The sequence below is a fragment of the Rhynchophorus ferrugineus genome, unplaced genomic scaffold (assembly GCF_030347505.1).
Source record: "Rhynchophorus ferrugineus isolate W39M unplaced genomic scaffold, kcgeb_rfMv2 rfM8, whole genome shotgun sequence".
Taxonomy (NCBI): Eukaryota; Metazoa; Arthropoda; class Insecta; order Coleoptera; family Curculionidae; genus Rhynchophorus; species Rhynchophorus ferrugineus.
The window spans coordinates 20,556,703-20,760,960 of NW_027472587.1; the positions used below are offsets into that span (position 1 = coordinate 20,556,703).

The window sequence follows — 204,258 nt, forward strand, 5'->3', positions numbered from 1 at the left end:
AAATATTAAGCTGATATTTTCAGCTGTAAAGTTTTATTTAGCCCAAAATCGTAACGAAAAGCTTGAACCGTTGTCGGAAGAACACACAAGGTTGTTTCTAGACCACAAAGTCGAGATGCCGGTAAAAAACGGACGGGAACGGTTTATCTCGCAAGATTTATTCGAATATGCTAATGAACCTCCACGTATCGAACCACCATAGGCGCTAATCCACCCTCTACGAGGCCGGATAATTTTCGCTCCCAAAAGACGGGACATTAGACACGGCCATTACGGCGAAATAATAACCAGCCAGTATGGAAATGGCATGCAAATCGCGCATATGCCCAAGAAGATCAATCATAACCAGCGATATGGCCAACAAGCTCTGTAGTTAGAGTCGATTTGTGTGTTTTATACGAAGAGTATATAAAAATGTTATACTACCACTAGATACAGCTTAAACGCGCTTAACATGTGATTACTTGTACAGAAATCATAGTAGGAAAAATGAAAATGGCAAAATATCGCAATTTTTCACGACTGGGGTGTAGGAAATGAAAATCTACTTTAAATTACTATGTAATTTATACTTTTTAAGATTTTTAGAGCAAACAAAAATCCACTCATTTTTTGAAAATCCATTTTTCTTTAAACAATTTAAAAACTAAATTACATATAAAAATTATTACCATTATTCGATTCAGAGTAAAATTCTCTATAATTTGTGTAATTTTCATTAACCTGTGATGATTTGAATAGAAATGACAGGAGGAAAACTGATAAAATATGAATCGCAAATTTTTTCGATTCAAACTCTCACTATTTTAATATATTTTATGTTAAATGAATCGAAAATCTATGCTAAAAACTTAAACTTAAATCTTGTCTAAAAGAACCGATACTAAGGTAGTTTAGGTCACACTGAAATGAATGCTATGAATAAGAAAATTTGTTCAAGAATATCTCAAAGCAAAATGTTTATAGTTATAAGTTATAAGAATAAAAATATAATCAAATAAATAAAAACTCAATATAATAGTTTATTTATAGTCTAGAGTGAAATAAGACTACATCTCCAAATCTGCGAACTCGTCGACGATCGTCCGAAGCGGAAACCCCGCTTGAATTGCGTATCCGGACTCAAAAACCGATGTTTATCCAATTATCCATACGTCAGGGGGTGTTCCACATGTGGCGGCCGACGGGGAAAATCGAATTTTTTCCTACCACGGCCGAGATCGCGTTTTATTTCTATCCGTCAGAGTTGGACCACTGTGACGTCGACCTCCGGGTCGTACCTCCGGTTCATTACGCCCACGTAGATTGTATTTTAATTGTCCGGATCATTAGGCGGACGGTACTCGCGCGGTGATCTGGTTTCGGACGGGATAGCTTTCGGGTGTTTTCGGTCAAAATTACCGCTCATTTGTTTTCGTCTTGTCAGGGATTGCTTGGATATGGGGCCGGGCGCGATAGTTTTATTAATTGGCGAGCAACGGACGTAATGGTAGGTGTCATTTCGGGTTGTTTTGAGTGAAAAATTGCCAGGCTTTTTTTCTGTTAAGTTGGACCACTGTGCGGATCTTGGTTTTCATTAATTTAAAAACCGAACCGCAAATTTAGAGCTGTAGCAGTTCAATGTACTAATATTTGGGATTACCATTCGTCTTTCCAAAATATTAGACTTTCAATAATCAACTTTACGTTACAACAAACTGCTCTCTAAACAGTAAAGAATTTGCTCATTTATAGACAAAGAATGAATGAACAGATCCCACAAGAATAAGTTATCTAGTTCTAATATGTTTGCTAATATTTTTTATTTCATTCAAAAATAATTTAAAAGTAACAAATATTAATCTGTGTGAATTATGAATATTTGACAAGATACCCTACCCATTTGGACCACTGTCCGGTTAATTATTGTGTTATATAAATTCAAAATATATTAAAAATAATGCCAAATATAATGATAATAATAATATACAATCATTTGGAGATTAGGAGTAACAAACATGGTATTTATGTCAAGCTAGATAATATTCTAAACTAAATATGATTGTAATTATAAATATATCCATATATTAATAAGATAAAGTTAATATATGAACTTAATTACATTTTATTAATATGAAAAGAATATTCATAAGCTTATATGAATTAGACGTCGAATTTTAAATCTACAAAAAATTAGACCACTGTATGGCAAATATGTTCATTTTAATAAAAAAAAACATATTCAGGGAAAATAATGAAAATAAATGTCCATTGAGTTGAACCACTGTACGCAAAGATACTAATGTGAGTTAGAGACGTCGAATTCCGAGCAGACATCAATGTTGAACCACTGTATGGTAAATATATTTATTTTAATAAAAAAAGCATATAAAATATGTAAAAAGTAATAGAACGAACGAGCTGGATATTGGACCACTGCACTATTAACCTTCGCCAAATAATAATAAAAAAATCAGACAATTGTGTTGGACCACTGTACGCGAAGACATGAGAACATTCCGATGTGGATTAGATGGCATTTTAATTGAATGATCATTTGGCGTTCATCAAGTAGATCACACACACACACAAAGACGTTACGCATCGCGTCACCGAAAATCACGAATACGAAAACGAGACCACTGCGCGCGTCATCAAAACTCCACCGCCACGCACTAGATGGTGTTTTAATTGAGCGTCAGGTCATCTAGTAAAGCACATGCGATTTGGAATGGGGTACTCTCAGTCCTGGTCAAGATTACCGGTCGTTTTTTGTCCGCAACGGTAACAATAACATCATGAAAGAATGGAAAAACACAAAAAATGCCGTAACGACCGTAGGAATTAGAAGAAGAGTCTGAATAAAAACCAAATCAAGATGTATTTTAAATTGATAGTTGCGTCTGGTAATTTGTGTAAATTAAAACATGACATATATGGAGATTATCTTTGCTAAAAAAACTTGGTTTAATAAAACTAAATCTTAAAAATGTTGTGCATTGTTTTCTGCGATTTTGTGTGATCTACAGGAGCGTATTTATCTTGCAGATTTATTCTTTTGATAAATGGTAGTATTATTGATAATATTTCCACTAAAGTCTCATCACCTGACCATTTTTTAACTCGTCTTTCTCTTATTGTTTTACTAGCTTTAAGATAATGCAATTGGGTGGACCACAGAATATTTTACTACGTTTATCACCACCTATAGCCGATGAAACTAGCGACCAATGAGCTACTTCCAAGTACTGTTTCTTTTGTTATTGGGATAGAAAAAGTATAGAGTAGATACAGAAGTAGTTCCAAAATCATACCCTGGAGAACTCCAGCGAAAGTAGGCTTCAGTGTTGAGAGTATCTTTTCATTGGCGACTCTAAGTAACACTCGTTTGCTCATCTTGTAGATTAGTCTCAATGTCCTATACTCGGTCAAAGGCTTGTGATACGTCCAGGAATATTGCAGGACAGTATAAGTAATAGTTTTGTTAATGTTTTAATAAGTTTTGAGAGCAACTTCTCAATAATTTTAATATCTTAGGTAGCAGCTAAATTGACCTGTTCAGATTTTTAAGCATAATGATTCAAGCAACTTTGAACACTTTGAGACTTTAAGAGAAACCTTTGAGGCTGAAGCAACGTTCCGATACATGCTTCATTCTCAAACAGGCGTTGGCAATATATATCTCAAAATAACGATTGGTTTTCGTGCCATTTCTTTCAATAACCCAGATGAAATATCATCAGTTCCAGGAGTCAGTTTAGGATTGAGGTTGTTATCAATTATCGTGGCTTACTTTTATTGGAGAAATCGGATTTACAGCTACATGGGGCTGACAAACAGCGGTTATATCCACTGTAGATTCTATAGAAGTAATTCGTAAGCTAAATGTTTTTTTTTGTCGTTGCGTCGTACTCATTAATTTCAGACATTTTTAATAGATGGCACTCTAATAATTGGTCTGTTAAATTTCCGAGTTGTTTTCCATATCGAGTAGTCTTTGTCTGATTTCGAGCTTAATTCATTTGCATACGATCCACGTAAATTTTGCATTGCGGCAAAATAATAAAAACTTAATTATATCACCCAATGGATGCTCAAACAGAATCAGCTATATACTTCGGAATCTATCTTGACGGTAGATTAAATTGGAAACATCATATTAGACAAAAAAACAAAGCACATTAGAACCAAAATAAAACAACTATACTGGTTAGTCGGAAGATACTCTCAACTTGATCTAAAATCAAAAAAGTTGATTTATAAGACAATTATAAAGCCAATTTAGACCTATGGGGTTGCATTAAAAATTCAAATCAACTAGTCATCCAACGCTGTCAAAACAAGGTTCTTCGATTGATTACCAATTCTTATCGCTACGTAACCAACGAAGAACTGCACGATGACTTGGAAACCAAACGAATTTGCAAAGTTATCCAAGATTTCTCCTTGAAACACGAACGAAGATTACTAAATCATTCTAACGTGGAAGCAATACAACTGCTGGACAGCGCGCAGGATGTCTCGAGATTGAAGTGAACCAAACCATACGAACTTATATAAAGTGTATCTTTTGATTTTTCTGATTACTAGTTCTATTAAATGTTTTGTCTACAGTAATTTCATTAAAATGATGCTACATAAGCAGTGAGTGTTGTTTTTTCTTGACTAAATTGGGTTTTCTGTTGAAATATTGCGAATATTTGTGACGGTCTACGTTATATCACCACTGTTTAACACTAAAACGTTAAATATTTCGAGGAATAATGTGAAGAATCACCGACAGAGCGCGGCAGTGCCGAAAAGAACCCATAAAGTTTAATAAAAATCATAGAGAGCGATTTCTGGGAAAAAAATCCGACGAAACCGACACGAACGCGGACCGGCGCGACATTCCCACATCCTCGGGGCCCCCGAAATTCGAGGAAGGGCCTCGAGGCGGACCGGGCTCGCGTGCTGGCGCCCCGGGTCCGGACGGCGTCGTGATCGCGGACCGCTCATTAGACCGCCGCCCCCGCCACCGCCTCCCCGCGCCATTATCATACCTGATTAAAGACGACGCTACCGCCCCCCTCGCCCCTAATCACCGGTTGCGCGGATCGCCGCATTAATATGCGTTTTCTCGAAGCCTCGCCGATTATTAATGCATATCAAGGGCGGACGCCGTTGTTGTTTTTCGATCGTTCCGGCCTTGAGGGCGCCCCCCGGTACGACTTTTGGTCCAGACACCGACTTTTTGCACGTTTTCGGTTTCGCGAAATTCGGCGCTTTATAATGGTCGAGCGCGTGAACTATCGAGATGCGGGTGAAGACGGCCGGAGGTCCGGTCTCGTTCTTTCAGGCGAGACTTCTCTTGATGCGAGACATTTATTAATTACATCTTACATTAACGGGTCAATTAAACACATTTTTTGGCAAAATTAGTTTTTTTCGACATAATTCCCTTCAAGGGTGATACACTGATTATAGCGACCCTCCAACTTTTCGATACCATTTTTGTAGTACGATTTGTCCTTTGCTTCAAAATAGGACTCAGTTTCGGCAATCACCTCTTCATTCGACGAAAATTTCTTCCCAGTGAGTATTTCTTTGAGATCTGAGAACAGGAAGTAGTCGCTGGGGGGCAGATCTGAAGAATACGATGGATGAGGAGGCAATTCGAAATAATTCATGGATTTTTGCCATCGTTTTCACTGACTTGTGACACGGTGCATTGCCTTGGTGAAGCAGCACTTTCTTTTTCTTCAAATGCGGCCGTTTTTCGGCAATTTCCTCCTTCAAACGGTCTAATAACGCTATGTTATAGTCGCTGTTGACGGTCCTTCGTTTTTCAGGTAGTCAATGAAAATTATTCCATGCGCATCCCAAAATACAGACGCCATAACCTTACCAGCCGCCTGTTGCGTTTTCCCACGCTTTGGAGCTGTTTCATTATGTGCAGTCCATTCGAATGACTGTCGCCTGGATTTTGGACAAAAACTTGGGTTTATTGCGCTTGATCATCTTCAAACACTTCTCCGAATCATCAAGTCGTCGTTGTTTTTGGTTAAAAGTGAGCTGGTGCGGCACCCACTTTGCACAGAGCTTTCTCATACCCAAATATTCGTATTTTTTTATAATTTTATTAATACATTATTACATCGTTTTCGTCTAACCTACAATTTGTCTTTATGATAACTTAAAACTAGGTATATAACTAGGAGGACCCATCTGCCCTATCTCAGTCTCTGGTGAAATAATGTTTATACATGTCACTGTATTGTTTAATATATGCACCTCACTACACAACAGTACACAATATCAGATGGTTTCATTCTTTTGAGTCTGTGTCCTGTTCTGGTGGTATCCAAAAGCTGCAATATTTCAATATTCTCATGAGAATGGAATCTTTCCTCATGCCCCCTTGCAATTCTCTTGATTTCTTGAATGACTATGGGTATCTGAAGGTCTCGATGTAGGTAATCAGTCCTATAGTATTTGGGTGCACCCACAATACCTCTCAGGACTTTGTTCTGAAAAATTAGTATTTTGTTTATGTTGCTCTTTGCAGAACATCCCTATAATTGAACTCCGAATGTCCATATAGGTTTCAGTATTTGCTTATATAATAGCAATTTATTATGTACTGATAATGGTGTTTTTCTTCCAATTAGTCAGTACAGTTTCCTATATTTTAAATCCAGTTCTTTTCTTCTTGACACATTCCTTCCAGCGAAGTTTTGCATCAATATTTATTCCGAGATATTTCGTGTTGTTGCTATATGGAATGATAGTATCATTTAATGTTATTGTTGCTTGTACGGTCTGATTGTAGGTGAACTGCACTTGTACAGATTTACTTTCATTAATTTTTATTTTCCAAGCATATATCCAATTATTTATATTGTCACTTGTCTGTTGTAATTTTCGTGAGGCTTCGACAGCTATAATCGCAGTATTTTCAGCAAATGTAGCCATCGTAATATTCTCCATCTATGGTATATCGCTAGTGTAGTGTAGATAAAGCATTGTCCCCAGTACACTTCCTTGTAGTACACCTGCTTTAGTTTCTTTTGTTGTAGAGTAAGCTTCTTCTTATTTAACTATAAACATTTTGGCTGTAATATACGATATTAGTAGTTCGGTATGTTATTTTGGTAATATTTTCTGTAGTTTATGAACAAGGCATTCATGCTAAACCTTATCGAAGGCCTGTACTACATCTAATAATATGGCTGAGTATACTTTTTTACTTTCGTAGGCTTTTTCAATAACATCTGTTATTCTGTGGACCTGGTCAATTGTTGAATGCTTGTTAATAAATCCAGTGGCAGCAGTGATACAGGTCTATAGGCTTTTATTTCGTTTGGTGAAAATAAAACTAATCTACTTAAGTTAATTGGCAGAAAGACAGGAAAAAGTTTCGATGCATATATATTATGCCATTTTTCTCAACAAGCACTTAAAAAAAGTAAAAAATCGACCAAAATACATGCAAACACCCAACATAATGTTTCCCATAAATCTCAATTCCCACGACAAATAAATCCTTCCACCCTCACCTCCCTAACAATCCGTCTTCACGGTACAGAACGGTGTTTACTCAAGAAGCACGATATATCAAAGGCGAGGAAGAAAAAACGCACTTAATCCAATTTCGCTGGCGAGATCGAACGTTTATCCGATGCAACGTCACTGACAGCCGTGGAATTGGGCCACCGAAAGGCCCTCGAAATACCCACGGACTCCATCGATTCGCCATCCACCTGTATCGCTATTTTTTTACCTCACTATTGCGCTCGCTGATATTTCTATTGATACATTTCGATGAAGACGATGCGTGGTTTTGTACATTGAAACAGAAAAGAATGGGATCGAATCAGTTGCGGGTACTTAGCGTGATGAAGCGTTTGTTTGGTCTTGTTGATCTAAAATCGTGTGTCGATCTGGTACGGGCGTGAAGGACATGATATAGTACCGTAAAGGATCCTTATTGTTATTTTTTAGTATTTTTATTGATACAGAGAAACGACAAAATATGAACACCTGACTATAGTCCTTCTGACAAAACAACCAATCCATGTCATCAAAATGTATAACGTCTAACGTTATCTGGTCTAGCTGACGTTTATTTCGATTCTTATATAACAAAATACTAATGTAAATGAAATAATGAAACAAAAATATAAACGTAATAAAATATAACTTATTTTAGCAATTGATATGGAAAAACATACAGTGCCAAAACGCAAGCAGCTTAGGCTTAAACTAAACCCAATATATTGGCTGATAGAGCGTCAATCTAAATTATCATTACATAACAAGGTTTTACTATATAAATCAATATAATATTTGGATCTATGATATTGAACTATGGGGAATACCAGCAAATCTAACATAGCTGTCCTTCAGAAGTTCCAGAATAATGTGTTGCGAGTCATCGTCGATGTCCCATATTAAGTCTTCAACAAACTTATTCAGCGTGATATCTCCTTAGAACCCATAACGAGTATGATTTGAAGTGTTAGTGCGAAGTACACTGAAAGACTATTAGTGCATCCCAATGCACTCGCCAAAGAGTTAAATGTGCGCGATGACAGTGTAGTGCGTAAGCTCAAACGCAAACTTCTATACGAACTGATTAAGTTAGAATAGTCTTTGGAATAAGTTAGAATAATATCTAGAACAAGATTTAGGTTGTAAGTTGTACAGCAGATCACTTACTGAAGCGATTTTCTACATGTCAGTCGAGCTGTATTATATAACGGAAATCATATAATAATACTTACTGCCCACGGGCAGATTGTTGAAGTTCTGAGAGAATAATAAAAAAAATTAACATTATTGTGCATCTAATGCATATGTATTGAAGGACTTAAACTACAGTTAATTAAACAGCCACGATAGTTTGTAGGTTAGATTTATTTTATTATATTTAATTGAAGTCGTTGCCACACCGCTTATGAAGTAGAGTTGCAGGTGCATTCTTTTGTAGTGAAATCCTTTTAGCAATTGTATATCCTTGTCATGTATTTTAATTTTATTGGACATCATATTTACCTTCTTACGTTGAATTTTTGTGTCCTTCGGTGCAGTGCTTGTAAAGACATTTTGATATCACCGTATTTCTGCCTAATTTCTTCTGTTACTGCCTGTATACATTTTCCTTCATAAAATTAGATTTGCTGCATTTTCTCTTCCATCTCTGCAAGACAATTAGTATTAAGTACTGATGTCCTCTGTTCGTAGAGTATAGAGTAAAGCGACTAACTGAAAAATGATATGTTAATATTACTAAAATTTGTTTTGACAATATTTTCAACGTAAGATCAGAAATATATTTGATATATAACACTAATTACAGTAACAAATGCCTGTATATTAAAATACAATAATACAAAAAACAATAATGAACACAATTAGACAGTTGTAATGCGTATTAATATATTTATGTTCATGAGATAAACTACTGACTTCTTAAAATTTCGATCTAAAAAGTAAATAACTAATATAACAGATCAATTGAAAAGTCCCCGCCATGACACATAGATGGCGCTACTAGAATTAAATCCATACGTTTTTTAGTTAGCCCTAACCCTCAAAAGATGCGTGTATAAATTTGACAGCAGTGGGATTATTAGTTTGTAAATTATAGCATTTTGAGAGAAGCAACTTTTGTTACTGTGAAAAAAATGGATAAAAGGAATTTCGCGTGTTGATAAAATATTGCTTTTTGAAGGGAAAAATACAGTTGAAGCAAACACTCGGCTTGATGCCGAGTTTCCGGACACTGCCCCAGGACAATCAACCATCAAGGATTGGTATGCTATGTTTAGACATTGTGAAATGAGCACCGAAGACGGTGAACGCAGTGGACGCCCAAAAGAGGTTGTTACCGATGGAAACATTTAAAAAATCAACAAAATGATTTTGAATGACCGTAAATTGAGGTTGAATAAAATAACAGACACTTTAAAGATATCAACTGAAGGTGTACATCATGACGAGGTGATCGCCGAAACTGAGACCTATTTTGAAACAAAGGACAAATCGTACTACAAAAATGGGATCGAAAAGTTGGAGGGTCGCTATAATCAGTGTATCACCCTAGAAGGGAAATATGTTGAATAAAAAAAACTAATTTTGCCAAAAAAATGTGTTTTATTGTAGTAGGCCGGGGACCTTTTAATTGACCCGTTAACTGTTAAAAGATTCACCGAATAAATTGCCACATAAATACGTATTTTATGGTACTAATAACTAAACATTTTAATATTTACTAGTAGTTTAAAATATTTACCAAGTTACAATTTATAAATCATAATTTCTTCTGTTTGTCCGATCTAGACAAAATGTAAAATGTTTTTTAATTTGTCCAACGTTTTTGCTGATGATGTTAAAGTATATTCATCCAATTTAGATTTAAACATGTAAAGTAGATTAAAAAGCAGTTGGCGAGGTCTTTTTTAAATTCACTTTAATCTTGAATTATAAAGTCTTTGTACTTTCTTTCACAATACGTCTCCCTGTTTTAACGTTATTTTTTTCGAGTTACCAAAGAAGGTTTATCGAGAAGTAGCGTTATAGTTACCAGAAAAAAGCAGACCTTTCTTTATTTTACTGCAAAAGAAATTGGTATATTCTTTTATGATGGCCATATGGGACCCCACCACATAGGCGGAGGTACATATACCAGTTCTTTCTATATATGTAGAGAGAGAGAATCAGGAACCAATTGTACTTATAATTATGTCGGTTATAGTTTATTTTATTGAGGTTATTTAACGAGAAATTTATTCATTTGAAAATATATATAACAAGTGGATTTTTGACTCATGATAGTGAACCTATGCTAAACAACATGCTAGTGTTGGCGTTGACTAGCGACCAAACCATCCAGATAAGTAATAAATGTGCCACATAGCAATATTACAGTATTTTGCTTCTCTAGGATGGTGTCTGCGGAAGAAATGATGATTTTTTTGTAGAATCCTTCTGGGAACTGTTTTTGCAACAATTCAACCATACTAAGGATAAGACATCAAACAAATTACGGGTTTAATACGTTTTAACAGTAGTTTCTCAAATAATTTTGATATCACTGGTAGAAGAAGAAAAATAGTAGTGACTTAGTGAATATATAACTTTCGGTTCTGCGGATTTGTTAGGTTTTTAAGCATAATTATTCCAACAATCTTATAACATTCCATATATATATATATATATATATATATATATATATATATATATATATATATATATATATATATATAACAGTAGTGACACGGGAATATTGAATATAAATTAAAATAATGAAACAAAAATGTTATGCATTATAATTTATTTTAATATTATAGTACATCTAATGCATATATTATCGAATAACTTATAACTACAACTAATTATATAGCCACAATAATTTATAGGTTAGAGTTGTTTTATTATATATTCATTGAACTTTTTTTCACACTAGTATAGGTAGGGTTCTAGGCGCTTTTTTATGTAGTGGTATCCCCCGAAGGCCTAATCCACCTAATTAACAATTGTAGTAATGTATTTTACTTTCCTTAGAGAGTATATTTATGTTTTACGCTTAGTTCTTGTTTCTTTCGAGGCAATGTATCCTTGTAAAATCATTATGATATTACTATATTTCTCTTTAGTTTGTCCTTTTACTGCCTGTATACATCTTTCTTGATAAAACTACATTTAATCACTGCATTCTCTTTAATGCATTTGTCATATCTGCAAAACAGTTATAGCTATTTTTCTTCTCATACATGTTAACCAAATGTTCATGTATATTCTGAACAGTAACATACATGCTCATAAAGTTTTCACACTCTATAATACAATTTCGTACAATTAAAGTATATTAATTGTATACTGACCTTTAGTTGTTTCCTCTTTCCATAAACCAACATTCATTAAGTTTTATTCAATCACTGTCACTTTCACAAACACTAATTATGTTAATAATTAAGCTGTCTATTTCCAATTTATCAAAAGCTTGTTCAATATTCTACCATTTGCCAATTTCTTCTTCAATGTGTCTGGTCGAGCTCACACAAACCGAAGGTGTTATTTTCGACAAGACCTCTTTCCATAAATCCAGACAGTTCTGGTTTGAATATCCTTCTCGAACTGAATGTCTATTGCAATAAATATCAACTCAATTGGATTAAATATGCATTGATAGGGAGGAAGATGTAATACTCTGTGGGCATAACGTTCAGTAATCTTATCTAACATGTATCTTTTCTCAGGCTTATTTCTAACAAAGTAAATTACATAAAAGGCAATTAAATATTTCATATATATTACTGAGTAACAATTTGAAATAGTTAATTCTTTAACATGATTTCCTCGAAACTTGTTTTATATACTTCAAGCCATTCCTTAATTGCTTTGTCGCCATTCCTTTGTTGATGCACTTGTTGGGATTTTCCCCACCCGTGTACTATATATATGGAAGGTATGGTGCATTGTACATAACAATAACTGATGGTTCCTCCAAGTTCTTTAAAACCTGGTTCTAAATTTTGAAACTACTGCAAAAGCAAGTTATGGCTCATTTCACTATGGTAGTTACCTTTAGACTTGGAGGAAAACACTAATTCTGCACCAGGAGTAAAACCATTCCTGTTTCCAGCATGAGGAACTATATGTCTGCAATGAATTATTAATAAATGTTATGACCGACAAAACCTAATCGATAGTTATTCCAGCGTTTACCTTTTTCCATCAACTTTTGTTGTCTTTACACTATACTTATTATCATCTAGCCATGAGCGACCCAATGTACCATTCTGAAGTATTTATGTCTCATTTAATTATTTAAATTGATATAATAATTCTTCCTTGATTGTGTTATAAGTTATTGAGAATTATATTCTTTTAAAAACAATCTCTGGAAGTTCCATTAAACCACTTCGTGGGTCATCTTTACACCACTTTAATCCTATATTACTCAATAGTGTGTGAAGGGATGTTCTGCATCCCTCAAATAGCTGTATGTGCTTTGGCTTTTTATGGATACTTTCCAGACTAACAATTTTTTCTGGAATAGTTGTATTAAATTATGTTTTGATTGAAAAAACTACTTACTCTTTTTTACATTTCGCATATTTGATCTATGATATAGTTAACAACAAGCTGATCTTGATTCGTCATCTGTTTCGCATAAACACGGTTTCTTGATGAATTCAAGGTTATATCTTTTGAGATATTTTAGTGACTGTGCCCGTAATAAAATATTTTCAATAGAAACCCCCGCGATTTTAAATTTATTAAAACAACGTTTATAACCCGTAATTATAATATTTTAAAGAATTTTGGGGACGTTTGACAAACGGACAACTTTTGCAGGCTCTTTCGGTTACACGATTGAACTTCTCCAACAGCATTCTATCTCTTTTTGAATAGAATAAAATAAGAAGGATAATATTGTCTGCTGTAAAACGAATTTACAACTTTAGACAGACACACGTGTCACTACTGTTTTGAATGTATTGTAGATTCTATATCATTCGGTTGGAATACGTCTGCTAAATATTCCGCAAATAATTTAGATTTACCATCGTCGCGTTGAACCCATTCATTCTGATCATTTTTAATAGGCGGTACTCTAATAAGTGTCCTTTTAAATGTCCGAGTTGTTTGCTTCTGAACTTATTTCACTTTTTTTTCGAAACGCCTGTGCTTAGATTCTTTAATCTTTTGATTTGTCTGATTGCCAGTTCGATTAAATATTGTTTTGTCTACGGCGTTTCTGGTTCTGTGCCATACTCTTCTAGCTTATAGTCTTTCTGTCATCAATTACCCTAATTTCAAGGGGGTGATATGGAATAGTGACGCCATAAAAGCTTCCTTACAACTTTTTATAAATATAAATAGTGTTCGTATGCACGCCACTGGCCAGTTATGTAGCCAAGACCTGCTCGTCATCTTTGTACATGAGCGCTTTTTTATTTTCCACCAGATGGGGTTGCCCTGGGGCGGACCGCAAAAAAAAACGGGGGGGAAAAACACGTCGTGGGGTCGGGCGGCGTGTTTCTGCAGTGATTGCGTATTTTCTTTCGTCAGTTTAGTGCTGAAAAACGCGGCGGAGGGCGGGGGAAGGCCTCGACTTGTTTTGCATGGGACGAAATTGTCTGGAGGTTCGTTGTGGATTTTCGACTGTTTACCTTCCTGCACTTCTCGATGTTTTGATTTTTTTTCTATTTTCTACTGGCAAGGGGGTATATATATATATATATATATATATATATATATATATATATATATATACACTAGCTGATCCGTCAAACGTTGTTTTACAATGTAAATTTTTTCTATAGAATTTCTAGTGTAAAAAAAGTAACTTACTTATTGGAAGTGTGTAAGGGTGTGGTATATGAGTGAAAAAGGTATGGGGCGCTGTGAAAGATGAGGGAATATAAAAGTAACAAAACACCAAACATTAATTTTTTAAATTTATTATAATTTATTTTAAGTAATAATTATTTATATCATTAATTCATTACATAATATTAATCTCTTTATGCTACAGCGTGAACAATATTTTTTGTTAGCCCGTCTTGGGCAAATACAAACAAACTTGATGGTTTACCCACTCGAGAGCATGCAACATATAATTGTCCATGTAAAAGACAAGGTGTGCTGAAATCTAAGCCACAAACAGACATTGTTTGGCCTGACCAAGTGATAATAATTGATATTATCGAGCGGGATAAAAAATGATAAAATTATTAAAATGACTATTAAAAAGTAGAGGTTGGTGATAGTGAAAAGTGAAAATTTAGGGTTGTATGTATTTTTTAATATCACATAATAAAAAAAAATTAAGAAAATTCTCAGACCTATTAATATGCATAAAAAATTTCATAAGAATATATATATATATATATATATATATATATATATATATATATATATATATATATATATATTAGAGTTAAACACTAATTGTTTTTCTTTGCACAATTTTTTATCCAGAGAAAATATACATAAGCTGATTTACTAACACAGGCGACGAAATCGTTCTTCTACTATCAGTACGAACGAACAAACGTAGGAGGCTATCCAGCTCTTAGTTAACATTAACATAGCGAGGAGACTCAGAGGATGAAGTCTTATGGGTTTTTTTTTGTGAAGCTTGATCTAAGTCTCAATATGTATGTCTCTGGGCCCAATCTTTTTGCTTTTGGATATTCTGAATCTGAAAATGACTCATTTTTGTCACAGGACGAAACGTTTTTTGGCAATTTGTTGTTAAAAAGTTATTAAATTAAAATAAAAAAGAATAAAATTGAAAAAGAATTATTTTATTCACGGAATGTGAAGGATACGTATGTTTTTTTGTTTGATATACGTTCAGTATCACACACAGAATTTCATATAGGATTTTAGCGTAATAAAATACAGAGAAATCGGTCGAAAATATTGTGTTATTCACTTAAAACAGACGAAAAAAACGGCATTACGTTGTTTAAGACTTGCAAAATGGGAAAAATCGTCTTCTGATACATCGACGCGTTTAGTACGACCGAAATACAGGCAGTCAATCGGACCCACAGGAATGGAAGCACAAAAGCCGCCACTATGAAGAAAAGCTACTTTAAAGCTTCTTTTTCGAATTTATGAAAATACGTTATTGTACAGTAATATTACAGTCATATTGAATCGTGCCAAAAAATCCGGACGTCCTGGAACTTTTCCCATATTATTTTCCTTATTTTTATTCATTACATCTTACATTCGATATGCTTAGTACAATCTTAATTTACAAGTTAATTTTTTACTACTGTCTGTTGTACTTGTATTAATATGCAAGGCAAGACGAGTAGGGGATTAATACATCGGTATGTATTTCCCAAATTAGAATAAAACTAAACTACTTAGGCTAAAGTTAAGAATATTCACAAAATACACTTATACACAAAACAAGTTCGGTTGGTTTCGGTTGCTTCGATCTTCTGGTTTCTTGCGTGTTGCCCAATAACTGTATTGCCTCTACCTTGCTGTAGTTACTTAGCGAACTTATTTCATATGTTAAGCCGAAATCTTGGATCACTTTTTATATCCATCGATTCCAAGGTCCTCGTGCTGTTCTTCGTTGGTTACGTAGCGATAACCATTAGTAATTAATCGGAGAACTTTGTTTTTAGTACGATGGATTACTAGTTGGTTTAATGTTTTAGAGCAACCCCAAATTAGCTGTACAATTGACTGATAAACCAATCTCTTTCGATAGCATCTTCCGACTAACCAGTATAGTTGCTTGATTTTGAATCTAATCTGCTCTGCTTTTTGTCTAGCATGATGTTTCCAGTTTAGCCTACCATCGAGATGTATGCCGAGGTATCTAGCTTATTCTGCTTGAGGAATCAGACATCCATCGTGTAATATATACGTTTTTGTTATTTTGCTGTAAAAATATAGTCCGTTTGTAGATCTTGTTGACTGCTATTTATATTTTTTCTACAACTTTAACCAGAGATATATCTGTTGCCGTCATAACTGTGTCGCCGGCAAATGTTCCAAGTACCGTTTCTTTTGTTGTTGGGATATCAGCAGTATTTTTGTTTCCAGCATCACTACATAGTATAAAACAAAGTCGCCTTTTCTGTCCCTACATCCCTATGTGCGCTTAAATCTTTAAAACTACACAACGGATTTTGATGTGGTTTTTTTCAATAGATAGAGTGATTCAAGAGGAAGGTTTATATGTATAATACATGCATAATATACTAAGGCAACATTGCTAATTTTAGAGGTTTCTAACGTGATGTCGTAAATTAACCTATTTTTTTAGGCTTATTTAGCAATTAGCAAAAACGCTGCCTAACCCTACGAGTTAGATCAAATTAATGTACTACAGTATTGTACACCATAAAAAGGTCTACAAAAAAGTCCGCGATGGTATATGTTTATCTTTTAGGGATAACCCACATTAACCATTTTTATTGTTTACTTTTTACGTGAGAAAATGGCTTATTTACGAAGCTATTTTAAGCAATACGGCATTAATCCTTATCGAATGAAGTACCTTAAATACAGTGTGCAATTAATATAGATCAATATGGTTCCTTACAGCATGTAAATTAAACAAATATTTTCGGAGATATTACAAATTTAAAATTTGCGTTTAAAAATGTGTAATGTAATAAAAATTGTATGAATTTAGATATTCCAAAGATAGCAGGAAATTTTCATAGTAAGTATAGGGGAAGAGGAATTGTTTTACTCCAAATTTAATGCGCGCAGGCCAAGGGCAGTAAGGAATGAACCAAAAATACTGGATCGATTTTAATCATGTTTTCATTGAGTGACATAGGCATATATATTTTATGCCCGTGCAAAGTCGGAGCGGGCCGCTATGTTTTTATATACAACGTTCATATTTTTTCTGTAGTGTATTTAATTTAGTATCAGCATCGCACCCGTGCGAAGCCGGGGCGGGTCGCTAGTAATAAAATACATAGAAATCAGTAGCTCCGCTAAAACAAACGAAACAAAACGGCGTTACATTGTTTAAGAGTTGTAAAATCCAAAAAAAAATCATCTTCTGATACATCGACGCGTTCGGTACGACCGCGAGTACCGGCAGTCAACCGGACCGTAAAATCAGCACCGTCCCAATAAATAAATCTAAAAGACGCGTCCATAAATTAACGCCGATCGTCCGGGAAAAAAGAAGAGGAGGTGGAGGAAGAACAACGCCGCCGACATATTATTTTGCGAGAGGGCAAAGAGTTTTTACACCTGTACCGCGTCTTTTACGGCCCGGACTGGGTAAGCGTTCACGGCACTCGTCCGTCGCGCCGCTCGCCATCGCCCCCCTGCCCCCTTCGCGTCTCGCGCGCCCCCTCTCCGCGACAAAAGGTATTTTCGAACCGTAATGAGTACACGGGCATTGTAGGCGATCCGCAAGAATAAAAGACGATCGCCCGTGGCGCGTTGTCAAAGAATTACAACTCGTGATATACATAGGTAGGAATTACGACGCCGCGGGCCTCTGGAAGGAGCAAAAATTCCGCTTGGCAGCAGCGTCCGAAGCAGGTGAGAGGCGGTCCATCCGAGGGGGGTGTAGCGGTCGAGACGGCGGGGGAGGGATACGCGCGGCAAGAACGAGAGAAGGGTACGGGTTCGTAGCGGTACGTCCTGCGTGCCGTCGGCGCCCCCTTCGGGTGTCTCTCGCGGGGGCACGACGGAGAAAGGCCTCGTTACTCGCTTAGTGTTCGGGTAACTGTAAACGGACATTTGGAGGCGACGTGAGACCGCTTCGACGGTGGATTGTCCGTTGTTCTTCCTTTTTTCTTGTTGGGTTCGGGAATAGCGTGTATAGTGAATGAAGTAAATAGAATGGATGATATGGTAGATACACTCATATACATGTGATTATACAATCGGTGCTACCTGTGACCGCTCAAAAATTATTTTATTAACACTCAAATGGAAGGAAAATTCTTTATAATCTCTGTAATTTCCATTTTCCTATTTATATCCCATGTATTGTCCTATATTCTGTCATATATACTATGCCCTTTCCTATACCTCATCATATATCCTATCCTATATCCTATTTTTTATTCTACTCCTGTCTTAATCTTACCCTATATCTCATCACATCCTATAAACTACCCTATATCCCATCATATATCTTATCTTATATTATTTCCTCCACCCTAACCTATGTATTATCCTATCCTATGTCATGTCCCATATCCTATCTTATATATATGAAAGAAGTACCAATAATTTTTATCTCTTCAATTAAGATGAAAATCTCAAAATATATGTATTTAGAAAATCCATGTTAAATTGCTGTAGAGCCTATAATTTTTAAAATATCTAACATACACATAAATCCATTAATTTTTCGATTTTTTTTTATTGTACAATGTAAAAACTAGAAGTTGTTTGAAATTTGTTATAGTACGACTCTATTCAGCTTAAAAATCTTTATAATACCTTTATATTTCATTAATTTGTGATCATTTGAATGGAAGTGGCAGCAAAAAGTTTGAAAATGGCAAAAAAACGCAAATTTTCACGACTATATGCATGGAAAAAATGCTAATAATTTTTATCTCTAGGATTAAGATAGAGGTTTCAAAATATATGTATTTTGGGACGATAGAAACGAAAATCGCTGTTAAATTGCTCTAGAGTTTATTGTTTTAAAGATATATGATATAAAGCAAAATTTACTAATTTTTTGAAAGTACGCTTTTCATTATATAACTTTGAAAACTAAAAGCTGTAGAAAAATCACTGTACCACCATTCAATTCAGCGTAAATTTCTTTATAATACCTGTGATTTTCATTAACTTGTAGTCATTTGAACAGAAATGGCAGCAGAAATTATGAAAATGGGCAAAAATTCCAAATTTTCACGACTATATGTATGGAAAAAGTCGTAAAATTTTTTTACTGTCGGATAAAGATGAAACCCTCAAAATATATGTATTTTGAGGTGATGGAAACGAAAATCGCTGTAAAATTGCTCTAGAGTTTATTGTTTTAAAGATAGATGACATAAAGCAAATTTTACTAATTTTTTGAAAATGCGTTTTTCATTATATAACTTGAAAACTAAATGCTGTAGAAAAATCACTATACCACCATTCAATTCAGCGTAAATTTCTTTATAATACCTGTGATTTTCATTAACTTGTAGCCATTTGAACAGAAATGGCAGCAGAAATTATGAAAATGGGCAAAAATTCCAAATTTTCACGACTATATGTATGGAAAAAGTCGTAAAATTTTTTTACTGTCGGATAAAGATGAAACCCTCAAAAAATATGTATTTTGAGGTGATGGAAACGAAAATCGCTGTTAAATTGCTCTAGAGTTTATTGTTTTAAAGATATATGATATAAAGCAAATTTTACTAATTTTTTGAAAGTACGTTTTTCATTATATAACTTGAAAACTAAAAGCTATCGAAAAATCCTTATACTACCATTGAATTCAGCGTAAATTTCTTTATAATACCTGTAATTTTCATTAACTTGTAGTCATTTGAACAGAAATGGCAGCAGAAAGTATGAAAATGGGTAAAAATTTCAAATTTTCACGACTAAATGTATGGAAAAAGTCCTACAAAAATTTTGCTCTCGGATAACGATAAAACCCTCAAAATATATGTATTTTGAGGCGATAGAAACGAAAATCGCTGTTAAATTGCTCTAGAGTTTATTGTTTTAAAGATATATGATATAAAGCAAATTTTACTAATTTTTTGAAAGTACACTTTTCATTATATAACTTGAAAACTAAAAGCTATAGAAAAATCCTTATACCACCATTGAATTCAGCGTAAATTTCTTTATAATACCTGTGATTTTCATTAACTTGTAGTCATTTGAACAGAAATGGCAGCAGAAATTATGAAAATGAGCAAAAATTCCAAATTTTCACGACTATATGTATGGAAAAAGTCGTAAAATTTTTTTACTGTCGGATAAAGATGAAACCCTCAAAATATATGTATTTTGAGGTGATGGAAACGAAAATCGCTGTAAAATTGCTCTAGAGTTTATTGTTTTAATGATATATGACATAAAGCAAATTTTACTAATTTTTTGAAAATGCGTTTTTTATTATATAACTTGAAAACTAAATGCTGTAGAAAAATCACTGTACCACCATTCAATTCAGCGTAAATTTCTTTATAATACCTGTGATTTTCATTAACTTGTAGTCATTTGAACAGAAATTGCAGCAGAAATTATGAAAATGGGCAAAAATTTCAAATTTTCACGACTATATGTATGGAAAAAGTCCTAAATTTTTTTTACTGTCGGATAAAGATAAAACCCTCAAAATATTTGTATTTTGAAGCGATAGAAACGAAAATCGCTGTTAAATTTCTCTAGAGTTTATTGTTTTAAAGATATATGACATAAAGCAAATTTTACTAATTTTTTGAAAATGCGTTTTTCATTATATAACTTGAAAACTAAATGCTGTAGAAAAATCATTGTACCACCATTCAATTCAGCGTAAATTTCTTTATAATACCTGTGATTTTCATTAACTTGTAGTCATTTGAACAGAAATGGCAGCAGAAATTATGAAAATGGGCAAAAATTCCAAATTTTCACGAATATATGTATGGAAAAAGTCCTAAATTTTTTTTACTGTCGGATAAAGATAAAACCCTCAAAATATTTGTATTTTGAAGCGATAGAAACGAAAATCGCTGTTAAATTTCTCTAGAGTTTATTGTTTTAAAGATATATGACATAAAGCAAATTTTACTAATTTTTTGAAAATGCGTTTTTCATTATATAACTTGAAAACTAAATGCTGTAGAAAAATCATTGTACCACCATTCAATTCAGCGTAAATTTCTTTATAATACCTGTGATTTTCATTAACTTGTAGTCATTTGAACAGAAATGGCAGCAGAAATTATGAAAATGGCCAAAAATTCCAAATTTTCACGACTATATGTATGGAAAAAGTCGTAAAATTTTTTTACTGTCGGATAAAGATGAAACCCTCAAAATATATGTATTTTGAGGTGATGGAAACGAAAATCGCTGTTAAATTGCTCTAGAGTTTATTGTTTTAAAGATATATGATATAAAGCAAAATTTACTAATTTTTTGAAAGTACGCTTTTCATTATATAACTTTGAAAACTAAAAGCTGTAGAAAAATCACTGTACCACCATTCAATTCAGCGTAAATTTCTTTATAATACCTGTGATTTTCATTAAGTTGTAGTCATTTGAACAGAAATGGCAGCAGAAATTATGAAAATGGGCAAAAATTCCAAATTTTCACGACTAATGTATGGAAAAATTCCTAAAATTTTTTTACTGTCGGATAAAGATGCAACCCTCAAAATATATGTATTTTGAGGTGATGGAAACGAAAATCGCTGTAAAATTGCTCTAGAGTTTATTGTTTTAAAGATATATGATATAAAGCAAAATTTACTAATTTTTTGAAAGTACGCTTTTCATTATATAACTTTGAAAACTAAAAGCTGTAGAAAAATTACTGTACTACCATTCAATTCAGCGTAAATTTCTTTATAATACCTGTGATTTTCATTAAGTTGTAGTCATTTGAACAGAAATGGCAGCAGAAATTATGAAAATGGGCAAAAATTCCAAATTTTCACGACTAATGTATGGAAAAATTCCTAAAATTTTTTTACTGTCGGATAAAGATGCAACCCTCAAAATATATGTATTTTGAGGTGATGGAAACGAAAATCGCTGTAAAATTGCTCTAGAGTTTATTGTTTTAAAGATATATGATATAAAGCAAAATTTACTAATTTTTTGAAAGTACGCTTTTCATTATATAACTTTGAAAACTAAAAGCTGTAGAAAAATCACTGTACCACCATTCAATTCAGCGTAAATTTCTTTATAATACCTGTGATTTTCATTAAGTTGTAGTCATTTGAACAGAAATGGCAGCAGAAATTATGAAAATGGGCAAAAATTCCAAATTTTCACGACTATATGTATGGAAAAAGTCGTAAAATTTTTTTACTGTCGGATAAAGATGAACCCCTCAAAATATATGTATTTTGAGGTGATGGAAACGAAAATCGCTGTAAAATTGCTCTAGAATTTATTGTTTTAAAGATATATAACATAAAGCAAATTTTACTAATTTTTTGAAAATGCGTTTTTCATTATATAACTTGAAAACTAAATGCTGTAGAAAAATCACTGTACTACCATTCAATTCAGCGTAAATTTCTTTATAATACCTGTGATTTTCATTAACTTGTAGTCATTTGAACAGAAATGGCAGCAGAAATTATGAATATGGGCAAAAATTCCAAATTTTCACGACTATATGTATGGAAAAAGTCGTAAAATTTTTTTACTGTCGGATAAAGATGAAACCCTCAAAATATATGTATTTTGAGGTGATGGAAACGAAAATCGCTGTAAAATTGCTCTAGAGTTTATTGTTTTAAAGATATATGACATAAAGCAAATTTTACTAATTTTTTGAAAATGCGTTTTTCATTATATAACTTGAAAACTAAAAGCTGTAGAAAAATTACTGTACTACCATTCAATTCAGCGTAAATTTCTTTATAATACCTGTGATTTTCATTAAGTTGTAGTCATTTGAACAGAAATGGCAGCAGAAATTATGAAAATGGGCAAAAATTCCAAATTTTCACGACTAATGTATGGAAAAATTCCTAAAATTTTTTTACTGTCGGATAAAGATGAAACCCTCAAAATATATGTATTTTGAGGTGATGGAAACGAAAATCGCTGTAAAATTGCTCTAGAGTTTATTGTTTTAAAGATATATGATATAAAGCAAAATTTACTAATTTTTTGAAAGTACGCTTTTCATTATATAACTTTGAAAACTAAAAGCTGTAGAAAAATCACTGTACCACCATTCAATTCAGCGTAAATTTCTTTATAATACCTGTGATTTTCATTAAGTTGTAGTCATTTGAACAGAAATGGCAGCAGAAATTATGAAAATGGGCAAAAATTCCAAATTTTCACGACTAATGTATGGAAAAAGTCCTAAAATTTTTTTACTGTCGGATAAAGATGAAACCCTCAAAATATATGTATTTTGAGGTGATGGAAACGAAAATCGCTGTAAAATTGCTCTAGAGTTTATTGTTTTAAAGATATATGACATAGAGCAAATTTTACTAATTTTTTGAAAATGCGTTTTTCATTATATAACTTGAAAACTAAAAGCTGTAGAAAAATTACTGTACTACCATTCAATTCAGCGTAAATTTCTTTATAATACCTGTGATTTTCATTAAGTTGTAGTCATTTGAACAGAAATGGCAGCAGAAATTATGAAAATGGGCAAAAATTCCAAATTTTCACGACTAATGTATGGAAAAATTCCTAAAATTTTTTTACTGTCGGATAAAGATGCAACCCTCAAAATATATGTATTTTGAGGTGATGGAAACGAAAATCGCTGTAAAATTGCTCTAGAGTTTATTGTTTTAAAGATATATGATATAAAGCAAAATTTACTAATTTTTTGAAAGTACGCTTTTCATTATATAACTTTGAAAACTAAAAGCTGTAGAAAAATCACTGTACCACCATTCAATTCAGCGTAAATTTCTTTATAATACCTGTGATTTTCATTAAGTTGTAGTCATTTGAACAGAAATGGCAGCAGAAATTATGAAAATGGGCAAAAATTTCAAATTTTCACGACTATATGTATGGAAAAAGTCCTAAATTTTTTTTACTGTCGGATAAAGATAAAACCCTCAAAATATTTGTATTTTGAAGCGATAGAAACGAAAATCGCTGTTAAATTTCTCTAGAGTTTATTGTTTTAAAGATATATGACATAAAGCAAATTTTACTAATTTTTTGAAAATGCGTTTTTCATTATATAACTTGAAAACTAAATGCTGTAGAAAAATCACTGTACCACCATTCAATTCAGCGTAAATTTCTTTATAATACCTGTGATTTTCATTAACTTGTAGTCATTTGAACAGAAATGGCAGCAGAAATTATGAAAATGGGCAAAAATTCCAAATTTTCACGAATATATGTATGGAAAAAGTCCTAAATTTTTTTTACTGTCGGATAAAGATAAAACCCTCAAAATATTTGTATTTTGAAGCGATAGAAACGAAAATCGCTGTTAAATTTCTCTAGAGTTTATTGTTTTAAAGATATATGACATAAAGCAAATTTTACTAATTTTTTGAAAATGCGTTTTTCATTATATAACTTGAAAACTAAATGCTGTAGAAAAATCATTGTACCACCATTCAATTCAGCGTAAATTTCTTTATAATACCTGTGATTTTCATTAACTTGTAGTCATTTGAACAGAAATGGCAGCAGAAATTATGAAAATGGGCAAAAATTCCAAATTTTCACGACTATATGTATGGAAAAAGTCCTAAATTTTTTTTACTGTCGGATAAAGATAAAACCCTCAAAATATTTGTATTTTGAAGCGATAGAAACGAAAATCGCTGTTAAATTTCTCTAGAGTTTATTGTTTTAAAGATATATGACATAAAACAAATTTTACTAATTTTTTGAAAATGCGTTTTTCATTATATAACTTGAAAACTAAATGCTGTAGAAAAATCATTGTACCACCATTCAATTCAGCGTAAATTTCTTTATAATACCTGTGATTTTCATTAACTTGTAGTCATTTGAACAGAAATGGCAGCAGAAATTATGAAAATGGGCAAAAATTCCAAATTTTCACGACTATATGTATGGAAAAAGTCCTAAAATTTTTTTACTGTCGGATAAAGATGAAACCCTCAAAATATATGTATTTTGAGGTGATGGAAACGAAAATCGCTGTTAAATTGCTCTAGAGTTTATTGTTTTAAAGATATATGACATAAAGCAAACTTTACTAATTTTTTGAAAATACGTTTTTCATTATATAACTTGAAAACTAAACGCTGTAGAAAAATCACTGTACTACCATTCAATTCAGCGTAAATTTCTTTATAATACCTGTGATTTTCATTAAGTTGTAGTCATTTGAACAGAAATGGCAGCAGAAATTATGAAAATGGGCAAAAATTCCAAATTTTCACGACTATATGTATGGAAAAAGTCCTAAAATTTTTTTACTGTCGGATAAAGATGAAACCCTCAAAATATATGTATTTTGAGGTGATGGAAACGAAAATCGCTGTAAAATTGCTCTAGAGTTTATTGTTTTAAAGATATATGACATAGAGCAAATTTTACTAATTTTTTGAAAATGCGTTTTTCATTATATAACTTGAAAACTAAAAGCTGTAGAAAAATTACTGTACTACCATTCAATTCAGCGTAAATTTCTTTATAATACCTGTGATTTTCATTAAGTTGTAGTCATTTGAACAGAAATGGCAGCAGAAATTATGAAAATGGGCAAAAATTCCAAATTTTCACGACTATATGTATGGAAAAAGTCCTAAAATTTTTTTACTGTCGGATAAAGATGAAACCCTCAAAATATATGTATTTTGAGGTGATGGAAACGAAAATCGCTGTAAAATTGCTCTAGAGTTTATTGTTTTAAAGATATATGACATAAAGCAAATTTTACTAATTTTTTGAAAATGCGTTTTTCATTATATAACTTGAAAACTAAATGCTGTAGAAAAATCACTGTACCACCATTCAATTCAGCGTAAATTTCTTTATAATACCTGTGATTTTCATTAACTTGTAGTCATTTGAACAGAAATGGCAGCAGAAATTATGAATATGGGCAAAAATTCCAAATTTTCACGACTATATGTATGGAAAAAGTCGTAAAATTTTTTTACTGTCGGATAAAGATGAAACCCTCAAAATATATGTATTTTGAGGTGATGGAAACGAAAATCGCTGTAAAATTGCTCTAGAGTTTATTGTTTTAAAGATATATGACATAAAGCAAATTTTACTAATTTTTTGAAAATGCGTTTTTCATTATATAACTTGAAAACTAAAAGCTGTAGAAAAATTACTGTACTACCATTCAATTCAGCGTAAATTTCTTTATAATACCTGTGATTTTCATTAAGTTGTAGTCATTTGAACAGAAATGGCAGCAGAAATTATGAAAATGGGCAAAAATTCCAAATTTTCACGACTAATGTATGGAAAAATTCCTAAAATTTTTTTACTGTCGGATAAAGATGCAACCCTCAAAATATATGTATTTTGAGGTGATGGAAACGAAAATCGCTGTAAAATTGCTCTAGAGTTTATTGTTTTAAAGATATATGATATAAAGCAAAATTTACTAATTTTTTGAAAGTACGCTTTTCATTATATAACTTTGAAAACTAAAAGCTGTAGAAAAATCACTGTACCACCATTCAATTCAGCGTAAATTTCTTTATAATACCTGTGATTTTCATTAAGTTGTAGTCATTTGAACAGAAATGGCAGCAGAAATTATGAAAATGGGCAAAAATTCCAAATTTTCACGACTAATGTATGGAAAAAGTCCTAAAATTTTTTTACTGTCGGATAAAGATGAAACCCTCAAAATATATGTATTTTGAGGTGATGGAAACGAAAATCGCTGTAAAATTGCTCTAGAGGTTATTGTTTTAAAGATATATGACATAGAGCAAATTTTACTAATTTTTTGAAAATGCGTTTTTCATTATATAACTTGAAAACTAAAAGCTGTAGAAAAATTACTGTACTACCATTCAATTCAGCGTAAATTTCTTTATAATACCTGTGATTTTCATTAAGTTGTAGTCATTTGAACAGAAATGGCAGCAGAAATTATGAAAATGGGCAAAAATTCCAAATTTTCACGACTAATGTATGGAAAAATTCCTAAAATTTTTTTACTGTCGGATAAAGATGCAACCCTCAAAATATATGTATTTTGAGGTGATGGAAACGAAAATCGCTGTAAAATTGCTCTAGAGTTTATTGTTTTAAAGATATATGATATAAAGCAAAATTTACTAATTTTTTGAAAGTACGCTTTTCATTATATAACTTTGAAAACTAAAAGCTGTAGAAAAATCACTGTACCACCATTCAATTCAGCGTAAATTTCTTTATAATACCTGTGATTTTCATTAAGTTGTAGTCATTTGAACAGAAATGGCAGCAGAAATTATGAAAATGGGCAAAAATTTCAAATTTTCACGACTATATGTATGGAAAAAGTCCTAAATTTTTTTTACTGTCGGATAAAGATAAAACCCTCAAAATATTTGTATTTTGAAGCGATAGAAACGAAAATCGCTGTTAAATTTCTCTAGAGTTTATTGTTTTAAAGATATATGACATAAAGCAAATTTTACTAATTTTTTGAAAATGCGTTTTTCATTATATAACTTGAAAACTAAATGCTGTAGAAAAATCACTGTACCACCATTCAATTCAGCGTAAATTTCTTTATAATACCTGTGATTTTCATTAACTTGTAGTCATTTGAACAGAAATGGCAGCAGAAATTATGAAAATGGGCAAAAATTCCAAATTTTCACGAATATATGTATGGAAAAAGTCCTAAATTTTTTTTACTGTCGGATAAAGATAAAACCCTCAAAATATTTGTATTTTGAAGCGATAGAAACGAAAATCGCTGTTAAATTTCTCTAGAGTTTATTGTTTTAAAGATATATGACATAAAGCAAATTTTACTAATTTTTTGAAAATGCGTTTTTCATTATATAACTTGAAAACTAAATGCTGTAGAAAAATCATTGTACCACCATTCAATTCAGCGTAAATTTCTTTATAATACCTGTGATTTTCATTAACTTGTAGTCATTTGAACAGAAATGGCAGCAGAAATTATGAAAATGGGCAAAAATTCCAAATTTTCACGACTATATGTATGGAAAAAGTCCTAAATTTTTTTTACTGTCGGATAAAGATAAAACCCTCAAAATATTTGTATTTTGAAGCGATAGAAACGAAAATCGCTGTTAAATTTCTCTAGAGTTTATTGTTTTAAAGATATATGACATAAAACAAATTTTACTAATTTTTTGAAAATGCGTTTTTCATTATATAACTTGAAAACTAAATGCTGTAGAAAAATCATTGTACCACCATTCAATTCAGCGTAAATTTCTTTATAATACCTGTGATTTTCATTAACTTGTAGTCATTTGAACAGAAATGGCAGCAGAAATTATGAAAATGGGCAAAAATTCCAAATTTTCACGACTATATGTATGGAAAAAGTCCTAAAATTTTTTTACTGTCGGATAAAGATGAAACCCTCAAAATATATGTATTTTGAGGTGATGGAAACGAAAATCGCTGTTAAATTGCTCTAGAGTTTATTGTTTTAAAGATATATGACATAAAGCAAACTTTACTAATTTTTTGAAAATACGTTTTTCATTATATAACTTGAAAACTAAACGCTGTAGAAAAATCACTGTACTACCATTCAATTCAGCGTAAATTTCTTTATAATACCTGTGATTTTCATTAAGTTGTAGTCATTTGAACAGAAATGGCAGCAGAAATTATGAAAATGGGCAAAAATTCCAAATTTTCACGACTATATGTATGGAAAAAGTCCTAAAATTTTTTTACTGTCGGATAAAGATGAAACCCTCAAAATATATGTATTTTGAGGTGATGGAAACGAAAATCGCTGTAAAATTGCTCTAGAGTTTATTGTTTTAAAGATATATGACATAGAGCAAATTTTACTAATTTTTTGAAAATGCGTTTTTCATTATATAACTTGAAAACTAAAAGCTGTAGAAAAATTACTGTACTACCATTCAATTCAGCGTAAATTTCTTTATAATACCTGTGATTTTCATTAAGTTGTAGTCATTTGAACAGAAATGGCAGCAGAAATTATGAAAATGGGCAAAAATTCCAAATTTTCACGACTATATGTATGGAAAAAGTCCTAAAATTTTTTTACTGTCGGATAAAGATGAAACCCTCAAAATATATGTATTTTGAGGTGATGGAAACGAAAATCGCTGTAAAATTGCTCTAGAGTTTATTGTTTTAAAGATATATGACATAAAGCAAATTTTACTAATTTTTTGAAAATGCGTTTTTCATTATATAACTTGAAAACTAAATGCTGTAGAAAAATCACTGTACCACCATTCAATTCAGCGTAAATTTCTTTATAATACCTGTGATTTTCATTAAGTTGTAGTCATTTGAACAGAAATGGCAGCAGAAATTATGAAAATGGGCAAAAATTCCAAATTTTCACGACTATATGTATGGAAAAAGTCCTAAAATTTTTTTACTGTCGGATAAAGATGAAACCCTCAAAATATATGTATTTTGAGGTGATGGAAACGAAAATCGCTGTAAAATTGCTCTAGAGTTTATTGTTTTAAAGATATATGACATAAAGCAAATTTTACTAATTTTTTGAAAATGCGTTTTTCATTATATAACTTGAAAACTAAAAGCTGTAGAAAAATTACTGTACTACCATTCAATTCAGCGTAAATTTCTTTATAATACCTGTGATTTTCATTAAGTTGTAGTCATTTGAACAGAAATGGCAGCAGAAATTATGAAAATGGGCAAAAATTCCAAATTTTCACGACTAATGTATGGAAAAATTCCTAAAATTTTTTTACTGTCGGATAAAGATGCAACCCTCAAAATATATGTATTTTGAGGTGATGGAAACGAAAGTCGCTGTAAAATTGCTCTAGAGTTTATTGTTTTAAAGATATATGACATAAAGCAAATTTTACTAATTTTTTGAAAATGCGTTTTTCATTATATAACTTGAAAACTAAAAGCTGTAGAAAAATTACTGTACTACCATTCAATTCAGCGTAAATTTCTTTATAATACCTGTGATTTTCATTAAGTTGTAGTCATTTGAACAGAAATGGCAGCAGAAATTATGAAAATGGGCAAAAATTCCAAATTTTCACGACTATATGTATGGAAAAAGTCCTAAAAATTTTTTACTGTCGGATAAAGATGAAACCCTCAAAATATATGTATTTTGAGGTGATGGAAACGAAAATCGCTGTTAAATTGCTCTAGAGTTTATTGTTTTAAAGATATATGACATAAAGCAAATTTTACTAATTTTTTGAAAATGCGTTTTTCATTATATAACTTGAAAACTAAAAGCTGTAGAAAAATTACTGTACTACCATTCAATTCAGCGTAAATTTCTTTATAATACCTGTGATTTTCATTAAGTTGTAGTCATTTGAACAGAAATGGCAGCAGAAATTATGAAAATGGGCAAAAATTCCAAATTTTCACGACTATATGTATGGAAAAAGTCCTAAAATTTTTTTACTGTCGGATAAAGATGAAACCCTCAAAATATATGTATTTTGAGGTGATGGAAACGAAAATCGCTGTTAAATTGCTCTAGAGTTTATTGTTTTAAAGATATATGACATAAAGCAAACTTTACTAATTTTTTGAAAATACGTTTTTCATTATATAACTTGAAAACTAAACGCTGTAGAAAAATCACTGTACTACCATTCAATTCAGCGTAAATTTCTTTATAATACCTGTGATTTTCATTAAGTTGTAGTCATTTGAACAGAAATGGCAGCAGAAATTATGAAAATGGGCAAAAATTCCAAATTTTCACGACTAATGTATGGAAAAATTCCTAAAATTTTTTTACTGTCGGATAAAGATGAAACCCTCAAAATATATGTATTTTGAGGTGATGGAAACGAAAATCGCTGTAAAATTGCTCTAGAGTTTATTGTTTTAAAGATATATGACATAAAGCAAATTTTACTAATTTTTTGAAAATGCGTTTTTCATTATATAACTTGAAAACTAAAAGCTGTAGAAAAATTACTGTACTACCATTCAATTCAGCGTAAATTTCTTTATAATACCTGTGATTTTCATTAAGTTGTAGTCATTTGAACAGAAATGGCAGCAGAAATTATGAAAATGGGCAAAAATTCCAAATTTTCACGACTATATGTATGGAAAAAGTCCTAAAATTTTTTTACTGTCGGATAAAGATGAAACCCTCAAAATATATGTATTTTGAGGTGATGGAAACGAAAATCTCTGTTAAATTGCTCTAGAGTTTATTGTTTTAAAGATATATGACATAAAGCAAACTTTACTAATTTTTTGAAAATACGTTTTTCATTATATAACTTGAAAACTAAACGCTGTAGAAAAATCACTGTACTACCATTCAATTCAGCGTAAATTTCTTTATAATACCTGTGATTTTCATTAAGTTGTAGTCATTTGAACAGAAATGGCAGCAGAAATTATGAAAATGGGCAAAAATTCCAAATTTTCACGACTATATGTATGGAAAAAGTCCTAAAATTTTTTTACTGTCGGATAAAGATGAAACCCTCAAAATATATGTATTTTGAGGTGATGGAAACGAAAATCGCTGTAAAATTGCTCTAGAGTTTATTGTTTTAAAGATATATGACATAAAGCAAATTTTACTAATTTTTTGAAAATGCGTTTTTCATTATATAACTTGAAAACTAAAAGCTGTAGAAAAATTACTGTACTACCATTCAATTCAGCGTAAATTTCTTTATAATACCTGTGATTTTCATTAAGTTGTAGTCATTTGAACAGAAATGGCAGCAGAAATTATGAAAATGGGCAAAAATTCCAAATTTTCACGACTAATGTATGGAAAAATTCCTAAAATTTTTTTACTGTCGGATAAAGATGCAACCCTCAAAATATATGTATTTTGAGGTGATGGAAACGAAAATCGCTGTAAAATTGCTCTAGAGTTTATTGTTTTAAAGATATATGATATAAAGCAAAATTTACTAATTTTTTGAAAGTACGCTTTCCATTATATAACTTTGAAAACTAAAAGCTGTAGAAAAATCACTGTACCACCATTCAATTCAGCGTAAATTTCTTTATAATACCTGTGATTTTCATTAAGTTGTAGTCATTTGAACAGAAATGGCAGCAGAAATTATGAAAATGGGCAAAAATTCCAAATTTTCACGACTATATGTATGGAAAAAGTCGTAAAATTTTTTTACTGTCGGATAAAGATGAACCCCTCAAAATATATGTATTTTGAGGTGATGGAAACGAAAATCGCTGTAAAATTGCTCTAGAATTTATTGTTTTAAAGATATATAACATAAAGCAAATTTTACTAATTTTTTGAAAATGCGTTTTTCATTATATAACTTGAAAACTAAAAGCTGTAGAAAAATTACTGTACTACCATTCAATTCAGCGTAAATTTCTTTATAATACCTGTGATTTTCATTAAGTTGTAGTCATTTGAACAGAAATGGCAGCAGAAATTATGAAAATGGGCAAAAATTCCAAATTTTCACGACTATATGTATGGAAAAAGTCCTAAAATTTTTTTACTGTCGGATAAAGATGAAACCCTCAAAATATATGTATTTTGAGGTGATGGAAACGAAAATCGCTGTAAAATTGCTCTAGAGTTTATTGTTTTAAAGATATATGACATAAAGCAAATTTTACTAATTTTTTGAAAATGCGTTTTTCATTATATAACTTGAAAACTAAAAGCTGTAGAAAAATTACTGTACTACCATTCAATTCAGCGTAAATTTCTTTATAATACCTGTGATTTTTATTAAGTTGTAGTCATTTGAACAGAAATGGCAGCAGAAATTATGAAAATGGGCAAAAATTCCAAATTTTCACGACTAATGTATGGAAAAATTCCTAAAATTTTTTTACTGTCGGATAAAGATGCAACCCTCAAAATATATGTATTTTGAGGTGATGGAAACGAAAATCGCTGTAAAATTGCTCTAGAGTTTATTGTTTTAAAGATATATGATATAAAGCAAAATTTACTAATTTTTTGAAAGTACGCTTTTCATTATATAACTTTGAAAACTAAAAGCTGTAGAAAAATCACTGTACCACCATTCAATTCAGCGTAAATTTCTTTATAATACCTGTGATTTTCATTAAGTTGTAGTCATTTGAACAGAAATGGCAGCAGAAATTATGAAAATGGGCAAAAATTTCAAATTTTCACGACTATATGTATGGAAAAAGTCCTAAATTTTTTTTACTGTCGGATAAAGATAAAACCCTCAAAATATTTGTATTTTGAAGCGATAGAAACGAAAATCGCTGTTAAATTTCTCTAGAGTTTATTGTTTTAAAGATATATGACATAAAGCAAATTTTACTAATTTTTTGAAAATGCGTTTTTCATTATATAACTTGAAAACTAAATGCTGTAGAAAAATCACTGTACCACCATTCAATTCAGCGTAAATTTCTTTATAATACCTGTGATTTTCATTAACTTGTAGTCATTTGAACAGAAATGGCAGCAGAAATTATGAAAATGGGCAAAAATTCCAAATTTTCACGAATATATGTATGGAAAAAGTCCTAAATTTTTTTTACTGTCGGATAAAGATAAAACCCTCAAAATATTTGTATTTTGAAGCGATAGAAACGAAAATCGCTGTTAAATTTCTCTAGAGTTTATTGTTTTAAAGATATATGACATAAAGCAAATTTTACTAATTTTTTGAAAATGCGTTTTTCATTATATAACTTGAAAACTAAATGCTGTAGAAAAATCATTGTACCACCATTCAATTCAGCGTAAATTTCTTTATAATACCTGTGATTTTCATTAACTTGTAGTCATTTGAACAGAAATGGCAGCAGAAATTATGAAAATGGGCAAAAATTCCAAATTTTCACGACTATATGTATGGAAAAAGTCCTAAATTTTTTTTACTGTCGGATAAAGATAAAACCCTCAAAATATTTGTATTTTGAAGCGATAGAAACGAAAATCGCTGTTAAATTTCTCTAGAGTTTATTGTTTTAAAGATATATGACATAAAACAAATTTTACTAATTTTTTGAAAATGCGTTTTTCATTATATAACTTGAAAACTAAATGCTGTAGAAAAATCATTGTACCACCATTCAATTCAGCGTAAATTTCTTTATAATACCTGTGATTTTCATTAACTTGTAGTCATTTGAACAGAAATGGCAGCAGAAATTATGAAAATGGGCAAAAATTCCAAATTTTCACGACTATATGTATGGAAAAAGTCCTAAAATTTTTTTACTGTCGGATAAAGATGAAACCCTCAAAATATATGTATTTTGAGGTGATGGAAACGAAAATCGCTGTTAAATTGCTCTAGAGTTTATTGTTTTAAAGATATATGACATAAAGCAAACTTTACTAATTTTTTGAAAATACGTTTTTCATTATATAACTTGAAAACTAAACGCTGTAGAAAAATCACTGTACTACCATTCAATTCAGCGTAAATTTCTTTATAATACCTGTGATTTTCATTAAGTTGTAGTCATTTGAACAGAAATGGCAGCAGAAATTATGAAAATGGGCAAAAATTCCAAATTTTCACGACTATATGTATGGAAAAAGTCCTAAAATTTTTTTACTGTCGGATAAAGATGAAACCCTCAAAATATATGTATTTTGAGGTGATGGAAACGAAAATCGCTGTAAAATTGCTCTAGAGTTTATTGTTTTAAAGATATATGACATAGAGCAAATTTTACTAATTTTTTGAAAATGCGTTTTTCATTATATAACTTGAAAACTAAAAGCTGTAGAAAAATTACTGTACTACCATTCAATTCAGCGTAAATTTCTTTATAATACCTGTGATTTTCATTAAGTTGTAGTCATTTGAACAGAAATGGCAGCAGAAATTATGAAAATGGGCAAAAATTCCAAATTTTCACGACTATATGTATGGAAAAAGTCGTAAAATTTTTTTACTGTCGGATAAAGATGAAACCCTCAAAATATATGTATTTTGAGGTGATGGAAACGAAAATCGCTGTAAAATTGCTCTAGAGTTTATTGTTTTAAAGATATATGACATAAAGCAAATTTTACTAATTTTTTGAAAATGCGTTTTTCATTATATAACTTGAAAACTAAATGCTGTAGAAAAATCACTGTACCACCATTCAATTCAGCGTAAATTTCTTTATAATACCTGTGATTTTCATTAAGTTGTAGTCATTTGAACAAAAATGGCAGCAGAAATTATGAAAATGGGCAAAAATTCCAAATTTTCACGACTATATGTATGGAAAAAGTCCTAAAATTTTTTTACTGTCGGATAAAGATGAAACCCTCAAAATATATGTATTTTGAGGTGATGGAAACGAAAATCGCTGTAAAATTGCTCTAGAGTTTATTGTTTTAAAGATATATGACATAAAGCAAATTTTACTAATTTTTTGAAAATGCGTTTTTCATTATATAACTTGAAAACTAAAAGCTGTAGAAAAATTACTGTACTACCATTCAATTCAGCGTAAATTTCTTTATAATACCTGTGATTTTCATTAAGTTGTAGTCATTTGAACAGAAATGGCAGCAGAAATTATGAAAATGGGCAAAAATTCCAAATTTTCACGACTAATGTATGGAAAAATTCCTAAAATTTTTTTACTGTCGGATAAAGATGCAACCCTCAAAATATATGTATTTTGAGGTGATGGAAACGAAAGTCGCTGTAAAATTGCTCTAGAGTTTATTGTTTTAAAGATATATGACATAAAGCAAATTTTACTAATTTTTTGAAAATGCGTTTTTCATTATATAACTTGAAAACTAAAAGCTGTAGAAAAATTACTGTACTACCATTCAATTCAGCGTAAATTTCTTTATAATACCTGTGATTTTCATTAAGTTGTAGTCATTTGAACAGAAATGGCAGCAGAAATTATGAAAATGGGCAAAAATTCCAAATTTTCACGACTATATGTATGGAAAAAGTCCTAAAAATTTTTTACTGTCGGATAAAGATGAAACCCTCAAAATATATGTATTTTGAGGTGATGGAAACGAAAATCGCTGTTAAATTGCTCTAGAGTTTATTGTTTTAAAGATATATGACATAAAGCAAATTTTACTAATTTTTTGAAAATGCGTTTTTCATTATATAACTTGAAAACTAAAAGCTGTAGAAAAATTACTGTACTACCATTCAATTCAGCGTAAATTTCTTTATAATACCTGTGATTTTCATTAAGTTGTAGTCATTTGAACAGAAATGGCAGCAGAAATTATGAAAATGGGCAAAAATTCCAAATTTTCACGACTATATGTATGGAAAAAGTCCTAAAATTTTTTTACTGTCGGATAAAGATGAAACCCTCAAAATATATGTATTTTGAGGTGATGGAAACGAAAATCGCTGTTAAATTGCTCTAGAGTTTATTGTTTTAAAGATATATGACATAAAGCAAACTTTACTAATTTTTTGAAAATACGTTTTTCATTATATAACTTGAAAACTAAACGCTGTAGAAAAATCACTGTACTACCATTCAATTCAGCGTAAATTTCTTTATAATACCTGTGATTTTCATTAAGTTGTAGTCATTTGAACAGAAATGGCAGCAGAAATTATGAAAATGGGCAAAAATTCCAAATTTTCACGACTAATGTATGGAAAAATTCCTAAAATTTTTTTACTGTCGGATAAAGATGAAACCCTCAAAATATATGTATTTTGAGGTGATGGAAACGAAAATCGCTGTAAAATTGCTCTAGAGTTTATTGTTTTAAAGATATATGACATAAAGCAAATTTTACTAATTTTTTGAAAATGCGTTTTTCATTATATAACTTGAAAACTAAAAGCTGTAGAAAAATTACTGTACTACCATTCAATTCAGCGTAAATTTCTTTATAATACCTGTGATTTTCATTAAGTTGTAGTCATTTGAACAGAAATGGCAGCAGAAATTATGAAAATGGGCAAAAATTCCAAATTTTCACGACTATATGTATGGAAAAAGTCCTAAAATTTTTTTACTGTCGGATAAAGATGAAACCCTCAAAATATATGTATTTTGAGGTGATGGAAACGAAAATCTCTGTTAAATTGCTCTAGAGTTTATTGTTTTAAAGATATATGACATAAAGCAAACTTTACTAATTTTTTGAAAATACGTTTTTCATTATATAACTTGAAAACTAAACGCTGTAGAAAAATCACTGTACTACCATTCAATTCAGCGTAAATTTCTTTATAATACCTGTGATTTTCATTAAGTTGTAGTCATTTGAACAGAAATGGCAGCAGAAATTATGAAAATGGGCAAAAATTCCAAATTTTCACGACTATATGTATGGAAAAAGTCCTAAAATTTTTTTACTGTCGGATAAAGATGAAACCCTCAAAATATATGTATTTTGAGGTGATGGAAACGAAAATCGCTGTAAAATTGCTCTAGAGTTTATTGTTTTAAAGATATATGACATAAAGCAAATTTTACTAATTTTTTGAAAATGCGTTTTTCATTATATAACTTGAAAACTAAAAGCTGTAGAAAAATTACTGTACTACCATTCAATTCAGCGTAAATTTCTTTATAATACCTGTGATTTTCATTAAGTTGTAGTCATTTGAACAGAAATGGCAGCAGAAATTATGAAAATGGGCAAAAATTCCAAATTTTCACGACTAATGTATGGAAAAATTCCTAAAATTTTTTTACTGTCGGATAAAGATGCAACCCTCAAAATATATGTATTTTGAGGTGATGGAAACGAAAATCGCTGTAAAATTGCTCTAGAGTTTATTGTTTTAAAGATATATGATATAAAGCAAAATTTACTAATTTTTTGAAAGTACGCTTTCCATTATATAACTTTGAAAACTAAAAGCTGTAGAAAAATCACTGTACCACCATTCAATTCAGCGTAAATTTCTTTATAATACCTGTGATTTTCATTAAGTTGTAGTCATTTGAACAGAAATGGCAGCAGAAATTATGAAAATGGGCAAAAATTCCAAATTTTCACGACTATATGTATGGAAAAAGTCGTAAAATTTTTTTACTGTCGGATAAAGATGAACCCCTCAAAATATATGTATTTTGAGGTGATGGAAACGAAAATCGCTGTAAAATTGCTCTAGAATTTATTGTTTTAAAGATATATAACATAAAGCAAATTTTACTAATTTTTTGAAAATGCGTTTTTCATTATATAACTTGAAAACTAAAAGCTGTAGAAAAATTACTGTACTACCATTCAATTCAGCGTAAATTTCTTTATAATACCTGTGATTTTCATTAAGTTGTAGTCATTTGAACAGAAATGGCAGCAGAAATTATGAAAATGGGCAAAAATTCCAAATTTTCACGACTATATGTATGGAAAAAGTCCTAAAATTTTTTTACTGTCGGATAAAGATGAAACCCTCAAAATATATGTATTTTGAGGTGATGGAAACGAAAATCGCTGTAAAATTGCTCTAGAGTTTATTGTTTTAAAGATATATGACATAAAGCAAATTTTACTAATTTTTTGAAAATGCGTTTTTCATTATATAACTTGAAAACTAAAAGCTGTAGAAAAATTACTGTACTACCATTCAATTCAGCGTAAATTTCTTTATAATACCTGTGATTTTCATTAAGTTGTAGTCATTTGAACAGAAATGGCAGCAGAAATTATGAAAATGGGCAAAAATTCCAAATTTTCACGACTAATGTATGGAAAAATTCCTAAAATTTTTTTACTGTCGGATAAAGATGCAACCCTCAAAATATATGTATTTTGAGGTGATGGAAACGAAAATCGCTGTAAAATTGCTCTAGAGTTTATTGTTTTAAAGATATATGATATAAAGCAAAATTTACTAATTTTTTGAAAGTACGCTTTCCATTATATAACTTTGAAAACTAAAAGCTGTAGAAAAATCACTGTACCACCATTCAATTCAGCGTAAATTTCTTTATAATACCTGTGATTTTCATTAACTTGTAGTCATTTGAACAGAAATGGCAGCAGAAATTATGAAAATGGGCAAAAATTCCAAATTTTCACGACTATATGTATGGAAAAAGTCGTAAAATTTTTTTACTGTCGGATAAAGATGAACCCCTCAAAATATATGTATTTTGAGGTGATGGAAACGAAAATCGCTGTAAAATTGCTCTAGAATTTATTGTTTTAAAGATATATAACATAAAGCAAATTTTACTAATTTTTTGAAAATGCGTTTTTCATTATATAACTTGAAAACTAAAAGCTGTAGAAAAATTACTGTACTACCATTCAATTCAGCGTAAATTTCTTTATAATACCTGTGATTTTCATTAAGTTGTAGTCATTTGAACAGAAATGGCAGCAGAAATTATGAAAATGGGCAAAAATTCCAAATTTTCACGACTAATGTATGGAAAAATTCCTAAAATTTTTTTACTGTCGGATAAAGATGCAACCCTCAAAATATATGTATTTTGAGATGATGGAAACGAAAATCGCTGTAAAATTGCTCTAGAGTTTATTGTTTTAAAGATATATGATATAAAGCAAAATTTACTAATTTTTTGAAAGTACGCTTTTCATTATATAACTTTGAAAACTAAAAGCTGTAGAAAAATCACTGTACCACCATTCAATTCAGCGTAAATTTCTTTATAATACCTGTGATTTTCATTAACTTGTAGTCATTTGAACAGAAATGGCAGCAGAAATTATGAAAATTATGAAAATATGTATGGAAAAACCAATAGTACTAATAATTTTTGTTTCTCTGATTAAGATAAAAGTCTCGAGGTATTAGTATTTTTGTGTGAAAATAACGAATCTATCTTATTCAAATCTATTTTAAATTCCTGCATTAGTTAATAGTATTATATAGTTAATACATGAAAGAATGTTATTATTTGGTCGAACAATGGCATACGCCATGCCTAACTACTCAAGAAGCCATATTGAGTACCGAGGCTGCGGCATACGCCCACGTCAGCGTACAGTAATCGCGCGGAGTACCGACAATGGTACCCTCGACACCGGTACTTCGCTGGGTACCACGGCGTCGCCCAGAGCCGGATCGACCGCACATTCTCGTCCCCAATCAACTAATTTAATGAAACAGAAAACCGAATCCCAGATCGCAGAATGCTCCCCTGCGGAATCGCCCTGCTCATCCCGCCCGATAACCCTCGCAACTATCAATCTATTTGCAAACATTTGGCCCAGTTTAAACTCTAATTCTCCATCCGAGTTCAAAGAAGATCCTAATCCGCGAACAATGGTATCGCAGGCCGGCCAGAAGGGGGCGACAGACCGTCTAATTGCGCTGCTTAAGCCGTTTCGATGCCTCGTGTATATGTAAATTGTCATCGAAAGTTTGTCGGAGGCATTAAAAGGGATATGGAATGAGGTTTCCGTACTCAATTAACGAATAGTGTAATGGCGTGCATGTAAATGTAGATTAGATCGATTTAAAAATAAATACTCGCGTGCGAACGAAAGTGTTGAATGAATTCGTTGGTTAGTACGATCAAAAGAAGAAAAAAGCATCACATCTCATTATAATTGTGAATAAATTTTAATAGAAAACTCTATGGAGTACTGTATAGAATGTTTATATTAGCCTATAAATTCATTCATAATAATTTACAAGAGATGGTATTACTCTGTATTAAATAGTACATTTGCAATACATATATATATATATATATATTTGAAATATTGCTGAGCCGATGTAATAGAAAATCAGAGGTCGTTCAGTGCAACAGCTATTCAGTTTGCTTTTTAGGCACTAACTATAGTATATGAGACCTCGTAGAAACATTCTAGATAACTGCCTCTATGGTGTAATGGTTAAAACGTTTAGCTCACAAACGGAGGTTGCGCGTTTGATTCCCGGCGGGGACAAGGACTTTTTGTTGTTTGAAAGTTTTGAAATGTTGTTAAAATAATTGTTTCTTTATTCCTATTTTTCCTCATACGGGCTGCACCTTTACTTGGTCTATCCATTGTAATATTAAATAAAATAACTACGTAATTTATTAAGCAAGTAACACTAAAAAGAGAATAATAAAAAGAAATAACAAAAAAATTGAACCGACTTCAAAATATAAATAGGAAACTCACTAAAAATTTTAAAAAGTAATCAAATTCAGATTTTTAACACAAAAACATTTTAGTATAAAATGTTTACATAATTATCATTGTAATAACTATATAACAATAAAGGAAAACCTTATTTAAACTACCTACTACACACATTTTGTATTCTACTATATACATAAAATTTAGCTTAATACATACCTAAACATATTCCTCCCTATTTATAATATTATTTTAACTACTACCAACTGACTACTACTACCAAACAACAATATAATTTTGTGACATATTCAAGAAAATTAAATTATCAACAAAACAAATCTAAATTAATATAACTGTTTGGGTTCGGCACCGACTTCAAATTATTCAGTTGGTAGTAGTTAAAATAATATTTTAAATAGATAAATAGGTTTAGATAGGTATTAAGCTAAATTGTGTGTATATAGTAGAATATAAAATGCGTGTAGTAGGTAGGTTAAATAAGGTTTTTTTATATTTATTTAGTTATTACATGTTTTATTTTAAAGCGTTTTTTTTTGTTAAAAATCAGTCTTTGATTATTTTTTAATTTTTAGTGACTTCCTTATTTCTTTATTGAAGTCGGTTCAACTTTTTTTTACTTAAATTTGAGGAAAAATACGACTGAGAGCCATCGAATGCTGTGTGAAGCTTATGATGTTTTCTTAAAATGTTTTCAATGCTGATTTCGATGTTTTAAAGTTTTCGTCTTCGTGGAGATTTTGACACCGAATGGACGAAATTCGACCACAATTTATTTAAGTTAACGCATTTATAAAACTTGACAATATTTTCAATATAAGACCAGAAATACATTCGTTACATAACACTAATAACAATTATAACACCCTGTCTTGACACACGACAGTCTTTATCAGTTTGAGCTCAGAATTTCTTCCTTCTATATTGTTTAATACAGATGTGTCGATTTCTCAAATAAGGTTTTAATAGCAGGCAGAAATACTTAAGAATGAGTGACTTTATTTTATATAGAATGACTTCTTGTCATGCTCTGTCGAAGGTCTGTGCAACAATGAGACAGACAGCAAAGCACACACCTTTATTTTCTAATTTTTTTTCTATTGCATCTTTAGTTTGATGTCCTAGTACAAACCAAACCAAGCCACAGTAACAGGTCACATGAAAAGTCCTCGGCCTGACACATAGATGGCGATACTAGAATTAAATATATATGTTTTTTAGTTAGCCCTAACCCTCAAAAGCGTGTAGAAATTTGACAGCTGTCGGATCATTAGTTTCTGAATTATAGAAGAAGAAACTTTTGTTATTCTGAAAAAAATGGATAAGAATATGGTGTGTTGATAAAATATTGTTTTTTGAAGGTAAAAAATACAGTTGAAGTAAAAACTTGGCTTGATACCGAGTTTCCGGACATTTCCCCAGGAAAATCAACCATCAATAATTGGTATGCTAAGTTCAGACGTGGTGAAATGAGCACCGAAGACGGCGAACGCAGTGGACGGCCAGAAGTGGTTGTTACCGACGAAAACATTAAAAAAATCTACAAAATGATTTTGAATGACCGTAAATTGAAATTGAATGAAATACCAGAGACTCTATGGATATCAACTGAACGTGTACATCATATCATTCACGAATATTTGGGTATGAGAAACCTCTATGCAAAAAGTGAGAGCCGCGCGAGCTCACTTTTGACCAAAAACAACGACGAGTTGATTATTCGTAGCAGTATTTGAAGATGATCAAGCGTGTTAAACCCGAGTTTTTGCGTCGATATGTGACAATGGATGAAACATAGCTCCATCATTTCACTCGAAGTCCAATCGACAGTCATCCGAGTGGACTGCACACGATGAACCTGCTCCAAAGCATGGAAAACCCCAACAGTCTGCTCGCAAGGTTATGGCGTCTGTATTTTGGGATGCTCATTAAATAATTTTTATTGACTACCTTGAAAAAAGGAAGGATCATCAACAGCGACTATTACATAGCGCTATTGGACAGTTTGAATGACGAAATCGCCGAAAAGTATTTGAATAAAAAGAAAGTGCTGTTTCACCAAGACAGTGCACCGTGTCAAAAAATCAATGAATTGGACTTCGAATTGCTTCCGTATCCACCTTATTCTCCAGATCTGCCCCCCAGCGACTATTTCCTGTTCTCAAATCTAAAAAGAATGCTCGCTGGATTCATTCATTAAGAAGCAAGGGGCAAATCGTACTATAAAACTGGTATCGAAATGTTGGAGGGTCGCTATAATCAGTGTATCACCCTTGAAGGGAATTATGTTGAATAAAAAAAACTAATTTTGCCAAAGAAATGTGTTTTACTATGCTAGGCTCGGGACTTTTCAATTGACCTGTTATGATATTCTATTCTATTTAATATCCTGTGCAAGCAGTGACCTGAATAAAATCGAACACTGGATATTAATCAATGGAACACTCAACCTTTAGCAAAATCAATATTAATAATTCTCATTACCGAAACAATCAAAACATAACTATATTAAATGAATGAATCACAAAAATAAATAAAACAAGGCAATTTCATTGATGAAAACGGCCGTACAAAAGCAACGACAGCATCAAAGACATTATAATACATTCATTTAGACTACGGATTAAAGTGTACAATACAGTTTAACATTATGGGCGGTAAACTCGAAGGGTTACGTATTGATAATGGTGGGCCCTAAGGGTCGTAATTTTGGTTTTGCCCTCACGGATCGATGGCCTAAAAGGCAGGCAGGGGTTGGGTTTGCGGATGAGCGTCTGATACCCACGATTTATCATCCGCAATAACCGAAATGATTGACGTTTTCTTACTTTTCTGCTTTATTCGTTTATTTCTTTAACATGCGATTCAATATGTGCGAAACCGCTTTAATAATTTGGAAATACAAGGAGGTTATAAAGAAGTTTAGAAGTGAAAGTTATAAGGAAAATCGGGTACCGCGTTTAAGCTTTTCGGAATCCCCGCTACGCGGCCAAATATTACTGGAAAATGCAACAGCTATATGTGTGTTTCTCTCTCGTTCGGCATCGGTGTTAATAATTCTAACCTAAACAGTTAACGGCCATTTTTAGGTGATATAATTTGCGTTGTTTATTTACGTCAAGTTTTTCGGTATGTGTTTTTATGTATATTTGACAATTACTCTAGATTATTCTGTGTATTTTAATTTGGTAGTGTAATAAAAAGAAAACCTTAAGGGGATCTCTTATGATCCTCTGTAGGTCCAGGAAAGTTTGTAATCATTTTAAAAATGAAGACTATAGACCAAAATGTGGAAAGCCATGGCTGAAACAAGATGTAATTCCTACTAGTAATTTAAATAGTAAGTATTTTGTTAAAAAATAATGATTTATTGCATTGAAATAATTAAGCAATATTTATTGAGTTTCTTTACCTTTACTACAAGACAATGAACATATGGCCCCAATGGCAATATTAAATCACATAAGTTTTTTGAGGCTGATAGATATATAGGAGATTTTTCTACCCCAACAAGACCCAGAAGTACGTAGATAATAAGAAACTTATGTTTATTATTAGAGAATAGAGGTTCTAACTTGAAATTTAAATGTTCATTTACAGATAAGTCAGCCTGTCCCATCAGTTTTATTTCAGGTTGGATGAAAAACTAATGGCTTTATCCTTATTGAAATGCAGTGGCAGAAGATATAAACTGTTATCGAAGATATTCTGCTTGCCTTCTAGAAGAACATTAATGCAGACACTGAATGAAGTTCCTTTTTGCTGTTGAAGTAGTAGCAACCTTTAATTTCGGTCGTTAGTTCAGAAACTTGACTGTATAGACCGAACTGCAGTTGCCATATTTTTAACAGTTTTAAATATTAGAGAGAAGATAATATCAGTGGATTACGTGTTTTGGGTAGTGGAGATATTTCTGTGATTATATCAATGTCTTTATGGTCAAGTAAAATTAATGTAATTGTAATATATCAATAAAATATATTTAAATATTTTTTTTTATTTTCCCAGTAAAATTAAAATATTTTTTTTAATTTCCCGCTAAAATTTTCAAAAATTCCCGCTAGGCATTTTTAAATTTCCCGCCGTAACTAACTGTCATACCGGGCATGCGTAAACGCCCTCACACGGGGATTCCGAGCGTAACTTAGAACCAATTTTAACATAGGAGGACATAGGAGATGAAGTTTATTCTTCTTTCACTAGTAAGTTATAAATAAGTAAAATATAACAGATATTATTTTGTCTTGCCTATTCTAATAATTATGGATACATTGTCCTTATTTTTTAATCACAACATATAAAATTTTATTTTGACATTCTTCTTCTTTTTATTTGATATAGTCTTAATCTTTTTAATTTTAAGGTGATTGTAATTATCTTCGTTCTTCTTATTATTGAAATATATGTTTTATTACATCAATGTATTTAAGCGTGTTCTTCTTTTCTTCTTTGATGAATATTACTATCAATATCTATACTTTTTATATTTCCAATCAACTTTTTCTATTCCTTATTCATATCTTTAAGCATGTTTTTTTTTTCATTTTTAATGTTAATACATCAATGTTATGTTCTTCTTTTCAAGGCATCGAACTTATCTTCTTTTCTTTTAGGCTATTTAACATCTGGGTCTTTGTATTTCGTTTTTATTCTAAAGATCAACATATTCCTCCTCTTTTACTGTCAGAGTTGTGTTTTCTGTTTGTTGTAAATGAACGTGTATGAACTCTTCTTCTTTTTCCTTTAGTTTATATCAGTATCAATACTTGAATCATTTCTTTGTCGATTAGTATATATTCCGGTATATAGGCTTAAAAAATACACAATAATATACTAATTTTTTTATCATGATGATACAAAATTGCTTTAGATGGTTTTTTATTAGCTATTGTCAAGGTGTTTCCGACTTCTTTTTTTTTCTTGGTTTTTAATATATTCTACTTATATTACTGTCATAGTTGAATTTTCTATGTAATGTAAATAGACGTCACATTGATTAATATCACTATCAATTTCTGTATTATTTAGATTCTATTTATTGTTTTTTTTTGGTTCATATTTTTGGTAAATATAGTTTCTTTTTGGTCTTAACAAAATATATTTTACGACAATTCTTCTTATTTATTATCAAAATCTTTAATAACTCTTTTCTTTTTTCTGTTTATCAATATATTCTTCTTCTTTTACTGTCAGAGTTATTATTTACACGTCATTCTTCTTCTTTTTTACATACAACCGATGTCAGTATCAATATCTATACATTTTCAATTATAATTGTTCTCTTTCTGGTATATATATTTGACAAATGTAATTCTTTTTGTTGTTTTAACATCATATCGTACTTTAGGACTGTTTTTATCCATTTTTAGTTGCCTTTTTGCTGAATTTTAGTATTAAGGTATTTATAATCCTTTTACTTCTTCTGAGTACCAATATATCCTTCTTTTACTGTCATAGTTGGATTTTTTACTTTGTGTCATTCCTCCTTTGTTTCATTCTATATAATTTGGATTCTACTTGTTTTATTGTCATTTTTTTGGGGTTCATATTTTAACTAAATAAACAATCTTGGTCTGTGCAATTCTTCTTATTATTCTTTTAAATCCTTTTTTACTAGTTTTGTTTATAAATCTGTTATTAATCTTTCAATTGTCCATTTATTATTCATTCGATTTCTATCATAATAAATAATTGTATTATGTAGATTGTACTTGTACTTTCTCCGATATGTGTCTTTATAAATATTGTTCTATTAATATTTTGCTTCTTCTTCATGATGATTCAGTTTTAACTATTCTTATAATTTCTATTCTTTTTAGTCTGCTTTCTGTGGCAACCGTGAAATATTTAGTGAATAATTTTTCATTTGGTTTGCAATATTAATAGGACATAGTAATAGGTAAGGTCGAATCATATAATTCTTCTTTTCCTCAGAGTTCAGTACTCATTTGATTTCAGGTATCACACTATTTCTCTTTTTCTTGATACTACATTTTTAATCATTCATTCTTCTTTTTAATATATTGACACTTTATGGTTTTTTATTGACATTTCTGTTTTACAGGTTAATCTAAATACAACAGAGAGCATCGACTATGTTTCTAGGTAAGTGTTTTAAACATGTAAAAGTTACATTAAGGTTGAACACATTACAAATAATGACACATCCATCGAAAAGTCCCTGGTCTAAACTCGATTATAATTATTACCAAGTTGTATACTATCACTATGCCGATTGATTAACGTTCCCTCAAAGAATTACGATTAAAACAAAACAATTTTAATTCATCTTCCATCGCGAATCATCGAATCACAAGAAACAGCGGCCGAAAGAAAGAAAACAGATTCATTAAGGAGTTTATTGTTCCATGAATTATTGAAGAACGAAAACTCCAAATCACCCCAGTGCAAAATCAACAATTGCCGGTCGGCAACGCCACCGCACCCCACGCCCCCCTCCCGCGACCCCGAAGACGCGGCCGCCCCGGGGACCCTTGCACTCCCCCCGGCCCCCCACCCAGCGCGAGATAACGGAATTATTATTTTCCCTTCTTCTGTTTTTCCTGCTGCTTTTTTTCCTGCTCCCTCTTGGCGTCGGCCCATTTGTTGAACTGCGAACGCTCCTTGCCGAGCGGAGTCTTCCCGTACCTAGACGGCAGAGAGGAGGGAACACGGCCGAGTTGATTATTTTATCGCTGCCTGGGATATTAATTTTTGTTGTCCGTGGTTTTGGTTTAATCTGTCTTTGATTTACTGTCTGTTTTTTTTTTCTTTGTTGAATCGTGTTGTAAGGAGGGTGGGTGATTTATATAGAGCGAGAAATGGTCGAAGAATTATAAAAGAATTGACAGAAAATATGATGGTATTTAATTATAAAGAAAGATAAAGCGGAAGTCTTCTCTAAACATTTAAAATCAGTATTTAATCCGTACCCGTCTGAAATATCTGCAACAGAAGAAAATAACAAAATTGACTTTCAAAATTGACTGAATGTTAAAACGAAAAAGCTTTTGCCCTATATGCACTTTAAACTGCTGAAATCGTGCCTCACAGATAGACATTTTATTATCAAACAGAGTGACGAATACACTGACCTACACCCAATATATTCGGGTATTCCACAGGACAGTATTCTTCGCCCATTGTTATATCTATTGTATACAGCTGACCTACCGACCTCAAGAAACATTACTGTTGCAACATATGCTGGCGATACAGCGGTTTTATCATCACACGAGGATCCAATATCAGCCACAAGAAACCTCCAACTTCATATTAACAAAGTCGAATTATGGTTGAAAACGTGGCATATCAAAGCAAATGAGACAAAACCTACCCATGTGACATTCACGCTTTGTCGAAGAACATGTCCCTCAGTAAGATTGAATAATCATGAACTTTTCCAAGCAGACAACGTTAAATATCTAGGAATGCATTTCGATCGACGTCTGACATGGAAAAAACATATAGTGACAAAACGCAAGCAGCTTGGGTTTAAACTAAACCAAATGTACTGGCTGATAGGGCGTGAATCTAAATTATCATTAGATAACAAGGTTTTGCTGTATAAGTTAATACTTAGGTCTATATCGACCTATAGTATTGAACTACTATTGAACAAATCTAACATCTTCCAGAGGTTCCAGAATAAAGTGTTGCGAGTCATCGCCAATGCCCCATATTAGCCCCAAAATAGTTTTTAGAATAATTTAGGATAGACTTTGAAATAAGTTAGAATAGCATCTAGAATAAGATCTAGATTATAATTTGTACAGCAGATCCCCTACTGGAGTGATCTTCTACATGTCAGGATAGTTATATAACTGAAATCATATAATAATACTTATTGCCCATAGGCAGATTGTTGACGTTCTAGGAGATTAATTACTTCCATCTATTTTCACTTTAAAAGTGAGTTTATTGAGAAAAGTTGCTAAATTTTGACGAAATATTCATATTAATCCGTCTATTTTCCTTTTTCTACAAGCCTATGAAGTTAAAATGTAGGATAAGGTAGAAGTTAAAAAGGCTATATGCTTTAGTGTAAACAAGTGCAAGACACCCTGTATACATCACAGTATATTAAAAGTAAAGAAAGAACTTCACTGTATCTCACCATTTAGTATATTTCTTCCACTCTTTGTCCGTTATTGGCTCCAACTGATCCTGCACGAACACCTCGTGCAGTTCCTCGGCTTTCAGGGGCTTGTATTTCAACTGAATGATCCGACGAGGCGTCAGAATCTGATTAAAACAATTCTCTCGTGAATCAGTAACAATTCTCAAAGAAAAATCGGTACCTTTTTCACCACACTCTTTATCACGCTATATGGTTGATAGACCGTCACGGTGGTTAAGCTGGTGAAGTTGAAATCGCGATCCACTTGATGGTAAGGCATGAGGAACTCTCGCCAGAACATGTACACGCTACCGTAGTCAGGTCGAGGTATGAGAATGGCTCTGTCGAAGGCCTTCTTCAGTTTGGCGGCCTGCGCCAACCAGGGAGCCTTGCTGATGCCGAGCACCAGGATACGATCTTCCGGTTTTATGGTTTTGACGATTCCTTTGACCAGTTTCTTGCCAACTCTTTTGGGATCCAGGTCCTTCTCTTCTTTCGGCACTTTTTTATAGAAGACTTTCTCGGCAGCGTCGAAGAATATGATGGACGGTTGGAGGATCTTCGCCATTTTAGTCACCAGGTGTATCAACATCGTCAAACCCTTGAAAATATTGACAATAATGCGAAAACCGAACAGGCGAACTTACCTTAGCTCCCGGGTATATTCCTGCTGTTACCTCCGGTGACAGGTCGAAGAGAACACACTGTGTGTGATTGAAGATGGCGTTGGCGAGCAAGTGCTTGCCGCTCTGTCGAGGACCAACAATCAGTACCGATCTTCAAGGAAACAAGTCAGTTAATTGAGACTTCTTCATGTATTTAAAACTAGTTAACAATACCTCGGCTTTTTCATGGTCTCCACTCCAAGTGGTTGAATACAGTTAAGCGTAACCGCCTGTCTTACGTCCAGCAGAACTGCCGCAGGATCGAAATCCATGGCGCGTAGTTCCGTATTTTTGTAGCTGAAACACAAGTCAAGAGATTAACAAGAACTTTTCTTTAAGTGTTACTCAGTCAATATTGAGTGTTTGACGCAAAGAGCTTGGCGCTTTTAACTTTCTATTGTACATTTAAGTATAATTAGCCAAAGTTAGAATAAAGACCTCAAAAATAATTAGTTCGACGTCAGAGCGCCCCTCATATTCCTATTAGCCTCCAGAAAACTTGACGTGGTTAACTTTAAAATTATGCACGAACCTTGGAAAACAAATATATGTGGAGACTCACTCTTACCTAAAATCTCCCTTGAAGTCATCCAATCTCGCTGCAGGATAGGGCCGAATGATCTTGTTATCCACCAGTTCCTGGAACAAATCTTCGGTTAGGCGATCGGCGGTCAGGTCCTTCTTGCCCTTCTTCTTCCCGCGTTTCTTCTTCTTCTGTTTCTTCTTCTTGTACTTCTTGTTCTTGTCTTTGGCCAGAGCTTCTTGGAGCATCTCCAGTTCCAACCTGCGGACATATATAGGCAACAAGTAAGATACAAGCATCAGAAATGATATACCTCAAAAGAATTAGGGTTGTAAGAAAGATGGACAGAATGAGAAGTAAAGAAATAAGAAGATAGCTCAATAGTGAACCTGTAAAAGAGTACATAGAATGGAAACAACTCTGGAGGACACTTACGGCACATGGAAGTCAAGCACAAGTCAAGAAATTTGTGAAAATATCCGGTTACTAACAGTACCAATTCAGAAGTAAACACACTCCTTGTACTGACTATCCATTGACGATGTTGATCGAGCTTCCAATGTCAGAATTAAATCAACAACACTACAATGAACCCAAACAATTTTCTTATGATTTTCATCAATGTTACATCAAAATTCACGGCTAGATGACGTCGGTTAGATCAGATGATAGAAGGATCTATACTGACAAGAAATTAGAATGTTTAAAAATCGTAAAAGAAGCCTGGAAAAGACTCAGGCCTCTCATAACAACATACAAACTCCTAAATACCTTACAAATATTTATGTGACATACCTCATGAGCTCATCAGCTTTCTTACGCACCTCCAGCTGTACCTCGTAACATTTCTCATCAGTGATGAGATCCAGATAGTACTTTTCAGTGGGGTTATCAACATCTTTCCTCTCATTCCATATACGTCGGAATTCGTCCTCTCCCAACTCCCGCAGCTGCTTGCTCAAGGTCTCCCCGTATTCGTACTCGAACTCTCCACCTTTCTTCTTCTTTTTTTTCTTCGCTTCCGCTTCCTTCTTCTTTTTCTCGGCCTTGAAAATGTACGTAAACCAATGAGTAATAACGCGTGGTATTACCCACCTCTTTCTTCTTCTTCTCGGCTTCGGCCTTGGCTTTCTTCTCCCTCTCCTTCTTCTCCTTCTCCTTCTGGGCGTTCTTGCCGCCCGCTTTGGCCATCTCGCGACGTTTTCTCTCGTATTCGTCGATGTACTCTTTTGGGGTGAGTGTCTCGCCCCTCACCACCAGCACTGTACCGCCTTTCTCTTCTGGAGGGTAGCTATCGAACGTCCGGGCCTCTACGTACCACCGGTGAAACCTGGATGTTTTTTCCAGTGATGAAGAGTGATGTTGGGTTGTAAACGGAGTTATACCATTCTCTGATCTCATCCTCGATATCCTCCAAAAGACCTGGTGCCACGACCGTCAGTATCCGTGCTTTTTCCTTGTCTATAGCCTCGATGTACTCTTTAATCCTCTCGTCTCGATACTGTCTGCGCTTGTCTAGGTTGGCCTCGAAGATTTCGAACTCTTTCTTCGATCTCCAGCTGTCCTCCGTCATGCCTGTGGCGGTAAAGATTAATAAACAGAACCAGGAGTTATTTGAGTGAAAAGAAAAACAGTTGAGACCTATGAGCAGGCGACGTTGATTCTCTCGAAACTTTAGATTGTCTCTCGCCTGATATCCTCGCCATGTCTTCTGGATCTTGATTGTCGCCTGGTTTTTAGTCTCCGGATCGATCTCCTTTGGAGCAGTCTTGTTTGCTGCTGCTTGTTGCTGCAAAATGAGGAAAGAAAAGGAATAATCTCGACTATAATGGTGTATGTAAGAGTTCGCTCACCAACTCTTTCTTCCTTTTAACGGCGTTGTTCTTCTCGAAGTAGTACAGACGTTCTTGTCTGGCTCTTTCTGCGGTTTGTATCAGCTTGATGGATTCTTCACGTTCTAACGCTTGACGGTCAACATTTTGTTCTTCGGGGGGCAGAGGGTTCAGCAAAATAGACTGTGGCCTTAAATATAGTAAAAATAAAGTATCGGATAGTACAAAAATTGGAAGTTAATGAATTAAATACATAACGGTGAGGAACAGAGTAGCGAAAGTTTGAATTTGCAGTGATCTTTTTTGATTGAAGATTTTCTTTTGCTGCTCTGAAGATTGCTGTTTGATTTGCATAGTTGCGACCTTGAATGTTCCAGGACAATAAATTGCAAGTCTCATTGGACGAAAATCCTGTTCAAACTCTCAAGTAACTTTCAAATAGTTGTTGCATGGACTGTTTCCAGTGGTTTACATTCAGTGAAAAATATCTAAAAGAAGAAAAATGGCTACCACACTAGTTAACTGAAAATAACTTTTCAAACTATTTCAACCCCGTAGTTTCATTGGTTTTCGGACCAAAAATGTTTTTTTCAGTATATTGTGACTTGAGATAAAAAAATGGATCTACTGCGACAACCTCAAGTGTAAAGTCGTCATGGGACGAACCAAGAGAGCCACCTGTATCACCACAGAAGTGAAATATTCATGACCATAGAGACTTCTTCTGCATATGGCGTGTTACGAGCTGTTAAAACCGAACGAAACTGTTATTGCATACAACATATTATTGAAAAAAGACCAGCAATAACGACTAACAGACATTACAAGTATTGTGAATGCGTAGCGTACTCACCAGACATAACACCCTGTGATGATATTAATATATGTTGCAAGAAGTTGCAATTAAAATGCGAATATGTTATATAAAACATGCAAGGCCTTCAAAAATACATTAAAACTCACTGCTTAACTCGGATAGCTTTGGTTGACGACTTGATTTTCAACTGAACACCTTCAGTAACTTCTTCCGCGGGTTTCTCCTTATTCTCTAGATCTGGTTCGATCACCATCACCGACTTTGGTTCTTTGCTGCCCTCCAATAGAGCAACGCTGGAGGACTTTATAACGATCGGAACTGGTGGCTCGAATATCTTCTCACCGTTCTACAATATCTGAGTGTTAACCAGTACTTAAACAATCTGAGCGCATACCCTGATCTTTCTGACCATTTCCTCGACGTTCACCGGCCGGTGATGAAAGAGGCACGGATGCAGGATCTCTATGTCGTAAGGTATCAGCTTGAGCTCGACCAGGTTACCGTCGATGTAGTGATACTCGGACAAGCTGATCTTTCTGAGCTCATCGTTGAACTCATTGAGGCGAACGCAAGCCGAATCGACCAGTTTCTTAACGGCTATTCTTTTTTGCGGCTAAAATGTCAGGCACTTGAATTAGTAATCTACGTTTTAGATTAGACTGTCTGACACAATCTTTCTCACATATATAAGATTACGTGTTGTGAATTCCTTATTCCATCGTTGTCATTGTCATAAAAACATTGTCTATTGATATTGTTAATAAACTAGACATTAAGCGACTCTAAAATAAGAAAAATAATCGCAGAGGGGAGAAATACTGAGAAAGACAATAGATATAACAATGGGTCAGGAACACTGCCCTGCGGAACACCCGAATATATTCGGTGTAGGTCAGTGTATTCGTCACCCTGTTTCACAATAAAATGTCTGTCTGTGAGGTACGATTTCAGCAATTAAAAGTGCGTATGGGGAAAAAGCTTTTTCAATTTAACATGCAGTTCAGTGTGCCACACCTTGTCGAAGGCCTAAGAAATATCGAGAAATGCAACGGAGCAATATTTTTATCGCTTAAGTTTTTGTTAATTTGGTTGACTAATCTATGTATTTGTTCTAATGTTTCGTGTTTATTACGGAGGCCAAATTGATGGTCTGGAATAATATTTCCCTACTCTGCGATTATTTTCACTCTCTTTATGTATATTTTTTGAAAAACTTTAGAGATCACAGGTAATAGGACGATAAAAGGAGTCTTTATGGGTACTCGTTATGGGTTCTATGGGAGTTTGTTGGACACGTAATATGGGGCATTGGCGATGACTCACAACACTTTATTCTGGAACCTCTGGAAGATGTTAGATTTGTTCGATAGTAGTTCAATACTATAGGTCGATATAGACCTAAGTATTGACTTATACAGCAAAATCTTGTTACCTAATGATAATTTAGATTCACGCCCTATCAGCCAGTACATTTGGTTTAGTTTAAACCCAAGCTGCTTGCGTTTTGTCACTATATGTTTTTTTTCATGTCAGACGTCGATCGAAATGCATTCCTAGATATTTAACGTTGTCTGCTTGGAGAAGTTCATGATTATTCAATCTTACTGAGGGACATGTTCTTCGACAAAGCGTGAATGTCACATGGGTAGGTTTTGTCTCATTTGCTTTGATACGCCACGTTTTCAACCATAATTCGACTTTGTCAATATGAAGTTGGAGGTTTCTTGTGGCTAATATTGGATCCTCGTGTGATGATAAAACCGCTGTATCGCCAGCATATGTTGCAACAGTAATGTTTCTTGAGGTCGGTAGGTCAGCTGTATACAATAGATATAACAATGGGCGAAGAATACTGTCCTGTGGAATACCGTCACTCTGTTTGACAATAAAATGTCTATCTGTGAGGCACGATTTCAACAGTTTAAAGTGCATATAGGGCAAAAGCTTTTTCGTTTTAACATGCAGTCAATTTTGTTATTTTCTTCTATCGCAGATATTTCAGGCGGGTACGGATTAAATACTGATTTTAAATGTTTAGAGAAAACTTCCGCGTTATCTCTATCATTCCTAGCCCCGGTGTTATTGTCAATTTTAAAGGAGTTTTTTTTATGTTGTTGAGTTCTTTAATTTTTTTGTTACTTAACAGAGAAAATAGAAAACAATTATAGGTGATTTAATAGCGCTTATTCGTTTAAAATATTGACGCTACTAAATCATACTGATCTCACCTGTGCCATTTGATCAACGCACGCACATAAATCTTGCACCAGCATGCAGTATTTGGTGTACAACCCACCGACCAAAGCAGAGGCCACGTTCCTATCGGTTATAGGTTTGAATTTTGCGCGTTTTGCGTCGTCATACTGGGTCAGATCGTCGAGAGCCTTCCTGGACTGGATCCACCAGTCGGTGTAGAATTCGAAGGACATACCGGACCTTTTAATCGACAGAAATTTGATTTGGATACTTTATTTTTGTCATATAGAATGACGTATATGTTCATAAAGTTGATTATGACATATTGTCACTCTTGTGAGTGTTACTACTGACATTTGTTTATTTCAGTGCACAGAATAGATAGACTTATAAAGTTGTAACCAAGTTTCCTTCATCGGAGACATTTGACGGCGCGACATTAAGACATGAGAAAACTCCTCAAGGATTAGGAGTTAGAGGATATTTCTTTAAATGTTATGGGGTCGTACGGACAACTAATTGTATACCTTGAAGTTATTTAGGTCAGCAGGGACCGGACTGCTATACCCTTCAGCGGTTTTTGTGGAATTTTTAGTACGGGTTTGCCTACCAAAGTCGTTCAGCGCAAAAACCGTTCAGATTTCTTTTTAAGCACTAGCCATATCACATGGATATAGCCGTAGAAATATTGCAGTCAACTACCTCTATGGTGCAATGATCAGAGTATTTAGAGCTTTTTGTTGTTCCAGTTTAGTTAGAACATTTATCAAATTACCTAGGCTTTACTTATTTTCAATCGTTGCTTAGGGCCTACCCATTTTAATACTTAATAAAATAACTGCTGTTAAATCTGGAGATCTGGATCGCCTCATCGCGAAATTAGCCTTCGTGGAAAAATGTCATTGTATAATTAAATTGTTGAACGAGCAGTGTGTGCTGTGGCTCCATCTTGCTGAAACCACATGTCATCTAGTCTTTGCTCTTCCACTTCAGGCACAAGAAAATTTCGGTCTTAGTCGTTTTCAAAAAATAGGGACCAATGATGTTTCATGAATCCCACACCACACAGTGGTTTTAGTGGAGCAATGATGTTTCATAAATTAACTGAGGATTCGACTGTTCTGTTTATTGACGTAGTCACTGAGAAGAAAATGGGCTTCATCGCTCATTATCTTAGACGAAATAGATCAGGATCTCTCGGTAGCAATTTTTGGACTAATTAAAATTCAGTTACGGGGACATTTTCAAATCAGTTTTCAAAATTCACCTTAAACTGCGTGCAGAAATGTGTAACTAGCAACCACGTCTTTGTATTGATGTTTCCGGAGACTCTGCAACACTATCGCGCACCAGAGCCACATTTTCAGCCTTACGAGACGTCCGTTGTCTTCTAGAACGAGACCTATCTGCTGTCGTATCGTACTGCAGTGGCAATAATGGAACGATTGTTTTCAATAAATATTGTCACTATTTCTGCTCGTTCTTGTGGCATATATTTATCAATAATAAAATATCGATGCTTACACAACACAATGGTTGAAGCTAAACATCACATAACCAAGATATAGCGCAATCAAAATGGTAGCGGGACTTTTGCCTCACCTGTTATTAAGCTCAATTGTGTGTATATAGTAGAATATACAATATGTGTAGTAGTTATTACAACGATTATTATGTACATGTGGCATATCACAGCAAATGAGACAAAATGTACCCATATGACATTCACCGTTTGTAGAAGAACATGTCCCTCAGTAAAATTGAATAATCACGAACTTCCGCAAGCAGACAACGTTAAATATCTGGGAATACATTTCGATCGACGTTTGACATGGAAAAAACAAATAGTGAAAAAACGCAAACAGCTTGCGGTTAATATTCTTGGGGTTAAGTCCTAAATTATCATTAGATGACAAGGTTTTACTGTATAAGTCAATACTTAGGCCCATTTGGACCTATGATATTGAACTGTGGGGTAATACTAGCAAATCTAACATAGATATCCTCCAGAGGTTCCAGAGTAAAGTGTTACGAATCATCGTCGATGCCCCATATTACGTCTCCAACAAACTTATTCAGCGCGATATCTCCTTAGAACTCATAACGAATGTGATTCGAAGTATTAGTACGAAGTACTCTAAAAGACTATTAGGGCATCCCAGTGTACCCGCCAAACAGTTAAATGTGCGCGATGAAAATGAAGTGCGTAAACTCAATACAAACTGTCATACGAAGAATGGCCTCTAGAATCAGCTAGAATAGTTTTTAGAATAAGTTAGGATAGACTTTTAAATAAGTTAGAATAGTACCTAGAATACTTACTGTAGATCACTTACTGAAGTGATCTTCTACGTGTCAGGATAGTTATAGTATATGACTGAAATCATATAATAATAGTTATTGCCTACGGGCAGATCGTTGACTTTCTGGGCGATTAATACAAAAAAAATATGTACATATTTTATTTTAAAACGTTTTTTCGTGTATTGAATAAAAGTTTGATTATTTTTTACGCTCAGTGTGTTCGTTATTTATTTTTTGAACTTTTTTTGAAATACGTTATTCATTTTATACTCCTAAAAGTTCGAGTGTCCACAGATTACTTGATCTATGACCGTCGAGGCATCGCGTACCTTTCTGTATTTGTTGATTATATAGATACGGCGCCGAAACGTACAATTTCCAATGGGTTACCCAACGGAAAACCACAAAAGAGCGTCTTTTAATTATATAACATTTATCAACCGGTAGAAGAATGATCATTCCTTCTCGTAGGTGTGTGGTTATTATTATATATATGTATATAAATCGGACTGGAAATAATTATACATTTCGCGGGTTTCGGCTAGAACGCCGCCCGACTTTCAAGGAAGGAGAAAAGGATGAAAAAAAAAACCCGGTACCGTACCCGCACAGGTAGCAATTAAACGATTACGAGTGGTCGCCGCGACCATTTATCATCCCGAGAAACCGCCACGACGACCGGAACGCGTGGTGTTTCGAGCTCGGGACCCATCCCCAACCCCTTGACGATTATGGCATCTAGTCGGCGACGATTAAAATCTAATATATCGGGCGCGCGAGCAAGTAATCCGCGTTCTTTACACTCTAAAACATTCATGGTTGTTGTTTCAACATTGTGTTAGAAGACTGTTTAACAACTTCCTTGTTTTTCAACATCATTCCTTAGCAAAGCTTGTTAAAATTGCAGTGATGTTGTGGTTTAGTCAATCAGGATACACTAAAAATCATCGTGGTCCGGGTGTTAGAAATATTTAGATATTATCGTTCTTGCTTGTGACGTTATGGGATTACTCTCTGCCTTATTTATAACCAAACTTTTACAGATATTTGCATAGTGTTAATTTGTCTTCAAGACGTAAAGTATACTCTATTTTTTAACAAAAAACTTATATTTTATATTAATATTCATCATATATATTCATGTTTACATCATCATCACAGATGGGGCCACTAGAATTAAATCCATATGTTCTTTAGTTAGCCCTAATCCTCAAAAGATACGTGTATACATATGTCGGATCATTAGTTTATGAATTATAGCATTTTGAGTAAAGCAACTTTCGTTATTGTGAAAAAAATGGATAAAAAAGGATTTCGCGTGTTGATAAAATATTGTTTTTCGAAGGGAAAAAATAGAGTTGAAGCAAAAACTTGGCTTGATGCCGAGTTTCCACACACTGCCGCAGGAAAATCAACCATCAAGGATTGGTATGCTAAATTTAGACGTGTTGAATTTGACGAAAACATTAAGAAATCAACAAAATGATTTTGAATGACCGTCAATTGAAATTGAATGAAATAGCAGACACTCTAAAGATATCAACTGAACCTGTACATCATATCATTCACGAATATTTGGGTATGAGGAACCTCTGTGCAAAGTGGGTGCCGCGCACCAAAAACAACAACGAGTTGATGATTCGGAGCTGTGTTTGAAAATAGTCAAGCGTAACAAACCCGAGTTTTTGCGTCGATATGTGACAATGGTTGAGGCATGGCTCCATCATTTCACTCCACGGTCCAATCGACAATCCAAACCCGCTCCAAAGCGTGGAACAACGCAACAGTCGGCTGGCAAAGTTGTAGCGTCTGTATTTTGGGATGTGCATGGAATAATTTTCATTGAATACCTTGAAAAAAGAAGGACCATCAACAGCGACTATTACATTAACGCTATGGACCGTTTGAAAGGCGAAATCGTCGAAAAGCGGCCGCATTTGAAGAAAAAAAAGTGCTGCTTCACCAAGACAATGCATCGTGTCACAAGCCAGTGAAAACGATGGCAAAAATGCATGAATTAGGCTTCGAATTGCTTCCTCATCCACCGTATTCTCCAGACCTTCAACACATTCTATCTTCATATTATTTGACGTAAATATCCCTTTGTTCTTGCACCCGAATTTTTGTATCGTCCGCTGCTAATTTTATCAATTAAGTAATAAACACAAAAAAATAGCCTAAAAATACTACCTAAACGAAATGCCTAGCCAACTCTGAGATATCTGGGCATGCATAAGAATACAGAAGAGCTTCCTACATGCTCCCCAGTTCGTCCAAACCGAATAAACTCTGAATCAAAATCCCGGCATAAAAGAGACGCTACCCCGAGGGCGAGGGATGGAGAAGGGGGCGGGGGCTTCGACGAATGTTGCGAAGAATTAATGCGAGAGGGGGCTTAAGGTTGTTCACAAAAAATGTTTTTAAAAAAAAGAAGGTGAGTTACAAGAGAAATCAATCAGGGCCAGGGGATGGTCGCCCCTCCCCTTCTAGAGCAAATAGCCGCGGGCTAGTGATAGCGGGCCTTTTTCGCCGGCACCGTGTAACGGAATAGCCGCGTGTGTATCGTTCGACCAACAGTCCGACGAAGGGGGACACGGAGGGGAAGGGAGACGTTCGAATAATTACTGCTACTATGGATAGAGTAAAAATAAACCGGAATATTTTGTGTCCGTCAACCCCGTTACTTTCGGGGGTGCGGGACGGGACGAGGGGGCCTGTTTCTGGGGTGCTGATTCGTTATACATAACTGGCTGGTTCATCCGACATCGTTTTTGTAAAACTGAATGTTAGGAAGGATGTTTACACGCCACAAAATAATAAACTTAATTTTTTTAAATTAATCTCTTTAGAACTTCAACAATCTGCCCGTGGGCTATAAGTATTTTTTATGATTTCCGTTATACAATATAACTATACTGACATATAGACGGTTGCTTCAGTTAATGAACTGCTTTACAAACTTATAATCTAAATCTTATTCTAGGGCCTATTCTAACTTATTCTAAAGTATATTCTAACTTATTCTAAAGATTATTATATATATAAAGATATCATTATATCTCACTTTATGTGTTTGCTGATCAGGTCGTAAGATAGTTTATGTTTGAGCCACGCACATCACTGTCATCGCACTGATTAAACTGTTTGGCGAGTGTATTGGGATGCACTAATATTCTTTCAGAGTACTTGGCACTAACACTTCAATCGCACTCGTTTTAGGTTCTAAGGGGATATCGCGTTTAATTAGTTTGTTGGAGACGTAATGTAGGGCATCGACGAAAGCTCGCAATAGTTTATTGTGGAACCTCTGGATCTAAGGTTAGCTATGTTATTTCTCCAGTAGTGCTAGAAGTGCTTCCTAGTATAAGCTGTGGCATGCTTAAGCCCAAGCTGTTTATGTTTTGTCACTATATGTTTTTCCATGTTAGGTCCATCAAAATGCATTCCCAAATATTTAAAACATTGTCTGCTTGCGGGAGTTCGTAATTATTTATTTGTACTGGGTACCATAAGTCCTTCTTAGGATGGTGAATGTAACATGGACCACATTTCGATTTTGATCTTAAAAATAATGGAGTATTCATTGAAATCACGAGGATCCAATATCAGCCACAAGAAACCTCCAACTTCATCTTAACGAAGTCGAATTGTGGTTGAAAACGTGGCGTATCAAAGCAAATGAGACAAAGTCTACACCAAACCAAATATATTGGCTGATAGGGCGTAAATCTAAATTATCATTAGATAATAAGGTTTTGCTGTATAAGTCAATAATTAAGTCCATTTGGACCTATGGTATTGAACTGTGGGGTACTACTAGCATTCGAAGTGTTAGTTCGAAGTACTCTAAAATACTATTAGGGCATCCCAATGTACTCGCCAAACAGTTAAATGTGCGCGATGACTGTGATTAAATGTGCGCGATGACTGTGAAGTGCGTTGGCTCAAACTCAAACTACCATACGAACTGATTAATAGACACATAAAGTGATATTTAATGATCTCTAGAATAAGCTATAATAGTTTTTAGAATAAGTTAGGATAGTATGTATAAGTATAATAAGATTTAGATTATAAGTTGTAGGGTAGATCACTTACTGAAGTGATCTTCTACGTGTCAGGATAGTTATATAACTAAAATCATATGATTATACTTATTGCCCAAGGGCATATTGTTGACGTTCTAGGAGATTGATAAAAAAACTTATTCAAATGTTCTATAATCATTTGGTTCAATTTCTCATGAAAAAGAAGGTTTGAAAATAAATCATTTAGAAATAAATTTGTTGAAATGCTCTCGGATATTCTCATATAACTTTGGACAAAAATATGATATGTTGATGAAAATGTCATCATTTGGTTTGGAATTTCATGCCTAATAAGGTGGTGTATTATTCCATATCTATATGATTGATAGCTCTCTAAAATATTACAAAAATGTCGTTTGATATAGTGATTAAGAGTTTATCTAAGTATTTCTCATTTACCTCTTCTATAAACTAAGATAACAGTATCAATATATCCCCGATTTTTAAAAATGTACGCGTAATAAGATGGTTTCCTTCATAAATTTAAAACATCATACATCATTTTGAGTGATAAATATATTTTTCAATGAAAATTTTCTGAAACTCTAACCATTTTTAACCATAACTGAAAAACAATCAACTTTACATGAAAAATAATGGTTTCTTGTTTTTCTCACCTAGTAAGTCAGTTTTTTCGTAATATGCTGTCACATAAATGGATCTTTCCTATATAAAATCTAAACATATTCAAAAAAAAAACGTTATTATTTTGAATGTTTAAGTATCTATATAAACAATTATAGCTATTTCTTATGGAAATTTCGGAATTCTCAAACTCTAGCAAAAATATTACAGTAATTTAATGGCAATTTAAACATCTTTTTGTTGGTTTTTCCTAGAAATCCTGTTTATCGGTACAAATATTCGTTAATATTTCTGTATGAATACACTCTTAACACGTACAAAATATTAATATGGTAACTAATATAACTTTTTTCATGTAACTCTCGAAAAATGTACGATATATTGATAAGAATATTATTGGTAGTAGATTAGACCTATTTAAAGTTCAACGAATTAAATGTCATTTTAATCAGAAACAAACGAGTAATTTGGATAATCTCACGTAACTCTAAATAAAACTACAATACATCGAAGAAAGCATCACTATTTGTATAGAATTTAATTGTTAATAAGTAGTTATAACAACTAAAGTTATTCTGTTATTTTTTAGTCGATTTTTCCTATATAGCTTTTAAATAAACTATAATATATTGACAAAAATATCATCATTTATACAGAATTTGATACTTGTGGAATATATACCTGTGGAATAAAGTACACTATGTAGAATTTGATACTTAATAAGATTGTACAACTATATCCTGCAGCAGCAGGTTTGAAAGTTTTAATATTTTGGAATCTGTGGAATAAAGTACGAGAGAATGATGAGGATATCACCATTTCTATAGAATTTAATATTTTTTAACTTGGTGTATCTATTTCTCTTAATTTGTTTATTAATTTTCATGGTTATCAAAATAATGGATTAATAAGACTTGTAACAGTTTGTCGAGTGGAACCAAAACAATTACGTCAACAGATTTGAAACGTTTTGGTGCGTATTTCATATTACATCATTTCCAATCCCTTTCTGTAAGGAAATAACAGTTATTCCGCCTAAAGTAAACACGTAGAATGATCGTAAGGTAGTTTTTCAATATAAGTCATCGCCCCTATTGGTTCTATCGCGTTTAAACGTCGATTAGTCGCCAATACCTCGAATCCCGACGAATTAAAGCACTAGACGATACGACGTCGGAAAAATCCGCGATTTTTCCGGTCGGTAGCTGGCCAACCAACCCCCCGGAATCGGCACGTCGTCCGCAAACCCCCCACCGACACGGCATACCGACCGCCCACCCCCTCTCTACGAGCACCGCCCGGGGCCCGCACGAAAATCGCGGCAGGCCGTGAAGCGAAGTACGCGCGAGCCTCCCTCTCCCATTGGCCGGCCGGGCCGACGCCCCGGGCTACTGCGATTCCGCCGCGTCTTTGATTTACTCGCTGCGTTCCGCCGTGGGTGGATTTCGAGCGGCCGGGCGGCACAGGGCCGGCTCCGCGAGTCGGTCAGAGCCGCCTCGATCTCGCGTCGTCCCTCGCTGCGTACCGGATAACCGATTCGATTGTTTCTATTAGCGTTGGGAACTATCGACGGCCAAAAAACTAGCGTGGGTCGGTTCAGCGCATCTCCGGTTTTGGCGTATGCGCATATTGGCTCCATTTAATTCTAAGATAGAGAATAATCCAAGTTTGGAGCATGCGTATATACAGTTTTAATTACTTATTTTTTATTCGTGATTATTAGATTTAATGTCGAAAATAATAAGCAGGTAAATAGGTTCAGGAAGTAAATAAAAATGATAACATTTTGGAAATAACACATTTTATTTAAAAAAGTGTTGATTTAAACTAATTTTTATCCGTTTTTTTCACAATAACAAAAGTTGCTTCACTCAAAATGATATAATTCACAAACTAATGATCTGACAGCTGTTAAATTTATATACGCATCTTTAGAGGGTTGGGGCTAACTAAAAAACATATGGATTTAATCCTAGTAGCGCCATCTAGATGCCTGATAAGACGTTATAATTATTTCTGTTATACATATAAAAGTTTTGAAAATAACGATAAAAATATTTTGTTATTTAAAAATAATTTTGATCACTTTGTTTAAGGTTTTTTTATTATAATTATATGTGACACGAAGATACATTGATAAAAATACTGCCACTTATGTAAGATTGAATGCTTAATAAGACGATAATATAACATTTTCTGAATATTTCCATATTATAAGGAAATTAACTAAAATATATTTTTCCTTAAAAATATGATAGGAATATCATTTTCGAACTAACTTCCACAGTTTTAGAGTTATAGATACATTCATCATTATGCAAAAATATTTTTAAAATCCATTTTTGCGCATATCTGAAAAACTATTCACTTTATACAGAAAATGACAGTTTCGACGTTTTTTTCGCCGCATTATTTATGGAATATGATATTTTCGGTCCATTTGGAGACCTAAGAATTTTTAACATTTTTTCAATATATATACTCAGGAAAAATCGCGATTTTTGACCATTTTCAGACTTTTCGTTGTAACTCTAGTTTAAGCCAGGGTATATTGATGAAAACATCACTACATATGTAAAATTAGGTGCTTAATATGATGGGAATATCCTTTTCGAACTAACTTCCACAGTTTTAGAGTTATAGATACATTCTTCATTATGCAAAAATATTTTTAAAATCCATTTTTGCGCATATCTGAAAAACTATTCACTTTATACAGAAACTGACAGTTTCTACGTTTTTTTCGCCGCATTATTCATGGAATATGATATTTTCGGTCCATTTGGAGACCTAAGAATTTTTAACATTTTTTCCATATATATACTCAGGAAAAATCGCGATTTTTGACCATTTTCAGACTTTTCGTTGTAACTCTATTTTAAGCCAGGGTATATTGATGAAAACATCACTACATATGTAAAATTAGGTGCTTAATATGATGGGAATATCCTTTTCGAACTAACTTCCACAGTTTTAGAGTTATAGATACATTCTTCATTATGCAAAAATATTTGAAAAATCCATTTCTGCTCATATCTGACGAACTATTCACTCTATACAGAAAATGACAGTTTCTACGTTTTTTTCGCCGCATTATTTATGGAATATGATATTTTCGGTCCATTTGGAGACCTAAGAATTTTTAACATTTTTTCCATATATATACTCAGGAAAAATCGCGATTTTTGACCATTTTCAGACTTTTCGTTGTAACTCTAGTTTAAGCCAGGGTATATTGATGAAAACATCACTACATATGTAAAATTAGGTGCTTAATATGATGGGAATATCCTTTTCGAACTAACTTCCACAGTTTTAGAGTTATAGATACATTCTTCATTATGCAAAAATATTTTAAAAATCCATTTCTGCTCATATCTGACGAACTATTCACTCTATACAGAAAATCACAGTTTCTACGTTTTTTTCGCCGCATTATTTATGGAATATGATATTTTCGGTCCATTTGGAGACCTAAGAATTTTTAACATTTTTTCCATATATATACTCAGGAAAATTCGCGATTTTTGGCCATTTTCAGACTTTTCGTTGTAACTCTAGTTTAAACCAAGGTAGGTTAATGAAAACATCACTACATATGTAAAATTAGGTGCTTAATATGATAGGAATATCCTTTTCGAACTAACTCCCACAGTTTTAGAGTTATAGATACATTCTTCATTATGCAAAAATATTTTTAAAATCCATTTTTGCGTATATCTGAAAAACTATTCACTTTATACAGAAAATGACAGTTTCTACATTTTTTTCGCCGCATTATTCATGGAATATGATATTTTCGGTCCATTTGGAGACCTAAGAATTTTTAACATTTTTTCCATATATATACTCAGGAAAAATCGCGATTTTTGACCATTTTCAGACTTTTCGTTGTAACTCTAGTTTAAGCCAGGGTATATTGATGAAAACATCACTACATATGTAAAATTAGGTGCTTAATATGATGGGAATATCCTTTTCGAACTAACTTCCACAGTTTTAGAGTTATAGATACATTCTTCATTATGCAAAAATATTTTTAAAATCCATTTCTGCTCATATCTGACGAACTATTCACTTTATACAGAAAAAGACAGTTTCTACGTTTTTTTCGCCGCATTATTCATGGAATATGATATTTTCGGTCCATTTGGAGACCTAAGAATTTTTAACATTTTTTCCATATATATACTCAGGAAAAATCGCGATTTTTGGCCATTTTCAGACTTTTCGTTGTAACTCTAGTTTAAACCAAGGTATGTTAATGAAAACATCACTACATATGTAAAATTAGGTGCTTAATATGATAGGAATATCCTTTTCGAACTAACTCCCACAGTTTTAGAGTTCTAGATACATTCTTCATTATGCAAAAATATTTTAAAAATCCATTTCTGCTCATATCTGACGAACTATTCACTCTATACAGAAAATGACAGTTTCTACGTTTTTTTCGCCGCATTATTTATGGAATATGATATTTTCGGTCCATTTGGAGACCTAAGAATTTTTAACATTTTTTCCATATATATACTCAGGAAAAATCGCGATTTTTGGCCATTTTCAGACTTTTCGTTGTAACTCTAGTTTAAACCAAGGTATGTTAATGAAAACATCACTACATATGTAAAATTAGGTGCTTAATATGATAGGAATATCCTTTTCGAACTAACTCCCACAGTTTTAGAGTTCTAGATACATACTTCATTATGCAAAAATATTTTAAAAATCCATTTCTGCTCATATCTGACGAACTATTCACTCTATACAGAAAATGACAGTTTCTACGTTTTTTTCGCCGCATTATTTATGGAATATGATATTTTCGGTCCATTTGGAGACCTAAGAATTTTTAACATTTTTTCCATATATATACTTAGGAAAAATCGCGATTTTTGGCCATTTTCAGACTTTTCGTTGTACTCTAGTTTAAACCAAGGTATGTTAATGAAAACATCACTACATATGTAAAATTAGGTGCTTAATATGATAGGAATATCCTTTTCGAACTAACTCCTACAGTTTTAGAGTTATAGATACATTCTTCATTATGCAAAAATATTTTTAAAATCCATTTTTGCGTATATCTGAAAAACTATTCACTTTATACAGAAAATGACAGTTTCTACATTTTTTTCGCCGCATTATTCATGGAATATGATATTTTCGGTCCATTTGGAGACCTAAGAATTTTTAACATTTTTTCCATATATATACTCAGGAAAAATCGCGATTTTTGACCATTTTCAGACTTTTCGTTGTAACTCTAGTTTATGCCAGGGTATATTGATGAAAACATCACTACATATGTAAAATTAGGTGCTTAATATGATGGGAATATCCTTTTCGAACTAACTTCCACAGTTTTAGAGTTATAGATACATTCTTCATTATGCAAAAATATTTTTAAAATCCATTTTTGCGCATATCTGAAAAACTATTCACTTTATACGGAAAATGACAGTTTCTACGTTTTTTTCGCCGCATTATTCATGGAATATGATATTTTCGGTCCATTTGGAGACCTAAGAATTTTTAACATTTTTTCCATATATATGCTCAGGAAAAATCGCGATTTTTGACCATTTTCAGACTTTTCGTTGTAACTCTAGTTTAAGCCAGGGTATATTGATGAAAACATCACTACATATGTAAAATTAGGTGCTTAATATGATGGGAATATCCTTTTCGAACTAACTTCCACAGCTTTAGAGTTCTAGATACATTCTTCATTATGCAAAAATATTTTAAAAATCCATTTCTGCTCATATCTGACGAACTATTCACTCTATACAGAAAATGACAGTTTCTACGTTTTTTTCGCCGCATTATTTATGGAATATGATATTTTCGGTCCATTTGGAGACCTAAGAATTTTTAACATTTTTTCCATATATATACTCAGAAAAAATCGCGATTTTTGGCCATTTTCAGACTTTTCGTTGTAACTCTAGTTTAAACCAAGGTATGTTAATGAAAACATCACTACATATGTAAAATTAGGTGCTTAATATGATAGGAATATCCTTTTCGAACTAACTCCCACAGTTTTAGAGTTCTAGATACATTCTTCATTATGCAAAAATATTTTAAAAATCCATTTCTGCTCATATCTGACGAACTATTCACTCTATACAGAAAATCACAGTTTCTACGTTTTTTTCGCCGCATTATTTATGGAATATGATATTTTCGGTCCATTTGGAGACCTAAGAATTTTTAACATTTTTTCCATATATATACTTAGGAAAAATCGCGATTTTTGGCCATTGTCAGACTTTTCGTTGTAACTCTAGTTTAAACCAAGGTATATTGATGAAAACATCACTACATATGTAAAATTAGGTGCTTAATATGATAGGAATATCATTTTCGAACTAACTTCCACAGTTTTAGAGTTATAGATACATTCATCATTATGCAAAAATATTTTTAAAATCCATTTTTGCGCATATCTGAAAAACTATTCACTTTATACAGAAAATGACAGTTTCGACGTTTTTTTCGCCGCATTATTCATGGAATATGATATTTTCGGTCCATTTGGAGACCTAAGAATTTTTAACATTTTTTCCATATATATACTCAGGAAAAATCGCGATTTTTGACCATTTTCAGACTTTTCGTTGTAATTCTAGTTTAAGCCAGGGTATATTGATGAAAACATCACTACATATGTAAAATTAGGTGCTTAATATGATAGGAATATCATTTTCGAACTAACTTCCACAGTTTTAGAGTTATAGATACATTCTTCATTATGCAAAAATATTTTAAAAATCCATTTCTGCTCATATCTGACGAACTATTCACTCTATACAGAAAATCACAGTTTCTACGTTTTTTTCGCCGCATTATTTATGGAATATGATATTTTCGGTCCATTTGGAGACCTAAGAATTTTTAACATTTTTTCCATATATATACTTAGGAAAAATCGCGATTTTTGGCCATTGTCAGACTTTTCGTTGTAACTCTAGTTTAAACCAAGGTATATTGATGAAAACATCACTACATATGTAAAATTAGGTGCTTAATATGATAGGAATATCATTTTCGAACTAACTTACACAGTTTTAGAGTTATAGATACGTTCATCATTATGCAAAAATATTTTTAAAATCCATTTTTGCGCATATCTGAAAAACTATTCACTTTATACAGAAAATGACAGTTTCGACGTTTTTTTCGCCGCATTATTCATGGAATATGATATTTTCGGTCCATTTGGAGACCTAAGAATTTTTAACATTTTTTCCATATATATACTCAGGAAAAATCGCGATTTTTGGCCATTTTCCGACTTTTCGATGTAACTCTATTTTAAACCAAGGTATGTTAATGAAAACATCACTACATATGTAAAATTAGGTGCTTAATATGATAGGAATATCCTTTTCGAACTAACTCCCACAGTTTTAGAGTTCTAGATACATTCTTCATTATGCAAAAATATTTTTAAAATCCATTTCTGCTCATATCTGACGAACTATTCACTCTATACAGAAAATGACAGTTTCTACGTTTTTTTCGCCGCATTATTTATGGAATATGATATTTTCGGTCCATTTGGAGACCTAAGAATTTTTAACATTTTTTCCATATATATACTCAGGAAAAATCGCGATTTTTGGCCATTTTCAGACTTTTCGTTGTAACTCTAGTTTAAACCAAGGTATATTGATGAAAACATCACTACATAGGTAAAATTAGGTGCTTAATATGATAGGAATATCCTTTTCGAACTAACTCCCACAGTTTTAGAGTTCTAGATACATTCTTCATTATGCAAAAATATTTTTAAAATCCATTTCTGCTCATATCTGACGAACTTTTCACTCTATACAGAAAATGACAGTTTCTACGTTTTTTTCGCCGCATTATTTATGGAATATGATATTTTCGGTCCATTTGGAGACCTAAGAATTTTTAACATTTTTTCCATGTATATACTCAGGAAAAATCGCGATTTTTGGCCATTTTCAGACTTTTCGTTGTAACTCTAGTTTAAACCAAGGTATATTGATGAAAACATCACTACATATGTAAAATTAGGTGCTTAATATGATAGGAATATCCTTTTCGAACTAACTTCCACAGTTTTAGAGTTATAGATACATTCTTCATTATGCAAAAATATTTTTAAAATCCATTTCTACTCATATCTGAAGAACTATTCACTTTATACAGAAAAGGACAGTTTCTACGTTTTTTTCGCCGCATTATTCATGGAATATGATATTTTCGGTCCATTTGGAGACCTAAGAATTTTTAGCATTTTTTCCATATATATACTCAGGAAAAATCGCGATTTTGGCCATTTTCAGACTTTTCGTTGTAACTCTAGTTTAAACCAAGGTATATTGATGAAAACATCACTACATATGTAAAATTAGGTGCTTAATATGATAGGAATATCCTTTTCGAACTAACTTCCACAGTTTTAGAGTTAGAGATACATTCTTCATTATGCAAAAATATTTTTAAAATCCATTTCTACTCATATCTGAAGAACTATTCACTTTATACAGAAAATGACAGTTTCTACGTTTTTTTCGCCGCATTATTTATGGAATATGACATTTTCGGTCCATTTGGAGGCCTAAGAATTTTTAACATTTTTTCCATATATATACTCAGGAAAAATCGCGATTTTTGGCCATTTTCAGACTTTTCGTTGTAACTCTAGTTTAAACCAAGGTATATTGATGAAAACATCACTACATATGTAAAATTAGGCGCTTAATATGATAGGAATATCATTTTCGAACTAACTTCCACAGTTTTAGAGTTAGAGATACATTCTTCATTATGCAAAAATATTTTTAAAATCCATTTTTGCTCATATCTGAAAAACTATTCACTTTATATAGAAAATGACAGTTTTTACGTTTTTTTCGCCACATTATTCATGGAATATGATATTTTGAGTCCATTTAGAGACCTAAAAATATTTAACATTCTTTCCATATATATACTCAGGAAAAATCGCGTTTTTTTTGGCCATTTTCAGACTTTTCGTTGTATCTCTAGTTTACTGTTGTAAAATTAGGTGCTTGATATGATAGGAATATCATTTTCGAACTAACTTCCACAGTTTTAGAGTTATATCTAAATTCATCATTACTCTATGGTTAGTATAATGTTAATTGTGTGGCAAATATATGAAACTGTCGAATTTGACAGTTTAGGTAATTGTTGAGCTTCAAAACATTAAAATTACCACCAGTAGATAGTGGTGATAACAGTTAATACGATCTTTTTTTGTGTGGTATGGACGTATAATTCGATTATTTGGCGAAATATGTGGTCTGAGTTAAGAACGATGTGAGTTCCTAGTTTGACCAGAAGATCTTCCTGTATTTCAAGCTTACACTATTTCAATTAAAGCCTATACTTCCTTGTAATCGACCTTTTTTGGTTGTACAGTATGTTCAGTGTCAATAGCAACCAAATATTCACATTTAGGTAACCAAAACCAAGCTGGTCTTCTAAAATATGTTGGAGAGGCATCTTCATCATCTTGCACAAGTGCTGAATGGCATGAAACAATGCATAATGGCTAGAATAATGTCACTTGTGATAAATAAACCTGTCGAATTTGTGTATCGAACAGTGTATGCAATTGTTGAGCTTCAAAACATTCAAATTACGACCAGTAGATGGCGGTGATAAGAATTAATACGGTCTTTTTCGTGGCGTTGACGAATAACTCGAGTATTCGACAGGAGAAGCGGTCGGAGACGCTACTTGTGCAAGAGGAACGACGGGCGATTCTACCCCAACGGCGTCGGAGGCCGCGTAGAGACCCCGGGCCCGGGCCGAGTTACCCACCCCGGAGGGAGGCGCCATGGCGCAGGTCTGGCCAATGGCCACAGGCCGCGTGACCCCCTCCGGCTCTGGGCCCGGGAGGGGACCGGCGGGAACGGCGTTCGCCCGCAGTCGTCCTCCAGGTATGGTTCGGTGTGAGTGCGATCGATGCTCTAACGTGTTATCGGGCGGTGTAGCGGCCTCGTCGACGGTCTCTAGGTGCCTGCAGCAGGTGGTGAGGTGGTGCGCGTCCAGCGAGGGTGCCGGGTTGTAGAGGACGCCCCGGTCGGCGCCTCTGGCATCGTCGTCGTTCATGACTTTCAAGGAGAATGGCATGATGTCTCGCTTCTATCTCAACTCGAACTCTTCCCTGGCCAACTATCAACAGTATGAGGTGAGTAAGTCGCATCCCCGGACCGTCTGGCGATGTCGGAGTGTCCGCGGCTCGAGCCACCACCAAGTTTCTTCGGATTTACATAATCGTAGCTGTATTATAGTCTAAATTCACACCATAGTGAAACTGAAGCAAATTAACAAATAAATGGTTGTAAAATTATTAATTTTCTTTACTCCAAAAGTTATATTAGTGTTAAAAATTACATTATCACTACATAGTATAAAACAAAGGATGCGGTTTTTTTCAATAGATAGAGTGATTCAAGAGGAAGGTTTATATGTATAATACATGCATAATATACTAAGGCAACATTGCTAATTTTAGAGGTTTCTAACGTGATGTCGTAAATTAACCTATTTTTTTAGGCTTATTTAGCAATTAGCAAAAACGCTGCCTAACCCTACAAGTTAGATCAAATTAATGTACTACAGTATTGTACACCATAAAAAGGTCTACAAAAAAGCCCGCGATGGTATATGTTTATCTTTTAGGGATAACCCACATTAACCATTTTTATTGTTTACTTTTTACGTGAGAAAATGGCTTATTTACGAAGCTATTTTAAGCAATACGGCATTAATCCTTATCGAATTAAGTACCTTAAATACAGTGTGCAATTAATATAGATCAATATGGTTCCTTACAGCATGTAAATTAAACAAATATTTTCGGAGATATTACAAATTTAAAATTTGCGTTTAAAAATGTGTAATGTAATAAAAATTGTATGAATTTAGATATTCCAAAGATAGCAGGAAATCTTCATAGTAAGTATAGGGGAAGAGGAATTGTTTTACTCGAAATTTAATGCGTGCAGGCCAAGGGCAGTAATGAATGAACCAGAAATACTGGATCGATTTTAATCATGTTTTCATTGAGTGACATAGGCATATATATTTTATGCCCGTGCAAAGTCGGAGCGGGCCGCTATGTTTTTATATACAACGTTCATATTTTTTCTGTAGTGTATTTAATTTAGTATCAGCATTGCACCCGTGCGAAGCCGGGGCGGGTCCCTAGTTATTATACATATAAATGAATTGATGTTAGTTAGTGTTAGTTAAAAATGCTAAACACTGATTAAAACTACCGGTCATATATACCGGTTATATATATAAAAATCAAGGGAAGAATTATCGCATACATATCAAATATGATAAAACAATGTCCTAATGGCAATTTCGAATCATATTTTAATTGCGGTTGAGTAAACCTTTAGCAAGAGTTGAAATATATAGTGACTGTTATTATATAGTCACAAATTTAGTGCGCGAAAACTTTCTTTACTGTTGTTATTAACAATGCCGAAGAACAACGCGTGCTGACTACCTGACTAAGAAGTCCGTCGAGCTGCCTCAAGTGCTAACCGCATTTATTGTCATCAGAGACTGATGAAAATGATAACAGTCTTATTGGTATTGCAGAATTGGGTTCGAGAGTGACTGGAAATGAAGTAGGTAGGCTTATAATGCAACGAGTTCATGCACATGTGAGCACCACACAATGAAATTGTGATTGAAATTTTGATACAAAACGAAATCAATATTGTTAGGCATTAAAATACACCGGTGTAACTACTGGACTATGTTATGCCGGTGGAAAAGTAATAAAATAGCCACAATTGCTCCCATGACCGGATCACTTTACTCTCACTAGTTTCTGATATAGGAAATGATTTTAACTACCTCTTGGCCGACATTCAAAAGTATTATAGTTGTGTAGCGACCTTTAGGCATGTCGAATTTTACATCGTGGAATAAATGTCTACAAAATACCGATAAATATAATCCCAGATGTTGAACACGAGCGGGGTGCTAGCGGCGCCAACTATGAAACGATATTATCTGGCAAACCCGAGACGTCTAGCTGGGATGTTATTGAAGGGTACTTTCATTCATTCAGTAACCGACCATCGTTTGGTTTAGACGTGCCACCATCGACTGGCCAAGCCTCGTCAACAGATAATCCCAGCGCCGATACACTTCATTTATTTGTATTTCCTTAATATTTTACATCGTCAATAAATAACCATCATATAATGTAAACACCACTGTTTCCTCCATTCACCGAGCCATATCATGTTTCCAAAATGAAGTCGTTTGGTGCAAACTTATACTGTACACAGTTGTTCGTTAACATTCAAATTTGTACTATATTATAGGTATTTGATAACATTATATTTTCCGTATCTATTGATCGAATAATTACATCGATATCTACTGAAGTAAAACGAACAAATCAATTCTGACACTAGCGTTCACTTTCAAACCAAAATATGACTAAAATTTCCTTCTAAACCTCATTTTCAAATCGCAATAACTTCTGACGCACGCTACCTTTATACCTACAATATTCTATGGATTAGTACCTTTCAAACATGCTGCAAGTTACTTAATAAATATATACTTCACTAAATAAATATTATTAGATATATGATACTTTAAATTCACATATAATATAATAACCTAAATTACTTTTTCCCCAACTTTATATAATATACGCTTGTTAGCGTACAAAAACTCTGTTATTTTAATCATATTCTTATAAAGAAAGACGATACAGTCAACATAATATAACACGAAAGAGTAGATAAATAAATAAATATTCATAACTCTGATAAATGGTTACCAAAACTTGATTTATAACATCTTTGAACTTCTTAACTGATGGTCTGTCATATCCTGTCGCATTAAGAGTAATGGAAGAAGATTTAATTTAGTTGATTCTTTGGGAAAATAAAATTTCTTTGATTTTCTAAAATCAAACAGTATTTTAAGATTTATAATTTTTTGTATACTTTCATAGTTTCTTATTAATCTACATAATTCATTACCTTGGTTGTAATATTTTTGAAATAAATCACACGGTTTTTTCTTGCCTTCTTAACTGTTAATTAAGCTTAAAAGCCTTCTTCGATTCATTTTTAACCACCTTAATCGACCTTAAACGATATCAACAAAGTGAGTTTTTGAATTTCGGGAATAACCCGAAGTCCGACGGAAATAAATCGTATTTTACTTGAATTTCCATCCCTAAAGGTCTAAAATACTTTAATATTTATTTATATTTAACAATTTTACTTTTAACGACTATTCAATTAATACAAAATACATAAATAATCAAGTATACTATGATTTTTCTACATACAATCATATAAACCTTCTGAAAGGATATTTAATTTACTTAATTTCACGATTTCATGGTAATATATCGAAAATTTGTTGCATTTTATGAAATCTTTTTGAAAATTTATATTTTAATTTCTACTCGAGTGCTCTGAACTTCTGCATTTCCTTGTTCGTTATACTCTATTTGTTGTCTTAATTTATTAAGATTGATAGAAATTTATATTTTAATTTCCACTCTTTTTACTCTGAACTTCTGCATTTCCTTGTTTGTTTACTCTATTTGTTGTCTTAATTTATTAAGATTGATAGTAGGATCCCTAAATCTAACTTTATATTTTTTATTGCTAATTTTGCCCAATATCGTATCTTATATCAAGTTAATAAAGACTTTTATTGCTTTGTCTTCACTGTTTTCTTTGATTTATGTTTTAGTATCAAGTTTTATGTTATAGATCATTCTTTAACGACAATTCCTATACTTTTTTGAAGGTTATCCAAGTTTTTTGTTTCCTATTAAATGATTTGTATTAACTTACGAAAGATTTATATTAAATTTCTTGAAGTCTATAACTAGAAAGCTGTACTAACTAGTATTTCACTTAATTTTAATGAAATAATTATCCTTCAGTGTGCCCAATGAAGTGCCTAAAGCTTTTGCTAAAGCTTCTTTGGTCAATAGATAATCTGCAAAAACCGAACTCTATACTTTTAGACGTCGGAAGAAGACGTGTTGGAAGTATTTTTGCACCCTGTATTACTAGAGTCTTTTTATTGTAATATTTTTAGTTATAAATTTATATAATATATATGCCAGAATATTTTTGTGTTAAAACAATTTTAATACTAATTTTATTGTACAATATCTTATACATTATTATAATTATATTGATGATGTATATATTTATATATTAGGTCTTTATAAATCTTAATATAAATAATATAAATCTTAGTAATTTTTCTTCAATTATTTCAATATTTTTTTAGCTTTTTATATATTTTTCTATATCTTATTAAAATGTCCTATATTATTTTAATTTCAATTCATCTAAAACATTATTTTATTGTTGATTTGTAACGATTTATTGTATCCAACTTATGTCTGAATTAATACAATATATTACGCTCTTGCACGTATTTTAATCGGCAATATCTATTCGTAGGTTTACTATTAAACAGCCATTATGTTTTTTGTGGGTAATTTACAGTGAATGAGGCAATATATTGGAATACTTATTAGAGTAAAACCAAGTTCAAACTCTCAAAGAACTTTCTGACAGCTTAACAGTTAATAATCAATTGTTGTTGGATATTTACATATCATACAAGAAGCTTCCATATGAATTAACTGAATATGCCATTTGGAACCGTTTCAATATCGCGGTTTCATTACCTCCCAGGCAAAAAAAGACGAGTTTCTATGACGCAGTGTTACTGAAGATAAAAAGTGAATACTTTAGGACAATTGCCTATGCAAAAAGTCATGAATTGGTCCAGAAAAGCCATTCACATCGATATTGAAGCAGAATATTTCATAAAGCCTTGCTGTCGATATGGTGATATCAAGAAGGTGTAATGGATCCGAATATATGATGAAGTTGTTGCTACAAATGTTTACCGACGTCATTTGAATAAACTGAATGACGTACTATTGCAAAAAAGGTCAGCAATAGCGAATAACAGAGGAAAAGTATCATTTATATCATTACAACTAATATTTTGCGTTATTATTAAATTGCGTCGTTTTGTCCTGAAGTAACTTTTATTATTTTCTGAGCAATGGATTAATAAATGTATCGTCTTCCCATTAAATATCATTTTTTGGTTAGTAAACAAACTATTGAATCCAAACAATTCTTTGATAAGTATTAAGGAGATTTTGTATGAAATAAATCACTTATCGTTAGCTAATTTAAATGAACTCATACAAATATCAATGATGCTGAATGCTCCGATTCTGGAAAACTTAAGAAAATATATAGCAAAGGCACAAAACTGAACAATGAAGTGGTATGAGACAGCCGTTCACAATTACTTACAATTTAAGAAAGAAATATATGTTTTGTGCCAAATATTTTGTGTAATTCCCCAGAGTATTGTCTTGGGACCACTCCTGTATCTCCTCTAAACTACTGATATCCAAAAAAATAACAAAAGAAACAGTACTTGGAACATTTGCCGACGACACAGTTATCATGGCGGAAGATATATCTCAGCCAAAAGCTGTAGAAACAGTACAAGTACAAGTAGAAATCAACAGAATCTACAAATGCACTAGAGACTGGAAAATGCAGATTAATATCTCCAGATCTGTCCATGTTAATTTTGCGTTACGGCGAAATGACCTACTACCGTGAAAAGTACCTAATTATATCACGTAACGAATGCCTGATTCCTCAATCAGAATCATCTGAATACCTCGGAATACATCTCGATGGTAGGTTACACTGGAAATATCATGCTGGACAAAAAGCAAAGCTGATTAGACTCAAAGTCAAGCAACTCTACTGGTTATAACTGATGTATTAATACCGTACTCACCTTGCTTGTGTATCATAAAGTTCTACAGAACAATAGTAATAAATTAATTGTAAATTAAGATTGTACAACCGATATAAATTGATTTTATTTGTATAAGTTGATTAATTTCACCGTATTCTTACCAGTTGTCGAATAACCGACAGATATCTCGGCCATACTTAGTTGGCGCTGGGTGGCGGAGAGCCGAACCCCTGAACAGGTGTGCATGTGTGTGTGTGTGTGTACGCGGGACTTTTGCGTGCCAATAATGGCGCACATTCCTGAGACTCAAAAAACGCCGAAAATATACGATACATTGCGTGTAGGGATCGAAAATTATGACACAGAAAACACTTGTGACATAAATGGCTTAAAACGTACTAGTTTGGTATAATACTCGTGCCATTTGCCACCCAGTATGGCTGGTTTGGTACCGAATTGTCTTCAAAGACCGTCAATGGCTTCGATCTAAATACTGTTCGAAAAAATCCTGATCAAACCAATGACATATAAACATATACAAGAAGCTACGTGTTCGTATGTCATCCAAATATGGAGCTAATTTAGTTAAAACAACATCATTATCCTATTTTTATCAAAAATACATGAAATGAAGAAAACAATTATCCGATCTTTCAACAAGAAAACTTTAATATATAAAAATTTAAAAAGTCTCCTCTTACCAACTATAGGTTTATCTGGACCGGCCTAAAGCTTAACCTGGGCTCCGAACCACGGTCCTCAGCATTAAGCCTACCGACTGGCGAGTGACCAACTTTAGAAATCATCCCAGAAGACATCCGGTCTTACCCAGCCTGGTTTGCCCACTCTTGCCTAGAACATTCACAAATTTTAAATAATCACAAACACACCTTTACGACCATGGCCCAGCAGGATTCGAACCCGCGACTATCGCCTTTACCACTGCGCCACCAAGCCGGCAGTTTAAAATATTAACTATGTTATACCAGAATCATATATGTGCATAGTTACTTCTTTAACTTGTATAAAACTGCACCTGAAGTATAACCAAGACATATTATAAACATTTGGTAAGGCTGTCTTAAAAGCTGTGAGGTACGAAAGTTTAGGAACAGTTCAAACTAGAATAATGTAACAAAAAATTGCCTCTACATTAAGAAATTATTTTGAGAAATCACTAATATCGATTTTTTTTATATAAAATGCTGTTTATCAAATTTAAACAAAAAGGTTTTTCTGCACTGTGATGTAAAAATGACTTTTGTTTTTTAAATTTCCATAAAATAGAAACGACAAGAAAATTCGGGGAAAACGTTGTAGTAAACAAATATAATGAAGAACCGTTTATTTCTTTTTTCTTTAATTAATTTTTTTTAATTGAATTTTACTTGTTAAAGAGTTGTTCCCACTTTATATTATCTATGGATAAATTAAAATAGTTCTAAGATATCTCGCCTTCTCATAACATATATGGTATACCGTGAGTCAAACCCTTCCATTATTGATATTAGTTTTTAGTTCTGGTTTAAAGATCCTTCTCGACCTGAATGTCTATTGCAATATCCCATATCGACTCAGTTGGATTAAATATGCAGTGATAGGGAGGAACACATAATACTCTGTGGCCATAACGTTCAGTAATCTGATCTACCATGTATTTTTTCTCAGGTTTTAAATATTTCATATATATTTATCGAGTAACAATTTGAAATAGTTGATTCTTTAACATGATTTCCTCGAAACCTATGTTATGTACTTTAAGTCATTCCTTTATCGCAGCCTTTGTTGATGCACTTATTGGGATTTTCCCCACCAGTGTACTATATATGGTAGATATGGTGCATTATACGTAACAATAACTGATGGTTTCTCCAAGTTCTTTAAAAGCTGATTTTCAAACTACTGCAAAAACAAGTTATGGCTCATTTCTCTATGGTAGTTACCCTTGGACTTGGAGGAAAACACTAATTCTGCACCAGGAGTAAAACCATTCCTGTTTCCAGCATGAGGAACTATATGTCTGCAATAAATTATTAATAAATGTTATGACCGACAAAACCTAATCGATAGTTATTCCAACGTTTACCTTTTTCCATCAACTTTTGTTGTCTTTACACTATATTTATTATAATCTTGCCATGAACGACCCAATGTACCCTTCTGAAATATTTATGCCTCATTTAAATATATAAATTAATATAATAATTCTTCCTTGATTTTGTTATATGTTTTTTAAAATTGTATTCTTTTAAAAACAATCTCTGGAAGTTTCATTAAAGCCCATCGTGGGTTATATTTACACCACATAAATCCTATATTACCCTACAGTGTATGAAGGGATGTTCTACATCCCTAAAATAGTTGTATATGTTTTGGTTTTTTATGGATACTTTCCAGACTAACAATTTTCTTTGAAATAATTGTATTAAATTATGTTTCGATTGAAAAAACTACTTACCGTTTTTTACATTTCGTATACTGATACAGCTAACAACAAGCTGATCTTGAATCGTCACCTGCTTCGCATAAAGACGGTTTCTTTTTGGTGAATTATGGTTATATTGTTTTTTTGAGATATTCTACGGTACTATAAATCGGATAACCTAAAATAATATTATAAAACCATATATTAGGAAAAACCAAAAATACTTTTTCTCCAACGCAAAGTATTAAAATTAAATATATAGTATGTTCAAAGTTATTTTGTACGTAAGTCGTCTAAATGACATCAAAACATTGCTAGTTGCCGCATCAACTGTGAGTTTCAGTTCAGTTTGGCTTTGATATACAACAAAATTCTAATCTAAATAAAACAATTCAACAAAAATGTTATCAAATATAATTTATTTTAACATTATAGTACATCCAGAAACTACAGTTAATTATACAGCCACGATAGTTCATAGGTTAGAGTTATAATCTCTTATCACTATTGCTTTCAAGAATTTCGCATACGTCTGACAACCGGACGACTTTGACAGGCTCATTCGTTAACGTTTCCGAAATAATCTGACAGCATTGTGTCTCTTTTTAACTAGAATAAAATGAAAAGGAAATACGTTACAGCTTGCAGCAGGCAATACGTTAAACATCTTGATGGCGTATGTACAAAAAAGCTTCGAATAAACTAAAATACTTAGAATTATTTTTCCTATAACATAACATATATCACAATTTTCACCCCTAAGAATTGGGCTAGTAAGTTTAAAGGAATATTTTCGAAAAAACGAGTGAAACAAAAGATAGAGTCCTGGTATGTTTACATCCCGTATAATTTAAATGAATTAAGAAAATTATAGTGATCGCCGGCACAGCTCGCGATGCGAGAGAAATAAAAACAAGACTGGAGAAATTCCGAAAAAAATTGTGGGTTTCCATCGAAATCGTCCCTATTATTTCGGGGGTGTTAGCCGCGGTCCTCTTTTATTTCTGATACCTGGATAATCGGCAACACGAAAGGTTTTTTTGGGCTCCCACAAAAAATCTATTTAATTTAAGAACGATTTGTTTTTATAGACAGCCGTGAAAAAACATTCGAGAATAGTTTTTTATATCCTAGATATTTAATAATCTCAAATGTCATTGTTAACCTAGGTATATTTCTTGACGGTGATGTTTAATTTACGTAAGTAATAAAATATCAGCAAAACTCTAAATATTTATGATATTTTATCGAAATTGTTACATAATTTTTAATATAGATTGGTTCCTTAGAAAATTCTAACGATGATTATACAACCAATAACACTTCTTAACGAAATTATGAATGGAGTGTCACCATATAACAGTTTTAACTTCAAAATGTCAAAAATATACTAACATTATCATTTGTAACTATCAGTAACTAATGAGATTTCGGAAAATTCGTTATTATTTTACAGACAGTAATTAATATTAACAATGAATTCTACTATGTACCATTAAAATCGTAAATAACCATGATATTTAATATACTTCAACAAAATTATAACCTAAAATGTCATTATAAATATTTTAATTTTAAACTATCAAAAATGTGTTGACAGTGACAGTTATATAATTGACACTCCCAAAATAACGAAAAAAATGTGAGAAAATTAAACTATAAGTATCGCAAACCGAAACAAACGAAGAATAATTACAAGACGTACGCAGTATACATTAAAGCAAGACCTAAAAAACCGTGGAATTTCGTGCAATTTCCACGTTTTGCATCGGCCGGGGCCTCTCTCTCTCTCTCCGTTTCGCCGCTTCGTCTTTTTTTGCGAACCGTGGCGAAAACAACGAAAACTGCCATTCATTATGACGACGACGACGAAAAACGATAATTGCTTATGAATATTTCAAAACGTCTAAGACGAAAAAAACTAATTGCCATGTAAATAAATGTATAGAAAGGACGCCATTCCTCGAAAAATCCGTCGTAAACGTTTAGGGACCGTCGGTTTTACGAGCGCCAGTCTCTATTTTGCCTCTAAATAATTAAAACCGCAAAAAAATCTCATTAATAATTGTAAACATTACGGCACGTAGATGCCTCCGTTGTCGTAGCGCCATCTGCGACCGCATCTTGATACCGGACGCCGCAGTAGATCTCTACCGTCGCGTACTTTGGTCCACGATGTATAGATGTCGCCACCTATACGGAAACCCAAATAATTTCCTTATTTATTAATCATATTACTAAATATAAACAGGGAAAAAATAGAATTTTCAAAAAAACGGTGGAAATAAATAAAATGCAGTTTATTAATTCGATATTTTTTGTAATATCAACTAAGCCAAACAATGTTATCTTTTTAGCGATATTTCGATTTTGAATTAGTCATTCAAAAGATAATCGTTGCGACTGATGGCTCCCTCTAGTTAGATTCATTTTGATCCAATCAACAGTTTTTTATACTATTTGTGTGTTACGTAATGTTTTTATTGAATTTTATCCACATTTACATCGATAAAAATCAAGTACTCTGTGTTCAAACTGTTATCATTTGTTTTTCGCTATGCTAAATTTATTTAATTATTATATTTCAGGGCCTACTATTAGTTTTATATTCTGTTATGCTTTAATAGTTTATATTTATGCAAACTAACTTTTATTTTAGCGAAATTGTTTCCGCTATAACATTAACTTAACAATGATTTAAATGTATTACCTTATGAAAGAAAATATAAAATTATTAAAAGTAGTATTGATCTAAATCTACTAACTAAGGTTCAATTAATATTGTCACTTATAGACAACTTGACTGCTTCCTATATAGTCTCAAAATAACTATTAATATCTTAAGCAGCCGTGATATTTTTTGTTATATATTTATTTAATGATAAAGTGATGAATATCAAAAGATAATGAAGTCAAATCTGTCAAAAAGTGACTTTTGACACTCACGCCGAATAATATGTGATAAATTGAAACTGCTTAACCATATTTTAATTTACATCTGTCAAAAAAATAGCTTGGCAGTGACTTTTGACACTTGCAGATGGTAAAATCAGAGAAATCGCTACAGCAAGTAAACTTAACCCTATTTTATTTTAAACCTGTCAAAAAATTTGTTGATTACTATTACGAATCCTGATTGTTTTTGAAATTAAGTCCTTGAAAAATGTACCTAATGTTAATCGTTTAAGAAACTGTGATTTTGTGTGTGTTTTATGTCTGTGAAACAAATCATTGTCAACATTATTTTTGTTTTTAGGTTAGCATAACTATCCTCCATACTAGTGTCATTCATCTCAAGTGTATTTTTCTATGTTTACAATTGACAAAGCATTGGAAAACGATTGGGATGTTACGGAAGATTTGTCTCCTTCAGGTCGATTATTAACGTCTTCAGCTGAAGTCAACATCGATAAGGTGAAGGAAATAGTGACTTGAAATTGTTATTAAAGGTTGAAAGAGGTAACTGCTCATCTTTCTGTATCTTAAAAGTTTAAGAGCAATGTGAAGAACGCAATGCACTTTCATGACATACATATAACTGATAATGACGATATAATAATAATATGATGACGTTATGTAATGATAATGGTAAATGACGCCTTTCAGCTAAATTGAAACTGAAGAATAAAAAATTTAGGAACCCTTCAGGATTTCCTGACAATTTTCTGTGATAATAGCGGTGTTTGTGCATTCGGAATTCTTACTACAAGACCAAACGATAACAAGAGAATATTATCGACTGATAAAAAGTTAGAATTGTCGTATGAAAATGTTTTATTCTCTGCCACGACAACCGAAATAAACAAATACCATAGAATGACCACCGTATTCACCTGATCTAGCTCCAGCTGAGAACTTTTTTCCCTCTCGAGTGTATGTACTTTATTTATTTTCTCTTCTGCGTCAAAATAATCTTATTAAAAACGTGGCAACTATTTTTTATAAGTTATTCTATGCTGTCCGGACATAGAAGCTGAAAATTGGATGATTGAATTAATCACACCTAAAGAGCTAATCAAAGTTATTAAAACTGACATTAATGCCGGGAAATCATCTGGCTGCGATTTAATAGCAGGAGAATTACTGCAAAAACTACCAAGAAAGGGAATTATAAAACTCACCAACTTGTTCAATAATGCATTTAGATTAAAATATGTCCCAGGCATTTGGAAGATGGTGGAAATTATAGTGATTCCAAAACCAGAAAAGTCACCAAACGAAATAAAATCTATAGATTTATATCACTGCTGCCAGTAATATCTAAGGTTTTTGAAAAACTCCTGTTGAAAATAATAAAACAGATCATAGAGAGAAAAAAAACAGTTTGGATTTATTAACAAGCATTCAACAATTGACCAGGTCCACAGAATAACAGATGTTATTGAAAAAGCCTACGAAAGTAAAAAAGTATGCTCAGCTATATTCTTAGATGTAGCACAAGTCTTCGATAAGGTTTGGCATGAAGGCCTTATTCATAAACTATAGAAACAAGAGTTTAACAAGAACAAGCTTACTCGACAATAAAAGAAGCTAAAGCAGATGTACCACAAAGAAGTGTACTGGAGCCAATGCTTTATCTATTCTACACTTGTGATATACCACAAATGGAGAATATTACGATGGCTACATTTGCTGATGATACTGCGATTATAGTTGTTGGAGACAATAGTGAAGAGGCCACGTGAAAATTACAACAGGCAAGTGACAATATAAATAATTGGACACCAGCTTGGAAAATAAAAATTAACGAAAGAAAATATGTGCATGTGCAGTTCACCTACAATCAAGCCGTACAAGCATCAATAACATTAAATAATACTCATCATTCCATAGCAACAACGCTAAATATCTCGGAATGAATCTTGATGCAAAATTTCGCCGGAAGGAACATATAAAGAAGAAAAGAAAAGAACTGGACTTGAAATATAGGAAAATGTACTGGCTAATTGGAAGAAAATCACAATTATCAGTACATAATAAATTGCTATTATATAAGCAAATACTTAACCTATATGGACATACGGAGTTCAATTATGGGGATGTCCGCAAAGAGTAACATAAACAAAATACAAATTTTTCAGAACAAAGTCCTGAGAGGTATTGTGGGCGCATCCAAATACTATAGGACGGATTACCTACATCGAGACCTTAAGATACCCACAGTCAGTCCAGAAATCAAGAGAATATTAAGGGGGCATGAGGAAAAAGTCCATTCTCACGAAAATATCGAAGTATTACATCTTTTGGATACCACCAGAACAGGACACAGACTCAAAAGAATCAAACCATCTGATCTTGTGTAGTGTTGAGTAGAGAGGCGCGTATAATAAAAAATATAGCAGTGACATGTATAAACATTATTTCACCACCAGAGGCTGAGATAGGGCCGGTGGGTCCTCCTAGTTATATACCTAGATTTAAGTTATCATTAAGACAAATTGTAGGTTAGTCGGAAACGACTAGTAACAATGTAATAATTAAATAATAATAAAAAAATATGTTGTAAAGTAATAAATTATTGAAATAGTATGTATACTCTATCTGTCAATTTATTTTACATATTTATTAAATATTAAAAACGAAAAATGTAAAGCGACATGTACTTTAAATAACGTATAATCATATTGGGACTATAATAAATGTGTTGAGGTTAGGTATTCGTCTTCCATTCATTTCGTTAGTTCGACGACGTCACGTCGGTGTTTTTTCCTTCTTCCCGACGCCGGCGACCTAAAGCGCCCTCTTCCCATAAAGGTTATCTAACCGACAGGCTTTTTTAACGGTCAGAGCAGTCGCGAGATTAAGTTTAGAGCTATGGAGGCGACACGAAAAATTCAAATTTAAGCGTTTTATCGGCCGGCGATCCGCGTGTCGCGTAGAGAGCGTCTTTATCGGCCGCGCGGGAAGTCATAATGCACCCCCTGGAAATTGGAATATCCATAAGGGTGGCTGTCGATAAGGGATTTCAATGAGGAACGCGATACAATAGGGTCTTTATCGCCGTTTTTTTTTTCCGTTCTACGAAAATGCGACGGTTTTTCTACCAAAATAAACTCGGATTTTCCTTTAGGTGTTATTATGGCGTGGTATTTTGACCATAGACAACACGAACAAGCAGGGATATGTAATATTTGACGTAAAAACGACTCGACCAGTTGATTAATGTACGATTGCCTGATTAAAAACGTCGTATCGTAAGATTTGACATCTGTCATCAACATAACCTTCAAATATTAGCGATTTTGTATCAGCATCATCTATTTTTCTTTTGTTCTTTTCGAGTTTTGAGTCGAATAATATAAAAGTATGTTTTTCCTTTAAGTATTATTCTGGGGAGGTTTGGCAGATGTATTTGTGATCATATACAACATAAAAAAACAGGGATATGCAGTGTTTGACGTAAAAAAGACTTGAACAGTTAACTAATATGCGGTTGAAGACTAAAACTGTCATGTAGTAGTAATATAACCTTCAAATTTTCACGATTTCGTAACTCCAACTACCGTATTAACCAGATCTCGTCCCTCCTGATCATCATCCCATACTATCAACGTCACCGCCCTGAAAATGACCTTCAGGCAGATGGGATAACGTAGTGGGCTAAAATATATAAAAAAATAAATTATCTCTAGTTAATTCACAGTATAAAAAGGTCACGTAAGAATAAGAAGAAAGACAACACATCGCAAAAACGACTGCAACAAGCTATGATGAAACGCAACAAGAAAAACGCACACACCAATCAAAATAAAATCGTGGTTGACTCCATGGGGCGTAGATCTGCTCGATCATGCGTACTGTATGCGATACATAAGCAACAGTTAGGTTTTATCGAACGGTGTCGAAAATATCGATAAATCTTCGGACGAAACAGCACCAGACCCAGTATTTAGTACGCGGAACACGTCAGTTATTTGAATATTATATACCGCCCACGGTGAAGACACCTAGAAGAAGCTTTATGGCCGATAAAATGGTGGATTTTTGTTTCACCAAATGTATATCGTTTCTTTCGATCTCTGAAATAATCTGTGAAGTCTTCTCCTTCCGATGATGCTCTGTGGAAGGAAGCAGAAATTTAACGGAATTGAATCGGGTGAATAAGGCGGTTCTGGAACGATATAAGTTGGTTTTTTACGAAAACATCTTCAGGAACCAAAGCTGACTTGCCCTGGATAACGTGTCATCAGAAAATAACTTTTTTATCATCTCGAACGTCTGGGAAACCAAAGAACTATTTTTGAAACTATATTATTATGTTTTAATCTGTTGAATGTAAATGCTTAACAAATTAGGAAAGAAATAATTTCGTAGATTTAATCATTTAAAATGTTTACCATCCTAATCATATGTGTATGATCAATATACTAATGTCTTTTTCATATCTTTGGTAACATGTTGGCTTTCCTAGGTCCTTTATACTGACTCATTTACCGGAACCCATTAATCATTCAAAAAAGTGTACGTATCAACACCGAAAATAATTTATTTCCAACTCATTAGTCAGAAATAAGGCATCTTAAGTTGTTAGTAATACTTTTTAATCCATTCTCTGTTAACACTCCAAGTAAACGTATTAATTAAAGATACATTAATTAAAATATTATTATAATATAATCCACATAGCTGTTTGGTTTTCTAAACTATTAAGATCATCAAAGAAGTGTGGCGGTTTATAGAACTTTTATTCGTTATACCAACTAGTTAATTATAAACATCAAAAAATTCTAATGTGGCTAAAATAAAGGCGATTCATTATATAAATGAACTTGATGATTAATTACTAGAAAAAAATTAATGGGTAATGATAATCCCATGTAAATTAAAACATTATAAATCTTATAAATCAATATTCCTAGCCCAGTTTTTCAAGAGGTTTCAACTATTTTCAATACTGTATATATATTGGAATGTGTATATGTATGTGTTGACCCCCCACGATTAAACTCGCAATAACTTTTAGTTAGTCCGCACAACTACTTTGAAATACACCCTAAGAACCTTGTTAATTGGGGTTATAACATGGGTTGTCGCTGTTATTAAGGGTTTGTCTAACGACAACAACGACTATACCTTTTTTTATTTCGATACTGAAGGTGTTTTTCCATTCATTGTTGATTTTATATAATCACTCAGTAGATTATTCAGGTAACTTTGACAGGCACGGTTATAAGAAATATCGAGATAATTTGGTGTCAACTGTGATAACAGTTTATATGTTTGGTTAATAAATTATTGTCTATATCATGTCTACATATCAACAAATAAATTATAAACATTTACATTGGACAAAGCGGCCAAAGCAAACTTCTACGGTTAATTACCAATAAATATTGCTACTTAACCAACGAATAGCTGCACGATGACGTCAAAATCAAATGGATGTACGACGTGATCGAAAATTTCGATTTCTAAATCACAGCAACATGGAAGACAACACGCAAGAAATCAGAAGATTGAAGCAAACCAAATCACACGAACTTGTTTAGTGTTCAAGTGTATTCTTAACTTTAGCTTAAGTAGTTTTGTTTTATTTTAATTTGGGAAATACACACTGATGTATTAATCCCGTAGTCGCTTTCCTTGTATATTAATCAAGTAGAACAGTAGTAATAAATTAATTTATAAATTAAGATTGTACTAAGCATATCTAATGTAAGTTTTAATTAATAATTAAACTAAATATATAATTTTTCCAAAACTTTCTACCACCACTATTTTAGTCTTACTAATAAACTAACTAGTTATAGCTTATTCTTGCTGATTCTTCTGATTTAGACCTTAATGTTAAAGATTGTACTAAGTAAGTTTTGATTAATAAAGAAAATACATGGTATTTAAACTAAATATATCATTTTTCCAAAACTTTCTATTACTACTATTTTAGTCTTACTAATAAACTAACTAGTTATCGCTTATTCTTGCTTATTCTTCTGATTTAGACCTTAATGTTAAAGATTGTACTAAGTAAGTTTTGATTAATAAAGAAAATACATGGGATTTAAACTAAATATATGATTTTTCCAAAACTTTCTACTACTACTATTTTAGTCTTACTAATAAACTAACTAGTTATTGCTTATTCTTGCTTATTCTTCTACTTTAGACCTTAATGTTAAAGATTGTACTAAGTAAGTTTTGATTAATAAAGAAAATACATGGGATTTAAACTAAATATATGATTTTTCCAAAACTTTCTACTACTACTATTTTAGTCTTACTGATAAACTAACTAGTTATTGCTTATTCTTGCTTATTCTTCTACTTTAGACCTTAATGTTAAAGATTGTACTAAGTAAGTTTTGATTAATAAAGAAAATGTATGGGATTTAAAATAAATATATGATTTTTCCAAAACTTTCTACTACTACTATTTTAGTCTTACTAATAGACTAACTAGTTATTGCTTATTCTTGCTTATTCTTCTACTTTAGACCTTAATGCTAAAGATTGTACTAAGCATATCTAATGTAAGTTTTAATTAATAAAGAAAATACATGGGATTTAAACTAAATATATGATTTTTCCAAAACTTTCTACTACTACTATTTTAGTCTTACTAATAAACTAACTAGTTATTGCTTATTCTTGCTTATTCTTCTACTTTAGACCTTAATGTTAAAGATTGTACTAAGCATATCTAATGTAAGTTTTAATTAATAAGAACAATACATGGGATTTAAACTAAATATATGATTTTCCAAAACTTTCTACTACTACTATTTTAGTCTTACTAATAAACTAACTAGTTATTGCTTATTCTTGCTTATTCTTCTACTTTAGACCTTAATGTTAAAGATTGTACTAAGCATATCTAATGTAAGTTTTGATTAATAAAGAAAATATATGGGATTTAAACTAAATATATGATTTTTCCAAAACTTTCTACTACTACTATTTTAGTCTTACTAATAAACTAACTAGTTATTGCTTATTCTTGCTTATTCTTCTACTTTAGACCTTAATGTTAAAGATTGTACTAAGCATATCTAATGTAAGTTTTAATTAATAAAAAAAATACATGGGATTTAAACTAAATATATGATTTTCCAAAACTTTCTACTACTACTATTTTAGTCTTACTAATAAACTAACTAGTTATTGCTTATTCCTGCTTATTCTTCTACTTTAGACCTTAATGTTAAAGATTGTACTAAGCATATCTAATGTAAGTTTTGATTAATAAAGAAAATATATGGGATTTAAACTAAATATATGATTTTTCCAAAACTTTCTACTACTACTATTTTAGTCTTACTAATAAACTAACTAGTTATCGCTTATTCTTGCTTATTCTTCTGATTTAGACCTTAATGTTAAAGATTGTACTAAGTAAGTTTTGATTAATAAAGAAAATACATGGGATTTAAACTAAATATATGATTTTTCCAAAACTTTCTACTACTACTATTTTAGTCTTACTAATAAAGTAACTAGTTATTGCTTATTCTTGCTTATTCTTCTACTTTAGACCTTAATGTTAAAGATTGTACTAAGCATATCTAATGTAAGTTTTAATTAATAAAGAAAACACATGGGATTTAAACTAAATATATGATTTTTCCAAAACTTTCTACTACTACCATTTTAGTCTTACTATTAAACTAACTAGTTATTGCTTATTCTTGCTTATTCTTCTACTTTATACCTTAATGTTAAAGAAGTATATTTTTTAATATTAACAAATTAACAATTCGATTTTTTAATAATGCCTTAAATATTTTTTCTAAATGTATCTTCTACTTTGACTATTGATTACAAATATTTCCAAAACAGTATTCTACTTTATATATCCTATTAAAATATTATTTTAAATGTATATATATATATATATATATATATATATATATATGAAACAATCCAACAAACTCATCATTCGATACAATCTACAGAGAATTATTCAATCGTAAATTGTTTATTGCTAAGTCGTATCTATACACTGCGGGCACACCCTCCCATCAAGCCAGCGCTGAAATGAGTCGCACGATGCGCGATTGTTTTCCGTCCGCCAGGGGCGTTGCCGTGGGAAACAATTTAAATCTGTTCGGTGGAAATTAAACGAAAAAAGAAAGAAAGATAGCACCGTATAAAATAACGAACGAAAATGGTGGCTGGTGATCTTCTATGGAACGGTTTAGTGGTACTCGCTGCCGTTCGATATGTCTCGATGGGGACGTGGCGTGAGAGAGAAAGAGAGTGAAAGTAGTAAAAAGAATAATGTGGGAAACTTGCAATTAAAGGTGCGGCTGGTAAAAACAATTTCAGAGGTGGTAAGGAAAGTTTAGCAACGTTTCGAGTGCGGCGGACGAAGCATTAAAGGTTATTAGTTTGATTTCAGGCCTTTACTTATTTTAATTTAAGAAAAGAGCTCGAAAATCCACTTGCTATAGTTCTAATTAAACTTATTCCAAAATTAACTTCTACCTTTTATACATTTATTCCATGTTTATGTTCATTTCCAATATCTTTGAACTTTTTGAAACTTAGAATCAGTTTTCCTCTATTACATTCCAAAACTTTCTTCTACCTTGTGTTTTCAAAATTTATATTATTTTGTTAAATATCAATAATCTTTACAATTAAATTTTTCCAATATTAACTTCCACTTTTCATGCCTTAAATTTATGTCGCTTATAATTTCCAATGCCTTCTTCTACATTGTATTTAATTTTAAAATATTGACACGTAGAGTGAGTTTTTCTTTATTAATTTCCAAAACTTTCTTCTACATTGTATTTCCAAAAAATATTTTATATTGTTAAATATCGATCACTAATCTATATACTTAGATTTTTCCAAAATTATCTTCTACTTCTCATACCTTAATTACTTCTGATATCAGGATTTTGTTAATTTCCAAAACATTCTTCTAATTGTGTACTACTGTTGTACATTTCTACGATGTTCTAATTTTGATTTTTATTAAATCTTCTTCTACATCCAGTTAGATCATGACACGTTTTTGGTTTGATACTGGATTTTGAAGAACATGTGAAATTCGAGATTTATTAGATAAATAATAAATGGCGATTAGTTAAATATAGAAAGACTAAATTACTTTTTTCGCATGTCTAAAATAAACAAGTTTAACAATCGTAAAGGTTGCGCGTTTAAATTATCGAGTCATAATAATCGGATGCGATGAACAGTTAATATTTAGCAGGACATAAATCAACATCGAAAATTTCCCATTACGGTTCTGTTGGTGGCAAAGGAATGCGTCCACCTCGAACAGCATCTCGCTGTAGCCGATGGTACTGTTAGGTTCAGCCGGACCCGCCGAGAAAAGAATATCGATATGTGGGTCAAAATGTCGCAGGTTTCATTTAGACATCCACTACCACGCCCTTCCATCGGGCACGTCGAGATCTTCGACAAATATCAAAAATCGGCGACGTCCGATGTAGCTCGACGTCGGGTTTTTCTCGGAAATCGATCTCGTTGGCTTAAAATAATTCACATGTACCCGGAGGATTGCTATTTATGTCATTACTGTTATTTGTATTATATCTGAGCATAGTGGAATTTTCAATTAACTTCCAGTTACGTATTGTAACATGAGCTTGAAAGATTTATTACGATTTCTAGATGGTTTAACTGTGGATCTTGTAGTAGTGCAAAGCTGCGTTCTATAGGAATTTTTTAAAATTATTTTCATTTAAATACAAAATATTTTCCAAAACATTCTTCTACTTTGTGCTATCTTACTCAGTAACAATTATTTAAACATCCAATATGTTTGTCTCCTTAATTATATATATATATATATATATATATATATATATATATACTTATTTTCAAGATATTATGCTTTAATATTAATATAATGAGTGTTAATTGCTTAAAATACCATTAAAATATACTGTTTAACGATATTTTGTTATATTTGTACAATATTTGTTCGTATATGTCTATTTCCAAAATATTCTGCTACTTCTTTAATAGGGTCGTTTTTCCTTATTTCATTTGTATGCTTATTTGTAGCAAATTAATATGCTTGATTCTAGCTACAAATTTATTTATTTAAAACATAATTCATTTTATACTTTTTAACATTATTTTCGTGTTAAGAGGTAACAAATGTGCCCGTCTATGTTTGTTTCCAAGATATTCTGCTACTTTATACTTTATACAAAAACAAATACTTTATATCTGCTTAAAAATATTCTATTACTTTTTATTTTACTTAACGATTTATTTATTGAAATATTTATAAGAACATTCTTCTGCTATACAGTTATGTTTAGTTTTTTCATATGTATGCTTCTTTCTAGTACATTAATCTGCTTGATTTATAATAAAAAATGTGCCTGGGTATGCTTGTTTCCAAAATATTCTGCTACTTTGTACTTTATACAAAAACAAATATTTTATATTCATATCTGTTTCCAGAATATTCTACTTCTTTTTATTGCAGTTAAGGATTTATCCAATGAAACATTCGCTTATGTATCTTCTCTAGACATTCTGCTATTCCATATTTTATTTTGAAATAAATAAGTCAATGTTTCTATGTTTTTCCAGAATATTCTACTACTTTTTATTGCTATTATAGGTTAATATTTGGAAGTATATAGAGATGGTTTATTCTGTTACAAGATTATTTTAATTTACTTCGTACTACAATAACAGTTTCTGTCGCTATATATCCAATAACAGTCTTACAGAAAATTCTTAAAAATCTGAAATATTTCAAAACCAAATATATATGACGATCTATATTTTTATACAGTTTTCAACTGACTGATTCTGACTTATTCAAAAGAAGAATTTTGATATGTGTTAAATTATAATCAGGTAATTTTTATATCAATCCAGTTATGTCGGACAGATACGAAAAAAGGACGGGAAATCGCGCTAGAACGGGACAAAATCGAGATGGTCACTTCAGCGCCGAACTACGAAGTTCGAATTAGTTGCGGGCACCTACACACACACACACACATACACAAAACGCAATCCACCACTTGCTGCGATGTTGTAAATGAGAGAAAGTTTAATCGTTGCCACTCTTCAAGTCGGTCAGATGTCTTCAGTTATGTTAATCTTCTGTAGGGATTCTCTTAGACATAATTACTTCAAAAAAGGAGATGCCCCATTCTTGGACTAAATAAAAAAAACTGTTAGTTTTATTCGATATTTAACACGGATACTTGGCAGTCGTCGGTGATAATTGCTTATTGTTTATATAATGATTTACTTATATAGTAGCCCGAAGTCGGTTTTTCTTTATTACATTCCACAACTTTCTTCTACATTTCGTTTAAGCAAATTTGTATTATTTTATTAAATGTCAGTCATCCTATAAATATTTGTTAAATACTAAAACAAAAGAGGTGAGGAAGAAAAAACTATGATATAAAAGTTATAGTCAACTTCCAAAACTTTCGTCTATTTTGCCAACATAATTTAAAGTATTTTGTTAATTAGTATAAGCTGCTTTTTCTAAAATTTAATAGATTTTTTAATGTTAATATAATTTAAAGTGCTTTAAAGAAGATACATTTATTATTACGTATGATCACTGTTCGCTTGATTTCATTAAATCATTCAGCTATTGAAATATTTTAATGAGATACCTTGTATGGTAAGAATATTATAAATTACATATAGTTTCTATAGACCTGTCTGTGTTGATACCTATTAATTTAACTATACAATTATACGTTACAAAAGTGAATGTATTTTTTCTTGTTTATATTGAGCTATATGGTAAAAGCATCTGATTTATTAATAACGACAATCAAGATGATGTCATATTTTCATGTATACTTTCGAAATAATAATATTTCATTGGTAGTAACAATCACAAAAGTTTTACTAAGAGTTGTAAAAATGGTAGTGATTCATTGGAGAAATATAAGTAGGAATAAATCCGAAAGCTATTTAAGCTATTACGTTAACATATAAGAAACATAAAATATTTTTTATTTAGGAAAACATGCTTTGAAAAAAGAAATAATTAAGTAGAAGAAGGTTTTGGAAAAATGATCGATCGCATCTCCGTTAATAAATAAGTCCATATTATGATTGATTGATAGTTTTGCAGTTGTAAAATAACACATTTTGTATAAAATGTATTTGGCAATACCTTTGCCTAATCATAATTAGTACGTAATGTTTTTTCTATTTATAAATAATTTCCAAAACGTTCTTCTACTTCTACTACCTTAATACCTATTTTATGTGTGCATCAGTAATATGTTAAACATAAATGATACAGTTTTAGTCAATTTAATGTCTCTTAATTTATTTAAATAGATATTCAAAATGTTTCTTCTACTGTGCACCATTTATAAAATAAAAGCTATATAAATAAATATTCCAAATCTTCTATTATAAAATCTGTTAATGTCTTTAAAATTACAACTATAACTATATAGAGTTCTTTAATTTAGCTGTTAACAAATTAAAAAGAATGATTTTACGAAGTACTATAAATAGCTTTTCCGAAACATTCTTCTTTTTTACGTGTTCTGACTAAATATTAAGATTTAGTTAGTCTAAATGCATATTTACGATAAAAAGTCTATCAAGAAAGTTAACTTTAGTTTTCTATAAAATACAGTAGTAGGGTCAATTTTATATATAATTTCCAAAAGGTTCTTCTACTTCTATTACCTTAATACCTATTCTATGTATGCATCAGTAATATGTTGAACATAAATGATACACTTTTAGTAATATTATTGTCTCTTAATTGATTTAAATATATATTCCAAAAGTTTCTTCTACTTTGCATCATTTATAAAACAAAAGCTATATAAATAAATATTCCAAATCTTCTATTATAAAATCTGTTAATGTCTTTAGAATTACAACTATAACTATATAGAAGTTCTTTAATATAGCTGTTAACAAACTATTCTTTAATTTAAAAAGAATGATTTTGCGAAGTACTATAAATAGCTTTTCCAAAACATTCTTCTTTTTTACGTGTTCTGACTAAATATTAAGATTTAGTTAGTCTAAACGCATATTTGCGATAAAAAGTCTATCAAGAAAATTAACTTTAGTTTTCTATAAAAGATAGTAGTAGTAGGGTCAATTTTATATTAATTTCCAAAAGGTTTTTCTACTTCTGCTACTTTAATATGCTCTTTCTGCATATATCAATACTATATTGAATATAAATGATAAACTGTATAGAGTTCTGTTGCCATTTTAAAGATTGAAATCGATATTCCAAGAGTTTCTTCTACTTTTAGTATGTCATCTTCTAATTCTAACTATTTTTTTTTTATTTTCAGGTTTCCATTTGCGATTTTAATGCATTTGTTTCAATTTTACAACGATAAAGTAAAAGTAGTAGAAACTTTTGGAAACCCACCTGAACTCTTTGTTTATTAATATTAATGATATAAATCTCAACCCACTGAACTTGTATATGTAAAAACGTAGACGTAGTTCTTCTACTTTATTACGTAATCTGTGTAAATATTAAATTTTAGTTACTGTATAAAATATAGTAGTGGTAGTTTAAATTTCACAACGATAAAGTAGAGAATAAGAGTAGTAGAAACTTTTGGAAACCCATCCTAATTTTTTGTTCATTAATATTTGGTGGTATAAATCTCAACCCAATGAACTTGTATATGTAAAAACGTAGACGTAGTCGCAAGCAGGATGAGGGGGTGAGGGGGGTCGGTCCATCGCCATCGTTAAATCCGGACGCGGCGTTTGATAAGTGGTCTCACCTTTTCGATGTGTTCCATTGTTTTGCACCTGCGGATCTCGGACGGCCGAGAGCTCAGCGGCGTCCGCGGTTTTCCTTCATCTCGTTCCTTTTTTTCTTCTTCTCGTTTTTTCTTCTTCTTCGTTTCTCCGGTTCGCTATACGGTTTTCGAATGCGCGGCCCGCTTCGCTTCCTGATCGTCGTTTGTCTTTCACGGCCTCCCGGATAGAAATGCAAGTATATATCCAGCCGTGCTGAGTTATCGCTGCGACATTTTATAGATTATAACGTTATACTTCCCGTATACAGGGACATTGTGGAAATTCCGCGTGCGTGAGACTGAAGAAGCCGTGAAAAAGTAGAAGATACTTTTGGAAATTGTTATAAATTTGAAACTACTACTACTATCTGTAGAACGCTAAATTATTTTCCTTAATAGGTTTTTTGTTATAAATATACTTTAGTATAATAATATACTATAATAATATTATTATATATTAATCTATAATTATTATATATATTATATATATATATATATATATATATATATATATATATATATATATATATTAATTATAAATAATATAATCAATTATGTTTAATATAGTACTGATATACACTGAAAGTGTATATTAAAATAGTAAACGTAGAAGAACCTTTTGGAAATTGTTTTAAATTTGACACTACTACTACTATCTTTTATGGAAAACTAAATTTATGTTTTTAAATAGAATTTTTGTTGTAAATGTGCGTTTAGACTAACTGAAACTTAAAATATTAATATTTAATCGGCATACCTAAAAAGGTAGAAGAATATTTTGGAAACACAATTTATAAAACTTTGGAACATCATTCTTTTTATTTTAAGGAATAGATTGTTAAGAACTATATTAAACAACTTCTATATAGTTACATTAATAAATTTAAAGACAGTATCAGTTTTTATAGTAGAAGATTTTGGATATTTATGTAAAACCTTGAATGTACTAAAATCGCAAATGAATGCCTGAAATAATGTTAGAAACTTATAGTGTATAGAACTATAATATAATATATAGTGATGAAATAGCGCGTTCACGCGGTTTATATATGACGTAAAGTAGAAGAAACTTTTGGAATATTTATTTAAATCAATAAAATTACTAAAACCTTGTCATTTATGTTCAATATTATTCATATTATTAATACACACATAAAGTATTTATTAAGGTAGTAGAAGTAGAAGAACCTTTTGGAAATTGTTTTAAATTTGACACTACTACTACTATCTTTTATGGAAAACTAAATTTATGTTTTTAAATAGAATTTTTGTTGTAAATGTTCGTTTAGACTAACTAAAACTTAAAATATTAATATTTAATCGGCATACATAAAAAGGTAGAAGAATATTTTGGAAACACAATTTATAATACTTTGGAAAATCATTCTTTTTATTTTAAGGAATAGATTGTTAAGAACTATATTAAACAACTTCTATATAGTTATAATAATAAATTTAAAGACAGTATCAGTTTTTATAGTAGAAGATTTTGGATATTTATGTAAAACCTTGAATGTAATAAAATCCCAAATGAATGCCTGAAATAATGCTAGAAACTTATAGTGTATAGAACTATAATATAATATATAGTGATAAAATAGCGCGTTCACGCGGTTTCTATATGACGTAAAGTAGAAGAAACTTTTGGAATATTTATTTAAATCAATAAAATTACTAAAACCTTATCATTTATGTTCAATATTATTCATATTATTAATACACACATAAAGTATTTATTAAGGTAGTAGAAGTAGAAGAACCTTCTGGAAATTGTTTTAAATTTGACACTACTACCACTATCTTTTATGGAAAACTAAATTTATGTTTTTAAATAGAATTTTTGTTGTAAATGTGCGTTTAGACTAACTGAAACTTAAAATATTAATATTTAATCGGCATACATAAAAAGGTAGAAGAATATTTTGGAACACACAATTTATAATACTTTGGAAAATCATTCTTTTTATTTTAAGGAATAGATTGTTAAGAACTATATTAAACAATTTCTATTTAGTTATAGTAATAAATTTAAGGACAGTATCAGTTTTTATAGTAGAGATTTTGGACATTTATGTAAAACCTTAAATGTACTAAAATCCCAAATGAATGCCTGAAATAATGTTAGAGACTTATAGTGTATAGAACTATAATATAATATATAGTGATAAAATAGCGCGTTCACGCGGTTTCTATATGACGTAAAGTAGAAGAAACTTTTGGAATATTTATTTAAATCAATAAAATTACTAAAACCTTATCATTTATGTTCAATATTATTCATATTATTAATACACACATAAAGTATTTATTAAGGTAGTAGAAGTAGAAGAACCTTCCGGAAATTGTTTTAAATTTGACACTACTACTACTATCTTTTATGGAAAACTAAATTTATGTTTTTAAATAGAATTTTTGTTGTAAATGTGCGTTTAGACTAACTGAAACTTAAAATATTAATATTTAATCGGCATACATAAAAAGGTAGAAGAATATTTTGGAAACACAATTTATAATACTTTGGAAAATCATTCTTTTTATTTTAAGGAATAGATTGTTAAGAACTATACTAAACAATTTCTATATAGTTATAGTAATAAATTTAAAGACAGTATCAGTTTTTATAGTAGAAGATTTTGGATATTTATGTAAAACCTTGAATGTACTAAAATCCCAAATGAATGCCTGAAATAATGTTAGAAACTTATAGTGTATAGAACTATAATATAATATATAGTGATAAAATAGCGCGTTCACGCTGTTTCTATATGACCTAAAGTAGAAGAAACTTTTGGAATATTTATTTAAATCAATAAAATTACTAAAACCTTATCATTTATGTTCAATATTATTCATATTAGTAATACACACATAAAGTATTTATTAAGGTAGTAGAAGTAGAAGAACCTTCTGGAAATTGTTTTAAATTTGACACTACTACTACTATCTTTTATGGAAAACTAAATTTATGTTTTTAAATAGAATTTTTGTTGTAAATGTGCGTTTAGACTAACTAAAACTTAAAATATTAATATTTAATCGGCATACATAAAAAGGTAGAAGAATATTTTGGAAACACAATTTATAATACTTCGGAAAATCATTCTTTTTATATTAAGGAATAGATTGTTAAGAACTATATTGAACAACTTCTATATAGTTATAGTAATAAATTTAAAGACAGTATCAGTTTTTATAGTAGAAGATTTTGAATATGTATGTAAAACCTTGAATGTACTAAAATCCCAAATGAATGCCTGAAATGTTAGAAACTTATAGTGTATAGAACTATAATATAATATATAGTGATAAAATAGCGCGTTCACGCGGTTTCTATATGACGTAAAGTAGAAGAAACTTTTGGAATATTTATTTAAATCAATAAAATTACTAAAACCTTATCATTTATGTTCAATATTATTCATATTATTAATACACACATAAAGTATTTATTAAGGTAGTAGAAGTAGAAGAACGTTTTGGAAATTGTTTTAAATTTGACACTACTACTACTATCTTTTATGGAAAACTAAATTTAGGTTTTTAAATAGAATTTTTGTTGTAAATGTGCGTTTAAACTAACTAAAACTTAAAATATTAATATTTAATCGGCATACATAAAAAGGTAGAAGAATATTTTGGAAACACAATTTATAATACTTTGGAAAATCATTCTTTTTATTTTAAGGAATAGATTGTTAAGAACTATATTAAACAATTTCTATATAGTTATAGTAATAAATTTAAAGACAGTATCAGTTTTTATAGTAGAAGATTTTGGATATTTATGTAAAACCTTGAATGTACTAAAATCCCAAATGAATGCCTGAAATAATGTTAGAAACTTATAGTGTATAGAACTATAATATAATATATAGTGATAAAATAGCGCGTTCACGCGGTTTCTATATGACGTAAAGTAGAAGAAACTTTTGGAATATTTATTTAAATCAATAAAATTACTAAAACCTTATCATTTATGTTCAATATTATTCATATTATTAATACACACATAAAGTATTTATTAAGGTAGTAGAAGTAGAAGAACCTTTTGGAAATTGTTTTAAATTTGACACTACTACTACTACTATCTTTTATGGAAAACTAAATTTATGTTTTTAAATAGAATTTTTGTTGTAAATGTGCGTTTAGACTAACTAAAACTTAAAATATTTATATTTAATCGGCATACATAAAAAGGTAGAAGATCTTGGAAACACAATTTATAATACTTTGGAAAATCATTCTTTTTATTTTAAGGAATAGATTGTTAAGAACTATATTAAATAACTTCTATATAGTTATAGTAATAAATTTAAAGACAGTATCAATTTTTATAGTAGAGATTTTGGATATTTATGTAAAACCTTGAATGTACTAAAATCCCAAATGAATGCCTGAAATAATGTTAGAAACTTATAGTGTATAGAACTATAATATAATATATAGTGATAAAACAGCGCGTTCATGCGGTTTCTGTATGACGTAAAGTAGAAGAAACTTTTGGAATATTTATTTAAATCAATAAAATTACTAAAACCTTATCATTTATGTTCAATATTATTCATATTATTAATACACACATAAAGTATTTATTAAGGTAGTAGAAGTAGAAGAACCTTTTGGAAATTGTTTTAAATTTGACACTACTACTACTATCTTTTATGGAAAACTAAATTTATGTTTTTAAATAGAATTTTTGTTGTAAATGTGCGTTTAAACTAACTAAAACTTAAAATATTAATATTTAATCGGCATACATAAAAAGGTAGAAGAATATTTTGGAAACACAATTTATAATACTATGGAAAATCATTCTTTTTATTTTAAGGAATAAATTGTTAAGAACTATATTAAACAACTTCTATATAGTTATAGTAATAAATTTAAAGACAGTATCAGTTTTTGTAGTAGAAGATTTTGGATATTTATGTAAAACCTTGAATGTACTAAAATTCCAAATGAATGCTTGAAATAATGTTAGAAACTTATAGTGTATAGAACTATAATATAATATATAGTGATAAAATAGCGCGTTCACGCGGTTTATATATGACGTAAAGTAGAAGAAACTTTTGGAATATTTATTTGAATCCATAAAATTACTAAAACCTTATCATTTATGTTCAATATTCTTCATATTATTAATACACACATAAAATATTTATTAAGGTAGTAGAAGTAGAAGAACCTTTTGGAAATTATTTCAAATCAATAATATTAATAATTATTCAACATTTTTAGTTAAATATTTTTAAAATAATAAGCCATTAATAGTTTCAACATTATTTATAACTACGCTGCTGAAGAAAATAAACTACGAGAAAATAAATAACATAGTTCTATTCGTTTTCGTTCAACACACATATCCAGCCGCATACCTATCTCTCTTCTTCATTATATAATTAGAGAATAACGGTAAAATATTGACTGTGGCGAACGTTAAAAAAAATTAAATTCGATTTTCGTATTAAGCATACGTAGGTAAGTACGTACGTCGGACCTTGATGGTCTTCAAACAAATCCGACTTGTTTCTCGGGCCTTGTTTTTATTGACATTTGATTCATCCACTCGACGATGCAATTCCAGTTATGTATGTTATTTAAAATCGTTATTTCCTATAAATAACGATGTATAAAAAATATTACGTACGTCTAAGAATGTTTTATTTGATAGATGTGAATAGTAGAAGAAAGATTTGGAACGTACGTTTTGGTATTAGATTTCTTTACATTATTTTTGATTCTGCTCTTATAGGGCATTTAGAAATAGAAGAAGCTTTTGGGAACCGTATTATATTGACATTTATTTATTCATACAGTAAATAATAGTTACATTATGGTACTTATATCAACACTTCCAGTTACGTATTGTAACATGAGCTTGAAAGATTTATTACGATTTCTAGATGGTTTAACTGTGGATCTTGTAGTAGTGCAAAGCTGCGTTCCATAGGAATTTTTTTTAATTATTTTCATTTAAATACAAAATATTTTCCAAAACATTCTTCTACTTTGTGCTATCTTACTCAATAACATAGAATTTTAAGCCTAATCATTATATCGAAATAGAGTTTAGTATATATTAATTATTCTACTCTATATTTGGGGTTCATAATTTATCAGCAATATGTTAAAATTAATGATGTATAGCAGGTATATTGTATTATTGGTTTCTAATAGAGTCGTAACTTGGGTAGAAGAAAATTTATATATTATAAACAACGTGTTTAAATAATTTCTAGCAGAAAGTTTTGGAAAATATGCAAAAGTATATGTTTTGGACCTATTAACAAAAGTAACAATGGCAACATAATGAAATTATAGGTGTTATCATCAAAATCAACCTCAAGAAGCTGAATTATCGCGTTAGCAGGACATCGCAGGGAAACAGCAGCGATACACCGGACGCTAACTCCGACGAGACTGTTAAATAATTCCATCGCGCTGGAGTACGGCGCGTTAAATCACGAATCTCGCTAGAAAATACAGGTATTTTGTTGCCAAATGAGACCATTAAAGATCGTTTGTTGAGGCAACGAGCGCGGCTTAGATGGTAGTCTTGTGCGGAATCGTGCGCCTTCCTATTTGCATGGCCAACGACGTGCGGAAATATCGAAACGCTGGCCTGGGCGTGGTTTGCGATTGCTTAAAAAACAAAACGTTTACCAGCGAAGATAATAATCGATATAGTCATAGAGTTTTTGCGTAATTATTCATACAGAACTAGGATGTATAGTATCAAAGAATGAGATATTGTATATCAATTGGAAAGTCCCCGGCCTACCATAGTAAGACACATTTTTTTGGAAAAATTATTATTTTTTATTCAACATAATTCCCTTCAAAGGTGATACACTGATTATAGCGGCCCTCCAACTTTCCTATACCATTTTTATAGTACCATTTGTCCTTTGCTTTAAAATAGGCCTCAGTTTCGGCGATCCCCTCTTCATTCAACGAAAATTTCTTCCCAGCGAGCATTCTTTTGAGATGTGAGTACAGGAAATAGTCGCTGGGAGCCCGATCTGGAGAATACGGTGGACGAGGAAGCAATTCATGGATTTTTGACACGGTGCATTATCCGCGCGGTGAAGCAGCACTTTCTTTTTCTTTAAATGCGGCCGTTTTTCGGCGATTTCGTCCTTCAAGCGGTCCAATAATTCTATGTAATAGTCGCTGTTGATGGTCCTTCCTTTTTCAAGGTAGTCAATGAAATTGCCAGCCGACTGTTACGTCTTCCCAAGTTTTGGAGCGGGTTCATCGTGTGCAGTCCATTCAGATGACTATCGATTGGACTTCGGAGTGAAATGATGGAGCCATGTTTCATCCATTATTACGTGTCGATGCAAAAACTTGGATTTATTACGATTGATCATCTTCAAATTATCAGCTCGTTTTTTTTGGTCAAAGTCAGCTCGCGCTGCACCCACTTTGCACAGAGCTTTCTCATACCCATATATTCGTGAATGTTATGATGTAAACGTTCAGTTGATGTCTTTAGAGTGTCTGCTATTTCATTCAATTTACGGCCATTTAAAATCATTTTATAGATTTTTTAAATGTTTTCGTCGGTGACAACCTCTTTTGGGCGTCGACTGCATTCACCATCTTCGATACTCATTTCACCACATATAAACTTAGCATACCAATCCTTGATGGTTGATTTTCCTGAGGCAGTGTCCGGAAATTCGGCATCAAGCCAGGTCTTTGCTTCAACTGTATTGTTTCCCTTCAAAAAGCAATATTTCATCAACACGCGAAATTCCTTTTTATCCATTTATTTCACAATAAGAAAAGCTGTTTCACTCAAAACGCTATAATTCAGAAACTAATGATCTGAGAACTGTCAAATTTATACACGCATTTTTTGAGAGTTAGGGCTCACAAAAAAATATATGGATTTAATTCTACTAGCGCCATCTATGCCATATGTCAGGCCGGGGACTTTATATGTCTATTATTTATGTTAGGATCTAGATCTAGTAATAATTTAAAATTACTTATAATTATTATAGAATCAGTTACAATGAATCTTCGATAATCAAGTTTAACAGCATGTTGAAACCTTCGAAATTATCTGGAAACAACTTGGAATATAGCTTCAAATTAATTATTTTTATTAAACCAAGACCAGAAAAACTACCCACTGTTTTTATACATTTCGTATATTTAATCTCCGATAATAGCTAACATATACATACACACGTACATGATAGAGCTAACATCAAGCAGATCTTGATTTGTCACCCGCTCCATATGAGGACTTTTTTTTTTCAGTGAATTCAAGATTATATTTTTAATTTTTTGAGAGATTTCAGTCCATAATAATATTCGGTGCAGATGCAACACGCTGAAAAATATTATAAATAAAAACAGCAGCATATTAATATTTAACAGTAAAAATGCTTAGCCCTCTAACGAATTTTACTGGCTCTGGATTTTACTTTATCTCGTTCCTGTTCATAGTAACTGAAGTCAGACGCAATCTGTTCCGTCTGGCTTCCAAATTTTCAATCGGGATAATAATAAGCAGAGATTTGAAGGTTATCAAAACAAGCAAAGTATTTAAATAACGTTTACCGGTTTATAAGCTCTTATCACTACTGTTTTGAGGAATTTTGCATACGTTTGACAACCGGACGACTTCGACAGGCTAGTTCGGTTACACGTTCGAACTTATCAGACAGCATTGTGTCTCTTTTTAACTAGAATAAAATGAGAAGGAAAATATTGTCTGATTCTAAAACGAATTTATAAATTACGTATGCAATACAATAAACATATTGATGACGTATATAAATTGTTCTTTTCCTATACTCTGCACTAATTGGATATACGCCTTGCTAAACGACATTTGCTTGACACAGACTCACTGTTCCCAACATTACTTAACGACCGAAAAGTCGGCGAAAAAAAAGCATCCCTCTTAGGCCGCATTCACAACAACATTACGTAATGGAGCTAGATCGGAGGCTGGGGCCAGCCGTGAGATCGGTCAGCAGCCAGCGAGATCGCGAGGGAAGCGCGGAGAAGGGGGCGGCGACCCGCCTTCCCTCGCCGGTACCGCCAGCGGCGACGGTACCCCGGTACCTCAGTTCGCCCGGAGCCTTCTTCTCGATTTGTCGTATCGCCGACCGACCGCCGCGCCCTCTCTGTGCCGTCGCGCGACCCGAACGAGACCGCGGAAACCCGACGAGACATCCTTCCTTCCCGGAAAATGACGCTGGACAGCTAGGGTGTGCGGGTGCACGATGGAGCAGCAGCAACAGCATCCGGACTCTCCAGACTCGCTGGCCAGCGATCAGCTGACCGTCGACTTGCTGAGTCCGCGATCGAAACGACGTCGGATGATCGTACACGACGGGGAGACCGAGAACAGGGACGAGAACGGCACCCCGGACACTAAGAACAACAATAACGACGTCGGCTTCGTTCTGATGGACGGCGAGGAGCAAGACAATCGAGCCGACGACGAGGACGAGGTGAGAATTGCGTGGAAATTAAACGTAGAGGTCCGGTGTTGAATGTATCAGCACTAATCCTACGCTTATCGATGTTATTGACAGCGAAAAACGGTTATTAATATTAAATTATGCTAAATAACTCATAGTTTTTACATAAAATATATAATATAATGAATATAACAAGGTAGAAGGCAATTTGGAGAACAACATAACAAAGGTAATATCTCTTATTATCAGTACAGGTTATTTTATTTCAATTCTTTCTAATACTGAACTATACAGATAGAAAAGTAGAAGGTTTTGGAAATTTTTAAAAAAGTATAAGTTATGTTTTATTATTCTGAATAAAAAAACATTTAAGTAGTAATGATACAATAATTATATTTATATTGGTTTCTAATCCCCACCAGTAAATACAAACTGACAAAGTAGAAGAAAGTTTTGGAAAAAATCATAAAATTATAAATAATACTTAGTGTTTCTTCTGGATATAAAAATCCTATTAGTAAAAACGATACAATAGTTATAATTATTGTTTATATTCAAATAAATATATCACAGTTTAACAAAGTAGAAGAAAGTTTTGGAAATATCATAAAATAATAAGTTACATTTTAAATATAGTTCTGAATTTAAAAATAAATTAAGTAATAATGATACAATAATTATATTTATATTGGTTTCTAACACCCCCCCCCCCCCAGTAAATACAAACTTACAGTAGAAGAAAGTTTTGGAAAAAAATCATAAAATTATAAATAATACTTCAAGTTTCTTCTAGATATAAAAAACCTACAAGTAAAAATGATACAATAATTATAATTATTGTTTATATTTAAATTAATATAATATATACATATATTATATTAATTTAAATTTTATATTATATTAATTTATAATTTATTATATACAGTTTAAAAAAGTAGAAGAAAATTTTGGAAATATCATAAAATTATAAGTTACATTTTAAATATTGTTCTGAATTAAAACTATTTTAGCTGATGATGAAATAATAACAATTATTTATTTTTAGTCACTAATGGGTACAAAATAATAAACTGAAAAAGTAGAAGAGAGTTTTGGAACATATCATAAAAGTATGAGTTAAGATGTAAAGACCATCCTGAATAAACTCAACCTGTACATAAACAAAAATATTAATTAATTGCCGTTTTTAGAATTCGTTGATAGATACAAAAAAACAAACTGGCAATGTAGAAGAAAATTTTGGGAAACATCATAAAAGTTCTGGCCTTAAAAAATAATGAAGATACAATAATTATAATTATGTTTGTCCTTATATTAATGTAACTTTAAAATATAACAAATTAGAAGAAGGTTTTGGAAAAGACCTTAAAAATTATATAATATACAGTAAAGCAAAGTAGAAGAATGTTTTGGAAAATATCCTAAATATTATTTCAAGTAAATAGTTAATAGGGTTTCTACATTTCAATCATGTTTCATTAGATAACAAAACAGGAAGTAGAAGATAGTTCTGGAAAACACGAAAAGGTCCTATATATTTTGCTCTAAGCAATTATTTCTAAATAAATTATCAGAGTAATATAATTATTTAGTAATTATTTACTAAGTACGAAATATTTTTACATATTTCTGCCTCGATTGTTTTCTATTTCTTTTGATTTTATCTCTTCTGGAATACATATTAACAATTTTTTTAAAATATAACAAATTAGAAGAAGGTTTTGGAAAAAATCTTAAAAATTATATAATATACAGTAAAGCAAAGTAGAAGAATGTTTTGGAAAATATCCTAAATATTATTTCAAGTAAATAGTTAATAGGGTTTCTACATTTCAATCATGTTTCATTAGATAACAAAACAGGAAGTAGAAGATAGTTCTGGAAAACACGAAAAGGTCCTATATATTTTGCTCTAAGCAATTATTTCTAAATAAATTATCAGAGTAATATAATTATTTAGTAATTATTTACTAAGTACGAAATATTTTTACATATTTCTGCCTCGATTGTTTTCTATTTCTTTTGATTTTATCTCTTCTGGAATACATATTAACAATTTTTTTAAAATATAACAAATTAGAAGGAGGTTTTGGAAAAAATCTTAAAAATTATATAATATACAGTAAAGCAAAGTAGAAGAATTTTTTGGAAAATATCCTAAATATTATTTCAAGTAAATAGTTAATAGGGTTTCTACATTTCAACCATGTTTCATTAGATAACAAAACAGGAAGTAGAAGATAGTTCTGGAAAACACGAAAAGGTCCTATATATTTTGCTCTAAGCAATTATTTCTAAATAAATTATCAGAGTAATATAATTATTTAGTAATTATTTACTAAGTACGAAATATTTTTACATATTTCTGCCTCGATTGTTTTCTATTTCTTTTGATTTTATCTCTTCTGGAATACATATTAACAATTTTTTTAAAATATAACAAATTAGAAGAAGGTTTTGGAAAAAATCTTAAAAATTATATAATATACAGTAAAGCAAAGTAGAAGAATGTTTTGGAAAATATCCTAAATATTATTTCAAGTAAATAGTTAATAGGGTTTCTACATTTCAATCATGTTTCATTAGATAACAAAACAGGAAGTAGAAGATAGTTCTGGAAAACACGAAAAGGTCCTATATATTTTGCTCTAAGCAATTATTTCTAAATAAATTATCAGAGTAATATAATTATTTAGTAATTATTTACTAAGTACGAAATATTTTTACATATTTCTGCCTCGATTGTTTTCTATTTCTTTTGATTTTATCTCTTCTGGAATACATATTAACAATTTTTTTAAAATATAACAAATTAGAAGGAGGTTTTGGAAAAAATCTTAAAAATTATATAATATACAGTAAAGCAAAGTAGAAGAATGTTTTGGAAAATATCCTAAATATTATTTCAAGTAAATAGTTAATAGGGTTTCTACATTTCAATCATGTTTCATTAGATAACAAAACAGGAAGTAGAAGATAGTTCTGGAAAACACGAAAAGGTCCTATATATGTTGCTCTAAACAATTATTTCTAAATAAATTATCAGAGTAATATAATTATTTAGTAATTATTTACTAAGTACGAAATATTTTTACATATTTCTGCCTCGATTGTCTTCTATTTCTTTTGATTTTATCTCTTCTGGAAGACATATTAACAATTTTAGATGATAATCGAAGCTGCATTCGATCGAATTCGAAATATTCTTAATGAAGAAATGTTAAACTCTTTTTTGACTTGTTGGCGATTATCTTCCGAGTGTTAGCAGCAACATTTCCGTCGCTTGCCTTAATAACACACGTTTAAAATCCGACATTTGACCAGCAACAAACCAACAATTACCACCGAGCGATGTTTTAATAAATCACTCCGTATCAACATCCACGTTACGCAATTCCAACGTCTTGTCGAACCACCCGAAGAATCTCAACACCGGCCTCTCGCGAGCAGGATACTGTTATAATAATCGCCAAATTAGTCTTAATTTTTGGTTGTTCGGCGATAATAAGCGCGTTCCAGAGGTCAGAAGACCACCGGACGGCTACCGGCGTGCAGAGTACGTCGTGGTTCGGGCCCAGTTTTTTTTAGACCTCGTCCGGACCGAATTACGCGTAGCGTATGATGCGGCGAGGATTTCTGGGAATCGGGGAAAGAGACGGCAACGTCGCGATCCCAAATTGGGTTACCTGTTCGGGCCGGGTTCGGTGCTTGATTGACCGTTGTGGTCACTGGTCATAGTTAATAGCCAAATCTCTAGTTCTGGCTTATCTTTCTTAGCGTGAATCTTCGGTTGGACATTTTTGGGCGTTGATCGAAGATTGGATCACATAAAGTTATCAAGAACTTCGACCAGACATGTATACCGTTGCACTATTGGTAAAACCAGAGTTTCATTTACTATAAAGAGTATTACAAACTAATTAAAATCAGAAATATAAAGTCTGCTGAGTTTCTGTCGTAGGTCTCCTAATATTATATTCTATCCCAATTGTAATTGACAGTAATCTCACATGTTATTGGTTTGATTTGGTCGGATTTCTCATTTTTCATTTTCTCAATGTTTGTAACAACAAAATGTCTTTTATTATTTATGTCTTTTAGAAACACTTCTTTGAATAAATCAGGATAAAAAAAGTGATATGACACAGCAAAGCACATGAATATAGTTATGGTTTTAGAATGTTAATAATTCATTCATTAATAAGCATAAACTAGTAAAGCTATAGCCTATTATATGAATATTTAAAATGTAATTAATAAAGTTAATTAATGTTAATTTATATCCAATATCTCAGTAATACAATATCAGTATTAGTCATTAATTTACATAGCTATATATACATTTTTAGGTAAACATCTTAATTATATGATATATTAATGAATATTTGACTGTAATAGCCAATCTCCCAAATATTAGATACACCAAAATATGTATGTGTATTATCACATGTTCATTAAAGGACATTGATGAAGAATTTAAGACCAAATTGCAGCTCTTTACACTTCCCAATAACCACAAAACTTGAATAGTTTTAACAGAAATGAATAAGTACGTCATATATCTTAAAAATTATGCATTCTTAAGTAAATTCATATGTATTTCCATTTTCTTTTTCGCCCAAAAATACATATATTCTGAGAGTCTTAGGTTGATCCAAAAGATAAACATTTTTTGTTTTAGTTTTTTCAGTCAGTCTCATGAGAATTACGAAGGCTATACAGATTTTTACGCCGAATCGAACGGTAGTACCATAATTTGAATACAGCCTTTGGTCTTTAAGTTATACAATGAAAAGTGGATTTAAAAAAAAATAGAGAATTTTTATCTATATATACATATCTTGAAAACTAGAAATTCCAAAACACTTTAACATTGATTTCCATTCCTTAGACCCCAAAAGAGATATTTTCTGAGAGTTTTATGTGGATTTAAGTGGTAAAAATTTTTAACACTGTTTCCATGTATATAGTCGTGAAAATTTGCGATTTCTATCCATTTTGAAGGTTTTTACTGTCATTTCCATTTAAATAATCACAGGTTAATGAAAATTACGAGAATTATACAGAATTTTACGCCGAATCGAATGGTAGTACCATAATTTTTATACAACCTTTAGTCTTTAGGTTATACAATGAAAGGTACATACATACAAAAATGTGTGAATTTTCGTTTATGTCACATATCTTAAATACCATACATTGCAAAGCGATTTAACATGGATTTTCATTTCTTTCACCCAAAAATACATATATTTTGAGAGTTTTATGTTGATCGAAGAGATAATAAAATTTGTATTATTTCGAATTATATTTGTATTTCTCGCTTATGTTTTTGGATGGGTTTTCCAAAATTTATGATTTATTTACAGATTTTTCATGGTATTCTAGTAGAGAATAACATCAGCGTCATTCTCAAATTTAACTATGACATCTTGCTAAGTATCACTTACTTTAGGTATCAACTCATAATGGATTTAGTTTTGAAATAATATTCATAGTCAAATAGAAAAGAAGTAGTAGAAATACACAGTAGAAGACAAAATAACACTAGTAGGAAAACTTTTAACAAAAAAATAAAACATAAAAAAGTAGAAGAATGTTTTGGAAAACCACAAATGCACTATATTTTGTTAACCCCTACTGGATCCCAACCAAAATGAAGTCATCCCTGTGCTATTTCATAAATTTCATTCTGTGCCTTTTCTTTCGAGAAATCTAACGAAAATCACTACGCCACGTGACATTTAAGTCTTACTCAATCCTTGATGTTAATCAAAGGATAATTCTACACAGTTACAATTGCTCCCCAGTCATTAGAGCCGCCGCCTGTGATTACCGAGGCTGTTAATAACAGTTTAGCATCGGAATTTGTTGGTTAAACGGTCTTGAAGGAGAAGTAGAGGGAGGGAGAAGCTGCCGCGCGGTCTTGCTTAAAAACCGACGTATAATTGTTTATGTATCGCGTTTTAATTAAGATTTTCTATTTCTGGACGCATAATGGTATCAATTACTATGGTTTTGTGTGAATATTTTGAAAAAAAAACAAGTGTTTACACCATTTTGCGGTTCGTAGAAGTTTAAAAACTTTTTTTTTGGAAATATAACATAGTTAGGCAACACGAAACACTTCACCTGAATTTATTGCATAAGTATTGAGGTGATATTAATTTCAATAAAATATCGGGGAAAAGGTTTTGATATAGAAATATACAGCACAGCAGTATCTGTAATTTATATAAATCATAAAAATCACAGGTCCACAGAATAACATATGTTATTGAAAAAGCCTATGAAAGTAAAAAAATATTCTCAGCTATATACTTAAATGTAGCACAAGCCTTCGTAAAGTTTGGTATGAAGGCCTTGTTCATAAACTACAGAAAATGCTACCAAAACAACACAACGAACTATCAAAATCGTACATTACAACCAGAATATTTAGAGTCAAACAAGTAGAAACTTACTCTGCAATAAAAAAAGCTAAAGCAGATGTGTCACAAGGAAGTGTACTGGGGCCAATGCTTTATCTACTCTACATTTGCTGATGATACTGCGATTATAGCCGTCGGAGACAATAGTGAAGAAACCTCACAAAAATTACAACAGGCAAGTGACAATATAAATAATTGCACAAGCTTGGAAAATAAGAATTAATGAAAGTAAAGCTGTACATGTGGAGTTTACCTATAAAAAGACTGTACAAGCACCAATAACATTAAATAATACTATCATTCCATATAGCAACAACGCTAAATATTTCGGAATGAATCTTGATGCAAAACTTCGCTGGAAGGAACACATAAAGAAGAAAAGAAAAGAACTGGAATTGAAATATAGGAAAATGTACTGGCTAATTGGAAGAACATCACAATTATCAGTACATAATAAATTGTTATTATATAAACAAATATTGAAATCTATATGGACATACGAAGTTCAATTATGTGGGTGTTCTGCAAAGAGTAACGTAAATAAAATTTAAAAAATTCAGAAAAAGTCCTGAGAAGTATTACCTACATCGAGACCTTCAGATATCCACAGTCAGTCAAGAAATCGAGAGAATTACAAGGGGGCATGAGGAAAAACTGCATTCTCATGAGAATATTGAAGTATTGCAGCTTTTGGAAACCACCAGAACAGGACACAGGCTCAAAAGAATCAAACCGTCTGATCTTGTGAAGTGGTGTGTAGCGAGGTGCATATAATAAAAAATACAGCAGCTACATCTATAAACATTATTTCACCAGAGATTGACATAGGGCCGATGGGTCCTCCTAGTGATATACCTAGATTTAAGTTCGAAAGACAAATTGTAGGTTAGACGGAAACGATCACTAGCAATGTAATAATTAAATAATAATAAATATATGAAAATATACGAAACAGTTTTATAATATATAGCTTTTATGGGTCGGGATATGCTCTCACTACATCGCATCTTTCTGCAATTTGGAGTTGTTCTGCCATTCTCTGATGAGTGTTTCTATTAACTCTTATTTGGTGGTAATGCCGATTTGGTGAGATCCCACATGCTCTCTATCCAATTCATGTCTAATGAATAATCTAGCTAAGGCAAGACAGTGATTTTTTTCCGCAAAATATGCAGTGACGCTTCTGGATTTATGTCACGATTCCGAATCATGGATAACAATATATAGACACTCCATAGCTCTGGCTTACACAACAGATCACACCATGACACTAACCGGATGTTTAACTCTCTCTACAAGGCAATAGCCGTGGAATTGTTCAACAGGGTGTCGTCTTACAAAAAACTGTTGTCAATCAAAATTTAGAATGTTGATTCATCTGAAAAGCACACCGACAAATTAATAAAATTAATAATAGAAAATCGTTATTGACAAATTATAATGTTCAAAAATGTTATACTTACTCGACTCCAATCTGCAACAGTCATATTTCGATATTGTCTAGCCTATTAGAGTCGTTCCTTTTTCGTGCCTTCGGTTAGGCGTGTTTTTTTGGAAGGTTGCCGTCCCATTAAAATTTCTTCAACCAACCGCTTCCGCATTATCCTCTCCGAAATCTTTATACCTTCGTCGTTTATTATCATAGTCAAAAGAGCAATGCACTTTTTACGATTTTGGAGGTAGATGTTTGTGATTTTCGATCGATAGGAGGTATGGTGACTCTTCTTCTACCACATTTGTCATTCCGATATGCATCAAGAGACTTTTTATTATCAATTTTAAATTTACTTTGATTGACAACAGTCTTTGAAACTCCAGCAGTAGCTACTATCTCACTCTGGGGATGTGTGGAGTGCAGTAATAATGTGTGTGTGTCTATCCACATTTACTTGTAGACTTGCCAAAGCCTTACTCAGACTATAAACCTGAAAATTTAAATTAATCGCGTCGCACAATTAATATAACCTAAATTTGTAGACAAAACGAAACATCGAAGCATTCTCTTGATTGTTTTAGACAAAAAAGCCGGTTAAAAGTAACGAGATTATAATATCTAGGCAATACGTTTTAACGGACAACGACTGAATGAGAAGAAACGTCATACAATTGACAAATGACGCGCGTGTACTGTGTTGCCACTTCACAAAACAATGATAATGATACCAGTTCCTATTTAAGATAAAACAAGCCTCTAAAAACAAAATCATTTATTCAAACAAATATAATAAATTATAAGTTGCATAAACACGACTACTGTTCATAATAATTTGGCCACCTACTGTAACAGGTCAATTTAAAAGTTCCCGGCCTAACACATAGATGGCGCTACCAGAATTCATAGGTTTTTTTAGTTAACTCTAACCCTCAAAAGTTGCGTGTATAAATTTGACATCTATCGGATCACTAGTTTGTGAATTGTAGCAATTTGGGTGAAGCAACTGTTGTTATTGTGAAAAATATGGTTAAAAAGGAATTTGGCGTATTGATAAAATATTGCTTTTTAAAAGGAAAAAATACAATCAAAGCAAAAACCTGGCTTAATGCCGAGTTTCCGGCCACTGCCCCAGCAAATCAACCATCAAGGATTGGTATGCTAAGTTTAGACGTGATGAAATGAGCACCAAAGACGGTGAACGCAGTGGCGCCCAAAAGAGGTTGTTACCAACGAAAACATTAAAAAATTCGCAAAATGATTTTCAATTACTGTAAATTGACACTGAATGAAATAGCAGACACTCTAAAGATACTAAGTAAACGTGTACATCATATTATTCACGAATATTTGGGTATGAGAAAGCTCTGTGCAAAGTGGGTGCCGCGCGAGCTCACTTTTGACCAAAAACAACGACAAGTTGATGATTCAGAGCAGTGTTTGAAGATGATCAAGCGTAATAAACCCTAGTTTCTGCCTCGATATCTGACAATGAATGAAACATGGCTCCATCATTTCACTCTGAAGTCCAATCGACAGTCATCCGAGTGGACTGCATACGATGAACCCGCTCCAAAACATAGGAAAACGCAACAGTCGGCTGGCAAGGTTATGGCGTCTGTATTTTTGGATGCGCATGGAGTAATTTTTATTGACTACCTTGAAAAAGGAAGGACCATCAACAGCGACTATTACATAACGTTATAAGACCGTTTGAAGGACGAAATCGCCGAAAAACGGCCGCATTTGAAGAAAAAGAAAGTGCTGCTTCACCAAGACATTACACCGTGTCAAAAATCCATGAATTGGGCTTCGACTTACTTCCTCATCCACCATATTCTCCAGATCTGGCCTCCAGCGACTATTTCCTATTCTCAGATCTCAAAAGAATGCTCGCTGGGAAGAAATTTTCGTCGAATGAAGAGGTGATCGTCGAAACTGAGGCCTGTTTTGAACGACTAGTAACAATGTAATAATTAAATAATAAAAAATAATATATTTGGTTCCCTGGTAAATTGGTGATTGCTTGAGCCCTTTCCAGAAGAACAAACACCGAAAATCGCCGGATTCTCGATATTTTTCGATCGTCTCATCGTCGGGACACCAAATAACCCGCCGATTAGTATACCGAACAGTAACCAGCTTCCACGTGAAGTATTAATTAGTTTCCTCGAGCTTCGGTTATAATTTTCTCATCATGAAATCACAGTAGCCGAGGGGGAGTCGACGAGCTCGCAGTGTTAGAGTGGGCGAACTCTCGCGCTCCTCCAGCAGAGCTCGTCGGTTCTATCGCCCAGCCGCCATCGTAAATCATCGTCGGCGACGGTGACATCGCGTATGTGACACCCGACGACACGGACGATACCGTCGATCCGGTTTTTTCGTCGTCCGGATCGCCTCCTCCGAGCCTACGGAGTCGGCGGTCGTGCCCCAGGCCTGGACCCGGTCGAACGCGGCGGCCTAGGGCTATCGGGACGAGGCACATGTCACACGATGCCCGGGCACGAGTCCGCCGGTGCTACCGTGGAGGTCAGGTGTGCCCCAGGCCATACGGGGAAGGAAACAGAACCGTATATGATTTGGGGAAATTAATTTTCGATAAAATTCCACCCCGAGGGCCCAAAGGGGAATGCGTAATTTCAATTTAAGTATTTAAAGGAAAAATTTGCCGTGTTAGGTGGATGGTCGACACATTTTTCTGGATTTAAATGACCTGGCTTGATGATTCTTCCTGTTGGAGCCAATATATTATTCTAAGATCTAATAAAAAATGTTGTTGGTCCAAAAAATAGTAGTAAAATGCGAATATTAAATACTTATTTCCTCGCCATTTTCTTTATAACATCACGTCAGACAAAAAGCAACACACATTAGAACCAAAATAAAACAACTATACTGGTTAGTCGGACGATACTCTCAACTTGATCTAAAATCAAAGAGATTGTTCCATAAGACAATTATAAATCCAATTTGGACCTATGGGTGCAATTATGGGGTTGCACTAAAAATTCAAATCAACTAGTCATACAACGCTGTCAAGACAACGTTCTTCGATTGATTACCAATGCTTATCGCTACGTAACCAACGAAGAACTGCACGATGACCTGGAAATCAAATGGATTTGCGAAGTTATCCAAGTTTTCTCCTTGAAACACCAAAGAAGATTACTAAATCAAACTAACGTGGAAGCAATACAACTGCTGGACAGCGCGCAGGATGTCAGAAGATTGAAGCGAACCAAACCATACGAATTTATATAGTAAGTGTATACCTTTAGTGTAAACTATAGCTTTACGTTATTGTTATTTTATTATTGAGGAATGCATATTGATATATTTTCTCGCACTCGTCTTACTTGTGAATTAATCCACGTACAAATGAAATATATTAATAAATTAATTTATAATTAAGATTGTACTAAGCGTATCCAATAAAGATGTTATTAAAAAAATGCTTTATAAAGCTTGTCACCTATCTTTTTGTACAATATAATCAACGATAAACATTTTTTTATGTCCTGATGAAGCCAATTCCTTTGTACTCATCGCTCATTTCCCCTAAGCTATCAAAGAAAAGCCAATATTTATATCTATAGAATATTAAGTTCTTTTGTAACGTTGGACTGCATTCAACTTTATGCTTGTTAGACTGATTTAAACATACCTATAATGATAAAAATATCTGGATATATACAAAATTGCTTCATATGTTGGCAAGATTCGTTATAAACAAATGTTAATATTTTTAATGTTTTAATATTTTCAATGTTTACGATACTACAAAACTTAATATTAACATATATATCATAGCAAATTACCTTACGTTGCAAAATCTCACCTACAGCACTTTTCACATGCTTTTTCAAATTATTATCTCCGATCAATGATGAATTCTGACTCAACAAGATCCTTATTTTGACAAAAATACCTGAAAATGAAATAATTCCGGGAAAATGTCAAAAGACGTACCGTTTCATTTATGTGAATTCATAGAGAGAAAAACCTAATACCAGCACACCAGTTTGGATTTATTAAAAAGCATTCAACAATTGACCAGGTCCACAGAATAACAGATTTTATTAAAAAAGCCTACGAAAGTAAAAAAGTATACTATAGATGTAGCACAAGCCTTCGATAAGGTTTGGCATGAAGGCCTAGTTCATAAACTACAGAAAATATTAACAAAACAACACACTGAACTACAAAAATCGTACATCACAGCCAGAATGTTTAGAGTCCTTACCAAGTTCAATAATCCTATCATCCAAAAATCAGGAAAAAACTTATCAACTCCATTTTCAAACTAAAACATTGGTTTTACAAAAAAAAATATTCCTTAAATTGTATTTACGATCCTACTATATTTACTGGAATTGTAAATATAATGAAATATATTTTTAGAAAAACGAATATATTTTAGAACAATTAAAACTCATTTAATATAAATCTTTTATTTCACAATAAAACATTCACACAGTTAAATATTTGTAACCAAAATATATAAATATGTCTTACAAAAAAAAAAGATATTTATAATCTTAACAAAATTATTTGTATTATACAAATATTTTTACAAAAAAACACTTAAAAACTAAACGCTAAAATCTGTAAGAATTATCATAAGTCTTACAGAAAAAATAAGATTATTTTTTTGTAAATCAAATGGTGCATGTTTCTTGTAAATAATTATTCAATTAATATCCAGATCCAAATATTTATTGACCAAAAATCTATAGTACAATTCTTAAAATTTCTAAAAGTAATTATAAAATTGACTTACAAAAAATATTAATTATAATAAAAATATTATCTTATGGAATTTACAAACAGATAGAATTTAGAAACAAATAGACGAAAATCTCTTACAAAAAACGAGCAATTTGGCACGTTCTTCTTGTATTTCTTCGTAATATCGCGAGTAACCTGGTTAAAGCGGGACGCCTACTCGTACTATTAACAGCGAAGCCTTCAATCATCTCGATTCGGACGAAGGAAGCGTCACCACAACCGACCTCCCCCCGTATACCTACCATGAATTGGAATATTTTCCTACCAACAGGTGTCCTATTTGGAAACCAGTTAGCCGATGAGTTCATCTCGATGCCTTTACGTAAGATTTACCCAGACCGGACTCAACCGACGGCACGCCAAGAAAAATGTAGCATGCGTTTTTTTTTTCGATGTTGTTTTATCGTTTACATCGGCCTATAATGGGCCCAAAAGGCACTGGCAATTATCGAATTGTCCATAAACCAACGCCTACTTTAATAATACTTGTAAAAACCACCCTCGTAGCCCAAAAAAAATCGCCTCCACTGTTGCCACATTTCCTCGTTTTTCCCGACATCTACCGAAACATGTTTCCTCCGACCCTAATACCTAAAACAAACAAGTCGCGCGTGTTTGTCGTCTCGCTCGTCCGTCCGTCCGCGGAGCGTCGGTTTAATTCGAATTCGGCTAACGGTAAAAAATCAAGCGTACGAAACTTAATTCATTGAGATTTCGAAAGGTCCCGTCGCGTCAGGTGTCGGTCTTTTAAGGTGCGTTCGATACCGAGAGCGTTCGGAAACAATCCGGCGTTATCGCCGTGAAAAAATGTAAATTGGGCGGGCGCCATCGATTCCTCCCCTGAAATTGACAAATTACCAATAAATGGTCTACTTCCTCGGCCCCAGGGGGTGTAGCCGGATGGAATGCGTCGAGGGTCATGTCCAGTGGATCATAATAAATTTAGCACGACCAATGAAGCTTATAAAGTAACACATAATAAAAATATAGCGTAATAACACCTGTTTCCTCGATATTTTTGACGAATTACGCGTTATATATTCGTTGGTAGCAAATGCCTAAAAAATAATGTAAAAAAAGAAGAATAAAATGATTTCATTAGCGTCTACACATTTGTATTTACATAAAGCTATTTAATAATATTGAAATTATGAGTTCCTATGTCATTTTACCAAAAAAATAGTACATAACTGGAGCCTTTACATATATAGAACTGCAATAATTACCTGAATAATTTCTTAAATTAAAATACATATTACATATAAATTACACAGTCAAATACCAATTGCTTTCTAATTAGTGTGGCTTGGTAGCAAATGCCTACCTAATTTCACAAAAAAGAAGAAATTATTTGCTTTGTTAATATCATTGTTATTATGTTTATATAAAATTAATTGTAGTCTTTCACTGAACGTAGAAACAAACCGGTAATTTTATTTTATATGCCATTATAGCAATTGCCTGAATGACCTTGCAAAAAAGAAGATATGATTAGTACATCTGTTATATGACGCTGTTATATTTAACTATATTTTATTATATCCTACAGAACTTATGTACATTAAATTCCATCTCTAATTTTTTTATTCATCAATGATATAATTGTAGCAAATGCCCGTGTCATCTCGCAAAAAAAAGAAGAGGTGATTAAATCGGTTCATACCAAGACATTTATATTCAAATAAATTTAATAATACTACTAGGCGTTTAATAAGCCTGCCGATATATTTGTAATTTCGTTATGTATAGAATTGTAGTAATTGCCTGAATTACCACACAAAAAAGAAGATAAGATTAGTTCTACTATTATTGATGCTGTTACATTATATAAATACATGGTACGTAATTTTTTTGAAAATAAATGTATGAAACGCATATGTCTGACTAATTTCATAAAAAAAAGAATTTAATTAATATTATTAATATCATATTAAAATAAAATAAATGATGACTGGTGTAAACTCTCAGCGAGCATACCAACTAATTGGAAATTTCGTCTTAAAAGATAATATGGAAATTGTATTAATATTATATTTAATTATACTTATTATACATGTAATAAAATTATTTGGTAGCTAATGCCTGACTAATTTATCAAAAAAGAAGAAGATAACTAATTCTGTTATTGATTACTTTACCACTGGTTATCATGCAAAAAGGAGGTAAGTAAATCTGTTAAAAATATTGAAATTGAACATTCTGAATATGAAAATACTGAACTTTCAATAAAGCGTATAATATATTTGTAGTTTTACAATACATAAAATTATAGTATTTGCCTGAAACATCAATTAAAAAAGAAGACGAGATTAGTTGGCCTCTTACAGACGCTGGTATATTTAAATATATATTACTCTTGCACCAAAATACCAATAGACATGTAATACGATTTTTTGGTAGCTAATGCCTGACTAATTTAACAAAAAAGAAGAATAAATCTAATTCTTTTATTAATTGTTTTACCATTGGTAAAGTGCATTTTTGCAACGGAAGTTTTTAATATCCTTTTGATAATTAAACAATATATTTACATAAAACTAAAAAACAACCTATATACTCATGTATCCAGTTGGCCGTGGATGATCCGAATCTCGACCGCCTCTTTCTTATTATCGATAGATTAAAATGTACGTAACGCGCCTGGTTCACTCAACCTCTTTCGCTCTGCCTGTCTTGTCTCTCGCGTATGTGTAACGTTCGATCTTGGAGTTACCATTAGTTATTTTTTTCAGCTGTTGCTATTTTGTGCCGTATATTAATAACGCCGTTAATTACAAACGGCGATAACCCTGGTCTGCTCTTATCTGATGCCAATGCGGACCAATTACAACGGTAAAATAATTGTTTGGTTCTTAAGAAGACCAACGGATTGATCTCGGTTCAACACTAATACGTTTATTTAAATTAATATAAATGGTAGCAAGTGCCCGATATTTTTTTGTAAAAAGGAGCTTTTTTAACTGTTTTTTACGGATAGTTTCTGATAATTAACGAAATACTGTCCTACAAAATTCCTGGACGTCTCAGAGTACAAGTGTAGAATATCGAAACGACCGATGATGATTAAATGATTTCGGTTCGTCGTTCGTTTTTTCCGCCGCGATAGCCCTCCGGCGACTAGATGACATCGCGTGTAAACCGGGTCAGATCTTCGACGGTCCGGATCAGATAAGTTCTGAGCTAAGTTGTGTAATTACCGACCGAAATCGGCCACGATACCCATCTAGGACCGCTAAAAGGCTTCTGTTAGATTCCTAATGAAGCGGCAGGAGACGGGGACCCGTTAGCTGCCCGTGGTAGCAATTGCCCGACGCCCCGTCAAAAAAAGAAGAAGAGCAACGTATCATTGTTCACGCTGTTTTATGATTGGAATCGATACGGCATCAGCGATAATGATCCGGATAACATCCAGTAACGTCAAACAGTATACAAGGAAACGTATATTTAAGTTTTGTTATTAGATACCCAGACTTTGAAATAAGTACATAAACAATTAAAAATGCACTACATGAATAAAAACACGAAAAAGATTTTTAAGTATTTAATATAGCTTCGTGCATATATATTTTGGCTCGCCAGTTCACATAAGTTATCCAAAATTGTATTCAGAGGCAAAGCAGAATTGATAAAATAGTTTATTTTAACCCCTTTATTTGTTTAATAATTTAAAATTAAATACAATAAATTAAACATGCTTGGCAATGTGGTGGTAGCTAATGCCAATTCCATAAACAAGAAAATGAAGAGGAATTTAACAATATGAAATATGTAAGACAGGGGTAGCTAATGCCAGTAGTGTAGGCAAAAAAACGAAGAAGAATTCTATTTCGTACTATTTTGATTTGAGTTTAATTGAAATTATTTGCGACAGTTTTAAGTGTATTTTTTTTTTCTAATAGCACAAATTCACATAGAAGAGTAATCTATATTATTTCTCTTAATAGGTGGTCAAAATATTACTTAAAAACTTGATGAGACTTGATGACATAATCAAATTCGTCTAAGCAATTAGAATAACAAGTCAGACATACTTTATTATGTCATGGTAGCTATTGCCCATTGCATAACTGAAAAAGGAAGAAGAATTTTCTTTCTTACTCTTTTAATTCGAGTTTATCATTATGCCATAGACCAGAATAAATATAATTGAAATTAGTTGCTACAGTTTTAATCGAATTTGTTTTTTAATAGCACAAATTCACATAGAAGAGTAAAATATATTATTTCTCTTAATAGGTGGTCAAAATATTACTTAAAAACTTGATGAGACTTGATGACATAATTAAATTCGTCTAATCAATTAAAATAACAAGTCAGACATACTTTATTATGTCATGGTAGCTATTGCCCATTGCATAACTGAAAAAGGAAGAAGAATTCTCTTTCTTACTATTTTAATTCGAGTTTATCATTATACCATAGACCAGAATAAATATAATTGAAATTATTTGCTACAGTTTTAATCGAATTTGTTTTCTAATAGCACAAATTCACATAGAAGAGTAAAATATATTATTTCTCTTAATAGGTGGTCAAAATATTACTTAAAAACTTTATGAGACTTGATGACATAATTAAATTCGTCTAATCAATTAAAATAACAAGTCAGACATACTTTATTATGTCATGGTAGCTATTGCCCATTGCATAACTGAAAAAGGAAGAAGAATTCTCTTTCTTACTATTTTAATTCGAGTTTATCATTATACCATAGACCAGAATAAACATAATTGAAATTACTTGCTACAGTTTTAATCGAATTTGTTTTCTAATAGCACAAATTCACATAGAAGAGTAAAATATATTATTTCTCTTAATAGGTGGTCAAAATATTACTTAAAAACTTTATGAGACTTGATGACATAATTAAATTCGTCTAATCAATTAAAATAACAAGTCAGACATACTTTATTATGTCATGGTAGCTATTGCCCATTGCATAACTGAAAAAGGAAGAAGAATTCTCTTTCTTACTATTTTAATTCGAGTTTATCATTATACCATAGACCAGAATAAATATAATTGAAATTATTTGCTACAGTTTTAATCGAATTTGTTTTCTAATAGCACAAATTCACATAGAAGAGTAAAATATATTATTTCTCTTAATAGGTGGTCAAAATATTACTTAAAAACTTGATGAGACTTGATGACATAATCAAATTCGTCTAAGCAATTAGAATAACAAGTCAGACATACTTTATTATGTCATGGTAGCTATTGCCCATTGCATAACTGAAAAAGGAAGAAGAATTTTCTTTCTTACTCTTTTAATTCGAGTTTATCATTATGCCATAGACCAGAATAAATATAATTGAAATTAGTTGCTACAGTTTTAATCGAATTTGTTTTTTAATAGCACAAATTCACATAGAAGAGTAAAATATATTATTTCTCTTAATAGGTGGTCAAAATATTACTTAAAAACTTGATGAGACTTGATGACATAATCAAATTCGTCTAAGCAATTAGAATAACAAGTCAGACATACTTTATTATGTCATGGTAGCTATTGCCCATTGCATAACTGAAAAAGGAAGAAGAATTCTCTTTCTTACTCTTTTAATTCGAGTTTATCATTATACCATAGACCAGAATAAATATAATTGAAATTATTTGCTACAGTTTTAATAGAATTTGTTTTCTAATAGCACAAATTCACATAGAAGAGTAAAATGTATTATTTCTCTTAATAGGTGGTCAAAATATTACTTAAAAACTTGATGAGACTTGATGACATAATCAAATTCGTCTAAGCAATTAGAATTATAAGTCAGACATACTTAATTATGTCATGGTAGCTATTGCCCATTGCATAACTGAAAACTGAAGAAGAATTCTCTTTCTTACTATTTTAATTCGAGTTTATCATTATACCATAGACCAGAATAAATATAATTGAAATTATTTACTACAGTTTTATTAGAATTTATTTTCTAATAGCACAAATTCACATAGAAGAGTAAAATATATTATTTCTCTTAATAGGTGGTCAAAATATTACTTAAAAACTTGATGAGACTTGATGACATAATTAAATTCGTCTAATCAATTAAAATAACAAGTCAGACATACTTTATTATGTCATGGTAGCTATTGCCCATTGCATAACTGAAAAAGGAAGAAGAATTCTCTTTCTTACTATTTTAATTCGAGTTTATCATTATACCATAGACCAGAATAAACATAATTGAAATTACTTGCTACAGTTTTAATCGAATTTGTTTTCTAATAGCACAAATTCACATAGAAGAGTAAAATATATTATTTCTCTTAATAGGTGGTCAAAATATTACTTAAAAACTTGATGAGACTTGATGACATAATCAAATTCGTCTAAGCAATTAGAATTATAAGTCAGACATACTTAATTATGTCATGGTAGCTATTGCCCATTGCATAACTGAAAACTGAAGAAGAATTCTCTTTCTTACTATTTTAATTCGAGTTTAATTGAAATTATTTGCTACAGTTTTAATCAAATTTGTTTTCTAATAGCACAAATTCACATAGAAGAGTAAAATATATTATTTCTCTTAATAGGTGGTCAAAATATTACTTAAAAACTTGATGAGACTTGATGACATAATCAAATTCGTCTAAGCAATTAGAATAACAAGTCAGACATACTTAATTATGACATGGTAGCTATTGCCCATTGCATAACTGAAAAAGGAAGAAGAATTCTCTTTCTTACTATTTTAATTCGAGTTTATCATTATACCATAGACCAGAATAAATATAATTGAAATTATTTGCTACAGTTTTAATCAAATTTGTTTTCTAATAGCACAAATTCACATAAAAGAGTAAAATATATTATTTCTCTTAATAGGTGGTCAGAATATTACTTAAAAACTTGATGAGACTTGATGACATAATCGAATTCGTCTAAGCAATTAGAATAACAAGTCAGACATACTTAATTATGTCATGGTAGCTATTGCCCATTGCATAACTGAAAAAGGAAGAAGAATTCTCTTTCTTACTATTTTAATTCGAGTTTATCATTATACCATAGACCAGAATAAATATAATTGAAATTATTTGCTACAGTTTTAATCAAATTTGTTTTCTAATAGCACAAATTCACATAAAAGAGTAAAATATATTATTTCTCTTAATAGGTGGTCAGAATATTACTTAAAAACTTGATGAGACTTGATGACGTAATCGAATTCGTCTAAGCAATTAGAATAACAAGTCAGACATACTTAATTATGTCATGGTAGCTATTGCCCATTGCATAACTGAAAAAGGAAGAAGAATTCTCTTTCTTACTCTTTTAATTCGAGTTTATCATTATACCATAGACCAGAATAAATATAATTGAAATTATTTGCTACAGTTTTAATCAAATTTGTTTTCTAATAGCACAAATTCACATAAAAGAGTAAAATATATTATTTCTCTTAATAGGTGGTCAGAATATTACTTAAAAACTTGATGAGACTTGATGACGTAATCGAATTCGTCTAAGCAATTAGAATAACAAGTCAGACATACTTAATTATGTCATGGTAGCTATTGCCCATTGCATAACTGAAAAAGGAAGAAGAATTCTCTTTCTTACTCTTTTAATTCGAGTTTATCATTATACCATAGACCAGAATAAATATAATTGAAATTATTTGCTACAGTTTTAATCAAATTTGTTTTCTAATAGCACAAATTCACATAAAAGAGTAAAATATATTATTTCTCTTAATAGGTGGTCAGAATATTACTTAAAAACTTGATGAGACTTGATGACGTAATCGAATTCGTCTAAGCAATTAGAATAACAAGTCAGACATACTTAATTATGTCATGGTAGCTATTGCCCATTGCATAACTGAAAAAGGAAGAAGAATTCTCTTTCTTACTCTTTTAATTCGAGTTTATCATTATACCATAGACCAGAATAAATACAATTGAAATTATTTGCTACAGTTTTAATCGAATTTGTTTTCTAATAGCACAAATTCACATAAAAGAGTAAAATATATTATTTCTCTTAATAGGTGGTCAGAATATTACTTAAAAACTTGATGAGACTTGATGACATAATCGAATTCGTCTAAGCAATTAGAATAACAAGTCAGACATACTTAATTATGTCATGGTAGCTATTGCCCATTGCATAACTGAAAAAGGAAGAAGAATTCTCTTTCTTACTATTTTAATTCGAGTTTATCATTATACCATAGACCAGAATAAATATAATTGAAATTATTTGCTACAGTTTTAATAGAATTTGTTTTCTAATAGCACAAATTCACATAGAAGAGTAAAATATATTATTTCTCTTAATAGGTGGTCAAAATATTACTTAAAAACTTGATGAGACTTGATGACATAATCGAATTCGTCTAAGCAATTAGAATAACAAGTCAGACATACTTTATTATGTCATGGTAGCTATTGCCCATTGCATAACTGAAAAAGGAAGAAGAATTCTTTTTCTTACTATTTTAATTCGAGTTTATCATTATGCCAGAGACCAGAATAAATATAATTGAAATTATTTGCTATAGTTTTAAACGTATTTATTTTCTAATAGCACACATTTACATAGAAGAGTAAAATATATTGTTTCTCTTAGCAGGTGGTCAAAATATTATTTAAAAACTTGACGAGACTTAATAATATAATATAATTCGTCTCGGCAATTAGATATAACTAGTCAAACATGCTTAATTTTGTCATGGTAGCTAATGCCCATTGCATATCTTAAAAAAACGAAGAAGAATTTCTATATTTCTATATTTTCCGTTTTTCCCCGGAAAAAAAATACTTTAAAATCCGCCGCTATCGAATCGAGATCGTATCGAGTGGTCCTCGTGAAAGTTTCGCTCGTCAGCGGCACCACGAAACGAAAGACGCGACCATCGACAACCGAAATAGCCCGGGTCACAGATCAAACGGGCTTTTCGCGTATTTTCCCGCTCGAGATCGCTTCGTTTACGCTCGGGCGTTTACGCCACACGTGCGTCGTGCCCTCGGGGCTCCGCCGTCGGCCTCTGTCGCTCTCTGAATGGACCCGGAGCCCCGCGTTTAGATTTTCGGCGCGACGCGATCTAGACGGCTCTGGACGGACGGACGCCGCGCGCTCTTTTTCGCGTCTATTTTCCACGGCCGCCCGTTTTCCGTGGTCGTTTCGGAGGTTTGATTATTTTCGCGAAGTGCGTAGTGGTGTTTGTGTGAATTTATCTTAGTTTGTTTGTTGGGGAGCACGTTAGTCTGCATGAAGGATGGCGTGTTAGACGTATTCACTCTTGTACGTTGTCAATTATAATTGATAGTTTGTCCTAATAGCATTTTAATATTCAAGATGTCGCGGAATATAATTTTCAGTGATTTAATATTATTATCTTACCTACAGTTTTATTTTTAATTATATTTCAAGGTTAAATTCAAATTAGGACTGAAAAAATAGTTACTAATTCTACAGGTTAATGCCAACTAACATTACAAACTACTTATTAAAACTCAATCAGTTTAATTAGTAATTTAATAATAGTTATAATTATATAACTTTAAGCATATCTCAAGATCGTAATTATTTGAATTACAGTCATAATTCAAATTATAATTACAGCTAGATAGATTTGAACTACAATTTTAGTCGTAATTATGTTTCAAGTATAAATTCAAGTTATGACTGAAGAAATAGTTACTAATTTCAACAGCAATTACAACTAATTATTAAAACGTAATCACAATTAAATTAGGAGTTTTACTTAAAGTTGTACTAACGATTCAAATTGTAATTAAAAAACTGCTAATAGTCATAATTGTAACACTAAATCTGCTACAAAGCCTTAATTATCTTAATTATAGTCATAGTTCGAGCTATAACTACAATTAGGTAGATTTTTACTACAAGTTTATTCCTAGTTGTATTTGAAATTTTTGAAAAACTGTTCTACATAATTGCAGATAAATCCCTTCCAATTATTTTGCAGATAACGTCAATAAAATTAAGACACAATTAAAATTATAATTACATTTAGAATTGTAGTTAATATTTGGATTGCAAATATAATTCTAATCTTAAACATTGATTATTTCAAATATCGTTGTAATCTACAGTTTTATTCTTAATAATATTTCAGTTTTTTTCATACAAATTCTTCAATAACTACAGTTAAATAATTGCAGTAATGGCAATAATATCTGATATATCGTAAAATTAAAGTTCAATATTCAAATTTTAATTATAATTTCAACTGTAATGTGTTTCAATTATAATTATAGTTCAAGTTACAATTAGTGTTATAATTACAATTTTGATTCCTAGTATATTTCAAATGCAACTTTTGTTTTTTGTATAAATAAAGTTTTCAAAGTTTTATATAACAATTCTAATTGTGTTCTGAAATGACATGATTACAATTTATATTTATATTTACTAAAATTAAAATTACTGTTGAATTACTAACTAAAATTGGAATGTCAATTACAGTTTTATTCCCGATTAAGTAATTTATTTGAATGCTAATTATATCCTTGTTAAGATATAGAGTGATTGACGACGATCGACATGTTAACGAAACATTGTTCCGTTCTTTCGTTCCAGGACCGACTGACGGCATCGGGTCACGGATCCCTGGCGCTTGGGGGCGGCTCCCCCGGCTACGGCGCCGGCGGTTCGGGGGCGACAAGGGGCGGCGCTGGGGGGCTCCACCACGCGGCCGCTATGCAACACCAGCTGCCGCAGCCCGACTTCCAGCCGCCCTATTTCCCGCCCCCCTTCCACCATGCCCCCAGTCCACCGCCCCAGCAACACTTGGAGTACCTGGCCGACCCGTACGGGGGCCTCTCGGGCCTCCACCACTACAACCAGCTGGGGCTGCGGCCTCGAGAAGGCGATCCCAATCATTCACATGTGGTAAGCACCATTTTTGTTAAATTTGTAATTAAAATTTGTTTTTCGCATTTCGAATTTGTAACATTCTAACTACAATCATTGTATTCCTAATCACAATTGTAATTAAATATAAATATATGCTAAATATTTGTTCAAAGTTTTGAATTTATTCATGATTACATTAATATTCATTAATTAAATGTGAATTGTATCAGTAATTTTCATAATCCTAATTACAATCATAACTCTAGATATGTGCATTGTAATTAGACCTGTAAACATGCCCTACAATTCCAATTAAAATTGAAATTAGAGTTACAGTTACATTTGAATGTTAACTCTAATTGATATAATCCTAATTACAATTGTAACTCTAGATATATGCATTGTAATTAGTGTTGTAAACGTGTCGTACAGTTCTAATTAAAATTTAAATTAGAGTTACAGTTGCATTTGAATGTTAACTCTAATTATTATATTCCTAATTACAATTGTAACTCTAGATATATGCATTGTAATTAGTGTTGTAAACATGCCGTACAGTTCTAATTAAAATTGAAATTAGAGTTACAGTTACATTTGAATGTTAACTCTAATTATTATATTCCTAATTACAATTGTAACTCTATGTATATGCATTGTAATTAGTGTTGTAAACATGCCGTACAGTTCTAATTAAAATTGAAATGAGAGATAGAGTTACATTTGAATGTTAACCTTAATTGTTATAATCCTAATTACAATTGTAATTCTAGATATATGCATTGTAATTAGAGTTGTAACTATGGAACAATTTTAGCTGTATTTCATTAGTTGAGATTTAGATACTATTCAAATTTAGAGTAATAATAATTTCAACTCAGTGACAAATTGATTTCTAGTTAAGTTCCATTTATTTTATTATTGTCGATAGTATTTTTTGTCAGTCTGTTGATATGTAATGTATATTTTTGTATGTAGTAGAGATTGTTCAATCTAAACGCGGAGAATTGACCGAAAATTCTTCCAAACTATCTCACGTACTTGCCTCCGTGGGTAAAATAATAACTTGGACCCGTCTTTAGTTTCGCGGTTTGGGCCGAATCACCCTCCCAAGATATCCGTCCCTTCCCCCGCTCTCCCGTTACGTTTCCTAAGAATTCCTGGGCCCCCTCCGTACGAACATTCCCGAACTACATCAGGAAGGGCCAAGAATGCGCCCCGGCCTTTGACCGAGGGACTTTAGAATCGTCTTGAGCTCATCGAACGTTTGGTTTTGCAGGGACAACTCGGTCATGGTGCCAGTTTCCCGTACAGCGCTCCCGGCGGCGGCCGCCCGGACTACTCGGGGATGCCCCAACGTCACGACGACCCCCTCTCCCTTCATCAGGCCCTAGGTCAGGCGGTGGAGGACGCGCAGGCCGGCATCGACGATAATACCGGCTTCATCACGGACATTCCACTGCTGAAAGGTAAGGAAAAACTAGGAGTCTAGTCCTGGAGAATCCCCGGTTTTGACTTTGCAACGTTGCCAATTTTTGAGAATTATACGTACATTTGAAGAATATAAATAGAATAATTTATGTTGAATTCACAATGGAGAATCCCCGCGCGGGCGTAAGTGTTTGAGTTCGTAACGTTGCCAGTTGTTGAGAATTATACGTAGATTTGAAGAATATAATATAAGTAGAATAATTTATCTTGAATTGGCAAGTTAACCAAATTGTATATTTTTGTATATTTTGTTTTGTTATGTTTGTTTTTGTTTTTGTGTATTTTTCGTCTGAAAACAATGAACTAACTAAATGAATATGAAATATCTGCCATATTAAAACTCTTTAAAAAAATCCTTTAAAAGACCTCATAAGAAAAAGTCTGGTGCTGTTAAATCCAGAGATCTGGCTGGCCATGAAGTATATCACTTCGCGAAATTAGTCTTCTTGGAAAAACGTCATTCAATAATTGAATTGTTGAACGAGCTGTGTGTGCTGTGGCCCCATCTTGTTGAAACCATATGTCCTCTAGTCCTTACTCTTCAACTTCAGACACAAGAAAATTTCAATTCATGTCTTGGCACCGTTTAGCAGTAACAGTAACAGCAACACCTTGGTCATTTTCAAGAAATAGGGACCAGTGATGTTTCCAGCATGAATACCACACCATACAGTTGTTTTTAGTGGATGCAATGATGTTTCATGAATTAATGGAGGATTCTGTGTTCCACAAAAGCGACTGTTCTGTTTATTGACGTGGCCACTGAGAAGAAAATGGGCTTCATCTCTCATTATCAATTTAGACGAAAAATCTTCAATTTATCCAGACAGCCTTGGGATTATATTACTTTATTCAACTCGTTGATCGAGATCTTTCGGTAGTAATTTTTGGACTAATTGCATTTTGTACGGGAACATTTTCAAATCAGTTTTCAAAATTGGCGTTAAACTACGTGCCGAAATGTGTAACTGGGAACCACGTCTCCTCATTGATGTTTGTGGAGACTCTGCAACACTATCGCGCACCAGAGCCACATTTTCTGTCTGCTGTCGTATTGTACTATCGAAAATTAGCAGAAAAAGATAAATTGTGGTTTTGTGAGGCACTGGACGATTAGGATATTTTTGACGCAATTACCGCAGATTGTCAATAATGGAACGATTATTTTCAATAAATATTGTCACTATTTCTGCTGGTTCTTGTGGCGTATATTTATCTATAATAAAATTTGGACTACACAACACAATGGTTAAAGCGAAACTGAGCCACATAAACAAGATGGCGCGCCTGTTATATGTAAACACGTAAATCATGGCTATATTCTTTTAACATTTCATATTGTCCTTCATTTGTTATGATTAACATAAAATCTTCTTTATTTTAGGTAGTTTAGGTACTTAGAAACTAAGATTGTTGCTTGTATGACACACATCCTGTATTCTTGACCTCATTTAACCATTCGACTCTCGTGGCGTCACTTTTATGTTTTGTACCTGTCGAATTCAATCGGTTTGCTTACTGAATATTATATAAATCTTTATGAGTCAATAAATTTAGGCTTTTCTAATTGCCACTGCTTCAATTAGCTTGCATTTCATCCAATATAGCATCCATTGGAATTTCAAGAGCTACGTTGTTTCAGCAATCATATTTTTATGTGGTTTTAATAACATTCACCTCTTACTATTTGACACGCTCTTATGAATTCCTAATCGATTACTCTCAAGTTTAGAAGTAGTATTTTTTTCATCAAAATAGGGATCATCAAATGAAGGACATCGAGTCATATTTATCTGTACTTTTAGTTTCGCAGGGTCAACTATGCCTTAAGTACAAAGAATTCGGTATAGAATGGAACCCAGTTTGCAACATTAAAATTAAAATTGAATGAATGCGCTTCTGGATGGAAAGTTCTCGCATGTCTCGATTGCTTGTAAATGGCAACGTCGCATAATCAGACGGAAACTACCGAACTTTATCGAACACCGATTGGGATTCTCCAGAAATAGCCACTGCTTAAGGAAAACGCCATATTAACGATACCGTTTCTAAATAAACCATTTTAACAACACTACACGGCGAAAAAACACGCGGCTGTCCCACCTCGGAAGGGGGCCGTGTACAAAAAGGAACCGACAGATGTCGCCACGCCCATAAACAAACTGTTACGGCTATTCGTCGCCCTTTTTCTCGGTACCCCGCAGCTACCCCTGCCCCGCCGGCACTAAGGGAAACCGCTAATAAGTCTATTTTGAAAGTCTTATTATGTTCGAAACGAGATTACTCCGGGAAAAAAAGTATTTGTTAGTTCGCGACGGGTGTTATCCGTTCGCTTCTATTAACCGGCTAATTCTCGCCTCTTTATCCGTCTCTAATGGGCGAAAAAATAAAGTCATTTTCGTATATGGTATCGAGCCCATTAATTTTACAATAGTCTTTTTTTAACGTGTAACAATTTTATCCTTCGAGTATCGGGGGAAACATTTTATGTTCTACATTAAGTTCCACAGAGTCTTTTTTTTCAAACAACTCTTCATTAAAACGGTTCAAAAAAATTACCACGCTAACATTAAGTGGTTCTTACTTACATTTTCCTGGATCTAAATACACTAAATCATTTAAAATTCAAATAAGTCTCTAATAATTTTTTTACTAATCTTCTTCCTTATATTTTTGGTGGCTATTACACATTAATTTTTCCAGATTTTAAAAATTTAGTTTACATTAATTAAATTAAATTTAATTTACATTAAGTTCCACCGAGTCTTTTTTTTTCAAACAACTCTTCATTAAAACGGTTCAAAAAGATTACCACGCTAACATTAAGTGGTTCTTACTTACATTTTTCTGGATCTAAATACTAAATTATTTAAAATTCAAATAAGTCTCTAATAATTTTTTTTACTAATCTTCTTCTTTACATTTTTGGTGGCTATTACACATTAATTCTTCCAGATTTTAAAAATTTAGTTCACATTAATTAAATTAAATTTAATTTACATTAAGTTCCACCGAGTCTTTTTTTTTCAAACAACTCTTCATTAAAACGGTTCAAAAAGATTACCACGCTAACATTAAGTGGTTCTTACTTACATTTTTCTGGATCTAAATACACTAAATCATTTAAAATTCAAATAAGTCTCTAATATTTTTTTTACTAATCTTCTTCTTTATATTTTTGGTGGCTATTACACATTAATTCTTCCAGATTTTAAAAATTTAATTCACATTAATTAAATTAAATTTAATTTACATTAAGTTCCACCGAGTCTTTTTTTTTAAACAACTCTTCATTAAAAGGGTTCAAAAAGATTACCACGCTAACATTAAGTGGTTCTTACTTACATTTTTCTGGATCTAAATACACTAAATCATTTAAAATTCAAATAAGTCTCTAATAATTTTTTTACTAATCTTCTTCTTTACATTTTTGGTGGCTATTACACATTAATTCTTCCAGATTAAAAATTTAATTCACATTAATTAAATTAAATTTATTTTACATTAAGTTCCACCGAGTCTTTTTTTTCAAACAACTCTTCATTAAAACGGTTCAAAAAAATTACCACGCTAACATTAAATGGTTCTTACTTACATTTTTCTGGATCTAAATACACTAAATCATTTAAAATTCAAATAAGTCTCCTAAATTAATTTTTTTTTACTAATTTTCTTCTTTATATTTTTGGTGGCTATTACACATTAATTGTTCCAGAATTTTAAAAAAATGCAAATGTTATATCTTCTTTAAATTTCACTGGCTAATATGTCAATATATAGTTACTACTGGCTAGTCAAAATTAAGCAATACATTATATGTTTGACTTGACTTAAAATTATCCTGTCGTACTATAGAAGGAATATAAAATAGGTTTATCTGAACTGACCAGTCAAAACAACAAATTTTCTAGCATTGTCATAATTTTAATGGCTTTTGTACACGACTTTTAGTTCTTCTTTTAGTTATTACTGGCTAATGTGCATTAACTACTTCATTTTTTTTATTTGACTGACTACTGTTTTTTAATGTTTTTAATATTATAATATAAAGTTATGTTCTACAAACTAGAGATTATAGAATATTTAAATAATTTCGAATATTAATTTAAATTTTCAGAAACTAACTTAATTTTATAATATCGATTTTACCGAAAAATACGTCAAATATTATAAAGTCTTCTTTAAAATGTATTGGTAAATAAGTTGTGCGGTCATTTCAAACTAGCTGTAAGTTGCGTCAGCCTCCGGCGTATGTACTCTTGCATTGTTGACCTTTTTTCAGTCATCAAACATTGTTAACCCAAACAGTAGTCAAGACAACAGTATGATAGTCAAATAGTTGTTACATGTTGTTCACTTATCTGTATTTTATTTGGAAGTATATTTTTGAGCTCTTATTCAAGTTATAATATAAATCTGTCGAATATTTCTTCTTCTTTAAATTTCACTGGCCAGCGTATATGAATTCTTCTATGTTTTTATAGGTAATCTTACAAATGTCAGACGTTCCATCAACGTCATTATCATTGACGGTATGCCAACTGACATATTATAGTCTTCTTTAAACTTTACTGGCAATTGTACAATCAACAAATATTTTACAAGTCTCTTAGAGGAATCAAATATTTTGTATTAAATTTATTGGTTGTGATATTATGGCGAATATAATAATGCCACCGTGATTTTTTTGTTCTCTTCAGGTATGAAAGGTGCCAAAGATCACTCCGGTGGTGGATCGATGGTATCGCCCAGCGACGTGTTCTGTTCCGTACCTGGACGCCTCTCCCTGCTTTCGTCGACGTCAAAGTACAAGGTAGTCCGGTGAACGATGATCTAGACAGCGTAGAACTGATCGTGCTCTTGTTTAGGTAACTGTAGGTGAAGTTCAAAGGCGGTTATCGCCACCAGAGTGCCTCAACGCGTCCCTGCTGGGCGGTGTCCTGCGGAGAGCAAAGAGCAAAAACGGCGGCAGGATACTCAGAGAGAAACTGGAGAAGATCGGCTTGAATCTGCCCGCTGGAAGACGAAAGGCGGCCAACGTCACGTTACTCACCTCTCTGGTCGAAGGTAAGCCGTTGTTGTGACCACCATCATCAAACCGGTGACGTTATTGGTCGAATTTCTTTCAGGAGAAGCCATCCACTTAGCCAGAGATTTCGGTTACGTGTGCGAGACGGAATTCCCCGCCAGACAAGTGGCGGAATACCTCTTGAGGCAGCACGGCGAGACGCCCCGTCGAAAAGAACTACTCCAGGCCACCAAACAGGTCACCAAGGAACTGATGGACCTCCTCAACCAGGACCGGTCGCCCCTGTGCAACACCAGGCCGCAGATCCTGCTCGATCCCTCGATACAGAGACACCTGACGCACTTCTCGCTCATCAGCCACGGCTTCGGCAGCCCGGCGATCGTGGCCGCCCTCACGGCCATCCAGAACTTCCTCAGCGAGAGCCTGAAGCACCTGGACAAGGTCTTCCCCAACCAGAACCCGTCGCAGGGCCAGGGGATGCTGGTCACGTCGTCGCTGGACAAGGCCAAGCTGGAAGACAAGAAGTGACGTTGCTCGATAATGTGTTGTGACCTGAGGAAGGGCTTGATGTTCGAAACGTAGTGCCGCGGCCATTGTGATGGGGTGGGTGGAGCTTCGACTACCTCTATTTCTGTGTAAAGTTAATATTTATATACAAAAGACACGAACCGGACTCTTGTGCCGATACTGAAAAGTGTCGGCGATCGCTTCATGGGACATAAGAAAGTGCGACGTTGACGCGATCGTTTCAAGTATTACATTTGTTTTATTTCGTTTTTTCGTAATTTGTCTCGATTTATTTCGTATGTACATTATTGCCAATCGGATATATTTTTTTCTATCAGTGCCAATGCCGATAATGTATTATAAGATATTAACCTTGGGTAAAAAATATATCACAACAGATTGTGGATTTGTCACGTAGTTTTATTCATTCCACCCCCTTGACTCTGTCTAAGTCGTAAAACCCAAAATAAAAACACTCCTATTCAAGCTCATTCAGTTTAAAACAATGAATTATCCTAAAATAGAGTTCTATTAGTATTACACAGAATCGATGAAGTCGAAAAAACTTTTATTCTTTTATTGGTTTATAATTCTCTTCATTCGATTATACCATAACATATTAATACGACCAAAAAAATTAAAAGAAGAAGAAAAATTGAAATACCCTAACTCTCGTAAACCAGACATTATAAAGGCCTAAACCTTTCAACGACAAATGTCAAATTTTCACCACAATCTGACATTTAATTTAACAGTTACAGTGGTAAAACAGCATTTGTTGCAAAAAATGCTTCAGGGAAAGAGCTCAGAATTACTGCCTGTCAAGCAAAATATATAAAATAAAATAGAATAGTACCGGTCTTAATAGACCACTTTTGAAGCATAGTATTATATCTTAACTGAATTGAATTAAAACATTGTCTAGAAGTTATTTATCAATCTGTCTTCTAAATTACAACCTAATACAAATATAATACATAAAATAGAATTTCAAGTCATATTTGTATTGACAAAACCACTCAGAATAATTAAATGAAAATTAAACAAACGGAAAAGTTATCTCAAAATCAACAAATTCCAAAGATAATCTTATAAGAAAACATCAAATTATCTAAAATAGAATATAAAACGTGTTTTATATATTTTATATCCATGCCGAAAAAATATCGATATCGAGCTGATATTTTTTGAAATTTTTTGAAAAAAATTAAATATATTTCTTAAATATTATAAAAACCATATCGACCTAAATTAAAGTAAGAAAATATCGATATTTTTTTGCCGACCGACGCCACTAGTGTAGATAAAGAAGCCTTTAACCACATGACAAATAAGCCGAATAATATGCCATCAATTCAAACAGAAGAACGTTCGAAATGTCACAGATATCGCGCTAACTTCGCGTCACATGACTCAATATGGGGAGCCGCGTGTGTGTGTAGTACGGTTTTGAACGCGGTTTATCGCTATTCACCCATCGCTGTTAGAAAACGCAAAACTTATCGATCCGCGCCGGATTTATAATGAGTTAAAATTAAATCCAGACCGACGTCCAGCAAGGTTTCAGTTAATTTTCGAATTTAATCGCGCAGATAGGATTCATTCATCATGACGGTGGAAAGAGAATATTTAAACCGGGAACATTTAGATGGATTCGATCATTACAAGGTAATTATAGGTGCTTATATCCTGTAATTTTAGCCCGTCGTTAAAGCGATTTAGCGTTGAAAAGCTGCTAAATGATGGTGTGTATGTGTTTTTTTTAGTACAACTGCAAGGATACCGGGCTCCTCAGTATTTATGTGATGCATCCGTTCTGGAATTGGGTAGTTGAGGTAAATTAACGGAAGTATTATTTTGAGCAACAAATTTTATATGACGCCTGTTTTATAGTATTGCCCGAGAAACATTGCTCCGAATCTACTGACTTTCAGTGGTTTTTTGTGTACCTGTCTGATGTATTTAATGTTCGCATTGATGGATTACAATTTTTTGGCGTCAGATCCGGACGTTAAAGATGTCGAACCCCTACCGATATGGACTTGGTATACGGCAGCATTATTATTATTTCTTGCTTATACTCTGGGTACGTATTGTGACTTGTTTGAATCACATACTGTTAACGACGATTGCATTTCAAATAGTACCGTATATATTTACGTTAATATTAGGCCAGAGTCATAGGTCACTCACAAGGATCTTTGTTATCGTTCATTCTCATTTATTTACAAAATTCTACACGCACAACAAACATAGGAACTCGTTTTCATTAACATAAATAACTAGCCAGTTAATTATAGTGTTTTGGTGTTAAAGGTTATCTATTGTAGTTAATTATCACTACGGAGACGATTTGTTAATATATCAGCCTTGAAAAAAAAAAACTTACTGTTTGGCATCAATTTGTTTCGGTTTCAGATGGTATTGATGGAAAACAAGCTCGAAGGACCGGTACTAGCACGCCCTTGGGGGAGCTGTTCGACCACGGGCTGGACTCGTATACGGCCGGTCTCATACCGGTCGCCATGTACTCAATATTCGGGCGAGGCCCCAAGTTCAGCCTCAGCCCGTTCCGGATGTTCTTCCTGATGTGGAACATCCTCATCAACTTCTACCTGTCCCATTTCGAGAAGTACAACACGGGCGTGATGTTTTTGCCTTGGGGGTACGACTTCACCATGTGGGGTACCATCATTACTTTCCTGTTGACCGGTGTAAGTAGTTTAACGAATTCCTTCGATAACAATTCCATCTTTACGTTAGCGAAGTGTCAAAAAGCTTTTAATCAAAATTTATTGCCCCTTTATCTTATATTAAAAAACTACGAGATTATTATTATTATACTCTGTTGTATAAAAAAATATTTAATGAATGCTTGGGATTATATTAATCCAAAACGTCTGAAAAAATATTCCAGAAGTTTTTAACGTTTAAATTTAAAGCGTCATGTCGGATTACTTTATTACGTCTCTTATAAATTTTAAAACAAACCTTTTTCGTTGAAAATTTCATGGCATTTTTTAAAATGATGACACAAAGTAACAGCTGTCACTGGTATTTTTATTTTTTCTCAGGCAGTGACATTCATAGTAAAAAAACTGGAAAACTGTCCAGTAGTATAGATTATGAAATAAATATCAATAGGGTTGTAAAAAATCGGACATAATTGAATAATTTTGTCTAAAACACAAATGAGGTATTCTCTTTTGCTAGAAAAGGCTTCGCTTCTTTCCTGGAAATTGAATTGTTAAATCTAGCTTCACGTCAACCTCAATTGTTTGAAATTAATCAAGACAGCCGGATTGGTACATACGATTTTAACCCATACGCGTGCTTACGATGATATAACTTTCATACCTCAAGAAAAATTGCAGTCTTTAGAAAGGAAATATATAGGCAGCTTATTGACTAGTTAATTTAATATCTTTTCCTGTTTTTTTTTTGGTATTGTATTATTTTCTTGTTATTTGCGATTGGCTTACATACTGATTGTCTGTTTAAAAATATAGAAAAATGACAAAATATTGACATAAAATTATAATAAATGTTCTGTCAATATTTGCATAACAGCTCAGATTATTACGTTTTTTTATAATTAATTGCAACCAAAAATGAGTACGTAAAGTGTCTAATTATTACCGGTTTTACATTTTAATGAAACTAATTATTATAAAAAAACATTCCACTATAAGTGCTTTGTTTTGTTTTAAAGATATTGCTGATTCGAATCATATCTTGTTGGCGTATTTCAATTTTTTTCTGTTTTAGTGCCAGACACAGTACCGATTTTTTTTCCATTATACAGGGAGTTACAAAAGATAACATGTAAAGTGTTTATACTACGAAGAACTTTTTTGAAAATGGTGAATTAAGTATATAAATATAGGTTTCTAGTCGATGTTAATTGTTTGAAAGTAATCAAGATGTACGCAATCATACATATTACGTCCGTTATGATATAACTGAGTAAGCGTACGTCAGAAGAAAACGTCAGTTTTGATTAGTATCAAAGATTACTTAAAAGAGTAATTGTGTAAGAATCCAATGCTAATTTGATTTTTTCGACTAGTAAAATTAACTAATCGATAGAATTAACTATATATCTATTTTTTAAAGATTTTTGGACACGAATTGTGGTACTATACATTTCCCGGCGGCATCACCAACGGACTGTGCGTCGAATTGGTGCTATACATCTCCGCTCTGATATCAAATGTGCCCATAGTGCTGTACAACATCTACAAGTCGTACAGGGACAAGACGGGGCACATGCGGTCGTTCTCCGAGGCCATCAGGCCCCTCATACCCATCTTCATATTTTTCCTGATGACCCTCTTCTGGATCCTGGAGAGTCCCGCGGACGTGGTGAACAAGGACCCCAGAGCCTTGTTCTTCCTCATGGGCACCATATTCTCAAACATATCGGTGAGGAGCCATGATGCTAGCGTCGACATTATACCGCGTTCACGCCGCCGATTCGTCGTTTTCAGTGCAGGATCATCGTGGCCCAGATGAGCAGTACCAGGTGTGATTGGTTCAACTGGATGCTGGTACCCACGGCGTTGGCGATACTGATATCGTGCGCCACCCAGTCGGCAGCTCTGGAAATGTCGCTCCTGTACGGTCTGTGCGTCGGCACGTCCATCGCTCATCTCCACTACGGTACTTGCGTGGTGAGTATCGGTGACGTCACATTTTCCTGATAAAAATCCGATTCCTTTGCCGGTTCCAGGTGAGACAGATGTGCCGACACTTTAAAATCGATTGTTTTTCGATCAGGAAGCCGTCGGATTGACTAATTGCCGACAACGCGTGATCAGGTAGGCCGTGACGGGGACAGATAAGATACCGGACGGCGTGGTTGGTTGGCTTTCGGTAAGACGAGTGACGTCAGTTGTGTCTCGAGTCAGAGAAATACTTGGTCGCATTCCCGATGAAGTAAATTTAAACTAGGTTACAATTGGGGCGAGATATTTGAAGTTTTTATTGCTGAAATATTGGTGTTATATTATTTATGGAAGATTGCATGAAAGTGTGCCTTTGAATAATATTTTACTGTTACTCAAAACCTTTTTCTTCATTAAATAATTTCTCAAGTTTTAATATAATATTTTCAAACACAGTTCTTATATATAATATTTAATTAGTTCTCTGTAGTTTTTCTTAATACTACTTGATTAAATGAAATAATCAAACATTTTAATGTAATTACAAAGAAACAGAGTTATTGATTGTATTGAAATGCTTGTGTTATACTATTAAAGAAAATTAACATCAGAAATTTGCAGGCAAAATGATATTTTTCAAGGATTGTGATCTAGTTTTAGTACCTATTTATTGGAATCTAATTACCATTACCTACTGACAAGAAAATGCCATCGTAGTTTAGAAACCGCTACTACGTATTAATATATTCGAATGAATTGTCGTAGTTTAGAAACCGCTACTACGTATTAATATATTCGAATTAATTTATTCCCGGGCCCTTTTAGACCCTAAAATCCCCAGTTTTATATTTTTCTGGAAACCGTTCATGCTATTTACTAGATATACAATATAAGAATTGTTTCTATACGTTTTCTTTCGTATTAACCACAAAAATCTAATTACCACAACAAAACAAAAAGAGAAGGAAAAATTAATAACATAACCAAATTCGTCTTACCGATATGCCTGTATGGGCGTTCAACCAATCAGACACGAGCTCCGGCGTCATCTGACTGTGAACCAATGAAACGCCTATACTATTTATTCCTATAATTGAAAGGTGCGCGATGTTGCCAGACATGTTTTCTTTGCACCACATTAACATTAATTTTTTAATATAATAATGGGGTTTTCTAGTTAAAATTGTTTTCGTTAAGTTACTTCGAGTGAAAAATCCAATTTTTTTATAATTACAGTTTTTCTTTTATACTATAGAAGAATGTATAGATAAGGATCACATAAAATCGGCTTATAAAAATGTACAGCTTATTAAAAAATTATTTATATTTTGAAAGTTTGAAAAAAATAAATCGTTTTTCCTTTTCAAATTTCTGAACTACAATAACCCGTTAAACTCTAAAATGCATAAATACTTTGCACGAGCACAATCTGGCAACGTTGCAAACTCAAATACAGTGTAATTTGGTGGATGCGCCAATACTTGTTGATTGAAGAGGCTTGATCATTCTTTTGTTTTTTTTTTACAGATATCGAGATCAAGTGTTGTCCCTCGGAAAACCCCTGCCTTTTATTTTGTAGTAATGGATTTTGTTTATTTGATGCCAATCGCAGATACCTTTGAATACGACGTATCCCGATGTAATACTATTCGTGATCGTCAGGTATCGGATCTGTTTGTATATAGTGTTTTTCTTTTCTCTCTCTCTCTCTCTCTGTCGCCCCCTTTCTTAGTTTTGTAGGTTTGCGAAAGGAATTCAACCGAAAAAAAAGAGACCGGTAATGTTCTTGCTCGTATTTTCCTTTTGTTTTGTATATTGTGGCATTTTATTTACCAAAGAATATTTTATTTAATCGATTTGGGTAACGTCTCGAGGGACTAACTAATGTGAAAATATCTGACGTAAACTCGAACAATCGCAAAGAAAGAATTACAATAGTTACAGTACGGAGCGGGCACTGCCTGTCCGCCGCATTCTTCCACACGACTTGTGCTCTTTCACTACAGTACATATGTAAGGCATTTATTTATTTATATTTTTGAAATATTGGTCAAATATTTGAATATCTGGTAAAGGTTGTATAAGCCTAGCTAAAAAATAGGTTCTTGCACGTATATACAGTACTACCTCTAGGTATTGATCAGTTCAAAAGTATTTATTGATCTTCTCGGCCGTTCTTACCATTAAATTTACTGAAAATATCAGAGGTGACACTGTACATAATGCGATATCTGATCTTTGCTAAAACCATGACATTAGGGATCCTCATATTTGACCAATCTACAGACATTTGCATTTATTATTTTTACACCTTTTTACATAGAAATACCAAACGTTACTTTCTTTGTGCGAAACAATGGTCATTCATTTGTGATACTCAAATAAACTGTTTAAAAAAACCACAAAACCGTTGCTTCTATTAGTATCCCACATCATTCGAACCTGCTTTTTAAATATGTTGTAAGTAACTGAAACTGACGTGATTTTAAATTCATACGTGATTATACCGTATACCGCAAATTCCCCATAATTTTTTTTGGCTATAAAATCGTTTAATCCTCACGTATATCTAGTTATCTATGCAATAAAAAACTTCAATTGATCGATTATTTTAACCAATTGCCGTGTTCCACGCTGCGTAGTTGTGACTTTGGCCGTTAGGCGGTCGGGTATCAATATTTTTGACGTTGCTGACAAACAACAAATAAGCCAGAAGCAGATAAACACGTATTTAATATTTTATTTTCCTACAAAGTCTAAAACAGATAGATGGGTGTTATTTTGATATAATTTTGAGAAAATATAAACAACCCGAAATGAGGTTCCTAGGCATATCTTTCGTTAGTTTTGTTTTAACGTCCGTAGTTGTCGCAAATGCATACTATCAAAAGAAACAGTTCTATCCTTCGGTGGTTTATATCACGAAGTCAAATCCTAGCATGGCTGTAAGTATCCGTGCCCATTATTCACGCGTTGTTTTCCTTATTGCAACCGCGATAACATAAGGTTAACGTCAAATATGGTTTTTAGGTATTATATATACAAGCCTTTATAGGCGTATGGATCTTAGGAAAATTAATGAGGAAAATATTTTTCGGTCAGTTACGAACCACTGAATTTGAGGTAATTCGTTCCGCATGCCGATATTGTTTGTATTTAACGCAGAAACTTTCTAGCACTTAATGGAGAGGTCGTGGTATGCTATAACCGAAACTTGTCTAGCATTTACAGTGTTTCGAGATGATTTTACTCCAAAATTTGTAGCTCTTTTCACTTTGTTATTATTCCTCAAGTCTTTTCACTGGTTAGCTGAAGACAGAGTTGATTATGTGAGTATTATTGACCAGTATAATAATGAATGTATATATGATAATATAACTGATAATGGGTTGTTGCTTTAAGATGGAAAGAAGCCCCGTTATCAGTTGGGTGTTTCACGTCAGAATTCTCAGTTTGCTTCTTCTGTTGGGAGCTTTGGACATGCATTTTATATTGCACGCGTGTCAGTCAACAATGTCAAAGGTAATATGAAATTTTGACGTTAAGAGGTAAGACCACATTTTGATTTTAGGGAGCCTCGGTTCAGTTGGTGTTTGGTTTTGAATATGCAGTATTGATAACAGTGGTCCTTAATATAGGAATAAAGTATGCGTTACATTCAGTGGACTTGAACAGCGAGACGCCCTGGGATAATAAAGCGGTGTTTCTATTGTACACCGAGTTGGTGATGGGTTTTATCAAGGTGATATTGTATATCGCGTTTGTTGCCATTATGGTAAGTGTGTTTTCTATGGTATTTTACAATATTTTTAGGTTATATTTTGGTGCTTTAGGTGAGGATATACACCTTACCATTATTCGCGTTCAGACCAATGTATTACACGATACGGAATTTCAAGAAAGCATTCAGTGACGTAATTCTGTCGAGACGTGCGATTCATAACATGAATACTTTGTATCCGGACGCGACGCCGGAAGAATTGCAGGCGGCGGACAACGTCTGCATCATATGCAGGGAGGAGATGGTAACGGCGTCTAAGAAATTACCTTGCAACCATATTTTCCACACTTCTTGTCTCAGGTAATTTGTTTCATCTGATATATATCAGTGTTCATATTAAAATTCGTGTTTCTCGACGAAGGTCGTGGTTTCAACGACAACAGACCTGTCCTACATGTCGTCTGAATATCCTCCGTAGCCCCGCGCCCACCGCCCCCACCAACAATAACATTCCCGCGGCGCAACCCCAGGCCGCGGCGGCGCCTCCACCAAATCCCGTTCCCAATCCGTATTTCAACGTTTTCGCCGCTCCGGGGCCGAATCCTTTCAACCAATTCAATCAGGCCAACGGCGAGATGCCCCCGCAGACACCGCCACCCACTCCCCAGGGCGCCGCCCAGCCACAGGCGGGATCGGTACCTGGCCAGGCGCCCCCACCATTAATTTTACCGCCGTTCCCCTTCCCTATACCGTTCATGGTCCCGCCGCCGGTGCCCCCCGCGAATCTCGGCGTCCTGACCGACGAGGAACTGCGACAGCTGGAGGGCAACGAAAGGAGAAACATCCAGGCGAGGATACAATGCTTGATTAATATTCAGGTAGGCCTTGGAAAATCAAAACATGGACTTGTATGGCAATTTATTGGTTAGAGACTATAAGAGGATATTTCTGAGTAATTTTAAACAATAATAAAAGTTTTTTTTTATTACTCTTAGTGGCTCAAGGATCTACCCAATGGGCAATCAGCATTTCTTATGATTGTATTATATACATAATAAACATTTTTTGGTATTAATTACATCATATATTAGATATGCTTTGTACAATCTTAATTTAAAAATTAACTTATTACTACTGTAAATTAAAATAAAACTAAATCACTTAAGTTAAGATTAAGATTACACTAAATGAGTTCCTGTGATTTGGTTTGTTTCTATCATCTGATTTCCTGCGTGTTGACCAGTAGCTTTATTGCTTCCACGTTGCTGGGTTTTGCTTGAGGAATCGAGCATCCATCGAATGATATAATTAGGTTTTTGTCATTTCGTCGCCACGCAAAATTAACATGGAGAGATTCGAAGCTGTTAAGCTGTAGTTTCCAGAGTCTATTCCATTTGTGGATCTTGTTAACTGTTATTTTTACTTTTTCTACAGGCTTAGGCAGAGATATATCTGTTGCCATGATAACTGTGTCGTCGGCGAATGTTCCAAGTACTGTTTCATTTGTTGTTGTTGGGATATCAGCAGTACGGAGCAGGTACATCATATACACATCACATTGGAAGTTCTTTGATGCCATTCTTGGATCTTCCTGGGACGCTAAGATGGCTGGCTGTGTTTTTATATCAATTTCAATGCCTAAAAGTCGTGAAATCAAATCCAAAATAGTAGTGACCTACCACTTTTTATTCACATATCGATTAAAAAGAAACCGGATAGATTATTGTCCTATTTTGCTTTCGCCTTCACTTGAAATCTAGTGTGTTGTGAAATCTTGTGTCTAGTCTGTTCTATAATTTTGTCCAGAATTTATATCGATCTAACCGGTTTGGTTTTTTCAGAATTCTATTTTCCAAACTAATTATAAAAAAGTCGCCTTTTTGTCAAATGGGAATGGCAATTTTCTCGTAAAGTTATACAGAATAAGTGTTAAAAAAAAAACCTATTTATTTTACCATGACATGCTACTAAAAAGTAAAAAAATAGACGTTCTAAAACTAGTTTTTATATCCAAAAAAATATAGTTGACTAACAGGTTGCCTTGCGTTCATTTGAAAATGTAGTTAAATAAAATTCAGTGTTGTAACCTAACCCTTAACAATTAGTAAGTCTAAGAAGAATTTTGGTGGCAGAAGTCTTGAGAGCTATTTCAAGAGATAAAATAGCAGTAATGTGTTTTTGTTTAGTTTTTAGCTAATTTCAGCAACTCTATATTTAGGACATCACTGGCAGTAAGGACTGTCAATAGCAAGTAAAATTGCCAAAAAACGTATTTGCACCGGAAATTTACCTAGACGAGATGTAATTCACTCTGATTGCTCTGATCATAGCTATATTTCGTAGTAGTTTTATTGTTTCATTCAGCCTTCTAGATCAGAATTCTGATTTCATCGTTTCCTGCGAGCTAAAGTCAAAGTTCGGCCATCTCACCTGTGATATTTATGAAAGTTTACATACACACATAAATCTTTGGTATATATTCTGATCGGTATATGCAAACTATCGGATGTTCCAGACTATGCTCGACGCTGCTGTCCAGATGATGCAGCAGTACAACGTAGTCACCATGCATAAGCTACAACCGACGACGAGTAGTTCAAGTAGTAACACCGAAGTACCACAAGAGTCGCAGACCAGCGAAAGTGAAGCGGCCGCTACGAGCTCCGAAGACGCCAACAGGGGTAAGGATCTAACGAGCGTCTAAGTCGTGAGCCGGTTGAATGAATGTCTTTGTTTTTCCGTCGTAGAACCCGCGCGAGACAAAACAAACGAGCCCGTAATAAACAGTATGAGCGAGAGCGACGTTCCTAGCAGTACGACCCCGGAAGAGGAACTGAGGAGGAGGAGGCAAGTTTTTATCTTCCCTCCTTAGGGAGATGACGCGCTCAATGAATTTTCTTGCAGATTACAAAGGTTCCTGCAAGCGGAACAACAGCAACAGCCCAACTAATAGCGTCGATCATAAACAAGGACCAAGAAATTGTTGTTTCATTCATGTTTACGTTTATTTATTGTTACTGTTTAGTACCCTTTAGTACTTTATATTTTTACGTATCATCTGGAGATTAAAGGATTATGTACTTTAGGCGATGTTTATTGAAGAATGCATTTTGATTTTGTGATAAACCTATTTTTTGTCCGACGAAACGGTGGTTTTTTTTTCTCCCTGTCGAGATTTTAGCGATGACATTAGTGACTGGACAACGAGGAATAATGCGTGAGCGTCACGGCTCACTGGGAGGAGATCCATTTCAGGATGTCGTCTCGGCCCAGGCCGGTGATGGCACTGGCCTCGACGATGGTGATTTTTTGTTTGATTTCCTTCTGTAGTCTCTTCATCTGCAGCATCAGCAACGCCTCGTTCCTCATTTGTCGGTAGCTAGCGTCCATCTTGGTGAGAACCAACAAGAACTGCAAAAAAATTAGCGTCTATGTTTGTCTGTCGGAACATTTTATTAAAATAGGATATTTTAAATTATAACGAATTTCTTAAATTTACTATGCTCACTGATGACTATGTGCACCCGGCCAAAAGTGTCGAGAATCCAATTTGTGAAAGGAACAATAAAAATTTCAGGTTATTTTAAGATTTCAGTCAAAAAAATAAGTATAAATAAAAGCTATTAATTGTTTTCAACTATACCTTTTTTGATAGAAAATATGGGATCGCTAAAAATCGATTTATTATTGATCTTATCTTCAAATAGATTCATTTTAAGTGGATATGTCAATAAATTACTTATAACTTTCTATGCTGATAACGTCATCTTTAGTGGAACAGGTGAGTTACATGTGCGATTGTATAAAGTTGACACTTCTGTGCTTGGAATAAAGATTGAAAAATTAAACACGTCTTGTTTAACGATCATTAATCCATTATTTTCATCGAAATCATGAAGATATATCTGTAGAGTAGGATATTTTTGCAGTAAAGAATATCGATTTACTGTAATATTCGATTGGTTGCTATGCAACGTATAAATAAACAAGATAGTTGAAAAACAAAAGTGTACCTTGGCATTCATCAAAAGGGGGTGGGCTAGGACGGTGTACAGTAGTACTCCAGCGGCGGATATCTGACATAAGTTGGAAGCGTCCACCACGTACATCACCTTCCCCACGTCGTAAAAGTATTTCGGCCACAGGGGCGCTATGGAACCTTCACCAATCTTAAGTCAAAGACCTCCATCGGTAAAAAGAAAAACTTCCTACCTCCTAGTTCCCGTATGGTGTATATCTTGTCGCCTAGTTGCAGACTGAGTATGTTTGTACCCACGGTGGGTATCGAAGCGGTGGTATTGTCGACATAATCGGGATCCTGAATCTTTTTCAATAACAAGGTTTTGCCGGAGCCCTCGGGTCCGATACACAACACCATCTCGAACACATTATTTGATCGATATTCCCACTCCGTTGTTGTCAATTTTATAAAATCCATCAATTCGTAACAAACAATGATACAAATATTTGAAAATCAATATCCAGTGGGCCATGGCTAAAAAAAATACACATCACTTTCCCCGAGTAGTAAGTAGCCGAGAACTTCTCGTTCAGGGCCTACTAGATTTCTAAACCATGTCGTTTTTTTGGATTCGAGCGCCGAGAGAAACAATGTTTGCGGTTTGACCACGAAAAAAAAAATAACAAAAGAATTCATTGCGCACTATAAAATAGAATTGCGTCCTACATCCAACCGCATTTCTTTCAGTCCGTTAGGAAGCTTGATACAGTCCGCAATATGTTGTCTAGGGTAAGAATATGGTGGTTTTTGCGTTAATATTTTGTTCTAATATCAACTTTTGTGCGTTCAGTGGTTTTTCATTGTTATTCTCATGATCGTCGGTGTTTATGCCAAAGCGTTAAAGGATGATGTTTCGGAGAAATCCGTAGCGGATAGTAAGAACGACCAGATCTATAGATAAGGTATTTTGTAATGTTTATTATTTGTTTTGCATAGGCGGCCATCAGGGTGGTAGGGTACAGATCAAGGTTTTCCGTGGACCTACAGAACAAGATGGGAAAGAAACATACGCTCCCTGGGGTTACTGGGTGAAACAACCCGCTGATCATTATCAATAGTGCTTGTTATTTATGTTGCTGTATTTTTAAGTTTTGTACAGATTTTTTTGTATAACAATAAATTTTAAGTTCTTTTTTTACGTTTTATTTGTTACCCATATTAGTTCCGCAATGTTAAAAATATATTAATCAAAGTAATGTACAGGTATAATAAATGTTCACCGGTTTTTTTAAGTTAAAAAAACTAAAAATAAAAAAAATCGACAAAAAATGGTTTTACACATTTTTTTTGTTGTGAAGATAAATCAAATGACCAATATTATTTTTATAAGCCCAAAAAGAAGTCGTGACAAATTAACTCTTTTAAAGAAATTCAAATGTACTAAATAACGTTTGATGGTCTGATAAAATAAACATCCGCAAATGTCTGTTTAAAAGTAGTTCGGAATTCCAATGAGCCACTAGCTAATGCTTAAGCTTGATAAATTTATCATTGACAGATAGGGTTCTAAACATTTTTAAAAACAAACATCTATAGACATGATTTCGTATAAAAATGTCATTTTTTTAATAGCGTGACCTCTTTTTTGTTATAGTCGAGGTCAAACATCCAGCACTGTTAAAGATTTAAAGAACTGGCACTTAATTTTAAAGTAGTTCAAATGTACTATATAACGTTTCATGGTTTGATAAAATAAACATCCGCAAATGTCTAGTTTAAAAGTAGTTCGAATGTCCAATGAGCCACTAGGTAATGCTTAAGCTTGATAAATTTATTATTGACAGATAAGGTTCTAAACATTTTTAAAATCAAACATCTATAGACATGATTTCGTATAAAAATGTCATTTTTATCTTGTCATTTTTTTAATAGCGTGACCTCTTTTTTGTTATAGTCGAGGTCAAACATCCAGCACTGTTAAAGATTTAAAGAACCGGCACTTAATTTTAAAGTAGTTCAAATGTACTAAATAACGTTTCATGGTCTGATAAAATAAACATCCGCAAATGTCTAGTTTAAAAGTTGTTCGAATGTCCAATGAGCCACTAGGTAACGCTTAAACTTGATAAATTTATTATTGACAGGTAAGGTTCTAAACATTTTTAAAATCAAACATCTATAGACATGATTTCGTATAAAAATGTCATTTTTATCTTGTCATTTTTTTAATAGCGTGACCTCTTTTTTGTTATAGTCGAGGTCAAACATCCAGCACTGTTAAAGATTTAAAGAACCGGCACTTAATTTTAAAGTAGTTCAAATATACTAAATAATGTTTCATGGTCTGATAAAATAAACATCCGCAAATGTCTAGTTTAAAAGTAGTTCGAATGTCCAATGAGCCACTAGGTAATGCTTAAGCTTGATAAATTTATTATTGACAGATAAGGTTCTAAACATTTTTAAAATAAAACATCTGTAGACATGATTTCGTATAAAAATGTCATTTTTATCTTGTCATTTTTTTAATAGCGTGACCTCTTTTTTGTTATAGTCGAGGTCAAACATCCAGCACTGTTAAAGATTTAAAGAACCGGCACTTAATTTTAAAGTAGTTCAAACGTACTAAATAACGTTTTATGGTCTAATAAAATAAACATCCGCAAATGTCTAGTTTAAAAGTAGTTTGAATGTCCAATGAGCCACTAGCTAATGCTTAAGCTTGATAAATTTATTATTGACAGGTAAGGTTCTAAACATTTTTAAAATCAAACATCTATTGACATGATTCCGTATAAAAATGTCATTTTTTTAATAGCGTGACCTCTTTTTTGTTATAGTCGAGGTCAAACATCCAGCACTGTTAAAGATTTAAAGTACTGGCACTTAATTTTAAAGTAGTTCAAATGTACTATATAACGTTTCATGGTCTGATAAAATAAACATCCGCAAATGTCTAGTTTAAAAGTAGTTCGAATGTCCATTGAGCCACTAGGTAATGCTTAAGCTTGATAAATTTATTATTGACAGATAAGGTTCTAAACATTTTTAAAATCAAACATCTATAGACATGATTTCGTATAAAAATGTCATTTTTATCTTGTCATTTTTTTAATAGCGTGACCTCTTTTTTGTTATAGTCGAGGTCATACATCCAGCACTGTTAAAGATTTAAAGAACCGGCACTTAATTTTAAAGTAGTTCAATTATACTAAATAACGTTTCATGGTCTGATAAAATAAACATCCGCAAATGTCTAGTTTAAAAGTAGTTCGAATGTCCAATGAGCCACTAGGTAATGCTTAAGCTTGATAAATTTATTATTGACAGATAAGGTTCTAAACATTTTTAAAATCAAACATCTATAGACATGATTTCGTATAAAAATGTCATTTTTATCTTGTCATTTTTTTAATAGCGTGACCTCTTTTTTGTTATAGTCGAGGTCAAACATCCAGCACTGTTAAAGATTTAAAGAACCGGCACTTAATTTTAAAGTAGTTCAAATATACTAAATAACGTTTCATGGTCTGATAAAATAAACATCCGCAAATGTTTAGTTTAAAAGTAGTTCGAATATCCAATGAGCCACTAGATAATCTTTAAGCTTGATAAATTTATTATCGTCAGATAAAGTTTTGAACATTTTTAAAATCAAATATCTAGAAACATGATTTCGTATAAAAATGAAATTCTTATCTTATTTTTTTCTAATAGTATGACCTCTTTTTTGTTATAGTTGAGGTTAAACATCCAGTACTGTTAAAGATTTAAAGAACCGCCATTTAATTTTGAAGTCGTTCAAACGTCCAAGATAATTTCTAACCTCAAAAAATTTATTCAACCATTTAAATCCATTAAAAGATATTGGGGTTCAAGAGTAGGTCAAATGTCCAATACGATTTTATACAGAAATCTCAAAATTAGTTTTTATTCCTTTTTAAAGTACATAAAATGTCACTAAAAGTAGTTTAAAGGAACTAAAGCCTTAAATTATTAATTAAAGGGACCCAGGAAACTATAGAGGGATCAAGGGGTAAATAAAACTACACCAGATTAACTTGAAATATATATTTCTAATAACTTCAATAAGTAAGTACAAGTGTGATGCAACAGCCTATGTAAACGATTGCATTATAACGTTATCCTTAACAATATATTTAAACTCTTGTAAAAATACTATTTTAAATTCACGCAGTCAGTACTATATATATATAAAATTTTTAAAAAATCTTTATAGGCCTGTAGGACGGACAATTTTCTCGAAATTTAATACTCCAAAGTTAACACACAGACCGAACTACAAACGGCAGGAATGCTCGGAAACAATCGGGAATGTTCGGTATAAAACGTACGATATATGCAAGAAAGGTACTTTTAAGGTAATAAAATTAAAAAATAATAAATATATACAGGGTAAAAATTAAAAATACGTTTTTTAAGTACTAAGCTGCACGCTATAGCCAGCCGGATTAAAAATAAGAATAAATATCAATAGTAAAAACATACTTTAAAAAGGGAGGGGGGAATCGAGGGTAGATGGGGCGGAGGGGGTAAAAATTAATTATCCTGTATGAAGCAGTTTAACCCAGGAAAGGTATAAAGCTACACCGCAAAAAAATGGAATGTAATATAGTCCTGACGTGTTGTCATCCATATTTAAGTACAATATCAGTCCGGATTATTAATAAAGTAAGGTGTCGAGGTAAGGTAGATCGATATGGCATCTGTTACAGCGAAAATCATAGTAGCTTACGACGACTATAAAGCAATTGTTCCCTTTCAAGTATATTAACGTCTCACAGCGACTTACGGTATAAATATAAATGATACTGAACCCATATATAACTACCTTCCTCGTGTAGTCTTTCGGCCAAACACTTGTTTTATGCACCATCCGCCACTCACAATCGACCGGACATTGACAACAATTAATATAACCTTCAAACGATTGTCAACGTGACAGATCGTGCAGGAAACGTCATACGGAACTAAACAAAAAAAAAATACTATAAAGACACTTTGGTGTTTCTTTTTTTAATCATTTTCTACGCCACCTTACGAATTTTCTTAATGTGTGTTTTTGTGTAATCGCACGTTTCCTCTCGACCAGCTCAACTTAACGTTGGAAGACAGAGAAAACCAAGGTCGTTTACGGGAGAGTGTGCGGAGAGGGGGACGATCGAGACGAAGAAACGGCACACCAGCAACACACGCGCGCCACCTGTCCGGTTACCTGTGGGTTATAGGTGTAGTATGCCGTCGTCTTTTGTTTGGGCCTCCTCCAGGTTGATGTTGGCGGTGAGGTCGACAATCTCGTCCTGGTCGTACTTGTCGTCCGGATCCGAACCGCCGGTGGTGTGAGACTGCTGCGAGCCGCTTGACATGTGGGAGTTCCTGCTGAAGCTGCCGCGTCTCACGGGACCGACCGTCCTCTGATTGGCCGGCTTCACGGTGATGATCAGATTGGAACTGTTGGCGATCATCATGTCTGTGACCTGAAGAAAACAAAAATTTAGTCATACGACCTACATCTGTGTTGATGAACAGTAGTTCAAACGTCCAATGCAATTTTTCGATCGAACAAAAGGGGATGAAATGCGGTGAAAATTATTAGGTTTACCAATAGTTTAAAAAGAACTGGATTGGCAGTAGTTCAAATGTCCGATTCAGTTTTTTAGTTCTCAAAAAATGTAAAAAATAAAATTGAAAAAATACTGTTTTCGATGGTAAATTAAGCGTTTGATTGTGTTAAAAAAAACCACAGCAAATTTCTAAAGCGCATAATTTTTTGAAATTTCAAAGCCTAACAAACAGTATGCGTTAAAAATATATATTAATAATATGGTATTTTGTAGTAGTTTAAATATCCAATACAGTTTTATGGCTAAAAGAACCACGAGTATCTCAACTGAGAGTAGTTCAAATGTTCAAGAAGACTTTTTGGATCACAAAGGCGAGTGAAACTTGGTGAAAACTATTAAGCCTATTAGGTTTTCGACTGGTTAGAAAACTGAAATTCCGGTAGTTCAAATGTCCGATGCTTTTCTTATTCTCAAAAAGTGTAAAAAAAGCCGCAAAGTTTGGTGAAATATACTGCTTTCGATGGTAAATTTCTACACCGATAGTAGTTCAAACACCCATTGAACACCCAAACTGAAAATATAGCAAAAAGATTAGATTGTGTAGTAGTTCAAATAGCACACAATTAAAAAAAACTGAATAATTGCAAGGTATATAGGTTAAAAAACAAAACCACAATGTCTCCGCTGAGAGAAGTTCAAATGTTCACGCCATTTTTCGGTAAGTTTGAGAAATAATCGGAAAATGTGAAATTGGTTTAAGTGTCAAATACTTAAAAAGTTAGCGAGAGAGATGTATCTGAAAATAGTTCAAATGTTCAATTTCTAAACCAAAAGTAGTTCAAACGTTTCATTTTCACGTGAGAAAGAAATGTTAAAAAAATGGATTTTTCATAAAAGCAATGGTCAATAGTTTAATTGTACGGCGCTGTTATTTATGAAATAAAAAAATTAACAAGAATTCACAATCGAACTTTCCATACAATAGCGGTTGCTAATATCTTAATTGACAGTAGTTGAAATATCCAATACAGTTTTTTTCCTTGTACACATAGCTACCGCAAATCTATTAATTCGAAAATAGTTGAAATTTCCAATACAATTATTTATGAAATAACTCACAAGGCTCTAATTTGGAAGTAGTTCAAATGCATAAAGAACCTATTGTCGCTCAAAAACGCACAGAAAACTAAATTCCGAAATATAGATAAAAATAAACAAAGCTTCATAAACAAAAGAATTTCGCAGCTAGTCCTCAATAGCACGCACTTTTCAAATTTTAACACTGCATAATTCTTGGATATCAAAGTAAGAATGAAAGAGCATATAATATAAGCAAAAAAAATGATGATCTCACTACTCAAGTTGAATGAGCTTGGGGGCTGTATCATGGTGAGTCATAACATTCCAGTGATTCAAAGATTTCAAAACAAAATTTCGATTCCTACTAGTAAAAATCTTAACCTACCTGATCCAAAGTCTTCCCGGCCACCTCGATCCCGTTCACCTCCAGCACCTCATCGTTTACAGCTAGCAGACCGGTGGATTCCGCTAGACCCCCCGGCACGAGCCTTGATATAAAGACTCCTGGTATTTTCTCTAACCCTGCAAAACAAAACGTCTGTCAGCACCGCGCTACATAAAAACCCCAGATCATTCAACCAACCATTTTGCGTAACCCTTACACTGGTCCCATCCCTTATGTAAAACCCCAACGGCTTGTCGGAACCGTGCTTGAGCAACCTCACCCTCCGACAGGTCTCCGGTACGATATCCACATCAATAATGGCAGAGACCTGCCTAAAATCGTGAGGGTTGGATATGGGAAGGGTCTTAGTCCTGGCCGGGGTCCCCCCTAGTATGGAAGATATAAGGTTTCTAGGTTTCATGGTTCCATATCCGTTAATCTCTTCTAAGCTGTCTCCTGACGAACAGAAAAGGGCATGAGACCCATTAATATTCAACAGGTGCGACCGCGACCATAACAACATTTAAAATACAGTTGGTTTCCTTACTGTAAGCTCACCTTTTCTCTGTATAATAACCCTTAAAAGGGGCTTGGCATTTAGCAGCGCTCTCCTCAGGTTATCATCATTGTTAATAGGTAATAAGTCTTGATCACTGGGATCTATATAAGACACTAGAAAGGCTACATCTTTGAGTTTATGCAGTCCCTCGAGCAGGGACTGGAAATCCTCGAATTTCGATTGGACATTTCTCTCCAGGGAGAATCTTCGGAACTCGGCTTCGAACTGCAACGCATAGATAACAGGTCGTAAAAAACTAGTAAGCTACCACGACCGTGTATCGGATTATATCACGGGACCAGAGATAAAACAAGCATGAAAACTGTTGACACAGAACCGATGGTTTACATTTTTTTTCTACGCTTAATTCATTCAAAACGCTCAACAAACCGACTTCGAATAATTAGAAACTCGTTCATTATTATCACGTAAAATATATAATTCGATAATTCACGGTCTCATTCGTCTAACTGAATTTCTGTAACAGGTGGATGGCATAGTTTTAAAAAAGCGAAATTAACAGGCTATTGAACTCTCATACTACCCTCGATATCCAAATATACACCATCCCCCCATCGAAATAATAAACTATCGATAAATAACTAAAATTTCCGCCCCAAAACAAAGGCGTTACCTTGCTTTTGACTTCTATTTTATTGTCTAGAAATGATTTTGATACTATTTTGTTCTTGGACATTTTGAAGCATTAGGAGTTGTAATTTCTCGCGATCACAGGGTTCGTTTTACGCACAAGACAGTTCGGCACCTTTCACTATTAAAACAAAACAAAACCAACACAAAACATAAGCGTAAAAACCTCAAATCCTAAATTATTTATGTTTTGGACTTCATTCTTTTTGGTGGCTAATCACCGATTTGATGACTATTCGCCGTACAGTGGTCGTCAACAGTTTGACAGTTACGTACCGTATTTTCTCACAGTTTTAGTTACTGTTCAGTCATTAACAAAATATGATTACAATAAAACTATTTATTTATCATAAAACAAAAACAAAGATTATTTTAGAGCAAACTTTATAATTGCTACTATTATTAATTACATTATTTTAATAATAAAAATTGTTTAGTAACTTCTGATAGAATTACAGAAATCTGTACCGTTAAAATCGCTTACAGCCAATGAGAAATTAGTATTCGAAAACTGCCATACTTATTAAAACCTTTATTCTGAACTAGTGCTGGGCAATATCGAATAATTAGCAAAGAGTTTTTAACTATCAAATGCTTTTATCATATATTTTGTTAATATATATTAACTAATTAATTATTAATATTAACTAGTTAATATATATTTGTAATATATATTATAATAAATAATTATGTAATATGTTAAGTGGCTTCCAGCTATCTTATTTTTATTAATTATATAATAGTACAATTAAATTAGTAAGACAAAATTTTAATATTAAGATTATTATGGATAAACAATAAATGAACTATGTCATTTTATAAAACAACGATACAGTCTGGCAATGTTACCATATTTTATTTATTTTTTAACCATTGGATATTTTAAAAGTCGATTGTTCTTTGTTTTAATCAACGATAGGTAATAAATTTATAACCTAACTTGTCAAAATGTGACATTGAATGCCATCAAAACACCGGCTCTGTATTTATTTTTATTGTACATAAAAACTAGTTAAGAATAATTTTACAATATAAAAGTATAGGGATTTTCTTCATAATAAAAAAAAAGTATAAAAACGTCTCACTCTGTAACTTAACAAGTTCGGCGGTCGATAACAAAACATTCACAAGAAATATAAAATCAAATTGAGCAAAGTACAATTGGAATCCGCGAAATGATATTCCGTTTCTGTCAAACAATGCATGTGTATAAAAAATAACAAATGACTACCCGCTTGTGGGGTAAAAAATGATTTTTTTCTCACATAGGCGTAGCGATAACGCGGAAAGGAGTCTTCCTGTCCACTCCTGGCGTCCTACACAATCGTTTCGGGGTTTTAACGGTGAGTGGCATCTTTATAATGGGCACGTTCTGGTTACATACACTCCTCGGGGACGATATCGCTTTGTCTATGGTATTGAGATCTCTGCGTGGGGTCGTCAGTTCCATGGCACTCTAGAAAATGTGTTTATTTAGTACTAAGGCTCGTAAATCTCGAGGATTTTCAGTAAATTACTTGAGCGACATTCGTAGGAATGTTTTCTTTGTAACATTTAACATATTGTTTCCCCAGGGCCTGCAGCCGCTTTTTTTCCGACGAGTTTACGTGCCTGCGCCTGGGCGACACGTTACTCTTTTTGTATTTTTTCTCCTCCGACCTCAAGGTTCTTATTCTAAAAAAGCCCCGCGCTATAACCAAATGAACATTTCTTAAGCTAGATGATGTCGAGCAAACCTATAGGACATGCGCGTGGCGTCGCCCGACCTGACCGGGTTAGTTTTGGGGTGATGATGGTTTCGCTTATTAGTCGAGTTCGGTTGCGATTTGATGGACGAGACCTGGCCCGATGACGAGGAGTCGGAGTCTTTGAGCGTGTCGAATAACCTGGAAGGCGTTAATAGTGAAGCATTGAGAGATGAGAGAGGAAGAGACAGGGTGATGGGGCGACGAACACGTTACCTTGCTTTCGCCCTGACCATGCCGACGTTCTGGCTGCGGAGCTTCGCGATGGAAGCGCGAGCGTTCGCAGACGCCACCTCCTGGGGCGTCTGAGCCTCGGTAAAGTAACCCTCTGCGCTCACCCAGTGGTCCGTGGAAGTACCTTTAACAGAAATGGATTGGTTGGGTGACTGGGGTCTGTGAGCGGGGGATCCGTCTACCTGAGTTGTTGTAACTTCCCGCGTCGGATATGTTGACCGCGACGGCGCATTGCGGGCTGGACTGGGGCAGAGTGCTGGCGTTCACGGTGAACGTGTAGGGACTCTTTTTCCTCAGGCTCAGAGACCGTTTCGGCAGCGTGCTCGCCCTCTGTACGATGGGGGTAGAGTAAGGGGGGCTGTCCTTCAATTAAAATAAAAGAAAAATAGACTAGAAATGAGACTGTGAGAAGCAGGATTGAGAGAAAGAAAGAGTAAATGAAGAAGAAAGAAAAGAGGAAGAGTGAGTAGAGTTATGTTAGTTGAAAAAGTAATCCACGTTTATTCGAAGTAATTTTTTTTAGTGTCTAGTTTGCTATCATCATCCTATTATCCTACCAACTGGGGTTGTACCGTATCCAACCTATTGTCACTCTTCTTCTGTCAACAGTTCAACAAGTTGATGGTCCGCATTCCAACAAACTTTTTTCAAACTTTTCGTCTATCACCTCAACTCACGGGCACATCCGATCATATGCATAAAAAATGGGTTCGGCGCAAAAGAAATTGCGCCTAATGTAGTGTAAATGTTGGAAGAATAAAAGACGTAGTCTCAACGATTCCCATTCACCATCTTCCAAAATTGGCGTGTGAGGCGTTACACCTTTTAAACGATACACCTTTTAAGTGTCCAGGCTAGGCTGCAGAAATATCGCCATAGTACCGCAAACGTCACGCTTTCTGGCTCCCCCACCCTCAGGCGAGAAAAATAAGTGATGTTTAAAGCCCCTTCCCCAAAATCATACCACATAATTTTTTTCATTTTCATTGCGATTATTACCTATTTCTGCCTTTACACGGCTTATATATCTCTGTGCCGCAAAATGTCCGCAGAGGAATACTCCTAAATCATGGTTAAACACGATTAACTTTACAAATTGTGGTCAAATTTCGACCACAGGGCAATCCCCGATCAGGTCCGGATAAAAGTGATGGTATCTTCGCGAAAACGTGGATTACTTTTTCCCTCGCGACCTACCTCTGGCGGCGCCACCTCCGCCTTGTTCCTGGTCACGGTGGCCCTGGGTATCAGCGAGGCGGTCCCCACGTGCCACGACTGATTCCTAGACACCTGCGCGCCCTTCTTCTCGCGCTCGCTCGACCGCCTCCGGATGCTGCCGATCTTGCGCGCGCTCGGCGACCGGATCACCTTGCTCTCAGCGCTACGCCGGATCCGTAGGTCCCTGCTGAGGCGACGCGCCAGCTGGTCCGTCGTGGGACTGAGCGACGCGGCCTCCAGCGTCTTCTGGTACGCGGTCTGCACGTTCTCGATGTTGCTGTCCAGCTCCTGGTTGATGTTGTTCTCGTTGTCGTTGGACTGGACCTGTTCCAGTTCCAGGGATATGCGGCGTTCTGCGAACAGGGAGGGTACGGGTTGGCGTCGGGCCTGCCGCGGTACACTGACGGAATACAAACCCCACCTATGGCTGAGATCCGGCTCTTGAACTCCTCGTACTCGACCTTGGGCACCCGGATGTAGTCCGCTTCCTCCTCCTTCAGCGCCATCTTCTTGTGGCACATCAGGATCTCCTTTTTGGTGGCGGCGCAAGAGTTCCGCTTCTTTTTCCTGTCGATCGATCGTCAAAATCAGACGAGGCGTTAAAGGCGCGGATATATAATCTATCCGATAAAACAGCCAATGCACGTCATCAAAATTCATTCAGCAAGCACGTCGAATATCGTAACCTCTAACTATTATCACAAACGTTTTCAAGAATTCTGTAAATATTTGACAACAGTGTCGACCAACAAAAATCGAATGTTATAGACTGATTCAGTCACATGTTTGAACTAGGATAGAGAAGGAAAAACCTGCTCCGAAAAGATAATTTTCTCTATTACCAAACACCTTTTATTTTTTATAAATTTCATCAAATTTTCACAAGCATGTATGAGAAATTAATAAGCCTGTAAGTATGTAACCATAAAATTTGCATTAAATGTTTAGCCAATCATATAGTCCGTCTTGTTCACTTTCCTAGTTTGTATATTCGTTACTGTTTGTATATATACTGATTTAGTGGAAGATGGCGTGCGTTCACTGTTATATTGAACGGACTATAAACCAAAAGTCCAATTTGACGCGGCAACATTGCAGCGTGCTGACATCATACATTTCGATGAAGTGCATCGGCTGTTTTATTGGAATGGTTATAGTTTCACTCACCTAAAGTTAGCGGCGTTGCTCACGGCCGACCACCGTCTCTCCAACAGGGACTTGGGACCCAGGCTATTGCGCCTCGTCGAAGGCGCCTCCTCCTCCTTCAGGCTCTTCATGCTCTTGCTTCTCATGTACCAGTGCATCTTCTTTTCCTTTTGGCTGAAACAACAAAATCTCGTATCACTCGCGCTCATTCATCGCATCGTTCAGCGGTCTGTGTACCTCTCCGATTCCTGGTCCGTTCCTAAACTCTCACCGACCTTCATACCGCTGGAAACAACAGTTTTCTTATTATGGTTTCGATATAAGAGGTAAAACGTACCACTAAGGTAATATTGTAAAGGTAGGTCTGTGCTGGAGCAAGTAAATATACAATTAAAGAGACTAAAAACATCTAAACTCTAAAATATTTTGGTCATTACACCCCCCACATTCGTACTACATTCCCCATATATAAATACAATTTACGTACTCTGGCAACGCTGCAAAACTTTTTTTAACAGACTAAAGCATCATCAAATGGTTTAGGTAACAGCTTGAATCATTATTATTCTATCAAAACGTTCGATGTTTTGATCCCGTCAAATTTCTACGGATGGTCTTTGATACATTCATTGAAAATGACAGTTTTTGAGCATTATTCACGGTAAAGGTGTTAATTTTTTCGATGATGCATAATAGGGCGAATATTAGCAATGTTTCAAGGAGGTATCTTAAAACAGCCCTGAAGACTTGGAAAACGATGTGGCAATAAGAAAATTTGGCGCCTCACTTATAGGAACCGAACAATGTTTTTGATTCATCGCGGAATATTGTTCCAGCACGGACCTACTCGGACACACCAACACGAAACTCGTTCGCAAGCCACAAATTATCCTAATATATTAAAAAAAAAACGTCGAACATTAGTCTTACTTGGGATTAGCGCTAACCGGGGTTCTACTCGGAGTAAAAGGGGTATTTAACAAAGCACAATCGGGTAGTTTGGTTAAAACTTCCTTTCTACAAACAATAACGTTATGCTCTGCCTCTACGCTCGTCCGGAGACAACTTACTTCTTCCTCAAAGATAACCCACCGTCAGCTTTCCGTTTCTTCACAGAGTGAATGGTGGGAGTCAGGAGATCGGGCGTGACCAGACCGTTCACGGGCGTCGCCTCCTCGTTCCGGCTGCTCACCATCTTCTTGAGACCGTTCAGCATCCCTGAAAGCGATACGGAAGACCCGTAAATGATGCGCGTCGATTTCCACTGGTCGGGGTCGTAAAAAATATATTTACTTGTCAACGAACCACTTCTCCGTTTATTTTTTCGCCGTTTCTCCTGCTCCAGCTCGTTCAGTTGACCCACTTGCTCGATGATGTCGTCCGGAATAAAACCAATATTTCTTGAGTTCTCGATCAACAACTAATCGAACAACTATTATGATTATGACAAGGACATCAAAGAAAACATCCTACCTTCGTGATGTCGCAAATCTTCGTAATCATCAATGAGGATTTCGGGACTATCTTGTCGTCGATGGGGAATATATTGGGCCCCAACAATATGGCGAGGTTCCCGTAACACATCTTGTTATATGATGAATAACTCGCCACTTCATAGAAAAACTATGGAAAAAAACTTCACCAATCTACTTTGTTTACATAAACAACAACTACCTGCATCAAATAAGATAAAACGTTCAGATTTTCACAGGGCAACAACAAACAAGACAAGAGCAAAGCCTCCAACTTTTTATCCAGTATGCTACAACGTAAGAACAACTCGTGGAAGCCGTGGGGGATCAGCGGCTCTGGCAGTTCTCTAAGAAAACACTTCAGCACAACCGCAACATCAATTACATGATGCTCATCGCCCAACGGACAGCCACGGTCCAACAATAACTGAAAACCCAAATATGTAACAAAAATACACACATACAAACAAAGACACAAACCGTACTTTTATTTCGTTTTGTCGGGATTTCGAGCCTTCCTTCCTGAAAATCCCCTCAGTCTGTACCTTAGACAATACATAAGAACACATCTCGTGTATACGCTTTGGAATGATTAGTTGTTGACCATTTGACAGTGTTACAGTTTCAGTCTCAAGATTAATTAATGGCACTTTGAAAAACTTTTTTCCATACCTCGCTCCCTACAAAATGTTAAAACATTTAAAACACTTTTCGGTCACTTCCTGTGCGAAACATCGAACCTGGGGAGGCGGACGCCCCTTTTTCGGCCTGTATTTTATTCCATATTTTCTTAGGTGCTGCACAGCTATATTTCGAATTTCTTCTCTTTTGTTGACATCGTTTATAAACATTTTAAAGCCTGGAATCACCTCGTTTCCTTTAAAAACATCACAAAAGCATTCCCATTTCGAATTTTTTAAAACATATCCCCACTGACATCCCGCAAACGTCAATTTCCAGATTCTGTATTGGTTAAATCTTGCCGGGTATTTCAAAGTTCGTAACGGTTTTTGAACCTTCTTCTTCTTCTTTCAATAATTTTGGTATTTTATACTAGATATTTAGAATATTTTTAATTATTTAAAATGCATGATCATTTTTAAAATACAAATTCTCTATTAAAGCCAATAAGTAAATTTTATTTTTTATTTCAAGTATTTTTAACATAGCCCAATATCACCTAAATATATAATCAATAAAAAGAAGAACACGTGTTGTTTACAACTTTCAAATATTTTGGTTTAGGTTATTCCTAGTTTAAGTTTCGTTTATGTATATATTTTGATATTTCCATGGTTCACTTTAAAAAATCTGTTGAAATGGATTCGATGGACGAGGTATTTAAGACTTAATCAAACAATCGAGCTTGAACAAAATAGTTTTTATATATTTTTTAGGATGAAGATACACAAGAAGCACAAACCAGCCTTGTTCTGAAACCTAAAAGGGCTAAAAACTTACTGGGCAACAAGCTTAAAAAAGTAAAATATTCTGATATGTCAGAGAAACCAAAAGGAAAGGGCATCAAAATACCGACAGCAGAAGAGCTCAATAATTTGAGGGAAACGGAGAATCTGTACAATAATAATTTATTCAGGCTTCAGATTAGTGAGTTGCTGAAAGAGGTTCAGATAAAAAATAAGCGAAAGACTAGTTTTAAAAATTGGTTTGAGTCATTCAAGGAATCCATTCAAAGTATGCCGGAACTAGATGACTTCACTTTGAGTGAAATAAAGGAAATCTCGAAGAAAAAGAGGACGAAAACTGAAAAATTTATAAATAGTGTATCAAAATATCCGTGTTATTTAAAAACTGATCAGGATCTAACTCTAAAGTTAAATAAACCGGAAGAGTGTGAGTGTTTTGGATTACAAGAGGTCAATGCAAGTCCGGGACCCAGTTTGAACATAAATATCAGAGTAAACATGCCCAGATCATATTTTAATGTTAAAGATTTTGTTAATAACAGGTATCTTGTCAAAAGATTTTATTATTTGTTATATATACTTGAAAATGTAGATGCTGTGAAAAAAGATTTGACTCTACATGAGGACGTACCGTTATTACCTGTACTGAATCTACAGCCCACAGACGATGTTAAAATAAAGGTGAATGTTTATGTGGTACCTCCAAAGAACTATTTTAAACCAGCAAGGTTTTTGCCCAGTATCAATAATGTTAAGTGTCATCTGTTTACGGATAAACATAACGAAGAAGTGTTGAAAGAAACTCCAACTGTTCTATATAATGCTGCTATAGCTCATGATGTAACCCTGCAAACTAATAACGATTACATCCAGACAGTGTTAAATGATTATCCCAATATACAAGATGCTTTAAAGTTGTTATGCGTCTGGTTGAACCAACGCGAATTGAACGTAGGTTTCGGTGGCTTGAAACCATCTCTCCTGATGTCTTTAGTGGTATTCCTAGTGGGAGTAAAAAAAATTAACAAAATGATGAGCGCGTATCAAGTGGTGAGGAACGTCTGGTGCTTCCTGGCCGACACCGATCTGACCGCCTTCCCCATTTGCTTGGGAGATTGCACCAACGAGATTATCGAGTCGTTCAAAGAGAATTTTAGTGTGGTTTTTCTGGACTACACGGGCTGTTTCAATCTGGCGGCTTTCTTGAGCTCGAGTATAGCGAAGAAAATCTCCCGCGAAAGCCAGATCGCTGTGAAACAACTCGATTCTGGGAAAATGGAGTCCTTCCAATTGCTGTTCCTGAACAAGCTTCCGTTCTGTTTACAGTATGACATGGTGGTGGAGTAAGTATTATACTGTGTCCACACTTGAATATTTGTTTGAAATGAAAACGCCAAGACTACTGTTTTTGCAGTGTAACAGTTGTTTAATTTTTTGTTTTTCTGACAATATAACTAGTTGTTTAAATTTTATTTTTTACTGTTTTCGGAGACATGCCAAATTTGTTTAAATGTTCAAGTGTGGACCAAACATTAGTGAATTAAAGAATCTTATTGGCGGGCGTTTTGTTTTTCAGCGTATCTCCAGCGTTACCATTGCCCAAGTTCGATATCACCGACAAAGAGCTATGGAAATCCGTAGGTTTCGAGTTTGTTTTGAAGGTGAAGTATCTATCCAGTATGCTGGAACGAGCTTTGCATGAACGAGCCGTCCATATAGTACCAAGGATTGAAACCCGGTACTCTACGGAGAGCGACAAATGCTTGGAGAAACTACTGATCGGGATCAACGTAAACGCCGAGAAAGCCTTTAATTTCATTGAGAAAGGACCGGCGCTGAGCGACCATATCGAGGCGGAGAAATTTCGACAGTTCTGGGGCGAGCTCTCCAGCGACAGGAGGTTTCGAGACGGAAGCACCAACGTGGCGGTCTATTTCAAGGCGAATACCGTGAGGGCCAAGCGGAACATCGTCAAGAGAATCGTCAAGTTCGTCCTGAACGACAAGCTGCAGCTCAGGTCGAAGATCCACTACGACGAGATGGACGAGTTCGTCATCAACAAGAGACTGAAAGCTCCCTACCCGGTGGGCACAAACGAGGAGACCTGCTTGAAAGCCATGGCCATATCGGACGAGTTGGGAAGCATGATCCGAAAGACGCAGACCTCTTTGATAGTCACCGCTGTCCTGGGAGTCTCCGATACCCTCTGGTAGGTTTCCCGCTTCTTATCAGGATGTACGCTTCGCACGCTCAACGAATTTTTTTTTGTTTCAGCCTCACCGACCCTTGTGGTCCCATAGCGTCCAATATCAAACCGGAAGTGAACGGTGGCAGTGTGTGCGGCCGGCGCATGGCTAACGAGAATTCCGATGGAATTCAACGGTACCTCAAAGCAATAGATCTAGTCATACATCTAGGTAAGCTCTGAAAACAAAACATAGTCGATGCTTCGGGTGTGATCGGAGAAGAACTATTATGGTATTTTTGTGACAAGCGGGTGCCGATTTTTCCCGAGGATAGGTCGACCAGACACGATTGATTAACATCTGTGGTTGTCTTTGTTAATACTATATTTTTTACAGAGCATAGCTCGAAATGGCCGAACGACTTACAAGCCGTCCGATACATAAAAACGTCGTTCTATCTCGAGATATCTTCCCAGCTGAAGAGAACCCACAACATATCGTCTGTCGTCACACAAGACGTTTTGTGTGTATATTACAAAGGATTAGTGTTCAGGTAAGAGAGATCACGGAATGGTAATATGTCGATCTAATCTGTTGTTTTCAAGATTCACCTTGTATGTACCGAAGGAAATAGCGCTGCTGAAGAAAGGAACCACCGAACTCGGCGCCGTCCAGTACCTCGGTACGGCGGACACGTTCCAGATGGAGCGGGACCTGTTGATATTGCCGAGGATCATGGCGGGTCTTCGAGGGTAAGTTCGGTCGAAGCAACGAAAGAGCCTTCTTGATGAACAGCGAAAAAAATCTAGTTTGCAGTACAACAATCCCAGTTTTGGCGCCAGTTGCGGCCTGATAAAGAAATGGATCCGGAGCCAGCTGATCGACCATTCGCACATCACCGACATACAAGTAGATCTCTTGAACGCTTCCGTGTATCTCAGAGATTCCCCGTATTTGGAGTCCGCTACGCCCCAAATAGCTTTCCTGAGGTTCCTGCAGTACCTCAAGGAGCTCCAGTGGGATCTCCAGCCGGTTCCTGTCAATTTCAACGGAGAATTATCCAGTAAGTGTCCTTTTCCCCGCGCAATCAAAGGTTTCGTCTCATTTAGCAACGTTGTCAGGTTTCCTCAATTTTATTTGTCCATGGGGAAGAAATATGCTACAAGTTAGTCACCTGATCAATCTAAATCGCAAATTAGTTGATTTGCTACTGCTACTGTTTTGTACTTGGGTAAATAAAAATTAACTTAAAATTTTCTAAAATAAATTTCCAAGGACTGAGGACCGAGTAATATTCGGTTGTGTGGCCGTATATAGGAATATCATCCGTGACTAACAGTGTTATAAAATAATGCCCCCATTAATAAATAAAATACGAAAGAATTGGCAACATTGCGCACGTGTATTCTTAACAGTTAATATTAATCAATATATTTTCCTAAAATAATGATAATTCATACTAACTGGCAACGCTGCGAGCCAATTTTTTAATGACTATTATAATTACAATTAAATCCCTTAAAGTTTGAGTTAGTTTTATTTTCGCAAATATTGTCAGTTTATCCGAACGATGACGACATGGTCTTTTTTTTCCAGAGGAGGACCTACTTGAACTGGAATCTAAATTCCAACAAAACAGAGACAAGTTAGCGCCGCTATACTTCCTCATGGCCGAGGATAAAGGAGAGTCAGTGTTTACCAAAGCTAGCTCTCCGTCCCAACAGATCCTGATCAGACTGCAGCAGCTGGCCGACGCCGCCCTGACTTCATTGACCAGGAGGCTGACCGGAGACGCGGATTTTGATTTGTATAGCTTGTTCGCGCCTAACATGGAGGGGTATAACTTGATTATACACTTAAAACCAGAAGTAAATGCGAGACGCTACGAAAGCATCGGCAGCAACAAAGAGGGTCAGGTACTTCTAGAACCGTTTGTTCAAAAAGAAGAGATGGATATCCCCCTTTTTGATTTCAATCCGGTGGACTTATATTTGGACGAATTAAGAGTAAGATGTTTTACATAAACTGGAAGAAACCGCTAATTGAATAATCTTGCTTTCAGAGGAACTACAGTGAATATGCAACCTTTTTCCATAATAGTTATGGAGGAAACACAATAGGTATACTGTGGAATCCCTTAGAAAATGAGTGCGAGTTTAAAGTAACCAATATAAGTGGTCGGAAATTAGTAGATCAAAAACTAGTACTAAATATTGATGCCTTCATTGAAGACTTTTATCTTTTAGGACGTGATATTGTGAAGTGGATTGAGAAAAAGTAGTTATCTGTTTTTATTGTTGTATACTTATACATATGTAATCATAAATAAAAATTATGAAACATTAAACATCCTACCAATTTCTCTTGATTCATTTTTAACACAGTCTGTTTCTCTATAACAAAGTTTTCCTCAATTTCGAGCCATATTTTCTATTATCAATCTGTCTGTTTTGTACATCTGACTGATAAGTACCTAAAACAAACATGATCACTTACAGAATAAAACTTTACTTACCACTACCTGTCTCTTTATGATTTCTAAATTCTTATGACCTTCCGATATTTTCTCTCTTAACGCATTGCCGTTCCCAAGGTTCTGGTTCTCTCTGAACGCGTCCTTAACCCGCCGTACGGCGTAAGACCTGCAAAAATAGGAAACCCTCAGGTTACACAATTTTATGACAAAAAAACCTGAATTAAAATAACCGAAAATTGTATGATTCAAATTTTTCCGACTCTCTCAGAAGCATCTTGTACAGTTTCAAAACTTGGTTTCTGGTCGACATTTCGTAATAAAGATTATTTCCCCGAAAATCGCGTTTTTTTTGTTCGTCCAGTGATTATAAGGTTAGAACAACTGTCAAGAACTTTTCCATTTAACTGGCTTTAATTAATATTATTACCTTTTGCTAATAAATATTTTAATGTTAATTATTTTATAACATCTAAAATATAAGTAATATGTACATATGATTAGACGCTTCATTACTTTTATCCTCAAAAGAAGAGTAAATTAAATTTGAAAAGAAGACGTTCCAAATAGTAGATTACGTCAAAATTTGACTAATGACATTTCAATGACCATTGATATTTAAACCAAATTGACATGTAAATACCGTGAAGTTAGTTGTAATTTTTATCTTCTAAGTTATTTGATTTTCAGCGTGTTTTGAATACGGTCCGTTGAAAGCTGGTGGGTGTTTAACGTGACAGTAAACACATGTGGGTTATTCCGTTTTTACTGTTAACCAAACGCTAAAATACGGGGCGGAGTTCGTGGAGGACGCATGCGCCAGACACGCAGTCAGCTGTAAATTACGGAAATGAACAGTGTTGATCGTTGTGATTATTTTAAATTTTTTATTCGTTCCACGCCAAAACTAGCCGCCAAATGTTGTGATGCGACCGAAGACTGAACCGCGACTTCGCCTCGAAACGCACGCTATTCTCCGCGCCCTGCCTACGTGAGCGTACGTAGTTGCGAAAGCACTTTTACAGCTACGTTTATTTATTTTGATTCTTCCAGGTAGACCACCAGATATCGCGCTCGAATGGGATTCCGATAATCCTCGTGAGATAAGAACGGCATTTTTAGATAAGTAGTAGTGCACTGCCTTTCTGGAGAGATGGCCACCATAATGTATCCCAGCCTCACCAAGTCCCAGTCAATGAGATCCAAGAGAAAGTCAGCCGTGGAGCTGCTGGCCGAAAGCAAGCCGTTCTACGTAAAGTCCGAGGTGGTGAGGGACAACACGCAACAATTACCGACCAGAACACACACGAATTTCGGCACATATGGCACCTACAACAGAAGCAAAAGCGTCAATGTCACCAGCATCACTCCGGGGAACGGTTACGGGAAACCTACGAACTTATCACAATGTAAGTACTCGACGTAGTAATACTATTAACTCCTCGACGTTATCATCGCCTTTTTTTCTTCGTAGATATGGCCGTGTCCCCATCACGGTCCCTGCCGCCTCTCACCCACCGTAGATCAGTTCACTCTCCAGCTACAATGTCGCACGCCGCGAATTCCAACGACCTGCTTCAGAATCGGCTTCGGCAACTGTTGGTCTGCGACAGCGCCGAGGAATTACGCGTGGATCAGGTAAAAGAAACAAGAAAATTACGGAAAAACCAGGATAGGAAACCGAGTAGAGTAAGTGTGCTATACGGGTTGTGGTGGAGGTACCTAATTAATCCTAGAATAAATATTTGCCAATGTCATTGTGATAAAACTGCATTATTCTCAAAATGATTGATAAATATCGTCAGTGTCTAGTTGTAATGGGATAAGTGCTTTCGGCGAGTAGTAAACGGGTTTAATAATATGTTGTTTTTTGTCATAACCGAAATTATTACACAATTTCATTTAGATGTATAGTATTTAAAGTATTTTTTATCCAAACTTACCGCTACTTTTCCGCATTTTTATTTTAAGTTAACAATATAGCTTCATTAAATAAAACTAATATGACAAAAAAAATCATCCAAAAATGTCAAAATTTGACAAACATTCAGGATAGACAAAATAATGTGGTCTTCACTTGCATTTTAATGTGTTATTTGTTTAGTTCTGGTTTCTTAATTGTTAACATTTTTCCTGGGTTAAATTAATATTTGATACAAATGACAACAAAGACAGAAATTACGTCCGAAGTTACTTGTAACTTATGTATGTTAAGATCATCTGGCATATAAACATCATATCTCAAGATTACATTGCAACATTTATATCATTTTATGATTTTTTAGCAATAATTCAGATAATAGAACTTTTTATCAATCTGTATATGTGAGATTTTATTGACAAACATATGTTATTAACTTTATAAGAACCCATACATTTTTTAAAATAAAACTCTTGAACAGTAATTTTCCATAGTGACGTTTTTTGACAAGCCACTGCATGTTAACAAAATATTTACGGTTTACAAAAAATATCTGATATTTACCATAGACACACTTATTTATTTTATTTTTTTTGCTTATTTAAAACAAAAAGCACTTGATTTATGTTTTTGTATAAAGGAATACGGTTTAATGTAAATAAAATTATTTGCCAATATAAAAAACTCTACAAAAGTGACAGGGGACTCGTAAAATCAGACTCCGCCCATCGAGAACCGTTCATTTCCGAATACCGCCGATTGGTACAAATCGACTTTCGGTCAAGTTAACTATGATGTTTTGGTGATTTCAGATGGCTCCGTTGAGTCCTCCGGCAGAGTACTCGTCGCAGAGATGTCACAAGAGCCTACCGGATTTGCACTGCAGGGGCAGCAGCGGTAGCGGCGGCGCGGAACCCAGCTCCAACAAGAGCAGCAACAAAAGCCTCTCGAATAGGGACAGCGGTGGTTCCAGCGGCCACTACACCCAGAGGAGCGAGCCGGCCCCGCCTCCTAGACAGTTCTGTTCCCCGGAAACGCGCCGCGACAGTGGCTCCAGCACCCAGCACAGCGGCGGGAGCTCGTACTACTGCTGCCAGGAACCGGAGTGTCGCGCCGCACGTCAGTCAACAGCCTATCAACCGGCGCCCGTGTCTACGTTCAAACGACAGAAATGTTTGAGATACAAGCGGGACAGACCTATATTGCGCTCAAAGGTATTGTGACAGTTATTTCTCTATTGTTTTTAATTCTGTATATCCACATAAAAATTCATCTATGGCGTGTCTCCAAAACTCGCAAAATAGGCACTGGATACACAAGAGTCCGCATGAGCTTTAGAGTTTGAGTTTGCAACGTTGCCACTTGTTGAAAATTATATGTATATTTGAAGAATATATTTATATAGAATTTTCAAGTTAACCTATATCCTAACCTAATATCATAGAACTTAATATTTCTGTTGGGACTTAAGTTTATCAGACAGATTTATCTCCCTTAGACTTTTAATTGTTCTTTCAATGGTTGTTGTGTTATTGATATGAGTCCAAACAAGCGTTTTTAAGTAATTAAATGTTTGATGAATACTACAAACAAAGAACAAACATAATTTTCCATTCACTAGTTCCTCATTGGTGATTCTTTGGTGGTTTTTTCCCTCGTTTGCAGTCGGATATCAGTGACCGGTATTGGAGACCGCCGGAACCTCCCACCAGTCATCTGGAACAGTTCTTCGAACACCTAGGGCTTACGTCTGACAGCTACGAGGAGATGCTGAGCGGCAGCGGACATTCCTCGGAGAGTCCTGTGTTTTTTTCGGACGTGTCCACCGTGGATTCCTCCAGACCTTTGGACAACATCGACTGTTGTCCGCAGCAGACTTACAGGTGAGAAAAACACCCGATTGGGATTTGATATGGTCGATTAGGTGCGTAAAAAAGTAATAAAACCGCCCATTCAATGCTTTCAATTATTTGACGAGTTTCTAAACAGCCACATGACTTCACATTGTCGCAGGGTAGTAAAACAGGCTCGTATTTCAAACTTATATAATAGCATTCTTGAAATTAGAACTTAGAACAATTTCAGAATCGCAAAACCAATTGTCTATAGCCTGTTCAAAGTTTTTTTGTACATACGTCATCAAAATGTTTAATGTATTGCCTGCCGCAATTTGTAAATTTGTTTCAGAATCAGAAAATATTTTTCTTCTCATTTTATTCTATAACTAGCCTGTCAAAGTCGTCCGGTTGTCAAACGTGTGCAATATTCTTGAAAACAATAGTAGTTACAGCTCTAACCTATAAAAGATTTTAGCTGTATAATTAACCGTAGGTTTTAGATGTACTATGATGTTAAAATAAATTGTATTTGATAACATTTTTGTTTCATTACTTTATTTAGATTAGAATTGTATTATAGGTCAAAGACAAAATAAACTAAAACCCAGGGTTGATGTGGCAACATCGCGACGTTATGACGTCGCAAGTTAAAATTACCTATGTACAAAAAAAGTTTGAATAGACTATATGTGGTAGTCACTCATATTTCATTTAAAAAGTCTAACTGAAATAAAACTAACAATCAAATTTATTCATAACTCTCTTTATGTACTTATTATCATTACTTTCTGTAGGTTATCTATTTTTGTTTACCACTTTTAATAGAGATATTATAAATGGAATATAATAGAACTTATATAATAGATTGATATTTAAGGGCACCCTGATTACTTTTTGACGCATCTAATACGTTCAATGTCAAATAAGTCAATTTCTATGTTTGTTTTTATAGAAATAGCGAGCCTCCCTCGATCGTTGAACGCAACGCAAGAATAATAAAATGGTTGTGCAATTGCCGCAAGTCTCAACAGACCTAAACCCGCCACCACCCCGCGTCCCCCTCCCCCTTCCTTTACATCTTTCGAACTCTTTACACCCTTCGTGCGACTCTATCGAATCGATCGTATCAGGAACGGACGCGCGGCCGTCAGAGGGCGCGCCGCAAAGGATTCTCCAGGGTAGCGCCGATAAAACAGGCCGCTCCTAGCTCAAATACTTTGTGTCGTAGCGTTTTAGCGTACATTATCGTGTATTGTTGAACCCTCGTTAGTTAGGGAAAATTGGTGTTGTTTACAATAAGTGTTTTTATTACACGTCTTTTGTCGGTATTGATATTAAGACCCTAGATATTAAAATTTCGCCGCTGTCGGTTGTTCTCCGTATCGGCGGACGGATCTACGACAGTTGTTAGTTAAACGTCATAGTCGATCGAAATTCGTTGACGCTGTCACTTTTCGACAGTTGACAGACGCGGTGTTAATTTTTATTTGTAGATCGGTCCGTCGAGGACGAACAGTTAAACCTAAACCGTCTTTTTTTTTTGTTATTGAGTCTCTAGACGTGACGTCAGCGGGCGTATATTACATAACCACACTCCACTCATCTTTGCCGTTGATTTCGTTTGTCGTTGCTAGTTTTTCGGTACGCCTAGATCTTGAATATTGCCAAAGTGATTGTTTACTCTTGAATACTATTTTTAAATTGAAAGAAAGAAACAAAATCTAGTCCTATTCGCGAATACTGTTCAAATTTATGTCGGAAAATGTATGACCCTCGTTAAAGGTTGATTTTGACTTGTTAAATAGATTGATATATTATATATTTAAATATTGATGACGTTTTGTGATAGAGTTGATATATGTTTTTGCCTATACACCGCGCATGATCCTAGACTGTTTCTCTTTATCTGTAGGGATAGTTCGCTCGTTTATTCCGCTCATCGTTAGGAACCAGGCTCAAAATACTTAATGAACTATGGACGACGGGATGAACAAGTCGCCAGCCTGCGTGATTGGTTCAATTTTGCGAGGTTAGATAATTTCTGTGTTGTTTATTATAGGGAAATATTTCATTGTCTTCCTGGAAAAGCAGCTCAAGTTATGATATAATTAATTTCAGACATATGTTACTAAAATGTTTTTATTTTATATTATACCAGGCTAAACAAGACAAAAAAATGTGTATTAATAAATTAATGGCTGTGAGTCTTTTGTAACTTCGTATTTTTGATATAGTGTCCCCTTTAATTTTTGTGTGTGCATTTTTCTAGAGTAAAATGATTAATTTTCTTTATGACCCGTCAATACTGATAACGAACGAACCAATAGCAAAATAATACATAATTGAAACAATCAAAGGATCTAGTGACTTGTTTTTCCTATCGTTTATAAACAATATCCTAACTCGATGGAAAACCGTCGATCCTACAGGCTCCGGTGACGTTTGGTACCCCGAGAACTGTCACATTGACAGATGCGGGTTCACGGCCCTCTGGATGGACGCGTTTCCATCGGATTTCGATTGATATGCTCAATTTTTTAAGCGTGAATTTAAACAATATGTTCTGTTCGTTTTTATAGAATTAGAGCGCGTCTTTTATTATTATCATTATTATTATAATTATATAGATGTTAATGTATATTTTATTCGATAATTTATGAAATAGATACTCGTTTCGGGATATAAGCTGTCTAGATTGTAAGTTATGGTTTTTTCTTATTTTCGATAACGCGTGATAAAGCGACATATAACAACGGGCTCCTGCGCGAAACAAACAATCAAACCCGAGACCGCAAATCAAAATATTAGCAGGATTTTTCGAGCTCTATTTTTACTAAGAAAAGCTACTATTGCTACTAAACTCGATTATTAGTTTATTTATTCCCGCCTATCGTCGGATCTTTGGGATCGGATTCTATCCTCCGAACTCTCATCAGTATTATCGATATATATATATATATATATATATATATATAAATTAGCTCCGACCAATTAGGATCAAAGAAAACAAAAAAAAACAACGGAGGGTGAATCGGCGGATCTAGGAGATCCGATGGTCTAGGGATCTTCAATCTAACAGCATTAATACTCTAGTCTATCGAAAAACAGACACAGAAAAAATTAACTGAGAAAATCGTTTTCCTTTTTTTATTAGAGTATTTATAGGTAATAAGCGATTAATGTATATTATAACAATTATTACAAACAATAAATAAACAAATATATATATATAAATAAAGAGATAACCGTTAGTTTTATTTTTACCGAACCTGTCACGAAAAGAAAAACAAAAGACGCCCGACCTGTGTTGACAGTTATCTATCGCTTATTATTTATGATTTATGTTATTTTTTAGATATTGACAACTAGACAAGATGGAATTACCAAAATAGGGTGGTAATTAAAGTTCGTAGAGGAATTGGCTATAGGGGAATTAAATTAAAATCGTAAGACTAAATGCACCACTTATATTTTAACATAATCTTTATATTTTAGGGTATATAAGGTTTGTATGCTTTGATATATTCATGAACTGTATACAAACAAGAGAATAAGTATTAAAATACTGAAGTAAATGCTTCAAACACGATTTTGTATCCTTAAAACTAGGAAAGCAGCTGATGGGGATGACATAATTTTTTATTCAGGAGTTTCAACAAAAACGAAAACTGTTAGATTAAGTTACATTACTATGGTTTTCATGACAGAAATTATAATTACCACTTAATTTAATTTTAATCTTATTTTTTATTCATGAATTCTATCAATTTGAGTATATTTGAGTTTGCAACCAGTCGACGGATTGTCTTAATGTTGGAAACTGATATCGTAAGTATTTTACGAGGTTTGGATCAAAACAGAGCGATAAAAAACGATTTCCTAGGGTTAACAACTATTAAATAATAGTACAATAGTACTTTTATGTATTTCGTTATAAAAAAAAAGATTTTTCTAAATTATAGGGTCAGAGTAGACTTGTAATCTAGATATTACAAAGGAAAAACAAGAAAAACTACAAATAATAACGCATTAATACTGTAATATTGAAATAAATGATGTTTAGTGGTTATTGTCGCTTGTATTTATTTTTTAAAGCAAAACATAAACTTTTTATTTTTCCAATATTAGGAAATAGTTTTTTGATTTAAAAATTATATTAAAATTACTGCTTTTATGGCCGATTTCCATTAGCTCTTTATTTATTTCAACTTGCATTTACTAAAAAAAATATATTTCTTAGCAAAAAACTAACAAAATATATTAACAAATAATCACTCAATGAAGCAGCGCCAAAATATAGTTCAAATTCAAAGTGCGCATGTTTGTTCCGAAATACCGAAGCGCATCCTTTGTTTTTTTTTTTTGGTTGTTGTTAACGACCCTTCTTGGAATCCGTAACGAGGAAATGCATCCAGTTGGGCTATATAAAATCGCCTAAGACGGCTTAGGAAAACAAAAACGTTTCGATCGGACGCCTACCTCCCAAGATGTCATGTACGGACTGTCATCGATTCTCGTCCCGACACGTCGGACCGCGTTAAGTCCCGTCGGTTATCGAGACGGTCGCGTGCGTGCTTCCGTAGAAGGAAGTCGGGCCCGAGGTGCACGCCGCGGAGTAGCGGACCCCGTGCGGAAGAAGGAAAAAATCGCCAATTAAAAATTCAAATTTCGCATCCGGGCGGGTCAATGAAGCCAGCTGCGCACGGTTGACAGGTGACTGTGGCGCCGCCAACAACAAAAAAAGACAAGGCCGACATAGTTTGTGTGTGGCGGCGACGACATGTTACTTTCGGTATCTCGCCAGCGACGATAAGCGTGTCCGTGGCCGTTAGAGAGATGGTGCCGTTGTGACCGGGACCGCGCCGGAGGAACCCCATCGAGAAGGAAGCGGCCGGCAGCCGTGGGCAGTGTCCGCGAACGAACCGGACCAGCGAGGGTGTATATCGGTGTTAGTGTTTCCTCGCGCCGACAGAGGAGAGACAGATCGGGTCGAGAAAAAAAGCGCCCGATAAAAAATCGTTCGCCGTTGCTATTTTTAAATGCGCCTTTCTGTTGTGGACCGCTAATATACATCTGTCTGGGTTATTTTCGCTAAACGCGGGGCAAAAATAGCTTTCTGCCGTCCGCGGACGGTGGGCCGAGGATGTTGTTACGAGGCCATAGTTCCCCATCCGTCTTCTCGGGCTGATTGATACCGCGAGACACGGTGCGGTGCTGTGAGTGAGTGTCTGTGTGAGTGCACGCACGCGACGATCCCCCCCAACCCCAGCGACACCGGAGAGACTCGCTCCCTTCCCCCCTATCGCGGGACAGTGTGTCCGCTCGCCGTAAGTAATCCCCGACTCTCTCTTGCCCCCCGGCGCGGCGCCCCGTTCGTGTCCCCGTACCGTTTGACAGTTTTCCGCCGTTCATCATATCGAATTTTATCCAAAACAAGTAAAAATTAATCCAACCTCAACCTTCGGGCCGCAGCGTTGCCGGCTCCGCGCGAAATCGCTATTTGTTTTGATGGGAACGGAAAACAAACAAACGCAGGGGTCGGGTCCGGGCACCGCCGTCGCCCGGCCGATTGGAATGACAACAGGGTTCCCGCGGAACGCGGGTGGACGGAGCGTGGATGCCTAATGGGGCCGTCGGCGACGGCAACGTCGCAATTTCTTTCCAATGACAGTTCTATATGTGTGTGTGTGTGTATGCGGATTTTAATCTGGGAATTATTCCGTGGAATTGAGGCACGGAGCCGTGGGATCACGCCGGTTTTGTTGGTTAAACCGAACCTTCTAGATGAAGCGAACCGTTCGTGTCAAAACACCACGGCCGACATAAATATCCGGACCAGTACATACATCATACGCGAGGCATCGCAAGGTCGAGAGACCATTAAGCATTCAGAGAAAATACCGAAAAGAATCGGCTCGCTATTAGCACAGCATATAAATCGAACCAAAAACTAGGTTAGAATGATACTAATGAACTATCATCATATTTGATAGTCTGTGCGTACATGAACACAACAAAAAAGAAACCGATTATTGACATATTTATTCATGTATCTCACGAAACGGCGACGAGGTATGGTACGTTTCGAATTCCATCACACAAAAAGGCATTTTATTTATTTTCGTCGACCTGCGAGGCCCGAGTTTTTTGTTTTTATGTCAAATAAGTAATATCAGTTAAACATAACCCTACAAGATAGTGTTCGAGTGACATCCCGAAGTAAAATTAAGGAACCAGATTCCTGAAGGGAAAATTATGGTACCTGTTGCATTTCAATCGAAAATTACCCAGCCCCAAATGATATTTTAACGATTTTCAACCGTGTTATTAGAAAACCCGCTATTTTCCTTTCTGTACATTAACTAAATGTTAATTAATTGTCGCTAATGCGTTGATAGTGTTGTAATAGTGAATTGGTGTTTTTTTTAGCTGTGTTCAGATAGGATAGTTGAGTTAGAATATGAGGGTTAGCACCTGGAAGTGATGTACCCCTGAGTTGTTTGACGGGACGACATTAGCGACCTTCCATTTCACTCGTCACGACCGAATGGTCAAAGTCTGAGCAGTTTTCCAGGAAACTAATCACGGTGGCTTCAGGTCCAGAGTGTGGCCCAGTGGCCGCTGATAAGGGGGCTGATTGCTGGTAAGTAGCAAGGATAGTATCCTACTGACCGGATCGATGATGATGAAAGGTCAGTCGTTTCGCTACTTATGTGATGTGTTATATTGTCTCTGACCGTTCATTTGTCCGTATCCAAGAAACTGTTGATATTAGTACACATACAGTCTGTGGTAGATGTTATTTGGTGACTTATCGTGACCATTGCGCATACACCTGCTTGTTTTTTTTTTCTGTTCTAATTATGGGCCATGTAGGTGGTCCCCCTTGGCGGCCATGGGCTGTTTTGGGGACCGAGACGCGGGGCAAACCACCGAGGATATTCGGTCTCAGAAGAGAATAAGTGATCAGATTAACAGGCAGTTGGCAAAGGAGAAACAAGTGAGTAAACTAACTATTAACAATATTAATATTGCGTGGTGTTGCACATGCAAAGACATGTATAGGTAATTTTTTTTTTTGACAGTGGGTTTTAATTAGATTTTAATAAAATCATAATAGAAAATAAGCAGCACAGTGTACTTGTGATCAATCTTCATTGGGTTGAGGGAAAAGGAGGTTGTTTCCATCTAAATTACCCCCTATGGGAAGAGTTCTTTCTGCTCTCAGAGCGTTATCCTCGAATAGTTTCAAATGGTTAGATATAAATCTTGACGAAGTGGTGGTATATCCGGTTTAAAAGAGCTTCGGGCTAACTGATCTTTGGTTAAAAATAAGCCAACATCCATAAGAAACAAACTTCGTAAAAATTTTATACTCATTGCAAGTGGGTATATAAAGAACACCAACCAAACAATAAAGAATTCAGTTCACCTGTCAGTTATTATTGCTTTGTTACATTACACCTCTTAAAAAAAACCACAACTACTTCTGATTGTAATACTTAACACGTTAAACTTCCAGAAAAACACAATTTAATTAGACAGAAGTGTCAATGTCAATATTATTGGATAAAAATGACCAAATGTGGTTTAGAATGTATTGCGAAAATATTCATTATTTCAATGAACGAAATATGTTTTTTGTTAGCAACTGATTGTGGATAACTTACATCTATAAGTGATTTTTGAGCTAGGCGATATTATTAACTATAATAATGTTTAATAATTTTTGTATTTCGGAATTTGATCGGAATAAAAGGTCTGCAAACAGCCACTAGCCACTGGGGACCAAATCCGAGCCATACGGCAGGTCGAAAAGCGATTCCAAGGATAATTCATTCATTTTGAATATGGTTTACATCGAGTTAATGATTTATGAGTGTTTTCACTTCGCCAATCTAAGAACGCCATGCGACATGCACTATTAATGTTTTGTTAATTGGGTCGAAAATGTCACTGTCGCCTCGAGCAGAGGTACGAATAGTCAATCCGTTGTTGTTTTCCAAAGTTGTTTCGCTAAAACCACTGTACCATTAAAATTAAACGCAAGATTGCCATGAAATTTCGACATGTGTCGTTTGAAAGTTAGTATTGCTACACTATAGGGAAGTGATGAACAAGATGTTATTATATAATTGGCTGGTTTTGTGCATGCGTATTTCGGATAGTCTACATCAAGCTGTGTTTATTGTTTGCTAATTAAATTCTGTGGTTATGTATTTAAAAAACATGTTAATTTTTTACTTGTTTTTGAAAATTTTATGAAATTCATAAAGAAATAACAAAACGCTTTTTTTTATTGGTGAAAGAGGAAATTGAAAAATTAGAGCGAAACAAAGACGACAAGTAGATTTTATCAATATATACTATAAAGCTTCTATTTATATTATTTTTAGTTATTTAGTGAAGAAAAAAGGTATGCCATAAACATACCTTATTAATTCTCCTGAAATAATCATAACGGTATTCGTATTGTAATCAATTCAAAGAGAAACCTTAGCGAAAGGTATTTCTCAACGAAATACGGACATTTAATCAATAAAAAAGGCCACTAGCCAATCATATGTTACATCTTGTTCATGCCCTTGTACTATAGTGTCACTAGGTTAGGAGGTGAAGTCATGTTTGTCACACGCGGTATTTATTAAGCAATGTGTTAAAAAACGTCTATTTTTTTCTCGTAGGTGTATCGGGCAACCCACAGGCTACTACTGCTGGGAGCAGGCGAGTCCGGGAAGTCCACGATCGTGAAACAGATGCGTATCCTGCACGTGAATGGGTTCAGCGAGCGCGAGAAAAAGCAGAAAATCGAGGACATCAAGAAGAACATCCGGGACGCCATCATCGTAAGTGTTCCCGGCAGCGCGCGCGCTCCCCTCGCAGTGATTTCCGTTTGTTGCAGACGATAACCGGAGCTATGTCGACGCTGAGCCCGCCCGTACAGCTGGAGAGGGCCGAGAACCAGGCGCGGGTGGACTGGATTCAGGACGTGGCCACCGGACCCGATTTCGACTACCCGCTCGAGTTCTACGAGCACACCGAGGCCCTATGGAAGGACCGGGGCGTGCAGGTACGTCTGGGCGGCCGCCGAGGTCGAGCTCTAAACCGACAGTTTCGGCTTTTCAGTCAACCTACGAGCGCAGCAACGAGTACCAGCTGATCGACTGCGCCAAATACTTCCTAGACCAGGTGGACGTGATCAAGCGGCCCGACTACACGCCCACAGAGCAGGACATCCTGCGATGCAGGGTGCTCACCAGCGGCATTTTCGAGACTCAGTTTCAAGTAGACAAAGTTAACTTCCAGTGAGTATACATGCCTATTCTATGTAGCTTTTCTAGCAGGGTTCTGCTAGAAATTGTTGTTTTTGCTGGAAAGACTATTTTAAAATGCAATGAAAAGTGATGTTGAGTTCTTAAGAAGAAAAAACAATGTTGCAAGTGAAATACAATTTATTTTGTCTCTTCTTTGCGTAATTAATGCACAAAGGCGAGTTTGAATACTTTTTTTTACTACATTTTCTTGAAACTTGACTCTCTTGACTGTTTCTTGATTCATGTTCTTTGACTAATTCTGTAATTATTTTACTCTTTTAATGCGTTTTAAATTTTGTATCGTCGAAGCCCCTCCCTCGAGTTCTTAATAGTAGCTGAAAAGACAGTAGTTCAAGAAATCCTTTTCTGTATCCCGATTCGTTCGGAATTTCAGGGAAGGAAAGACACTTCCAGCTACGAACTTCTCACGTCGATAGAACACGGGCGTTAAAGACTCTTGAGAAATGCCCGAACATACTGGGTCTTCTACCCTTCTGAACCATCATTTTGCATCAATAAAGGTTTTTGTCATTTAAATGATATGCCAAACCCTCCTGCCATTTGAAAATGGGTTCAGAAAGCTTGAAGGAAGGGTATAACACTAAAGAAATCAAATCGGTCTATTTGTGACTGTCCAAACCTCTCAATTTGATGCGCAATCATCTGCATAGATTATCATTACACGGCATTTTGTACAAAGACCTGTAGTTACACCGCCAGAATATCAATCAAGCCCAGAGATTTGGCTTGACTTTGTAAGTCAGTCATTTAACCACTTTCAAACGTTTAAGCCATCCGATTTGGTCCCTTTCCTGTGGAATTATCTCAAATCTAAAGTTCACATCAATAACCGATTTTCCCTGCGAATTTGAAACAAAACATCTGTTACAAAATGGATGCCATTTTGAGTTTTTTACTTTTTTCAATTAAATGAGTGCTTATGTTCATGGAGTTACTATGAACACTTTTTTAGAACGCGAAGCTTCTGTGAAATTCGACTATGATAATTTATTTGTCGACAGTATGTTCGATGTGGGCGGACAGCGAGACGAGCGCAGAAAGTGGATACAGTGCTTTAACGACGTGACCGCTATAATCTTCGTCACTGCCTGCTCGTCGTACAACATGGTGTTGCGCGAGGACCCGACGCAAAACCGGCTCAAGGAGTCGCTGGAGCTGTTCAAGTCGATCTGGAACAATCGGTGGCTGAGGACCATCTCCGTCATCCTGTTCCTCAACAAGCAGGACCTGCTCGCGGAGAAGATCCTGGCCGGCAAGAGCAAGCTGGAGGAGTACTTCGCGGAGTTCGCGCGGTACCAGCCGCCCGCCGAGGTGCCCAACGAAAACAACGAACCACCGGAGGTGTTTAGGGCGAAGTACTTTATCCGCGACGAGTTCTTGGTGAGTGCATCTCTCGTAGTAAGCTTCGGGGAAATGTTTTGGTTGGTTCAATCATGGGGTGGGGTTGAACGAGCCTTGCCTGCAAGGTCGACCTGCACATCTACTGTAGTAATTATTTGCCGCATCCCATAAGAATTAGATTTATTTGAATATGTTTTGATAGGGAGAAAGACATTAGCCTCTGTGGCCATATTGTACAGGCATCTCAACTACTGTATATATGGAAGTTGCATTAGATCTCTTCATGGGTTATCTTTATACTACTTAAATCCTATGTTTCCTAAGGATGTTGAATGATGACTTAGATCCCTCGCAGAGATGCATATTCTAAAGTTTACTACGGATACGTTCCATACTAACTGTTATCTCTGAAATAATTGTCTTAAGTTATGTATGTATTAAAAAAAGCTATTATATATTTCATAAATTTTAACTTGAATATATTAGTTCCATCGTTTTTAATTTTTGAGAGATTTTAGTTATAGTATCGTCCATACTAATATTCAGCGCAGCAGCAACACATTAAAAATATTTCCAACAAAAAACCCTAACAGCTCAATATTTAAGGGTATCAATACTTACTTTTCTAACGCATTTTACTGGTAAGAATACCCCCCATTACCTTGTTATTGCTATTCGAAGTTATTAGAGATACAATGTGTTTCTGACTGACTATTTTTTGGCCTCGGCATTTTCAACCAGAGTAATCCCAAATATTAAGCGGCAATTTGAAATTTATAAGAACAAGCGATGCGCCAAAACAACATTTGCCGATTTATAGTATGTTATTGTCAGTAATGTTTTGAAGAATTTTGCAGATATTTGCCAACCATGCGATTTTTGCTGGCTGTTTCGGTTACATGTTCGAACATATCAGACAGCATTGTATCTCTTAAGTAGAATAAAATGAAAAGGAAAATATTGTCTGATTCTGAAACGAATTTACAAATTCCTATAGGCAATACATTAAACATCTTGATGACGTGAGTTCACTGTTATTTTGAATAGACTACATTTCTGGTTGGACCCAACAAAACAACTCCCCAAAGTAGCCTATGCAGTCGCATTTTTTTTCCAATGCGCCGCTCCAGGTCGGTCGTACTAACGTCGTGTTCTCTTGCAGCGCATCAGCACAGCATCGGGCGAGGGCAAACATTACTGCTATCCGCACTTCACCTGCGCCGTGGACACCGAGAACATAAAGCGAGTGTTTAACGATTGCAGAGACATCATTCAGCGCATGCACCTGCGTCAGTACGAACTGTTATAACCGCCCCCCCGCGCCCCCTGTCCATCCTCGATTCAGCCGCGTCTCCTGGTACTGGCCCAGTGCTGAGGTCGTTCGGCTCCATCCGCTTCATCTCGCTCAAAACGCAGCCGTTGACGTTTCTCTATTCAGACCTCTTCAGGCGCCACGCCGATCTTCATCAACAGCAGCAGATTCCTCTTCCTACCTCCCTCCCTTCCCACTACACGCGTACACGCGTCCTCCCATATCGAACAAGCGAGTACTCTCCCCCTCCCTTAGATACCAAACCAAGTTATGAATCAGTAGGACCAACTTAATACAACGCAAAACAAAACAAAAAACTAAAACCAAAAATATCGAAAGAGTAAAGGGAAAAGAGAAATAGTTTAGCAAAACGCTTCTTCTTTGTTTGGTAGTGTCGAAGAGCGGCGAACGCAACAAAACGAGAGAGAAAGAGACAGACGGACGGACAGACAGACAGAGAAACCACGTGCCAAAACGCCGAAAAAATAATAAAATCTCGTCACAGTTGGCTGCGCGGAGAGTGAACAATTGAAAAACTTACAAAAAAATCAATATTTTTCTCCATTTCTTCGTTTATATACTTTTTTTTGTTGTATACTTATAAATGTTTTTACGAAATGTTAAACTGGATTTTTTTTATTTATTTATTGTTGACACTTGTAGTAATCTAGTGACGCCAAGTGCAATGGTTCGTTTTCCTTTAACCGGCAGCGCGTCTCGGCAGGAAGAATACCACCGCGAACGTACTTAAACAGCCGGCGTCGTACAAAACTCGCGCGCGTACTCTTGAGACGCGTTGTTCCCCTACCTATCCTCTCCCGCACCCACCCCTCGTACTTAACCGGAAACGATCCAATGAACAGCGCGCGATTCCAAGCCCCGCCCCTTCCGTCACGAACGCGCCCCTCCCCCCCTCCACCACCCCGGACAGGTACATCACCGTGTCGCCCTTAATTTATTTTTATTTTTCTACGATGGCGGGGCCAACCGCCGCCGCCTCCGTTTTCGATGCTTTTATTAGTTTTTAGAATCTAGAGAATAATGAGAAAAAAAACATAAACAAAATATATATGTGCCGCTAGTCTGAAGAAGAATCAATGCGAGGACCGCCGACCGAAGCGCCACGCCCTCGGATCGTCGTCATAACTTGTCCCTGTCGTCTCCAGCGGCGGTCGGTAGGTCTTCCCAACTTCCCCTTCTGTAAAATTTTAACTGAATGTTATTTGTTAAATGAATTATAAATATTTATATCTGTGAATCTGTGGTCGAATCGTAGAGAATCAATTAAGAATATTTCGAAATGAAAAAAAAATCGAAAATAACACATACACATACACACACAACAAACACAAATCTTTTTATATATATACGTTATATATATATATACATATATTTTTGTTGTTTCCCCGGCCGATACCCAGAAGAAAAACAACACGAAACAAAATCCAAAACTATTGAAATTCGATGTCAATGTATGTTTAAATAGTTTTATATTAGAGTTTTACTCTCGGCGGGCGAGGCCAACGAGGCCATGCCCCCCATCCACATCCCCGCGCCCTCGACTCTTCCGATTCGTCAGGTCCAGTAACGGCCACGCCCTCGTTCGCCTCGCCCCGCCCCGTCTCCTGTATAGAAACTCCCAGGGTCGACGGATGAGGTTTTATCAACATGAACTCTGACGTTTTTTTTCTTTTAGTTCGCGGTCTTTCGAACGATCGGTTCGGTCGCGTCAGGAGGAAGGGATTAGTAGTTTAAGATTGACGCCTTGCGGTTCGAGAGCGAATTGGTGAAGAGAGTATGTTTTTCTAGTCAGTTCAATTAAGTGCCAGTAGTAGTATTGAATTGTTTCGGACGAGTCCTGTCGCGAACCGGTCGATCAGGGGACGCCTTTGCGTATCGTCGATTATTTTCTTATTGGATAATTAGTGATGTTGATAAAACGGAGAGTCCGTCGTTTCCAGACCGGGTTTTGCCCGGTCGGTAACCAAGAAAAAAGCACAACTGCAATTTCAAGCAATTTTGTGTAGGATGAGAGAGTGTGTGCAGGTCTCTGTACGTGTGAATGTGAACCGGGGGTACCCGGGGAAAGGCCGTCGCCTCGACGGGGCGCGGACGCTTCCCCGCGGGTCCCCCGCGCCTCGTACTATAAATAGTCGTGAATCTGATCTTTCGAGCAGTATTTTTCGTTCTCTTCCGTCTCCTCGATTTATTTTTTCTCCCCGTATGATTTTTCGGTTCTTCGCCACCACAGCGCCCCCTTCCTCTCCCGTCGCTCCCCCTTTGTTTTCTTTTATTTGCCAATATTTGTATAACTGTGGTTATTTGAGCGATTCTTTACGGAATCGTATATTTATAAATATATAAATAAATGAATGAATATAAAATTATTTAAAATATGTAACTAAACTGTAATAAATATGTCTTATTTAAGAAAAAACCTTGTTTTATTTATATTGTACAGCATTTTTACGGATTAGTCGCACTGGCCACTCCGAATATCGTTTTGCGAGAATTTAGTTGATGCTTCCTTATGGAAGCCCGTTCAAAGTTAGAGCAAGCAACTCGTATAAATTCAAGGCTTGATACAATCTTTGCTGAAGTGTTTTCTGTTAAGAGGTATGTTTATTATTGTTATTAATGTTGTTACCGTATTTGATCAAATGAATCTGCTGTGAAAATAAATTATGTTTCATTCTGGCTCAGGGATCACCGATCTGAAACTGTTGAAGTTAATTTTTGGCCGGTGACACAATAATGACATGTTCTTGTTAGATCCTGATCGTAGGCCATTGAATTAGCTGCGCGATACAGATAGAAAATGTTTTATTGTAGCTAGTAAGAATTTTGAAAATAAACAGAAATCCTCCGTATTTTGAAAACACAGTGTTTATCCTATAATTTAAAAATTAAAGGTTGTACAAAACTTCTTTTAGTGTCATACGATTCAACGTAAAATTCTTTATAATCCCTGTAATTTTTATTAATCCATCGTTATTTGGATCTCTCGTTCTTCGTTAAAATACTCGAAGTATATGTATTTTTTATTATTAAATTACTTTAAAATTAGTACTTTTTAAAATATCCCATGCAAACAGAAATCCTTTACTTTTTTTGAAAACTTATTTTGGTCTTATAATTTAAAAACGAAAAGTTATATAAATTTTCTTTAACCGTCATTCGATTCAACGTAAAAATCTTTATAATTCCTGTAATTATCATTGTCTGGACATGACAGCAAAAAAGTTGAAAATGGCCAAAAAATCGTACATTTTCTTGACTATTCAACACTTTGGATCGAAATAGTTTTCAGAATATATGTATTTATTTTGAATTAAACGAAAATTCGTGTTAAATTGTATTATACATTCTTATACTTACGTTACATAAACAGATTTTGATCATTTTTTGGTTGTTTCTAATAATTCTAAGTTTTTAATTTGGTGGTTTTATTAAATCTAGTTTCTAAAAGTATTTTTTGTGGGAATAACTTTCGACGAAATCATGGTAAATAGATCAGTGGTCCTTTTTGAAAGAGAGAAATTTGTTTTATGTCCTATTAAGCATAAACGTAAACAAAAGAGGCAAGTATTATGCTGCGTACAGACCGGGCCAACGAATGAGATTTGGCGCTGGGTACCGAACATTCGGTGGACTTCCATGAAACGTATATATTTTATTTGTTGTTAGACCATATACATGATAATCATATTTCAAAGTGTTAGGTCTCGAATGAAAGTAAAATGCATTACTTTGATATATAATTGTTAATTAGGTGGATTAGACCACCAGGAGGTTACTACTATTTAAAAATATGTCTCTAGAACTCTACATCATGGGTGGTGTGGAAGAGTGTTCAATGTAAATATAATAAAACAACTCTACAAAATATTATACCTTTGTTCTTGATTGTAGTTTTAAGTCCTTCGATAATATATGCGTTAGATGTGCTGTAATGTTAAAATAAATAAATAAATAATATTTGAAAACAGTATTTTTGTTTACTTATTTTATTTAGATTTTTTTTATGTCAAAGCCAAACTGAACTAAAATTCAGAATTAATTCGGCAACATTGCCACGTTTTGACGTCACAGATTTCCATGACTATTGTTATATAGTTATATAGACCATGAATAGTCTATATAACAGGTTAATTGAAGAGCCCCGGCCTGCCATAGTAAATTACAATTTTTTGGCAAACATATTTTTTTTTTATTTAACATAATTCCCTCCAAAGGTGATACACTGCGACCCTCCAACTTTTCGATACCACTTTTATAGTACGATTTGTCCTTTGCTTCAAAATAGGCCTTAGTTTCGGCGATCACCTCTTCATTCGACGAAAATGTCTTCCCAGCTAGCATTCTTTTGAGATCTGCAAATCTGAGAACAGGAAATAGTTGCTAGGGGCCAAATCTGGAGAATACCGTGGATGATGAATCTATTCGTGGATTTTTGACACGGTGCATTGTCTTGGTGAAGCAGCACAATCTTTTTCTTCAAATGTGGCCGTTTTCCGGTGATTTCGTCCTTCAAATCAATAGTTTTTGCTTCAACTGTATTTTTTTCCTTAAAAAAGCAATATCTTATCGACAAGCGAAATAACATTTTATCCATTTTTTTCACAGTAACAAAAGTTGCTGCACTCATAATGCTATGAGTCAGGCCGGGGACTTTTCAATTGACTAGTTATATGGAAATACAGCCAATTTTTTAATCAGGGTCCATACAAGTATCCGCAGCAAAGAAACAAGGTATTTATTTAAGAAAATCTTTACTTCTTATTATCACAAAAATATGTACATTCGTAAACCTAGAAACGCGAAATTAAACAATGTTTTTTTTCGAGAGAAGTAATAATGTCACTGTGATACTTAAAACGATTGCACGGAAATCCTTAAAAAATACTAAACGTTTTCTTAATCAGTCTCAATCTTCATCTTTCTTAAACCTAACTATACAAGGAACATGACGTGGTGTCCAGGCGTCTGGATGACAGCCACGCAGATAAGCACACTTGTTAACGACACTCATTCACATCCATTCTCTCTGTTCGATACGTGAGATTCATCTGGCGAGGAGGAGGCGAAATTATACGCGAGAGACTGCTGAGCCCACAGCATCAATACTGATCTATTTTTTCATGGGACTGGGCGCATTCGGTCTGGGTATCATACGCACGGGACCCAGCGAGAGCATCTGCGTGGCGCCCAGGGCGGACACGTTGCCAGGCTGCTTCGTGCTGATGATGGGGATCGCGTACGTCCCGTCGGCGCCCGCGGCAGGCAACGGGATGTAGCTGGTGATGCCCATCTGGGTCAGCTTCTGCATCATGGCCGGGTGCTTGAGGTTGATTACCGGCACGCCCAGCTCGCTCATGCTTCCCGACGTTTTGTGGTATGTCTGGCGGTGCTTGTTCAGTCCCATGGAGTTCGGATACTGCGCGGGACACAGATCGCAACGGTAGGGTAGTCCGGGACCCTTCTTCGTGGGAGTGGTGGGAGGAGGTGGGTTGGAATCGTCTGTCAGGTCGACCGTGGGTAGGTTCTCAGCGGCGGACTGGAAACAAAAGACTAATTAACTATGCTAAACGGTAAACTAGAGGAAAGAAAATTTGTCTGTTTCTTTCTCTTGGCGCTTTTTAAACACAAAACATAGAATTCTCACTATGTGTCTTAACCACTAGAGGACTCGAGGTATAAAAACAAGAATTGTCTTTCGCCAGCTTGGTTTGGTTTGATTGGACGGTCCACCTACTGTTGCGATAGTTGCGGGTTTAAATCCTGCTGAAGCATGGTCGATAAATTTATGTGTATGATTGTCAGGCGAAATGGCAGACCAATCAAGGCAAAATATTTTCCTTACAGGTTTCTACATAACTATTTTAAACTAACCAATCAAATTCACGTTGTCAGCGCCGCCTATGATTGAACTAAGCAAGACTTTGCCCCACTACTTACCACTGGAGTTGCACACCCCCCCTGTGTTGCTCTTACCTTGTTATTACTGGCTCCATTGCTCTTGGCTACTATACTAACCGCCCCGTTCAAACTCAAAGCAGTGGGGACAGAAGACGACGTCGTCTTGGTGACTTCCTTCTCCTTGGGCTTGGCCGAGGCGGTGACCGTGATGCCCCTAGTGGCCAGAATATTCGCCACGGCTTTCGCGTCGGACTTCTGGGGACTGACCACGGGTTTCGGGGGCGGGTTTCGAACTGACAAGGTAATGGAGTCGGACAGGTGCATGATGCTGTTCTCCGCGGACTCGGAACCCCCCTGAAAACAAAAAAAATGCATAAGCACGCTGAAAAAATAAAACGTTTTCTTTCGTTACGCCCGTGACTTGTCAGCCGTGTATTACGTATTACGTGTATAATTGCTCAGAATATACGTGAAAATTTGGTTAAAATGTACGTATGAGAGAATGAATACTATATATACAGCTGCTTTGCAGTTATGACAAATACATTAGGGAGAATGCAGTTGTTTCATATAATGTTATGAAGAAAAATATACACGGGTAGTAACTGAAGAAACTAAGGAGAAATACAGTGGTATCAAGAGTAATTTAACAAGGAAACACAGCAACGAAGGAAACAAGAACTAAATAAAATAAAATGTTTGAAATGTCAAAATTAAATGCAAAAATATTATGACCTTCTGACATCATCGCTATTACTTTGCATAGACTATAGAACAAAACGCAAATAGTGAAAACATGTTGAAAACTGAACAAAAAACAATAGAACTACCTGCACGCTCTCGATTTGCGGCAGCCCACCGTCGGTATTCTTCGGCTGCATGCAGATCACCTGACAATCGTCGTCGTCCTTGTCGGACGGCGTCAGGACGTCCAACTTCTTCCTCTTGGCCATCGCATTGGCCTGGTCCGGATTCCGTTTCACGTTCATCGCCTGTCCGTTCGGCCTGATGCCGTTCTGGGGCCCCCCCATCCGCGGCCTCACCTGACCACGCATCGGTTGCACGCCCGCTCCCCTGGGTCGCACCATGGGGCCCCTCGGTCGCGGCATGGGCGGCCGCGCGTTCATCGGGCCGCCTCTAGGCCCGCCCGGCATCCGAAGCGGTCCGTTCTGGGGTCCCCTGGGAGCAGGCGGTTTGGCGGGCGGCATCGGCGGAGGCCTATAGCCGCCCTGCATCTGGTTGGGCGGCTGTTGCATCTGGTTGGGGGGCATGGGTTGGCCTTGCGTCGACGGCACCTGAAAAACAAAATAACCACATTATTATTGTTACATTTCGATCGACCTGAAACTATTTTACATAATACGATGACCCCTTAAGTTGAAAATATGCAGCAACTGTAAAGTCCAAGATACTAACTTTAAGATCATCACCTTCAGGACGTACGAGTTGGTTTTTACTATCTTGTACAACAACGTTGGATTGGTCTGGGACTGTGCATTTTTCGATTTCAACTTCTTCATCCAACACATTTTCAGCACTGTATAATTTATCAGACGCAACCTCGTTATTATTAGAAATCTCCAATGGCAGTACAGGTAAAGAATCGTTTGATTCATTAGTGGTTTTATACTTTTTATCTGGCTGAAATTCTTCAACTTTCATCCAGTTTTCATCTTTTGTTAACTTATCTTCCTTGTACTTTCTTTTATCACTTTCAGGCAGGTCTGATAATCCCTCATCAGTTTTTTCCACTTTTTCACTTACTGTATCGACATTAAAACATATTTCTGTTAAGGGCCCACTTTTGCTATGGCTTCGATATTTTCTGGACTTAACTTTCGTCTCTTTACATTTTAACCTCTGTTTTATGTCATTACCAGATTTTTTAACAGAAACCTCCCCGTCTATTTTGCTGTCACTAACAAATTCATAGTTTATCCGTTCACAATCATTAATTACTGTTTGTTGTGAATCACACTCCCTCTGCACTCTTTCGATGAGCTTGGTCAACCTTCCTAACATTGGACTAAACTCCTTAGGTTCAATCACAATACACAACGTTCAACACTATTTTGTTTACCCTTGAATCCTTGATAATCTTTTGATCACATTGGAAATTCCTAGGAATACCAAAATGTTTTAATTTTTTTCTGGGTTCATTGCAGTAATCTAAACTTGTAAATTGCTGGTTTGCTTTATTTTATCAAAATGGCACACACAACGACTCTCTGTAATGATTCTCTGTAATAATCCCACTGTTATTATGTTATTTCTATGTCTTGAAATGCTCACATATATTGTAACACCAAATATTTTTCGTATAAGCGTGTACTCTAAACTATTATCACCAAATATCTCGGAACACGAATATCCTGTAGTAGTTAGGTTATTATTTTTATAACCTGCTTCAGGTCGCTCAGTGATTCGGATAGACAAACCGAGACAACTCTTTAATGTCAAATTTAAAGAAAAATATTCCAGGATTATGTTGCAAACTTTACATCTTCTGATCTGTTATACGATTTTTGTGCATAAACTACGATACATTGGAACGGCAGGGGAGGAAGGTTTTTATTGATAAACCTAAAAATGAGGGAAAAAGTCTAAATGATTGGCAGATGCTGGTCGATTCAAATGTACCTTCCGGGACTGACCGTTTTTGTGCCTTTGTGCGTTTAACTACCTTATCGACAACGTTGCCAGCTCTTTTTTAGTATTCAAGGGGCAAACGATAAAAGCTAACGTCTAAGCATATTTGGATGCAGACAAAATATCGATATCGATATTTTCTGAAAAATTTTTCTTTTTTTCTTAAAAAATATCGATATATTTTTTGTTAAATATCGATATTTTTTATGCTTATTGCAAAAAAATATCGTTACTATTTAGGAGATTTAGAAGAAATATATATATATATATATATATATATATATATATATATTTTAATACTTCACTATTATTTTTTCTATATTCTATGTTATATTTTTTTGTAAATATCGATTTTTTTTATACTTATTGCAAAAAAAATCGATATTTTTTTAAATATCGACATATCGAAACATCGATATATTTTTCGGTGGCCAACACCCCTAATTTGGCGGGATTTCGAATAGTCTTAATTCCACATCTCCAAGTTAAGTTATCATCTACGGGTTAAGTAACAAACGCTCACCATGGAATTGGGTGATTGTCCGGCGTTTCCCATCTGTTGCTGTTGCATGGGCGGCGGCGGTTGCATCTGTCCCATCTGGTGCTGCGGTGGGGGCGGAGGCATGTGCGGCGCGGGATGTTGAGGGGGATATCCCGGACCGGGCGGGTAATACATGGGGCTTGGTGGCCTGAAAGATATGCGGGATCTTAATGTTACTACGAAATAATATGTGGTATGGTATAATTTTTTTTTATTAATTTCCTAGAACGTTAACAATATGCCCGTGGGCAGTAAGTATTATTATATGATTTCAGTTATAACTATCCACATGACATGTAGAAGATAACTTCAGTAAGTGATCTACGGTACGACTTGTAATCTAAATCTTATTCTAGATATTATCCTAACTTCTAATTATTTATTATATATCTATTATCCTAACTAAAAACTATTCTAGCTTATTATAGAGATCATTAAATTTCACTCTATGTGTCTATTAATCAGTTCGTATGGCAGTTTGCGTTTGAGCCTACGCACTTCACTGTTATCGCGAATTTAACTGTTCGGCGAGTGCATTGGGAGGCAGTCTTTCAGAGTACTTCGCACTAACATTCCGAATCACACTAGTTATGCGTTCTATGAGGATATCGCGCTGAATCAGTTTGTTGGATACGTAATATGGGGCATCGACGATGACTCGACTTTGTTTGCTTTGATACGCCACGTTTTCAACCACAATTCGACTTTGTTAAGATGAGGTTGGAGGTTTCTTGTGGCTGATATTGGATCCTACTGTGATCATAAAACCGCTGTATCGTCAGCATATGTTGCAACAGTAGTGTTTCTTGAGGTCGGTAGGTTAGCTGTATACAATAGATATAACAATGGGCCAAGAACACTGCGGAACACCCGAATATAGTGGGTGTAGGTCAGTGTATTCGTCACCCTATTTGACAATAAAATGTTTGTCTGTGAGGTACGATTTCAGCAGTTGAAAGTGCGTATGGGGCAAAAGCTTTATCAATTTAACATGCAGTCCAGTGTGTCCAGTCCATCCAGTCCATTTTTATCGTTTAAGTTTTTGTTAATTTGGCATTTTTCTCTTTTCGGCAATTTTTTGTTTAATTATAGATGAAATATAATTAAACTTTTGATATGTCGCGCTATTAGGTGTTGAGTACTATTCGGCCTCTTGTATAGTTTTTGTTATATTTTTGGCTGCTATTTCTGTATCTCTTTCTGTTTTGAGAGGTAAATTTAGTGATAACAAACTGTCTAATTTTTCTCTAAATAATGGCCAGTTGGTTTTAGTGTTATGCAAGGAAGGTGATTTCGTTTTATTGAGAATATTTGAGTTCACTGTTATAATAACTGGTGAGTGATCAGATGATAGATCGAAGCATGATTCAGCTTTGCACGTTTTGGTGTCAATATTTTTTGTAACACAAAAGTCGATGGTATTGGGAGTTTTATTTCTATCTGACGGCCAACATGTTGGCTCAGCAGTAGAGATATGCTGTAAGTTATGTGCCTTCATTGCTTTGACCAATTCTCTGCCTTTTGGTGTTATTAATCTAGAACCCCACATAACATGTTTTGCATTGTAGTCTCCTCCGGCAGTGAATCTATTACCCAGCGTGTTAAAGAAACCGTGGTATCGTTCTGCCTTGTTGTTATGTTTAGGTGGACAATAGATAGCACTCGTTGTTAATGGCCCGTGCACTTCTTCAATGGTCACACTGATGGCTTGTAAACATTCCTCGCTGAATGTCTCTCTTTCCTGGTGTTTTATGTTTTCAGGGATAATTATAGATGTTCCTCCATGTGCTTTATCATCTGGGTGTTTTAAGTGATACAGCTTGTATTTCGGAATCCGTATGTACTTTCTATCAGTGAAATGTGTTTCTGATACCATCATGATATCATTAAAATGATATGATATCATATCATAACAGGTCAAATTCAAATTATTCTTTTACTACCACAAAACTCTGAAATCACTTACTGGTACTGATACGGCTGGTTCATCGATGGATGTGGCGGATACGGATGTGAGGGGTACATGGGCGGATGCTGGTACGGCGGCTGTTGCGGTGTGGGGAACTGCTGTATGTTGATCAGGACGTTCTGTTGGTGCATGCCCTGAGCGTTGCTCGGTTGCAGGCGTGACACCTGCTGCGCGAGAGCCTGCATGGGTAGACCGGTGATGCTGTCAAGGGACGACGAGGCCGACGTGGACGAGACCGCCTGGTTCGGATTGTACAGTTGCTGGAAACAAATCGGGACGCCTTAGCTTAGCTCGAGTTCCTTAGCTAACGGGGTTCGAGAAACAAGATGTGGTATGTGGACCTGCGATTGGTTGGTATTCAGTTACAAAAAATCTGATGAATTCAGGATTTGTTATCGGAAATGAAAATTAATGAATTTTTACCAGTGGAAATCTGAAAACTTTCCATTAGTTGTCCTACGATATTGTAAAATAATAATTGTAATCGGTATCAGGTCTATAAATTAATTTTAAAGGATTTACAACGGACGGTGTTATTGTATATTGAATCGATTCGGGTACATTTGAAACCAACTTCACATGGAAGCCCCATTTTTCGATATATGTCATTTCGTCGAAGTGTAAACGAACAATTTGTTCGGTGCATTGAACATATCTTAATTTGTATCGGGTAACTCGCATTTGCCGCTCAACGTCATCGAATGCTGTGTGAAGCGTATAGCAACCATGCTCCATCGTTGAAAAAGTGGTTATTTTAACACCGAATACAAGAGCGTTCAGGGCGGAAACAAATTTGAAGGTATTACCCGATGAAACCATCAGTGGGAAGCGCTCGCGACCCGGAATTGATGCGTTTGGGTCGAGCACTGTGCGAAAAACAGTCGGAATACGAGCAAAGACGCCACAACAACTATCAAACATTCGACAATATGTTCCAAAACCAGTAAAAAATACTTAGAAACTTTAAACTGGGAATGGCTACCCACCCACCGTATTCTCCAGACCTCGCACCTACTTGTTCCTACACATGAGCGTTCCTGTTTGAGTAGCGCTTCACATCTTATGAAGATGCCAAAAAAATAGATCGCTTCGTGGATAGCCCCAAAACATAAAGTACCGGCTACCGATGGACAATACTTTGAATAAAATACATTGTAAGGATGTTCCACAATAAAGCTTCAAATTATAAAAAAAAGCTTTTAAAACTAATTTATAGGCCTAGTAAATTTAAATTAATGCTCCAATCGCACGTCACATCCTGTTTCTTCTAGTGTCCTTTTCTTTCTACGACTATAGGAAAACAGAGATCTAGTATGCGACTGGTTTGTTCTGAACGCGCACACTTTGACAACCTACATCAGGTTATGTTTATTTGTTCATTCTATTATGCTTTTACTGACTCGTTAATTTGTTATATATGTTATCAAGATGTACATTATTAGTTTTCCATTATGAATTGATGAAATGAAACAATTATAGGGAAGCCAAGATGACAAATCGAGTTTATGAATATATATTAATCCCAGTAGGTATCTGTCAGTGTACTATAAATATGTTACTGTACAAAACTCACTGGAAAAACTTAACCAAAACCTAATAAATAAACGAGTAAATAATGTTTTTTTAAAGAAAAATAAACAAAACATCATTTAACATACACGAAAAATAATGCTTTTTGTCTTTTTTCGCCGCCATGTTTAGCAAATTTAGGTATGAACATTTTTAGACTATTTGGATAATTAATTTTTTCGCTTATTTTTTCCCTTAAAAAAATCAAATCTCAATGGAAAATGAACAAAGATATTTCAAAGAGAATGTAGGTAACAAGCAAAACTAGCTGTTTTATAGGGTGTTATACAAATGTATGTAAAACATTTAAAGTTTTAGAAAATAATGACAAAAGTATAGATACTCAGTAAATATTTTTTATATTTTTACGCAAAAACTCTGTAAGAGCATAACATAAATGAATGAAATTATCAGGATATATGTAGAATTTAATGCTCAATAAGATGTTATAATTGTAGTATAGGCATAAATAAAAGTTCTACACAATAATTATAAAAATATTTTTTCCACCGTACTTTTCTTCGTCTTTGTCTACTTTTCATCTATTTTATCTTTTTATAACGGTGGAAAAGCCCATGAACAGTTCTTATGCAGAATTTAATGCACAACGAGATGGTATAATTAAATTATGTGCATAACAGAAGTTCCAGAAAATACTTTCGGCTAATTTTTCTCCTATTCATTTTTATAACTCTGGAAAGACTTACAATATACTGATCAAAAATATAAAATAGAATTTACATAGAATTTAATTAATAATTTAATATTTTGTGTATACTTGAATTTCTATAAAATAATAAATAAGATATCTAGAGATCTATAAATTGTTTTGGATGTAATTAAATTTGATTTTTTTCCTTATAAATGTGGAACAAGACAGTTCTCTAAAAACACGTTGGTTGTGTGAAAATACTAAATGCAAAGAAAATACATCCATACTATGTGAATATACCTAAAATAATATATATATCAATGTTACCACTTCTATATTGAAATTACCATATTTGACATCAACTTTGTTTTATTTTCTTTCACCTTTATTAATGTTTTCGATGAAAAGCTTTTATTTCTATTATTTTAAGCTATTTAGTGAAGAAGAAATGTATATTTAATAAATTTGAGCAACATAAACATCTAATGATGCAAGTTTGATATTATTTTGAGTGGAATTTTTCAATTTTCCACTAATTTCCCTAAAATATTGGTAATTACAATCCGATTGTGACGAATTAGTTTTGAAAGAGAAAAAATATCTTTAGGGAAATATACTTTTCACAGAAACAGAAATACGTAAACATTATAAACGTCATACATAATCAAACTAAATTGAAATGTCAATCATTTTACTTAAGTGCGCCTGCGCTTAACTAGCCAGTCATATACCACATCCCATTTATTTCCGTGTAATTTGTGTTGCTTACCATAGCTCCACGGTTCCGTTCGTTGTAAGTGTCCAACGAAATGAACTCATTCTCGTTGCTCGTGGAGAAACCTAAATCCTTCGCTTTATCATTATTATTAAACAATGACATAAAATTACCGTCATCCGGCAGTTTTAGGGGATCTTCCAGCGAAGGCGTGGTCCAGATGGGCGCTATGGTGTGATTGGGATCTTGAAATAAACGCCACTAAGTCGGGGAAGGTGCGCGCGCGCACGGTTAAACTTACCCAGAGTGGGGTCTCCCGTGGGATTGTCGTCCGTAATCTCCGTGATGGTGCATCTTTCCGGTTCGGGGTCCTTGAACAGGCCGGTCGTCTTGATTTTGATCTTGGGGTACTCGGGGGCGCCCGTGGGAGACGGTTCCGGCGGTGGGGTCGGCTCCGCGCCCGGGATATGGCCGTATTCCTGGGAGGCATTATTGCCAGGAGTTAGCGCGTCCACCTGGAACATCACAAACTTTAACATCGTAACGTTGTAACGCTCTCAAAGTAAGTAAAAAACAACACAACCGATGATCCCTTTTTTAATATGAAAACCCACATACATATTAATGTATGTGATATTTATAAACAACGGTAACGGACGTGTGGTTACTCGTCAATGCTCCAAAATACACCAATTATAAACGTTGTCATAGCAACGTTCGATACGAATTGACATTTGTCAAAACCTCTCAATACCAAAGAAAAAAGATTTAAAAAAATTAATTGGAAGACATGTCAACATACACCAAAGCCGTAAGCAAAACTAAAACTGTGATAAAAAAAATCAACAGAATGAATTATGTTATGAACTGTTAATATGGGAACGGCGAGTCCATATACGAATAGCCAAAAAAAATTGTTTTGGTTAGTTATATGAATACATTTGATTAACTTCATAACCCTGGTTGTCTTCACATTTACTCATTTTAATCATTTCTTTTAATTTTTATTACAGATAAAATACATCGAGGCGTTACAACATATCGACATTTTGTCTATGAACATCCCTACAGTCATTGTCATTTTTCCAATTTCATTCGCATTATGGATACTCTGGCTTTAATCTGTATGCTCCGCGAAAAATCGTATTATTACCAAATTTACGCGGTTCTATTAGAAAGACTGGTGACGTTTAATTTTGTTTTAACATCTTTTAGAAGATGAAAGACTCGTTACTCATACTGATACTTCAAAAAACACGACAAAAGTGATGTTAAAAAAAAGTGTTGTTTTGAAGTGTTTAATAGTGTCAATTTGGATAAAGATATACTGCATAAAATAATGAGAAATAAATAATGAATTAAATAAAGATCTCAAAAAGTAAGTAAAGTCCCAATTACTTAATGAATTATATTAACATTGTTTTCACCGATATTTTCGAAAATATAAAGTTAAAACACTGATATAATGAATTTGAGGCTTTATGGATATTTAATTTTATATATCTAATTATTTAGTTATAGTTTGGATGCTCTAAAACATCATTTATTTTGTTTTCCCTGAGAACATTCCATAATTTCATGTTCTAGTAACTGTAGTGTTTCCTACAGTGACTTCGTGATTTATTCTGACTAAAAATTGTTTTATACAACTTGTTGCTGCAGAGAAACACAAATATAAATAGCAAAAAATACGGGCAAAGTCTAAAATCATATAAATATATCATCAAACTGCAATATATTATTGCTGTTTTGACATTTAAACGAACACAATTGAAGAAGACATACAACCATTGTTTTACCAAAACAAACAGGCAAACTTGATGTTACTCACCCCCGCCGTGTTGTCGATATTATTAGAATCCTCCGACTCCTGAGACTGATCCTGATGGCTGATGGATTCGGGCGGCGATTCCACGACTCCCAACAGAGACTCGCCAATAACCTCAGCGAAATTAGGCGAGAAGCACACACTCGTCCTATTCTCGTTCTGTACAATAACAGGCGTTAAAACAACAAAAATCCCTCAGTGTTAAGACTACCCTTACCTCCGGATCCTGTACAACTTCTGAACTGTCAAAGGAGGTCTCTTGTTGATCGTTATAACCTATAAAGTACAGTGATTTATTTTGGGTGGTGATGATGGCAAAATTTACGTACCTTCGAGATTATCCCCCTCAAAGTCCACCTGATGCACCTCCGACTGGTAGTTATCCGAGCTTGTCTCCTCCACGGTGGAGGCGACAGAGGACTGCGGCGACGACACTATTTCGAAGCTGTTCCCTGTGCGATTCTACAAAGTTAAATCACGTTTTAGGACTTAATGTTTCTGTTGCAGATTTCAACGATACCCGACATAAATATATTTAGTATCACTGCATATCGAGACACTATATGGTTGTCAGGTTATCGTTGGCCACAGATCTGTGGTTATGGTGGTTAATTGTTATTGATTGTGGTTTGTTTTCTAATTAATAGCTACCGGTACCTTTAAAGTGATCTTCAGAGGGGGATGGGATTCCTCTATCTTATCCAGGATTACGAGAGGTTGTTTAATGTGGCTCAAGATGTGACGATGTAGAGACTCGGTGTCCTCACAGAACAATTCACAATCCAAGCATCGTAGAGGACCGGCAGACGATGATTCGGTTTGGTGATCTGCAAATACACGGGGGAAACGATGAGCGAAATACGGACGGGGACAGGCGACAAAATCGAGGTAAAAGCCTTCTTATTCGGTGTCTCTAACTTGGGGAAGAAAGATTGTTTACCTCAATTTCGTCCGTAAGTCGGCGTTGTTATTGTTGTCCAGTCGACAACGGACGCTCTGTTTGTAAACAAAAAAAAAAAAAAGATCTCGTCCGGCTGTGGGGAACAAAACACAACACAGCGATGCTTGAGATCTCACGCGCTACAAAAAATCTACCCGCGACACGGGACAAACGACCTACCACGATCCAAATTAGGCGCCGCGTCGCTCGCTTGTTTCATCTTCCTGAAAAACGCGACATGATTTAACGGCGGCCGTGGTCAAACGTTCGAAACCGCTCGGCGCTGCCATTTCCGTGTAACTCGTGCCGTAAAACTTCGCCGTGAGCTCCGATCGACGCCAACTACGATTGCGATGTGACGAACCGCCCTAGGGTGGCGCGGAGGGTGCGGGGCTCGAGGGGCGAGCGAGAGAGAAGGCACGACTACGCGCTTGCCCGATACGGCCGATGCCAAAGGAGCCTTGTTGGACGAACAGGCGATAAAACACTAAAACGCGAGGCCAGAGCGCAAGGCTGTGGCGGCCTGGGGAGGTCGCGGGGAGGGTGAGGTCATCCAACCCGGACGGAAATCAGTATTGGGCCACCGTCTCTCACAAAGTCGTCTCCTCTCTCTCTCTCACCCGTCAGCATTGCTGGCTATTTCTCGCCCGACCTGAATATTAAACAATCGCCGACGCCGATTCTGAGCCGGCGTGTCGTCGCTCTTTTGTTTGTTTTGACAGCTCCGAGTTCCAAGGCTCGCTAGGAAAAAATAACGAACGCGAAACGTTACCATCGTACGGGTGACGTCTCTCTCTCTTTTTTTTGACAGCTACGTTGACGCACTATCTCCCCGTTGGTTCGTTTGCGGTTTCGAACGTTTGACAGGCCGGTGAGCACTGAAGGCGGCAGGAACGCGTACCGAAACGACGCGCTGGTTTCGTCCAAGGTCTTCGGCGCGCGACTGATCGAAACTACCTTCCGCGAGCCAGTGAAACGAGAGGATTATCGCTGCCGTGCCCGCTTTTGAGGTTGTTGTTTTGTCACGTCGCCCATGGTGACAGATGAAAAGCGTGTTTTAATTGCTGGCGACGTGATACTGTACTTCTGAGCTAATATGCTGATTAGGAGCATTTATCTGCGCGGCATTGATGGTCCAGCGAGTCAAGGCGACAGCTCTGCGAACAGCTAAACGAAAGTCGACCGAGTTCGAACCCCCACGTTACCCACAAACATTTTTAAATCAAAAAAATATATAACACCAAAACTATAAATACCTAACTAAAAATAAGGCAAGAGATGATTTAAATCCAAGGCCAACTCGCTGTTAAAAGGCTCTCTCTCGCTCGTATCGATAATGAGGTGATTTGTAGTCGGTATGGAGAATTTTCGTGATAAAAGAGATAACGCACAGCACTCACAAAAATAATTTGAATCAGTCTACTTCCTATCGATTGGCGACATGTTACTGGAGCTATCATTCCGATTACGAAACCGCATTTATTAGTATACGCGATAAAAATACAGTTTCACATAAACAGGACAGTTTTTTATCTGAAAATAAGCTGTTAATAATTGACGGGCGGTTCAAGGAGCTAGCCTACAATTATTTGGAGAATTTGTATTGATTTTATAGCAATTATGTTTAGAAAATTCTAAAATGTATTTCAATATCTAAATAAACAAGTTTTTATTCAACCAGTGTTTTGAGTTCCACAAAATGGTAGTGAGTGTTCGGACAAACAATCGCATCGACAGCCACACGTTCCGACCGACCAGACGAACATTCCTACAAGCCCTATACCTATACCTGGTGTACCGGAAAATTATTACGGGTTTTTCTCGAATAAGTTATATAATTTCCAAAAAGTAGAAAAATGTATTTATTCG

At 34.2% G+C, this 204,258-nt stretch overlaps 12 protein-coding genes and 1 long non-coding RNA gene across 27 annotated transcripts; 7 read left to right on the forward strand and 6 right to left on the reverse strand.

The window, feature by feature from the left end:
- Positions 1–47,759: 47,759 nt before the first annotated feature.
- On the reverse strand, positions 47,760–55,740 carry LOC143201536 (IQ and AAA domain-containing protein 1-like). Its single transcript, XM_076412662.1, has 16 exons — positions 55,468–55,740; positions 53,634–53,852; positions 53,386–53,585; positions 52,844–52,910; positions 52,676–52,785; positions 52,444–52,612; positions 52,232–52,379; positions 51,976–52,165; positions 51,686–51,920; positions 51,386–51,636; positions 50,636–50,851; positions 50,242–50,364; positions 50,050–50,179; positions 49,584–50,003; positions 49,400–49,527; positions 47,760–47,931 (listed from the first exon to the last, which is right to left on the reverse strand). Exons 1-16 carry the CDS (start codon positions 55,666–55,668, stop codon positions 47,823–47,825), a joined length of 2,916 nt encoding a protein of 971 aa, XP_076268777.1. The 5' UTR covers positions 55,669–55,740; the 3' UTR covers positions 47,760–47,822.
- Positions 55,741–72,433: 16,693 nt separating this feature from the next.
- Positions 72,434–137,754, forward strand: TfAP-2 (Transcription factor AP-2). Of its 3 annotated transcripts, none has more exons than XM_076412952.1 (6): positions 72,434–72,616; positions 130,051–130,362; positions 131,603–131,792; positions 136,515–136,627; positions 136,683–136,881; positions 136,944–137,754. In XM_076412952.1, the coding sequence occupies exons 1-6, from the start codon at positions 72,536–72,538 to the stop codon at positions 137,369–137,371; spliced, it is 1,323 nt and encodes a 440-aa protein (XP_076269067.1). In that variant the 5' UTR covers positions 72,434–72,535; the 3' UTR covers positions 137,372–137,754. The 3 variants fall into 3 exon arrangements, with proteins under 3 accessions (XP_076269067.1, XP_076269066.1, XP_076269068.1); XM_076412951.1 differs by lacking the exon at positions 72,434–72,616 and adding an exon at positions 106,480–106,868; XM_076412953.1 differs by lacking the exon at positions 72,434–72,616 and adding an exon at positions 128,602–128,748.
- Positions 137,755–138,702: 948 nt separating this feature from the next.
- Positions 138,703–151,030, forward strand: LOC143201728 (ethanolaminephosphotransferase 1). Of its 2 annotated transcripts, none has more exons than XR_013006988.1 (8): positions 138,703–139,018; positions 139,117–139,185; positions 139,244–139,436; positions 139,769–140,064; positions 141,467–141,775; positions 141,841–142,023; positions 142,083–142,730; positions 150,963–151,030. XR_013006988.1 is itself a non-coding variant. In XM_076412964.1 (8 exons), exons 1-7 carry the CDS (start codon positions 138,959–138,961, stop codon positions 142,143–142,145), a joined length of 1,173 nt encoding a protein of 390 aa, XP_076269079.1. In that variant the 5' UTR covers positions 138,703–138,958; the 3' UTR covers positions 142,146–142,170; positions 143,545–144,424. The 2 variants fall into 2 exon arrangements, 1 of the variants encoding a protein (XP_076269079.1); XM_076412964.1 differs by lacking the exon at positions 150,963–151,030 and adding an exon at positions 143,545–144,424 and having other exon boundaries at positions 142,083–142,170.
- sip3 (septin interacting protein 3) lies at positions 144,656–148,885 on the forward strand. The gene is made up of 10 exons (XM_076412941.1): positions 144,656–144,962; positions 145,048–145,140; positions 145,194–145,346; positions 145,420–145,539; positions 145,589–145,792; positions 145,851–146,098; positions 146,160–146,616; positions 148,254–148,419; positions 148,486–148,585; positions 148,643–148,885. Exons 1-10 carry the CDS (start codon positions 144,834–144,836, stop codon positions 148,686–148,688), a joined length of 1,716 nt encoding a protein of 571 aa, XP_076269056.1. The 5' UTR covers positions 144,656–144,833; the 3' UTR covers positions 148,689–148,885.
- LOC143201753 (ADP-ribosylation factor-like protein 16) lies at positions 146,645–150,382 on the reverse strand. The gene is made up of 4 exons (XM_076413004.1): positions 149,951–150,382; positions 149,752–149,897; positions 146,871–149,149; positions 146,645–146,745 (listed from the first exon to the last, which is right to left on the reverse strand). Exons 1-3 carry the CDS (start codon positions 150,174–150,176, stop codon positions 148,970–148,972), a joined length of 552 nt encoding a protein of 183 aa, XP_076269119.1. The 5' UTR covers positions 150,177–150,382; the 3' UTR covers positions 146,645–146,745; positions 146,871–148,969.
- Positions 150,326–150,891, forward strand: LOC143201767 (uncharacterized). Its single transcript, XR_013006990.1, has 3 exons — positions 150,326–150,488; positions 150,550–150,634; positions 150,696–150,891. It is a non-coding gene; the product is annotated as an uncharacterized LOC143201767 (long non-coding RNA).
- A 2,725-nt stretch (positions 151,031–153,755) lies between the features above and the next one.
- Positions 153,756–158,214, reverse strand: par-6 (partitioning defective protein 6). The gene is made up of 5 exons (XM_076412973.1): positions 157,943–158,214; positions 157,308–157,533; positions 156,948–157,205; positions 156,750–156,886; positions 153,756–155,197 (listed from the first exon to the last, which is right to left on the reverse strand). Exons 1-5 carry the CDS (start codon positions 158,003–158,005, stop codon positions 154,943–154,945), a joined length of 939 nt encoding a protein of 312 aa, XP_076269088.1. The 5' UTR covers positions 158,006–158,214; the 3' UTR covers positions 153,756–154,942.
- A 727-nt stretch (positions 158,215–158,941) lies between these two features.
- Positions 158,942–164,757, reverse strand: LOC143201564 (uncharacterized). 5 transcript variants are annotated; one of them, XM_076412689.1, is made up of 16 exons: positions 164,515–164,729; positions 164,260–164,454; positions 163,977–164,201; positions 163,776–163,925; positions 163,608–163,722; positions 163,373–163,520; positions 163,233–163,319; positions 162,540–162,587; positions 162,324–162,476; positions 161,578–161,723; positions 161,136–161,509; positions 160,121–160,301; positions 159,921–160,062; positions 159,696–159,845; positions 159,477–159,633; positions 158,942–159,415 (listed from the first exon to the last, which is right to left on the reverse strand). In XM_076412689.1, exons 1-16 carry the CDS (start codon positions 164,623–164,625, stop codon positions 159,221–159,223), a joined length of 2,577 nt encoding a protein of 858 aa, XP_076268804.1. In that variant the 5' UTR covers positions 164,626–164,729; the 3' UTR covers positions 158,942–159,220. The 5 variants fall into 5 exon arrangements, with proteins under 5 accessions (XP_076268804.1, XP_076268803.1, XP_076268806.1 ...); XM_076412688.1 differs by having other exon boundaries at positions 163,596–163,722; XM_076412691.1 differs by having other exon boundaries at positions 163,373–163,722; positions 164,515–164,757.
- A 226-nt stretch (positions 164,758–164,983) lies between these two features.
- On the forward strand, positions 164,984–169,734 carry Mat89Ba (nucleolar protein 6 Mat89Ba). Its single transcript, XM_076412916.1, has 9 exons — positions 164,984–165,111; positions 165,172–166,544; positions 166,778–167,410; positions 167,476–167,618; positions 167,784–167,940; positions 167,993–168,139; positions 168,197–168,450; positions 168,984–169,393; positions 169,450–169,734. The coding sequence occupies exons 1-9, from the start codon at positions 165,067–165,069 to the stop codon at positions 169,666–169,668; spliced, it is 3,381 nt and encodes a 1,126-aa protein (XP_076269031.1). The 5' UTR covers positions 164,984–165,066; the 3' UTR covers positions 169,669–169,734.
- bcn92 (LYR motif-containing protein bcn92) lies at positions 169,661–170,444 on the reverse strand. Of its 2 annotated transcripts, none has more exons than XM_076413019.1 (3): positions 170,291–170,444; positions 169,909–170,029; positions 169,661–169,860 (listed from the first exon to the last, which is right to left on the reverse strand). In XM_076413019.1, the coding sequence occupies exons 1-3, from the start codon at positions 170,371–170,373 to the stop codon at positions 169,798–169,800; spliced, it is 267 nt and encodes an 88-aa protein (XP_076269134.1). In that variant the 5' UTR covers positions 170,374–170,444; the 3' UTR covers positions 169,661–169,797. The 2 variants fall into 2 exon arrangements, with proteins under 2 accessions (XP_076269134.1, XP_076269135.1); XM_076413020.1 differs by lacking the exon at positions 170,291–170,444 and adding an exon at positions 170,094–170,253.
- Positions 170,445–170,485: 41 nt separating this feature from the next.
- On the forward strand, positions 170,486–176,864 carry LOC143201726 (uncharacterized). 3 transcript variants are annotated; one of them, XM_076412962.1, is made up of 6 exons: positions 170,486–170,857; positions 170,918–171,269; positions 171,335–171,549; positions 172,594–172,995; positions 173,447–173,664; positions 174,572–176,864. In XM_076412962.1, the coding sequence occupies exons 2-6, from the start codon at positions 171,014–171,016 to the stop codon at positions 174,654–174,656; spliced, it is 1,176 nt and encodes a 391-aa protein (XP_076269077.1). In that variant the 5' UTR covers positions 170,486–170,857; positions 170,918–171,013; the 3' UTR covers positions 174,657–176,864. The 3 variants fall into 3 exon arrangements, with proteins under 3 accessions (XP_076269077.1, XP_076269075.1, XP_076269078.1); XM_076412960.1 differs by having other exon boundaries at positions 170,675–170,857; positions 170,914–171,269; XM_076412963.1 differs by having other exon boundaries at positions 170,682–170,857; positions 170,914–171,269; positions 171,335–171,498.
- A 1,261-nt stretch (positions 176,865–178,125) lies between these two features.
- LOC143201731 (guanine nucleotide-binding protein G(s) subunit alpha) lies at positions 178,126–188,045 on the forward strand. Of its 2 annotated transcripts, none has more exons than XM_076412967.1 (8): positions 178,126–178,946; positions 180,049–180,262; positions 180,496–180,619; positions 182,304–182,465; positions 182,522–182,689; positions 182,746–182,924; positions 183,956–184,334; positions 185,458–188,045. In XM_076412967.1, the coding sequence occupies exons 3-8, from the start codon at positions 180,515–180,517 to the stop codon at positions 185,602–185,604; spliced, it is 1,140 nt and encodes a 379-aa protein (XP_076269082.1). In that variant the 5' UTR covers positions 178,126–178,946; positions 180,049–180,262; positions 180,496–180,514; the 3' UTR covers positions 185,605–188,045. The 2 variants fall into 2 exon arrangements, with proteins under 2 accessions (XP_076269082.1, XP_076269083.1); XM_076412968.1 differs by lacking the exon at positions 178,126–178,946 and adding an exon at positions 179,287–179,696.
- Positions 188,046–190,362: 2,317 nt separating this feature from the next.
- LOC143201699 (uncharacterized) lies at positions 190,363–203,373 on the reverse strand. Of its 4 annotated transcripts, XM_076412919.1 has the most exons (14): positions 203,162–203,326; positions 202,570–202,613; positions 202,107–202,276; positions 201,779–201,911; positions 201,667–201,725; positions 201,453–201,608; positions 199,923–200,136; positions 199,795–199,866; positions 199,676–199,746; positions 196,683–196,945; positions 194,699–194,864; positions 192,357–192,821; positions 191,602–191,880; positions 190,363–191,164 (listed from the first exon to the last, which is right to left on the reverse strand). In XM_076412919.1, the coding sequence occupies exons 2-14, from the start codon at positions 202,607–202,609 to the stop codon at positions 190,739–190,741; spliced, it is 2,514 nt and encodes an 837-aa protein (XP_076269034.1). In that variant the 5' UTR covers positions 202,610–202,613; positions 203,162–203,326; the 3' UTR covers positions 190,363–190,738. The 4 variants fall into 4 exon arrangements, with proteins under 4 accessions (XP_076269034.1, XP_076269036.1, XP_076269033.1 ...); XM_076412921.1 differs by having other exon boundaries at positions 199,676–199,866; positions 203,162–203,373; XM_076412918.1 differs by having other exon boundaries at positions 199,676–199,848.
- Between the last annotated feature and the right edge of the window lie 885 nt (positions 203,374–204,258).

Bases quoted from the DNA above. Each gene is read 5' to 3' on its own strand.
- LOC143201564 (XM_076412691.1), bottom strand. From the start codon at position 164,625: ATGTTTATAAACGATGTCAACAAAAGAGAAGAAATTCGAAATATAGCT. The intron at 161,510-161,577 runs GTGGGGTTTGTA...CCCTGTTCGCAG, and splicing joins GAGCCGGATCTCAGCCATAG to AACGCCGCATATCCCTGGAA. The intron at 160,302-161,135 runs GTAGGTCGCGAG...TTTTAATTGAAG, and splicing joins CGGAGGTGGCGCCGCCAGAG to GACAGCCCCCCTTACTCTAC.
- sip3 (XM_076412941.1), top strand. From the start codon at position 144,834: ATGAGGTTCCTAGGCATATCTTTCGTTAGTTTTGTTTTAACGTCCGTA. The intron at 144,963-145,047 runs GTAAGTATCCGT...TATGGTTTTTAG, and splicing joins AGTCAAATCCTAGCATGGCT to GTATTATATATACAAGCCTT. The intron at 148,420-148,485 runs GTAAGGATCTAA...TTTCCGTCGTAG, and splicing joins CTCCGAAGACGCCAACAGGG to AACCCGCGCGAGACAAAACA.
- LOC143201731 (XM_076412967.1), top strand. From the start codon at position 180,515: ATGGGCTGTTTTGGGGACCGAGACGCGGGGCAAACCACCGAGGATATT. The intron at 182,466-182,521 runs GTAAGTGTTCCC...CGTTTGTTGCAG, and splicing joins ACATCCGGGACGCCATCATC to ACGATAACCGGAGCTATGTC. The intron at 182,690-182,745 runs GTACGTCTGGGC...TCGGCTTTTCAG, and splicing joins GGAAGGACCGGGGCGTGCAG to TCAACCTACGAGCGCAGCAA.
- Mat89Ba (XM_076412916.1), top strand. From the start codon at position 165,067: ATGGTTCACTTTAAAAAATCTGTTGAAATGGATTCGATGGACGAG. The intron at 165,112-165,171 runs GTATTTAAGACT...TATATTTTTTAG, and splicing joins AAATGGATTCGATGGACGAG to GATGAAGATACACAAGAAGC. The intron at 169,394-169,449 runs GTAAGATGTTTT...TCTTGCTTTCAG, and splicing joins TATATTTGGACGAATTAAGA to AGGAACTACAGTGAATATGC.
- LOC143201536 (XM_076412662.1), bottom strand. From the start codon at position 55,668: ATGTCCTTCGAATTCTACACCGACTGGTGGATCCAGTCCAGGAAGGCT. The intron at 52,911-53,385 runs GTGAGTTTTAAT...TTCTTCTTTTAG, and splicing joins AAAGCTATCCGAGTTAAGCA to ATATTTTTCACTGAATGTAA. The intron at 52,613-52,675 runs GTATTTAATTCA...ACTATATTTAAG, and splicing joins ACTCTGTTCCTCACCGTTAT to GCCACAGTCTATTTTGCTGA.
- LOC143201699 (XM_076412921.1), bottom strand. From the start codon at position 202,609: ATGAAACAAGCGAGCGACGCGGCGCCTAATTTGGATCGTG. The intron at 202,277-202,569 runs GTAGGTCGTTTG...GTGTATTTGCAG, and splicing joins GGCGCCTAATTTGGATCGTG to ATCACCAAACCGAATCATCG. The intron at 194,865-196,682 runs GTAAGTGATTTC...CATATCTTTCAG, and splicing joins AACCAGCCGTATCAGTACCA to GCCACCAAGCCCCATGTATT.
- LOC143201728 (XM_076412964.1), top strand. From the start codon at position 138,959: ATGACGGTGGAAAGAGAATATTTAAACCGGGAACATTTAGATGGATTC. The intron at 139,019-139,116 runs GTAATTATAGGT...TGTTTTTTTTAG, and splicing joins ATGGATTCGATCATTACAAG to TACAACTGCAAGGATACCGG. The intron at 140,065-141,466 runs GTAAGTAGTTTA...TATTTTTTAAAG, and splicing joins TTACTTTCCTGTTGACCGGT to ATTTTTGGACACGAATTGTG.
- LOC143201753 (XM_076413004.1), bottom strand. From the start codon at position 150,176: ATGGATTTTATAAAATTGACAACAACGGAGTGGGAATATCGATCAAAT. The intron at 149,898-149,950 runs GTAGGAAGTTTT...AGATTGGTGAAG, and splicing joins CACCATACGGGAACTAGGAG to GTTCCATAGCGCCCCTGTGG. The intron at 149,150-149,751 runs GTACACTTTTGT...ATTTTTTTGCAG, and splicing joins CCCTTTTGATGAATGCCAAG to TTCTTGTTGGTTCTCACCAA.
- par-6 (XM_076412973.1), bottom strand. From the start codon at position 158,005: ATGTCCAAGAACAAAATAGTATCAAAATCATTTCTAGACAATAAAATA. The intron at 156,887-156,947 runs GTTGGTTGAATG...TTTGTTTTGCAG, and splicing joins TGTAAGGGTTACGCAAAATG to GGTTAGAGAAAATACCAGGA. The intron at 155,198-156,749 runs GTAGGTTAAGAT...TGTTTTCTTCAG, and splicing joins CCGGGAAGACTTTGGATCAG to GTCACAGACATGATGATCGC.
- LOC143201726 (XM_076412962.1), top strand. From the start codon at position 171,014: ATGGCCACCATAATGTATCCCAGCCTCACCAAGTCCCAGTCAATGAGA. The intron at 171,270-171,334 runs GTAAGTACTCGA...TTTTCTTCGTAG, and splicing joins ACCTACGAACTTATCACAAT to ATATGGCCGTGTCCCCATCA. The intron at 171,550-172,593 runs GTAAGTGTGCTA...TGGTGATTTCAG, and splicing joins AGGATAGGAAACCGAGTAGA to ATGGCTCCGTTGAGTCCTCC.
- TfAP-2 (XM_076412951.1), top strand. From the start codon at position 106,638: ATGGAGCAGCAGCAACAGCATCCGGACTCTCCAGACTCGCTGGCCAGC. The intron at 130,363-131,602 runs GTAAGCACCATT...TTGGTTTTGCAG, and splicing joins ATCCCAATCATTCACATGTG to GGACAACTCGGTCATGGTGC. The intron at 131,793-136,514 runs GTAAGGAAAAAC...TGTTCTCTTCAG, and splicing joins GGACATTCCACTGCTGAAAG to GTATGAAAGGTGCCAAAGAT.
- bcn92 (XM_076413019.1), bottom strand. From the start codon at position 170,373: ATGAAGCGTCTAATCATATGTACATATTACTTATATTTTAGATGTTAT. The intron at 170,030-170,290 runs GTAATAATATTA...CTATTTTTGCAG, and splicing joins AAAATATTTATTAGCAAAAG to GTCTTACGCCGTACGGCGGG. The intron at 169,861-169,908 runs GTAGTGGTAAGT...TGTTTGTTTTAG, and splicing joins TAGAAATCATAAAGAGACAG to GTACTTATCAGTCAGATGTA.